The sequence below is a fragment of the Phyllostomus discolor genome, chromosome 3, assembly GCF_004126475.2.
Source record: "Phyllostomus discolor isolate MPI-MPIP mPhyDis1 chromosome 3, mPhyDis1.pri.v3, whole genome shotgun sequence".
Taxonomy (NCBI): Eukaryota; Metazoa; Chordata; class Mammalia; order Chiroptera; family Phyllostomidae; genus Phyllostomus; species Phyllostomus discolor.
This window is the reverse complement of record NC_040905.2, coordinates 186,959,496-187,246,727: the sequence shown is the minus strand read 5'-3', so window position 1 is coordinate 187,246,727 and position 287,232 is coordinate 186,959,496. Positions and strand designations below refer to the sequence as shown.

Sequence of the window (287,232 nt, the reverse complement as noted above, 5' to 3'; positions counted from 1 at the left end):
ATGGCCTTTACCCCACACCCTAACGCAAGAAGCACCGGTCCAGAGCTCGGGCGGCTTGCCCTGCGGCACGAGGTGGAAGAAAGGAGTCGTGGCTGCACCTCAGGTTCCAGGAAAAGACCTGTCTGACTTCATGCTGGAACCCTGGGAGCAATCAGTGTCACATGTGTCACATAACGATTTGGGGCTACTGCTCTACAGAGATATTTCAGCTACATTAATTACAGGTTGCATGGTGTGGCCTGGGAATGTGTAACTCACCTGCAGGACCGTTTGTGATAGAATGGGAAAACTGATTGTAAACTTCAGCAAGCACACTGCACAGGGGTTTACAGAGTAGTCCACACACCGGGAAGAGCTTTCATACAGAGATACACAACGTCGTTTAGTCCGTGGGGGAGGTCCCTGAAATTTCCTCCCTGTTCATGAAAGGGAACCTGAGCTGGTGAGTCATGGGCTGAACCAGGAGGCCCGGGACCGGGTGCTGCCCACGATTCTCCCAACCTCCCAACCCTAGATCCTGTCTGCAAAGTCTCCTGGAACTACAGGAAGTCGAAAGGATTAGTTTGGCCTTTTTAAAGATTTCTCATATCTACTGACACAAGGAACACAAAGAGGCCTTGAAAGTCAGGACCCCTAGAAATACCGAAAAGCACTCAAAATACCTCCCATACTTCACCCCCAACCCTGCCCCCTGGGAAGTAGGTTGAGGTTAACGGAACCCATTTTAATCTCTATTTGGGGTCTATTTTACCCTTTTTTACTGGCCACTGTGTAACTGCCTCCCTCTTCCTACACCGTAACAGGATGGTTTTCACAACTGACCTTTTATGGACTGTGTACTAACAGGATGGCCTCCCGGCTGTTCCTCAAAGCCAAGCTCGTTCCTGCCTCAGGGTCTTCACACTTAACCATTCCTTTTGTCTAGGCAGGAGCCTATTCCTTCCTGACCGCTGCATGGTTTCCTCCCTGGCTTCTTACAGGCCTCCACTTAGAGGTCCCCTACCCTGAAAACCCTAGCTACAACAGCTACATGCCCACCCCCCAACCCCACCGCTCTCTACCCCCACCCAGCCTCACTTTTCTTCATAGCTCTTCTTGCCTGAAATTACACTATTTCTTTCTTTGCCTGTCTCCCACACTGAAATGTAGAGTTTATTTGGTCAAACCCTGACTAGCTGCTCACAGATATAGCCTCCGAGCCAGAAGAGTGCCTGGCATGTTGCCCCAATAACTATGTGATGGTTATCTTAATATCCCTGACTATTCTCTCATTTTAATATCCCTGATTCCCATTAATCCTCCTTGAATGCCATGGAGCTTTTTACAGCTTTACAGTTTACAGTGCACTACTGCTCCTTTCCCTCCTCACAGCCATCTTCTGTGCTACACTGGAAAGAGCAAGGGCTTCTCCACCCTGGACCGGACCTGACCTGGCGTGAACTCCCTCACCGAGTCTCCTCCCAGGTGCTGCCTCGACTGCACCACGGAGCACGGAGAGAGAATGTGAAACGGCACACTTCGTAACCCAAAGCATCATCTTCAACTTTTTAAACCATTAGCGTCAACTTTTTCAGAGATTTACAAAGCAGGGATGTATTCTTAGCCGACACCTATTACGTTACAGGCACTATGTAACACTTAAAGAGTGCCAAAACGGTAGAAGGGGAACGCCACTGTCTCTCTCAACACACACACCCAGGATCTGTCTAGTTACATCAGTCGCAGCTGGACTGGACCCTGAGGCCGTCAACACCCACAACCTGAAAAGCTGCCATCTGTCCTCAAATGTTTACGTTTCTCCATTTCCTCTGTGCAGCAGCCATCTCACTCTTATCAAGTAAGTGTGCTATTTCATTATCTTTACATTTGGTAAATGTGTGATATCTCTTTTTTTCTTCTTTAAAAATTCTGAGATGGCCAGACTTCCCTGCCTCGGTACTACCAGTTCTTGTGAACCAGACCCACCTGAGGAGCCCTGCCCTGCTGCAGGACATGCTTTCCATCTCAGCACAAAGGACACATGAAACCCAGGGTGGAAGGGGACAGCAGCCCAAACCATACAACCTCAACCGCAGCCTGGCACACTGTCCAGCAGGTCTGTCCTAGCCTCCCCCTAAACATCTCAGCGACAAGGAACTCTCCATTGTTTGGGGTAACTCCACCATTTCTCAGAGCTATATCAGAACTGCTTTCCTCTGAGCAAAAATGTGTCTCCTGTAAGTTCAAGTTGTTAGTTTTGTATCTACCTACTGTAGCCACAGGAAGAATCTCACCATTCCTCACATCCTTATGAACAGTTTTCATGTATCTCCTCAAGGTCTTACCCTCTCAGGATAAAACCCCACTTGTTCCTTCAAGAGTCCCAAGACACCAGGGTTGCTTGACTCCTTCCTTCCTTCATCATTTGTTGTGCTGAGCCTCACAGTAGCACAGAGATCGACTTGGGCAGCTTCCACCAAAGTCTAATACCGAAATAAATGCTGTTACCACATTATGAATGAAGTGCTTTGAGAGCAAAAGGGAAAAGTAGCTATTGCTACTTTTGGAGACAGGGAAGGCCTCAAGAGGAAATAACCTCTGAGCTTAGTCTTGAGAGAATAAATAGAAATTGTGGGAGTGTGTTGGGGAGGGAAGGATATTCATAAAACAGTAACAAGTTCACTATTGCTGGATCACAGGAGATAGAGAGAAAAGAAGCTGTTAGACTGAAAAAAATTATCACAAACCTTGTTATCCTTTTGTTTAATAAAAAGAAACTAAGCGGATGAGTAACAGAACCAGAGCACAGGATGGACTGGTGAGGAAATGACCAGGAGAATACAATAGTTATGGACAAAACGCCAAAGACTAAATGAGAGAAGTTGATGGCTAAACTGGGGCAATAGCGATGAAGAGAGAAAGAAATGATGAGCAGGTTTTTGTGTGCAACTCAAAGTCTGACAAATAGCTGGACAGAGAGAGGGCATCAGGGAAACTCAAGATGCCGCTGAAGTCTTGGCTTTGGGGACCGAGTGCAGAGCAGTGCCATATGGAACTGGTAAAGAAACGTCACTGGGAGCGGGACTGGGATGAGAGGACAAGTCATGTGAATTGAGCGCGTACGGGACCTCCGGGTAGAAATGTGAGTGCAAAGCTCAGGGCCAGCGACACCAGCTCAATGACATCAGTTTGCTCAGTTGTCTCTGACCCAATTCCAGTTCTAGTCTTTTTTTAAGTGGCAGCCATTACTCCCACGACTACGTCATTCAAGGCTCGTTCTGTCCTTATAAACCTTAATATCCCGGTGTCTCCTTCTCAGAATCAGGGGATTCTCGGGCCCCATCTCTCCCGGCCCACAGCCAAGAGGGTCGCATGGGTCCTTACCTCTGCCGGACTGTGGAACCCGCCGCCCGGGCTGCCACTGCTTTACTGGGAGAGCGTCCTGAGGAGCCCACGTTAGTGCCACTGGGGGTCGGACCAGGCTGTGGAGAGAGACAAGAAGACAGACGGGTGAGCGCCGCCCGCCGGGCCCCAGACCCCAGGCCCTGACAGCAAAGATGGGCACCTGCACGGGAGGGTGGGGAAAGCAAGAGAGCCTCGGAAGAAGGGCAAGGCGTAAGGGAGAAGTCGGGGCGCCTGGGACAGACGGGGACTAAGGAGGAGCAGCGGAGGTCGCCATACCATGCTGGGAGCTGGAGGGTGGCAGGGCACCGGAACAGACCGCTGGAAAGCGCTGGAGCACTCAAAGGACCAGCGCCTGCAGAACCTGGTTCAGGAACCCGTTCAGGCCCCGCCCTCAGACCTGCTGGCCGGGTCTCAGACTCCAAGGACGCCTGGGTTGCCCTACTATATGCCTGTAAAAATTTGCTACCGGCGACATGGTCGGCTGCTCTGTGGGAAGTGCAGACCTTCCGTCTTCTTCCTTTAGATCACAGCGGCCTTCATAGAGTCCAATTTCTACCAGAAGGAGGACATGTATGTCCATGATCAGACGAAAACTTTTCTCCGGCAGTTACTAGGCGCCCACGAATTTGCGCTGATGTGGCCTATGCAACGCAGGCGCCACGGGGCGTAGTCAGGCGGGGCCTGCTAGGAGCCCGGAAAGGAGTCTGCGCGCTAGGGCCCAAGGGTGTGGGAAGCCGGCGAGAAATCCGGGCCATGGGGGACCACAACATTCAGGATAAAGGGGGTTCCCGCCCGTCGGTGCTGTTCCTGCACCCAGACCTGGGCGTGGGCGGCGCCGAGCGGCTGGTGCTGGACGCGGCGCTGGCGCTGCGGGCGCGCGGATGTGCAGTGAAGATCTGGACCGCCCACTACGACCCCGGCCACTGCTTCGCCGAAAGCCGCGAACTGCCGGTCCGCTGCGCCGGGGACTGGCTGCCTCGCAGCCTGGGCTGGGGCGGCCGAGGCGCCGCGGTCTGTGCCTACGTGCGCATGATTTTCCTGGCGCTCTACGTGCTGTTCCTCAGCGACGAGGAGTTCGATGTGGTCGTGTGCGACCAGGTGAGGTGACACAGCGGGTCCGTCGCCGCGCCTCGGTTTTTCACTGCGGAGGGCGCAGTGCCTGACCTCTGATGACCTCTTCCGGTCTGCCGTTGGGAAAGATTGGAGCTGATCAGGAGAGATCGGAGCTGGGAGTGATCGTAGTTCTCGAACTTCAGTGTGGACACATTTAAGTTGCACGTTATAGGGCCCCACCCTGACAAGTTTTCATCCTTTCACCCAGGAGCGTGAGACGGGGCCCGAAATCTGCATTTTTTCTCTGGCACAGGGGGTGATTCTGAAGCAGAGGGGCCTTGGGGCTTGCTGTAAGAAACGCAGGCATTAGAAGTCAGCCTTGAGTCAGCTTTTACTTCTGAGTAACTCGTCCATTTGCCTTCATTGCATTATTTCTGTTGACACTACTTTTAGGCCACGTGCATCACACTGTCTGTAGCCGTTGCAGCCAGGTAACCCCGCCCCTCAGCAGTGTCAGGTGTTAAAATATCAAGCTAAACATGTCATGTCCCCATTAAAACTTTACATGGCTCTTCATTAATCCTTATTGAAAAGTTCAAATTCTTTTGCTTGATAAAGTACCCCCACCTGGATCTGGGCTGTAGCTCTTCTGCACCCTCGCCCCCAAAAACATTTTTATTTTAAAAAGTAACACTTATGTGGGCCTCTCATAGTGTGCCCATGCCAGAGTAAATTGCAACCTCGAACCATTGCCCAGCCTCCTTATCTGTGGGCTGTGAGCACTGAAGGGGGTTGTACAGTGTGGGGAAAAAAAAGTAACATTTACCAGGAATAAAAAAGACCAATAGTATAAAAGTATAATGTAAAAGCCCCGTCCCAGTTCCTCTCCTTAAAGGTAGCCACAGTTAACAGTTTTCTCCTGTACCCTTGCAGAAATTCTTTACAGCTACACCAGCATATCTACTATTGAACAGCTTGGGGGGGGGGTGCTCCCCACCTAAAATTTCTGTTTTGAACATCCTTGTATATCAGTATTAGAGATTAACTTCCTTCTTCTTAGTGTCTGAAAAATCTGCTCTTTTTTTTTTTAATGTACCACAATTTATCCATTCTTTGACGCTAACATTTTGACCAGTTTTTTGTGAATAGATCAGTTTTGTAATGAACATCCTTGTACTTTCCTTTGTGCTTCTGCAAGTACCGGTATGCCCTTCAGGTAACTCCCCATAAATAAAATCGGTAGGTCCAAGAGTTGTTCGTTTTAAATGTCAGTAGCTGTTGCCAGGTGTGACCTCCGAGGACGTGTGTCACTCCACTTTCCCTTACACAGGATGCAGCCTTCGTGCTCTGCGGCACGATGAATGTTACCGCCGACCGCTCCAGTCTTTGCCACACCGCAGGGGGAAATGGAGTCACGTTTGTGTCTGTATTCCTTTAACTATCACTCCTGAGTTACTTTTCATCATTCTTGCTTATGTAGGAGATACTTCATTTTCCAAACACCCTGCATGTCTGACTGGTTAATAAACACGAGTCAGCTAAGACTGCAGCAGGTAGAGGAAAAACTGAGCGTGGAAGTAGGGGAGAGCCGGATTCAAATTCCATTTAGCTGCTACTTTCTCACTAAGTAGCTGTAGATAAATGCCTCAGTATCCCTAAAGCTCACCTTCAGGTGTTACATGAGCTGGAGATTAAGTGATTTGTAAAATATCTAACAGGAAAGTCTAGTAATGCCAGCATGTAGTTCATGCCCACTAATGATTATGACTAATATCTACTTGAGCACATACTACATGCTAAATTCTTAAGCCTTTGACATACCCCATTGCATTTAATAATCACAAAAAGCATACAGGTTTTTGGTACTATAATTGTCACCATGTCACAGAAAAGGAAATTGAGGCCCAGAGAGGTGGATTACTTGATCGTGGTCACACGGCTAAGAGTCAGACCCTAGCGATCTTGATTCCAGAGCCTTCACTCAAAACTAAATAGTTCATTCAGTCCCTCAGGAGAAATATACTGGAGCTGCTGTGTCCAGCATGGGAGCCACCGGCCACAGGTGACTGTTGAGCACTTGACATGTGGCTAGTCTGCACTGAGATGTGCTGTAAGTGTAAAATACACAAATTAATTGAACAATTTGAAAAATTTTAATGTGGCTACTAGATTTTTATTTCTATTGGGCAATAGTATTATGGAGGAAACACTGCACTTGCAGCTTTAAATGTTGCGCACACATCCAGAAAACATCGGCCAGCCTTCAGTACTGGGTGAGAGTCCGGGAGCACAAAGCAGAATGAGGCACTGCCCACGAGGAGCCCACAGACCAGGAGGCAGGGTGGGCGTCTGCTCTTTTGGTTCAGTTGAAGTTTAGGTGACCAGTCACTCTCTCTGTTGTTGATTTTTGCTTTGGCTAGGTGTCTGCTTGTATCCCAGTGTTCAAGCTGGCCAGACGGCGAAAGAAGATCTTGTTCTATTGTCACTTCCCAGATCTGCTTCTCACCAAGAGGGATTCTTTTCTCAAACGCCTGTACAGGGCCCCGATCGACTGGCTGGAAGAATACACCACAGGCATGGCCGACTGCATCCTGGTCAACAGCCGGTTCACAGCGGCCGTCTTTAAGGAGACATTCACATCCCTGTCTCACAGGGAGCCCGACGTTCTCTACCCGTCTCTGAATGTCACCAGCTTTGACTCAGCTGTCCCTGAAAAACTTGATGATCTAGTCCCCAAGGGAAAAAAGTTTCTGTTCCTCTCCATCAACAGGTACGAAAGGAAGAAAAATCTGACTCTGGCACTGGAGGCCCTGGTGAAGCTGCGTGAAAGACTGACATCCCAAGACTGGGACAAGGTTCATCTGATCATGGCCGGTGGGTATGACGAGAGAGTCCTGGAGAACGTGGAACACTATCAGGAACTGAAGAAAATGGTCCAGCAGTTTGACCTTGACCAGTCTGTAACCTTCCTGCGGTCTTTCTCAGACAAACAGAAAATCTCCCTCCTCCATGGCTGCACGTGCGTGATTTACACACCAAGCAATGAGCACTTCGGCATCGTCCCTCTGGAGGCCATGTACATGCAGTGCCCGGTCATTGCTGTTAATTCAGGTGGGCCCGTGGAGTCCGTCGTCCACAGTGTCACGGGGTTTCTGTGTGAGCCTGACCCAGCACGCTTCTCAGAAGCAATAGAAAAGTTCATCCATGAACCTTCCTTAAGAACCTCAATGGGGCTGGCGGGCAGAGCTAGGGTGGAGGAAAAGTTTTCCCCTGAAGCGTTTACGGAACAGCTCCACCAGTATATCACCAAACTGCTGGTGTAATCAGACTTTTTAAGGTCTTCATGCTACATTCATTAATATCATTTTTACAGATTGTATACTCAGTTTTGAAACCATAAAAGAAACCTAGAATCTAGTGCTGAAGAGTATTTAAAAAATGAACTTAATTCTTGAATCTGAGCCACCTTCTTATGTATGACTCCTTTCTGTCTGCTTTTCAGAAAAGCAGTATCTTATGCTATAATAATTCTGAGTCTCATCAGTGTTGATTAACATATAATCCATAGCCCTGGCTGGTGTGGCTCAGTGGATTGAGCACCAGCCCGTGAACTGAAAGGTCGCTGGTTCGATTCCTGGCTGGAGCATGTTGCCTGAGTTGCAGGCCAGGTCCCCAGTTGAGAGGCAACTGATCAATGTTTCCCTCTCTTCCCCTCTCTCTAAAAATAAATAAAATATTTTTTTAAAGAAGATATACATTCCCATGTGTTAATTTTATTTTCTCTAGATTATTGCTGCTCGGCCTATGAAAACGAGTCATATTGTGCCTCAGTTGGTCTTGACAGTTTGTGTGTCTTCATCTGAATTGAATTTGGCATCATAGCAGACTGAGAACAGGGTCACTCTCATCCCCGGAATCAGTGCACCTGAGTGTTCCTTGTCCTCTGCTGGGAAGTTCTGGTTAGTCTTAACCGTTGCCTGGTTCCACAGCAAGGATGTTCTGGGTGGTTGTTGTTTTTTAATAAAGATGATTTTATTGTATCATAGCAAAAGGCAATAAAATACTAAATTTTGGCTTCCGTGATCCATACGTACATAGATTAGGCAGCCAAGCCTGAAGTCAGAAACTAGGAGTAAACTGGCTGTTGAAGTCACACCTGCAGTGTGTATATTGCTTAGGGTTTACTTTGTAACGTCATCCAATTCGTCAGCTTTGTTAACGTGTCTTGCATTAATTAAGATCCTACTAAGTATGAGGCACAAATGCTTTTTACCCTTCAAGGCTGCCTCACACCACGGCTGTGGGGCCCTCCCGACCTTCCACTTGCCTCCCGAGGTGGGAGTGAACTTCCCCTTCCACGGAGTCGGCCCTTTTCATGGCACTGACCAGTCTTACAGTCCATTACATACTTGTTCATTCAGTACAAGTCAATATAGCGCACTTTTCCACAAACCTTTACATTCATTTTTAACAATTTAGCAAAGATCACCAGCCAACAGTTCTACATTAAGCCACTCGAAGAGCACAGACCTGAGAGCCTTGGTCGGATTATGTAATCTCTGCCTCCGCGGCTTCGTCTGTGAGTGGGATACCTGTACCGGTCTGCTTTTCTCGTAAGGTGCTTATGACGGATTACAATACCAAAAAGGAGTTCTTTAAAATGAGAGTGTCAGATATATTGAGTCTAATGGAATATGTTGAGTTTTTTTCCCTTTGGTATTGTGAAACCTTACTGTCCATTAGAGCAGGCCACCTCCATTCTGTGGCACGGTGCATGTGGTTCTCAGAGAACCACAACCTGAGAAAGGCCTGGTGGCTCAGACTGCCGGGTTAGGACAGACGGACTCCGTTCTGATCCGTAACTGATCATGCTCTGACCCATAGCCGGTGCTTCCCCATTGCAGGCACTAAAACATTTGCCCATTTTTTGCAGATCCTTCCAAAACAGGCTACCTGGGTTCATCGGCCTTAAGTTCAACTTGCCCTTGACTGTCTTAAGCCCTAGCAGGTGACAATAAGACCACAGATCTGGGAGAGATGCAGAGCCCTGCCTGCCAGACCCCTGGCTCTTGGGCCCAGAAAGGAACCTTGTCCACAGGAGGTGTTTACAGCTGCCAAAACTAAGCTGAAATTAGAGAAAATGGAAATATGGAACTCTGAAGTGAATTGTCTGACCTTATCAATAGTCATTCTTCCAGCACTTAACTGTGCTGGCCATGATGTAAGATGCATGTCAGGCACCTCACTGCATGCTGGCATTTGCGTGAGGGTAGGTGGTCTTCCCTTTACGTGTGAGCGTGGTTGAGCACCTTGCCTCTGTCACGCAGCCTTGGGAGGTGGGCAGTCTCAAGGCTCTCTGACTCAAAAGTCCATCCATTTTTCCTTCCTTCACTCTGCGTGGGTTCAGTCTCCTGTGTGGTGTTTCTTCAGGGAAACCCCGTCCACAGCACTGCAGTTGCACCTTTCAGGTCCTCAGGCTTAGAAAGGCTTTGCTACTCATTGTCCCTTTTCATCTTCACAGCAATATTGTGAGGTGGGTATGATGATTCCCCGTTTTATACATGAAGAAAGAAGCTCAGAAATGAGAGAATCACCTAAGAGCACACAACTGAAGCGTGAGTGAGCCAGGGTTCCGCCTGACCCGTCCAGGACCGCATGTACCAGAATTCCTCAGCCTGCACCCTTTGGTAGCATAAATGTTCTCTAGTACTTGATGAAATTCAAAAGTACGGCCTTGAGTTGGTGAAGTGAGGGGACACAATGCTCACCCGTCTTCAGATTAGTACCCTGATCCTAAAGATGCTAATGCCCCACACCCACCCCATTGCTGTATCCCAACCCCTGTGAGAATCGCTGGAGCAGACATTGGGTCGTTGGAAGTCCTAGGAGTTTCCGGGGTCCTTTATTTGCACAAAGCAGAAATTCAAGCTACCTTAAAAGGTTCTGAGTTGGGTGTTTGAAAGGATTCAAGCCAGAAAATGCAGTCCTGCTCCAGCACTCTGTCCTTGGCAAGAGGACTGGGTTTTAGGTGGGGCTCATGGTGAGGGTGACCCCCACCTCGTCACCCAGAAACAGTACTACAGGCACATGCGGAAACATCTTGCAAGAAGCACTATTGCCAGGCCAGCCACAGAGGTCATCCAAGACAGACAGAGTCTAGAGGAGCTGCTCAGGGTGCGTGGGGCGGGGGGGATGTTGAGGTTTGACAGGAGGCACAAGTGTAGTGCAGGTGTGACTGGTGGCCTGCCACTCTCCCCAGAATCTCTCAGGCAGAATTAGAACAGTCGGTGAAGAGGATGAACTCAGACTGGCCTTTGGTTTTCTGTTACTTAACCTAGAATCCAACTTTTGAGAAGGTATCCCAATGATGATCATCCTAAAGTCTAAGTTTCCTCCTCTGCTAAATGGGTATAACCAGATCTAAGTAGCCAGTCCCATAGGGTGTTTGTGAAGAATGGACAAATAAGTGTATGAGACGCCCTGGGTGGTTGGGTCAGTGGATGAATGACGGTCTTCGAACCAAAGGGTCGCTGGTTGGATTCCCAGTCAGGGCACATGCCTGGGTTGAGGGCCAGGTCCCCAGTGAGGGGCGCAGGAGAGGCAACCACACACTGATGTTTCTCTCCTTTTTCCTTCCCTTCCCCATCTCTAAAAATGCATAAATAAAATCTTTTAAATAAGAAAATAAATAAATAAGGACATGAGAGGCACTGAATCAGTATGTGAATGACTGAGACAGAGGATGTGAAGCCGGTTTGGAAACTCAGAGTGTCATGAACTTGTGAGGGACGAAGGCAGCCTTTCACGGGCCTGGATGAATTGCTCCCGTCTGTGGCCACCCAGCGAATGCAGCAGTGAGGGTGTGAGGGGGGGGGAGTCACACCCTGGGGACACGGATAGATAGTCTGAACGACCCTGACAAGGAGTATTTCCCTCTCGGTGTGTGCATGGCTGAACTCGGTATCAAGAGGTTTCCCCACTGTCAAGACGGGTCCTGAAATAAGGATAAACGGGAGACCAAGCCAACACAATAGAGTCCCAAAATAGATCTGCATATAGGTAGGCAATTGATTATTGCCAAAGGTACTGAGCTAATTCAATAGGGGAAAGACAGTCTTTTCAAGAAATGATGCTGGAACACTTTAATACCTGTGTGGAAAATAATGAACCTCAACCTTTAACTCAAAGTATATACAAAAATGAACATGAAGTGGATCATAGGCCTAAACATGAAAGTTGGACTGCAGAACTTAGAGAAGAAAACAGAGAAAAATCTCCACAACCTTGGGGTCAGCAAAGATTTCTTAGAACACAAAAAGCACAAAGAATAATGGTAAGTTGAATTTCATAAAAATTAAACACTGCTCTTCAAATGACTGTTTGTTTGTTTGTTTGCTTGCTTGCTTTTCAGTGAAAAGACAAGCCAGACCTGGCTGGTGTGGCTCAGTTGGTGGGGCATCATCCTGCAAAGCAAAAGGTTGCTGGTTCGATACCCAGTCAGGGCACAGACCTGGGCTGCAGGTTCATCCCCTGGTCGGGGCGCATATGAGAGGCAACCGATTGATGGTTCTCCCTCACGCCCATGTTTCTCTCCCTCTCTTCCTCCTTTCCCCTCTCTAAAAAAATTTAAAAATTTAAAAAATTAAAAATTTTTTAAAAGACAAGCCAGACTTGGAGAAAATACTCATTATTAGTATATGTGATACAGACCTGCATCCAGGATATGTAAATCATTCTCACAACTCAAAAGAGGACAAACAATCCAAATTTTTAATGGGCAAAATATATGAAAGACCACTTCACAGAAGATATCTCAACAGCCAATAAGCACCTGTTAAGATGCTCAGCATCGCTGGTCAGCAAGGAAATGCAAATGCAACCCACAATGAAATGCCAATACACGCCCATAAAAGTAAAGACGCTCAGTAAAAATGTTGAGAATGCGGAGCAATTGCAACCCTCACATGCTCCAGAACGCTACAACCACTCAGGAAATCGGTTTGACAGCTGCTTCCAAAGTTAAACATAGCACCTACCACACAACCCAGCATTCTCCTTCTAGGTGTCTTGCTTAAAATAAGTGAAAACATAGCTAAACAAAAACCTTTATTCAAATATTCATAGCAGCTTTACTCATTAATAGTCAAAAGCTGAAAACACTCCAAGCACCCATCAGCCAGCGAAGGGATAAACCCGGTGTGGTGCGTTCAGACGGTGGAACACTCCGCGGTGAGAAGGAGTGAACCCCTGACCAGCGCGCTGACACTGACGAATCTCAAAGACACACTGAGGGATAGAAATCAGACACAAAAGAGTCCCTGTTGTATGATCCCATTGATGTAAAACTGTGGAGGAAAAAACTACCTGATCTATAGTGACAGAAAGCAGATTGTCGGTTGCCTGGGGCCGGGGTGAGCCCCAGGTGAGGGAGAGGCTGGCGAGCGAAGAGCACAGAGGTGTATTTGGACGATGGGCGTGTTTCACGCCTTCGGCGTGGTGGTGGCTGAACGGTGCAAACCTTGTCAGAACTAATGAAACGTGTGCTTAAAGTGAGTGCGCAGTATTGAATGCAAATTACACCTCATAAAGCTGAGGTCTTTTTAAAAATCACATGTGGCTCACCCCCGTTTTTATAGGAAAGCAAAGATTTTTTAAATGAATAAATGTCAAGATACACATGTGACTATATAACTATAAAAGTTTGTAAGACTATATACCCAGGTGTAAAAGTCTTCTAAGTCTTAAAAGCTGAGTGCAATTATCAGTATGGATTAAATTTTTCTTTTGTCTGCTTGTAGTTTTTTTTACTTTCCAGTAGTTGAGCTTCTCATGAGAAAAAAAATATATAAAAGGAAGTATAAAATAACGCTATTGGTCACATACATTTTTACAACATAGTTTTGGACACTTGTGTTTCTGACTCTTGCCATGTTTGTTTGGGATGTATAGTTTGTTCTAATTAATATATTTAGATTACTCCAAATTTTTGGTACTATAGAAGCCTAGATGAAAAGTAATTGACCTTAAATTCTAAAAGCAAATATTTAACATTTTAAAAAGCAAATTTAAAAATACATACAAAAGCCCTGGCTGGTGCCAGCCGGCAAACCCAAGAGTCACCTCTTGGATTCCCAGTCTAGGGTGCATGCTAGGGCCCCGTACCCAGTAGGGGGTGCATGTGAAGCAACCACATGTTGATGTTTTTCTCCTTTCTCCTTCCCTCCCACTCTCTAAAAATAAATAAATAAAATCTTAAAAAAAAGTAAGTAGATATATGGAAAGGTTGCAAATTGCCTAGCAATACAGCAATATATGTATATGTGTATATAGTGATTTTTTAAAAATCGCTGATGATGTTTATTTTCAAACCAAATTGCCATGTTGATCAGCTTGTGTTCAGGTAAATTGTGTGCCCTTTGCATTGTAGAGCCCAGAAACCTGACTTGATACTTCAATTCAATAGAGTAAACGCAATATCATATGTCAGGATGTATGTACCATTAATTAAAATTTTTAACAAGGTATAACTGTATTAGTCAGGACTCTTGGTTGCAAGCTAGAGCTGAGTTTCTGACTAATACAGTTTATAACTGTAAAAGGTTAAAGAGCAGAAGAAGAAAATGCTTCAGAAGCTACAGGAATAGATGGTGTCATTCAAGGGAAAGCTGCACAACCGAGCCAGGGAAGTGCAGGGATATGGCGAGACTTGAGCTTCGAATTGAACCAGGGATTAGAAAGCCACCAGGACAGCATTTTTTTTTTAATATAACAGTTCATTCTGTACACTAGTATCTTCTTCCTCTTGCCAGGAGCATGACCTCCCATAGCAACCAAGACCTCCATCCCACTGTTTGTAAGAGGAACCAGCCCTCTTTCTCAGAGTCTGAAAAGGCGTCAGTGAAGATTCCGATGTTTCCCCTTAAATAAATGAAGCAAGCCCAGGGGCGAGGTACTGTGCCTTCCCTGGCTGAGGTCGGCTCCCATTAGCCACGGCCAGGGTCCAGGATCACATGGAGCTGGGAGAGAGGACCCTGGGGTGCACAGAGGAGGGAAAAGGAAGCGGTCCCCAGAAGAAGGTGAGTTAGGCAGATACAGTGTGTGTCCTCTCCAGCATTCAAAGTAGAGGTCCCTTAAACACTTGCACCCCAGGGGCCCTGGCAGACCAGCCAGCCCTTCTCACACACCTTTTGCCCCTTGCTTCCCCTTCCACATTAATCCTTGCCGTATCTACCTAGGACCTGCCTTGGGCAGTTCACTGGGGCTGGAGAAATGAAACTAACAGTTTAATACTCTTTGACTTGTATAATTCTATATTGCTTGATAATAGTATCCCCAGAGCTTTTTGTTTACATTTGCATAATCATGTTTCACCTATGTTTTAATTTTGAATATTTCTTTTTTGGGGGTTGTCTAATTAATATGCAGGGAAACCTTGGATTTAGGGTTTTTTCTGACATCTATAAGTATTGGCCATTAATGCTTTGTTAGACATTCATAAAGATACCTTTGTACAGATATCTTTTCTACATACCGCCCTTTTTTTCTTAAAAAAGACACTTTCTCTTCCCTCTTTATTCTTTTGATCTGCACTGATGTATGCTATAATCCCATTGTTTCAATATAAATAACTTCACCCTGGCTACTGTGGCTCAGTTGGTTGGGCATTCCCACAAAGCGAAAGGTCGCCGGTTCCATTCCCAGTCAGGGCACACGCCCGGGTTGCGGGTTCTGTCCCTGAGGGGGGCATACCAGAGACAACCAACTGATGTTTCTCTCCCTCTCTTTCGCCTTCCCTTCCCCTCTCTCTAAAAATAAATTAAAAAATTTAAAAATGTATATAAATAACTTATTTTCAAATGCTTTAATCTTTTGGTTTCAATTCAGACAATGTATCTGCTGCAGTTTTTTAGATTTATTTCAATATGATCAACTGGTCCCACCGCTTCCCACAAGTTCCTAGCTGTCCTTTGCAAGTTCCTGCCTTAGAATCATTGTCCTCTTCACGCGGAACATACCTCTGAGCAACATTTGTTCACAGAGAATGTGTGCATTTGCATAATTTCATCCCCACTGCCTTTACATACAAATAACATGATCGTATCCTATATATCATGCTTGAATCCTATGTTTTTCTTTCGAAGCTTTGCAAATGTTGTGTGTTGTATATCACCTTCTAGAGCAGCTTGTCTGATAGTATGTTCTGGGGAAATAACCTGTAAAAGATGCTTTGGGAAAAAGTCTTCTGTGGTCAGATAAGTGTAGGAAACGTTCCGTACAACCAGAAATGGACCAGGCACAGTAGTGTCGGAAAGGCCGTGCAAGAGACATCCCAAGGTAATGAAGATGCTTTAATTTTACTTCCAGTGTATCCAGCTATTTGACCACAATAATATTGAAAGAAAGCAAATGACCAATAATATGGTAATGGTGGCATTATTCTTTTCTATCAACTCATTGGACCCTCACAGCAGCTCACTGTGATTGATCAAAGTTTTCAGCCCATTTTAACACACGAGAAAACCGAAACACAAAGACCTTCGGAGAATAAGCTGGACAACGGCGACTTCAAACCCCAGGAGTCAGCTCCTCAGGACTCACGGCCTCACAAGTTGGCAGGTAAGGGCACCATAAAGGCAACTTCTTGCCCTTCCCAAGAATGAAAAACATAACAAGACATCTTATTGCACCAAAAAGAAAGGGGAGCTCTCCACCCAGCAGGTCCCTATAACAGAATCCGCCACGGAATTAAGGCAGAGGCACTTTGAGGGGGTCATCGAATGATCGCCAGCGCTAGTGCTCAAACCCTGCCGTTGGCTGACGTCCAGGACCCATCACTGAGGGCTCATCACCCCATCAATGCAGCCTCCTGGGCTGACGGGCAAAAAAGAATCCAAATATTCATCGCACATCTGTGCTGGGCAGATTATACATTAGCAATTCAAATCTGGCCCATGTGCGGGCAGTTCCTGAAAATGCGTCTGTTTGGGTGAGATGCCTCGTTGTCTGGGACGGATAATAAGGCAACTCGGTCCAATCTTGAAGAACAATCAACCCATCTTTCGAAGGTGACTGGCTGTGTGTGTTCTTGCCCTGGCAGCGTTGGAACAATGGCCCCATAATGCACTCGACTCAGCTGGCAATGAAGTCCCATCCTGATTAGTAGCCCTGGCTGGTGTCAATCACCACGAGGTGCACCATTGTCCTCTGGTCCCCAACACAGTTTATTTACAGGAAAACAAAGGCTTTGGGGAGCTATGGCTGCTTCCCAGAGATTGCAAAATAGATTGAGCTGTCAAGCACACAAAGTAGATGAAGATTAATGAGTTGTGCGGACAATAAATATGAGGAGATGACCATGAATATGCTAATGGGCATTATCCATATACACCGTAATTGCTACCAAAATTAAAAGGTGGCATGAAGGAGATGGGTCAGGAGGTGACAGGGAGATAATCTTGGATGCTTGAGGCACTCACCCCAGATAAGACCCTCTACAGGTTTCCTTTCCCCCATTAAACCATCCCCACGCAGCATTGTTCACGAGCTGTCTGAATAGGCTCCTTTTAAACGGGGATGTAAGAGGTCGGGTGAGGGGGGGTGGAGCTGTAAAAGTTACTTTAGGGAAAGGTGTAATTAGAATGAGAAAGGTGCTTATCAAAGGCAAGGAGTGATCAGCTGTCAGGTTCCCCCCTCATCCCCAGGGACAGAGCTGATGAAGGATGTCACTTCGAACTTCAGGCCCCTTCCCACCCCGGAGCCACACGGATGATCATAACTACGAGAATGTAATTTAGGGCACTTGTGGGGAGGAATGAGTGATGTTTTTCAAAGTATTCTAATACTCTGATGATTTTTTTTAAATAAACATCATAGAGCAATTTGAAGAAAATGTTTAAAAGGAGAGTGACATTTTGTCTCCGTGGATGATTCTATCTGGGAAAGTCTGTATCCTGTGGGGAGCCCTGGCGTGGCTGTGGCAGGACTGAGTCCCATCCGGGCTTGCAGCCTGTCGTCCTCTGACCCTGTCCCCCTCTTTCTTCCTGTCCACCCTCCTGTCTGTGGGTGGCAGTTAAGTTGGCATAGTGACACACTGGAGTAACGCTGGAAAGCCACAAGTACTAGAAAGAGAAAGGATTTCTCGTTTCGTAGTTTCTCTCCTCCGGAGGACCTGGGAACTTGGGCCTCATCCCCCGGACATCTGTGGGGCATCACCCCCGGCTGTAAGGACTCACCTTTGCTCCTTCAGGATGGAGCCCAAACGTATACGCTTGGCCTCCACCCGGTGAAGGGAGGCAGGATGAAGCCAGGGTTGCAGAAAGAGGGTGGCAGGGTGAAAGGGAGAAAGGGTGGCTGGGAGCAAGAAGGGGCCACAGAGACTACCTGAGGCTGACTCTGCGTGGGCTGAAATCCACCTAACAGGGGAAAAAGAATTTGGTCTAAATCTATGAAACAAGCCCACAGAAAGAAAAAGATGCCACCCTAAGTAACTGTGCAAATTAGTGTCTGTCAAACCAAAGGCAAAGGAATGGCACGTAACACTCGATTCTAGCTGACAAGTTTTTTCCCATGGGGCCGAGGGCTCACCGTTCGGAAGCCACTCTGCATGCAGACTGGAACTGAACAATTACATGTACACGCAGAGCAGACAGCCGAAGGCAGCTTTCTCGTTGTTGGAGTGGGAGTTTACAGGCAAGGGGGTGAGGCTTGGAGCGATCGGTGTGGGAATGGATTAAGTCGGAGATAGCAGCACGAATCCATGTTGAACTTGATGTAAACACGGATGGCCTCCCATAGCAATAAGTACAGCCGTGCACATACACACAGGTTAGTGCATGCGCACACACGTTTCCTCGCCCTCCTGGCCGGCAGGGCCTAGGGAATGGCAACAGCACCTCAGCAGCAGCACGCACTCCAGCACCCACATCTTGGTTTCTAAAACCACGCTCCAGTAAAAGGAGCCAGGGCTTCCTAGGGAAAGGGCTGCTTCTAGGACAGCACAGGAAGGACACAAGAAACTAACCCTGAGAGCATCTCAACCTTGGATTCCCAGCCACCAGGACTGGGAGACGGTAAATGTCTGCTGTTTAAGTCCCCGGGTCTGTGGCGCTTTCTTATGGCACCCGGAGCTGACTAACACCACAGGTCTTCAGGGAGGTATCTTTAGGCGCATGTCATGGTGTCCGTGGGATCTGTGAGGAAAGTCATCAGCATTCAGAAACCAGCTACCGTGAGCGGGGTCCATTTCTTGCTTAGGTGTCAGAGCCGCTCACCTGGTGGTGGCCGTGCGTGGCAGAAGGTGCAGGGGAAGGTGGGCAGAGTTCCAGCTCTGCAACCAGGCAGCTCGGATTTGGAGTCTCGGCTCTGCCACTTTCTAGGTGGAGACGCTGGGCCAGGCGGCATTTCCGAGCCTCAGTTGTTCACACGCCTCTTCTGCTCTCACACGCCAGCTCTGCGGAGCACTTTCCACTCCGCACCTGTTGATGCGTCCGTGAGCCACGGGACTGTGTCCTCCTCATTCACCTCAGGACCCCGGCTCGGCACGCAGCAAGCACTCCGAGATGTTTGGATACGTGTGTGCATGGGGATGGTGACAGTTATGTGCCTTATCAAGTGCCTTCAGTTAGTAAGAATTGCTCATTTAAACAACTGTTGTGAACCTGAAGCCAAAGAGATACGGATTCAAACCCTTCTCTGCCACTTAGCAGGGTGACCCTTGAGCAAGCACGAACTATGCAGAGTCTCAGTTTTCTTTTGTAAAAGCGGGGTGCATAAAGAAGCAGACACTGTTAAATGGCTGCCCAATGGACGTTCCCAACTCCCTTCTCTCTTCTCATCACAGCAGAGGCTAAGAAAGCTAAACACTCAGGTTCCCAGCCTGCCTTGCGGTAGTTGTGGCCACATAACTCCTCTTAGGCGAAGGAGTCGAGAGGGGTAAGTTTGCAGGTGAGCTCCTAGGAAAGACATCTTTACCCTAAAGATAAGCGCAGGAAAAGGAAGACTCTCACCACCAAGCCCCTGTCCTGCTTCCTGCCTTCAAACAGAGACCAAGGAACGAATAGCCATCTTGCCATCACGAAGGAGTAAGCCCAAGGAGGGACCACAGAGCAGAAGGCTGGATCCTTGGTGCGACCATCAAACAGATGCATAAGAATAGCAGCACCCTCCTGCAGAAATCCTGTTAAGGAAAGCATGAAGGTCCTAGTGGTTCATACCACTTTGGTTGGGTTTCTTGTTACTTGCAGCCTAGAGCATCATAACCAATCAACTTGCCTCATACGGTCCCTGTGAGGACCGACTAGAACCCTCTATGTGCCTGGCGTGTGGTGAGCACTCAGTGAGTGGGAATTCACTGTTCTGGCTGTGGACGATAGCTCTGCTGTTAGGGAGCTCAGTGCAGTTAAGACAGAGGGAGGGGTGAGGAGGAAGAGGTGAGGGAGGGAAGAGCAGAGGGAAGAGGGAGGGCACAGAGGATGTAGTGGGGAGGTGGACAAGCGCAGAGCTGCAGAACGGAGGGGGGATGAAAGAAGGAGGAAGGGGGGGTGGGGAGAGAAGAAGGAAAGGAGCGAAGAAGACAGAGAAGGGGAACCCTACTAATAACTGAGACAGAAAGATAAAATAATCACAGTAAGAGAACTCAGAGAGTCAGAAGTTGATTGAAAGGAAATAAAGAACAGCACTGTTTCTTGTACACCTGGACTTCCGGACTGAGACCCGTAACCACTGTATCGCTCTGCAGAATTTCTGTGAACATGTAACTCTATAATAAACAGGAAAGGACCCAGTGCATGGCAGACACTTAGTAAATGCTTGCCGAATCAAATGGTTTCAGTCTGAAATTGGCAGTGGCAGAAGGAAGGGTCCAAAGGACCTGACTGGTCGCAGCCCATTTCCTCCCACCTGCGGGAATACGGCCCACGAGATGAGAGCCTGAGCTCCTCCTGTGGGAAGGGGGATCCCCAAGGGGCCGCTCTCCTTACAAGAGGCGGCACTTGTTGTCAATGAGAAGGTGCAAGGCAAGCCCCGCAGAGCCTGGCGGCTCACTATCGGAAGAACCCTGCAGGGCAAGGAAACACTGTGCGAGGACCGAGGACTGAGGACCGGAGGGCCCTGGCCGCAGGGTCCGGGGAGGATACACAGCAGCACCCACCGCAGCAGAGCAGCCTAAAGCAGACCGGCGCTAAAATGTCTGTGTGGGAGGCGTTTGAATGCAGACAGTACCAGGCATCATAGACTTTTTATTAGTTGTCTTAGTGATCACGGTATATGGTGATGTCAGAGTTAGTTTGTATATTAGGAGGTTTATGTGGAGATACACGGGGATGCAGGGCCACGGCTGGAAAGTCCGTTCACGTGGCTGTGCAAGATAATTTTAAAAGAAATGGAAAGCAAATGAAGCAGGTATGGGACATGTTAAAATACACAATAAACTTATTAAAATCGGTGACCTTGTTCATTTTTGTGTTCCTCTTCAACCACTCACCAGCCCCCACCCACACCCATTCTCCAGTCTGCCTGGCACACGGGGGACGTTCAGTACATTTGGTGAACTAACATTAAAAATTAAAATTCACTTTGGCTAACATCTGCGTAACTAAGTAGTGATTTCCAGCCATTCTCAAAGACGTATCCACAACTAATTGCTTTCTTAAGTAAACATAACCTGCAGCCCTGGCTGGCGTAGCTCAGTGGATTGAGTGTGGGCTGCGAACCAAAGTGTCGCAGGTTCGATTCCCAGTCAGGGCACATGCCTGGGTTGCAGGCCACGGCCCCCAGCAACCACACATTGATGTTTCTCTCTCTCTCTTTCTTTCTTCCTCCCTTCCCTCTCTAAAGATAAATAAATAAAATCTTTAAAAAATTAGTTCCATATATTTAAAAAAAACCCTGGTTAAAATCATCATTGAACATAGATTTTTTTCTCCCAGAGTCTAGGAACAAGCAAGAGCCTACTTGTCCTCTGTCCCAAGATGCTCCAGCCTGACCCCCGACCCTCAGAAGATCAGAACCGCACCCCACCCCCACACCCCGCCCCCAGGGCTGCGATCCTGCTGCCCACGCTGGGAATCCCTTCCTCGTCAATACCTTGGTCGCAACCCATGTGGCCAAAGGCAGTTTGATGGAAAACAGTACATACGTTGTCCATTTTTAAAAATGTTTTAAAAGAACTGGCAATGGAAACCATTCCTTTGCAACTAGCTTATAAAAAATAATGAAAACATCACCCGAGAAGCAATGACCTCTAGCTCACTGTTCAAAAATGAATTAGACAGTTTTTTTAATCCTCACCCAAGGACACTTTTTCATTGCTTTTAGAGAGAGAAGGAGGGAGAGAGAAAGAGCAACACCCACATGAGAGAGAAGCACCCACCAGCTGCCTCTCCTATGAGCCCAGGCCAGCCCAGGCCGAGGAAGGAGCCACAGCCCAGGCATGTGCCCTGACCGCGAGTCGAACCGCTGCAGGATGATGTTCCAACCAACTGAGCCATGCCAGCCATGGCCCAGTTAGATATTTTAAAAAACACTTTTCTTATTCCAAAGCAAATTTTCTCCATCATAGAAAAACCAGAAAATGAGGGCATGAAAAATGAAGTCCTCCTCCCCCTGAGAAGACCGCCATGTTGTTGTAGTTCCTTTTGTATTAAATAATAATAATTAATAGTAATAGATATTACCATTCAGTGGGTGCTTACTGTGTACCCGGCACGCTGCAGCCCTCACAACAAGAATGTAAGATACAGATGAAGACACGGGGGCCTAGGGAGGGCATGGCCCGTGCCCTGGACCACACGGCTGGGGAGTCTCAAACAGAGGCAGGCCCCTGGTCGGTTTACCCCCAAAGCCCAAACTCCTAACCATGGCTCTGTACATAAATTCCACAAATTGCTGTGATTTTTGACAAAAACAAGAGCCTAATCACAGTCCCCTCTTGTTGTATCACTATATTGCTTTCAGCTGGTGTTCATTTTCTGCTGCCGCCGAACAAATGGCCACAAAATTCATGGCTTAAAACAGCACACACTTACTCTCCAGGACCATGACCTCGCCGCTGCAGGGCGTCCCGGGCTGGGGTCTCCCCAGGGGTGGCTGGCCCTGTCTTGTCTGAGGGTGTCAGGCTGCTAACTGAAGGCCTTCCCTGGTCTGAGGTCCCAAAGGCCTGAACGCTGTAGCTCCCCTGGGCAGATCTCTGACCTACATAAACCCCGTCATTCTCCCAGAGCTGCTCTGTCCCCCACCCGGCATGCGAGAGACCCGGATCTGGGTGCAAGAATCGGACATGCACCCCGGAGTGCTCTCTCTGCCCGTGTCTCTAGCCCGCTCGCCCATCTGGTGCTGCCCCAGCTCTTCCACGCCACGTAAGACGTGGCACCGTGCCAAAGGGGGGCTCTCCAAGAGGCGTTAATAGTCTTTAATTCCTCCAAACTTAGCAAGCGGCTTCCTCCACAGACAGTTCCTCTCTGAGGTTGGACCCCAAAGTGGGATGGTGCATTTTTGTCAGCTACTGCCCCGCTGATGCCGCATAACAAACCGCCTCAAAACTCAGGGCTTTCCAACAACAAGCACCTGTTTTTCTCCCTTCCAGTTCTGTGCTGTGGCTGAGGTGGCTCTGCTTCTGCTGAAGGGCAGCTGGGGCTGGCTCCCAGGTGTGGGTTAGATTCAGATTTGCTCCATGTGACTCCATGTTGTCCTTGGAATGGCAGCGGTCAGAGACACATTCTTTTTTTTTTTTAAGATTTTATTTATTTATTTTTAAAGAGGGAAGGGAGGGAGAAAGAGAGAAAGAGAGAGAAAGAGAGAAACATCAATGTGCGGTTGCTGGGGGTCATGGCCTGCAACCCAGGCATGTGCCCTGACTGGGAATCGAACCTGTGATGCTTTGGTTCACAGCCCGTGCTCAATCCACTGAGCTACGCCAGCCAGGGCTCAGAGACTCATTTTTCTCTGGAAAACCAAAACAACACCAGTGACCATAAAAAGCACAGTGCCTCTCAAGACCTTGGCTCTTCCATTCACCTCCCACTGGTCTAAACAAGCCCCTTGGTCAAGCCCAACGCCAGTGAGGCAGGGAAGAGGTTCTGTCACTCTGTGTTCTGTGAGGTCCTAAGACGGAAGGAGAGAGTGAGTCTCCAAACACCAGCACACCTCCCTCTGCCGCCCTCACATTGAGCACCCCCCCCCCCAGTTCCTCACCGTAACAGTGCAAGAATAAGGGGGGAGAGGCCACTTTCGATGACCCTAGAAAAAGGAGCTGCTCCACTGCACGTGACCTACTTACAGACTTGGATGGCTGTAGACCATCGCTACAAACGCCAGTCTTCCCCATTCATTTTAGAGGACGACGAGGAATGTTTGGGCGGCATGCAAATTTACGGTCAGAAAATATTAGCTTCTAAACACTGCAGCCCTGTCCCCAAATCACCTCTTTAAATTCAGATTGTTTTCCCATTCCATCGTTTGCCATCAGAGTTCCCATCACAGACAGATTTTTACAGGTCAGCCCCGTAGACCAGGGATTTATTTGTGCCCATAAACAAAAACGATATTAATCGCGAACTATTTCTGATTCTTGGTTAACACTCTTAAACATCTTGCATCCCAGGGGACTCTTTGCCCTGTCGTGTGAAGATGATATTTCAAGATTTATATTTCCCCAAAGAAGCGAGGAGATCATAAAACCTAATGTATTCCGTGGTTTGGAATGATAATTTGGCACAGAGGTGAGGGAATATTTCACTGTGGATCATTACAACATCCATGTAAGTTGTTAATATACTACTTACTACTTCCCTTTAAATATTCATCCAGCTCCTGCTTATGGAACGGCTCCCACGCCCGGTGTGGGCTGTGGGTGGCATGTATATTAGGGCCTGGGGACTAGTGAGGACAAAGCTGTGGACAGCCGCCTGACTGGAGGTGGGAGGGATGTGGATGGAGATAGAAGGGAAGAAGCTGTCGGAGGCAAAAGGACCAGTCGTGGGTGGTGTGTGGGAGACCGGAGTGGGGGCAGCTTTGGCAAGAAGAACGGGGACCAGTGGGGTCCAGGGCTGGTGCTGGATGTGGCCATAGGGATGTCCACCCTTGAGGACTTGGCCAGAGGAGGCACACGCAGTGCCCACGTGCAGAGCCCAGGTGCAGAGAGGATGAGGAAGAGGGTGGGAGAAGAGCTATGCGATGCAGGGAAGCTACCAGGATGGAGGATGGTTCAGCTTAACCAGCCTTTTCTGTGTTTCTCTCTCTGCCTCGATCCCATGCTTGAGTTGCTTCCAATTGAGTAACAGAGCAGAGAGGCACAGAGCAAAGTGTCTTCTGGGGGGACCTTTGTAAGGGAACCTGGCGGCAAAGATGAAGAAAGCTTGAACTTTGTCCCTTGGGGAATATCTCAGACAGTTTCTCAAAATGATAAGGCATTTAGGGACAGCCTTTGAAACCAGGGTTCAAATCCCAGTACTCCCCTTCCTGACGAGGTGACTTTCAGACCTGGGTCTCTTCTCTGTGCTTCAATTCTCCAGTCCACACAGCACAGACAGTGTGACCCACCTCCCTGGGAATGCAGACTGGTGCAGCCACGGTGGAAAGCAGTACGGAGTTACCTGCAAACATTACGACCCAGAAATTCCACTTCTGGAAATATACCCAAAGAAACCTGAAACACTAATTTGAAAGGATATATGCACCCCTATGTTCATTCCAGCATTAGTTATAACTGCCAAGATTTGGAAGCAGCCCAAGTGCCCATAAGTAATTGAGTGGATAAAAAAAAAAAACTACGGTACATTTACAGAGTGGAATAGTACTCAACTGTATAAAAAAATAAGAAAATCTTACCTTTCCCTTGGCTGGTGTAGCTCAGTGGATTGAGTGTGCGCTGAGAACCAAAGTGTCGCAGGTTCAATTCCCAGTCAGGGTACATGCCTGGGTTGCAGGCCATGACCCCCAGCAACCACACATTGATGTTTCTCTCTCTCTCTTTCTCCCTCCCTTCCCTCTCTAAAAATAAATTAAAATCTTTAAAAAAAAAAGAAAATCTTACCTTTCATGACAGCATGGATGGAACTGGAGAACATTATGCTAAGTGAAATAAGCCAGTCAGAGAAAGACAAGTACCATGCGATTTCACTCATATGTGGAATCTAGTGAACAAGATAGAAACAAGATAGAAGCAGACTCATGGATGGAGAACAGGCTGACAGCTGTCAGGAGGGGGTGGGCTTGCAGGGCTGGGTGAAAAAGGTGAAGGGGTTAAGCAAAGGGGGAAAAAATCCCCATAGACATAGACAACAGTGTGGTGATTACCAGGGGAGAGTGGGAGACAGAAGAGCGTGAAGAGGGGATAAATGGTGATGGAAGGAGACTTGATTTGGGGTGGTGAACACACAATAGAATATACAGGTGATGTGTTATAGGTACACTGGAAACCTATATAATTTTATTAACCGATGTCACCCTAATAAATTCAATAAAAAATTAGGAATAATAGGGAAAAAATATGACCCCCCTCTTGTAATGAGGATGACATAGGACGGCAAACGCACTGCAGTTGGCGAAGAGCCTGGTGCAGAGGGAAGCTCAGTAAGTGCTGGTCTTTGCTTCCATTCTAAGAGAACCGGCCAAGGGCATGGGTTCCAGGGTTCACTCACAGGCCCGGAGGAGCCATCCACGTCTTCAGGAAAGGGTAAGACAGGCAGTGGTCTTCGTTGTTGAGGGGTCTGGAGGTGGTGGGCTGGTGTCCTAGCTGGGACAGGGCAGCAGGGTCACATCCCGACCAGGCACAGCAGCCGGGGAAGGCTCCGCTGAAGGGGAGAAGAACCGCAGCACCTGTGTAAAGCAGAGGAGGCAGGTGGAAATGGGGATCCTGGGAGAGCGGTGTGGGGAAGGGGGGCGACCATGGTTCCACGTGGGCTATTTTTGGATGGATTCTCCTTTCTTACACTCCAGAAACCTCCGTTTGCTTTAACCTTGCACCTCAACGCAGAAATCGGTGGAAGCACTGCAAAGTAAACATGGGTTGTGCAGGGGATCAGTGCCCCACTGGCCACGGCAGCTGCAGCAGGACTGCCTGGCTCCAAGGAGCGGCCCCGGCCCGGGCTGCTGGAGACTGAGGACACCAGAGGCCGGACAAGGGGCCCCGGAGCCAGTGTCAGGGAGGCAACCAGATCCCAGACCCCACTGCCAGCCTGAGTTCGCCCTGACATTTGCAGGGTTGAAAAATTTATCGTCTTCCCCTGATGCACAGTGGAGGGAAGGGCCAGGTGGGCATTCAAAGTCATGTTCTCCAACCACAACGCAGCTGGGACACTTTGGGGGCACCATAGAGGTCAGGAACAGTCAAAGGGCAAAGTGTTTCCTTGGTTAATAGCATCAGGATCAGGAAACTGCAGTGCCCACCTGGGCTCTGTGCGTGCTGATTGAGACAAGCAGGGAGGAGACAGCGGTGAGAGACCCCCTAGTCCAACCTTCCCATCCCGCTGGTGGGAAAAGCCAGACCCACAGAGCGAGAGGCATGCCCCGCAGGTCCCCTGTGGATCGGGGGCTACTCTTCACCCCCTCCCTCCCCTCCGGCTCCCTGTGTCAGCGATCTTTCTCTCTCGTGTCAAAACAGCTCAGAGGACTCTGAAGGCTGGAAGATTCTGGAACGGCAGAGCTGGAAGGGCACGGAGAGAGCTCTTCTCCTGCCCATTGTGCAGACAGCAAGACACACCCTGGGTCACACAGCGAGGTGGCGTGCGAACAGGGCCGGAGTGCTCAGTGTATGAACAGCCACCGGCCCTCTCCCAGCTCCCCCACCTCGCCCCCCTCTTGTCCTCGGGGTCTCAGATGTGGGGATGCACTCTCTGCCTCCGACCCCAGCTCGGCCAGCTCCCGTGACAAGAGGCAGCCCAGCCCAAACGCACTTCAGGCTCCTCTGTCTCTGCCCACCCCCACCCCCATCCACATGGGAAGGATGCTGGCTACAGACACCAGCAGAAGCGGCTCTGATCAAAACCTCTCATCTTCGTGCGCTCTGCCCCCAGTACATGGAATTTCTATAAAAGCTCTTGTCTTCACACACTATGTCCTTTAGAGTTCCTTCACTTCCCTGTCTCATTTAAACCTCCACACACGAGACAGGACTGAGGCAATATTATCGCATTGTATGGGGGGTGGGGTGTGGGGAGGGCCCTAAGGGTGGGGGGGTGCGCACAGCCTCTGAGCATCCCAGCTGGAGTCAAAACACAGGTCTCTTGGCGTCCCAGATCCAGTGTTCTTGTACGTAAGCAGCCATCTTAAGACCGCTTGCTAGGATTGGGAGATGACACTTTAGAGGCTTTAAAAGCTCTGTAAATGAGGGGAATCCTTATCATCTTTCTTTTAAAAAGTTGCTTTTTACCACTTCCCAGATCTGCCAGGCACCTGTCCGGGCTTTCTCTACAGGAATATCCGATGTGTGGGCGACCATCGCCCTCTGGTGGCCAACAAGCAAAGTGCGTTACAGCCTTCACATCCAGAACAAAGACCCCGCAGGTCTCCCAGCCCCCTGTCACAGGCTGAGATAGTGACAGTTCTTTACTCTGGGGACCCGGACTGACTGGCTCGACTGACTAATGAGATGTACATTAGCTCAGGAAAGAGCTACTGAGAGCTTGGCAGAGCGGCTGTGTCTGAGGGTCTGAGGTGAAAATCTAACTTGGTCGGTTGTGCTGGCAGGTGTTTAAACTGCACCAGTACCCACAAAGGTGATGCGTGAGTATTGCTTCCCCCGCAGAACCCACCCCGGCCCAGCCTCCGGCTGCGCCGAAATCCAGCCTCAAGGCCCAACTCTCACACCCTCCTGCAGGAAGCCTTGCCTGCTCCCTGCCGCCCTCCTGAAGCTAGTGACGGCTGTATGCCCTGGCGTGAGGCCCCGTGTCCAAATGAGCCAGGACTGTGGGGGACGTCTGCCCAACTTTCACATTTCTGAAAGCAGGCGCTGGTCTGTTCAGATCCCCAAATAAGGCCAGGCCTGGCCCAGATCCAGTGAGTGAGGAGTGAGTGAGTTTGTTGCATCAGAGAAAATTTCAGCTCAGCCGTCATCTCGCGGGCCCACAGTGGGAAACACAGGCTTTGAAGGTCTCATACACGTTGGTGCTTGGCTACAGGTACAAAGATGAGGCCAGAGAAAGTACTTCTGGGCAGTGAGCAGAGTGAACATCTGACCTGCAATGCTGTCTCCTCATGCACTGTTGCAGCCTGCACTTCTCCCATGAGTCCTCCCCCCCTCTACCCCGCCCCGGGCGGGCAAGCCTGGGGAGGAGCGAGTCAGCGGACCTGGGACTGATTCTGGGCAGTTATCTCGGTGCCTCTACTTTCACATCTATACAATAGGAGCAAACAACACTGAGGAACCATTTTCTTTTTTTTAATTATTTTTTAAAATATTTTATTTACTTATTTTTAGAGAGAGAAGGGAGGGAGATAGAGAGAGAGAGAAAAAAAAAACATCAATGTGCGGTTGCTGGGGGTCATGGCCTGCAACCTAGGCATGTACCCAGACTGGGAATCGAACCTGCGACACTTTGGTTTGCAGACTGCGTTCAATCCACTGAGCTACGACAGCCAGGGCTTGAGGAACCATTTTCAAACATAAAATCATACAATTGATACAATCCTGTTTGCACCATGGTCAGTCTTTCCGGTCACTTCTGGGTTCTGAGCCCCCTGGGTAGGCATTTCCTACCAAGTCGTCCATTCAGTCACCGTGGCAACAATACGGGATAGTGGCCTGGAGTCTTGGTGCTGGAGCCAGACAGCCTGAGTTTGAGCTCTTGCTCCGACGCTCACCACTGTTGGCACCTCATGCATCTTACCTAATTTCTCTGTGTCTGGACAGTGCATGTAGACAAGGCAATGACGGTGGCATTCCCATCAAAGGAGTATGGTGAGTGTGAATCACTGAATGCATATAAAGACAGGAGAACAGTGACTAGCTCTTAGGAAATGCTCAGAAAAGCGAGCTCTTCCTGCATTATTACGTAGAAGCTGCTTGTCGGGAGGTTGGCTCGGCCTGGAAGGGTGTATCTTGAAGATGGAACTGAGCTGCCATTTACATAAAAATTGAGATTTTACATAAAAATCTCTCTCTGATGCCCATGTTTGGTATAAAGTTCTTTACCCTGTGGTCAACATACCACAAAATATGCCATAAAGACATCTGTTGCTCTAATGTTTATTGAATTACTTAGCAGGCTCTATTTTTTTTTTCTGCATAGATTTGCACTCCATGCATGGCTTTGTACAGGAGGGAGCAATAACATACAACGGAAACACCGGGTGTGAGCTCCAGCCCCCGACTGCGCCAAGCAGAGGCCAGTGGCCGAGACGGGAGCCATACATCTGCTGAGAGCCCTGAAGACCTTTGTGCCAACCGAGGACCATTTAATATTTTCATTAATGACTTGAAGGATGGAATGGAGACCCAGCTAATCAGATCTCTGCGTGATATGGAGCTGGAAGGGATCTTAGCTACTTTGGAGGACAAGAATAAAATACAATCCAAGCTTGACGAATTGTAGAGATGGACCTAAATCAATAAAGAGAGTGGCAATAAAGATAAATGCAAGCTGCTCTGAACAGGGCCAAGCAAATTACACAGCTTCCAAATGGTGAGAGGAGTGTGTTTTGAGGAGGCTGGGAGGAGCTAACCTGGATATAAATTCATCAAGTATTTGTAAAGTGGAGGCTCAGCTCCGTCACCTGGTGGATCCCAAGCTTCAGTGAGTGTAAGAATAGCCCAGAGGGCTTGGCAAAATTCACACACCCAGGCCACGGGCCCAAGATTGCGATTCAGTCCGTCTGGAAGGCGCAGCTGTTTGAGAGAGCTAAGCACCCAGCAGGTTAGGAAGCAGCCTCTGACCACACTGCTGTTTTCCAAATGTTTGCCCTGGAACGCTATCCCACGGGATGCTATACAAGAATGAACTTCTACGGCCACATAAGCTCAGGAATGCTCCCTTTTTGAAAAACAAAAGAAAATCGTAAGGAAAATGAGCATATTCATGACACCAATCCTTTCTGCCATGAAATAAACACCTTAACTTAATCCCAAATTTGTTGCCCAGGGATCCATTTCTTCATGTAACATCCAGCAGCGTCTTGTGGAACTCACTTCGGAAACTGTGATCCCACGTGACCCCCTTCCTCCGCAAACGCTCCGGGATTTCTCAGTCTTCCCACTGACTTGTGTTCAAACTTATCCAGGGGGCTGGGACTTGAAATCATCTTAAATGCTGCTCTGTCTCCTCGACTTCCCTGGGTCTGAACTTCCCTCTAACATGTCAAGAGAAGGTGGAAGCACATTAGCTTGAGCTCCCAGGCTTAGGTTTTTCTCTTGTCTGGTAACAGTGCACTGTGTACCCAGGGTTGGGGACCGCAGGGAGACTGCTTTTCCTTCTTTGCTCGTTGCTCCTTGCCTCCCCATTGTCTGTTCTCTCCTCTCCCTTAGCAACATAGTAACAGAATCCCCTATGTTGTTGAGTGTGACCCTGGGACCCATGACAAAACCTCACTTCTCAGCCTCCTTTGCAGACAAGGTGGAGGTCAGAAGTACATGGAAGTCACTGGGAGATTTCCGGGGACTTAGTCTGAAGGGGGCTGACACATTCCAAAGGCACCCTTTTTCCGCTCTTCCCCGTTTCCTTCTTCTTAGTAGGAGCTCCGCGGCTATGTCAGGCCAGGAGGCGAACTGCAGATGGGAACCATTCACTGAGGAGGGCACAGCAGGAAGATTCTGAGCGTTAAGCCACCAGAGCAACCCTGCACCGCCTGAAAGAAAGATGTGCACGCCTCTTCGGTTGAAGCCATTGTTTTTCTTCAAGTCTCTGTCATCAGCCGTTCAATGCAATTTTGAGCTCATACAGAGCAGAACCAGCAAAGCCCTTTCATTACTCCTCCATAAATCTTAGCCATGCTGAGCTCCCCTTCTGACCACACCCCTACATGTCCTTGCTGAGCTTCCTACCCGCGTGCGTGTGCGTGCGTGCGTGCGTCCTCTAATCCCCTCCTTGGCGTAAGGCAGTTCTGATGCTTGAGCCCAGCCCAGTTCTTGTGCAGCCACGCCTGGGTCTCTGTCTGCCTCTTAATCTTTTCCCTTTTATTGGAATGAACGCGGAATGACTTTTTCGAGAGCGTTATATCCCTCTAGAACAAGCTTCCCTTTTGAAGTCCCCGTCTTTAGGCCATTTTTCTCTAGAGTTCTGCAATCTCCATTCTTGTCGGAAACCAGTGAGTGGCTCCTGAGAAGAAGTGGGTTGACTGGAAACTCCATCTCAAGAACTCCCTGTAAATCACCAATGAGACTTGCTAGAAAGGGAAGAAAAATCATGCTGTTGCAAAGAAAAGCAAGAAATGAGCATCATTGGAGTCAGAAGGATCCATGTGACTCACTCCAGCGACGGGTCAAAGGGCAGAAGGGTCTCCTCTGCAGCCAAGTCCCCCCTCCCACTTGGCCTCCTCCCAGCTCCAAGGGCCCTTGGGGATTCCGTCTGAGACCCTCCACTCGGTCAGATGTCCCTCCCGGCCAGGAGCCGGCCCTCACTTTGCCACTCAGGTCTCTGCCAAAGACAAACAGACCCACCGGCAGCGTTTCTGCTTCCGGCCCTGTGGTCTCAGAAGCAACACAAAGGTCTTTGACCTTTCCCCCTCCTGTTCTTTGACAGGGAGTTTTTTGTGGTTTTTTTCCTTTTTCATTTTTGCAAGGAAGGTTTTTCCAAGTTCAAATCTAGTGAGGCTGTTGCATTTTCTGAGAGATTTGAATGGCAGACTCTCCTGGGAGAAGGAACCAGCGTCCCCTGAATGCCTCCCCGCCGACGGTGCGCTCTTGTCACCATTATTTTCAGTGCAGCCCCTTCTCATCACCTTCACACTCTCCGAGCTGGCCACGCCAACTGCACTGCAAGACCTCCGTGGTTTTCGCCAACATGCGCAGTAACAAACCCGCTCAAAGCATCTGTTTTTTCCAATAATACAGGCGGCCTGTATGTGTCTTAAAACGAGCAGAAGCCATGTGCCACGCGCTCCCGAGCCCCAGTGCCTCCAGGTGACTGAACGAACAAATGGATGAATGCTGAATCAACACTGGACAAATTTAATATTTATTAACATGTGCACACTGTGTTACTCCCCAAGGGAAGGAGTTTAAGGTGAAACTCACAGGGTTTCACCGGAGAATAATTGGACTCTTACTCCCTGATACTCGAAACAAAAACGACACTATTCTTTCCTGAATAGCTCCCAGATGATATCCTCTCCTTGTAAAGAAAACGGTTCCCCTGAAAACTTCCTGAAATAGAAGAGGTGGGTGTCTGTAAAATGTCAAGTCAGTTTTTCGATATACTCACTGGGCTGCTGACCGGATGCCTGGTGTTTCATCTTCTGCAGCCTTTGGCCAAACACACCAGCCAGGGCTCGATTCTCCAATTGACTGGATGGCTCAGGGAACAAACCCTCAAATCTGATTACAGGAAAATTCATTACTTGAAGTCCTCCCTTAGGGTTCAGAGCTCATAAAAGGAGCCTCCAGAGGCCCCTGCTTAGGGGAAGAGGCGCCCCCCTCCCCACCCCGCACCATGCTGTGAATCTGCAGATGGGCAATAATTAACCTGAACTAATTATGGCCAAGCCCCAGGTCAGCCTTCCCAGATCAAGACTGCCTCTTGACAAGCGGGTTTTCAGAGGAAGAGGTTTTCACTCAAACTCTCAAGGAACATTCAGCAGATTTCAACATAAAAGAGCCTCACTCCAATCGCATCCTCTACCAGGCAAAGATGGGACTGCTGGGAGGTTCCGCGTTGGGGCCCCAATCGTGCAAATGTGCAGGGCTGCTTCCCCTGGAGCCAGCGTCCGAGATTCTTAAGGACTTTGAAACAGATACAACCACAGATATCAGCACATCAAGACAACCAGCAAGCTATGAAAGCTGTGTTTGGTTTAACATACTAAAAGATGACATGGAAAGAAAAGGGGGAAAAAATGAATACTCCAAAAGAAAAAAAGAGTACATTTTAAGGAAAGGTAGTTTGCCACAGAAACAACAGCCAGTCAACACAGCATGGTTTTTGAAATGGTCAACCTCACTCTAGTAATAAAAAAGAAAGCAAACAATGAAGGAACTTTCTGTCTCGTGAGATGGATAGTTTCTTCTGTTAACGGTGACACTCGTGTTCATAAGGGTGGTGAACCAGGCCCTTTTATACACTGTTGGTGGGAGCAGATAATGCAGCTTGTGGAAGGCAACCAGTGAAAGATAACAGAAGTCTGAAAATATGCATATCTTTTAATGTTTTGACTTAAGAACTTTATCCTCAGGGCAGTGGTTCTCAAGCACAGACCACATTGCCACCCAGGGGACATTTGGCAATTTGGAGATATTGACTGACAGGGCACTGGGGGAGGGGTGTGCTGCTGGATTGCAGGACAGCCTTCCCTCCAAAGTAAGAGCTGTATTGGTCCGAATCATCAATAGTGTCACAGTGGAGAAGCCCTGCCTTCGGGGAGGAAGCCGGGTGAGTCACAGGGCCAGAGAGAGGGAGACATTCAGGGCAGCACTGCACAAAGGGCTGCAACGGTCAGAACAGGGCTCATCAATAGGGGACCAGTTAAGTAAGCCACACTCCACCACCCTACAGCAGAATACCATTGAGCCACTAAAAGTTACACACATCCATGTTTCTTGACAAGGAAATGCATTCATCACGTGGTGCTGAGTGTCTGGTTTCAGAATCACATGCCTAATGGGCGAGGATTTTTTGTGTGCCAGTTTGTATAGAAAAAGGTCTGGATACTTCAAACCACCATGTCACGTATTTGACAGTGACTTTCTTCAGGTAGAAACATGGTAGGTTACAATAATTGTTGACTTTTATAGCTTAACAGTGTTTTCTATTTTCCTTCCAACAGTGGAGCTAACGGGCCTTGTAAAGTACTGCTTAAGACCGGTCAGACACCGAGCATTCTAGCTCTGTCCTTCCCAGCAATATGTAACCAGAAAGCTCTGGTACCAGGGAGCCTGTATCCCACCTGCCACCAAGCATCTGGGGCTGCCCCCTCAGGTTAGCCCCAAACCCCGTAAAGTCGCCTGACAGCATGATGTCAATAGTTCCCTTTTCTCTCCCTGGAAATCACCCCAAAGTAACAGTTTATCGGAAGGGGTGCCCAAAGCAGTGTGAATAAAGCAGGAGCCAGGACAGGGGAAACAGGAGAGGAAGTTGGGAGGCTAAGCCCCCAAATGTGACTCTGAAAACTGAGGGCCACCCCATGATGCACTGGAGCTGCTGGTTTACGCAGTGGGAAAGGAAGGCTATGGGCCAGCATGAGGACATTTTCGGGACATTGTTTGGTTTTAAGAAGCAAGGGGCGGTGGGGCTAAATGAGAGATCACCCAAATTAGCCATATTTGCAGGAAGCAGTTTTCCTCTGAAGAAACCGAGGAGCATGAATTTGCATGGCAAAAACAAGCACCTCCCCTGCAAAACATCAAATAAAAGCCAGCTTCTGGCTGGCTAAACAAACCACGTACAATACCTTGTATCATTTTTATAAAAAAGCCATTGTGCTGGGGATGTAGCAATGGAGCTTGCAGACATGCCCCCTGCTGCTGCAGAGCCCACCATCGGGTGGGGGGCCAGGAAATAGTCATATGTTGCCACAATTTGCAAATGGGGTATGGTGGGTAAGAGCTTGGACTGGGGAGGTAGATGAGCCCAGGATCTAGCCCCTACCCACCGGGGGACCCCTTGCCAGTCTGCCAAACGCAGAAGGGCTGTTGCGGGGTTTACCAAAGGTGCTGCATGCCAGTACTTAACCCAGTGCCCGGCACAAAGCAGGTGCTCCCTAGGCATTTGCTATTGTTGTTATTAATACAGATGACATTATCCACAGCAGCAGAATAGTAACAGTAGGATGAAGGGAAAACAAAAGTTGTAAGGTCTCACAGTGGGGTGGGGGTGGGAGGGGCTCATCGATGGGTGGATCATGAAAGCTTCTCTGGGGAGGAGCTAGAGGAAACCCCAAAGCACATAAACCCCCAGGAATTTACAAAAATCTTGGGGATGATTTGGATTCTGCCAGTGCGCAGCACTGGTGTGATCGCCGAGCTTAGCTGGATCTCTGGGGCCAGGAGACCCCTGCTGCCACCTGAGCCCACTCTGGCGCAGAGGGCCCCCTCCCCCACCCCGTTCTGCCTCTGCTGACAGCAGGTGTGAGCAGCCTGGCAGGAGCTAATGAAATGTTTACTGAAAAGATTAGCTTGTCAGTGGAGCCTGGACAGATGGCTATTGATCCTCTGCTGTCTGTCATCCCTGTTCCATCTGAGACTGGGTGTGGGAGCAAGTTCCCTCTGACCCAGAAGTCTAGATGGGGGCTCGGGCTTCAGGCACAGGGGCCACACAGGAAGAAAGTCTCTTAGGTCTGTGGTGTGGTCAGCGTGGTCCCTGAGTCCCCAGAACTCCCCGCCTCTGCTCTCGAGGATTCTTCAGCTGTGGAATCATGGACAGAGCAAAAGCGATATCAGACTGAAGTTCAAATCCCGCCTTTATGATTTTGTGGCCTTGGACTATGGCAGACTCGGTTTTTCTCATCTGTAAAATGGGGGCAATAACACCTACTTCCTGGAAGTGTTTAAAGACGAATCAGGAAGTGGATACCCAAGTTCTAAGAACCAATATTGTTGAAGGGTTATTTGTTTGATGATTTTTAAACGAGAAAATTGAGGCCAAGATGAGAACTCTTGTCCTAGTCCACGAATTTTTCCGAGGTACAATATAATGCCAGTTGGGGGGTCTTGAGAAATCTGGCTTGTAGGATGGTCTAAAAAGTATGACCTTTAGCACGTGGGCAATGCCGAGCCACTGAAGGGTGCGACTGGATAAAATACGAGTTTAGCAAGATCACTCTGGCTGTAGGGAGGTAAGACTGCAATTTGTCACAGCTAATGTAATGGCAGTGGGAAGACAGAGGCTCCTTGGAGATTGGAAGTGTAGGGCTGAATGATTAATTGATTGATTGATTGGACATGAGAGTTGGGGGGAGGGATGACTCCTGTGACCATGGCAATACTTCCAACGAGATGGGAAGTCCTAGGGGAGACGCAGACAAGGGGAGGATAATGAGCTCATTCTGATGGCGGTGACTGGGAGATGCCCATAAAACCCCCAAGTGAGGCGTCAGCCTGGGGGCTGGGTGGGAACCTGACGCTCAGGGGTCGGATCTGGACTCAATATAGAGTCGGGAGCCATCTTCTTCATCATCTTCATCTTCATCATCCTCATCATCTAGTTGGCAATGGAAGCCGCCAGAGTGGCTGGGGCTGCCCATGGAGGAGGCATGAGCACAAGAGAAGGGGCCTGAGGGGACAGGCAGGAAGGAAAGGTTTCTTGGAGGCCAGAGGAGAGTGAGTCCCAGGAAGGAGAGAGAGAGTGATCAACAGAAAATTCTGGAATTCTGGCCAAGATGGAGGCGTAGGTAGACACACTATACTTCCTTGTACAACCAAAAGAAGGACAAAAACAAATTTAAAAATAAAAAACAACCAGAACTGACAGAAAAATGAACTGTTTGGAAGTCTGACAACCAAGGAGTTAAAGAAGACACACTCATCCAGACCGAAGGTAGGAGGGGCGGAGATGGGCAGAGGGGCGGAGATGGGCAGCGGGGCGGAGATGGGCAGCCGGGCAGAGAGGACTCGTGGTGCAGCAGCTGGAGGACGGGGGCAGGCAAGGCGGCAGCTGGCGAACCCACTGAGGCAGCGGACTGCGGACTGGGCAGTCCCACACTCAGGTGCAGATAAACCAGGAGGAACAACTGGGGAGTGAGACAGACTGCACAACCCAGGGTTCCAGCATGGTGAAATAAAGCCTCAAACCTCTGACTGAAAACACCTGTTGGGGTTGAGGTGGCAGCAGGAGAAACTCTCAGCCTCATAGGAGAGTTCGTTGGAGAGACCCACAGGGTCCTAGAACATACACAAGCCCACCTACCTGGGAATTAGCACCAGAAGGGCCCAATTTGCTTGTGGGAAGCGGGGCAAGTGACTGAAAACTGGCAGAGAATGGAGCAAGTGCCATTGTTTCCTCTCGGACCCCTCCCCCACATACAGCGTAACAACACAGTGACGTAACTGTCCTGTCCTGGTGAACACCTAAGACTCCACCCCTCACTACATAACAGGTGCACCGAGAGAAAAAATATGGCCCAAATAAAAGAACAGATCAAAGCTCCAAAAAAAATACAACTAAGCAACAAAGAGAGAGCCAACCTATCGGATGCACAATTCAAAACACCAGTGATCAGGATGCTCACAGAACTGGTTGAATATGGTTGCAAAATAGAGGACAAAGTGAAGACTATGAAAAGTGAAATAAAGGAAAATGTACAGGGAACCAACAGTGACGGGAAGGAAAACTGGGACTCAAATCAATGGTTTGGAGCAGAAGGAAGAAATAAACATTCACCCAGAACAGAATGAAGAAACAAGAATTCAAAAAAAAGAGCAGGGGCTTAGGAACCTCCAGGACAACTTTAAATGTCCCAGCATCCGAATCATAGGGGTGCCAGAAGGAGAAGAGGAAAAGCAAGACATTGAAAACTCATTTGAAAAAACAATGAAGGAGAACTTCCCCAATCTGGCAAAGGAAATAGACTTCCAGGAGGTCCAGGAAGCTCAGAGAGTCCCAAAGAAGTTGGACCCAAGGAAGCGCACACCAAGGCACATCATCATTACATTATCCAAGGTTAAAGGTAAGAACGGAATCTTAAAAGCAGCAAGAGAAAAGGAGAGAGTTACCTACAAAGGAGATCCCATAAGACTATCAGCTGATTTCTCAAAAGAAATCTTGCAGGCAAGAAGGGCCTGGAGGAAGTATTCCAAGTCATGAAAGGCAAGGACTTACATCCAAGATTACTCTACCCAGCAAAGCTATCATTTAGAATGGAAGGGCAGATAAAGTGCTTCCCAGATAAGGTCAAGTTAAAGGAGTTCATCATCACCAAGCCCTTATTACATGAAATGTTAAGGGGACTTCCTTAAGAAAAAGAAGAAGATCAAAACTATGAACAGTAAAATGACAACAAACTCACAGCTATCAATAACAGAACCTAAAAAACAAAAACAAACTAAGCAAACAACTAGAACAGGAACAGAATCACAGAAATGGAGATCACATGAAGGGTTATCAGCAAGGAGAGGCGGGGGGGGGGAATGGGGGAAAAGGTACAGGGAATAAGAAGCATAAATAGTAGGTGCAAAATAGACAGGGGGAGGTTAAGAATAGTATAGGAAATGGAGAAGCCACAGAACTTTTTTATGTACGACCCATGAACATGAACTAAGGAGGGGGCGGATTTGGGTGGGAGGGGAGTGCAGGGGAGAGGGGAATGAAGGGGGGAATGGGACAACTGTAATAACATAAACAATAAAATATATTTTTAAAAGAAAAATTCTGCAAAAATTCATATCTTAAAACCCCCAAACAAAAATGTAATTCCTGGATTTATAACAGGTGATTTTGAACTGAGGTGCATGTGAGAGTAGGTGAGAGGTGAGGGTGTGCAGTGAGTGTAGATGGCCATCTGGAGAAGCTGGCCACCAAAAGGGAAGGGAGAGGGAGGGAGGGAGAGCAGCTGGAGGGCTGGGGAGGGGGAGGGCAGGGCCATTTTAGGATGGGAGTCACAGGAGATCATTCCAGCATGTGGGAAGAATCCAGGAGGGAGTGAAGGGCCAGGTCGGAAAGTGGGGAGAGAGAGGAGCAGATCCCCGAGGAGGTGGTGCAGACACAGAGTGCAGGTGGGGCACTCGGGTCATCTCTGTAACTGAAGGGCAGCAGGGGGGCGGGGCGGGGGGGGGGGGGCGGTGGAGGCGCAGGGAGAGGAAGGGAAGCTAAGCACAGCCCATTGGTCTCTGTTTTCTCGGGGAGGGAGGTGATCAGGACAAGGAGGGACGAGTTACAGCCTTAAGGCGAGTCCGAAGGTTGTGTAACAGTCACAGGAATGGACGTGGAGAGGGGGAGGGAGAGTGGGGGAGGGGGAGAGGGAGGAGATAAAGGGAGGGAGAGAGAGAGAGGGAGGGGTTGTCTGGGCCAGAGAAAGGTGAAGCAGGTCCAAGGAGGCCCCGCCCACGTGGCAGACCGGCCTCCAGACCCTCTGACCCCGGGCACTTCTGTTCCTTTTTCCCAGCTTCAGTTCCCCCATGTAGACCATAAAATTATTTCCAGGAATCTCTAAGGACCCCAGTCAGTGAGAACTTCTAAGTGCAGTGTTACTTTTGAGGGAGTGAGCTTTTTATCACCCCAAGCGCCGGGGCAAGGTGAGGGCGGGGCGGGGCGGAGCGGAGTAATACCCTTGCACTGGGACAGCCAGCCTCTCAGCGAGATCTGAATGCACAGTGTTTCCTCTTAATTAATGGCTTCTTTTGAGATTATTAAGTTAGACTGGATAGGTGTGCGGCCTTTCTTTCTACTGCCCTTCCAATTAACAGGCACTTTGCTTGGTAAATGTTAATTTAGAGTAATTGGGCGTTCAGAAGAGGGAAGTGCAGGCAGGGGGAAACAATGATCCCTCCACCGTAGGTTAATTGCTAGTGAGTGTTGTTCCCACAGCCCTGGTGCCAATGATTAATGGCCTTGGAGTTCAGGCTGAAACCCCTGAGGGACGGCAGAGGCCTCGGCAGGTTTAACCCCTTGGTGACTGAGATGAGGCCAGAGAAAAATCACAGCGGGTCTTCCTGGACCTGGGAGCGGGGGACGCGTGCTGGGCTCCTCCCCTGTGAAACAGGCCGGTGGGCTCTCTTCCTGCTGTGTGTTGTGAGCGTCAGGTATCCACCAGGATAATGTTGGCCAAAACGCCCCCTTCCACAGATGCGAAGACCAGCTACCTGGACCAGTGGCTCTCTGCTTTCTGTCTGTCAATCCCTGTTCCGGCTCAGTCAAGCTTTGCGGGTGCGTTGGGGGTGTCCACATGGCTAGGCTGCAGTCCACAGTTATCCAAATGCTAACCTAGGCACTGCTGTGCAGGTGCTTTGGAGATCCGTTCAAGTTCATAATCAGTTGACCCTGCGTAAGGGAGATTATCCCAGGCGATCTGAGCGAGGCTGGATTAGGTAAATTGAAAGGCTTTAAGAGTGGAAGAAACCCACAGTAAGGAAAATTGGGAAGACACAGATTTCACAGGACTACGGTGGTCCTGCCCCATGGGAAGCAGCCCCCCACGCCCTCTGCTTGTTCCTATTTGCTCCAAGAAGGGTCCCATCCATCTCTTACTCATGAACCCCCCCAACCCCCACCAACCTAGGTGGGTTCCTGGCTTCTCCCTTCTTTTTAGGAAGGGCGGGAGGCGTGGAGGAGATGCTGTGCCCTCTCCAGTGCCGCCTCTCACAAGATCAGTCCAGGGCACTGGAGGCCACCCTGGGGAGGGGACAGTGGGGGAGGGGAAGACAGGAGGAGAGAACAAGGCCTTCAACAACCAGCTGCTTTCTTCAGCTGCGGTGTCTACATTCGGGGAGTCCAGAGTTAGCGCCGGGCTCGGGCGCACTGCTCATCCGCCCCAAGCACCAGCTCCTGGCGTGCAGAGACCCCAGAAAGATACAAGATGGGGAAAGAATGACTCTACTGGAACTTCTCACAAGCAGATTATGCTGTGTGGCTGTAACATTTCAGTAAATCTCTGCTAGGGGTGGGTGAAGAAGGGGTGAGTTGACTCCTCTGAGGGCCTTGGCTTGAGGAAGACGCTGTCTCAGGGTGGAGTGGGTTGAGTTTTGTTTTCAGGAGGGGCAGCACACACATTGGGAGGCAGAGCTCAGTTCGCCAGCACAGAAGCAGAGAAGCCGGGGGGGGGGGGGGGGGGGGGGGGGAGCTGCCACCAGCAACCCTCCTTCTCAGACGGAGCCTGCCTCATCTTTAGAGAATAGTTGCTTGGCACAGCACCATTCAGGTAAAAATGGAGTGGGGGCTACACGCATGTATGTGTGTGTGTTCCTGTGTACGTCTGTCTGCATGCACTCACGCATGTACCTATGCATGTGTTCATCCCCAGTAACATGCTCTCATTGGTTACCTCCAGGGAAGAGAGCCGAGTAGCCCCGAGATGACGCCAGGTGGAGACAGGATAGGCTGCTGTAAGCAGTGACCCCAGAATACAAGGCTTAAACAAGGCAGCGCTTCATTTCCCTCTCACGTACAGGGCTGGTATAATGGCAATGAAGTGTCAGGGACCCAGGCTGCTTCTGGGTTGTCATGGGCTACCCCTACAGTTGCCTTCCTCAGGACAGACAAGGATGGCTCCCCTTCTCCCTGCCTCCTGCCACTGCATTCCAGCCAATAGGAAAGGGGGAACCCAGGAAGCAGAGGCTCATCTGTGTGCCCTTCAGAGGCTGAGCAGGCTGCTCACCTCCCACCAGCCAGAGTTCAATCACCTGGCCACACCTAGGAAGGGTCCTCCTTAGCTGAGCAGTCGTGAGCCCAGTTAAAATCTGGGGCTTTCTTTTTAAAGGAAGAACAGAAGAATAGATATAAAGGAAGAAACAGATATTTTCACTTTATTGAGCTGTCTTATGCCTTTTGAGTTACATGAATTAAGAAAAAAGTTTAAAAACATACTGTACTGGAAGTCACAAACTGAGCACATACATCTACCTCTCGACTATACCACAGGCCCATTAGAATAAAATATAAGGTTTTTTAAAAACATAACTAAATCATAGCAGTGCTAGAAAACAAGAGAAGGGGCCAGTAGATCAGAAAGTCTGAGAAAATAGCCCTGGCTGGTGTGGCTCAGTGAATTGAGTGCCGGCCTGAGAACCAAAGTGTTGCAGGTTCGATTCCCAGTCAGGGCACTTGCCTGGGTTGTGGGCCAGGTCCCCAGTAGGGGGTGTGTGAGAGGCAGCCACACATAGATGTTTTTATCCCATTCTTTCTCCCTCCCTTCCCCTCTCTCTAAAAATAAATAAATACAATCTTAAAAAAAAAATGAAAAAAATGAAAGAAAATCTGAGAAAATACAGGAAGCTAGAAAGTAGATGGGATCAGACTGAGAAGGACCAAAGGTAAAATAAACCACAGCTCCAAATGCCGCATGAAGAACTTCCTTCCTCTCGGTAACTCCAGGAGAACTCCCAGCTCAGAGCCGAGCAGCAGCGAGCAAGAGCAGGCCACAGGGCAATCATCAGAACCACTGAACAAAACACATCCATATATTCCGTGACTGGGCCAGCAGGGCTCCCCCCTTTTCCTTCCTCCTACCCCTTAATGTACCCCCCGCCCATCAGGAGCAACTCTGCCCAGGACCCGAACATTATACTCCAAAAAATATGGGTTACCTATCTAGGAAGAGATCCTCATAGGGGTGTTGAAACTCAAGAGAGAAGTCGATGAGAACTTAAAACCACTCTAGACATTCACGGGGTACTTTCGCAGCAAGGGGAGAAGGGGACGGCTCTGCTCCCGTGGGAAGCGTAGTCAAGGGCTCCAGTCCGTTATTTAAGCCTCTCCTCACGTCCGCAGGTGGTGAGTGTGGGCATCCTCAGGCTGCAGCCCAGAGGGGAGTCACCGACAACAGGGCCCAACAGCCTGTGGGAGCCTGTGGCCAGCCCTCCCCCTCCCGGGGACGCCTCTCGGGAAAACAGGCCTTGCTGACTATCTAGACATGGTAATCCAGTCCTTCATTTATCAAAGCAGATAAACAGCCCCGGGTGGCCAAACATTTAAGGAAAACCCAAAGCATGAAAGAGGCAAAGAAAGATGAATACATAAGAAGAGCCATCCTGGAAAAACAAGACACAGCGGGGAATATTCAAGAAGAAAACTCAGGGTATCTCGGGAGAGATCGGAGAGGATGTGAAGCCCCTGAAACAAGGGCTAGCTGCCATTGAAAAGGGAACCATCATGCATTAATTTCAAGAAATCAAGAAATCATGTCTGGAAATTTAAGATGATTGTCAAATTTAAAAAAAAAAAATCAGCAAACGGAAGGAATGGCCAAGACCCCAAACTAGACCTGTTATCTGGAAGCTGACGAGATCTCCTGCAACACGGGGACACCACATGGCAGTGAGGAATGAGAGAGGAGTCCGGAGATGGGAAAGAGCCAGGGGTCAGTGCCCATTCATTCAGCAGGAGTTTGAGAAAAAACAACAACAGGGGGTGAGAAACATTTTCTGAGCGAGGGGAAAACACACATCTTCAGAGAGGCCCACCGGGTGCCAGGCGGAAGAGATAAAAACAAGAGCCATACCCCGACACCTGTAGAGAGAGCAGAACCCCAGGAACCATGAGAACCCTGAAAGGCTTCCAGAAAGGAAGAAAGATAAGTTAACAACAAAGGAATGAGATTCTGACTGACGTGACTTCCCAGCAGAAAACCATGCCTTTAAAATGCCAACCATCTAATCTGGAATAGGAGTTTGAGCCTAAATTACACTCTAGGCCAAACCAGCAATCAGTAAGGAGGGGAGATATTGTCAGCTATGCAGAGCAAGTGATGCCCTCAAATTTACAAATGTACTTGAGCAGAGCCAAAGGAATCTAAGAATGAGATTTTTAAGAAACATGAAATTAAAACAAACTAATAAAAAACAGTGATAGCTGAGTAAAAGTGAGGAAAATAAAAATGAAATGAAAAGGCAGATTTAAACCCCCACAACTGTGGGGTAAGGGTTAAGCACATGAGATTATCTTCATTTCTCTAGAGATCCGACCACATTTTATTCGGCAGTGATCAGCATTTCCATAACCACAATATGGTAAATGCTATTTTTATTAGGTTTAGGTGTTCAGAAGGTCACCCAGAAGACTTGACTATAGTTCCAGAACAGAATGTAGACACTGTAAACCGTGAAAGCAGGAAGAATGTAGGTCATGTATGTTGCCATGGAGGAATGCACGTGACAGAGAGAAGCACAGAGAAGACACAGAATAACATGAACGACACGACCCCATTCACATGTGATATGTGTATTTCATATACAGAGTAACACAGCTGGCCAACTTCCATTCATTTTTACTTTCTACACTTCCATACAGTTTTATTTCTTTTACAAGCACAATAACTTTGGTCACTAGAAAACTTGAACTAGAACACTGGTTCAAAGATGTACTTATTCACCAGCCTCCTGAGGGGAGGTAGGGTTTTGCCAAGGCCCTGAACAGCAAACTGACTGTGTTTATATTTTGTGAAATTCATCGTCTCAAGAGAGACAAAAAGCTCAGCTGTCTAAATCTGATAAAAACAAAACAAACAACAAACAACACCAGGCTCCCCCCTACCCTGCGTGTGCGTGCGCGCGCATACACACACACACACACACACACACCAAAAAAAAATCAATGAAAGATCAACACTGCCATCTACTGAGGCTTTGTTGGAGAATAGACTGAGTTGGGAAAGCTTTCTGTTTTGTTTTAGAACATCGCCTTTTGAGACCTCAAGTCTGATCTATCTTCCACCAGCAGCGGGGGGGTTACTAGCAATAGAGGCAAGAGATCAGAATTGCACAGACACGAGTTTAAGACGCGGAGTTTGTTCACCCTGGACAGGAACGGACCCAAGGGGCGTGGTCTCAGGTTTCCCACACAGCTGAGGTGGGGCAAAGGCCTGGCGTGTGACAGGGTCCCAGGCAGAGCCTGTCAGTACATGTTGTTTTCCAAAAATACCTTGTCCTGTGAAATGGTGAACACACCCCTGGTCTCTGAAAATGGGGCATAGGCAGTGCACCCTTCTATCCTGGAAGTGACAAAAGAATGTGTTTCTGAGGAGCTAGATCACCTGAGGGCCGTGGCACTCAACTGTTTCGGGGAGACTCCAGTGTAGCCGGGGCACCAGAGCCTAAGGGGAAGGGAGCAGAGCTGAATCTGCTGCGCCCCCTGCCGCACCCAGCATGCTTTTAGCAAGCACGGGTTGGTGTACCACACTTCTCCACCCCTAGGACACACTCCTTAAAAGCCCCGCCCTGAAATCTCACCAACCAAACTCTTGTTCCTTGTTCCAGTAAAGGTTGTAGAGAGCCCCATCCCAATGAGATCAAAGCAGACCCCATTCACTCACCACGTTACACACACACACACACACACACACACACAAAGCAAAGAACATGTATATTAGAATTATGAATTTAGTAAAACTGGAAAGACGTCCAAAATCATCGGGTTCACTGAACCCAACGGGGCTGAGGTCTGGAATGCGGGACTTAAGAACTCTCAGCTTTAAGTGGGAAGATAGCACAAGGAAAAGAAAGAGATGAATGGTATGTACAGGACTGGTTATACAGTCAATGCTCAGTAAAGATATATTGAAAATGTACACAATGTTCTTTCACATTAAATAATTCCAATCCTAAAGGCACCACCATCCATCTTACTAAAAGGTGCCGGGAAAAAGGGAAAAGGGCTCATGGACGTGAGGGAGGGGGCATCAGGGGACTAAACGGTAATGGAAAAAAATACAGTAAGGGTTACATTAAAAAAATACAAAATGCTGAGCTCTAAGGAGAACCCATTGTTTTTTTTAAACAACGTTGAGTGTGAGACAAGTACAAACTACTAAAAGGCCGATAGAAGTAGTTGATGGAGTAAGTAAAAGGAGAATCCGTAGGGACGCCGGAGACGGGTGGGGCAGGGAGTAGAGACAGGAGCAGCTGCCTGAGACCTGAGGGGGCTGCGGTGCAGAGCTGGCAGGCCCTCCGTGGGGAGAGCCCAGGGTGAAAGGCTTTGCTCCTACAAAGGAATCACCCAGCCCCACAGCTTCCTGCTGTCTGACCAGTTCACGTTCACTTAGGATTTCTGTGACTGCATGATCATTCACTCAACAAAGTCTTCTTGGGATCTGCTCTGAGCCAAACCCCAAGCGAGGCAAGAGGTTCACACACAAGAATGAGAGGTGGTCCCTACTCTGGGGTATTCATTTGCAGCTGCAGAGGCCGGCCTCAGAACCATTCAGGGATACAGAGTTTTGTCAGGGCTTACAGGGAAGCATTTGTGCGACAGGGCACGGCTCCATGGAGAGCGGAGAGGACTCCACTGAGACCTGGATGGCACTGTGCTTCTGACAGGGCACCCCAGGCGGGCTGAGCTCCCTAAGAGAAAAGGGACCAGCAGGGGTAGCAGCCCTGTAACTCTGGGGACCTATTTTGTTAGTCCTTACAGGAGGCGTTGGGAAAGGGAAAGGTGTGAAACCACCCGCTTCCTTCAAAGTGAAGAGGGTGAGTCCTGAGCACCCCTGAGGGGTTAACAGGGGAATGAAGCGAACCAGAGGCTGTGCTGAAGTGATCTGTGCTGAAGTGATCTGGAAACACTGCGGGGGACGGAGAGCTACACAGGCGGGATGAGTGCAGGGTGGAAGAAAGGACCTTTGAGTGGACCCTTGGGGATGATGCTTGCAAGCAGGAGAGGTGGGGAGGGTGTGGGGGGAGGAGTGCAGGTCTGGCAGCTGGCACAGCCCCAGCCACAGCCACGGGGCCAGAGGTGTGCTGGGAACCCAGTGAGTCAAGGACTGGCAGCAACAAGTGTGCTGGGTGGGAGGAGTGGCACAAGTGAGGCGTTTTCATTCACACACTATATTCCACCCATTTCGTGTGTGCAATGAATGGCTCCATAAATTGAGAGTTTTGCATCCATTACCAAATACCCAGTTTTAGGACATCTTCATCATCCCCAAAAGTTCCGGGTACCCGTTTGCAGTTTTTTTTTGTCATGCGTATTTGGCTTTAGCATGAAGGTTTGGAAGTTCACCCCCATTGCAACATGTACTAGTGAGCAGTCCATCCCTTCTTATTGCTGAGTGGTAAACCACCGAGTAAATAACTGTAACGCCTTTAAAATCTCAGGCCACCAGCACGTGGCCATTACGGTTGCTCCCGTTTGGGGGTACGATGTACTACACTGCTGTGAGCACGCACCCTCGGTGCTCCTTGGGGATGTACGTTTTCATTGTTCTTGCATGAGGGTTGCCACACTTAGCAAGTTGAAATGCAGGACTCCGGTTCAATTTGAATTTCTGATAAAAATTTTCTTTGTCTATTTCATGTAATACTTGAGACACACTCAAAAATTATTTATCTGAAATCTAAACTTAACCAGGCATCCCGTGTCGTACCTGGCCACCCCACTGTGTGTAGCGATGTAGAAATGGGACTGCTGGGCCACGTGGCAGGTTTGTATGTAAGAAACTGCCCATCTGTTTCCCGAAGGGACGCGCACATACCCCAGCAACACATGAAGACTGCAGTTTTTTCTCATCCTCACCAACACTTGCTTTTTATTATGGCCATTCTAGTGGATACAGAGTGATTTTTCATTGTGGTGCTAATTTCACCAATCGTCTTTAAGAAACTGTGTTTATTGGCCATTGGTGTCTTCTTGACACGAAGGTCTATTAAGTCTTTTGGCCGCTGTTGAACTGGATCGCTTGTCTTAGGGGGTGGTTTGTGCACTCTGACTACTCATTTATCCGACGTGTGATATGTGAATTGTCTCTAGCTCATCTCTGAACAGTTATTTTTAAAGCCCAGATTGTAATTTTGATGAAGTCCAACTTAGCACGTTTGTAAATGGATTTTGCTTTCAGTGTCACACTGAAGCCTTTGCCTAACCCAAGGTCATGAAGACACCCCCACGCACCCCCCCTTCCTTTTTTGGCCACATTCTTCTTTCACTTTTTGCCTTCGGTTTTGAAAGCTAGTTGTATCCAAACCTTGTCATGCTCCCACCCCAGCCTCGGAAGCTCCCTGAAGGTGTAGGAATAGCCCTTCAGCACCCAGTCTCTTCACCGGTCTTGAGCCAGAGACCCCAAGCAGGCTTTAGGGTTAGATGCAGGAACCTCAGATGCGCTGGGGCCCCCTGGGGAGGCAGGAAACCCACTCCAGAACTCGCAGGCCAGAAGTCTTGAGTCTCAACCCCAGGGTGCTCAGCCTCTCCAAGCTGCAGGAGCTTCCGGCACACTCCTGTGAGACCAACCGTTGGAAAAGGAAGGAAAGATCTGATTTTGGCCCAGAAACATCTGCTATGAACACACGCAGGCACCCTCCCCATTTGGGAACCAGAGAGAAGTGCACCTGTGGGTCATCCACAGTGTATTCTACCCATAGTGCTTGTAACCGTTCTAGCCCGTTTCAGATCGAGGTAGGTCAGCTACAGATGGAGAACACCTGTACTGTTCAGCTCCCCACCCCCACCCTCCCCGCCCCGCCCCGCCCCCACTAGGAGAAGAGAGAGAGGTTTGATCTCACTGTCCTCCAGGCAGAGGTGAACACTAAGTGAGACGGACGCTGGGGCTCCGCCAGCTGCCACCAGTCTCCCAGGCTACATGGCCTCCCAAACTGGAATTCCCGGGGGCATGTGCTGAGCTCCATCTTCCCAGTGAAAGCCCACAGCTAGAATGGCCATCGAGGGAGAAGAGGCCGCCCCTGAGCCTCCCGTGCAAACCCTGCCCTTTCTGGCCTCGCCCTCTATCAAACCCACACCCAGGTCGCCTTCAGGCATTTCCTGAAGGAAGAGCTGCCAGGCTCCTCTCGGTCCTGGGTATCCTGTACACCTCCCAATTAGTCAACATCCATCCTAGTTGCAAAAATCAGGTGAGATACGCAAATAAAAGCCCTTGGCCAAAACTCAAATGCTAGGGAAGTGCAGTTAATCCCAAACTCATCGAGCACCCATCTAGTCCAGCTGGTGAGTCCAGCAGCCACCTGAGTCCTCGAGGGTCTCAGGAGTGCCGAGCAGCCGTTCTGACTTCACTTCAGCGTCGATGCCATAACCTCTCCCGCGTGCTTTTCCCTTTGAAGGCATCTAACATTACCAGGCAGTCTGTGAGCTCACACCTCCCTTTACACGCAGGCCTCCCTGCACACCATCTATTCCAATGCTAAGATCCCAGGTGTTTAAGAGCTGCTTCCCACAACACGTGCACATTTTATCACTGATTCGCACCAGTGCTCCCTTTTATCTCCTACTTTCATCTTCCTTCCATTGTTTTCTTTGGAGAGAAACATCAATGTGAGAGAGAAACACTGATCAGTTGCCTCTTGTACACACCCTGACAGGGGACCAAACCTGCAACCCAGGCGTGTGCCCTGACTGGGAATCGAACTGGTGACCTTTCTCCTCATGGGACGACGCCCAACCCACGGAGCCATACCAGTCGGGGCTATAGCAACTACATTCCATAAAAGCATGGCCCACTCTGATATATACACTTTATTTTAAATGATGCCACTAGCACTGGGAAGAAAAAGTAATTTATTTGCATTGCTTTCATTTTTCTACTGTAGTGTTAGGACTTGACATAAGTATCACTCTTCTACTTCCTATTTACAGTTCATTCAGAATATGACCACAAACACAATATACATATTTTAAAAACTTATGGGGAACTGCAGTTTTTGCTTCTCTCTCCTCTTTACAGGTTTTTCAAAATCATTCAACTTAAAGGAAAATTTATATGGACATTTTCTGTACACATCTAAAAAGGCAGAGATTACACGGATAAAGCCAGAAGGATTTTGCACAGATACAATACAACACAGAGAACAAAGCACAGATGATGTTATCTGGGGCACACATATAAACAGTACAGTACCGTTTGAGGGATGGAGCAACATAATACTCATACTTTACAGAAATAAAACGGCAAACCCGGAGAATGCTCTGACGAATATTAAACATATATATACAGTGAGGTAAATGTACCTTGGTCTCTTGAGAGGTAATTTAAGTTTAAAGCAATTGATATTTTGAAGCATCTCCTCGACATATGGAGAAACGTCAAACGCCCCGCCCCATTGGCACGTGTGAAAGAGGGGTACCAAACGTGGTTCGCGGCACCCATCTGCCAATCTTGTCAGAGAGTAAGAACAAACTCACTGAAGTTCTTGTTAAGCTTTAAAGAAACAGGTTGAATGTTACGAACCACCTTTTCGAAGTTTACAATTACAAGTACGATTGCATCACGGGACTGAAAAGTTTAATGTGGTGACAGCCCTCAGAGAGTCCCGGAAGCCAGCAGTCCCAGGCAGAGGGCCCACAGATGTCCCAGCATCCTGAGCCAGACACAAGGAGCCACAGTGCGTGTCCAGGGTGACTCCTAAGGATCTCAAAACTGTGAAAAATGACATTTTTTGCCAAGTGGTAACAGAACCATAATTTGGAATCTCCAGCATCTTGGAGCCAATTCACCGCCACAGCCAAGAAACCAAAACCCAGCCACTTGCCACCGCTCTTTCAGTGCAAGGACACGAGTCAACTTTTGATAGGACATGCGTGATGGGATACCGATTTTGTTGTGCATTTTAATGAGCACTTTGCCATCTTGTTTTGCAGAATAGTCTACCTGTGACAGTTCTCAGGTATAGAGAAAAAATGGTAATTCATGCATAAACTGCAAAATGGCCACGTGACCACTCAGAGTTTGTAATAAGAACTGGCATTTGGAATTCTCGACAGCCATGGCGTGTACACCGACTCAAGGCACTTCTCGAGCACTATCACTACAGCAGAATTTCAGGCTCGGCTCTCTGGGCCTTACCCTGTCCTAGAGGGGGTACAGCTGGCCGCCGCCGCCGGCACACCTCCCACTGCCACAGCTGCCAGGGGTCGGCCAAGGCTGAAGCTGACCAAGGGCAGCCAGCGGGGCCATCATCTGCCCAGTCTCTGAATGCGGAGACCCCTCCCGGCAACATTCAATGAATCAAGGAAATGAAAGGATATCCCACAACTTCCAATGACCATTTTGCTCTAGATATCTTCAGTCAAAAGACTGCTGGGGAAAGGGTGCTGGAGAGAGGGGACGCTCGTCCAGGCCATGGTCTCTGAGCCAGGGGTCGGCAGGAAGGCAGGGCGGGGGAGACAGGGTGGAAGTCAGTAAAGAAGGACCGGGGGTGTCTGTGCCCCACTAGGTCAGCCCTCCCCCGCCCCCACCCCCACCCCTCCGGTGTACTGACAGAAAGGACGTGGGCAGGTCATTTGCCTCAAGGTCTATTTCAGCCAAGCTGGATCTTGGAAGGTGAGCATCTGAAGACAGGCAGTATAAAAAAAGCCTGAGTTTCTGAGTTTCCAAATGACAAAATGAATACTCTAGTCAAATTTACCTGTGATTGATCTGCTTCATCTTTTAAGTCACTTTCATTTTCAGTATTAGCCGATTGAGTTTTATCAAACTACCGTTTGCCAAAAAAGGAGTTAGCTGCAGTAATATGTAAACCCAATTTAGAATTAAATACCAACTTTAAAAAATTCCCTGATTCATTAAAAGTGCATTTTATTCACTTAGGAAAAGTACAACTGTAACTCAATCTTTGATTTAATAAAGAACAGCTTCAGCAAAAGTCGATTACCTTGTATGAAACTGAGAAATCATGTATCACAACTTTAAATCAGACAAGAACTTTTGGTATGTTCTTAATAAAATTATATAAAAATAGTTTTAGTGATAAAACGCATTGGTCCCCTGGATTTCATAAAGAAGATCTTGTAGACTTAGAAATGGCAAAGAAAAAAAAAAGAGTGCCTAATCACAGAGCTAGAGATTATGAAACAGGAAATGTAACACAATGATAAAAACAAACCTCTCAAACTCATATATTTGCTTTGATGAAATCACAGTAACTACAGGAAAAAACCTCGAATTTGGAGTCAAAATAGTAACCTCTAAGCACATTTTCCCCATGATGTTTTAAAGACATGAAATCGACACTAAATTCCTATGTAATACTATTCTTTCTAAAATTACTTTGGTTTTAAGACCAAATAGTCTTTCAAATTTATTCTATGAATAAGAGACAAGACATTTCGGAACACAGCTCAGCCGGTGTGAACGGCTGCTCTCTCCTCCGACCTAAGTGCTGGAAAGGCTGTTGCGCCCCTCCCGCCGGGCGCTGGCGCCGTGATGTCAGCGACTCGCCTCACAGCCAAGACGGTTCGCCCCCTCAGAGTAAGATCACAGTGATAAAGAAAACTTAGAGAATTGTACAAGTCCTGCAAAGAGTTTTAGCACTGGAAGTAAAAGCCAGTTACCATAAGCTAGTTTCCACTTAATGTGAAAAGACCATAACCAGTTTATTGGAAACGTTTAATCTGCCCAGGAAACATCTGTAAATGGAGAACCTATATGCAGGATATGCTTTAGCTACTACCATTCTCCCAAACATCAAGAGTGTACTGAAACTGTTACATAGCCTTGTAAATTAAGCAGTTAAAATACCTGCATACAGAAGGAAAGACGGAATTAAAAGCTGCCTTCCTCAAAATGTAGTGAGACCTCAAAACCACACTGAATCTAACCCTAGTTCCAAAGACAGAAAATGCACCGAACAATGACCCCCACGTGACACACGCGACTCTCCTGCATACCTGCTTTCTTCTACTCCAATTATTAACTACCTTTACCCTCCTAGAAAAAGGCCTATCCTTTAACATTACCCATACTCTAACTTTAAACATAATTCATCTCTTAAAAAAATAACACTGTCTTTGATCAGATAAAGAACAAAATGGCTTACAGAATGCCACACAACTTTTCACAAGCAGCTAGACAAATTCTCCCTTTTAGAAAAATTAGTCTGTATGCTACAAACTTTAAATTAAAGTACTAGAAGCGTCTAGAGTGCCACTCGATGTTTTGTAAAGCACACTTAGACAACACCACTAAAAACTTGATGCGAGACTATTCAAACGTGACTGTGATAACAACTCACCAATTAATGCCACTTCATCTCTTTAGTGGTTTAAGCACATTCTGGTAGGAGAAAGGCATTTTCAAAATGGAACACCAAATGACATACCACAAAACCTCTTCCAAAAAAACAGAACAGAAAAGGTCTATGTACCAGATAAATTAACGTTTTGAATTGAAACACTACAGGTTTTAACAAGCACAGGCTTTAAGCAATTCTACTTGTTTCCATTAGAAAGACACAGAAGTGGCACTTACTGGTATAGTACAATCCCATTTTAAAGGCATGTAATGTTCTGAATATGTGAAAGAACAATAATAGTATACAAAACACAATTGCATAAATTATGTTCCTCACTGCTATATGAGGTCATTTTTAGACTCAAGATAAGAGTTTTTTAAGTGTTAGTTTTAAGATCCTGAAATTTATAGAACCGTACATTCAAAGTCTGAATCAAAGAAACTCTTTAGTGGTTCAGAATCCTCTGAGAATGTACTAACCAGGAGGAAATCACTTTCTTTAAAAACAAGAAATGCTTCGTATAACTCGGCAATCCAGCTCCTTTACCCTTAAGGTGATCTTCAGCACAGCAGAGTCACTAAAGTTAAGACCAGCAATCATCTTTAAAGAAAGGCTTGTGTTAATAAAAAATAAAGGTAGACTACACAACACTCCGTGACTGTCCCGGGAAAGCAGAGTTCATAGTGCACAGAGAGGACCCACGGGGCTGGTTCCTGGGTCCACGGCAATCCTGGGAAGTTCTAAATCGACCTTATCGAAAGGAAGCGACATCCTTCTATTCCCTCTCAGTGAGGTAGAACAAGTGACCTCCCCAATTAGAGCCCAGGAGCAGATCTGAAGAAGAGCAGAGTTCGGGCAAAGCCGCAGAGTTACATTTTGATGCCTTCCTGTTGACTGAGTTGTGACAAAGTTTTCTTGATCCGCAGAGCTGTGAGCCGAGCTGCTCCGTTGGCATACCAACATTCTCTCATAATTTTGGCCATTACTCTCAAGGCCTGCAAGGAAATACAAAAAGATAAAAAACTGTAATTAATGCATGCACCACTTTCCACTGATCTGGGTAAGAACGTTTGCCTGAAAGGTTTCTTTCTAAATGACACGTACGCAAGTCTTTGGTTTGTTTGTTTGAGCACTGTCTGTAATACCACGAGACTAGAAATAACCGAAACCCCCATCAATAAAGCACTGGTGCCCGCAGCTGGAAAGCAGACAGGCACAGTGACTTACTCAGCAGACCTGAAAAAGCCAAATCCTCCACCAGAGCTGTGCAGGGAAAGAAGGAACTTGACTCACACTGAAACACCACCTTACACTGAAGTATTAACGGTGTCAAGTACCTCTAGAGTGAAGTGTAGGTGAAAAGCAGAAGCATCAGCTGAAAGAATCGGAACCCCAGATCCCTGGCCCTCCCCTGGCCCAGCAATAAGCTGGAGGTTTGCACCTGAGAGGGTGCAACAGGAATTCCTGACTCAGGGAACACGGAGGAGGAAGTCCCGTACTGACAGCGCGTTGAATGCTAAGGCCGGAGGCTTTCTCCACAAAACACAGGCAGCAGCACACACGTCCTCCTCCAGGCAAGAGCCTGGCAGAGTCTCCCCTGGGGCGTGTGAGCCGCCCGAGAGGAAAGACCTGGAGGGACTGACATCAGCAGGTCCCCCAGGAAGCGGCCCTGCCAGACCACCTCCCAGACCAGCTTCCTGTGAGCTCTCAGGGCCCTGATTTCAAACAGAGAGTGCGAGTTTGGTCAGGCATTTGGGAAAAGGACATAAAATGAGAAGCTGACAGAAACAGACAAAAAGCAACTTGGAGAAAATGGAAGCTGTACACAGAGAAAAAAATATCATTGATAGTCTCAAAGAGATCAAAGAAAATGTGGCAATAGGTTTTTCTTCCTTTCTTGACCTCGAAAAAACTTTACAGAAGTGGGAGATAAACCTGATTTAAAAAAGCTGATCGGCCTCTCAGAAAGTGGGAAAAAAAAAACAAACAAAGAAATGGATAACAGGAGGGAAAACATAAGCAAATTGGGAGGAGGTCTAACGTTGATAATCGGAGTTGAGAAAACAGGAAAATAAGAGAGAACAAATCAGACAAGTATTTCAGAAACACTTTCTAGAAGTGAATATTTGTTTCCAGATTAAAAAGGACAAAGTGCCCATCACAGGCATATATTCATTCAACAAATATTCACCGAGTGCCTAACACGTATCAGATACCTCCTGGGTGCTGGGGATACGGCAGTGGCACACAGACAAAATCCCTGCCCTCAAAAAGCTTCCATTCTAGAGCAGCGGCCCCCAACCTTTTTGGCACCAGGGACCATTTCGTGGAAGACAGTTTTTCCACAGATTGGGGGGTGGGGGGTGGAAGCAGGAGGCGGAGCGCAGGCGGTAATGTGAGTGAAGCTTTGCTGGACTGCCCACCATCCTGCTGTGTGGGCCAGTTCCTAACAGACCACAGGCTGCTAGTGGCCTGTGACCCGAGGGGGTGGGGACCCCTGTTCTAGAGGACTAAAGCATAAAATTAATGAGAAAGCAACTCACATAGGCTGTCAGCGGTAAACGCCAATGAGAAATGTCATTTAGGGAAGGAGAGAAAATGAGCTAGGCAAGAGGATGGTATTTTAAATAGACGGAGAGGTAACGTCTCACTGACCAGGTAACATCTAGGCAGAGGCTGAAGGAGGGGAGGAGGAATTAGCAAACCAAGAAGCAGGCAGATGTGAGACTCAGGAAGGACTCACCACAAGAGGCAAAGGGAGCCCAGGACGGAAGGGGAGGGCTGCCCTGCTGGCTAGACTAGAGAAGGTGGGGGGGGTTCTGTGAGGCACTTCTTTAGTCAGTCTCATGTTCCTTTTTCAAAGACTGTAGAGGTCTCAACTATGGAGGGGAGAGTTACAAAACCCTAGAACAGTGAGAAACTGAATCAGTGATGAGTACATGGAAAACTAACAAAAGGGAGAAAAACCAAAACGACAGTGGAGGCTTTAATTCGGAATAATGTGATAGTGACTGCAAGTGGCATGTGTGGTCTCAGCATTAACTGCTGACTTTTCCTCACGCTTAAAAAGCCATCTGTTCAAAAACAACCTGCTCTAATTATTGAGTGATGTGTAAATACTCAAGTTTGTACTCTGCAATATCAAGATCAAATTTTTAAAAGGCAAAAATATAGCCCATCTTCATTTGTTAAACATGCCAAGTCTTTGCATCCATGAGATGTACTGTATCCAGGCCTACGTATGTGATTTTGTTGGCGGGAGCTAAAGAGCTCTCTGGATGTCAAAGGTTCTACTGAGTCCTACGTTATTTTTATCTTGTTCTACTTTATCTTGTTTTATTTTATTATTTTATTTTTTTTATCCTCACCCAAGGACATTTTTTCATTGCTTCTAGAGAGACAGGAAAACATTGAGACAGAAGCATCAACTGGTGGCCTCAGGCATATGCCTGGACCAGGGATCACACGTGACCCAACCCAGGACTGTACCCACCCAGACTGAGGTGGAGGCGGGTGCAGACCCGAATCTGTAACCCAGGTATGTGCCCTGATGGGGAATTGAACCCTCAGCCTTTTGGTTGCAGGGCAACGCTCCAACCACTGAACCACATTGGCCAGGGCTGAGTCCTACATTATTTTAAGATATAAAATCAACTACTTAGTGGTTAGCTTTTTATTCCCCCTAAAGTACAAAACTTCAAATCTGGAGGGGAATGCTCTGCCTCACCATTATTATAATTAGTGACAGCTGGCAAGTAAAGACAGACTACATAAAATTTGTCTACCGAATTCTTTAAATTTATGACCACAAAAATATTTCTAAAACCTTTTGCAAGAGCTGGGGTTGAGAAGCTCAGACACTGCTGGGAAGCATTTCCCCCAAATTCCCGGTGAGTAATCACACAGGCAGGCAGAGGAGAGATAAAACCATCTGAACCATCTTCATCGTCATCTCACCCAAGCTCCTCCTTTCACAGAAAGTCCTGTCAGAGAACTGAAGTGATTTACCCGGATGTCACTCTGAGACAGTGCTCAGGCTTGGTCTAGAGCACGGGGCTACCGGCTGCCGTCAGCACTCAACCTCCCCCGCCCCGTCAGGGCTGCCCCGACGGAAGGGGGGTGCTCACTCACAATGCAGGTGCTCTGGCAACGGGCAGACCTACACACTGTTCTGAGGGCCACTGCCAACATTACTCCATGGCCCTTCCAATGTGCTTACACATGCACATGAAAACAACTTGTTCTGCTTTTTTTCTCACTGGTTTAATTGCCATGAAAAAGAAAGAAAAGGGAATTCTTGTGTCTGTTATTCTTAAAGAAAAGTAGCAAATTTCCACTTCTTAAGCAGAAGCAGCTTAGAAAGCTGCACAGTATCTAAAAGAAATACTCACTTCACAGCTCTGCCATCTGTTGGGAATATTTGGCCTCAACTTCTGTTCACAAACAACCTTCCTCATTTCTTCAACTGATGGATCGGAGGGTACAAGATCATAATAAGGCAGCTGGTAATCTTCATGAATTCCTATATTGGTTCAAAAAAAAAGAAAGAAAAAGAAAATCAATTTTAAAAAATTTACTCAGATGATGCCAGACCATTCTTTGAACGGACAGGAAAGACACTCGGAGCGTCTTATTATAGGGCCCCACTACTAAGCCAGGTATGTGGAATGGAGCTCGCAGCTTGCTCCATCTCATGCACACCTGTATCAACAACCCACCTCGTTGACCAGCGCTGGGCCCACACCTTGAAGGTAAATATCACTGTGGGATTGCAAGGGCAGTTTTAATGATAGTGAACCAGGAGCTGTGAGGACTGGATCGACATTTTCCCAGAACTCTGATGTGCACGAAATGAGTTTTTATTCTGCCGGTGCACAGCCTCTCACTTGGTACGGGGATACACCCTCTGTCGCCAAGGGGTGACTCCTACCTACAAGACAAGCCTGAGGTGCAAACACCTTCCTCTACCTGCCTCTGTCAACAACCTGTCCTCTCCACTACAATACAGACACACCCTGCCCCTTACAGCCTCAAAAACCTGAGGCCCTCAGTCTTGGCCCAGTGTGGGCCCCCGACACATAAGAGCCTTTCTCAAGAAAACATCCAAAGTGCTCAATCTGAAACTAAATTTAAAAGTTAAAACAAACTTACTTTAAAAAGTAATGTAATGGCTATGTGACTGTACTGCACCCTGTATATCTAATCTCCAAGTCTGGAGAAAATAACCACCGTTTCGGGGGTTGAGGGTTGTCCTCAGGGGTTGGGGGATGGGGGGACCAGTTTGACCCAGGTGCACATTCGAAACAGCTTCCTGGGTGGCCACGGAAGCAGTCACCCATTCTAAACAAGTAAGTTGTTTAACAGACGGTTAGTTTCTGATGTTTTCCAAGATTCCAGTGGAAACGGAACAAGAGTACATCAGGGTAAGGCTGTGCACTAGGATAACACGTGTCGCCGTTTTCCCTCACTGCGGGTTCCGGCTCCTTCACTGCCCTTGGCGCTCCCCCAGTCGCCTGGCCAGTGTCATTTCAGTCTGCTGCCGTGTGTAACCTCCTTCCACCCGAGGGGCGGCAACTCTGTCTAACAACTCTGTGCAGGATAAACTGTTGAGTAAAGGGGGGGATTTACCACCAATGGAACATCTTCGGGCTATTTCCCAGAACACTAAGCCCATTGCATAGATGTCGGCACGCTTGAAGGATTCAAAGTGTTTCATATTTATGGAATCATCTAGAACTTCAGGGGCCATGTACCTAAAAAAAAAAAAAAAAAGCCGGCACTTTATTTTACTGAATGGTGGCCATGTGACTACTGAACTCTTTTACCCCTTGAGAATTAAAAATAAAAAATCAATATTAAGACTTCCGTCCTCTTTCAGCACGGTTCTTTTTCTTTTTTTCTTGACTCGAACCTCTTACAGGAACGTTCCCGAAGTACATGAAGTGCGAAGTGGAAAACCGCTCCGCCACCAGCACACTGTCAGCACTGGAGAACACGCCCCCAGGCACCTCTCCGTCCCACAGGTGCGGTGCCACATAACCGAGACCATCCCAACGCCAGCCAGACCCTCCCTGCTATCTGCCTTTTGACCTCAGTCTCCTCTGAAAGCCACAGGTGACAGTTCTGACTGTTCAATTTCCTAACGTTCACCACCTCCTTTGTCACGTACTCTGCAGGGACTCTCTATTTCTAGAAGTCTCCTCACTAGACTAGAATGGAAGATAGGGCAGGGACAAATTTCAGGTAAGAAAATAATAGACTAAAATGAATGCCAGTCCTCCTATTGATGCCACCACACTGTGGAGCCCTAAAGTTTTAAAAACCCTACTAAGGTTACAGATCTGGACCCACAAAGACCTGCAGGGGGGATGGGTTGTGGGGGTGGGGAGGGGGCAGACCCTGAACAACCCCTGTCCTGGAACCCAGAGCTGAGAGTTCTGAGTCCCTGCTGAGTCCAGAAACCCTGAATATGACTTAGGCAGAACAAAGCTTGGCTCCATCCAAGGCCAAGGCAGTGGTCTGAAAATATGTTCTGGCAACATGCTGTGATATAGGACAAGCTTATGTTCACAGGTTCAAATCTCACCTCTTCAGCTTACTATCCATCCATAAGAGAGGTTGGCCACATTACAAAACCTCCATGAGGTGCATGCCCCTGTGAATTGAATAATCACACCTACCTAGTTAGATTCTTTTGAGGACTGTGGGCTCAACAAATATTTACTGAGGACCTACTATGTATTAGGCACTGTGATAGATGCTGGAAATATAGACTGCTTTCAAGCAGCCTGAAATCCAATGGAATATACAAATACATGGACAGTTACACCATAACATGTGAAGTGTTTCAATGGTCCAAGTTCAGTGTGTTATGAGAGCTCTTGGCAAGAATACCTAACAGGCCAGAAAAGCCTTCCTTGGAGAAAGAAAGGGGGCATACAAGTTAGGGAAACAGCAGGGGAAAGCTGGCTTTGGGGCACAGCACATGCAAAAGTTCTAAGGAAGAAAGGCAGGTTTTCAGGAACTGAAAAATAGTTGGACTAGCTACCATATGGCACGTGAGTTGGGCATTAGATGAGATAATGTATGAAAAGACTCAAAATGACTGGCACATAGTAGGTACCCCATAAACATTAGCTCCAATTGCTGTTGTAATTAACATAACAATGGTATTATCTTCTGGAAGGACCACCTTTCATCAGCAGGCATCTTTTCAAGTCAGGTAACCTTGGTTTCAGAGCAGGCAAAACCTTAAGGTCTTCTTTCTACCTGTGGCTAATCTAACAAAAATCTGCGTTTCAGAGGTGACATTTATGTGCAGACGAGAAGGAAAAGAAGCTGCTTTTGGAACACACTAACTCCTACTTATTCGCGTGTACCTTTTTGTTCCCACTCTGTGGTTTGGGGCAATATCAATTGTGTCTGTGGCGGAATCATGCCTCACTGCCAGCCCCAAGTCTGCGATACAGCAAGTTCCGTTCTTTTTCACCAAGATGTTCTTTGATTTCAAATCTCTGTGAGCAATGGCAGGTTTTCCTAAAAGCAAACAAATAAACAAACATAACTGCTTTTTAAAAAGGTAATACCAATCACAGTTCTTTCCTTTAAATTCAAGTCTCTTCTCCTGGCCCAGCGTCCAAGCATTTCAGCCCACACCACCCACAATACCGGGGCCACTACTTAACAACCTCAAGTGAGTCGGGTCATAAGTGGTCAATCACCAGAGCAGAGAGATATCTTGGTACCTGAGATCCCACATGGCACAAAAATCACAGCATAAAAAATTCATAACTAAAACTGAATATTTAATTTTTCAACTATAAAAGGCTCTCGTGCAGTCTCCTTATCTCAAAGTCAAATGTAATTCTGTTAGATAGCCAGATAATATTTATACAGCCTGCTGATGTTTACAAAGCATCTTCACATGTCATTTGACACTACATATAAAAAAATACAGTCTCTCTGACTTGAATTCTAAAATCAAGATCCTCAAAAATCACAAGTAGGGAACTGAACTCACAAAAACACGAGTGCTGTTACAACGACCACAGGATCTCTCAAAACAAAACAAAACAAAACAAAACAAAAACCGCCCTGATTCCTAACTCCATCTGAGATGTTCAACAGAAAGATAACACCTCCAATTAGGCTGACTTCTTTCAAAACTTTCCTGAACAGACACTAGATCCATGGGATTCCGGAGCTTAAACAACAGGACTGCTTCACGTTACCTTGGGTACCGACAATCTCCATATGAAGATGAGCAAGTCCACTTGCTGTGGACAGAGCGAGTTTTATCATTCCTTCCACAGTAACCGTGTATCTGTTCAAATAATCGAAAAGGGATCCATGCTCATGATAATCAGACACCAACCAGAGCTGAGTCCACGTACCATTGTCTGCAAAGGACAGCAACAATATTTCAGGTGGGCTGTAGAACATTTACAATTTCCTGGTTCAAAAATTGTCACTTTACTCTCTGTCCCAAATCCCACAAATGCAATATGATGGCACCTTAAGTCTGCATATCTTTCCTTCATATTTTCCTGTATTTTCAGTTTGTCTTCTACTTTTATGAATGTATTCTTTAGGTCCTCAGAGTAAGCCCCCTATTCTGGAGATAAGGCAGGATGACTAATCCCATTTGAGAGACATAGTTTGAAGACAATAATCTCGAGTCTACACAGACAGCGGCAGAGCCAGAAACTCTTTAATGCCTAGAAAGATGGCTGGTCCGGGTTAGGTGCTCAGCAGCTGTTTCTGGAAGGATAGAGGGAAACGATGAAGGAGGGAGGCAGGAGAAAGAGAAGTGTCAGGATCCCAGTGTGGCCACAGCGGGGATGGAGTGCGATGGAACAAAACTCAAGGTGAATTAGATGTAGAAGTGCAAGCTTTAATGACAGACTCTATGTATAATTCACAAAGAAGCCAGGCTCCAAGGTTTCCAGCCCAGAGAAACATAAAAAGAGCAGGATCACTAACACAGGGGAAGCTGAGGCAGGAACTGAAATGTCAGGAGGAGAAAAAGCGCGACTGAACCCAGTGTTACACACATAAGGTGATTCTGATCCTCAAGAACTAAGAATGCATGTGTCAAAAGTTCACTTGTAAGCTAATACATGAGTTTGCAATGTGTTTTCCCATGAGAATTAAGGTAAAGGTTCTGGCCAGGCTCGTCTACAAAAGCCTATTTATCCTAGAAGTAGCTGGAAATATTAAGGAAAACCATATGTTTCATGGAATTGTGGGAGGAAAAAAGTATCACAATCCTAGGGGGCAGCACAGCTCAGTAAAAGGGAGCAACCCGAAGTCACGAGGTCACGCCAACCTGAGCTGCAACCCAGGGGCTGCTCCTGACTAGGCGACCTCAAACAAGTCTCTTAACCAGTGAGCCTCTGCCTCCAGTTTACACAACAAGAAGACCTTACTTTGCAAGACCACTACGCAGATTTAAAAAAGAGGGTAACAGGTTTCTTTAAAACACGTAGTAAAATACCTTGAACATTAGGACTTAAAATGCACTGCTTCTTTTCTCATGAGTTATAAAACAAAAGAAAAAACCCAAGTTGACATAAAACAGCATCCATGTTTTAAAGGTTGTTAACTGAGGGAAAGCAACTCTAGCTAGAAGAGATTAAGGAAGGTGTTTTCAGAAGATTCTGGAGGGGATTTCTGAGTCCTTTCAAAAGGACTTAGAGATTCATGATACAAGTTATTTATAGACTTGTTCTTCATCTTTTCTTTTTCCTTGTACAGGAACACCACTAGCTTTATCTGCATGCTTGTTAACTATGATTGAATTCTGAAAGGCTCACAAATACAAAAAAATTATACAGGACCACAGGCGGATGGAAGAAAGAAAGGTTTTTATGAGGTAATTGACAAGAAAGGCAGAAGGAAGAAGGGCATGTACGAGGCTGTGCATATATAAAGGGCTGTCTGGGTAGAATTAACTCAATCAGGAGGACAAAGACACTCAATCAGGATGAGAAGGGAACTGGGACGGAGGAGCTAGAGAAGAGCCAGCAAGGCCAGCTAGTTCCTATGGTGGCCACCAGATGACAGCACCAGCTTGGTTGCTGCAGGAGCACACGCAGGGAGAAAAGCTCAGGGCAGTGTTTGTGACCTGGAACATGCATCAAACATGCTGGGCCTGGGTGAGATTTGAGCCTCAAAAGGCAGATTTGAGAGTCACCACTACAACAGAGTTTGAAGCCACTAAATTGGGTAAGTTCTTTAAAGGATCAACTACTACTTGTAGAATTAGATCCTTCATAGAAATTAGTAAGAAGAGTTTCAAAAAAACAAAGACAACTATTAAGAAATAAATAAAGCCTAGAGTCACCGAACATAATAAAGGTTGTTTTACAAACTGAAGAAGCTAAACGGTGTCCAAGACAGAAGAAAAGGAAAACTCAGGACTTGGTCAGACTAGGGTCACTGGTTTTGTTTTAAGTATTGTTTTTAAATTAAGTAACATTGAACTGGTAGCAGCCACTGATGATCACTGCCTACATCCGTCACTGACTCTAGGTCACAAAAAAGAGATAATCCAACATTACATGTCTCCTGACCTGATACAACAGGAAACATATGATAGGAAATATTTTCAGGAAACCAATAAAACGTAATCAGATTCAGTCTCTAATTCTGACTACCAGTTTTCAAATAATACAAGGAACAAGTTCAGAGATACTACAGGCCTTCAATTAGTACAATTCAGAATGTGGCAAGCCTTGTCGAACAAACAATCCAGTTTCTCCAACAAATAAACTGCAACAGGAAAAAGCCTAGAGATTTTAAGGGACTTAAGATAAATACCAACCAAATGCAATGTGTGGACTTTGTATCCTAAAGTAAGTAGTCAATTGTTTTTTAAAAAAAATAGGAGACAACTGCAGAAATTTGAAACTGAATAGATATTTGATGACATTTTAAAAAATGATAATGGTGACATGGTTGTTTCATAAAAAGATCTTTCATAATCTAGAGATACAAACTGAGAATGTTTATGGATGAAAAGATACGGTATCTAGGATTGGCTTCAAATAATTGAGTTGGGGCAGCACAGGTGAAATCAGAGATCATATGATTGGTAGTGAGCTAATAATTATTGAAGGCAAGTGCTGAAAGTTCCTTATATTACTTTCTATATATTGAAAAATTTCCCTAAATAAAAGTTAGAAAAATAAACAATAAATGCCTGTTGCAAATATATTTGAAGATACAGAGAAGCAAAGAGAAAAATTATAAAATCATTCATAGTTACCCACTGAGATTAGACACTTAATAGTGTGAAACAATTAAGCCTGGTGAAGAAAATGGGAAGGGACAGAAGGAAAAGGATGACGGGTTCTGGCCAATCTCAAAGACAATGACAGCATTTTTAACAAAACAGGAAATTGGGAAACGTCTGACTCAGGGTGGGATGACGGGAGTTGAGTTGCGGCAGAAGGCTCTGACAGAGGCTATAAAAGCAGGAACTGTGACGAAAGGTAGTGACTGAGGCCCAGAAAGCGGGTGAAGTCCAGTGTGCGGCCACTGCTTGCAGTCACCACTCGTCCTGACTCCCCGCGGCCACGGCTGCCTGGCTTCCTCGGCACCCGGTCTGACCTGGACCTCCCGCGCCTGTGGGGCCCCAAGCCCCTGAGCAACGAGCAAGGATGGGTCAAGGTGGTTTTGGAGAAACGTGTCTCTATTTAACTGAGGTTATTTAAAAGATTAATCTGTTTAGCCCCTGGCAACTTAAAACACAGAATACCTGGAGAAGCTGTTTTCACTCTCCCCGTGGACAAGATCATTAGCAGATGTCAGAATGCCCTCACGGGCAGGAAGAAATGAAATGGAAACACACATTTGGGCTCTAAATTTACCTCAAAATTTTGAGCAACCTGACTTTATAATTTTTTCTGTTTTATGACTGTACTTAATAACTAACTATCCAGAAGCAAAATAGCAAAAGCACACGGCTTTTTAAACAAATTGCTCTTTACACTTTATAAAACAATTAGAGTATTTAGGAACATGTTATTAAGATTCAAGAAAATCTTTAAGAAGTTTCCTGGTTCTAAAGGCTTCTAATGTATTCCATTTGACCTAGTAGGTCTAATCCGTATCACACACATCTATTTTGCTCATTAAATGTGACAATGCTTAGTAGCCATATCTGTAAACAGGCTTAATTAAGGAGATTTTGTTACATGCAGAGGAGAAGGAAACGTTACTGACCTTTATTGTCTGCTGCTATGAATCCCAAGATGTTTTCATGACGTAGCATTACGGTCTGGTAAATCTCTGCCTCGCGGAACCAGGAACGTTCTTCTCTAGAGGAGAAGATTTTAACGGCGACTTCCTCTCCTCTCCACTTTCCTCGCCAAACTTCCCCAAACCGGCCTTTGCCAATACTTTCTTGTAATACAATAGTTCTGGCGATTGTTCTCTGAACAAGCAACGGTAAACCTGAAGATAAAAATAAACAGTATTCAACACACAAAAAAAATCAACAACAGTGTGGGTTTCCAACACCAGGACAGGAAAGTAGCGTTTAACTCTTCTTTTAAGCTCTACTTTTAAGGAATTTATAACCTCAGTAAGATAAAGACCGCATTTGCAAAAGAAGTAACTCATGATTAAAAGGCAAATAATAAGTACCATGGACGAATCCAGGAACTCCTGCCTAGAGGGTCACAGTAGCCTTTGTAAAGTCAGTGGACTTTAGACTGGCCTTTACAGGGGGGTAGAACCACAGGAGAAGAGGAGGGAAGGCACTCAGAAGGAGGATATGCGCGAGCGGGTAGAAGGAAGTGACTGACGCACGTTTAGGGAACCGGCGCGGGTAACCTGAACCGGAGACGCGTGGAGTAAAGCGGCGGGAGAGAAGGTAAGCTGTGACCAGACTGCGACAAGGACTAGGTGCCAAGCTCCACACGACCAATGATAGCTGTGGGTAAAAGAACTGTTACAGATTTCTGAGAAGAGCCCATGTATGGGGAGAAATAATTTAAAAATCTGATTTTGGAAAGATGAATCCGGTAACAGTTGTAACTGTGGGAGGAGAAAGTATGGAATACAAGACACAGAAGTAAATGCTGGCCTAACCTTTAATAAGTCAGTAAAAATGATCACAGAAACCACTTCAAGACAGGCAATTAACTTGCTAGGAACTGGCTGCCTCCGCAACACTAGCATCTTAAACAACGGTGTTTCATACTTTACTTTGATAATGGGACACTGGCATTTTTTTATTAACTGAACTTGCAATACTCTAATACACATAATTTGAAATACTGCCACATGTATTTCATTATCGAAAAGAATTTACTACCTACAACATTTAAGTAACACTGTATTGGGGACTATTAATTACAACTCACCTAAAAATCATATCCCCCATGAACTAGGAACTGTCATCTAAAATTATACTGACACTGACGATTAAAATACCAGTATATATCATGACAAACACTGGATTTATTTATACAAGCCATTACATATAAATTTATGTCAGTTATAACCTGTATTCAAAGTTGCTTGCTAGATCCAATTAACCCAATGATAGTAAATGAAGTCTCCTGCTTTCTTTGGTTCCCTGATGTCAAATGCTTATAAATCCAAATGTCCAATCTTCAGAGCTCTCAGAAGTTCTTCTCTTTTCACCTCTAAGTTTCTCACATGGGTCCTTTCCTCCCCTTGCTCTATCTATCCTCTCTGCCTCCTACAGAGGAGTGTGCAACCTAAACAATTGTTTTTATGTTTATGTTTAAATGCCAGCTGAAAACAGACCTGTGAAAAATCCTTACTTAAATCAAGGAACTCGTTTGTATTACGAAAAATCAACTCCTAATTATGCTGTATTGTAGATACTAATGTAAACTAGTATCTACATTTACAGATACTAATTTACATTAGTATCTACATGTAATACTGAATTTTCCTAAAGCCTTTGAGCAGGGCCACACCACGTGCGTAAAGATTGAAAGTACACTTAAGAGTGGACTTCAGGAGGTTAACCTGAAGTTGGGAAACCGAGGAACAGAGAAGGGAGGGAAACGGTGAACGGGAGGTCTGGCCACACCTGACAATGCAGGACTCACGTAAATGCTGCGATCGAGAAAGGCTAATGGGACAAGGAAAGTTCTCGTCGGCTCCACCACCCCTGGATTCTAGGCAGACCTAAAATTAAAAACCACGTCTAGATGCATCATGTTATCTATATTTGGTTTCTATAACCTACATGAGTACCTGAACATTTTTAAAAAGTAGTAATTTTCTTCTTAAGACAAAAATAAACAGGTCTAATTTAGATCTCTATATCCTGCTTTACTCTTCTGTACCTTGAGAGAAACGTAAATAGGGAACAAGCTCCACCTCAGTGAACAGAAATAAGACCCGGCCAGCACGCACTCTGAGAGATCATAAGCAAGACCGAGACCCAGGGGACACTGGCTCGAGACTCCTCTCTGCCAAACACTGGCGCACACGCACACACCCCCTTCGTGATCTAATGACAGCTTGAAAACGGGCACGGGCACAACCTGCGATTCAAGCTCAGGCAACAGGGATTGGGTCAGCTTTAGGCCCACTGTGTTCCCTGCGGTTCCCAAGTTGAAGGCAGTCTTGGTGATAGAAGGGCCTTCCCTCAGTGATGGTCGTGATTTAAGTAATGAATATGTGAACTCACACCACTGAATGTTGAGTTTTACCTGTTCCTCCACAAGTGAAGAACGAAAAGAGGTATTATGTACAGAGTTACTTCTGACAAGCATGAGTGCAGTGCACGAGGTGGCATGAAGGTTTCATAATGAACAGAAGGGAGAGAGCGTTTTCTGTTATCATTCAACAGACGGAAGCGTCTGTCTGGATAAACCTGGAGGCCATTCAGCACACAACGGACTTACGACAGGGAAAGGAGGGAGGCCTCAAGCTAGGCTTTTTTGTACAGTGCAGCAAATGGATGTTGCATGTCGGATTTTTCTTCCAAACATCTTTTCAATCGGCCATTTGGACACACTTTCACCATCCACCACATGCTTTCACACAGACACCATTGTCTCATCTGAACCTCACAACAAGCCAATTACTTTCGCTTTAAAGATAACACAACTCAGGCATGAGACATCATCTAACTGCCCCAAACCACGACACCAGCAAATGCTGCAGACAAGTGTCTGCAGGGTAAGGCGGGCGAGGAGAGCGAGCAGCTTTCAGACAACAGAGCTCTGATCTCTGATGGCTCTGGAAATATGGACAAAATGGAAAAAAGAGTAATTCCACTCTTTACTTCATGTCTGTATCTTTACTGTAAATAAAATGTATTCTTATTGGAAAATCTGTCGCCATCAAGACAGCGATTCCCGCTGACCCTCCAGGCAGCCCTGCTCAGCTGCGCTCCGACACACGCCCCTGTGCCAAGTGCCGTGAGCTGCCCGGGTTCCCTGGGCGCACGTCTGGCAGCAGCAGAGCTGGCCCAAGGGATGAATTAATTCCAAGTGATTCGCAGCCACCTTAATTTCCCGTGACTTTTGGTCCCTGCTTATCATAGTATTTTGGTCCAGAATTACTTCTGGAAAGAGCCAGATCTCCTTTGGGAACTCTGTGGACTAACCCAGAATCAAAGGGAAAGCCCAGGGCAGCCCTAGAACAGTCTCCACTCCTCTACCACTGCTGCCCAAAGACGGTCACGTCTTCAGCACCACGGCTGCTCCGTCTCCTCTCCTTCCAGCGCCTCCCCGCCTCCTTCGTGACAACGGTCTCAGGAGTCCCCGAAGGCTACTCTACGAGCCCTGGGCTCCAGGGCAAGCCTGCCTGTGTCCGAGAAGCCACAGCCAGAACTCACTCACTGTGGGTGGGGGAATACATACATATATGTAGTCAAATTCTACAGAAGGCTTCAGGCCATGAAATCAGTCACTTCATACTTAAATAAACAAACAGGAGTATACATCAATATATATTACTTTCCTTAAAACAAATAGGCATTTGTCATTATGTGAACCTTATCAGACGTGATTTTGTGCCTCAAAGTCATATTCTTCCCCAGTCACAATTTCTGCTTTAACATTCCTTTAGTCACTTGATTTTAAAATTACTGAAATTTTCAAATCTTCATTTTGTCCATAAGTGTAGCCCTTATTTAAAGCTGATTTACACTTTTCAAAGGCTAGATAGTGTATCTCATTTAAAAGTCCTAACAAGCCACCCTAAGTCGTATTACCAATAGTATCTGTTCCATATTTCTAATGTGGGAACGGAAGCCCAAAGAGGACACGGTTTAACCAAGGTCCAAGGGCCAATCAATGACAGTGCTTGCACTGAATCCAGATCTCTTGATTCCCACCTGTGTCAAATTACAGTACTGTGGAGGGCAGAGGTCCTCCTCTTTTAGCATCCTTCCAAAGCAAGGAGTACAAAATAAATCCCCTTCAGTTTAAACGTAAAGCACTGCTATGTCAAAATCCACTTCAGGGGATAATGTGGCAATCTGCCAGTTTAGTTCTAACCCCACAGACATCACCAGACCTGAGAGACACAAACATCAATGACGCATGGATCAAGGGGCCATGGATCCATAAAGCTACATTAAGTAACAAGCTGATTAGACTTCTTTTCCTGAAGTGAGAAAATGACTAAGAATTCATAACTTTAGTAAAAACTTAGGCCTGAGGTAAGGAAACCATGTCATACGTGAACAAAGCAAACAACCTTCACGACCTGAAACACATTTTCCGTCACGCCTGCCTTCAAAACAAACACAGAGCCGGCACCCAGCACTAACAGAATGGGCTGCGGCAGGCAGCCCCACCTGCGCAAGGGTGAGTCTCCTGATCCTTCCTGCCTCGTGGGGTCGCGAGGAGGGGGAACGCTCTGGAGTTTACACATGCGTGAAGCTGACACACTGACTTATGTCAGTAAGAGTAAGTTCTAATCTGTCTGTCCTAAACTTAGCCTCGGTCAAATACAGACCAAGCTTAAAGACCTTCCTCAGGCTGCAAGCTGCAATTGCATTCACACTATCCCAAGTTTGAACAAACTAAGCCAAGCAACTCAGCCAACTAATGATACAGTTAATTTTTTAAAGATGTCCTAGGAAAAAGAAAAGTCAATTACTTTACCTGATCCAGACCCCGATGTCGTCATATCATAAATTAAATCTTTTAACGTAGTGCCCTCTGAAATAAAAGGGCGATCCAAGGAAGGGTCCTCCTCATTGGGCACTCGATGGTGGATGGCAGCGCGGTTATGGCAGATGTAGACCATCAGCATGAGGGAGATGCAGACGAAGCAGACCGGCCCGGCGATGACAGCCGCCAGCTCCACGGGCCCGAGGCCTGGGGACGGCTTTCCTGAAAGAGGGCGAGGGCAACAGACATCAACAACAACAAACACGCTGCAGGTGACACCCACGGTGTTCTAATCCTCCACACTACCTGTGGGTGGCCACCACGGCCATTAGTCATGGAGCCTCACTACAGCCGCTCACAGGGCTTGGAACCATAGTGAGTGAATCATGCGCTGCCCCCCCTCGGCCCTCCCCTTTTACGATCATGAACTCAGTCAACATCCACCTGTTCTTCCTGCATTTTCCAGCCATCTAAGTAAATAACAGGGCCAGCTACCACCAATACTTCAGGACCTCTCTATTTACTGCTCTCAGGTTACTAATAAAAGAACCAATAATCTGGAACAACTCCCATTAACGTCTTCTTAAGTCTTATTCTTTTTTAAGTAGTTCTGCCATGTGTTCTTATTCCAAGGCCAGTACACACATGCTCATAGCAGGGGGAAGTGTGTGAACACAGAAGAGCAAAGGTTATAAAACAATCACATACAGCCTCACCGCCCCAAAACAATTCACATTTAGTGCATGTATGTGTGTGAATATCCCCATCAATTTTGTTCAGGCAAAATATATTCTTTTGTTTATAACAGAGCTTGCATGGGCAAACCTTCTAGTCTATTTTAATTGCTTCAGCTTTTAATTCAAGAGCATTTATTTTCTTATAATCTCTTCTAATAATTATTGTTTTACACTGTTTCAGAAAGACATTACTTACAATTACTTAGGCATCACCCTGAACCTTGCTGGTTCACTGCACACCACCACATCTTTAATAGCACATCTTCCCCACCGCTGACATCTTATTTGAATTGATCCCTTATGACAGAGAATTCTAATTCCAGTACTCTCTTTCGGGAAGAGTGCACGGGTCCCTATACACTGAACACTTAATTATCTCAAGGTGCCTGTTGCCTTTATAAATGAAAAATCTTGGCTTGTCTAAAGAATTCTGAGTAACGATCACTATATAATGTTCCATTGCCTTCTGGATTTTAAAAAAAGCAGAAAATCTGAAACTTTTTCCCTTTTATAGTGAATCAGTGTTAACTTGTGCTAAATGTATACACATTTTTTTCTTTATTCTTTTTTGTTTATCCTCACCTGAGAATATTTTCATTGATCTTAAGAGAGAAAGAGAGAAACATTGATGTGGGAGAGAAACATCAGTTGGTTGCCTCCTGTATGTAACCCAACCAGGTATCGAACCCACAACCTAGGTATGTACCCTGACTGGGAATCAAACCTGCAACCTTTTAGTGTAGGGGATGATGCTCCAACAGAGCCACCTGGGCAAGGCTTTTCCTTTACTCTTAAAATGGGTGTTATCTTGCCCTGGCTGGTGTGGCTCAGTGGACTGAGCACAGGTCTGCAAACTAAATGTCTGCCAGTTCGGTTCCCAGTCAGGGCACATGCCCGGGTTGCAGGTCAGGTCCCCAGTGGGGGGGGTTGTGAGAGGCAACTACACACTGATGTTTCTCTCCCTCTCTTTCTCCTTTCCGTCTCCTCTGTTTGGAAATAAATAAATAAAATCTTTTTAAAAAATTGGTTTATCTTTCATTACATGTATTTGAGTATTTTTAAATTAATTTTGCATCATATTGTTAACTCTGTTGTCTACTCTTCAGTCTTTTTTCTGGAATTTTTATACTAAGCATACGGGGTCACCTAGTCTGTCCTCTGTATCTCTTAAATTGCTTACCAACTGTCTTTTTCTCTGAATTGTAACACAACTTCTCAAGCTTGTCTTGCCTTAAGCTTGTCTCACACTTGACTATATAATTATAGTATCCAGTCTACTGTTCACTTTCAACATTGTATTTAAAAAATAATTCATCATTTGAGCTTTTCATCTGCAAGCGATCTTTAACAACTGTGAAGTGTTCTCCTTTCACAGCGAACCACTGAAGACAGACCTTGGTCTGCCTGCAAGTTCTTCCCCGTCACGTGATGAGTCTATTTAAAAGAGTGACATCTACCCAATTTATCCAGTTCAGTTTACTTCTTTTAAACTACTGAGGCTTTTCAGTTGGTAATTTTTTCTGTTGTTTGCCTATCAGGGACTTGGAAATTGAGGAATTTATGTATTTTTAGCATTAGAAATAAAGTGGAATAAAGGTTTTGTGAGTTTCCATTCACATATTTCAAGTCCAAACAATGGAAACAGACAATTTTGGGATTATCATTTTGTCATAGTAAAATTGTAGAAGCTTACCGAAAAAGCCAGAAAAGTCAGTCTGACGGAGCCTGGCCACAGAGAGATTCCCTATCGTGCTGCAGACTCAGCTGGACTTCGCTGTCACCACGTGCACCCGGGGGAGGACTGTCTCCCTCCTCTGGCTGGCAGGACGGGCCCCTTTCCTCCGAGCTCCAGCAGTGAGTGCTTCCAGCGCTAATCAGCACAAAGCCCGGACCAGCTCCCTCCGAGCAGAACATGAGCACTGTGGTCCTCCCCTCTGAGCCCTGACACCAGTTGCTTCCTGAAGGAGGACTGAGAGAGTCTGCCCCTAAAGCCTCACTCCAGCCCCTCAGCCTGTGGTATCGGAGGACGTTGTAAGAGGTCCTTTCACCTCTCGTATAGTTAACTCTTCACTCATCTGAGGTCGTCTGCTCTCTAAATCGCAAAGTTCCTCACAAGTGTAGGCTTGTGGGGAGCACCATTCCATCAGTTCTGCTGGCATGAATACAGGACCCCCTAGTTTTATATTTCTTTGATTATTACAGCAGAAATTTGGAATTCGAGGACAGTGACAAAAGAGTTAAATAATGTGCTCAGACTGATATCTTAAACCTGAACCTTAAAATTAATCTAATCCTAAGAGTTTATCCTGGAAATTCCTGGCTTTGCCAGGACATTTTAAACTGTAAACTGCAGTGAAGGACTGAACACCTAGACATCATATGCAGGAATTTAAACATAAAGATCATAATAAGGCAAGGAAAAATCACAAAATGAATGCATCTGCACTGTTTGGCGCTGCTTTCAATCCCCATCCGTTATTGATTGCCTTAAGAGGCTACAGCAGTAAACAAAGAAGAAGAAATTCACTGTGAGGACAAAGTCCGACATTCTGAGGACACGCTGCTGCAGACACTTTGTCAGAGCTCACTCTGACGAGGCCACCCTTTCAGGCGAAACAGACCCCAGAGAAAGTCTGTCATGGACCCACTTTCTCAAACAACACATGCCCAGGAGTCAGGACCTTGGCCCCTCTCATAATCCTACAACTACGGACAAGTTTCTTCTCGCCTCTAAACAGAACGAGCTGGGGTAGACAATTTCTAAGATGCTTTCTAGCTCGAAAGTCAAAGTCAGAGTCAAAGGGCTGTTTTCGTGGTATTGAGAAAACATCTCATGCAACAACTTACCCACAGTGGGGAGCTCTATTTTATTGCAGTGGTCCTGATTGCAGCAGTACGGCGTCGTGACAGACCCCGTTTTTGTGGATGGAGCGCACACGAACGGCCTGTCTCGAGGGATTAAGTCGATCTCAGCTATGCACATGCTATTGTGTATGATCTTGTCTGTGGTCTCTGTGACAGAGACAAAGCAGAGCCCATCTGTGACACAAGTGAAATTGTCTTTTGTGCAAAGGTGGCAGAAGCACTGTAATGCTGGAAAAAAGAACGAGATTTTATTAGAAAACACTCTCCAGGTTAACACTGAAATTATCCCATATTCACTGTAAGACATTCCCGATCCTATCAGAGAAACTTCTTCACACTGTTCAAAAAACAAAACTTTGTTACTCTTAGAAGTCCCCAATCCTACTGAGAAGCACAAACATATGTCAGAGCCAAATATGACACTTCCACCCAGGTTTTTTCTAAAACTTTTTTGCTTCCAAGCACAGAGAGATGGTTACATGCAATTTCATCAAGGTAAAGGCAAGGATCTGCCCTCCCATTTGGAACAAAGTACATTTAAATTTTTACTGGCTATCCTTATTCTTATTAGCCCAAATCTATTCATTCATATACTCCCCCACTGGGGAGCAGTGTGTGAAAATACCACAACCTGCCACTAAAGGTCAGACATGTCATTCAGGTAGATTTATGGTAACAGAGTAATGGAAACAGAGTTGTATTAAGCCATTCCTTTTTCTTGTTCAAATCCCAAGAAAGACATGTATCTTCTAGCCAGGATTAGGGTATTCTTTCCATAAGCCACAGAGAGTGTACAGACAACAATGCACATGCGCTCTAACAACACAGGTACCTGGCTCCAGAAATGACTGGGGAAACGCCAGCTCCATGCCCACTGCATCTCCTAGTCACCACTGACACCTTCCCGTACACACACAAACATGCCTTCCACCGCCCTCTCCAATGGTTAACTGCTCCCCAAAGCACACAATGCTTATCAGAATCGCTACTTTGGTTTTTTTCTCCCCTAAGAAACTATAGGCTCCTTGAGGGCAGGGACCCATAGTAATCATTTCTATAAATCCATATTTAGCATTAAATCTGGTATACAGCAGCATTCGAAAATACTAATTGAATGAACCACAGAATAGGTACTTATATTTCACTATAATCTCATGAAACTGCGGAACACATTTCTCAAGACCAATCGAACTTTCCAATTCCTTGTTGGCAAGAAAAAAGGAAGAGTCCAGGTATGTGGAATGGCCATCTATGATGAAACCAAGGAAGTCTATCTAGAAAGAATGCCTAGGCACACAGGCAGGCCAGAAGAAAGCTAAGTTGCTGTGTAGGAAAGGGTTAACTCAACAGGCCCGAGTTGCTCAAACCCTGCACATTCCTGAGAAAGGCTAGTCTTCATTCAGGGCTGGCCCTTGGCCAGTTCCTAGGAATTGAGCTCTGAACCCAGGAAATAAGAACGCTGCAGGCTGGACTGGGCCCCAGCAAAAACCCTGGCTGCTAAGGCCAGGGTGAGCTCCCTTGGCTGGCGAGTACCTGTGCTCCTGCACTGGGGGAGGACGCCCGGAGCTTGCTGTTTCTCCCAGACACTACCCCATGCACCTTTTCCTTTGATTTTAATATGAATCTTTCCACTATAATAAACACAACCATCAGTATAACAGCGTTTCTTAATCCTCTGAGTCCTTCTAGCAAACCATCAAGCCTGAGGGTGCTCTAGGTGACCGCCCAACTCACTTGCTAAATCCAGATTTAGGAACGTCAGGATCTCCCGGCAGCCGCTTCTTGGCTGCTGGCTTAATTAGCTCACGTGCCTAACTATCTTTACAGATCAGAAAGGTGTACCTTAATCATTATTAAAAAATGTGTTCTTTGCTCCTAGACAGTTCAGCTATTTGAATTAGCTCCTCCCCAAAATGAAGAGAACTCAATAAAAGTATAAGAACTGAAAGACTGTTAATACACAGCAGTCCCTCATGGTGAGGTTTGGTGGTGATCATGGGTTCCTTGAGTATGATTCCTAAGGAGCGATTCTGAGCCGGGAGGCTATGGACTGGCTTCTGAGAGACATCAATTCCATTAACACTGTAGGCCGAATGTTGTGTGCATCTGCATTTTCTTTTCTTTAAGGATTTTATTTATTTATTTTAGAGAGGAAAAGGGAGGGAAAAAGAGAGATGTAAGAAATATTGATGTGAGAGAGAACCATTAATCAGCTGCTTCTAGCACGCCACCCTACCGGGAGCCGAACCCCAACCTAGGCATCTACCCTAACTGGGAATGGAACCAGTGACCCCTCCTCCTCGTTTGTGGGGACAACACCCAACCAACTGAGCCGCACAGGTCAGGGCTGTGTTGGCATTTTCATGGAGAAGGTTTATAGCTTTCAACAGAACTACAAGGGGTCTGTCACCCACAAAAGACTAAGACCACCACCATAGGAGATTGTCATCATTCTCTCATGAATCCTCTTTACTCAAAAGTAGTCATTCAACCAAGGTTTTCCAAGCACTAGCTTTTTTATCAGTTACCCTGACAAAAGCTTAGTATACAAAGATCAGGGCCGTGATTCATGGTCACGGCCCTTGAAGAGCCCCAAAGACTAGTGAAAGAGAACATCCCAGTAGAATGGGATAATTGCTATGTGTAAAAATTCTGCCATGAACACTCTCCGAGTCCTACGATCTTTACAGCTCCCTTAGAGTACATAAAGTAATACTTAAACATTTGGTCTAACAATTATACATTTTACTTTTGGGTTCCACCTTACCACTCACATTACAAATGCTGCCTAGGGCCACACCTGTCTCATCATTATGATAATCATGTCTTTCATGACCTTGGTCTTAACACGTATCATCTCTCTGCCTAGTTTAAACCCACCCTCTCACCCTTTAAGACCCTGTTCCAACCAGATCTTTCCCATGATGTGCTCTAAACCCCTCTCCTACCCTGAAGATATCTGGGAAGCTCCTTCCAGTAAGTTCCCACAGCCCTCTTAGCATACCTTTAGGGTAGCACAAGTCAAACTATTTATAGTTTGTTGTTCAAGTGTCTCTCATTATATTAAGAATGGCCCAATTTTTTGTTTGTTTGTTTGTTTTCTCATCTTTGAATCCTGGATCCCTGGATAGTGATCAGAAAAATATTTGCTCAAGCAGTGTTTCACAAACAGGAGGTCACAAATATGTCACAGGACAGAAATGGGAGTCTAAGAACTATACACTTTTTTTTTAACATTTAATTTCAAAGATAAGAGAAACATTCTGGATCATGAGTGACTGCCATCCAAACACGTACTGCCAGCAGGCTTTCTCTGCTGCTTCTTCAGTTGTACAAAAACCTCCTTCAGGCCAAATATCCTCCCAGCACACTGTTTGAGCAAAGGTTCAGTAGTAATTGTAACTGAAAGAGTGAAAATCAGAGCATACGGCATCACAGGCACGGTACATTCAAACGCCAACAGCTAGCAGCCAACACCATATACACGCTGCAGACATTGCGTGAGTCCCATCTTTGCAGCACGATTTGCAAAAGTTCATTAGCAGTAAATGTGGTTGTAAGTATGAAATGACATTTTTCCATTCTCACTCCAGCATTAATTGGTTTAGAGAACCACTTAATAAAGATTTCACTAATGTCATAATGTTAACCTCATCTTCAAGACGGCAGACAGCTCATTAAAACTGGTATTTGAGGAATGCTTATTGGCCAGTGTTTTGCTCAGGTGTGGGGGCTGACTATCCCAAGCTTCCAAACAGCCTCGAGGTCATAGATACCATCTTGCACAATGTAACTTATGAGACTGGGCGCTTGTAGTTTTTAGTATCACTTAAGCTGAAATACAGAAACAGATTTCAAACAGAATCAGACCCAAGGCTATTTTTTTAAATTGTATTTTATTGATTATGCTATTATAGTTGCCCTAATTTTTCCTTGAGGCCCCCCTCCACCCAGCACTCCCCACTCCCTCAGGCACTCCCCCCATCAATGTTCATGTCCATAGGTCATGCATATAAGTTCTTGGGCTACTCCCTTTCCTATTCTGTACTTCACATGCCCATGACTACTCTTCCAACCACCTATCTGTCCTTAGTCCCCTCACCAGTATACCCATTCTCCCCCCGCCCCTCCCATCTGGCAACCTTCCAGTAACTAACCTCTATTCTCTGGCTTCTAAGAGTCTCTCTTTATCTTTAACCTTTGGCCTCTTCATAATGTTGTGTCTTGGACTGGGCCTCTTTGCATCCATCACAATTGGGACTCTCTGCACCTCCTACATTTGCCTATTTCCTTCATCAAATTAGGGAAGTTTTCTTTCATCATTTTTTCAGATAGATTTCCAATTTCTTGCTCTTTCTCTTCTCCTTCTGGCACCCCTATGAGGTGAATGTTGGACCTCTTAAAGTTGTCCCAGAGGTAGCTTATACTATCCTCATTATTTTTTTTTATTCCTTTTTCTTCTTCTTGCTCTGTGTGGCAAGGTTTCTTGCTTCCTTATATTCCAAATCACTGATTTGATTCTCAGCTTTATCCACTCTACTGTTGTTTCCCTGTAAATTGTTCTTTATTCTAATTAATGTATCTTTCGTTCCTGACTAGATTTTTTTTATGCTGTTGAGGTCCTCACTAAGTTCCTTGAGTATGCTTATAACCTGTGTTTTGAACTCTGCATCTGACCAATTGCTCATCTCTATTTCGTTCAGCTATTTTCTGGCAGTTTTGATCTGTTCTTTCATTTGAGACATGTTTCTTTGTTTCCTCACTTTGGCAGCCTCCCTATGTTTGTTTCTATATATTAGGTAGAGCTGCTTTGACTGTGTCTTGGTAGTGTGCCATAACGTAGTAGGTGTTCTGTAGGGTTCAGTGGCACAGCCTCCCCTATAACCCAAGCTGAATACTCAAGGTGCACCCTTCATGTGGGCTGAGTACACTCTCCCCTTGTAGTTGAGCCTTGGTTGCTGTTGGCAGATCAATGGGAGGGATTTACCCAGGCCAGTCAGCTGCAAGGACTGGCTATGACCACTGACCACCAACCTCTGCCCTCCGTGGAGGATCAGCTGTGCAGGGTCAGGGTGGTGGCTTCCCAGCGTGGTCTTGTAGCTGTCTCCTGGGTGGGTTGGCCCTGCGGTTTCGAGGGTGGTGCAGGCCAAGATCAGCCCCCACCTCTGTTTTGCTTGGAGCATCCTACCTGAGCTATAAAGCAGTCTGAGATGGCTGCTACTTGTGCTGGGCTTGGAGATTCCCAGGTGAAGCCAAGCTGTGACTGTAATTTGGCTGCCACTAGGGCTCACTGAAGCCTGCTGATGCTTGCTTGATAGGATTTAGGAGCCAAGAGAGCCATTCTTGTGGAAAAGCAGCTTAGGTGGGCCCCTAAGTTGGGTGGGTTAAGGGCCTCTGTGGATCTCCAAGGTGAGTCACACAGTGTTAGCCAGGTTGATGGGAGTCTCAGAGACAGCACCAGCCTTTTGGCTCTGTGCAGGAAGGGCTCAGCAAAGGGACAATGGCCTCTTCTTGCCTTGATGACAGACACTTCGGTCTCTCCCTGTGTACCACTGGTGCCCTTCAAGCTGCCACCCCAGTGCTAGAGCTCAGAGAGAGCAAGTCTGAGCAGGTGAGTCTTTGTGTGGGTTCACCAAGAAGAAGTGCTTAGGGCTCCAGCAGCCTCCTCCACCAACTCAATCCCCACTGGTTTTTGCAGCCAGAAGTTGTGGGGACACTTATGCCTAGCACTGGAACCCTGGGCTGAGGTCCTGGCATGGGTCTGGGACTCCTCACTTCTGAGATATCCCTCCTGGATTTTTATCCACATGGGTGTGGGTGCAGCCCATTCCACACCCGGCCTCTCCTACCGGTCTGGATGGACATATTCCTTCAATTACGCAGTCCTCAGACTAGAAATTCAACTCACTTTCTTACATTCCCAGTGATGGCTGTTCTATATTTCAGTTGTAACTTTGATGTGGTTGTATGAAGAGGTGAGTCACGTCTGCCTACATCGCCACCTTGACCAGAAGCCTCTAAGGCTATTTTGTTCTACTGTGAAACCTACACCTCATCTGTGACACTGAATAACTGTATTAGTCTGAATTTTGTTGGTTTTGTAGTTGTCTTTGTATTTAACTTGCAGACTTGGATTATAGTTGTAAATGAACTGAAAACATAAAGCTTTTATATCTAGTTTCATGTCCATACAATTTAAGTAACATTATGATACACTCTGTACTTTTCCCTTCAAAGTAGTCAATAATATTATGGCAATTTGAGAAAGTGCTAAAGAGCTTTTCATTAGTCTTTCAATAAGAACAGATCACTATAAACAACATACGACGCAAACTTAACCAGAAAGGTGGGACATGATGTAGTTTGTTACAACCTGTGTACGTGTGAACCGTGCTCTTCAAGAAAGTTGTTCTTTGTTTACTCATCACTTTAATTAACTTGCATTGGTGCCGCTCCTGCAACTAAAACTTAACTTAAACTTGATCTGTATTAACGTGTCTTCACAAGATTTCATTAGGACTCAACACTGCAATGAAAAGCTACTAAGTTCACAGAATTATCAATCTCCTGCTAGGAAATAAAATTACTAGCAGTAAAAATTTCCGAAGACTGCAGAATAAATCACAGAATTCTCGAAGTCGGAAGATGCTGGAGTGATGTCAAGGACTATCAGAAACCAAACATCTAGCTAGCAAAGGAAGTGACCACAGTACAAGGAGACGGCAGGACCCTTGGGGTTCTGTTCACTGTATCATAGTGTCAGAGCAGCAAACAGGAAGCTGAGAGTCTGGCTCTTTGTCGTAACTAGAAAGGAAATGCCCACCGTTGCCTCATGTGTCTGGAGGTCACATGTCAAAACACTGTTACTTCTCTCTTCTCTCGGCACCCAGCACCGAGTCCCATCCCAAGGAGGCCTGTCCTCCCTTCTCTTCTCCCTCTTGTATCTCTAGGAAAAGTACGTATACCGCATGGATCAGGTTCCCCCTTTTTTTAAAAAATGCCCCTGTAAACAAGCCTTACACCCTGACCACCAATGCCTGCAGCCTACTTCCCTGGGTGTAGTCCTCAGAGGACTCCCTGGGTCTTCTCAACTCCACCCCCCTGGGTGACCCTGCAGCGGCAAGGTCACAGGGAGCTTGTCGATACTGTGCACCGTACGGGGTGAAAGTAAATTCTCCAGTAGTCTAGATAACGTTTCACTCCCAAATGTAGAGCTTCAAACAAAAATCTGATTTATCCAGACATTTCTCCAGACAAATTTCATTTACTTCTGCTACCTTTAAAACACTTAAGAAGCATCATTTATAATTCAACACACACCTTCATCTGGGAAGAATGGGGGACACTCCTAAAGTCGCAACCACTTATTTTTCTGCAATACCTCTGTTTAACAGTCTCCTAAGCTCTATGGCAGGGGTGCCCAACCTTCTGGCGTCTCTGGGCCACACTGGAAAGAGAAGAATTGTCTTGGGCTACACATTAAACACACTGTGACACAAAATCACAAAAAAATTCACAATGTTTTAAGTAAGTCTATGACTTTGTGTTGGGCCCCATTCATAGCCATCCTGGGCCGAAGGCCGCCAGCAGGCGTGGGCCGTGGGTTGGACGCCCTGCTCTGTGAAATTTGCTGATACAATGTTCACCGTTTTCGAGGCAAAGCACACTACGAATAGGCTGCCTAAGCGGCAAGGTGAGATTTAATAGGGGTAATGCATACAAAGGCCTTCATTTAGATTCAGTGTCTAATAAAATGTACAAGTACAGGATAAAGATGTGCTTAGCAGATTTGGGGAATCTGTTTAACAACAGATTTTTTAAAAAGTCAACAGCATTTACTGTTAATTGTAGCCATGGTGATGGGGAGACAGAGGGAGAACTGGGACAAAATCCCACAAATGTCCAATATACTAAGTAATGGGTTAAGTGTTACTTGCCTATCAATCTGCCATATAAATATGAGTCAGAGATTCAAAGAATTAACGAAGTTTGATTCAAATGGTCCCTTAGCAGTGGGGACAACCCCTGAGTCAATCATCTTAACCCTGTATAAAATCAAACCATGAGGTCAGGATGTGGTAAATTTTGCTTCATAAAAAGTCCTCTCCTAACTACAGCTCTTCCCACAATCGAACTGACTGCCTCGGGGGGTTGTGGCTTCTCCGTCGCTAGAGGTACCTAAGCAGAGGCCCAATGACCAGTGGAGATCATGAAGTGCAGGGACCTCCTGCGCTAAATGAAAGGTTGGTCTGAACGAACCCTTACCATCCTGTAAACAGTAGGATTCTATTATTTTACAAGTTATTTCAAATATTAAATCATCCATGTTTTCATTTTTTGACAAATTCAACTTAGTATGTTTCAGGTACAACAATTACAGCAAAGCAGCTCATTTTCTAATTGTTTCCTTATCTATTTCCTCCATTAAACTGTGAACTTCAGGTCAGAGGCTGGGTTATCGCTTTACGCGTTTCTGTACCCCTCGGCCCCAGCCCTGGCATACAGGAGATCCTGTAATGTGTTTCTTAAATAAACATCCAAGAAATATCTCTTTAATGTGTGAGGGATTGCTATCACCAGGGTCCCCAATAAAATGGCCAGGCAAGCACGTTTTTTCTTTTATCCTTTACCACCTTCATTTTTAAAGTCCTTTCAACTTACCAAATTCAAGTTTAGGTATCCCTCAAGCCCATTTGATGTAAAATATCCCATTGTCCAGAATAACCTAGCTCTCTCCATATAGAGGGCAACCTGACACTTTTCAGCATTACAAATGAACATATCCTCTGACCCAGAAGGAAGGTAGCCTATACACACTTGTACGTGGATAAAGTGGCTTACATACATGGTTATTAATTTCCTAATGGTTTATGCTAAATTGTTCCTAATCTTTCCTATGCATCTAACCTATCGATAGAACTGATAAAATAATATCATGTATCACTATAAAATGCAAGACCATCCAGCTACCAAAAAAATGATATTTTCTATGCACTAATGTAGATGTATGAGATGTCTTAAAGTGCATCGTGCAGAATAGTATATTTAACAGAGTAACATTTGTGCTAAGAAAGGGACAGAGGGAGTGGAAGAGGAAGGCAAGGGAAGGTAAGAAGAGGAAGGAAGGAAGGAAAATGCATATACACATTCACTTGTACATATGACAAAGTATCTCCTGCAAGAATATTAAAAAAGGTCACAGTGACTTCCAGGGAAGGGAACAGTGTACCCAGAGGATAAAGGTGGGAGACTTTTCACTATACATTCATCTGGGCTTTTTGAATTTTGAAAAATGTAAGTGCATTATATCTATTCAAAGTTACAAAAGAATTTTTAAGTGCCTCTTTATGCTCATTCCCTTTTCCCTACACTGTCTTCAAAACTCCAACTCAAGATTTTTACCCTGTGGAGTATAGCCACTTCATGCTGATTTTAAAACTCTAATGTTCTTTCTGGAAATAATTCACCAAGATACAGTGAGAGCCTTTAGAAAGCCTGTATCTTTCAATCCATTAATTCTACTGACTGGAATTTTTTTTTAAGATTTAATTTATTTATTTTTAGAGAGGGAGGGGAGGGAGAAAGAGAGAGAGAGAGAGAAAAACATCAATGTGCGGTTGCTGGGAGTATTGGCCTGCAACCCAGGCATGTACCCTGACTGGGAATCGAACCTGTGACACTTTGGTTCTCAGCCCGCGCTCAATCCACTGAGCTACACCAGCCAGGGCCTGACTGGAATTTTGTCTAAGGAAACAACAGGAGATGAGATCAAAGACAGATGCACACAGATATTCATTACAGCAGTGCGTGGTTGAAAAACAACCTATATGAACAACAGGGCAGTGAGCAAATTAAAACAATCATAAGTGCAGTACTAGAGCCATGAAAGCAATACTTTAGGAGGCCGTTTAAGAACAGGAAAACGGTCCTGCTATGGAGGCTGTGTGTAATGTGATTACAATTCCACTCCCAGTCGGCGATGCTGTTTGTGACCCACTCTGAGCAGAGGGTGTGTTACTATGCCGAGCCTATGTGTGTGCTCTGACTTAACCCAGCCTCTGCAAACAAATGGAGAAGCTTTTATTTCTGGTGGTGAGTGCTAAAACATTCATTGAATTTCTTATTTTTCCCCAATCTAAACGCATTTTCACACAGTTCCTCATTAGATTTCATGTTGACTAACAGATGTCACAAGAGTACAGTGATCTCATGGAATTCACAGAGAAAAAGGCTTAAGTTTGAATACTATCTGTCAGTGGGCTTCTAAGTAATCCTGTGGAAATTACTTAACTTTTTTTAGCCTGTTTCCTAAATCTGTAACAGTAGTAATCTCAGAAGGGTTGATGGTTAAATAACATAAACAGAACACTTAGCATAGTGCCTGGCACATAACACTCAAATATTCATTTATGTACTCACATAACAAGTTTTTATTTACCACCTACTACGTGCCAGTCCTTATTCAGGTGCTGGACAGAGAATCAGGGTAAACCTTTGCACAGCTCTAGGAGGCAACAGGGAATACAGCACAGTGTGCAAATGAAGCAGTGAACATCCACGGTAGCTATTCTTTTTCTCCATTCACAGATACCCATTCGGAGTTTTTTGGCAATATGACTGAACAGGGTTAGCCCAAGAACCTCACTGTAGAGGCATGACAGGTACTCACGGGAAAGCAGGTTTTCAGTTCCAACCCAAATTAATAAAGCGTTGGCACACATCTAGTGTGTACGTTTATATGGGATACCCCGGGCTAATAAAGAATCACAACTCATTCATTATAAAATGTTCATGCTGGAAGGAACCTGATAATTACCTGATCCTAACCCCTTATTTTATAGATGAGAAAACAGAAGTGCTCTAAGAGTTACATCAACATAATCTAGATTTATTCTAAAAGCACAGAACGAAAAAAAGGACTACTAGGTAATCTCTGCTGATCTCCCCCAAGTGAGACCAGACAAAGGACTCACCCCATCCCCCTGGGAAAGCAAAAGTGGCTACAGCTGTGTGACTCGGTTGCCCAGACACTGAGGTCTACTGCTGAACCTAAATGAAAGCGGTGTATCACTCTGGCTAGGGGAACGAAATAGAAACTGTGGTAAGAAAAGGAAGTAGTAACCACCCACCAGCTGCCTTTGAATTCAGGGCAGAGGAGAGTTACACCTGGGCTGGCAAACAGCAAAAGAAAGACCGGAGTCACAGTTGAAGAAATTAGCTGGCAGCGCTGTGCAGTGAGCACTTTTAGAAGCAGAGAGCAAGGCCTGAACACTTTTTGCCAGAAAAGAACAGTGTATGCGCCCTATGTAGAGAGAAAGAATACACCTTTGAGAGGACCGAGATGATGGGGTGGAAATTCCTACTCTCAAGGACTTCACACCACAATGCAGAGAACAAACATGCTGTGTTAGTGGGAAGCACAGACAAAATGCAGAGAGCGCCCAGACAAGGGAGACTTCTCTCAAAGATTAACCCGAAACTGGCACTTAAGGAAGGCTAAAGAGAAACGGAAGTTCATTCCAGGGAGATGATATACAAAGATACTGTACACAGATTCAGCAACAACAGAGTTAGACAGTTTAGGAAAATATAAATACATCATATAATCATCTTGATGTAAGCAAAAACAAACAAACAAACAAACAAAACCTGACAAAACTCAACATCTATTCATGATAAAATGAGAAAGTCATTATACCAAAAATTCATCAGCTTTTCTTAAACCAGCAATAAGTAGAAATCAAAAATGTATCATTTATAAAAGCACAAAAAAACCCATCAAATCTTAGGAATAAATCTAACTAGATATGTTAAGCTTGTCACAGAGAAAGTTTCAAAGCATTACTCAACACTGGTATTTCCTGCCCCACAGAAGCAACTGCACTTTCTGCTCTTTTTTTGCACTTTCTACTCTTAACAGAGTCTCCTGGTATTTAGCTCTATGTCGCTCCCACCCCTTTGTAGAACAAAGAAAAAAATATTACCAAAGTGAGAGGTCCTGTCCAGTGTTGAGCGAGGAGACTGAATTATAAACAGGGTAACAGTATAATTTGTCATTCAAACCAAGACTCTCCGAGTGTCCTTAATAATAATTACACTGGGACAACAGGTGTACAAAAAAGTTACCAAATTTGGCCAAAAGAGGGATGATATTGCTAGAAACCTCAGAGACCTGGTGAACCACACAAGCTTTCATTTTCTTGCCTTCCCCAGTCTGAAATGTTCATTTTCCTTTTCAAACAAAATGTCACAGCAAGCAGTTCAATCCTGCTGGCAGTCACCTAGAGGAACATAGGGAACTATACCAAGCAAGGGCATTAAAGCCCAGTCAAAACACAGGGCTTTTATAATATTTTATAATATGTATATTTTCATAATATTTTTATATTTGATCAAATGACTAACCATTGAACCCATGGCCTCCCTTGGGGTGCAAGTATGCACGCATCTAGTCTTATCTGAACTCCTTTTGAAAGAACGGTTACCCTTTCCAGACTCCTGTGTATATAAACACTGGAGCTTGGGAGGCACTACAACCAACCTAATCAAGTTTTCAGACCTCACAATCTAGATATCCAGAGACAGCACTAGGGATATGGGTTTCAAATTGCTTGTGGCATTGATGCTGGCATTCTGGTCACTGAAGGGCTCTAGTTGGGGGAAGGGGTGTTACTAAAAGATTAAAGCATGCCAGGGCTTGGTGTTTATCTTTAAAAAAAACCGGAAATATGGCATAGAATCATGCAGCGTATATATGTGCAGAATGGAATTATGACATCTATACACAGTCAATAATTACCAGGTCCTAGCTGTGGTTTAGAATGGTTCATAGCTGATTATACCCATTTGCTCCACGAGACTTTCTCCCTGTTCCAGGATGTCTACGCTAAATTAGATGCAAACACCCAGTCACTCAGAGCAGCTATTTCCTTAGGGCACACCATCTGCTGGCAACGCACAGCTACTTCTGAGTCTGGTGGTCCTTAAAGAGTATCCCCTGCGTTCCCACTTCATTCCTAAAAGCCCATTTATTAAAATTCCCCCTTCCTTCTCCTTTTCCCACCATAAAGAAAGGGAAGGCTGGATCTGACAAACTTAAATAAGAAAGAGTGGAAAAGCCCTAGCTACAAGAATATTTATATGGCCATTTTCTTAAAAAAAAAAAAAGGTGGGGGGGGTGGAATCAGATGGAAGAAACCATTGTGATCTTAGGGAGAAAGATTATCCGAGAACAAAAGGCTCAAGCTTAGAAATGCATTAAAAACAAGAAGGAAAGGAACAAAAGTAAAATATACCATGGGAAAATAGAAAGCAAAAACAATAGGAAGGGGGGGGAAAGCATTTATTTATAAGAATGTGATCTACAGTGCTAATTGTGCGAACCTGCTTGTCTCTTGGTGGGTTAGGAATTTCAAATCTGCAAGGCACAATGATCATTTGAGTTTTTTTTTAAAGGAGAGAGAAAAGAACGAAAAGAAAAAGTCAAAGAAGACCTGTGGTTCTCAATCCCTGGAGAATGTCAAGGAAAGGCCCTCGAATGTGCACTCCCAGAGGCCCCAGCTCCCGGGGCATTTTACGCCCTTCGCCGGCAGCAAGCACTGCTGTTTAGACCAGTAACAAACACACCCGGGGTGTACAGATTTTTCAACCCCCCCCTCCAGTATTTTATTATGACCATTTCAAACATTCAGAAAACTGACAGAACTGGGAACACCTATGTACCTACCTGCCACCTAAATTCTATCATTATTACTATTTTGCTATATTAACATTATTGTCATTTATCCACCTATGCATCTTTCTGTTAGGAGTCTGATTTGACAGATTCTCCCATAAATTTAGATGATTTTTTAAAAAATCATTCTACCTGAAAGAGGCTTGAGTCAGAAAAGAGATGCTAAGTGAAGTTCTAAAGTGAGGAGGAGGCCAGATGCCTGTTCAGTCATTAGTGAATCATCCTGATTACCCTGAAACACTGCATAACTACTGAGCCCCAACTTCCTCACCTGTAAAAGAGAATCAGATGAGATAACAATCATGATCCCCTTAGTTATGGTTCTTTCCAGTCTAAAAATTCTGTAATCCTATGAAAAACTATTTTTCTTAACAACTATCATTTACTTGGTGTCTTCTATGTGCCAAAGAATGCCTTAAGTTTGATGTGCACGATCTCATTTAATCGTCATAGGTCCCTTAAAATTTCTGAGACACCACATTCATGAAAATATCAACTGTTTTAAGTAGCAGGTAGCTACTCTCCGGTTGCACTTCCTCTCTACGTGTCCAGTACTCTTCACTAGCATCAAACTGTACATTGCTTTGGTGAAACTTGATGGAATGAGCAATCAGAAATTACCTTTCCTCACCCTGGCTGGTGTGGCTCAGTGAATTGAGTGCCCACCTGCCAACCAAAGGGTCGCCAGTTCGATTCCCAGTCTAGGGCACATGCCTGGGTTGTGGGCCAGGTCCCCAGGAGTGGGTACATGAGAGGCAACCACACATTGATGTTTCTCTCCCTCTCTCCTTCCCTTCCCCCCTCTCTAAAAATAAATAAAATCCTTTAAAAAAAAAAGAAAGAAATTATCTTTCCCCATTGAGAAACATGAACAAACTCTGGCCCCTGGTTTGTAATTTTTTCCAAATGTGGAATGAGATAAAATAGCTACAACTACTTTAACTTGTTTATTTTGGTAAAATAATTACATATAATTATTGTTGAAGGAAATCTACAATACACAATCTTGGTGTTTTTATTTAAATCTGTTGCAGACTGAATAACAAAATTAAAACGTCAGTTTTTCAACTGGAGAAAGTACTCAAATCAACAGCCATGTGCTAAACAAAGAGACTCAATTAGAGCACATTATGGTTCAATTTGGAAATGAATGCATCAAGTAAAAAAAAAAACTCCACACATATATTGTGTTTTTGTACAGATGAAAAGGAACAGTTACTGCTTTTCTATCCCTATATTCCTCTTAAAATATAGCTATCTCCTCTAAGTTCAGTGCTCCTGAATAAGCGTATTAGTCTTCACTTCTAGTAGAAAAAGCCAATTATTTGTTTTTACTTTTTTCCCCATGGGAGCTATTTGTATTTCGATGCATATTTAAAGATCTTATATTGTAGAAATGTAACAGGATGCCTGCACAAGGTGTCCTAGAACTATAAATAGGACACCATTATGTAATCAGTGAGGTTCACACCTAGGAAATCTAGATGGAATGGTTATCCTGAAGCAAGTGAACAAAAATAAGGAGGTTTGGCCCTTTGGCCAGGACAAAGAAACATGGGAACAGGCCTAAAGTAACTCAATAACGGCAGAATAAGAAAGGAAAATGAATCCACGCAAGTCACAGAGAGTGATAACCCCGAATTCTTCACTTTACTTTCCACTGCTCCCTACACAAAGACTTCTACAATGGATTCTGCTCAAGAGCAGGGAGAAACCTGATTTTCCCAATGAAATCAGCCCATCTCTAACCAAAGAATGCCCTTCATGGTAACATATGTGAGTATCTTTTATATAAATATTGGGGTTACTATGCAAGCTACATATGGTAGGGGCACTCTTTCTGAGTAAACAGAGTCATCATTCCCAACATCCACTACCCAGGAGGCAGCTTTTCAAACGGGAAACCCAAGCAAAGAAACTCTGGATCTTGCTGCCTGGTGCCTGCGCGCTGAAAGGTGCTGTTCACCTCTGGTTACAGTACCCCGATGAAGACTGCCAAGTGGAGACAGGCCAAAAGATAAGGACGTGAGGCAAACGTCTCTTTAAGCCAGGTTGAACAGTTTCATGTTTCTCTCTATTCATTATCCCCTAGCTTTTAGCAAAGCTTGATTTAAATGTTCCAGTCTTACATCAGCTGTTCCCTTGGCACTGGGTTAAGACTAGCGTGTTCATACTTGGATCAGAGCCTCAGAGTGCAGGAGAAAAATGGTGGCGGCCGTACTGAACTGAACCCTCAATACGTGTTAAAGAGGAAGCCTGAGAAAACAAGAAATCAAGGCTGCCAGGTCCCACGCACCCCTGACCACTTGGAGACCCTCCCTGCATTGCAATCTTTTTGTTTGCGGCCCGTATTATTAAGGAAGATGGCAGCCTCCTCGTGAATTCTCTACAGTAGGCAATGAGATCTACACAGACTATCAGGCTCCCTTCCTCACTGTTAGAAAACTCTGAGCTACCTATTGTGCTCAACTACTAAAGCTTTCTTCTGCTAAAAGTTATAGGTAATCGTTCTCTTTCTTTTTCCCTTTTACTTATTGATTCTTATCTTTCTGATCATTAGTTTTGTTCTTAATGTTTTTATTTCAAGCTTCCTAAATCCTGTTTTGAAAAACGGCCAGAGTACATAAGCCAGTTAATGAATACATTTTCCCCATACAATAAGAAAATTACGAAATAGTGATCATCTCAAAGCCTTAAAATGCTAGGGAGGTTGAAAGCCTGTATGACAGCTAAAAACAGTGAGCAAACAAGCTTGGATCACACCTAGCAGTACAGAGACCTAGAGTAGAAACAGAACTTGGAGTTAATCAATTCCAAGAAATTCCTTCTACAACTTCTCAGACAGACGGCAATCCACTCTCTGTATCCACGTCACTGAATACTCCCAGTGACGGGGGACAGTGCCTCAGAAAGCTCAACTTTATGACTGTTCCCATTGATAGAAAGTACTTCCTTAATACTGAGTGAAATCTGCCTGTCAGTCTACCAATTAATCATAGTTCTTCATCATATACGATGAATTTCCTCCTCCGACATTCCCTCAGTTATTTAAATATATAATTATTTCCTCTCATTGAGTATCTAATATCCGGCCATGTGCCACACACTTTATAAACACTACAGTACACTACACCTCCACAACTGTCATTTAAGTTAGGTGTTATCCTCTTAAAAGTGAGTCCCAGAGAGATACACTAATTAGAATCTAATTCCAGACAAGTATGTGGGGGTTTCTATATCTACTCCCAGAAACAAAGGTGTTATTAAAAATGCTGGAAACCAAGTCACGTGATTTGAATGCCTTCAAAACTGGAAGAAAAACAGATCAATGCAAAGAGAAAAATAAAGATGGTCTAGAAATACAACTGTACTGGTGTTTGGTCCACGGAGAAAAACAGCAGCATGAAAAGCATTTAACAAAGTAGCCATCGGGGGGGGGGGGGGGGGGGGGGGGGGGGGGGGGGGCTCCAGGAGAATAGAAAGGTGAGACCTAGGAAATCGCAACCATAACCTGAAGCCCGTGGTGTAAATGCAGGCCAGGGACCAGAGCAGATTCCCAAGAGGTCAGTCATATTACTGCAGAGAAAGCAGTACAGCCTAAAGGCTCATTACATGGCAACCAGAAGATCACAACTAATAATTCTGACTATATACTTCTTTGGTGTTGGGGGTGGGGGGTGGGGGCAGCAGGGACAAAGCATGGACCTGAAATCTAGGAGGGAAGAATATCACAGCGAACTGAGCAAGGTTCCCTACCTAAGCTAGGAGTTCAGGGTCAAAATAAATACTACTCCACTTAAGGCAACAAGGTACTGAATCCAAGAGAAAGAGAATGAGGTGAAAGGTAAGTGATGATGAAAGGTAAGTCACTTCTTTGCTGAAGGTTCTCTCCCATTCCAAACATGTTCCAGTCTTACATCTGTTTGATTTGAAGCAGTGTCTTCCTTTTATAAATATATTTATAATTAAAAGATGAAAGACAAAATTTAACATCTTTAGATAATGTAAGAGAGCTGAAAAGAATCTTGGGTTAGAACCAGTGTCCTCAAAATCTACAGTTATTTTCTAAGCATTGGTCACCTGGACCTAGGAACAAATGGACTTAAAAAGAGTCTTGTATTATTAAGTAAGAACATAATGAAGCTTTTGTATCGTTATATAGCTATCATTCAGGGTTGGTTCTGAGAGTTAAATAAGGCAAGGCAGAGAGAATGCCTGGCACATTCTTGTAATACAGGGTCTAGCAGAAGTAAGGCTTGCTTGGGTGTGGTTGGTAAGGTACACGCATGTCTTACACGAGATGGACAGTAATTTTAACATTTCGCCTAAAATGTCATATGGTGTGCTTGAGTGTGATAGGTTATATTATAGAATTACATGCTTATGATTTTGTAATACAAAAAGGGGCATTACTGTGCTGGAGTCAGTATATTGATAAAATAGTGCAAGTGAACTTTCAAGAAATGTCAAAGCAACCTGTGGGTATACCTAGGAAGTCATAATTTTTTACAAGTCATAATTTTTTTCAAAGTTAGACATCATTCTTTATAATGTGCAATGCTCTCAGATTGCCAAAATGAGAAAGCACCTTTACAAAAGGCCAGACCTGATCTATAACACTGGACCCATAAAACCAACCACACTTACTTCACTCACGAGTGTTTGAGAACAGGTTTATCCAAGGCAAACACCTACAAGTCAGCCAGTCACAGGTTCACGTCAAAAAGGGACAACCATAAGAAACCTATTTGCATTATCTGGCCCAAAACCATACCGGACTGAATTCAGAGCAGCAGCAAATCTTAACGTTTATGGAGACTACTTGGATTTGATATCGAGAAAACTCAGTTAAGAAAGATGTTAAATGTTATCCTAAGTATTCAAGTGAGGCTGGGTAACACAGACCATAAATTCTGAGAAGACTCCAAAAGTTTTCTTGAGCCAGTTCTGTGGGTCAGAGCATGAAAATCCCTGAGAAACATGCCAGCGTCTGCCCTCAATTCCAGAAGCAGGAAGCAAAGATGTGACCCAATCACATGATACCCAACCACAGTCCATCTGTTCTGAGAACTTGCATTATGTAAGCCACAACCAAGAAAGAACAGCAAAACACAGGAGGCTTGTCAACATGTGCAGCGGGGCTCTGTGCTTTGAGGAGGCACCTTCTTTCTTCCGTCAAAAAGGCAATGGCAATTTCAAAACCCATTTCATTAGAAATGAACATATCCAATGCAACATAATGGTTTCAGAAGGGTGTGGAGTTCAGATAACTGTTTCAGCTAGGCCTGCAAGAACCTTTCACAAAAGGCCCTCCACACAGAACAAGATTCTTCTTCCTCTTGATTATCTTGATCATGTCAGTTCTCCATTTAATTTCAATAACAAAGTAGATCATCTAAAATTCTAAACCTAACCATGCGCTGCAAGGCCTTTTCAATTACATCCCATTTCAATGGATCTCAAAACTGTTTCACCATCTTCCAAAGTAACAAAAGCCTAATTTTCTCAACCAGCAAATACTATACCAGGTTCTTTCATCAGCAATATAAAAATGATACTGACCTTCTCTTGAGGATGTGATAACTTCCCCCTCCTTCCCACCTACAGAAGTCACTTTTCTGAGGTCCTTTGAAATCAAGATCACTTAGGTAAGTCACTCTGTGGCAGGCAGTTAGACACACATGAGCAGAGCGAGAATGACAGGTCAAGTACAGACAGTCTCCACGGCTGAAAGCCCCGGGTGCCCAGCAATGGGCAAAACTGGGAAAACAAGGACCTCCCCCCACGGAAATCTCCACTCCCCTAGTGTACTGCTGGCCATTCGGTTTAGATCCTTGACCTTTCGTATCACAGGTCATGCGGTGCAGGCCCTCCCAGACGTTTCCCCCCTTTGCCTGTTGCTAGCCAAGAGGTTAGACCTCCTCAGAGGGGGAATGAACAATGGGGCTGGAGAACAGCTCTTAAGCATTAAGTCCCCAGGACAATGAGGTTCCGACCCGCATCAAATCCATCTGGGCCTCAGTTGTGTTCCAGCTCCAGGCCCAGAAAAGCAGCAAAACCCAAAGCTATGCTGTGGCTGACATCGGGACCAGCTGCAGTAACCAACGCCCTGGTGTTCACCAATCAGTGGAGACCAGGGCCCTGAAAGGACACACCTAGAAAGCAGGTGAATATTCTATTGAGACCCTCTCTTAGTACCTCCCCTGAAATCTCTACCTTTAACAGCCCTTAGGACAGAGGACCCAGGGGCTCTGTCTCCCTTCTCCCTCTTCCTCCCCCTAGGTGCATCACCTTCACCCTTCTCTCGCCTGTGTAATTGGTTTCCTGAGCCCATTCCGTACAGCTCACTACTTCTGCCTCAGTGACTTTCTAAATGAACTTTTTCTTATAGTCTGAATCTTGACCCCGAATTCTTTCTTGGCCAGAACTCAAGTGCTATAGGGGACCGCTTCAAGAGACATGGAAATGTAGCTCAGCACCCACATGAAAAACCAGTGGGGTGCGAGCTGGCACGCAGGACCATGCCTGTGAAGAAGTTCTCCTGTGGGAAATCAGGCCTGCATTATACCTAGGCTGCTTTGTGACTTGCTCTTGCTAAAACTTTCTCACCCTGAGTTCAGGCAGCAAATGCTTACTGCATATCTTTAAAGTAACTTCCTGAAGTCTGTGCTAATTCTCCCAAGCACTGAAGTGTAACCAGACCTGTTACTCTTATTATGTCCCTTGCAGTTACAACATTTTTTCCTTGTTAATCTGTAAGAAGTCATCTGTAATATCCCTTCCGCTGCTATCTGTAAAAAGTAATTACCTAAAGCAAACCTAAGTATAATGAATGAAAACCTTCTTTGATTATGCTATTAGAAAGCCAATAAAAGCTTGTCATGGCAAGGGTCAGCACGCTCTCCCCTTGAGAGAGTAACTATGTTGTGCCGTCCTGTCCCTTTTCCTCCACGGGACTCGGTAGTCCGTGTGAATTTATCTCGTCTCATTCACAACGTCTCGGACACTGCAGGCTGGTGTCCGCGTCAAAGTACCGAGGCTGCTGCACCAAGACCCAGTCTGACTCCACCAGTCTAATGCCTGGTGCCATTCTCGCAGCCAACAACTCCACTAACCCTATCCCTTCTCCCCTTCGAGTCCTTCCTATTTTAAAGAGCCACAGAGGGAACAAGATTTGGAATCAGAAAATCAAAGTTCCTATCTTGGTCCTGCCCGACCCTGAGATATTCACCTTGCCCTCTCAGTCCTGTTTTCCATCTGTAAACTGAAGGGACTAATGACTTTCACCTCAGAATGGCCAGTCCTGATATTATTCTCCCCCACTTATCCCACTCAGAATGCCTTTCTTATTTGTTTGCAGTCACATTATTATAGAGGTTTTGGAATTGCAAAGAAAATAATAATGGTGAATACATCCAAATCACAGTATAGAATAGGGAACTTAAAGAGTAACTTGCCAGCCAATCAATAAATGTTTTGGTTTCTGTGCTGCAGGGTAGGCCCAGGGACAGTTGGGGCACACGGTTTGCAAAGACAGCTTAACACTCATCGAATCCCCCTCTTTGCCCATCGGGATTCTAGCCACCTTTCAAAGTCAGTTTAAGTCCTAAAGTGTCCGGGAAACGTCTCCAATCACTTCAGCCTACATTAATCATTTCCCTCTTTCAATACTGATGCTCCTGTATGTGTGTGTGTCTGTAGGGGGTGGGGGTGATGCCAAAAATATTTAACAACTGGTGCTACAATGGTACCAACCAATCAGAAAGGATGTCTGACCAATCAAAACACACATGGCCAATGGGGATTGCTGGATGAACATCAGACCTACCTACTACTACCAATACCAAATAGCAACCTCAAACCCCAATACAACTTTCTCATCTGAACTTCACGATCTCATGAATTAGGAAAAATAGGTATTACCCCATTTTCTGCATAACTAGAGGTGAAGTTGGTAATAATAACCAAATCTAATAACACCTGGTTCTTTCACCACATATGACTTGTCCAGAATATACATGTTATCAATTAATATTGCATAAACTATACTTACATATAACAGTATATTACATAAATGCTAAGCTCAGTCAAGTGGAATTTATTTAATCAACAAGTATTTACCTAAGTGGAACAGAATATAAACACAGTGCTAGGTTCTGAGTGCATAAAGAAAATAAAAGGCATAACCCTGGCCTCTGGGTAACTATATCATGTTCAAGAGCACAGCTAAATAACAGTGCAGGACGGCAGAAATAGGCAACAGAAACTGAAGTGATATATAGTTCAGGGGAATAGAGTACAGGAAGTCAGGACTGAGAACGACCCTCTTCACACTCCCAAAAGGGAGGAAATTAAGTATGGAGTGAAAAGGCTGCAAAGTCAGAAGTGGGAAAACAGAAATCGCTGGAATTGAGGGTTTGCAATAGTGAGAAGTGCTGGATACTCAGGGATGACCCTAATCATAAGCCTCAAACGCTGCTCTAAGTGCTGAATACAAATGGATAATCCTGTAAAACCTTTGTAGGGATGACTGAGGAAGATTAGCTGGGCAGTAGCCTACAAAAATCCTAGGAGAGAGAAACACTGGAGAGCAACTAGATGTGAGGGATGACACAGGCAGGGCTAAACGGATGGATGCATACAAAGGAAGGAAGAGACAGACATTCAAGAGGTATTAATATAAAGAAGAGTTGGGTTTAGGCATATGTTTTCAAAGAAAAAAGTTATGAAATGGCAGAGAGGAAGCAAACAGCGTTCTCACATGAGATATACACGTAGACTGGTGGTACTGAACTGTGTACTACAGACAGGGAAGCAATGTCCCTAGAGAAATCTATGTTGAAGAGAGCAGAAACTGGGCAGCGAAATACAAAACGGATACCCAGACAATAAGGAACTGCAAGCTCCTAAAAAGGAAGCCAAATTATAAACTTAGAAAAAGCACCGAGCTTCTTCAGAATATTTGAAAGGATGGACTGGAACATCGATGTAACCATCAAGGGCAGGCAAACCAGTTGAGGTTGTCTGTACTTCAGTGTACTAGCACCCGAATCAGCTTTGTATTACATGCATGCCCCTGGAGTCTGTGAGCTCCTCCAAAGCCTGGACTGAGCGATGCTCTGTACATCAGTTACTCCAATACTGTTACTTGAATCCATGGAAACTTTGTGTGGCAGGCTAGGTGAAATGAAGGAACTGTTATTCGAGTTAACAGTGGTGTGAAAATGTAATTTTTGCTTGAGGCAAAACTATATCGATTCTCTCATCTGTCCCCACATTTATCCTGCCCTCCCTCCTCCTTAGACCAATGTCAAAGATCTCCTGTTATCCCTAATGTATGTTCAAGGTGAGGGGACTCCAGGAAAGTACTAGGAGTCAGAAAGCCAATCTGATTTTCAAACTGAGGGCAAAATCTAAAAGTGCATAATAAAGACCAATTGCTCATGAGAGGATGGAAAAAGCCAAACAAGCTAAGCCAGACAGTTAGGTGTAATATGAAAGGTGTAAAGGCTTTGGAAACATAGCCCTGGGTGCAAATCCTAACATCAGCTCTTAGTAATTGCGTGGGGGGGGGGGGGGGAACTCTCCACACCTCAGTTTTTCATGTATAAAATGGGGCAAATGCTACTGGTCCTGAGGATTCGGTTATTAGGGTGAGATAATGTACTTTGGTGCACTTTTTATACCTCTACATCACAGTAAGCTCTTAGTGAAGAGTAGCTCTTAGTACTAATTGGCACCCTCAGGCCTGAGTTTTTGTTTTTGAAAACATCTAGTATTTAATTTCAGAAACAGAAATGTACTTTCGCTATATTTTAGTTGCTAACACTAGGGCTTTATGGTTTAGTTTTTAGTATTTTAGTTTGGATGATAACAAAGTTTTTCACTCCTTGGTGGTAAGCAGTGGCCAAGTACCTCAGTTCTGATTTAATATTTTGGCAAAAAAAGGAAACATTCTCCCTTAAAAACCAGCTACACAGACGATTGATTCGAACTGTCACTCAAGACAAGGAACCTCACTAGCGATGTTCCTTCTAGGAAATAAAAGTCTTTCATCAATTTACAAAGCCATTTCCATTCAAACATTCCAAGCCCCGTAGAGTGAACAAAAGTTCAAGTTTCCACTACGAAAACAATCTGTAGCCTTCTGGTTACTGGATTCACTTCAACACTTCCCAGACGCACGAGAGAAACATTCCGCTCGTCTTCGTACCTCCTGCTCCTCACACACAAAGCTCAGCTCCTCTTCCAAAGCTACCGCTGGCTGGAGAAGCAGTTTGCCTCGCCGGGGTCGGCCCTGCTGACCCAGGGGTCTCAACCACACATCACCCCCTCCACCCCCCGGGGAAGCCCTGGAGTCTCAAAGCTCACACCCTGCGCGGGAAGCCTCCTCCGCCCCGGGCCCGGGGAGCCTCGGGCACCAACCCACTGTGGGTGGGGTGGCCGGAACACCGCCACGCAGCGCTCTGGCTGAGGCCAGTCCCGGGCAGCCTCACAGCCCTCGCCCATTCCCTCCCCAAAGGGCAGCCCCCGATCTCCGACCACTCCGGTGACGCCTTCCCCGCTGAGTCGACAGCGGGGTCGGCCGCCTGCTGCCAGGCACATCCACCCGTGCTGGGACACACGCCCCCGCCCCGCCCTCCCTCCCTGCCCGCGGATCGCGTGGCGACAGCCCGGTCAGAAAAGCCCGGCCCCGGACCGGGCGCCGCCACCTGCGCCCCCGGCCCCGCGCCATGTTTGAGAAAGAGAAGGAGTGAGCCAGAGGCCGGGCCCGGCCCGCGCGCCCCGCAGCCTCCCGCGCGCCCCGCAACCGCCTGCCAGCCCCGCCGCTCACCCGTCGCCCCCGGGACCAGCGTCACCGCCGCCGCCGCCGCCAGCACGAGGGGAAACAGTCGGGGACGCGGAGCAGCGGCAGCCGCTTCCATGGTCCCACGCCACCGCCTGTGGCCCGGCCCGGCCGCCGCCTCGCCTTAGCAAGCCTCGCCTCGCCCCACCTCCCCCGCCGCCGCGGCGGCCTCGCTCCGGCCCTTTGTAACTGCTCGGGGGCGTGCGTCCATTGGCTGTCGGGCTCCCGCCGGCCCCGCCTCCTGGCCGAGTGCGAGCCGCTGAGCGAGACACAGCCCGGAGCCCCGCCTGCGGGTATGCTGGACAGCCAATCCAGAGCCGAGGGCGCCTGGCCTCTGGCCACGCCCACATACTCCCCAGAGTTCTTGCAGCCAGACCCCTGCCCCAGCCGAAGCGGCTCCGGGCTTGCTGGAGACTGCGTAGGGCCAGGGTCCAAACTAGCCCGCGCCCGGCAGTTCCAATACTCCCAGAGGGCCAGGGCTGATCGATGGATGTGTCTGGGTGTGAGTCGCTTTCCGAAAAAGGCTGTGGTCAGTGGACGCTCTTTTCTTCTAGCCTCCTCTAGGAACTTAAGATCTGGTACTGATCCCGACACAACCCCGACACACATTCACCCAGATCCGCAGTATCAGGCAGGCTTCAACTTCCCCTCCCCAGATCCATGCCTCAACTTTCTACGTCTCTGCCAAGATCCTTCCTCAGTGCCCTTCATATACGACTCAGTCTCCTGTTTTCTCCCGCCGTCAGCGAGTACTCCCAACCTAGGCACCACCCCTAGCCAAATTCCAGGCCCAGCAATTTTCCAAATCTTGGCCTCAAATACCAGCCTCAGGCTTCAGATCCTGAGATCAGACACAGCCCTGAATAGCCTCCCGCCTCCCTCCGTAACTCAGAGCAGACTCAGAACAGGACTTCAAACCACGCTCCTGCCCTCTCACCCCTTTAAGATTCAGGTGGGCCAGGGAAGGTTCCCACTTCCACCTCCAGAATTGGAGGACTCCCCTTCTTAGAACGCAGCACCCTGGGGCGGAGGGGAAGCAGTCATTACTTTGAGCTGCCTCTGACAAGCCTGCACAGTAATTCTGAGGTGTCACTAGAAACCCAAATAAACTCGGCTACGTTTTCATTCTGAATTTCTAATTTACTGTGAGACTGTGAGACGCTCCACCCACCTTCCCTCTGGGACGCCAAAATGAGCTCCAGATTTGTAATTCCGCCTGTCAGACTAGTCCTCTCTTCAGACACAAACACAGCCTAGGAGGCTGTAACGTCGCACAGAGAACTTTTTTTTTTCCACAGAACCTTTTAAGGAGAAAACTTTATTTTCTGTGCGACTCGAAGATGGAATGAAAGAAACATTGGTAGCAGGAATCAGAAACCAGCCTCCAGCACTGGTTTGTAAACTACTTCTAGCTGCCGGTGAAGACTTCCCTCCTGGGCTGTAGAGGGGCAGGGTTGGGGGTGTGGGAGCTGGATCTGCCACCTGCCCTATTCCCTTCCTGGCTAGGACACCTACTTGAGCAAGTCCGTGAACCTTTCTGAGCCTCCATTTCTTCATCTATAAAATGGAAATAATATCTACAGCCCAAGGTTAGTGAAAGAAATGTAAGGTGTGGGGGTTCCTCCAGACTCCTGACTTGTTCCTCTTCTCTGGACTGGTAAGGGCCTGGTTTGTGCTGAACGACCTAACAAGGCATTGCAGCTACTGCTCAAACCAGGAACCGCCCCCTCTCTGGGGCTGCTGGAGACCACCAGCAGCAAGCTCTCCTCTTGCTCCCTGCAGCAGGCAGACCATGCCTGGAGAGACCACTTCTGGAAGGCTTCAGTTCCAATCTGCTGTCTCGTGCCCAGTTTCTTTAACGGAGACTTGGTGAGCAAGTCAGGGCCTTGTGACAGCTGAAGTCTCTGGACTGCTTTTCCACTGCTCTATTCTCAGTACCACACATAAGAGATATTTGTTGTATGAATGAATGAATGATTCAGCTCAGGCAAGTGACTGTGTTTCTGTCATCATTAGGTCCTTCATCTCCAAAATGAAAGTATAATAGTACCTACCCCATTTGTAAATAAAAAAAAAAATGAACCACATGTCTTAGGCCACTTAAGTGACATAATGCGTCTGGAACAGTATCTGGAACATAGCAAATATTTAGTTAATGTCATTTCCTTTGCCCATCTCCTCTGTATGATTTTAATCAGCATTCATGTTCATGGTAATCTGTGCCTTTTCCTTACAGAGAGCCTCAGTTCGTCAGTGCTAGGACATCTCCTATGACACACTTTCAGTTCCTTAACATTTTCCATGGAATTGAGTGTGTTCGTTAGGGAACTGAGGAACAGGAAAAAGAAATGAACTATTTTTAAATTTTATTTTCCTGATATTAGGAGGAAATTTCCATGAGCCATAGATCCATAAATAAACTACGTTAAAATGGAACGATAAATTATAAGTTTAAAATCATGGTTCTCGAACTATTAAATGTCTTTGAATAACCTGGGGAGCTTTTAAGAATGTGGATACCTGGGAGTCAGCCCTAGGGAGTCTGCTTCAGTTCATTCTGAAGCAGTTCCAGGGGTCTGCTTTTGTAATAAGTCCCCAGACCATTCTGCTACGGGTGCCACCAGGCCACACTTCGAAAGGCACAGTTTAGAAAGAGTGACCTTCAAGTTCACTAACTAAAAATGCACCCTTTTGAAAGAGAGAGGGTGGGAAATGGAAGAAGCTTCTGGCTTTGGAGGCCTGCCTACCCCAGCTGGATCTCTGCCATTTACTAGACCTGGGATCTGCACACACTACTCCATCTTTCTGAAATGTCTCGTCCCCCGGTGTAAGGTGGGATAATGACTCACATTTTGCTGTAAGAACTAAATGAGCTATTACACATGAAAAATCTATCATAAACGTTAATTCCCTTTACAGTCTCTGCGGGCGCTCAAAAGGGCGTACAGGTGTTTACTCCAACATCTTGATTTTAAGGGGAAAAAACTGAGAACCAGCCCCCAGCTCATCAGCTGCAGAGCCAGGGTTAGGAGGCTCTCATGCCAGTGCCTGGCTCCCTGCCCAATACTACTTCTCAGTCTTTATGCCGACTGCATTGTCTCTTTTTCCTTTTGGATTATCCCATTAAGTAAAATGTTTTCTTCCAAACAGGGCAGAGCCTGACTGCCAGGTGCCTAACCTATGTCTATTCCTACATTCATTTTATAAGAGAATCCTCATTTCCTTTGGAAAGCAGTACACCTATCTAAAAATCTCAATTTCCCAGGCTTCAGGCTTCTAGATATGGCCATGTGACAGAGTTCTGGTTAGTGAAACAGATGAAGAAATCTATCAGGTTGAGCTCGTGGGAAAGATATTGTTTTCCCCATAAAGAAGAGAGACTCATCTCGTCACCTTCTTTCCGCCTGGAACACAATTGCAATGCTTAGAGACACAGCAGCTACCTTGTGAACTAAGGACGATAATGTCCAGAACTAGAAATACTATAGAGAAAAACAGAGAAAGTCCTTGATAAATTCCTTGAGCAGCTGTACCAGCTATAAAATGCTTACCCCTGGAGTTCTTATTATATAAGAAAAATAAATGTCTTTTCTTTAAACTTTAGACTCTTCAATTCTAGTCATATGCTAACTATTATTGTATATTTTATTTCTATCTTATTTTTTAACCCACAAACCAATGGTATTGATTTATACCATTATTATCTATTACTAACTCTTGGTGCTCCTAACTGAATGACAAATCACCTCAAAATTTAGTGGCTTGAAGAAGTAACCGTGTATTATTTCTCATGAGACCGTGGGTAGGCCGGGCAGTTTTTCTGGTCTAGGGCAATGTACACTGATGTCAGCTGAGCTCACATATGAGTCTATAGTCAGACGGAGGTCACCTGAGAGCTGAACAGATCTATAATGGTCTAGAGCAGTTCCTCTCTGTGATTTTTCATCCTCCAGCTGGCTAACCTGGGCTTGTGAACATGACAATTTAGGAGGGGGCCAAGGTAATGAATGGAAGTTCACAACTGGCACAACATCATGTCTGCCACATCCCATTGGTTTGGGCATGAACTGGGTAAAGGCCAAATTGGGTCAAGGCCAACGAGTGGGGATATAGAGTCCATCTCTTGACAAAATCACATTGCAAAGGGGCATAGGGACAAGGGGAGTTAGTGTGGCCATGGCCATTTTTGCAAACAATTTTTGCCACTTTTTCTGATTTTTTTTTAACCTCTAGACTTTCCATCTCAAATCGCTTTCCTTCTGCCTAAAGTATACCCTTTTGAATTCCCTTTAGTGAAAGTCAGCTAGTGGCAAACAATCCTAGTTTTTATATTTAGTCCTTATTTTTGGACAGTGTTTTTGCTGGACTTAGAATTCTGGGTTGATCATTTGTTTTCTCTCAAATACTGGAGATATCATTCCACTGTCTCTGGCTTCCATTGCTGTTTATGTGAAATCAGATATTAATTGATTTCTCCTTTGTAAACAATCTGTCTTTTCTCTGCTTTTTAAAAATAGACTTTATTTTTTAAAGAAATGAAATATAAATAAATAAGTTAAAATTATAAATAATAAATAAAAATATTTGTGTTTTAGGTTCACAGCAAGATTGAGCAGAAATTATAGAGTTCCCAGATAGCCCTTGCCCTGAGCCATGCACAGCCTCCCCACCCCATCAGTATCCCTGACCAGAGTGGTTCACTTGTTACAATTTATGAACCTATATTGACACATCATGATCACTCAAAGTCCATAGTTTACATTAAAATTCACACATGGTATTGCCCATTCTATGGACTCAGACAAGTGTATGACATGTATCTACCTCAATAGTATCACATAGAGTAGTTTCAATGCCCTAAAAATTCTTTGTTCTCAGCCTACTCATCCCTCCCTCTCTAACCCTTGTAAACTACTGGGTTGTTTTTTTTTACCATCTCCATAGTTTTGCCTTTTCCAAAATATCATATAGTTGGAATCATACAATATACAGGCTTCTAAGATTGGCTTCTTTCACGCAGTAATATGTGTTTAAATTTCCCCCATGTTTTTTCATGGCTTGATAGCTCATTTCTTTTTAGCACTCAATAATAATTCATTGTATAGATTTACTACAGCTTATCCATTCACTTACTGTAGTCCCCCTTGGTTACCTCTGCATTTTCATCCTGGATAAAACTGCTATTAACATGCATGTGCAGGTGTTTGTATGGACGTAAGTTTTCCACTTGGGTAAATACCAAGAAGTACAAGTGCTAGATCATCTGATAAGAGTATGTTTAGTCTTGTAAGAAACTATAAAACTATCCTCCAAAATGACTGTATCATTTTACATTCCCACTAGCAATAAATGAGGGCCCCTGTTGCTCTATATCTGACCACTTTTATCTATTAAATTTTTCATTTCTAGAAGGTTCATTTGGTTCTTTAAAATTTTTTCCTTCTCTCCTCTCATTAAGTCCACAATTTTCTTTATATCCTTAAGCACATGATATATATATATATATATATATATATATATATATATATATATATATCTGTTTCAATGTCATTTTTAGATAATTCCATCGTCTTTGTGATTTCTGGGTCTGCTTCTGTCCACTGATATTTTGGGCTCTCCTTTTCCTGCTACTTCTTACCTAATGATTTTTTATTGGATGCCAGACATTGTAAATTTTAGGGTGTGGAATGCTTAAGTTTGTTGTATTCCTCTCAAGAGTCTTGAACTTTTTCTGGCAGTAAGTTAGGTATTTCAGGTTAGTTCAATCCTTTTGAGGCTTAGTTTAAAATTACCTTAGGACGAGTCCAAAGTAGTCTTTATCCTAGGACTAATTTTGCCTCACTTGTAAGGTATGGCCTTTTCTGGCATCTCTGTTAAATGCTCTGTATATTTAACAAGGTCTCTCTACTCTGGCTGGAGAGACCTGAAATGATTCCTGACTCAGTCTGAACTCTTGAGAATTGTCTATTTTATAGCTTCTTAGTAATTTTTCTTTCCTCCAAAGTTGTTCTCGCTGGTTTTATGTGGTTTCCCTCTGTGCATGCGTAGATCAGTATTCAGCCAAAGGCTCAAAGGGACTCCTGCTCAGGTTTCTAAAACTTTGTGTAGCTCCTTCCTCTCCAGATCTGCCTTGCAGATGCTAGCAGCTGCAAGCTTCCTGCGCACTGATCTCTACCACCTCAGCTCGGATGAAATATTGAGCATTGTTATTCATTTGCATGCCATCTTTTGTGAGTGTCCATTTAAGTCTTTTGCTGTAGTCTTTTAGTAATCATTTATAGGAATAATTTATATAATCCATATATGAGTCCTTTGCAGATGTGTGTATGGTAAATATTTTTGTTTTGTTATTTTCAAAGAGCAGTCATTTTCTTTTTCATTTAACAGTTAGTTCTCTTTGTGTTCTGTCCAGAAAATTTTTGCCTACCCTCAATCACAAAGATATTCTCATACATGGCCTTCTAGTTGCTCTATAGTTTCAGCTTTTACATTTAAAGTCTTAAAGCTATCTTGAAATAACTCACATCTTGTGTAAGATATGAGATATGAATCAAGGTTCAATTTTTTCCATGCTAACATTTAGTGGATCTAGTATATGTTGAAAAAACCTTTCTATCTCCATTAAACTACCTTGGTACCTTTGTCAAAAGTGATTGACTGTATATTTATGGTGTTATTTCTGGGCTGTCTTTTCCTTTACATCGGTCTATTTGTCTATCTTAATGTCAATATCACTATCCTAACTACTGTACTTTATGGTGAGTCTTAAAATCAGGTAGAGTGAGCCCTCCAAATTTGCTCTTCTTCAACATCATTTTGTTTAATCTAAGACCTTTACAAGTCCCGGTCAATTTTATTGATAGTTTCTCAATAGCTGCAAGAATTTGGGAAAAATTGAAAACTTTATAATATTTATTTTTCTAATCCATGAGCATGGTATGTTTGTCCATTTAGTTAGGCCTTTAATTTCTCTCAACAACGCTTTGTAGTTTTTATTGGTAGAAGCCTTTCATAACATTTGTTCATTTATTTCTGGGTGGAACTTTATGCTATTGTAATTGAAATTAATTTTTAAATTTTACTTAAGTCATTTGTGGTTTCCATTACATCTTAATTTTAATTATTTTAATTTTCATTTGTAGTAAGTTCTATTTGAACTTTTTCCAAATCTGCTTGGTCTCCCTTTGTTGTTCCTTGTTTCTAACTTGTTGTTTTAATTGGTCCTCTTTAGGGAAAAAAAACAACAACATAGCAATCAGGTATTCCATAGTCAAGTTTGTTTATAAAAATTCTAGCATTTGAATTTTGAATTCCCGGGGGTCTATTTCTACTCTCTGTTGTTTCTCACTTACAGTGCCTCTTTGTTAAGTCTAGTTACTTCTTATCAAGAGCTGTGCCCCTCCTTTGAGGTTTTATTTGTGGAGATTCTTTAAGGTCTGAGATAATGGTAGGGCTCTCTATTGAGGATTTGCATTTGTTCTTGAAACCGGTACCACTACCGGCCTCGGATTACTCTAACTTAAATTATTAGCTTGAGTTTTGGGGGTTTTAATTTATTAGTTTATCATTTAGAACACACAAGGAACACAAATTTAGGCTTGAAAGTACATGAGGGCTAGCCTGTGGCTCTAGATTTTTAGTGATGACGTGACTGTTTCTTCTTTACTCAGCACCTAGGCTCTTGCAGGCCCCTAGTGGGTGATGCGGTTCGTTAGTACTGTGTCTGGTTCACCCTCTCACCAGGAGCAGACTGTCGGAGTCTCATTTTTATGGGGAGGAGCTCAGAGGCCTTGGATGGCCCCTGACCTTTGTACTCTGTGATTCCTTGTCCTCTGTGAGGCCAGACGACAGACGCTCAGATTCATCTGTTTAATAAATGTCCCCAGAGCCACAGCCAGCTGCGGTGCTCCTGTTACCCCGCTGAGCTCCTTCTTTCACTTATTATTTTGGCCTGAGAATCTCTTACTTTCTTGCCAGCTTATAAGCACATTTAGGAAGACATATTTCCCCAGCATTTTTAGTTTTTTTCCCATGAGAGGCTCAACCCACCAATTACCAGCAATGCACCTCCTACCACCCAACCTCCTCCATCCACAGACATCTTAAAAACTGCTATCAGATTTTCTGTTACAGCAGAACACTGTGTAACTGGTATAGGTGTCAGAAGGAATTCAAACAAAAGCTATTTTGCCAACACAGTACAAGAGAAATTCAGCAGCTGGCATTGTCTCTGCTGCTTCCCAAACGCCGAAACATGCTCCCTGGCTGTCTGTCCCCACTCGCCTCCGTCAAGCTGCTTTCCCCAAATGCTAGGGTGGCTTTAAGAAAATGTTTTGTATTTTGTATTGTTTTTGTTTTCTCTTAGACTTTTGTTATGATTGTCTAATTTTCAACACACTGCAGATGCATACTTTCTCTGCTTTGGGGACTGCATTTAGTCACTAATTTTTCATTAATTTTATAAATGTTCCACGGATACTGGAAAACAGAAGTGGACTCCTTTTTGTGCGTGCAAACTTGTAAGTGTGTGTGTGTATGTGTGCGTATTTGATCTTCATAGTTGATCTTCGCAGTTAATCTGTTTAATTTCAACAGCTTGATCGCCGAGACAGAGAGAGGTGCCCTAAGCTCTCCCCTCTGCTTTCCCTGTTTCCCCAGAGACACATCCTGTGGCCTTCCCCACCCTCCTCACGTCATCATAGAAGTAAAAAGTACCGCCAACTTCCTGGTCCTGTGGGTCAGGGCAGCAGGCTGGAGCCACCTTCTCTCTGACCCTGAGAAGTAGTCCCACAGCCACAGACTGTGGCTCTGTTTCCACCAGTCCTGCCCTCAGACAGTTGACCTTAACCCGTCTCAGCCTCGCTCCCTGGGACGCCGCCTCCAGGGGCTGGCTAAGAGGTTTCTGCTGTGTTCCCATATCTAGATTGCTGTACTCGTCTCAGGTGTGGCCCACAATTCCTCCATCTGCCCCAGCCTTCCTTTTATCATTTCCCCTTGCAAGACTGGAATCTCTGCCCCAAACCGAGCCCAGACCAACCTCCTAATGTAGCTGTCTCTGCTTTTGAAGCGCCCTTTGCTGTTCTCTGTCTGTCTAAAGATCTTGTTCTTTGTTAGAATCTCTGGAGCTGTCTGCCTGCTTGTCATCTGTCGCTCTTTCTTTGGTTGCAGCCTGACTAGTCTCATCATCTCACTAAGGTCCTATATCTTCCTCCTGCTGGTCTGCCCTATCCAGTTGCATTGTCTCAGGGGGAGCCTAGCTTCCCCCCCCACCCCCCACCAGCCAGGAAGATTCCCTGTGGTCAAGACAAATTGATGGTTTTCAATAGGTAGCCACTACGCCTTCTCTTTGGCTCAAATTTCCCTTTAATCACATGCTCTGAAAAAGTACAAAGGAGAAAAAAGATCAGAAGACATCAAACGCATGCCTATGTGGCCTGTATATAGGAGCCTTGCACAAGTTTACTTTTACACACACACACACACACACACACACACACACAAATTCACATTTGGTGTGAGAATTCAACCAAAACCCAGCAGCACTGGGTGGGGGGGAGGCTTAGCACAACTACATAGCAGATCCAGCAGCCAAAATACAAGCAAGGATAACCTCCAAGACCAAGCATGCGTGTGCACACACACACTCACACACAGATGCACATGCATAAACAGCAGATCCCACTTCTGTTTTCCAGTGTCCACGGGACATTTACAAAGTTGATCATAAAGGAGGAAACCCAAAGAATTTCCTCCAAAGGAGAATAAGGAGAGGGTAAATCCCATGTCCCCAGTGTGTTTGAAGTTGGACATTCCTAACAAAAGTTCAAGTGAAAACAAAACAAAACAAAATATTCAAAAACACTTAAAAATTTTCCTGTGGTAGCCCCGAAAAGTGAAAGGTGGCTGGTTTGATTTCCAGTCAGGGCACACGCCTGGGTGGCAGATCTGGTCCCCCGGTCAGGGCACACTACAAGAGGCAAGTGATTGATGTTTCTCACTCACACTGATGTTTCTCTCTCTCCCTCCCTTCCCCTCTCTCTAAAACTAAATAAATAATTTTTAAAAAATCCCTAAGGCAACCCAAGCATTTGGAAAAATCAGCTTTAGCGAGGAAGAGGGACAGCCTGTGAGCATATTCTCACAGTTGGAGAACTTGCGATAACACCAGAAGCCGAGTTTCTCTTGTACTGCATTGCCAATAACTTTTGTCTGAGTTCCCTTTGATATCCATAGCAAATATTCTACTGCAAGAAGAAACTGACAGTGCCTTTTCAGGTTGTCTGTCTAACAGGCATGGAGGTGGAGAGTGGCAAGGTGGTGGGCGGGGTGAATAGTGGGCATCCCAGAGGATCAGACTCCCAACAGCTCAGGATCAGGGATAGCACCTAAAGCCCCACTGCCCCACTGCCCCAGTGCAGCCTCCACCCACCTAAGTCAGGCAACACCGGCCTTGCACAGATCCTTCCTACCTACAGGGGAAGGGCAAAGGATCCCATCTTTGCCTAATTGCAGTGTGTTGGCCACAGGAAGCCTCTAACAATTCTCTGGGCCAAAGAGAGATGGAGATTATCTCCTGAAGGTCTTTGCTGGAGGAAATGGGAGATCCTAGAGCACCATTATATTACCTAAACTGGAAAAAATAGGAAGGAGGATGAGCCTTAGCAGGACTGACATTCTCTGCCCTTTAGCTTGGCTGCCTGTGTCCCCAGCTCCATCTGCACATCCCGCTTTTTAAGCCAAACCAACAGGATCCAGCACGGTCCTAACCAGCTTGAAAGTTTCCAGAGGACCTGAACCTCCCCTTTGGGTATCTCAGCATTCCCCTCACCATTCGCATAATAACACCTCTACCTCAAGGACAAGAACTTACAACTGATCTTATTAAATGAGGGCAGGCTATTTGTTCTGAGCTACAAAGCAGGAGACCTGACTTCTAGTCATGGAGTTGTTCTGTGGTCCTTCTCTGAATCTGTTTCCTTATTTGCAGAAAATGTGAAGAGATGTTTGGGAAGAACAGAGAGAGCGAGTTAATGTTGCTTTCTAAAATCTGATCCCCTATGTCAGTGGTCGGGGAGGAGGAATATGGTCTCTTGAAGCCTCACAGTGGTCAGAATTCTTTGTATTACAAGAGAAAGAAGCCCAGCTCAAAAGAGCTTAAGGAAAAGAAGAAGGAGAAAGAAGAGGAGGAGGAGGAGGAAGAGAAGGAGGAAGAAGAAGGAGGGAGAGGAGGAAGAGGAGGAAGGAAGGAAGGAAGGGAGGGAGGGAGGAAGGAAGGTGAGAAAGAAAGAAGGAAAGAAAGAAAGAAAGAAAAAAAAGGAGAGAGAGAGGGAAGTAGGGAGGGAGGGAGGGGGGAGAAAGGGAGGGAGGAGTTGGTGGCTACAACAGAAGGACAGGGCAGATGATGTCATTAGCTCTCTAGCATCTTTCTCTCCATCTCAGTCTTTCCTCTGTGTAGTCCTGTTCTCTCCTCTAACCATCTTCTTGCATGTATTAGGGGGTAGAGGAAATGGCCAATACCTTCTCCTGCCAGAAATTCTTAAACAAAATCTTAGCGATGGACTCTGATTGGCCCAACTGGGGTCAGGTGCCCATCCTTTGGGTCAGGGTTCCTCAACAGAGAAGCTACTGGCCTTTTGAGTAGGACCATTCTCTGTAGTGGGGCACTGTCCAGGACACTGCTCATGTTTGAGACCCCTAGACTTTAAATGCCAGAAGTGCTCCCCAGTCATTGTGGTAACAACAACAAAACTGCACCCGAACCCCCATTTCCAGCACAGTGGTGTGGGGTTCGGTACCTCCTCATGGGGAGAACCACTGCCTTGTGTCAGCAGCTGACACCAGGGTGCTGGGGCACTGTGACTGGCTCAACCTTGGTCACCGGGGTTCAGCCTTGGTGCGTCAGGATGGAGAGGACACCGTGTCTGGCAACCCTACCAGATGCATGTGGCACCAGTGGCTGAGGAAGAGTCATTTCCCAGAGGACAGGTTCCTACAACCAGAAGGGATGCTCCGCACAGACCAACAGCTGTGGACCGCAGGCCTCCCCCTTTGTCCCTGAGCCGAGCCAGGGCTTCTCCCGCCAACCAGCCTCCATGCCTCAGCCACTCAGCACCCCAAGTCTCAGGACTTCAGCTCAAAAAATGACCCTCGTGAAGCTGGCAACAAGGTCCTCCAGATTCCTTGTGTTTTTGACCTCCCCACATGCACCCTGAACTTTGACCTCCAAGAAGGTCAAGGCAACCCATATCCCAGGTCAGCACCAATAGTCAGCTGGACTAAACTTGCTAGAACAGACGAGAGCCAGAGAGGGAGCTTTTGTGAACCAATCACACCCAGGGCAAGTGCCATTTTCCACTCGAGAGCTTGTCAGAACTAGGCCTCACGGGGTTTCCAGGAAAGAGCAGAGAGGCCCAGAGCCCAGCCATCTTTGAAGTTCCGAGAAAAATGGAAGGCAGTGCTGTTACTAGAACCCTGGTGCTTTCCTAGCTCCATTTGCTGAGCTGAGCTCAGCTGAGCTGAAGCTGCAGGAGTCAGGTTCTGGGAAGCATCTCATGTGACTCAAAAGCAAATTGTAGGACCCGCTTTTCGGAGGGACTTCAGAGAGCCTGAGCACTGGGTGGGCACTGCTCAGACAGGGACACGCCTGCACCCCAAGTCGTCCCGCCCAGCTCCCCAGAGGATGCCACTAGACTCCTCAGGCCCCAGAATGTAGCCCAACCTCCTTTTTCATCTTCAGTAAAATAGGTAAGACAATTGGGTACTTTCCAAAGGAATTTAACTGTGAAGCTAAGGAAAATTAGGAAAAAGAAAATGCTGGAAGTCCACTAAACTTACAGAATCTGTGTCTCTGCTTCTGGAAGATTCTGCTCCACACTGTATATCAGAGTTCCATTTAAGTGAGACTCCACACCATTTCTGAGGTGGGTTCCTTCCTCCTGCAGCTTTTCGCTGCAGTTTTCACTCCAGTGAAAAGCCCGTCAGGTGCCTGCATACACTCCTTGGCCTCTCCTTGCCCTCATGGGCAGGGCCGGCTGCGTGGGGAAGGGCAGGTGCCCTGGAGGGGCAAGACTGCAGCATGTGAGACCTTTCCACTCAACTGTTCTTATTTCCTTCCTCAAACCTGGGTAGGTCACGGCCTCTCAGCTCAGCTCTCTTTTCTTCTAGGAGCTCACCATTTGGCGAGGGAGCTGGCTGCCTACAATGGATCACCTCTCCTAGTATGGGGACCCCAATATAGCTGGATCGCCTCCTCAGTCCCTCACTATAATGTTTCATGAAAACAAACAGTCATCTGACTTTCCCCAAATCACAAAAATGTCTTAAAAGTTTTTATTGAAAAGACAGTGCCACAAAGATTACATTTAAATCTCTCAAAATGAGGCTTGTGCCGCCTCATCCTCTTCCATCCTACCGAGAGGCCCTCCGTCCGTTCTCACGTACACCCACCAGCCTTCTCCCTCTAACTGTCCCACTGTCCAGATCTCTAGCCCTGAGGCCCCAGGAGTCTGGTGGGAGAATGCGGGCCAGGTCTGGGCAGGCTGCCCGAGAGGGCGGGAGGGCCAACCGCTCCTGTTTGTCTCACCAGGATGCGCCAGACAAGCGAGGCGGCAGTGTTCTCTTTCGCCGCTCTTTCCCGTGTCCATCCCCAAACACTGTTGCTCCTCGGAATCAGTCCCAGATCTTCTCCCTTTGACTCAATTCACACCTCTCCCTGGACAACCTCAAGTGCTTCCCTGCCTTCCCCTGCCACTCACGGGCACGCAGGTGACTCCCAACTGCCTGTTTCCCTAGGAACCCAGCCTCCTGAGTGCCCGGTCTTTCAGTGTGTAAGCTGCTCCTTGGAGAACCTAGAGCTGGAGAGGAACCTGTGGTCACCTACAAAGCTCTTTTTTAGGGCAGCAAAACCACGACTTTTATAAGTAGGTTATTGATGATGTAACTTGGAAATTACCCTGTGTCTTATTTGTTTGTTTTTTGGTCTCTCCCTCCCCAGCAAATTCTGGTCTGGGGTGGGGGCGGGGTGGACAGTGAATAGTCTTTTTGTGTTTCATACCGGCATGGGGCTCTCCAAAGCATTCATTTGTGAAGTTTGCAGACCTTACCAGGATTTGGATGAATTTTCTAACAGAGAGATTCTTGAATTAATTGGGTCACGTTCTCCCCACGTGTCCTGGTTAGCCAAGGCCTAGGATTACTGCCCATTCCTGAACCAGTCCTAGTACCAACCTAGTTGAAATTATGACAATTGGTTTAGGTCTATCGTGGACACTCCTAGAGCCCATCCAAGCCATAAGGCCATCCCACTGCACGGGACAGACAGAGAGAGATGGGAGGTGAGTAAGTAACCAATGTCCTCTGCAAAGTATCTCTTGAGCAGTAGCTTGAAAACATTTTTGGAACACCATCCATAGTAGGAAATGCATTTTACACTGTGACCCAGTACACCCCGCCCCCCGCCCCCATCATTGGAACAAAACTTTCACAAAATAATATTCACCCCTTTCTCCTGGGAACAAACTCTGATATTTTGTCATCTGGCTTCTTAACCAGGTAATACCCAATTCTACTTTAATTTTTTAAAAATCCTGTTCTGAACCCACTAGATCAGCTTCACAACTCACTCATGGGTCATGACCCACAGCTTGAAAAATCCCACTCTAAGGTCTGCATAGACTGCTTGCATCAGTTTCAATAGTTACTAAAATGTATCATAAGTTCTCCAGAAATATAAGAGGGAAGCATGAGACGGAAGTGGGATGGGGTTAATGGAGCGCACAGGGTCGTTAAGCATGTAGGGGTGGTGCTTGCCACTTGTGACTTAGAAAAAAGGCCTCGAGAGAAGTGATTTTTGAGCTCCAATGGGGGGATCCAGCTTCAGGTAGTGAGGCAGTCCACCGAGACTTGTCCCCTGAGCAGATGAGGTTCGTGGCCACCTCGGACTCCCCTCAAGGGCCACTATAGACACGCAAATCAGCTGGGTCCCCTGAGATGTTTTGTCCTGTGATTTTTGTTACCCGAGACCCAACCGCTGCCTCTGACCAGATTTTTTCTACCCCTGGTCAATCACGATGAGTAGACCGATGCTTTTTGGTCAGGCTAGGGCTAACCTGACCAAAACATCTTGGGCTAGCCCAAGCACCTACTGTGTGCAGGACAGTGTCTGTGTATGTAGAAGGTGTGTGTGGGAGGCGTGAGGATAAATGGGCCACACGTCTGTTTATATGAAGCCAAATGACACATAGAAGTAAATAATATATTTGTAAGGATGCATTCACATGATAAAGACAAAATTCAGAGTAGTGGTTAGGGAACAGAGAGAGAGAGACAGAGAAGGAAGAGACACAGTCATGGGAACATTTTATTTCCTAATCTAAGTGGGGAGATACTTAGATTATTAATGTCTTGTTATTCATTAAACATGAAAGACATAGTGTATGCATACATATGCATGTACACAAGCCTACTGGTATGTATAACAAAAATATAATAAGCCACAGACTCCATGCTTACTCAGCTCACAGACTCAAGTGGAAGACAGACATAATTATAACTAACATATTGTACGATGAGATCATCAGAAATATAAAGAAGCAATTTACTTGCTAGTTATATGACCTTGGGTAAATCATTTTATTTCTTGAAGGCTGAGGCTCTTCAGATACATTTTGTTTTTATTATTTTTAATCACTTATTTTTATTGTACTTTTTCCATTCAGATACATCTCAGATGATAGAAAGACAGACACACACACGTATCATAGGTTTATTGTGGGAATCGATTGATATGAAATACATGAGAAAAATGTCTGGTGAACTGTCAAAAATATGAGATAATATTATCACTTTGTGTATCTTTGCAGCTATTTTTTCTGTGAAACTGCCATCTCACACAGTTTTGTGCTCAAGTGACAGTCTGAAGGAAGCGGGTTGTAACTGACTGTAAATTATTCTCAGTCTAACATCTTCTGTGTCTAGCACAATGAAAGACACAAATAAAGATGACACCGGCTACTACTGAAGAGCGTGTGATTGGCAGAACAGGGACTCAAAGCTTCAGAGACCCATGGGATGGCTAGTGGGGGAAGGGGGAAGGCAGAAAAACTTTGAACGAATGGGCTATCCGGGAGGGAGGTTGTTAGTGCTGAGCGGAGGTTAATATGCCTCACCTGCCCTAGAGGCTCTTTCAGTCCAGTTAGCAGGCTGCCGCTGCCACCCTCACACTGTGCCCTGGCAGGGGCTGCTACTCTCCAGTGCCCTGGCCTAAGTGGAAAGAGATCCCTTCCCCCAGCTCCCATCAGCCTAAGAAAGCACAGAGACACTCTGGCTTCTGATGCTGCCAGAGCCGGCTCTCCTGCAGGATTACCATTCGCTACAAGACACCTGACTCCTGCCCAGACAGCCAGACCAGCTCTGCTGGCTCCTTGCTCAAGGTCCTGATTTCAGGCTCCTTGCCATCTCCATGAGAAGAGTTCCTCCCGAAGGTCCTGGAGGCTCATTCTCAGGAATGAGGTGAGAACTGGCTATTAAGGCTCAAGGACCCTGCACATAAATTGACTCCTGAACTTGGGCTCTAAACATCATCTCTCTTGGGAAAAGCATATGTCCCAGGGATGAGGGGAGATTGAGACAGGTTGGAGGCAGGTAATCAACAATCAGTTCCCAGCTGAACACTGAAATGGGGTAATTTAAGGAGCCTTTAAAAAAAGGATTGTTTCTAAAGGGATGCGGGGCTTGGAGAAATCACCAGACAAGGCAGAACCCCAAAGGAGCTATTGGCCCTGGAGAGAGAGTTCTGTGAAGGGAGCTGATTGACAGGAGCTAAGCTTTTCAATGGAGGGATGCAGCCAGACCTTGGCGATCCCACAGATAGGGAACTCCGCAAAGAGGTACCTGCTCTCACTCTCTTTCTCCCTCCCCTCTCTAGCCAGGTGGCCTAACCTCATCAGGAGCCAAAGGGCAAGGAAACCACTGCTGCATCCAGACTGGTTAGGTGGCAGGGCACAAAGGCAGAGGCACTGAAGGAGCAATTGAGCCACACAGCCTCTCTGTGAAAGTGAGAAGCAGGCTGATGGGGGCCAGTCCTGAGCAGCACAGCCCAACAGTCAAATGGGAAAAGCAGGAGGTACCAGAGACAGTAAAGATGCAGTCGAGCAGTGGGTTCAGGAAGACAACCTTCAGCCCACAGGGATTCAGAGCCAGCCACGGGGAGGTGAGATCATGTCCCCGATGACTGAATTCAGATGTCCTGTGCTTAAAGCAGGACAAAGTCACATCTTTGCAGAGATATTTTTGGCACGCCAGGCTCAGATTCATTTAGCAACTTCACTTGCCGCAGCAGGTTGAGAATTTCACATCGACTGCTTGCAAGGACATTTAGAAGTGAAGTTGTAGCAGACACTCCATTACTTATTTATTTTATAAAGCATCTTTGAGGGACTTAATGGAAAGATTCTTGTGCGACAATCAGAAGACCTCCGTGTTGGACTTTATTCTGCCTCTCACTCATGGGGTCCTTTAAGTCACTCCCGCCCCCTCTCTGGGGGCCTCAAGTTTCTTCTCTGTAGGATGGGAGGGTTGCCTGTGATCTTTAAGATCCCTTCTGATGCTGGCACGCTAACATTTTTGTATGAACAATATGATCAAAACAAATCATGACATATTGGTCTTGGCAATGATTTTTTTTTTGATAGGAAACCAGGCAACAAAAGCAAAAATAAACAATTAGGACAACATCAAACTAAAAAATGTCTGCACGGCAGAGGAAATAATCAACAAAATGAAAAGGCAACTTACAGAATAGAAGAAAATATTTGCAAATCACGTATCTGATAAGGGATTAATATCCACAATATGTAAGGAACTCAAACAACTCAATAGGAAAAACAAAAACCCAAATTTAAAAATGGGCAAAGGACCCGAAGAGCTGTTTTCCCAAAGAAGACATACGAATGGCTCACAAGTACCTGAAAAGGTGCTCAATGTCACTAGTCATCAGAAAAATGCAAAACAAAAACACTGTGAGACATCACCTTATAACTATTAGAATGGCCATGATAAAAAAGACAAAAGACAACCAGCTTTGGAGAGGATATGAAGAAAGTGGAACCCGTGTCCACTGTCGGTGGGAATGTAAATTGATAGTCACTATGGAAAACAGTATGGAGATTCCTTAAAAACCAAAACCAGAACTACCGCGTGATCCAGCAATCCCTCTTCTGGGTCTATCTCCCAAATGAATGAAATCAGTACCTTCAGGAGAGGGCTGTGGTCACACGTTTATTGTGGCGTCATTCACAATGGCCAAGACATGGAAACGACCCGAGTGTCTTAGGACGGAGGAGCGAACAAAGAAAGTATGATCACACAATGGAATATTATTCAGTCTTTAAAGAGGAGCAGATCCTGCCATTTGCAACGACATGGGTGAACCTGAAGATCATGGTGCTGAGTGGAAAAATACTGCACGATTCATGCATATTTAGAATCGAAAGAAGTGGAATTCATAAAAATCATAGAGTAGAATGATGGTTACTGGGGCAGACAGGTGGGAGAAATGGGGAGATGGTGGTCAAGGTCGCAGTTCTGTAGCATGAATAAGCTCTAGAGATCTATGTCCAACGTGGTAACTACAGTTACTAGTACTGTATATTGGAAATAGCGTATACTGGACGTTTGCTGAGAGTAGATCTCAGAGGCTCTCAACACACACACAACAACTACGCAGACAGATGACGTTAATTGGTTTGACTGTAGTAATCATTTCACTATGTGCACCAAAATATGTTTTACACCTCAAATATATACGATTTGGGGGTTAAAAATACTACCCATGACATAATAGCAAAGCCAACCCGCCAGTCACACTCTGTGATTCCATTTCGTTAACAAGAAAATTGCTTCTTCAAATTCTTTTTAAAATGGCTCCATTTCTCTGATGCAGCAAAGAGGTGAGAGAAAACCATCGCTTTCCAGTGGACGCACGCCCACGAAAACAAACCCCAGTGTACTGCTGCTAAAAAGAATCCAGTCTGCCACACTTCCTATTTATTTGGCTTTGGAGAACTGGACAGACCAGAGCTGAGGAAGGCGTGATCCCCAGCACTGAGTCATCGCTCGGCAAGGCTGGCTCCTTCACGAACCCCCTGCAGGCCCCGGCAAAGGCAGAGTCTCCTCTCACACTTCCCCTTTAGCACATTTCTCCACAGAGGAAGCTGGTGGGCTCACTTCCTCCTTAAAATTCCTGCCCACAGAGTTCGCTTCTTGTTTAGGTTAGCAGAGGAGACAAAGCACGCCTCTGAATGCACACCCCTTCTTTGGTTCCTGGCGTTAAATCTGACTTGTAAAAGGAATCTGCTGTGTGTGCCTGTCCAGGTCCTCCTTCGTCCTCCTTTCTTAATAGGTTCGGCCCGTTTCCTGCTTCTTTTTGAGATCTGCCCCTCCCCTTTTGTAGGGGTTGATTCTGGGCGGGGCCGGGGGGGGGCTGCCAATCACAGATTCCTGACCTGTGACCACAAAGTTGGTGCCCGCCTAGATCTAACCAATCACCCAGCCTTGGAGACAGGGGAGGAGATTGACAAAAGCTGGGCCAATCAGCTGAGACTTAAATCCAGTAAAACAGAGGGAGGATAGAGGAGCCTTCTCGTTGCTTTGGCATAGCTGAGATTAATAATATAAGCCAGGAGCTTCTGGTAGCCCTGCCTCCTGGGTCCTGTTCTTGCCAGGGCAAAGCCATTCCAAGCGAGGGAGAATGGGGCCAGGGCACAGAGGAAAGTCTAGATGAGTGAAGAGGGAAAGGGATAGGAGTAGGAGGGGGAAAGACTTCACAACATTATTTGTCCAGACGCATTGATCCTAATGGCAGGTCCACCCTTTTTACAAGAAGCCAATGACTCTCCTTTTTAAAATTAAGCTAATTTTGCTTGGATTTCTGCCCCATAACTAAAGAAGCTCGAATAAAACAGAAGGTGATACCTGAAAATGGGGACTTGTAAGTATGACGGTAATAAATAGACCCTCAAATGCAGAATGGCTCTGGCAAAGCGGCGGGAGGAGCCAGGAGGGTTCCTCTTTCCCCAGGGGGGAGACGCCGGCACTCCAGCAAATCTTCGGCAGCTGTTCCCAGAGGTCCAGGTCAGAAGACGTCAGGATGTCCGAAGGGCTGGCTGTGTGTGCTTCTGAAAAGGTTGCATCCATCGAAGCTGGGCTGTTTGAAAGCAGAAGGGAACAGCAGGCAGGAAAAGATAGGCTCCCTTCCCTTGCAGCAAGATTCCAGGCAGGCAGAGAATCTGATGATCTTTTTCCATTAAGAGTTGCAAAAGCACAATCATGTGTTTGGGGAGGAGGCTACCCTGGGGTTGGGGGTGCTGCAGTAAAGAGGGAGCATCTCGTCTCACAGCAACACTGACTGGAATAGCCCAGGGCCTGTGGGGACCTTCCCCATCACTCAGAGCTTTAAGTCAGCCCCTGCTCAGTCCCCAGAAAATGCACCCTTCTCTAGGCCTGTGCTGAAAAGCAGAAATCCCTCCACTTGGGTCCAGTTTGCCACTCCTGAGTGGAATTCTCCGAAGTGCCCCCTGAGAAGGGCCACTAGGAAGACAGAGGATTTGCTCCTCGGACAGAGAAGTGAGTTTTCGCTGTCTCTGTCCAGTCGTACGTGGCCAGAGCATAACTACGTTCAATAGGCACCTCATCTGTAACCCAGTCGAACTGTTGCTGTTTCAATTATTCAACATATATTTTTTGAGCACCTACTACATAGCAGACACTTGTCTAGACCCTGAGGACACAATAATGAAGAAAATCAACCATCAAAAATGACTTATGACTTATGGACTCACTTCCATGCCAAGAAATAGGACCGCCATGCAGGCAACCGGCCGGGCCCGAAAGCCCAGGACTCACTCTCTCACAACTGCATCCTTCCAGCAGGGCTCCTCCTGAATTTATCCCAGTCTGCCCACCTCTCACCGTCTCCTCTGCTTCAGCCATCACCCAGGACATCGGTAAATCACCACAGTGCTTCATTAGCTGGTCTGCTTGCCCCAGCGTTGCCCCCCCAGCCTGCTCAGCACACAGAAGTCACAGTGTTCTTTCCAAAACAATAGTCAGCTTCTCTACTTTTTCTTAAAGATTTTATTTCTTTATTTTTAGAAGGGAAAGGAGAGAGAAAAAGAGAGAGAGAGAAACATCAATGTGGGGTTGCTGGGGGCCGTGGCCTGCAATCCAGGTATGTGCCCTGACTGGGAATTGAACCTGCAATGTTTTGGTTTGCAGCTGGCGCTTAATCCATCTACTTTTGAACCTAACAGATCTGGTGAGAACAAAGATCTAGACAGTTGCAGCCGTCTCACTAATGAAGTGAACGCCAGCAGCAGGGGGCGAGCATCTGCGAAGCTCTCTTTGTGAATGTAAAGAGTTAACGCTGGTTTTCTGTTTTCTGACAGTGAAAAATGTCGTAATGATACATCTAATTATATAATTTGCTGCCACGAAAACTAAAATAGTTATGTTCCTTTCCCGCTTGACGTCCTCCAGTAGCTTCTCAGAGCAACCAGACATAACACTCCTCCCCCTGAGCTTGGTCTACAAGAGGCCAGTGCTCGGCAGCTCTACCTGGCCCTCCTGGTTCTGCTCACTTCTCCCCCAACCCTCCTCCTTTACTCTCCCTCCTTCCGGCCGCTTAGACTCACCAAGTAACTGCATCTTCAGGCCTTTACATCTGCTGTTCTTCCTGCTTGGGACACTCTTTCCCCCGACCTTTGCAAGCCTGCCTGATTTTCATTGTTCCCAGGTAACAGGACATTCAGTGGGACTCTTCCTGTAGTCCAGGAATTCCAGCTAAAGCTCAGAGACGAAGACAAAGAGCCATGAGCATGCCACCTCCTTAAGAAGAGTGGTCCACCACGGCACCAGAGTCCCCTCCTGGGGCTTACTGAAAAAAAAGTGTCAAAATGTCACTACCAGCCATCCCTTACCCCTCCTCTCTAATTTTCATTAGATGACTAAGAAAAAGAGAAAGAGGGAGTTAGAATCATTTGCCTTGTGGGGAGAGCAGTTTGTCATGAGAGGTAACCCTTCCCCTAAGTCAAATATCAGGGAGGCTCCAAAGATTCAGACAGAGAGAGAGGGGTCCCTGAAGGATGGGGGGAAGTTGGTATGCTGTCCCCAAGTTGGCTGTCACTTTCTGATCTGCCCTTAGATGACCTGAGGAAGACAGATGAAGATTGGCATTGTTATAAGATGGGGCTGGGGTAGAAGGGGAGCTATGTAAATTCCTCCTGTTGCTTTGGCCAGAACAGAAGAATTCCCAGCTAGGCTAAGTGGACATTACGGAAGGCAGCGAGGCTTGGGCCCGGAAGGGCCTCCAGGTGAGTCACCCACATTTGAATGCCCGTCACAGAGAGGGCATCGGTGGCACTGTGAGCCCAAGAAGAAGAACCAGGCAACCTAGAAAGGATGGCAGCTGTGGCCATGTGAGTAAAGAAACAAACTCTCGTCCAGTTTCCTCTCCTTCTGCCCACCCCCCAAAACGCCCTGAAGATCTGGGCCTTGAAGAAGGCAGGGGTGGGGGTGGGTATCTTAGAACCTGGTCACCTCCTTTTCATCTGCATTTCTATGGGCAGGATCTCAGCTCAGGAATGTTCTGCGTGAGGGCAGGGGAAAGGGAAAAGAGATTTAATCAGAGTTTGAGATCAAAATCAGAAAGTAGGCTGGGCTTTCAGTAACTAGGAAGTGATGGCGTCTCCCAGCCTCTTTGCCTCAAGGCACTTTTCTCACCCTTCTCCACCCTTCCCGCCCCAGGTTTCCGGTGGGAGCTGACCCTGCAAGCCTCCTGCCCAGGCTGCTGGGTCCGCTGACTGAGGCAGGAGGAATACACAAATCAAGGCATTTCTCTTTTCTTCAAGTTTGTTTCTCTGCTTCCAGTGCAGCTTCTGGCTGTGGGGGCTTCCTCTCTTACGGCTGCAGGTCCCGCACGGTCTGATTTCTGCTGCTGGAGCCCAGCCCAGCCCCTGGGCTCTGGTAACCTCCTCCTTCACTGGCCTCTCTTTTGATAACATCTGGAAGGACTTACTGTGCCCTGTTCAGTTTCTCAGCTTTTCTATCACATGTGGAACAAATAGCCTACATTCAATTCCCTCTATCTGAAACACTTAAAGTGCTTTCTGTCTTTTGCACACACCTTAACTAATACACTTCCCACAGGATCGTAAGGGTCTGTGCTGTAAGAGACTACGCTGTAGCATAGCCAGAGACAGCACTTGTAAGTGAGTCATTTTACATTAACATTTGTATTGTATTAACATATTTGCATTCATCAAGACATCGCAGTACAAGAGTTTCAAACATCTCGACCCGAATGTCATCTTGTCAGAAGGGTATCTCAGCATCCCCCTCCCCCAGACAAACTCCTTACCTTCTTTTGCCTTCTTTTAGCAATTTTCAATACCTGAATTCATTATATCTATTTATTTGTTTGCATGTTTATTATCTCTCTCCCTTTCTACTGGAACATAAGATCCTTGAGAGCATTTACTCTGTCTTTTTTTCGTACCCCTGTATGTTCAATAAATAATTAGCCACTGACTGACCAGCACCAGGCCCTTGGAGAATGGAATGCACACCACCCAGAGACCCTCAGCTGCCAGCAGTTGGATGTCACTTCAGTGGTCAAATCTTAAGAAGGGCGGCTGAGTGCATTTTTATTGCATGTGAGTTAAATGAGTAGAATCTGATGTCTGGAAAGATATAAGCAACCCAGGAAGATGTGAAGGCAGAATTAATGGAAGACATTTGAGGAAGAAAAGGACTGGACTTTGTGCTAACTTCACATCTAGGAGATCCGGCTTGTCCTTTAGATTTTAAAAGAAATGCGAACCTATTTTATCATCACGAGTGGGTAAAGCCTGGAACATCATATTTTACAACTACACTGTCAACCATCACCCAGTCAAACGTTTCCCAGACTCATTGATTTGCTTACGACCTTAACCACGTGTCATTTGTACAATTAGTTATCCGCTATTCTTCTTTAAACCAACACACTGTTAAAACTTAAATACCTAAACTTCAGACTGTGTAAAAATCAATGTGAAGTTATGTTTTGGGTGCAACCTGTACATATATATTTCTCACATGCATGAAAAGAAGTGTATACCTATGAAAGAAAAATCACCTCAATTCCTATGTGTGGCTTATGTATTCCACATTAGGAAACACTGGTTGGACAGAAGTCTAAATTACCCAGACTTAATTTCTCATGAGATTTCTAGTGTAGGACTATGCCCTCTACTCTGTGAGATTTTAATTCTCTGGTCATTTTTATTTGGTTATAATTATTCCACAAAGTTTGTCTCTCGGAAAGGGCACCTGACGCTGTAAGTTCAAGTCTTGACATTTCTGAAAACGTCTTTCTTTTGCTCTCTGTTTGGCTGGCTACAGTACTTTAGGATCACAATTCTTTTTTTTTTAAGATTTTATTTATTTATTTTTAGAGAGGGAAGGGAGAGAGAGAGAGAGAGAGAGAGAGAGAGAGAGAGATGTCAATGTGCGTTTGCTGGGAGTGTTCTGGGAGTCATGGCCTGCAACCCAGGCATGTGCCCTGACTGGGAATCGAACCTGTGATGCCTGGTTCACAGCCCACTCTCAATCCACTGAGTTATGCCAGCCAAGGCAAGATCATGATTCATAATCCACAGGATTATTTACACATTGCTACATGACCTCCTAATTTTTAATATTGCAAATGGGAACTCCAGCTCCCGCCTAAATCTCCTTCTATATGTAAGTTTTATAGGATTCTTCCATCATACTTCAAAATGCAGTTTTACCAGATATGTCCACAGCTGGATTTTTACAACGATTCTGCCCAGGACTTACCGAGCCACTTCAAACCACAGATAATTCTCTCTTAGCTCAGGAGATTTTCTTTCATTATTTTGTTAATTGGTTGCTCATTTCCATTCATTCTTTTTTTCTTATTCCGTGACCCTTGTTGTACTGGGGACATTATATCTACTACCCTCTTCCTCTCTGTCTCTTTTCCGATCTCATGAATCTGTGTTTCTGTCTCTGTTCTCAGAGGATCACGTTAGTTCTTACGAATTTACCCCGATAATTCCACTAAACCAGTTTGCAATTGTGTATACGTTGCAGTTCCATTTTATCTATTTATTTATTTTTTTCTGAAATACCTTTATTCTTCTCTTTTATACATTCTAGAGTTTTATTTTCTTAAGGACATACGAGATTATAATAGTAACTTTTTCTCATTTCCTGAATTGGTACTTAAAAACAATCAATGAGGGGTACAAAACAAAAACAAGTAATGAGGGGTGAGAGTTATCTTAAAGCAAAGTCAAGAGTTTTCAAGGGCTGTGTATGAACAGGGGCTGAGACATGAACTGTTAGTCTAATCAGTCTCAGTGTGAAGACAAAACGTGGTGTCATGACAGATGTGTGGCATCAGTTGTATTCTGAGGAGCATACAGCCACGTGTTATATTTTCAAGAACTGTTTCTTTTTCTCCTGGTGTTCCACTTCACACCTCTTTCACCCTTTGGCACTGCACCAAAACACAAATTTGAATTTTGGAAAAGTTAGCTCTTGCTTTCCTGTCATAATTCTTTTGAACAAAAACCATTTGCTCTGATTGATCTGCTGGTTCCCTTTTTGAGACTGTTTTACCTATTCAGATGACTGAGGGGGTTTGGCAAATCAAACACTTGTCGATATTTGTGAATATGAAAGTTTACACTGAAAAGGCCTGATAGCTCTTTAAGGTACGGTCAGCAATTGCGTAAGCCACCTCGAGGCTTCCCCGGGCAGCTCCCAGTGTGCCTTTGGCTCCAGTCCTGGCTGGCACACCCTGTGGGTCACAGGCGACCTGATCCCATTGAGGCAGGGTAGTGAGAAGCTAGGAAAATTCCTTGGCAGGTGGGTTGGGGAAACTGAGACAGCTGGGCGAACGGGTCAATTGACTCACAGCCAGATACAGAAGGTCACAAAGGTGGAAAGCCCCTGGTGCCTAGCAACAGGCAAAACTGGTGCCGGACCTTGCCCCTGGAATGGCTTTTCCTCCCCGGGGCCTATTGCTGGCCATTCAGTGTAGATCCCCCCTGACCTTTCCACCCCAGAGATAACATCTAGGCCTCAGTTGTGTTTCAGCTCCAGACCCAGAAAAGCAGCAAAACCAGGAGGCACCAGGAATAGCTGTGATGACTAAAGATCCATCCCCCACCCCCCTACCCCCAACCCCCCACTGCACCCAGGACCTACCAATCAGTGGAGACCATGACCCTGAAAGGCCACACCTGGAAAGCTGGTGAATATTCTATTGAATCCTCCCCTAAGTCCTCCCCTAAACTCCCAGCCTTTAAAACCCTCAAGCTGAAGGATCCGGTACACACTCTCCTTCCCAGGAGCACGTCCTCACCTTTCCCTTCGTTCCCCCAATAGGCATGTACCCCCTGAACTCTAAGGGACCCTATGGGGCTTGCAACCAGGGGAGAAATGGTGAACAGCAGCTCGTCCTGTGCTGGGCTGAGTCCCTGAACCTGATCCCAAGACCCCCTTTTCTCTGACTCTCCTGTGAGCTGACAAGCAGCCCCACCTAGGCTCCCTTCTTCCCTGTAATGTTTCTAGTGAGTCAAGGCAGCCCCGCCTCTCGTTGCTGCTTCTATCCTGGGCCCTTCCTCGTTCCACTGTCCCAGCCGTAATACACGTAATCTCAAAATCACCTGGACTCCCGCTTGTGAAATCTTTGCTGCACACAGTCAAGAATCCACATGCTACCAGCTGGCCCGAGGCAGACCTGCTCTGGGCCGGGCTTCTGTCCGGGAACACCATCTCTCACCTTTTACAATCTCCCCACGTGCCGCACCAGGTGCAGAATAAAGTCAGAGCACTTTATTAGAATACAGTGCCAGTGTGCTCTCCGCTCTGTGTATCATTCCACCCCCCAAACCTCCACACTCAGCCCTTTCTTGCTGCTGTATGTCCTGGAATCCTTTTTTAAAAAATAAATATTGTTTATTTATTTATTTTTAAAAAGAGGAATGGAAGGAGAAAGAAAAGAAGAGAAACATCAACGTGTGGTTGCCTCTCATGCACCCCCTACTAGGGACCTGGTCCACAACCCAGGCATGTGCCCTGACTGGGAATCGAACCGGGGACCGTTGGTTTGCAGGTCAGCACTCAATCTACTGAGGCACACCAGCCAGGGCTAGAATCCTTTTCTTTCCTTTTTTTGCCACCTAATTTTCACCACCTCCTCAGCCCCCATTTTCTGGTCATTGCAAACCTCGTGTTTTGGGTGGAGAAATGATTCCTTCTGCACAGCTTGTCTTGGGTGGGGGTGCCAACCACGTCACGGGCACACAACACATGTGAGACTAATCAGAGTCCTTTCCAGGAATCAATATAATCCCAGAGGGGAAAAGGAAGCTTTCTCTTTCCTTTGTGGCCACTCTCTGGGTGGTGGAGTTATGCAAGCCTGGAACTGTCTGTGAGGGAAGCCCCTGCCACATGAGGGAATCTTGTCCTCGTTTGGAGGGAAGGAAGCCACATACAGAGAAAAGTAGAAGCAAGATGTATACACACACACACACACACACACACAGGTGGGGGCAGGGAAAGAGAGAGAGAGAAAGTGACGAGGTTGTTTGAGTTTCTTGCATCCTCTGTCCTTCTACTTGGTTTCATGAGCCAACACATTCCCTTTTTTTTTTTTTGCTTATGAATTTGACACGTGTGTCCCTTATTGACTAATGTCCAGCTGTACTGGAGTGCTGACAGTCGCCGAATTCCACAGTCTCCTGCTTGCACTCCCTGCAGGTTCGAGCAGCACAGTGCAAGCCGTACAGAGTCCAGGGGGTGCGAGAAATCTGAGGGTGGCCCTTGTCGTTGTTCTTCAGGCACCACCACGTGGCCACATGCAGGTGGCAGAGAGGATTTCACTGCAGCTTTTCCTTCACGTTCTGTCTCCCCCACCCCCCATTTCCTCTCAATCCGTTTGCTTCCTTGTGTCTTCAAAGTCTGCCTCCTCATGAGGTGTAGCCCTGATATGGGTTAATATAGGACAGTCACCTCTGTCCTTCTGGTTCTGCTTCTGGACAGGGCACCTTGAGCGCTGCAGGCTTCCACCTCGAGTGTCTACAATATGGACTCAGCAAGGACTCAAAGACCCCTTACACCGCGAAGATGAATTCCTTGTGGCCTATTTTCCCTACCTTATTATGTCTGAGAGCATCAGTCTATTTCCCGGCCTTGAGGTCCACCCAGGAGCAGGGAGAGGGCTTAGAGAACTTGCAGCCATTGTGTTTCAATTGTGTGACAAGGTCCAGGTGCAAAACACACCAGGTGTTCAGAGGAGGCAGCGTGACAAAAGGTGGGCAGGTTCAGGGGAAGGTGTGATGTCACAGATGAAGCGGAGTCTGCCCTGGCTACTAGCAAGAGAGTCAACCTGAACCTAGAGGGGTAAGGCTCTCCCAGGATGGGGCAGACCATGAGCAGCCTGGCAAAGGGGCCTGTGAGGCTTGGCAAGTGACTGGAAAGCTGGTCCAGGGAAGGGTCTTGAATGACAGGCCCAGATTTTAACTGTCATTTTCAGAGTTTGCATAGGGCTGGGGTTGATTCAGAGTCTCTCCTGGGGGAGGGGGGCAGTGGGGTGGTTATACCCTCCTCTGGTGCACAAAGAGGACTAAGAATCAGGACGTGGACCTCAACACCACTTCCCGGGGTTAGCAAATGGGGTCTCTCCTCCTTTTGGCTCTCCCAGAGCCCCCACCCCAACCCGCCCCTCTGTGATACAGGGCCATGGTGAGCTCTGACCAAACGGACGGCATTTCACTCCATGGCCACAGGAGCCTCGGGAGCCTCACAGTCCCCTCCCCCTGGAGTTCCTGTCTGGGCCAGGCACCCCCACTGACTCCCTGGTCCTGGGCACTCCACCTCTGGGAATTTCCAGCCTGTAACTGTCTTCATTCCATGACTCATTAGAGAGAGTCTCATCACTCCTCTATTTAGGAAGTCCCTAAGTGGAGGTTCTGGATTTTTTTGTGGGGGGGGTGGCAGTCAACTTCCTTCCTACTTCAAGGACTATTTATGCAGATTCACTTTGCAGACTTACTGGGCGCAGCTGAATGGGAGGAAGCATTCCAGCATGCCCTTTGCCTGTGAGGCTGTTTCTCCTGCAGGGTCAAGGCAAGACACAGGGAGTCAGACTCGAGCGGGGGTGGGTGGGGGGGGGGGCAGCCTCGCACAGTGGCTCTTTGAAAAGATCCTGGGCCCTGGACTGGGACGGGCCCTGAGTCTAAAGCCAGTCCCATCACTCACGAGCTGCGTGACCTGGAACAAGTGACTTCCTGACCCTCAACTTTTTTTTTGTTTCTAAAGTAGAGATAGAAATAACCACCTTGCAAAGCTATGAGGAAAGGTAAATGGGGCTTATAACAAGCATGATGTGTAATAACTGGGCACCGATATTATGCTTATTTTCTCCCAACCTTCTTGAGAGAAAAAAGCAGACTTGTCCAAGGTCGTGTGCTGAGAGAGTCCCAGTTCGCCCTGTTTCCCACACCGGGGCTCTTCTGCCCACCCCGTGCTGCCCGACTCCGAGGTGGGTGAGAGCAAGCAGGAGCAGATGAGCATGGTGGGAAAATCTTCCTGGGTTTCGATCATCGCCCAGGGAAAACACAAGTGGCAGTGACTTGGTTAGTAAACCCTCCCCAGGGCCACATCCACACCTGTGGTGGAGAATCAGGGAACTGGGGTGGGTGGGGGGAGTCAGACAAAAGAAAGCACCTGGAAAAGATGTTTTTATGTTCACTTACATGGAAAAAAATCAAAGCATACAGCATGAAGATATAGGTATCTCAGAAAATCCATCCCCATGAACCTGTCTGTTCAGTCGCAATTAGAATTCAAGAGTTGCCAAATGGAAGTCATGTAATGGGGGTGTGGGGGAGGGCCACCGAAGAAAAGGTACTAATTATGTATTATTTCTTTTCTAATTTCAGAGAACTTGGGAGTGTGACCTTTTCCAGCAAGTCAGAGTGATATAAACAGATGCCACACTGAAATATGATTGTAGCAAAAATATATAAAATTCCTAAAGCACGACGACCGTATTTTAGGGGGGAAAAAACCCAACACATCAAAGTCTGATTATGTCAGAAGCTACAAACAGGATCATTTGAGCAGTTCTGTGTCTTTATATGAACAGCAGTTGCAAACGACAGAGGCATGTTAAAGAATGAAGCACTTGGTCTGCACATAACTTAAAAAGGGGCAACATTTCTAAACACTGACTTTGGAAGAAGACAGGAAGGACATCTTACGTTTAACAACAATGGTTGAAGGGGGACATTACTTTCCGAAGGGTGCAGGAGCCAAAATGCCAAGACCTTGGCTTTCAACTCGCTGCTAACCGTGTCGGGATGTGTTCGCCCTGCGTGGGGTTCCTGCAAATCTAGCACCAATACATGGATCAGATGTTCATCTTTGATCTGAGTCCTCGATGTCTTCAGTTTTGAGTGGGCTGAGGTATGTTCTCTTTGGTTGCCGTTGTGATGAACGTGTAATTCAAACAACTAATATTTACAACATTTAGACCTTTCCGATTTCAGTGTCAACTCTTCACATAAGAAAAATTGGGAAACTCCTCAGGATCACGGGAAGGTCATTACTTCCTAGCGTCTGTCATGAAACTGTTTTCGATACAGAGAACAATGAGCCTGCTAGCGCAGCTATACGCTTTCTGGTCCAGGATCTTCCCCGTGCTCAGCGGGGAGGCCAGCCCCGTGACCGCCGCGTCGGCCGTTCGCCAGGCTTCACAGTAGTTATCCTCCAGGCGCACCCCCTGCGTGTTGGAGCCGTGCCAAACGACCTTCTGGGGCCTGAAAAGGAATTTTGTCATGTTACTTTTTCTTCTCTGTGGCGTAGCTCAGCGAACAAATTGGCATTAAGTCTAATGAATGAATCAAGGCAAACCCCTGAACCCTCCATGGTGTGACACATGTCATCTCTGTGCTCCCTCCACTTAGCTGAACACGCTGTGTCCCGACCACAGCCAGCCTGGCCTCATTCTCAGTGAATCCGAACTTCCACTCATGCAGCCCCTTAGTCTGGAACCGGCTCTCTTTCATGTTCTGACCAGTGATGCTTTCTCATCTTTCCAAGTCCATTAAATGCTTCCTCTTACAGGAAGCCTTCGGTGAATATTTTCTCTGTGCTCTTACCATCTTATCTGCTTCCCCTTGTTACACTGACAGCATTCTGGCTAGCGTCACGGTCAGTCTGTGTCTGTCTTCCCCTGTGGTTGTGAGCCCCATAAGGGTAGGGACCATGTCGGTTTATCACGGTGTCTTCCAGGCCTGGCATCAGGCATGACATAGAGTAGATGCTGGGGAAAGGTTTGCCGAGTTGTTCTATTCTTAACAGCATACATAGCTTTCAAAGGATTTGAATGCAGCTCACCATAGAGGGTTAAAGGATCACCAAGAGTAAGTAGCATTATGTACCACTTATGAAGTGCCGACTGCATTCTATATATTCCCATTCTATTTTTGCAACTTTGTGGGATAGATACGATTATCTTGCCCATTTGACAGGTGAGGCAGCTGAGGCTCAGAGAGCAGAAGTGCCTTCTCGAAGGTTCCATATTAAGGTCCTGGACCCAGGTCTCCTGGCTTCAAAGCCAGAAAAGGGCTCTTTCCATGGCCCTCAGCAGCCTCACCGCTGACAATACCCCAGAGGGGCAGCGGACAAAAACCTCCCGTGATTAGAATGTCTCCAAAACTGTCTATCATACCATATACTTTGAGGCTTCTGCCCCTACTTACCACGAAGGATCTGTCATCACGTCTCGGCCATCAAAGGAGTATATTGGAACATGTGTACTGAACTGACCTCCACGGCCGGAAAAAATCGAGTCCCAATTATTGAAGAGGACTTGGCCCTATGGAGACCAAAATGCCACATTAGAAGCACCGTAGCAGCCGCCTGCAAATGGAGTAGCTATTTACTCATTCTTTAAGGCCACATGTCACCTCACACCGAAGCCACCAACCCCAATCACAGAGTCCGGACAGAGCGGGAACTCAGGAAATGTTTGTGGTCCAACTTTATCATCCGTTCTTGAATTCTTTTGGCTTTACTGTCTTATTTCTCGGGGTAATTGCTTTCATGATATGTATAGAAAGTCTTGTCCCCATCAAAACTGTGTTTTAGGACTTTATTTTATTATTATTGTTGTAAAAAATTTTATATGCATGTACTGAGCTTCAGTTTGTGCCAGGCCACATTATGAGTGATGTGGAGATAAATCTTTCACTCCTTGTCCTGAGGGAGCCCGGTTTCCTTCAGTTACTTGTATTCTAAGCACACAGATAATCCGGGAGGCAGGATGTGGTGGGGCAGGCCTGGGAAGAGATGGAAAGCGCTGCGTGTAGGTAGGGTCAGGATGGAACGTGCTAGCCTCGAGGTCCCAAAAGGGAATACTGGGGTCCCAGATGCCAGGCAGTCTCAGAGTGCCTTCGAGGTCTAGCGGAAGGTCAGGACCCTGGGAGTGTGTAAGCAGCAACACAGCTGATGCCCTGCAGCTTTAAAGGAGTCGGCTGTTCCCACGGTGTAATTATACCAGTGAGGGACCCTGTGAGGCCTTATCTTGACCCCACATGGGGGCAGAGAAATATCTTCTAGGCTTTGGCAGCTCAGGTGAGCCGAGGATGCCAAACCAGGGTGCAGGACGAAGTATCCCAGCTCTGGGACCTGTGCCTATTGGCTGTTCTCCTGTGTCCCTCCACTCATGTGCTACAGAAGGCATCCCGGGGGGAACCAGGCACCCCAGATGGGGGCTCAAGGAAACTAATCCTAGATTGTAGTGACTTAGAGCAAACTTTTTTCTTCTTCCGAGCCTCAACTTATTCATCTGACAAAAGAATAGCTCCCATTTTCATTGGAAGTATCTATTAAGATACCATATTTTTTGAATTATAAGATGCACATCCCCTCCCCACCAAATTTGGGAGGAATAATGGTTGTTAATGCTGCTGTTGAGTTCTGTTTATATTTACATTGGTGAAATATTATGTTATTCATGTTATTAAATATTTTACCACATTTTTTGCTTCAAATTTTTTTCCTATTTTCCTCCTCTAAAACCTAGGTACATCTTATGGTCCTAAAAATACGGCAATGACTGTAAAGAACTCTGTAAACATTTAAAAAGCTAGGTACACCACAGAGGTTGTTATTCCTTCCCCCTGTCCGCTCCACGAGTCACACCATCCAGGCAGGAGGGGCTACTGTGAATGCTATTAGAAAACTGAGTTCCTGAGAGGGAAAGCGACCCACCCAAAGTCACAGAGCCAATGAGGGACAGGCTGGGCCTTCAACCAGCCACTTGTGATGCTGTCAGAAAGCAGAAACTGCCCGTGGTCCCTGGGGAGACCCATGTACCCAGGAGGCGGTGGGGACAATATTTCGTTTTACCTTGAGGTTCACTATGGGCAGGCTGTAGCGCTCCGCTTTCCTCACAACTGTGGAGAGATCTTGCAGATGGGAGGATAAGAACGCTCGGTAGGTGGCCCACAGCCCCGCGGCTCTGGCCTGCTGGAAGCACTGAAAATCCGCGCGGACGTCCCCAGAAAATGGCATGTTCAGAGCCACCAAGTGCAGCTGAGAAAAAGGAGAGAAGGCAGTTCTGTTGAAGCGTCCAGGGCAAACCCCAAGTCTCGTAACTGCCTCATGTTCCTCGTGAGATCCCAGACGTCCTTCTTACGGTGGAAGGCACACCCGAGGGTGTCTTACTGCACCTCTATCTGCCCATGCAATCCCAGCCCCAGCCTGGCCCTCTCCAATGAAGGAGAGCTCAGGTCTGCCTGTAGCAGCTCTCTGAAGAGCTCTAAATAGTGGGAAATTTGCCCATATATGAGGAAGATGAAATAGAATAAAGCCCTTCGGAGATCTGAGTCTGCCTGCCTACCATTCGTTGGAGACCTCTGGGTCTAGTTCAGTTTCCAGGAGGTTTCAGGCTGGCTTTGGTCCTGGGCCCCGGAACTACAACAAGCTGTCTGCCTCCTGCCCCTCTTCCTACCTCCCGAGTGGGCCTGCGGCTGGCCCCAAGGGCCCCGAGGGAAAATACATCAAAAGGAGAAGGTCGTGACAGTTACTACTGAGATTGCTGGGAGAGACCCTTTTGGAAACATGGGGTCATACAGTCATTCTGGTCTCATGTCCCTGCCACTGGGTCAGCAGCCAAAATAAAAGCCACTCCACAGTCTGTTTTCACCCACACTTTTGCTTCCCAAACCCAGCCTTCCCTCCCAGCCCTTCCTAGTGTGCCCACCGGGATGCTCCACAATCCAGTGGTGGTCCCCTCCCTCCTCAACCTCATCTCAGGAGCAACTGTTACCACAGCAGCATAAGGCCGGGGAGGGCTGGTGCAGACCCAGGCCCAAGTCTCCAGAAAAGAAAAATACTTGAAAACATTTTAAACGGATGGACAGGAAACGAGCCCCATGCAGTGAGGCAGGAGGTGGTTGGTGCATCTCTCCCCATTTCTGCTTTGCCTCCCTGGTCTGAAGGTCCCCAGTACCAGGTGCACCATGCTGGTAGTCTTCTGCTCGTCAGGGGCACGGCCACTTGCCCACAGCCGGCCAGGAACTACATACAATGTCCAGGCTGCCCCATGCACCCCTGCGCTCCTTTTTACATCTCTCTCCATTTCACCTCCCCTTTCCTTCCCCTTCCAAAACGGACAGACTCCAGGCCTGCTACTTCCCCAGTTTCTTTCTTTGTATCTGTCCCTGTTTCTGCCTTTATCGCCACGCTAGGGAGAAGTCCAGCATGACCCCCCGCTCCCCTCCTCACAAACACACAGAAATGAGGCTTCCCCCGCAGCCCTCCGGGCAGCAGCATTTTATGCTCCCACACTCCCAGCCCCTAGGGTCAGGGGGAGGCTTCCGCACGATGCTCACTCACCAGGGCCACTTCCAGGCCGCCAGACTTCCAGCCCCATGTGTAAATCCCGGTCCTCCCAAGCCCCTGCCACCTGGCTACACTGCCCCTTCCCCATCTCCCTCCCTCTCATGTATCCGCAGACAGTGGCACCCCAGGGAAGAGGCTCTAGAGCCTCGTCACCCTCCAACCAGCGACTCTCTGGTGCCTACACCAAAGGGTAGTCACAAGGAGCCTTGAGGGCATTTGGCTTCTCTGACTCGGGGGGCCACCTGGGAAAGGGGCAGTGGTCGAGGGCCTCCTTTCACGCCTCTACCAGCACCCATCTGCAGCTCTCCTTCGTCAGGGACAGACACAGACAGACATCGGGAATGATGGCTGTTTGTGAACGGTGGGGGTCAGGGGCTTTTGCGCTCTCACGTAGGTCTGTGTTTCTCTAACTGCTAGGACGCTTTCATCATGAATCTGTATCACTTTTACGGAGGCAATAATGTTACAGTAACTGAAATGTTTAGGTGGTGATTCTGTGGATGGTTGTAGTTTCGGTAAAGTTGTAGGTGATTTACTGTGTTCTCCTTCGGTCTTTGTGTTACTATTGATTGCCCAAACTTTCTACGACGAATATATAGCATGTATATATTAGAATTTATGAAATATTATTTTAAAATTCCTTCAGCTCCGCCCTGACTTCTCCCTTCACAGCTGACCTTTTTGAAGGGTTGCCTATGTGTGCCTCTCTCTCCCCTCATCTTACCTCACTGTACTCCTCAGCCAACTAGGCTCTTGTGGGCAACTCTCTGAGCTAAGAGGATGCTTTTCTCTGGCTTCTAAATTTGAAGGACACCTTTTAGTTCTTCTTTTTTAAAAAAAAATTCACCTAAGGACATGCTTATGGATTTTAGAGAGGCAGGAAGGAAGGAAGAGAGAGAGGAAGAGAAACACTGATATGAGACAGAAACATCGATCAGTTGGTTGCTTCTCGTATGTGCTCAGACCGGGGACTGGACCAGCAGCCTAGGTATATGCCCTGATCACCAGGAATCGAACCTGCAACTCTTCGGTTTATGGGATGACACTCCAACCAACTGAGCCACATCGGCCAGGGCTGAAAGACACCTGTTGGTCCTTTCAGTGGACCTTTTGGCAGCATTTGACGCTGTTGGCATCTACCTTACTTGGCATTCTTTCCTCCTCTCTGACTATGGCATCTCAGTTTCCTTCTCTTTCTCATATTTCATCAGTTCCTTTTTTTTTGGGGGGGGGTGCTCTTCATGGTCCAATCTCTTCTCACTGTAGAGTTTTTCACTGGGAACCCTGCTACCCTATCACCATTGCTGTGGCTCAGCTGAAGACTCTTAAGTCTGTATCTCCAGACCAGACCCACCGAGTGGTTTCGGATCTTCATATCCTGTTCCCTCCTGGAAGTCTCCACTCAGATATCCTGCAGGTAGGTGCCTCAGAGGCGCTGGGCCCCACATGAGCCCCTGCGTGCTGGATGACAGTGCTACAGGAAACGTGCTTCTGGCGCCTGCCAAGCCAACGCCTTGTTCTTTGCTAAAGTGCCTCCATGACACCGGTTGAGAAGCATGCTCTCAGGCCAGGCAATCCTGGCTACTTTTGATTCATCTGGGGGTGGGCGACTGACTCAAGACGACCCATATAGATTCTCTCTCACAACCCTGAACTGAGTCAGGTAGTGCTGGGCTCTGCAGCTGTAAGATCACATTGAGTCGGGGCCAGAATCAGTGCCGTGGGGACCCAAAGTCATGTGTGAGGTTGTAGATCGCGCCTACGTCTGTGTGTTTGGGTGGGGGTGGAAGGGGGCAGGAAGAAAGACCTCTGAGCGAGCCCATCTGCGGGGACAGGGGAGCAGGCTGACAGCAGGGACACAAGTTGTGTCCCCTGCAAAGGGCCCTGGAGGGAAGCTGTCACCACTCAGTGACTTAAGCAGAAACCAGCCATCATTCTTGAGCTCCCTCATCCACAGCTCCCTATATACATACAGTCAATAACCACATTCGTTCATCCTGTCTCCTTACTTTCTCTCTAACCTGCCCACCTTGCACATGTCCCCTGCTGTGGTCACAGTCCAGACAGCAGAGCAGCTGCTGAACTGGACTTCATGCCCTGGGTCTGGTCCCCTCCAGCCCCTCTGTGCACTGTCCCCAAGGTGATTTCTGAAATGCCAATCCTATAATACTATTTTCTTCCTTAAGACCTTTCATCGCTCCTCATTGCCCACTGGTGAAGGTCAAAGTCCTTCGCTTGACTTACAGTCTCTTGATGACCAGTCCGTGCCCTTTGCAGACTGAACACCTCCCTTCTGCCTTGAACCTGACTCCTTCGGCCAGACTGAAATCCTCGGAATTACAGAACTGCACAGCCCTCCTCTTGGCCTCCCTCTGCTCCGTGTGCCCTCTGCCCGGAATTCCCACTCTCTTCCTCCCATCTGACCCTCTCTTGCTCTCCACCGCCTGTTAGGTCTACAGTTTAGAGGTCACCTCCTCTAAAGAAGGCAGGTTCCTTTGACCTTCCTCAGACCCCCTGGATCCTGTGTTTGCCTCACCCACATGACTTGCCACACTGTACTGCGGTCCCCTGTTTTTTCTTTGCCTCTCTTGCTAGTCTACATGCATCTTGAGGGTGGGAACTGTGTGCCCAGCGTGGGGCCCAGCACATGGTAGACACACATTCAGCATTTGCAGAGTAAATGCATGACTCATACTTACTGCAGGCCTCTCGTAATGGACATTGGAAACAGGCATCAGTGGAGGCTGAATCGGATGTGGCTATGATGTAAAAAAGGAAAAGGAAGAGTTCTGATTTCATTCCATTCAATCTGTTCTTCAGCGTACATTGAAATACAAGTGCAATGATTCTCAAGAAGATACTTTAACTAGTTTGTCATGGTCTTTGGGCTACTTTAACTGGGTAGAATTACAAGCTCCAATGAAAAAATAATCTTCAGAAAGGGAGGGGACAGTCTCAAGTGCTTTAGAAAGAGCAGTGGATCGGGGAAGCAGAGGACTCATTCACTGAACAGAGCAAGTCACCTCTTTGGGGCCTGTTTCCTCATCTGCAAAATGGGGGTGACAGCACTTGCCTCAACGCATTGCTGCGGGGTTAAGGAAACGGCCAGTATAAGTCGTTTACAAGTGTCAGATATTAAATGGCCCCTTTAAATTGCTTACGCCAACCATGCTGCCACAGGTGAATAAACCGAGGCCAGGAGAGGGAAGGCTCCTTGCCCAGGAGGATGCAGCTAGGACAGGGGAACAGATCTCCAGCGCCTGGGTCCAGTCCTCCCTCCACTCTTACAGTAGGAACATTCTGTCGGCACCGGGTCATTCCTGGGCCGCCAGCAGACACCTCAGCGTGCGGAGCTGGCTGCCCAGCATTTGGGGAGCTTGGTTCGGGGTAGCAAGGGGGCCTCGGTAAATGCTGATGGAGGAAGGAGCAAGACGCACGGCAGGAATGCGACTCACATTGCCGGAGAGCGCGGGAGGCGGAGGGCTGTCGGCGGGGATGGGGATCAGTTCTCCCAGCTGGAAGACAAAAACAGAACATTGACCATGAAACAGCCAGAAACTGTTCACTTACTTTCAAAAGAGAAAAATAGCACTTACGGGAGCAGATTATTATGTTTCGAGGGTATTTGGAGGCAGTTTGTTAAAGAACATTTAAAAATTACCTGTAACTTTTTCCAACCATCTCTGACACGGATGAAAAACTCCGTGCTGTCCCTCAGGTAGATGAACGTCCCTTCTATCACCAAGTGCGCTTTCTGCAGCATGTCGTCCATGTCACTAAAGGCTGTCACCTGTCAGGTAATGTAACACCCAGACACCGCGGTTATCATGAGGCGGTGGCACACCTGAGAAACAGCCCCTTGGTCCAGCCCAGCAGGAGCCGTGCCCTCACAGCCAATGAAGAAAAGGCTGATTGTGCCCCATGTAGCTCCATTGGTAACGGAAGGACAGTCTTTTTGAGAAACCAAAGACACGAGTTTCTTTGGAACACAACTCTAAATTAGAATAGATACGTTAAAACACCAAGATAGTATTCTGAGAGTATAAAGACCCTGATAAGCTGTAGACAGGGTTGCCTTTGGTGGGTGCCGGTTTGAGCAAAATAATCGGTAAGTTTTGCCACCTCCATTTCCGCGGGCTGCTCAGTGGTTCAATGTGTTACTTCATGCTGTTCCTTAGAGAGCCCCACGTTTGTTTTCACTGGGAATAAGAAACGGAGCAAGAGAACAATGCTACTTAGGCCTGGAATCTTCTTGGCCTTGCCGGGAAGTTACCATATTGAAGGCCCGCTGGAAAAGGAGGGTCTGTCATTTGCATCTAGAAAGCTGCCAAAGCTTTGAGAGCCACCTTGGCATACCCAGACGTAAGAGCTGCAGAAATCCATCAAAAAGCATCAAGTCTCAAAGACGTAACAGCCAAGAGAGCTTTTATTTTTCATCTCGACTGAGGAGGATTATAAAAAATTAATTTTTACCTCGCCTGGAAGATAATGACCGTGTGCCTCCGAACGCCTTAGAAATCTCCCAAAGGCACCAAATATCAAAATTCCATCATCTGCCAGGTTGTTCTTTCATGCGGCAGCCCAATTTCCCAACGAAAAGCCCACAAAGATCACGGAACATCCCTAGGACTCCCGACACCCTCGTGAGGTCTGTGTCCCTCCACTGGTGCCTCTTGATAACCTCTGGGCGCCCCACCCTGCTGCGGGGCCCTGCATGGGGGGAGCGTACGTTCTCGGGCAGAGCAGAGGAGGCCTGTGGCGATGCTGCTCACACTCTAGTGCTTATGCGTCTGGAGGTAATATGATCGGTTCCAGCGAGAGTGCAGTGAATCAAGGATTAAAAGGGTCCCACTTAAATCATAAGTGACTTTGTATTCTGTATCTTTTCACTTAATAAGGCATCCAGAGAGGCAATAAATGTCCTCCATTTGCGGAAGTGCACCAGTGCTACTGTCCCGCAGCCGGAGTGCCAAGTAAACGCCTCTAGACAGAGGGTGGACACACACTGACCACTGCACTGACCAGGTTTCTGGATCCGGGAAGCCCAGGCTGTCCTGGAGGGCCGGGCGGGCCTGGCAGGGCCACAGCTAAGACAAAGCAGAAAAGAGAAGTTAGGAGAAGGAACACACTCTGAAAAATGCCTCGGGCGTTAGCTGGTCACTGAGGGAAGCGTGTGCAACCCCAGTGGAAGTGCTGCAAAGCGCGGGCGCTCGCATCTGGATCTTGGGCCCTGGGGACCCAGGATTGGACTCAGCCATGTGGACCAGTTGGGGGAAGAGCTGGACTTGTTTTTTTCAAAAAATTATTTTATTTTTTAAACATCCTCACCTGAGGATAAGTTTATTGATGAGAGAAAAAGAGAGAGAAAGAGAAAGAAACATTGATGTAAGAGAGACACATCGGTTGCTTCCCATATGTGCCCTGACCAGGAATCGAACCCTCAACCTTCCGGTGTACAGGATGATGCTCCAACCAACAGAGCCACCCATCCAGGGAAGAGCTGGGTTTCTTGATTATACAGCCCTGGATGAAGCCCTGCCTGGGACTTCTCAGCTTTACAGGTGAATAAATCCCCCTGGCTGCTGTAGTTTGTCTATGGCAGTCTGAGTTCAGCTTTCTGTCACTCATACCCACACACGCCCTGACTCCTACAGCTTACTGCACCCAGGAGACAAGCAGGTAACTACAGCACAGAGACAGCAGACTCAGAAAGAGGAAGAGAAGGTGCCAGGCTTCAGAGGGAGGGCAAGGCAGTGAGGCGACAGGCGCCCTGCCTTTGGGGCCAGGGGACATGGCCTCGAGTCCCCTGATTGGTCAGGTTTCAGCTACGTGATGTTGGGGAAAGAGCAAGCTCTCTGAAGCCTAGTTTCCTCACCTATAAAATGGAAACAGGCATTTCTTCTTCACTGGGCTGTGGTGAGAAGTGAGGAACAGATGAACTAGGGATGTGCTTTGTAAATTGTATAGCATTCAGCCAGAAGTGCTTAGCTTTTGAAGAGTCGCAGTGCCCTAACTAATCAGGTCAAGGCCACGGCCCTCTTCCCTAGAAAAAGGCATTTGTACGCACACAGCTCTACCTAGAATGCTAGAGGGACAACAGCTTCCTGGGGCACACCTTTGAACTCTCAAGGGCTTTATGGTTCCCAACAAAAAGCCCGCCTTTAGGCAAGCATAAAAAAATATAGTTACGGCTTTCCTCTCCTTCTCCCTCTCCAATCTCCAATTCCCGCTGCTGACCCCTCCAAAACGCTGTGAGGCTCTTGCTGAGTTAAGGATGTTTCTACAAGTCCCAGGAAAACTACTGCCTCAGGTGTTTCAGGTCATCGCAAGGAAATGTGCAGTTCCGACATGCGGCTTGACCACCTATACGTAGGTGATGAATGTCCAGTGGAGAGCTGGCCAGGGGACATGGATTTGGAGCCCAGCTATGCCTCTTACTGGCATTTGTGACCTTGAGCAAGTCTCTCAGGCTCTCTGAGCTCCAGGGTCTTCATGCATGAAGTGAGTTTTACAGCGTTGATAGTGCCCATTCCCTCCCCTTCCCAAGGCTGCTGTGAAGCTAAAATGGGATCACGAATATGAGAGTGTCTTATAAACCGTGAATTGCTGTACATTGTGTGAGAGGTGATCTTTGTTCTATTGAATAAGGAGTCCTGGGGACCCCCAGCGTAGGGTTCTGATAGACAACAGATTCTCTGCACCCTGTACTCATCCTGCACTGTCCCTCTGCCTCCCGTAATCCCTGTTGACCCTCAAGGCTGAGTGGGCCGGCACCTATGGTCCTAGCCACCTAGCACCTTCTTTCTTGGCATGACCTGTACCCTTACCTTCTCTTGGGAGCCTCCCCTTTACCTCTACAACCATTTGGTTCCAGAAGGAGCTGCCATATTCTCACATGATCCTACCTCCCAGCCACAGGTGACTGGTCCAAGGTTGGGCACCTGGCCCAAGTCAGGCCAACCAAAATCCTTCCCCAGGACGTGCCCCATCCCAGGGGCACTGAGAAGGAAGACCAAGGTTTGCAGCTGACAATAGAAGCTGTGAGTCGTCAATAACCTTACTTCCCACCATGCAGAGGATGTGGTCTGTGGTAAAGGAACACGAAGCTCACATACAGAGAGAAGCTGAGACAAGAGGTGGCCAGAGGATCCTCGCTGGGCTTGAAGCTCCGGTTCTGGCTGTGGCTGAGGTCCTGCTGCATGTCTGCCCCTCTCACAGATGGACTGGTCACCCCTTCCTTCACATCCAATACATCTCCCTCTGGCTTGATCTAGTCTGAGTTATATTTCTGTCGCTTGCAGCCAAAAGACCCACGATGCAGTCAAAGCCCCAGCCCCGAAAGCACATCCTGTGTAAAGGTCTCCCTGGTGCCCCAGACAATGCAGGTAGCTTCCCAGGTGTGCTTCCGCCACACCTGGGTCACGCCAACCCAGACAACAAAAAATGGTGTGGTAGTGCGCTTATTGCTGCTCGTAGCATCACCTCCTACCTGGCACAGTGGGAAGAACACAGGCGCCAGGGCTACACTGATCTGGGTCCTAATCATGCCGGGACCAGTTATTAGCTGCGTGACCTTGGAAAGGGTCTCAAATGTCTCTGGATCTCATTTTCCTCATCTGCCACACAGGGACGCGATACTTTTCTTTGAAGGGCTTTTTCTTTGAGAATTCAGGAGAATAGTGTAGTAGAGTGACCAGCAGCATTCCTGGCACCAGGTAAATGGAGATTTTCTCCTGTTTCACTCATTCTTCACTTGAGGAAGTGGGGCACCAATGGGGGAAAGAACTTGTGCACAGAGAATTAGAATCAATGCTGGTCCTCAAGTTCCTTAAGGCCCAGGCATAGGCAAAGCAGCCAAGAAGTTTCCACCCACATGAAAAGGTACTAACATCTTTAGTTTCTAGGGTAATGCAAATCAAAACCACAACGAAAGATCACTTCGCATGCACTAGGAGGGCTAGAATTTAAAAAAGAGATAATAATAACAAGTGTTGATGAAGATAAGAAGAAACTGAAACTCTTGCACACGGCTGGTGGGAATGCAAACTGTGGCGGCCACGGTAGAAAAGAGTCTGCTAAGGTTCCTCAAAGAGTTAAGCATGGACGCTCCAGCAATTCCACCCCTAGGCACACACCCAAGAGAAGTGAGAACGCATGTCCATGTGAAAACTTGTACATGGATGTTCAGAGCAGCACTATTCAGAACAGCTGAAGAGTGGGAATGACTCCAGTGTCCACCAGCGGATGAATGGGTGAGCTGAATGCCGCAGTGGAATAACGAGTGGCCATAGAAAGCGATACGACGGGATGAGCCCTGGAAACACTGTGCTAAGTGAAAGAAGCCAAACACAAAGGGCCACAGGATCCATGATCCCGTTTACGTGAAGTGCCCAGAATCGGCGAACCTATAGATACAGACAGTAGATCGCTGGTTCCCAGGGTCTGGGGAGAGGAGGAAGGAGGAGTGCCTACTAACGGGCACAGGGTTTCTTTCTGAGGTGACGAAAGTGTTCTGGACTGAAATGGTGATGGCCGCACAACCTTGTGAGTGTATTAAACCATTGAGTTGTACACTTTAAGTGAGTGAATTTTATGGCATGTGAATCATCTCAATTTTTCAAGAAAGAAAAGAGAGAGAGAGAGCTGGCTGCATCCAGGAAACAACCCTTGGTCAGTGTGACTGACATGCCACCAGATGAGGCGACTCTGAGCACAACAGCAGCAGAGACGAGGACACCACTCACAGTACTAACCTGCTCCTAGGATCGCTGGGGGTCCCGGTGGCCCTGGGGGTCCTGGTGGCCCAGGAGCACCAGGTCTTCCAAAGCCAGGGGGCCCAGGCAGGCCAGGAACACCTGGGGGGCCCTGGGGCCCAACAACAGCCTCCCCTTTCTGGCCCTGTCAAGGCAAGTGCACAGAAACGGGAGAGAGAAGGCACCATTAATCACTAGAAGTCCCATCTACCCTCTGTATGAGGATGTTGGTAAGAAGTCAGTAAAACACCTGCTATTGTCATCATTAGCCTCAGTCCTGGGCACAGTGTGAGCAGTATATGACTTAAAGAGCAGCCACCCAGTCATTAGGCAGAATGACACTCCAGGGAACCCTAGGGAGCCCTAGACTCAGGAGAGATCATCTAGTCTAGCCTTTGCAGTTCACAGACAAAGAACCTGAGACCTAGACTGAGGACCGGACTTGACCCAAGGCCTCGAAGCCAGTTAGCAGGAGAACTGGAAGCGGAATCCTGGTCTCCTGGCTTTGCTGGCTCTGCCCTCACGGCAAGCTCTGGGACCAGAGCTGGCTTACGGTCCCCGAGGGTCAATGATCGCATCCTCGTCTTGTTAGAGGCATCACTCGCTTCTCTCTTTCGTGGCCTGGAGAAACGAGTCAGCCTAAGGAGACCAAGCCCATCTAAGAGCTCCCTCTTTGGTGAAATTTCAAAAGAATCGAATAGCCCCTCTGAAAATATCTCCCTCACTTTCCAGGCTGCCTCCACTATCCGATGTGTTCATCCTTGGTATCTCTTCGTGTTCAGCAGTTCTTCCACCACGAACATGGATAAGGCACCAGAGTAATGACCTAGAAGTTACCTGAGTGCACGTAACCTTGGCCAGCTCCCTGACCTCCGTGGGCCTCAGCCACGCCCCCCATCAGTCAACAAGAGGCCAACACCCAAGTCCTGCCTCAGCCTGTGGTGCTACGACTGACCCTTGACTCTCCAGCTGCCTAGTCACATAGGGGGACTTCAGGACGGTGACACGGAGGGGTCACTACTCACAACCAGGCCCGGGCTTCCTGGCAGGCCTGGAGGCCCCGACACAGAGAAATCGCTGACAGAGTCTCCTTTTTCTCCTCTGAACCCCCTGTCTCCATTCTCCCCCTGGAAGCAGAGAACGTTCAAAGAACACGTAGTCAGGGTCGAATGCGCCAGTCTCTGACAGGAGCCCAAGAACTTGGAAACACAGGCCCACATTTAGAAGAGAAATACTCACCCTCAAGTGGTTCAGAAAATGTCTCAGGTAAGCTGGATCCACTGGAGGGCCTGGAAAAGGAAGGCTTCGTAAAATTCATGATCACGAGCTCAGGAATTTAAAGAGAAAAGTCTCCAAGGTGGCACCCGTGATTCTTTCCCAGCGGCAGTGGCTCCACGCTGGTCTGGCTCACAGAGTGGGCACTGGGCTTGGAGGCAGAAGCCAGTCCTGACCCGGACCCCCCTCCCAGACACTGTGGGGCCTGGGGCACCTCCCCGACTCTCGTTAGGCCCCATGGTGTACACGAAGCACAAATAATGGGAGCTTCTGGTCTCTCTTGACAATGTTCCATCTTGGACACGCGTGACCTGTGCCCGTGTCTCTCTTGGATTCTGCGGAGCGAGCGGTCAGGACAGTTATGCAACTAGTCTTCCTTTCTGCCCCAGCTGGATTCCTCAGGATGGAGAATCAAAGGCAGCATCTAGCTCAAGGTGTGAAATACCTGGTGGTCCCTGGGCCCCCTGGTCGCCTTTTTCTCCTTTCGAGCCGGGAAGACCCCAGGATCCTTTTTCTCCTTTAACACCTGCCACCAAATATACACACATTTAAAGGAACAAAAGTGGAAAATCACCTCTGTCCTATATAAAACCTTTCTGAGACAAGTTTTTCAAGCTGAGCCCTTTCAGCAAAGTCCTCTCAACCCAAGGCCTGTTTGCAGGTGTTAAATCCTTTGCTGACTGATACTGATGGGGAAGACAGAGGTAAGTGCAGCAGATGTAACCTTGACCTTGAAGGGCTCAGTCTCATGGGGGAGAGAGACACGGTGACTGATCATGGGAGGCAGGATGGAATAGGCACCACCAGGAAGATGCCAGCAGTGCCTCATGGGAACCCAGCAGAGGCTCCAGGTAACACTCCCCCACAGCTCCACCCACATGCCCGAGGCCCACACCACATCAGGCTCGCAGTCCCCTCTCAGCTGTGCCGGTGCAGCATGGTGGTGTCGGGGGAGGAGGGGTCTCCCAGGAGTGCCCGCAGAGGACAACGCAGGGGGCTAAGCCTTTCACGGACAAAGCTAGGACAATGCCAGCTGTGGCACACCCCGCTCCCCACAGGGCTTGTGAGAAGCACCCTTCCTGCAGAACTGACACCACAGGCCTCCCTCTCCCCTGACTCTTTATAAGGGAGGGAGGCATGAACTCCTTCTCGGAGCTCGGCATTTAGGAAGAGAGGTCATTCCCTTCCCCTGCCTTGATGAGTGGTGGAGACTAGATCTCTGAATTCCTGGTTCCCAAGCAGCGTGAGAGACCAACCGATCAAGGCTCTCGCACCTAGAGACGAGGACACGCAGCGTACATGAAGTTTGGGGCTCAGGCTTCCCAGCGTGGGAGAAGGGGTGTAACAGAGGCATGAAGCTGCTGGCAGGGGGTCAGTGGGAGAAGCAATCACACCTGGCAAGGCCTCACGGACCTGGGGGAGCTGCCGAAGCCGGGACCTGGAGAGCAGGGCTCTCGGGGCCTCCACCCACCCATGATGACACCACAGACAGCGATGTGCCCAGAGAGGAGGACAGGGAGCTCACCACTGCCCGTGTGGCTGCTCGGACAAGGGAGCAGGACTAGACCCATGAGTGTGTAGGACCACTGGCTCACCGGGGCCCGCATCCGGAAAGGTCTATTCCCTTCCCCTCCTCCCAGAAGAGCCCCATGAGGGAGCAGAACCACTGGGGCCTGAGAAAGCAAAGCCACAGCCGCCCTTCCTCCCCAAGGCCCATCTTGCAGCGGGAGGAAGGGGAAGCCTTCACTGGCTCTGAGCACGGAGTGTGAAAACAGCCGGGACTTTTTAACCAAAGTGACAGAACAACCATGGGGCCAGAGAGCACCAGGGAGACCACCACCTGGCAGGCCAGGGGGTGACAGAGCCCAGCCAGAGGTCAGTACTGGAAAGAGAAAAGAAAGCCTTCCCCTGTTTAAACTGCAAGTGTGCAGGCTTCTCCAGCAAAAGGGGGACAGCCCTGGTCGGGCGGCTCGGTGGGTTGGAGCGTCATCCCGTGTGCACCAAAAGGTTGTGGGTTCCATCCTTCATCAGGGCGCGTACTGGAGACAACCAATCAATGTTTCTCTCTTACATCAATGTCTCTGCCTGTCTCTGTCTTTGCTTCCTCTCTCTCTAAAATCAATAAGTGTGTCCTTGGGTGAGGATTTAAAAAAAAAACAGGGGGTAGGAGGGACAAAATGAGTGGGGACAGAGATCAGAGTGAGCGCTCACCTGCACACTCAGCTTCCTGGCCTTTCCCACTCTCTGATGGGTGGCAGGTAAGTTGCTACAGGCCGAGGCCTTGGCGACGTTTACTGATCAAATGCTCAGAGCCAAGGCTCCTCACACTCTGCCGCAGGAAGCTGGTTCACATGCAGCCGGGCTCAGTGAGGCTGAGGGTGCTGCATCTCTAACAAGCTTCTAGGAGATGAAGATGCTGCCGGCCCAAAAACGCTTTGCAGCAAAGGTCTTCTGAGCTCCCACGCCCTGCCCTGTACTAGCTCTTGGTGTATTGCATTGTAGTGGTTTTTAAAATACTTTTTTCCACCTACCACAGCCCAAGGGCCTGGGTGGTGGAGGATTCACCTGTGTCTGCCCAGTGCACGGGACGGCACCAAACAAGGAGAAAGTTATCAGTGGATATTTTATGAAAAATCTAACCAAAGAATGGACAAATGGAGGGCTTCTTGCTAACTAGGAGGTTCAGCCAAGATGTGCAGAATAGACAGATGGGCGACGAAACCAAACAGAAAGGCCCAGTCCCACAGCCTCTGCTCAGCTGTGAGCCCCCCTCCTGACACATGCAGCCAGGTCTTCCTGACCACCCAGTCTAGGCCCATGTGCAAGTAGCAACCACCCCAGAAGAGAAAACGGTCTGGAACTATTCCAGAAAAACATAAGATGAAGAAGGGAGTGTGTACCATGAAAGGTGATGAGTTCTGAGTTCCCGGGATGAGCAGTGCCAACCTGGAGAGAGAGAAAGGCAAGACCATACACTGTAAACCCTGTCCTGGTGTTTGCATGCCCAGGGAGCAACTGTCCCCTGTCCTGGGGGCCATGTGGCTGGAGGAGCAATGTCACAGAGTCGGGCTTTCCTTTGGCACTGGGGTCCTCAGCAGCCCTGAGCTCCCCAGTTGCTCTCAATGCCCAGGAGCCCCAAATCTTCCACTGGGGTTCCTATCAGGGAGCCAGGCTGGGGTGGACCACCTGAGCCCTCCTGGCCAAGGAGCTCTGCAAAGAGGGAGCCCAACTGTGGGTACTGCTGGTCTCCATTCTCATCAGTCAGGACTGATTCACGTGAGAGGTCAAGTGTTCGGGCTAGAGATGTCCCCAGCAGTAAGCTGGGCTGCCACGAGTCTGGCGACTGTGTGCGGTCAGGGATGAGTATACTGAACGGGGCGGGGGTGCTTTTCCTCAGGTGGGGAGGGCTATTCCGGACTTCATGTTAAGTGCCAGGGGTCTGGAGTCCAAGTTCTTCTAGATAACATTCCTTTCCGGCTCACTCCCAGATCCCTGCCTTTCTCTACCTATTAGAACAGATCCACCTGCAACCATGCTGCCAGTAGTCCACCCGCCCCCTCTGCCCAGTTGGTATGTGGAGTTAGAATAAGCTCCAGTGCCAGGATTGCCCGGGGGTCCCGGGGGCTGGGGGTGGGGAATCCTCCAGGGAAAACATGTCTAAGTTAAGGATGAAGGCAGCAGCACCAGGCTGCTATCCTGCAGCTCTGTGGAGAAAGTCCCTCCACTCCAGGCAGGAGTTGTGAATCGTGATGGCGGGACAGGAGCTCAAATCCGAAGGGGCTTGTGAAATGCTGGATGTGGAAGGAAGCGCTTCTTTTTCAAGTGCCCATTCTGAGAGCTGGTCAAGAAATGTGGAGGGCCCAGCCTCTGTGGTGTCCAGCAGCACGACATCAGAAACTCAGCAAAAATGCTCTGATCTCATCTTTGGCTTCTTTTAAGTAACCTCATGACCCCCAAAGGCCGTGGCTACAGCAAAGGGTCCAAATCCAGTGTCATGGCAATTGCGGTTGCACTTTTTACAGTAGTCCCAAGTTCGTCCAGTGCTGTCCCATGGTCGGTGCCTTGGAAACCCGTCATGGTGTGATCTGGGAGGCCTCCTGGGCCCTCCCTCGTGGCGGGACCCGGAGGGGCCTTTGCCTCTCAGGGCTGCAGTCTCCCCTTCTGCACCGTAGGAGGTGGGATGCAGCCACCACTCCGGAGGGGCCCTCCAGCACCGGTATTTTATGATTCCCTCCAGGCCACCAACAGAAATGTGACCTGGAGGGCTGTTGTCCCCATGTAGATCTGGGAGCCAGCAGGCCCCTTGCTCACCTTACACAGGTGAGTCCTGTCCTCTGCCTTCCCAGCCAGAGTTCTCAGGGCCTGGGCGGCAGACTTGGGTGCCTCAGCGCTGAGACATGGACCGTTGTCTAGGCAAACGCACAGCCAAACGGTGTCAGTGTAGAACCTCTGACCTGAGCCTCATCGCCACTCCCAACAGACATCAGTGGTGAACCCACATCAAAGAATCTTGTAAGAGAGTTGATGAATTTATTTTTAAGGGCTGTTTCTAAATTGTAATTTGCAAGCTTCTGAGAACAGAGACCAGCCCTGTCTAGTTCCTCGCTGTACCCCCAGGGCCTACCAGAGTACTTGGTGCTGGGTTAGGACTCAGTCAGTATGTGTCGAATGAATGAGGGAATGGTTCAGCATGGTTGTGTGACGGGTGCTCCTGCCCACGGCGGGGCCCAGCTCTCCTGGGTCCCCACAGATGCAGGACTCTCCTAACACGGGTGAGACCTAAGGCACAGTGCCACCGACTGGCTGGGTGACCAGTCACATGCCTGACCCCTCGGCATCACAGCGCTTGTACTTGCTGCCTGGGGTTCAGGGGACCCAAGTAATAGTCTCAGCTCAGTGGTCCTGTGACCCTGGACAAGCCCGTGAGCTTGTGTGAGTCACAGTCTGCCTCTTCATTAGAGGAGGAGGAGAGAATCCGCCTCCCGGGCTGTGTGCTGGGCAGTGATGACAGCTGGCAAATGCCAGCGCAGTTACAGATTTTAGCCCGAAGTTCCCAGTGCAAAGAGCATTGCTTGGAATGGCTGGGTTTTTTTTTTTTGGTCTCATCTATATTTTAAAGATGTCTATTTTTCCTAATTATACTGTTCCAAGCATGAACCTAATATAGATTAAATAACAAAAGATACTGATTTTCGACTGCATTAAAAGAAACACTTTCAGCCTGTGCCCCTTAGAAGATCTGGTATGTTTCATTGCCGAGGTCTGTTATCTAGAAGCTTCTAGCCGCTTAAGGGTCTATACATAAATGATAGAAGGCATCGAAGAGGACACTGATGGGTAGAAAGGGCTCAAGACAAAGACTGGATCGCCTGCTCTCTGTGGCGGTGCCTGCATGTTACTTACGGGGGTTTTGCAGTGCGGCCGGGCTGGTATGGGGAAGACAGCCTGTGGGAAAAGGGGAGTGAGAACAAGAGAAGTGAGGCCATCGGGACGTCTGACTCGGGCTTAGGTCAGTCTGGTGCCGCTCCCCGACAAAGGCTCTGCCCCCTCCCCCCCCCCCCACTTACGCCTTTGATGTTAACCACAGCTCCAGGTGGTCCAGGGGGGCCTGGAGGACCAGGTAAGCCAGGTGGGCCCTGAGGGGAACAAAGAAAGGCCATTCCTGAGTCCAGGTGGTTGTGAATGCAGAGGCAGCTGCAGGATGCTTTCCCCAGGTTTGGGGGACACAACGCGGAAAAGAGGGTCCTCTAAAGCCAACTAATTTCTCTCATGGGTAAGCCAGGCCTTTCCATAGAGTTTGTCTGCATATGAGGTCTGTCCAGAACGTGTCCAGCCGTGTAATATGAAAAACAGAGGCCTTGACTGAAGAAGACACAAGATACAAGAAACACCATATATTTATGCCTCAGTCTTCTTCAAAGGGGACCTCACACAGTTCTCCCAGTCGCCATCAGCTGCCCTGTCACATTCTCCTGAATCTCGTCAACAGTCTGAAATCTCTTCCCTTTCAAAGATTTTAGTTTTGGGAAAAGCCAGAAGTCACAGGGCACCAAATCTGAACTGGAGGGGGGCTGAGTCACCTGGGTGATTTGATATTTAACCAAAAAACTCTGCATGAGACCTGATGCACGAGCACATGCATCGGTGTGATGACACCAGTTGCCCATAGCTGTGGCCTTCTGGATCATTTGAGTAGTTTCCGAGGAGGGATGTTAAAGCTCAACGCAACATTTGCTGCAGACTCGGAGCTGTACTCACTCAGTCATTTTGAATGTGATGATCACAGTACACACGCTCAGTCCATGGCGTCTACCGCCCCCACTGACTAGTACAGTGGAGTCATCATTGTTCCCCCATGTGCATCCCAGTCCCCTCTCCTTGGCTGCCAGGTCACGTTGACGTTGATACTGCTCAAACCATCCTCTTTATATTAACCATGGCGGGACCGTTTCCAGACAGACCCCATATATGACCTCGTTGCATCCTCCCAACAAGCCACATGGAAGATGGCAGAGCAACAAGTGTCATCTCTGGTTTACAAATGGGGATAGTGAGGCCCAGAGAAGAGAAGTGACCTGCTGAAGGCCACACAGAAATTTGTGGCAGAACTGAGATTGGAACCCAGATTCTGACTGCAAGGGCAGTGCTAGGCCGGTACTGAGTCCGCCACCTCTCTCTCCATGAGCACATCCCTAGCACAGAGCGGCAAGTGAGGCTGGGGTCCTTCAGGTGATAGGGTACCTTGAAGAGTGCTCCTAAATGCAAAAGTAAATGCAAAACTCTCGCTAGGTAGCAGAGTCATTTTCAAAGCCAGGCCAGTCTGGCCTTAATACCATGCAACGCTTCCTCCTTGACACTGGATCCTGAGTAGGATGTTGCAGCCGGAGGGGTGGGGCTCCGGCCGCAGGCGTAAGGAGTCTAGCCCGCTCAGCAGCCTCGCTGACCATCCTAAGTGAAGGCAGCACTGCCTGCTTTTCCCAGCAGCTCCAGCAGGCCTGATGACTGAGTTAGTTCCCTGAAGCTTCAGTGAAATTGCTGTTCTGGGTTCCTGGACATGCAAATGTATGTCCAGCGTGGTGCAAATCAAAGCAGCCTCGGACTTAGAGCTGCATTTGCGTCTTAGCTTGGTGACCTTCAATGAGTCACTTAACGTCTATAGGCCCCCATTTCCTCTTGAGCAAAACAAGGGCCCCACTAAGGATCTCTCACAGCACTTATTCTCAAGACTGAGATACTGTCCTTAAAAGCCTCTGTGCAGTGTCTGGCCCCTGCTGGTGCCCCCTGTGTCTGCCATCCTGTGAGGTCCCAGCTACATGGCTGATCAACCTCTGCTCTTCACTCACAAGCATTTACAAAGCCCCTGCTGATGTGCAAAACCCCTGGGACTGTGTCACGAAGGGCAGTCACCCGAGTCAGAAGACCTGGGATTGGAAACCAGGTTTCCTGAGTACACACACACGGCGGTCTCCCACCCTCTCTCAGGGGTCTGGATGAGGAAGTTTATGCCCCGCTCCACTCAGGTGCTCTTGGGGGCACGCACCCCCCCGAGAGTGAGCTGGGGCACTGGGCTGGGCTGCAGGACATTGGGAAGTGGCAATGGGGGAAGAAGAAAAGCATTCTTGAACATTCTGTCCACAAGCCCCGCTCACCAGCCCTGGCACTCTCTCCCCCGTCCTCTGGACACTGGCCTCTCGGCTCTGTCCCCAGGGCAGTGTAGGGCTGGGGCAGGGGCTGTGGCACTCACCGGCATCATGATCCCCCGATCTCCTTTGACGCCCTTGAGGCCATTCAGTCCCGGGCGACCCTGAAACCCACAGAAGATGCCTTAATAAACCCACTGCCCACCGGCCAGCCTGGCCCACATGTCCTCTCTTACATCCAGTCCGAGGAGCACCAACACCTACAGGTCGTCCAGGGAAGCCAAATTCTCCTTTGTGTCCTGGTGGTCCTTTGGGCCCCTGGAGGCAAAACAAACACCGACCAGATCAGAAGAGAGCAGAAACTCCAGGGCCAGGGAGATGGGGGGGGCACATCTGCCCTTGTGGGCGGTGGTGACAATGAAGCACCCTTGCCTCGCCCCTCAGGCCAGCCCGTCCTGATCACCTGCTCCAGGATCTAGTTTCTGCCTTGTTCCTGCCTGTCCCTAAGGACCGGAGTCTTGGCCTGGCACCCACGTTCTCCAGAGAGGTCCCTGACTCCAGGATCTTATTCATTCCAGGGCTGGCTTGCTACGTCCACATGCTCCCACTGCCCTGTTCTGGCCTCCTGCAGGACCCCTCGTGCCTTCTGGCATCTGGGATGCGTGCAAGCACACCTCGCACAGAGCAAGCTCTACCACCAGGCCACACCTTCCCTCCTGCCCAGTCTGCCCAGTCTCCTGGGGAATGGCTGGCGGAAGCCTGGGGCCCTTCTTCCTCTGCCATTAACAGAGATACTCAGGCCCTGGGAAATGGCAGTTCAAGAATGAGTTGAAATGGGCCCTGTGTGTAAAGTACCCAGACTATGTCCCTCTTAGGTAAAGAAAAGCAAGGACAGAAGGAGTTCACAGGACGCAGGCTACTAGGTGGTACGTTCTTGTTCAGAGCCTCCTAAGGTGTCAAGGTGCATCAGTGTCACTGGGGACTTGTCAAAATGCAGATCCTGTGGGTCTGGGGGGTGGGGCCTAAAGCTCTGCACGTCTGACAAGCTCCCAGCTGATGCAGATGCTGGTCCACGGGCCATGGATAACACGGGCCTAGTGAGTTTGTGAGGGAATTATAAGCTACATGACTCACGAGGGCCACAGCTGGCCAGTATGGCACCTTTATGCAAATCAAAGAAGGTGTCCCCTGCTGTCTGTGCTTGGCAAGCTGTGCACAAGCGGGGCTATGGGGCTGCATGGCCATCTGCAGCAGACTGTGGCCAGCACTGCTAACTACTGGTGTTTCCCAGGGTACGGGATATTAGCTAAGGGGCTAAGGCAGGACTCTCCCAGTCTGCCTTAGCCCTCAGTGGCCCCTCTCCAGGGTACCCATTCTGCCTGACTTGAGAGACCGAAGGTCTCCTCGGGTCCTGTGAAGGAATGCCCCTTGGATGCTACAGGCTATTCCTCAAGGGCAGGGGCCGGTTAGAGCACTGTGAGGCCCTTCCTCTCCAGGCCTGAGATCCAGCTTCAGCCAAACAACCCCTATGGGCAGTGCTGTAGCCTAACATGTTTTAGAATGAAGATGCTTACTGGAGGCCGTGGGGTGTGGCAGGGAGAACCTGGACTGACTGGCACAGTCTGACAGGCTGGGTTCAAATCCCTGCTAGGCCGCTTACAGGGCATGAAACAATGGGCAGGTTCCTTAACCTCACCGGCCTCAGTTTCCTGGTCTGATATCCGCCTCTGAGGGCGAGGAGGGTGAGATGAGCGAGCTGTGTGAAATATCAGCACAGTGTCTCACACACGGTGGGTGTTCCACTCGAGTTTTCTATGTTCTTTGGGGAGAAATGTGTGACAGAGAAGTTCAAGGTTCATCCTGGGGAGAACTGGGAGCTTAAGAACCGTTCAGCAGTCCAAATGAGTTACAGACTCCTGAGAAGTAAGGCAAGAAGCGTGCTACCACGTCATCTGGTACTAACTCAACGAGCCCGCTTGCAAACAGGAAGAAAAAGGCGAGACAGGGAAGGGGACTTGCCCAAGGCTTCATAGCCAGTGAGCAGCGGATCCACATCCAGAACCCATAAAGCCCAAAGCAACTTTCTGGGGTTCCTTTGAGGAGTTCCCTGGGCAGGGCAACCTGTAGCTGGCAAGACCTATGATATAACCGTCAATGCTCCCCACCATCCGGTTCTCTTCTCCTTCCTGGACACACGGCTAAACCATATTTCTAAGGCCCTACCCACCTGGGCATCTGAGTTCTGGCCAGTAGAATGTGCTAGAAGTGATGCTCATCACTTTCTATGATCTCTTCCCCCCTCCTCAACCTTGGCCTCCCAACCAGAAGATGCCAGTGTGGCCCTAACTCCACAAAGCAGTAGAGTCAACCCTGACCGGTGTGGTTCAGTTGTTTGGGCATCATCCCGCAAAGCGAAAGATCACCAGTTCAATTCTCAGTCAGGGCACATGCCAGAGTTGCGGGCCAGTCCCCAGTCGGATGTATAAGAGGCAACTGATGTTTCACTCTCACCTCAATGTTTTTCTTCCTCTCTCCCTCCCTTCCCCTCTCTCTAAAAACCAATAACATCTTTAAAAGAAAAGATGGTGGAGTCACAGGCCACCTGCATCCTGGACCCCTCACTTCTTGGAGGGAATGCCCCCCCGCTCCAGGAACATCCACAGTGGACTTTATGAGTGAGCGCTAAGCTGCCATTGTGTTAGCCACTGAGATTTTTATTTCATGGCACTTAGCTTGCCCCAAGACACACACATCCTGCCACATCCTTTTCATTTGCACAACTGGGACAACTCAGTCCAACCAAAGTATGAGAAACGCTTCCAACCCCAGCCCGGCCTGCAGGGAGACGCTGCGCTTACCATCGGTCCGGGCGCTCCGTGCATTCCAGGCTCACCCTGAAACAGGGAGATGCAGATTTGTCACTCGGAGGCACACAGCTCGCGGCAGAAACAGAGATGGGGTACTGACGAGGACGTGTGCCTCCAGGGTCCCGGAATGTCATTACCTTTTGCCCCCTCAGCCTTTCCAGGGGAACATCCCCCGTCAGGATGGCGCCCGGCTCTCCCTTCTCGCCCTGCAATTCAGAGAACCTTTCAGTGAGGTCGGGCCCCTTCTGGCCACCGTATCCGGAGGCTCACCGAGGCCTCTCGGTCTCCCTGCCGTGGCTTCTGTTGCCTGTATCCCACCCCTCCAACCCCACAGCGTGGCTCACACAAGACCCATGTTAGAATAACAGCCTCCCAGGTGACCGAACGTTCTCTGGGCTGCTCCCCCCATGCACTGTCATGGGCTGGGACCCTGCCCTCCCTCCACACCAGCTCCCCAGGGCCCCCACTGCTGATGGATCCACAGCCTCTTTCTCCGGGAACCAGCCCAGCAAGGTGCCCCCCACCTCTTGCTGCACAGCACCCTTCCAGGAACCTCTGACTCCTAATGTATTTGTTTTCCTAACAACTCAGTTTGAGATCTGTTCCCACCGAGAGCCTTTATTCTTGTTAAAACAACTGAAATTGGGAAAGAGATGAAGGTGGGAACACTAGAGGCCTCTCTCAACAAAGGAACCCATGTCTCCTTGTAAGCTTTGCCTCCCAACTCCAGGCTCCTGCGCAAACTGGACCAGGCAAAGTTTCTCAGGTGTTGGGACACAGGGCCGACGGGCAGCCTGGTGGCAGGGACATAGGATCCTGTCCTCAGCAGAGCCATCTACTAAACCAGAAGGCACATGAGCAAAGGCCAGGGAGAGGAACCTTCTATATCAGTCTGGGGCCCCGGAGCCCCATGCTGACCCCTGGGGAACTGGGCTGGACCATGCTCCCGTCTCCCTTCAGTGGGGGCCAGCAGCAGCCAAAGCAAGCGCAGCAGCCTCTTCTCTCTGCCCCGCTAAGCCCACACCTGGAATTAGGATCTTACCACTCCGCTGGTGAGGAAAGGCAGTCCTGAGCACGCCAGCAGCGAGAAGAAGCGAGTACAAAGGCGTTAGAGGCAGAGCAGGAGAAAGCGAGTTTTCTGTTAGGACTGGAGCAGAGCTGCCTGGGTGCCCAACCCAGTGTTCAAGGCGGCAGGGGATTAGGGGAGGGGATGACACGAAGGTCCCTTTAGATCCTTCTGACCTCATCACATGGAAAACAAAGTGCTTGAAGCAAGAGCCACTCTTGCTTGGCCAGGCCCCCTCCCATCTCATAGGCCCCTGGCAGCAAAAAAAAATATCCCAAGACATCACCCCATGTGGCACCAAACTTAGACCTCTTTTCCCTGCACACTGAACCCTCTGCCTCCTGGAACTGTGGTCCAAGAGACACTGGATGTCAGCCCCCGTGCTTCTCTGCCTTGGGGCTAGTGCAGAATGGCTGGGGGAGGGAGGAACGAGAGAAGCCTAACACTCCGTATCCCTCCCTCCTCTTAGAGACACCCCACCCTCCTTGACTCCCCAAGGCAGGCTTAGCAGTTGCTTCCTCTGGCTTGCACAGACCTCCCTCACAGCAGTGACCACACCTTCTGCTGGATCTTTGCATGCCTATCCCTCTTATCTCATCTCTAGATCCCAGAGCCCGGTATGGGAACCTGGCTGCTATTATCTTAGGGAATGGAGAGAAGACGGATGACTCCACAAACAGATGGATGAATAAATGCGTGCACTGCGCGTCTCTGCAATCTGTGTGTGGATGCCACTGCTCTCCCTTCTCTATAAACACACCCGGTAAGTTAATTCTAAGGGGCACACGTGCAGGGTACAAAGGTCAGTTCAGAGCTCTGGACATTCCCAGGATGTGCTCTTCATACCAGATATTAATCCCAAAGACTCTGGACTCGGACGGCCATTAACTGGACCTTCTTCGATCTGGCAGACCGAAGTTGGAGCGCAGTGTGTGTGCCAGGCCCTGCGCTAAGCACTGGGGCAGTGAAAATGGCATGGGCTGAGTCTGCCCGCAGGGACACAGACACTCACGGGGGTGCCCCAGGGCCAGTGAGACAAAGTACAGCATGTGCGGTAGCCGAGTTCAAGGGGGTGTTGGTTGAGCTCTTTTTTCAAACTACAATGATAATCAGTTTCCCCACCCGCAACTGCCTTCATCTGCAGGAACCTGGGGATCGTGAAAGCGAACAGCTGAAGAGTGACCGCTAACAGAAAGCGGAGTTTCTTTTGGGCAAGATGAAAACGTTCCGTAATGAGGTAGTGGCAATGGTTGTGCAACTTTGTGAATATACTAAAAAACATCGATGAATTTTGTAGTTCAAAGGAGTGGATTTTATGGTATGTGAATTATGTCTCAAAAGTTTTTTAAAAAGTGAATAGCTACTTTCAGCCCATTTGAAATGTTCAGTCAACGCTGGAGCCTGACCCCACCCAGACACCTGGGCCCCTCCTACCTGTTCTCCCTTCAGCCCAGGAAATCCAGGTACACCGGTGTCACCTTTCTGTCCTCTGGGGCCCTGGGAGGAATCATTGGAGAGCATTTGGTTGTTAAAATTGAAGTGCTTTATCTAAATAGAAGTTGTTGGGTTTTTTCCCCAAAAGTCAAAGAATAAAGAGTGCCATTTTCCTAGTAGGAAGAGTCATGGTATTTCCCAGATTTAAGTGGTCTGGAAATTGTGTTGAGGGAAGGAAGACGGCACTGAACCCCACGCCCCTTTGAACTTGGGTTTCCTCTGATGGGCACTGTGGAAAGAACCTGATCTCGCTGCTCTGCCTCCCGGGGGGTCTCCCAGGCAACGCTGTGGCCCACCTCCCCCCACTATCCACCTCCCACGACTCTCGCCCCTGCTCTGGCTCCCCACTCCCTGTGGGCTGGTATCTAGACATCCTGGCTCGAGACCCAAACCCATCCTGGCAGCCTCAGCACTGCACCTTCCACTCCCCCCACCACGCTCCTGGGGGTGAGCCTCTTCCCGCACCCTCTCTGCATCTCCTGCTGCCTTTGCACGTCTGTTCACGCCATTCCTCCTGCACGAATGCCCATCCACCCCCTCGTACAGCCCAATTCTGCGCTCCCAAAGGCCACCTCTTCTCAACTCCAGCAGACACTAGGTGTGACTCACTGAGCCAGCATCTGCCCCAAAAGGCATTCCGACACTACTGCTGCTTGACTTCTCACAAGTCCGTCTTGCCTTCTGGGTTAAAGGGCGAGATACCTTAGAGCACTTTCTTCACAGAAATGCACTTTCCCCTCCACGGTGGAAGCCCCAGAGTGTGGGGCACACAGATGATTAATTATTGGATGTCTAGTCTGTGCTTCCCTTCCCCCCAGCCTCCACCGCCACCCTCCTCGCTCTGCAGGATCTTACCACTGTATCTACTTGAAATGCTTGTCTTACCCACCCCCGCCGATGGGTTGGCCCTTGGGTGGAGAGAGGTGAGTAAGCCCCAACCCTCCACAAGGTGGTCACAGGGCAGTCGAGGCAAAAAGACAAGGACACAAACAACTGTTACTAAAGGCAGAAAAGGGCCACAGCAGAGGAGAAAGTAAAGCCGAATGGGACGGAACAGAGGGAGGGACCATTCCAGGCAGGGGACAACGGGGAAGGGCATCATGGACAACGTGGTGCCAGAGCTCGGTCACCGGGATGGAGAGCAGCATTCCAGGCGTAAGAAACAGAGTGAGCATGGCCGAGGGGCACAGAGGGAAGGCGGCCACTGTGGTACTTACTGGAAACCCGGGCAGCCCAGGCATGCCCTCTGGGCCCTGTGACACAACAAAGACAAAATGGGTGGTTTAGGGTCAAATCCAGACCTGTCAGGAGCGCTGCACCTCAGGGGCCCACCCCTCCCAGCACCTCCCAAAGGCTGAAGCATATTCCCACACGGTGGGGCTCATGGTCCATTTTGCAGAAGAGGAGGTGGAGGTCCGGGAGAGGACAGAACTGTGTGCATTGTCACACAGCTGGTCAGTGGCAGAGCCAGAAACTGTGCCCAGACGCCCAGAGCCCCCGCCCCCCAGAGCCAGACCTGTCTGCACTGTAAGTGGCCACTGCCTCCTCCCCCTCCATGAAATCACTCAGTGTCTGAAACCTCAGGGGGCGGGGCGATGAGACTTCAGCAAACACTCTCAGAAAACAGGTTCCTAAACTCTGAGGAATGGGGACAAAGGGTGTTCTGGAGTGTTTGAGGGTGGGAGTGGGGGCATGTGGGTGAGACTCAGGTCTTTTCTCTGGGTGGAATAAGGGGCCTGGGTTTGCTGAAGAGGACAGGCGTTGGGGAGGAAGGAGGATTCTAGAGGTGGGGCACAGCGATGGAGGCAGACAAGGCCCAGGCACTATTAGAACGGAGATGCCGAATCTCCAACTGTGGGCTATCTGTGTTCTGCTTTAGTATCGACCCACCCTAGCCCTCTAATAGTTTGGGCAAAACCAAGACCCTCTGTGAACGGACTTTTGCTTGTTGGCTGGTTTGCTGCAGGGTTTAATTACTGGAGGTGATTATGGTAGAAATCAAGGAAAGGGGCCCCCATGACATACAGTACAGAAGACACAGTGCGATGACCTGCCAATGGAGGTCGCTCAGCAGCAGGAGAAACCAGCTCTAGAGGACCTCCCAGGGCTATCTGCAGAGGCCCTGACAAAGACACTGGGGGTCCAGGCCAACCTCACTGGGGACTGCAGGAGTGGGTGGCCCCCGCAGACAGCTGGACTACTCAGCTGTAGAATGACAAGCCTTAATTTCCCCATTGGCCTACACACAGTGCCATGGTTTGCAAAGCTGTTTCACATCCACTTCTTTATAAGCGCCCCCAAACTGGTGAGGTATTGTCAGAGAAGAGGCTCAGAGGCTCAGTGGCATGTGGCAGAGATGGGGCTGCAACCCCAAGACTCCTACAGTGAGAGCTCTTCCCTCTCCCCGGCTGTCATGAGCAGGCACTGGAAGATGCAGCGGGGTTGACTGCACAGGCTGGGGGAGGAAGCTTCCCTCCTCTCAGGTCTTCTTGTGCCATGGACTGACTGTGCGGACTTGCAGAAATAATGCAGCTTCTTAGCGTGTTCCTGATGTCTACAAAGAGGCTAGAAAGACTGAAGCAAGTCATGCAGCCTCTTCAAGTGCCAGTTTGTCCACTAGCATGAGGGTGGGTCTCTCTAGGCTCTCGCTATTCTGTGAAATGAGATCATGTGGGTAAAAGCAGGCCAAAAGCTCTGCACAGACATCCATCGGTTTATTACTTCTGATTCTCTGATTTCCACTGCTCACATGTCTGATGCGTGGGACTGGAAGCTTCCACAGCATTGGACAAAACTCCCTGCGTGATCAAGTGAATGCGATAGCAACTTCTCAGAAATGCAAAGTTCTCTTTCCATTCTACTTTGATGTAGTCTAGCTCTAGGCTTCAGAAGCTAGAAGGATTTGCACACCAACCCGGCCCAGTTTCAACAGGGGCATCTGGGCGGGAACCTCAGTCTAGGGCAGCTGCGGATACTCACCGGAGGCCCAACGAGCTCAGGAATGTCCGAGAGGTTCATGAATCCGTGAGTGATGTTGTTGATCAAAGACTGAAAAGGGAAAAACCGGACAAGGGGACAGAGGTGGCACGTGTCCCACCATGTTCCTGGCAGCGAGGCTTTAATTAAAGTCAGCCAGCGTGGCAGAACCTAGGCAGGCTGATGACACCCTACACCCACGGCCAGCCCACACCCATTGCTCCCACTGCTTAGGAAGTAGCTCAGAGCCGCCTTGTTACCTTCTTCTTTCAATCAGTCTTAAACATTGCCTACTATATGAATGCCTTCTCTTTAAAAATTATATATGTGTACGTATGTATATATATGTTCACAGAAAGCTTATAGCATTGGTGTGTGAATATATGCATATGCAAGTCCATGTAATTATTTTATTTTAAATTTTTTCATTTTTAAATTACAGTTAACATACAACATTAGGGTAGTTTCAGGTGTGCGGCACAGTGATTAGACATTTATGTAACTTACAGAGTGGCATCCCAATAAGCCTAGTGCCCATCTGACACCGGACATTGCAGTGTCATTGACTACATTCCCTATGCCGTACTTCATGTGGTGACCTCACAGGAATGGTGTCAGGCTGTGTGTATTATTCTTCACTTTGCTTTTTTCACTCAACCCTAGAGAATGGAAATCTTCCCACGTGGAGTTTGGGGGCACAGGCTCCCAAGTGGCCAGAAAGCTGTGTAAAGGGTCATGCACTTTGCATTCCACCAAAGCATGTGAGAGCGTCCATTTCACTGCACCCTTCCCACACATGATATTTTTAATCATATATATATATGGTATTTCATATATATATATATATATATATATATATATGAGATATTTTTTACTTTGGCTATCTTTTTAAAAATCATTTGGGATGTTTTGACTGTCTGTCATCTACCATATGAGATCATTTCTCTCAGAAGGGCCACAGTTTTTCACAACTGTGAGGCCCTAATATTAAGTGGACCATGGCCTGCTCCCAGCCCGCATGCCAGTCTTCTTTACGAATTTCCATCACTCTCTACACAGCCCCATGCCCACTAGCTCCCTGTGCTTTGGACACACACACTTTTTTTATTCTGCGTTTTGCATCAGAGTGCCCTGCCACCTGAATTCCAAAGTCTTGTTCCTCCGTGCTGATGTAGGGAAATCATTCTTAGCATTCAAGTGCCTGCTCAAAGTCACTTCCTCCAGAAAGTCTTCTTGATTTATCATATCCCAGATAGTCTTTCCTCCCTCATATCCCCATTTATGTTCCTTTGTTTCTCTGTTACAGGCATTCTCGTGACGATGAATGCTGCCAACCAGAAGAGAGTGTTCTGGAAGCACCGCGTGAGAGAACAGTGGTACCAGGGTAGACACAGACAGGTCGAGCACGCCCGCAGACGGAAACTCCAAAGCCAGACGCCGGCTACATGTCTCTTGGATAACCACCAACCCCAAAGGCCTCGAAGCTGTGGACAGCCTTCTTTCCCCTTCAGCAAAGGCAGAAAGTAAATAGCCACATTCTGACCCGGATGATACTCACGCTAGACAAGACTTCGATGCGCCCGGGTGGCCCCCTGGGCCCAGGGGGTCCCACAGCGCTGACTCCATCCATCCCTCTTTCACCCTGGAAACAACAGTGGGGGGGGAACAATTCACTGCACGTGCACAACACCCCCACCACCAGGCTGGACAGTCTGCACCCCACCTCAGACCTGTGACCTCACCTTGAGTCCCGGCTCTCCTTTTTCTCCTTTGGGGCCCTGGCAAAATAAACAGATAACTTTGTTTTTTTTTCTCTTCACTTTGCTCACTCTCTCTCTATCCTTGGATCTCACCATCTCTCTATACACTCTCACATGGATTTTGTCCCGGGCAAGGGAAGCAGGAGATGAGGGGTAAGTTCCCCTCCCAGAGTTAGAAGGGACACCCAGCAGAGAGCAAGGGCACCAGAGGTCCTCTCCCAGCACAGGGTGAGTGTGCTCTTGGCCCTAAATCTCAGAGTTCTCTGCCTCTGGGGGATGGGGAAGCTCCTCCTAGCCAATCGTGGAGGGGGTTGTGTGCTCCCCCGAGCGGGATGAGGCTCCTCCTGGCCCAGGTGCTCAGCTCTGGGTGCCATGGGACAAAGAGAATGAGGTCCAGGTATCACAGCAGAAGATGGACAGCATGTCCAACCTCCCCGGGGCTGGACGCAGAGGGGAGGGGCACCTGTCAGGAGCGTGGGCTTGGACAGGGGTCAAACTGTGAGTATGGGATGGGGCAGCAAGCAGGAGGCAACGGAGCAGAGATGCTGGGTGGCGAGGGGCTGCAGAGAGAGAGAGAGAGAGAGAGAGAGAGAGAGAAAGACGATCTTCAAGTTTTCCCACAGGGTGTTTTGTGCAAGACTTCTGTGCCACTTCCCAAAGAAACACATTGTAAAGAGCGCCTAGCGTCCCCCGGCACAGCCGGGCACGGGAGGCACAGAGACAGTGACACTGAAAGTAGCAGAGCCGCGATGGCACCGCAGCCTCCTCACTGTAGCATGACAGCATGACACTCCTCAGAATGAAGGTTTCAGAAGTCAACCTACAACTGAAGCTACTGTTCCAGAGAGTCTGGGTCCATGCTGCAGCATGACGCTTCCGGAGCCTTCGGTATCCTAGGGAAGGAAGAAGAAAGGGAATTTCAGATCCAATTCCCGAGCACCTACTTATGCCAGGTGTGGTCTGGGGAGCTGGAGCTTGGTGGGAATCAGCGCAGCCCCGGCCCTCAGACCGGCGCTCATTGTCCTGGCCTTCCCAGTCACCCTTGGGGCACACTGTCCTTCAACCACGTAAAGGGTGAAAGTACCTCAGATTCAGGTCCCAGTGCACATCCAGGGCCTGGGGGGCCTGGGGGTCCGGGAGGCCCTGGGGGTCCCATGGTCCCAGGAGTGCCAGCTTGTCCGTTTTTCCCTGGGGGTCCCGGTGAGCCTCTGTGACCGGGGTCACCCTGTAGGGAAGAGGACAGGCTGACCACCCAGCCCTGGGTTCACTCATGGAAAGAATACCACATACCCCAAGTCCGAAAATCATTTCCACTTAATTAGATTGATGAATTCTCTGGTCGGTACTGCTTGATGGTACAGAAACAGCTGTCTGGCTAATTGACATTGCACTTGACAGGCCGAGGCAGTCCTTTGAGTGCATTTGTGTGGAGCAGGGAGGGAGGAGAAAACTTCAGCTGTTCCGCCCTCCTCTCTGCTCCATACACTGAACTCCAGCCCAACAGTCCAATTATAGTCAACCCGGAGAGAGCGGAGGGAGGAGGAAAATGCTTTGCTCTTTCTTTTTACCTTTTCACCAGCTGAACCATTAGGCCCTCTTGCTCCCTGAAAAACAAACAAACAAACAAACAAAAGCTAATTAACATAGCTCATTAGGTACGTGCAGAAGAAAATGTACAATTATGGAGTCTTAAGCAACAGGATATTTAAATAGGACTCTTCCTTCTTGGTTTTGACTGATGTCTCAAAGCCGAGCGCATTTCAGGGATTGTCAGTTTGCTGGGCAAGTTGGGCAGAAAGCTTGTGAAACCCATTTTTCAGCTCTTCGCTCATCACCTACTTGGAGAGCAAAAAGGAGTTGAAGAGTGACTAACCATGGAGAGATGGCAGAGGAAGAATTCCCTTGGAGGGGTGACAGTGTTCTGGGCGGCCCCTGTCCCCGCCCCTCCTATGATGGAAGTAAAGGGGCGCATCCCCCATTCAAAGCCAAAGGAAGGGGCTTCTGGAACTTGGTATGTGTTCACTAGACTTTTGGAGGTATGTAGAGTGATGACTGACTCTCTTCTGAGAAAAATCTAAAGACCAAGTAGCCCCAGAATGCGGCGGGGGCGGCGATGTGTTGCATTAAAGCGGGATGCGTGCCGCTCCCCAGCGGGGGCCCCAGGTCAGGTTAGATGTGGATCCCGCAGAAAGGAGCCAGTTGTGAGCTCTGGGCAGAGGGGAGGACCAAGAGGGGCTGGTGCTCAGGAGTAGTCAGCCACAGGAGACACTGTCCTACATCAGGGGGCTGCAGCTGGGGGCCCCCAGCTGGAGAATCACTGAGAAAACCCCAAAAGCACCCTCGAGGGAAGGAGTCAGCAGTTGCAGGCTGACTGCAGGACCCAGAAGGCCCTGACGCCTGACCTCGAAGTGCCTGCCATCTGTGTCTGTGGCCTTCTCCCAAGTCCCATTTCCCCCTGTGAGGCTTCCTTGTCTATACCCATTCCATAGAAATGACAGAGTGGATAGTTCCATAGGAGTCACGCTCAGAGTGGAGAGTCATGTTGAACCTGAAGTGGTGAAGGAGGCAAAGGGAAAACAGATGGGAAGCTGAAGCCAGAAGCTTCAGCCATGGAGAGAAACCAGGGGAGGGAAGTATCAGGCAAAGCGGAGGTGGAAGCCACGTCCAGGAGGGGGTTGTGGCTCGGACAGGGAGATGGGATGGAATTCCGGAGCAGGGCACAGCCACGGAGCCCTGCCCATCTCCCCTCCCCCCAGCCCCGCAGCTAGTACAAGGACAGTAGTTGTTCTTTCCTGGAGCAAAAGGATGGGGCAGAGCCCCAGGGGCCAGGGAACGCTGGGAGGTCTCGGGTACCCCAAACCTCACAAGACCAGCTGATCAGCTGTTGAGGTGCCTGCCTGATAGCACATCCTATGCCCCATCCTCTTCCCAGAACCTGCATGTCCCAGAAGGAGCTACTGCCCAACTCCCAACAATCTGTAAAAACATACGCAGAAGACAGAGCAATGAGGAACTCCGATGCTGAAAGCAAATGCACAAGCAAGAAACACCACACATCCGAGGGAAGACAACACTATGAGAGACAATGGCATCGATGATGGAATGGAGGCCTGAGGAAACAGCATTAGGGGCACAGTCCAAGCTGCACCTGAAGTACATGAGATCTGTTCTCAGGGAGGAAAGGGGGTGTGTATTATGGTCATGAAACCAGGGCGCACTCTTGTGAAATGAGACCAGAGGTTATGGAAAAGAATCGAGCAGAGATCTTAACAATAAAAATACACAACCGTGGGAGGAACGAACCCTGCGGAAGGGCTGAGTGACAGAAGAGACACACCTGAGGACAGGAACTACACAAAGAGACAGTATCCGGGCCCACTCCCCTGGCTCACAGACTCTGCAGCTGCTGTTTTGGAATATGAGCAGGTCGGCTTGGGGACGGAAGATTTCTTCTCATTGGAATTCACACGAACAGGGAGAGTGAAAAGTGGAAGCCCCAGTCCAAAGGCTCGGCAAAGACGCCGCAGCCCCCCAATGGTGGTGGCAGAGCTGTGCTTCCGAGCTCAGTGAGAGCACGGTGCGCTGAGACCAGGCACGGCCTCAGCACTCCAGCCGGCACGACCGCAAGCCTGGCTGCGGGGATGTGGTGTGGAGAGACCGGTCACAGGACAGACACACCCGGGAGGAAGCAGCAGCTGGAAGGAGGGAGTCTGCATGCTGCAAAGTCACGGTTTAGAATCCGTGCGAGATTTCAGCTCGTTACGGTAGCTGAGTTTGCTACGGACACGGTTAGACTTCGTCATACAGGAACATCAGAAAAGTTAATAAATATTAATACATGGATTATTCCCCCTTGTTGTGGTTTCTGAGACAGCACAACTAATTGCCTGCGGCTGCCTGTTGGTTTTGCTCGTGGTGTTTCTTATACCAATAACTTTAATATGCCACAATTGCCAGCGACCGTAGTTTATTTAGTTTTACGGAGGCCTATAATTCAGGTCTCACACCAAACATATCCGATGTCGAAATAAGACATAAAATGGGAAATCGGGCCAATGACTAGAATGTTCACTTGGAATCAATTGTTACAAGCTCTAAACCCACGGCTGGACCCTAGTTAAGAGCCCCTGACCGCTGGAGCAGGACCCTGTTCTTTATCACACGAGGTTTAGAGAACTGCCCCAGGTCAAGCCGGCATTACTGGGAGAAAGGGGCGAAAGCCATGATTTATTTGCATTCCTCTTACGTAGCTGGTTTTCACAAGGCAAACACTGACATTTCGGCAGCTCAGTGAGACGACTCAAAGCCCAGCAATTCCGGGCACTGAAGAGAATCTCAAAGCACAAACTCTTTTCCACCTGGATGCCCGGGCGCCTGCTGAGACCGAAGACGACCACGAATGATTCAGATTACAAGAGAAGGAGAAGAAGGACACAGTTAGTCCTAGGTAGGTGCTGCAGACCTCAGTGGCAGAATCTGTGGTGCAAAAAGCTGGAAGGAATGGTCCGGAGGTCCGTCTCCAGCAGGTCCTTCGGTGCTCTTTCCAGAAGCATCCCGTGTCTGAGGAAGTGGGCTACTCCTCACCCCTCCCTTGCGTGCTCAAGATCTCAGAATCAGCTAGCTGCTCATCTTAGTTTGAGGAAAATAAAGTAAGGGACACGTGTGTCATGGAACTCAACATGGAATTATCTGCTTGGTAGGTTCTCACTGACATCCACATGTGATGGCAACCCCACATTTGTAAGAGTGGTTACATATGACAGCGTTTATACCAGCCCCAGAAGCTGGACCTTTGGGGGAAACCCCTATTTCAGAAGACCACCTAAACCGGTCTACATGCCCTGCAGGTGAGAACAGAGGCCCATTTCCTCGCAGCATGAGGAAAGGCCTCCCTACAAGTGTCCACGGAAGGCACTGCCTGGGCAGGCGATGAGTCCCTCATCCATGGAGGTGTGCAAGCTGAAGAAGAGATATTATGGCGGGGACTCGAGGATCAGATGTCCTCGAGACATAGGAACTTGGATCTTTTGTTGCATTATATCCCTGAGATGCTTCCTTCTCTTTAGCACGATTTTATTATTTTACATCCAGACCATGCTCCACACTCCTTGGCTTTACCTCTTTGTTGGGGGGGTGGGGTGTAAATGTCATGGGCAAGGTTCCCCTTGAGCTCTCCGGATGCAAATTTCCAAGTTCTGGTAGTGCTCGCTTCTGCTTTTACCTCACCAGACAGCATCATAGACATACACAGTGCAACAAATCAGCAAACTGGTAGCAAACTTCAGGGGGGAAAATGTGACTCGTCTCCCACGGTTCCTCAGGGCAAGCATGGCTGCTTCTCCCAGCAGCCACCGTGTGCCTGTGCCAGCGTGTGTGTGCGGATATGGGCGTGGGTATTTTCAAGTGCCAGACGAGTGTGTGGGGGTGGGGGGGGGAAGGGGCGGGGGTGGGAGAAGCTGGTACAAGCAGGGAAGAGGAGTGTAGGTCTATGGTGTTTCCTGCAAAATTTAATTTCTTCTGAAAGAGCTGGTACATGTAAAATGAGTTCTATAAAGCTGACAGTTGTTTCTTTTTTTTTTTCTGAGAAATGAGCTTTCCACGAAAATCCAGTTACTGCTTCAATTAAAATACACACACTTGCAAGCTGACGGAAACTGGAAAATCAGTTCAGTGAGGATGGTGGTATCTAGGAATTTTCCACAGCTTCGTCCAGGTAGGGCAGACAGGAGTCCCTGCCCCCCATCCCAGCCGGGAGAGACTCGCCTTCCCCTGAAGCCCCAGTGGAACTCAGGCCTTCGAGGCCAGGAGGCTGACCTTATCTTTACTGTCCTCCTTCCCAGGACGTGGCTTATCTCCTCCACCAGTCTGGGACCACTGGAGAGGCAGGAACCCCACCCCTAGAGCCAGCAAAGGCACACAGACAGGAGACAGGCAGGCAGGCTTGCAGAGGATGCCGAGAGTGAAGGCACGCAAGCCTCCGGGAATGGGAGACTGAAATGGTGCATGACAGAACTGCACTCATTCATCAAAGGGGGGGCCTGGGCTAGGTTTTTGGGACTCACAGGCAATAATGTCACTTTGTGTTCGTCAGGGTGGCGGTAGGGAGCGGAAAGGTAAGCTAATCGCTTTAGCGCTGTTGCAGAATAAATGCTGTGCTGATGGGAAGTGGAGACAGGAGGCGTGCTTTCTGCTCAGAAGGAATCTGGGAGAGCTTCCCAGGGAACATAGCTCACAGGGGCCTTGAGATGAGCAGAGGGAAAGGACATCCGAGGCAGAGAAAACTGTGTGCAAAGGCCAGGAGGCTGTGGAGGGAGAGCATGCCCAGAGCATTTCGATAGGGCCGCAGGCCGTGTGGGAGATGGAGCTAGAAAGGCGGGTCAAAAAGGGCCTTGGGGGTCTGCTTGTAGTTAGGGTTTTGTCCTGGAGGCTGTGGAAAGACCTGGATATTTTTTCCTCAGAGAAGGCAGTGAGAACCCACTGTAGGAAGTGGCCTGGGCTGTAGGGTGGGGGCGGGACTGTAGGGGGGAGCACAGGGTACCGGGGAGGAGCCTGATGCCGCAGTGTGGGCAAGGAGAGATGGATGTCGGACCAGGATGGACAGAGAGGCGAGAGCTGTGGACGTCAGGTTGGCCAGCCTTGGCAACGGACAGATCGTGGCTGGAAAAGGAGAGGAAGGAGGAGCTGGAGCAGTCTCTGTTTCTGAGTCCAAGTGAGAGTGGGTCGGGGGCAGTGCCACTCACTGAAGCTGGGGACATGCAGGAGGATGCTGAGTTCGGATGTGGCATAAAGAGCCCCAGATGGAGACATGGGGATTAGAGAGGGTCATTCACAGAACAGGCCAGGTCAGACTTAGAGGTCAGAGAGGGGCAGGGTGGGCCTGGGGGCTCACACGTTCCTCATACCTTCTCCCCTTTCATCCCGGGAAGGCCAGAGGCTCCATCACGTCCAGGCTGTCCCTCAGGGCCCTGGGGAACATCAATGACAATCAGCCCACGACATCCTTGGTGAGAACCAAGTACCGTACAAACCCTCCCTGGAAAAAGAGGCCAGGCCTGGGAGGACCCCACAGGTGAGATCCTTGGACCAGGTGCGTGGTGGATGCCAGGCCTGGGCCAGGAGAAGCTGAACACCTGCAGACGACGGTCACGTTTTCTCTTCTGTGGGGGAATCAGGGGCAGGGTCGGACGAGACGGCCTGAAAGGGGCTCCCACCCCAGGCCCCGCACGGACGGACGTCCTACGACTCTAAGATTCCACACGAGTCTGCATTTCCTCTTCTGATTGAGATAAAGCAGCAGAACGATGTGTAGGATGATGTTTTTCTTCTGCTCTTTCTCAGAAGAGCCTTAGCAATGACTTGGCTGAGGATTTTTGTTTACAAACATAGCTAGCTGCTCGCTCCCCGTCGTGAGCTCAGGCTGGTGCTGGGCACTGCAATCTGTGTGTTCCTCCCTGCCTAAAGGAAGACCTGTGGCCACAGAGAGGAGACATGACTTCAGTGGCTCACCGGGGGCCCAGGTTCGCCAGCAGCTCCGTCTTCTCCAGGGGATCCAGGGGGTCCCGTGAAAACATCAGTTCCTGGTTTTCCTGGAATCCCAGGTAAGCCAGGTGGGCCTGTGGGGCCTGGGAGGCCTGGGGGACCCTAAAAAGAGACAGTCTGTTAAGAAACAACAGGGAAGGTGATAAATGCAAGTATACACTGAGCATATATGTTCTATGCATTCTCTCCACTGCTTACGACAACCCTACAAGTAGAGAACAGTGTTCCCACGTGGCAGAAGAGCTGGCATTGGAATCCAGGTCTTTCTGAGCACACTAGATCGTGTTTTTTCCTTAGGTGTAGGTATACAATAAAAACCCAATTCACTGGAATTCTCAGAGATGCTCTGGTTAATTTAGTTTTCTGAGTAATCAAGAAGTCAGTCAAAATCTGCCCTTTGTGCTGACTCTTGTCGTCAGAAAGCTTCCTGCACTGCGCTAGTCTCTTTATCCTCTGTCCGGGTTGGCCGATCCCATCAGCCTGGAGAACCCGTGCAGTGAACCCTAAACCTGTCCGATCCTGCCAGGACCAGTGGGCATAGGGGCAGCTGAGTGGAGCCATCTGTGTGGGCATTCAGCACACAGGAAGAGGGGCACAGAGGAAGAGATGGAGCTGAGGCTGTGGCTCAGGGGTAATGGTGCCAGCTGCAGCTGGGGGAGGGAGGTGTTCCCTGGGGGGCGACTGAGAGGCAGACCAGTGGGGGCCTGGCCTTGGGCAGGAGGCCAGAGAAGCAAGAAACACCCGAGGGCATAGTGGTATGGACAGGTAGTCAGGGGGTCACCTCAGGGCAGGTGGATTTCAAGAGTCCGGAAGCCAAAGTGAAATGCCACCTAGACAAGAGGCCAGTAGGTCTCTGTAATGGGTAAGGGGTCAGAGGTAGAAGCCTACTGGTAGAGGTGAAGGCCACGGACACACCTCCTGGAGAAGGCTGCCCAGAAAGGAGGCAGGTGGCAAAGTGGAGGTCCTGAATGTAAGATTAGGTTTACCCTCACTTAAAACAAAACAAAAGCAATCAACATGGACAATATATACAAAAATATATAAAGAGGGAAAAATACGATGAACTCCCAGGATCCCACCCTCAGCCTCAACAGTGATGGACGGCAGCCAGCCTGGTTTCATCTGGTGTCATTGTGAAGGCCACCCAGATGGCAGGCCCTGTCAGCCTTCACACTTACTTTTAACAGCTCCTCACCGCACCCCTCGTCACCAGAGCTGGAGTCGATGTTGGAGCCCCAGCCCAGGCCAGAGCCCTCAGCCTCCACTCCCACCTGCAGGGAAAACAAAGTCTCACAACCTGGTTTCAGCTGCAGCTCCCCAGGGACAGCATGTCACTGAATGCTTTCCCACGTTCCGTAGCTCTATCAGCCTCTGCCGCGACCTGTCCTTCTGGCCCTTCCGGCGCCTTTTCCCCACTCTAGAGCCATCCCCTCCCCCCCCACCCCCCAGCTGTGCAGCTAACACACAGCCCATCCTCAGACATACCATATGCTTTTACGTCTTCTCCTCAGCCTCCTTTCTGGCTTTTCAAATCCCTGGATAGCCTTCAAGGCCCAGTTCCATGGTCACCTCCTCCATGAAGCCCTCCCCCATTGCATTTTTCAGACAGAATTCATCTCTCTTTCTTTTGTATTTCCACTAGCCTCTGCTGATGTCTGATTTGGTGCCAGGGCCACCTGACTTGAAGCTCAGTTGTGTGCAGTCCCTCAGCCGCTCTAGACTAGGGCCGCTCCTGGGTCAGCCCAATCCCGAGATACCTCTGGGTGCCCCGTGTCCAGCACGAGATCTGGCACCAAGAAGACACTCAGCACATACTTGCTGAATGCCATCAAGTCCCTTAAAGAACAAAAGGAACTTCCCAAAACACCCTTAGTATCTACCTAATATCTAACTGCTGCTGTGTCGCCTGCACCCAGCAGATAATAGGCTCTTGGTAATTATTTGTCAAATGACCTTAGAAATGGAATGACCTCACTGGGACCACTGTGGGATTTGCTGTTCAACTTCTGGATCGTGTCTGAAAACAGGTGGTTGTGGAGAGTGCTGACAACAAAGGTGGAAAGTCCAGACAGTGAGACTCACCCAACTCGACTCCTGGGAGCTGTGTGACCTTGAGCAAACCCTTAGCCCTCTCTGAGCCTCTTCTGCAAAATAACTCTACATACCTAATTGATCGAGCGTGTACTATACACAAGGTAAAGTTTTACGTGTATTAATTCATTTAATCCTCACAACAACCCAAGGCGTAGGTACTGTGATGCCCATTTTATTCGTGAGCAAACAGAGAGAGAGAGAGAGAGATGAAAACATAGCACAGCGGCTTGGATGCCCCTCTCACCCACTGTCTTGCGGGACTCTGAGATTTGAAATGACCCCAAAGACTCTCCAGAGTGGATACTCCCTTGACTGTCCCCACTGTGCTTTGAAACCCTTAGCTCAGGAACCAGGGCATCCATTCCCATTCCTCACAGGTTCCTGACAGTCGAGGGCGATCAGCCTGCATTAGTGACGTCCCAGGGTGAAGTACGGCGTGCTCACGTCTCCGTCTCTCCTTTCTCACTCGCCCCCACGAACACCCCTCCCCCACAGTCCTCTTCTTCGAGCTTTAACAATCCCATTGTAAAAGTCATCAGGGACTGGTGGAAACACCCGCGTGTTAGGACCCTAGCAGCCTTCACAGTTCTGCCACTTTGAGGCAAAAACCGCTAACATTTCGGGAGGGTGTTTCCTTCCAGGGTTTTTGCACTCGCCTGTTTTTAAATAGCTAAGACCACACAACATGTTCAAGTTTATGACCAGCTTTTTTCACTTACCATTGTATGGTATTCCCCCTCCATCATTAAATACTCTGAATAGGTATAATTTTAATAGCTGCCTGTGTTCCATTATTTGAATATACTTTAATTCAATGAACCCCTGTTCGCTAGTTAAACCGCATCCAATTTCTTTCACTGCTATGGACAACACAGATTAAAATCCTTGTGCACAAAGCCTGCTTACACATTGGACTCTCCTTTACGATGGGTTCTTAGATGTTTCTGGGTCAACAATGTGCAGTTTTTTTGGTCGTTAATATGTGCTAACACAGAACGTCCCAGAAGTGATAAACCTGTCCACACTCCCACCAGCCACGCCCCCACCCAGAGCCAGTTTCTCCGAGCAGAAAGCACAGAGGACGACTGGCCCAGGTTCTTCAACAAATCCATGGCTAAAAGAAGGTGGGAGACAACTGTAGATCACAAGAGCCTTAAGACGCACATTCACCAAATGAAACATGTAGACCTTGTTTGGACCCAGATGCAACCCAATGCTAGCAAAGCGCTGACCCAGTAGTGCTATCCAGGTGTGCCAGGGTTGCCGGTTTGATCCCCGGTGAGGGCACATGCAACCGTCTAAATCAGTGCAAAACCAAATCAGTGTCTCTCTCTCCCTTCCTTCCTCTCTCTATCCAAAAAATCAACCAGTAAGTAAAAGAAAACAGAGGTTAGTGAAAAGATTTTTAAACTATGGTATCAGAGAGTGGGAAAGAACCATTGTTCGCTTTGTCAGAGGGATAACGACATTGAGGGTAGAAGGGGAGATAGGGTCCAGGCCAACCGACTACCAATACCCACTAAAGTATGTATGAGTTAAAGGATACGGTGTCTGGGATTGGTTTTAAAACACTCCAGCCTGCCTCTCTGCTCTGCGCTAAGAATATGAAGGTGGGACATGTGGAGCGCAATGCGTATAATGACTTGACCGCCCAGCCACCCGCTTTTACAGACAGGAAACGGGGCCCAAAGAAAAGGAAGGATGTGTGTGAGGTTGCGCAGGTGCAGGCCAAGATCACAGAAACTCCAGGTGGAAGGGACTCAGTCACTGCCCCTCATGCACACCTTTGATGCTTCGCACCCTCTGCGGGGTCCCCGCCCCTCTTTCGGGTCTCCCGCCTGCAGATGGGAGTCTCCTGACCTTGGCGATGGGCCTTTGCATCTCTGGTCAGCTCTGCCTGTCAGAACATTCTCATTTCAATGCAAAGGCCACGTGGGACACAGAGCCAGGTGCCCTAGAGTTTTCCTCTTACTTCTTCCTCCACAAACTTCAGCTTCCTTGTGTGTTCCCAGGCTGGAGGCCCCTCCAGTGCCCAAACGGGGCAATTTGCAAGAAAAGCTCCCTCTGAGAAGGCCAGGGACAGGTTCCTCCCAGGACTGCAGCCTTTGCCTTTCTCCTCTGTGAAGCTGGCCAGGTCAGACCTTCACGCCTCGACGCTACTTACCGACGTGGCTGGAGTCACCACTGTTTTGGGAGTCACGGTTGTTTCGGGAGTGGTCACCGTGGGCATGGGGAGCGGGGGCCCCTCGGGGGGAGTGCTGCCCGACTCCTTGGCTTCAGAGGTGGTACAGGGCTCCTCCGTTGTGGCAGTTGCTAAGTATTCTTCCTCACTAGGGCCCTGAAAGCAACACCAACACGAGGAGTCACATCACCTCCCCCATGAAGCAACGTGCTCACAGCCGCCTGCCAGTGAGTTTGGTGACTGTCATTTCTATGGCACTAGCCTGACTCTAAAACACAGTCTTACCTACAACTGTCACTAGCCCCAACACACTCACAGACACTCAGACTCGTATTCCCTTCTGCAGTACGTGTCTCCTCTAAGTCCCCACACCCAGTGACGGGTCATTCACCGACCCCTCCTCCCAGCAACCCCTTCCTACTTTGGCCATTCCCTCCGAGAAAGTTCTTCCTGGAGAAAGCTAGGGGGAAGCAGGGTCAGGACCAATATCCACCTCCCTGACCCTCCCTCTTATGTTCCCTCCATTGCATCCTGCCTCCCTGCAGTTAGAGTACCCACAGCCCCTTCGCGCCCCCCCCCCCCCCCCCCGCCCCCCACCGAGCTCTAACAAGCTGAATGGGCGTTTGCCTCTGGGAAGGTGGTAACTGCTGGGTCTCACCATGCTGACACCTCTGACCCCTGGTGAGCCTCAGAGAATGTTAGGACACACTTACAAAAGTGACCGCCCCTTGCTCAGGGGCTGCTGAGGTTATGATGAGAGGTGGGCCACTGGTGGGAGCCCCGCTGGCCTCCTCGTCTTCATCCTCCAAAGTGCTGAGGGGCATTTCTGCAGAGGTTGCTGCTGTTGCCGAGGTGCTCTCGCTGCCTGGACCCTGAAACAAAACTGGCATGAGGGACCATGCCACTCTATCCACGTCCCTGGATGGTGACCACAGGGAGGAGACTCCTGCGGCCGTCGGAATGCTGGCATGGCCGCAGTGCCCCTTCCCTTGCCCACCTAAGATTTCTCGGGTTGTCCCCCCACCGCAGGGTCCCCTCCGGCACAGCTAAGCCTGCACGTCTGCACTAACTGGACACTCGCCACCTCCGCAGGTGGCCCCTCTGTTCCCAGACAGCCCTGCTGGTTAAGTTCCAGTTTCTACTGAGTCACAGCTGACACCTACCGTCCTCACCCTGTGCCGAGGGCTTCGCCTTTAAGGAAGAAGTGGTGGGAGGAGGGAAATGAAGACGAGGGATGAGGGGTGAGGGAATGGGAGGAAAAGAAGGTGGTAGTGACCCTTTGGTTCATTGAAATAACCCATACGACTGCCCAGTGGCCGGGAGAGCTGGCGGCTGGTGAGGGCGTCCCCTCCCCACCGTAAAGCTTCACTGGGTTGACGACATTTGGCCAGGGGTGAAAGGCTGGGGGCAAAGGTGTGGGAGGACCTCAGAGGCCAGGGCCATTGGTGTGTGATGCCTGACAACTCACTCCAGTCATTCCCTCAGCAGGTACACATCGAGTGCCCTCCAACTGCAGGGATGGAGACAGATGGATGAACGGGATGTGTGTAATCCCCGCCTCGCAGGGCTCACAGTCTGGGAGGGAGCCGGCCAGGAGCTACTGACCAAGTTTCTCATTGGTTACAGTTCTGTGAGGCGTTCCCAGCAGAAGTGTGGGTGCCTGCAGGGTGGGGGGGGACCTCCCGGGCTGGGCTGGCATCTCCCAGACAAAGCGGTGTTTGAGCTGCACTCTGAGGTGAAGCAGCAGCTGAGGAGGGGAGGAGGGGGGAAAAGGTCCTGGGCGGGGAGGGGATGGTATGGGGAGATCTTGAGGCAAGAAGAGGAGTGTTCAGAACTGCAAGGTCAGTGAGGCTGAAGGGCCAAGAGCTGGGAGAGAGGGGCCCAGGACCTGGTCGGCGAGGTTGGCCAGACCGGACCTGCAAGCCTTCCCTGTAGGCCAGGTTGGGCAGCAGGGCCTGCGGGACGGCTGCCCCCACCGGGAGGAGTCAGGGGAGACACTGGGGTTGGCCGGGCACAAACCCTCGCCAGCACCTGGGCTGGGGCCGGTGGCTCAGTCCAGGGCTCGGTGCTGCCAACAAGACGTGATGGTTGAGGGAATGTGGGAAGGAAGGAAGAGGGAAGAGAATCCTGGATTAGGACTGGGGCTGATGGTGCTATTCGTTTGAGGTGGGAACTCAGGAGGAACAGAAATGAGCAGTCTAGGTCGAAGTCTACGGAGCTCGAAGAACTTGCAGGACAGCCATTCTAGTGACATTATGGAAGGACACGCATTCTAGTGACATGATAGGGACAGACTGGCCACGTGTTCCAGAACATGTGTGTCCTGCCTTCAGGAGCTGGGAACAGTGTTCTCGCGATGTCTGAGGAGAGGGCTGACAAGTCCCAGCTGTGCTGTGCCCCAGGACCCTGCTGGGCTGCACCCGGACCCTCCGCTGCCCTCTGACGCCCTGTGCTCACTCCCAGAAACAGGCCATGCTGGAGCCCTGCATCATCCCTTCTACTCACAGGCCGGCTCGCCTCCTCCCTAGGCCTGACCCCTACTGGCAGAGGCAGTGGCCCCTGCACCAGCCCTAGGACTCACCCACTCCTCCAGCAAGCTCCCCTCAGGGGGAGTATCTGATCAGGAAGGTGCCCCCCCCAACTCGGGCCCCTCTGGATTTGCTGGACAGAACGCAGACTGGCCCCTTGACAAGGCGGGGTCTGCCCCCATCCATGACTTCAACCTTACCAGAGGGACCCCTTCCCCAGGCCCCTGGGTGGACATGAAGAGGGCTGGCTTCCCGGTGGGCACACTGCTGGCCTCAGCTTCCCCATCGGTGCTGGTGGGCATCTCAGCCTCCTCCATCGCTGTCGCTGCCGAACCTTCTTCAGTATCTGGACCCTGCACAGGAAGACGTCATGGGGACCAGGTCAGTGATTGACAGACAGCCCAGCGCCTGGAGGGTGGGGCCCTCCCACAGTTGCATCCTGTTGCTCCCTCACCTTCAAAGCATTTGCACGTCCAAGGCTCCACCTTGTACCACTGTCCTGACTGGGCCACCCACACAGAGGTGTGAGCACCCCGGCCAGTATGGTGGCTGTACGTTCATCCTATTCCTCCCTGCCGACCTCAGTGACCAGTGCTTGTCACAGTCCCTGCCATCCACCTTCACCACTCCTAGAGTGAAGCTTCCCCTGAGCGCCCAAGTCGTGGTGCTGAGACAACACCCGGGTCCTGGGACGCCCAGCTTTCTAGTGGGAGGGGTTAGCTCCCCTCACTCTCCTAGCTCAGAGCCCTCTGCTTGCCCTCCCCAAGGGCACCAAAGGTCACTGTGACAGTTCCCACTCATGCCCTGCTCTTCAAGCCTTTACTCACCGGGAACCCTGGCAGGATCCGCCAGCGTTACCCCAACCCCGAGGGAGCCAACACCACCCTCGCCTGGAACAAGACCCAGCCTCCCAGCCACACCCCGCTCTAGGCTGGCTTCCCCGACCCTGTCTCCACTCGGGGTCAGGCGACCTTCCTAAAACCTACTCCGACTACATCACTTCCTTCTTTAATACCCTCAGCAGCTCCTTATTTCTGCTGAACACTCTCAGGTGTTTTCTCATGGCTTCCTCGGACTCAGAGGCCCCTCAGCCATGCTTCCCTGCCTTCCGTCACTCACTGCGCCCCCCAGAGCCGGGCAGGATGTCAGGTCTTGCCGTGCTCCTGTTGATGCCTCCAGGCCTCGGCTCCTGCTGGCTTGCCTCCTGGAACACCTGCCGCACTCCCCTCTGCTAGGCCACTTCTAAGCATCCACTGGTCTCCCCTTCAGCTTCTGTTCCCCAGGGAGGCTTCCTGGGCCCACGAGTCTGGGTCCTGGCCCCCTTTCCAGTGCTGCCAGAGCCCCATGTGCTTCTCCTATTGCACCTCTTGCCCTCTGTCACCAGGAGGCGATCTACCTCATTTACCTGGTGCTCAGCACAGTGCAGCCCCCCATGGACATCTGCTGAATGAATGAGTCAATGGACAACTCAGCCTCCAAATTGCTGTCCGCTCGAACTTGGCCCCACTAGGCTGTAGCTCTGCATTTTGCAGGTTGATGAGGAAGGCCGGTGACCGCTCCCACCTGAGATGCCTACCATCTCCCAGAAGGAGGTGAAGTGGAGCGTGAACTCCAAGCTACTCACTGAAGAGACCCCTTCCCCGGGGTCCTGGGTGGACATGGAGAGGGCCAGCCCCACAGTGGGCACACTGCTGGCCTCTACTTCCGCTGCAGTGCTAACGGTCACCTTGGCTTCTGCTGCAGTGCTGACGGTCACCTCGGCTTCTCCGACTGCTGCTGTTGGCGCCAAACCGGCTTCAGTGCGTGGACCCTGAAACAAAGGCATCAGGAGGGACAGTGTCACTGGGCCCACAGCCTGAGCCATGGGCCTGTACCGGGGAGAACAGACTGTCTACAGGCTTCTGTCAACTTGCATTTCCGTAGCTTCTTTCCCTCAAAGCACGTTCTCGTCTGGACTTCACCCCAGCCCCATGACCATCCCAGAATCACAGCACCCCGGGACGGGGGCAGGTGCAGGGCACCTGTTTGTATGCGCCAGTCACTGCCTCCTGTGTCAGCCTGCTCCAGCTCGGCGACATCTATCTAGATGCGTCTGCCTCCCTGTCACCTCTCCCGTGTGCGTGTCCCGAAGCCCAAAGAGCATGTTGAATGTCTTCGCCCAGGACAGCGCTTCGAGGCGTGCAGGCAGCAACCCCATGGCCCTCAGCCTTCTCAGGCTGGACGCCTGCTTCCCCTCTTTCCCTGTGACTCAGTTTCCTTCCGGACACACAGCCTTCTCCAAAGGTCACCCAGCAGGTGCAGGAAACAGACATGGGGCAGCAAACTGACTATGTTTCTCTCAGTTTCCAAGGTGGTGGTGGTGGTTTTTTAACTTTGGGTTGTTTTGGTTTGCAAACAGTACTTCGTTTGGATACCGAAAGCTGATGAAAACTGGACAGATTTCCTTGCTGCAGGACTTCTCAGAGCCTGCGGGGAAGGTGTAAAGTGGAGCATTTCCTTGACTTATTTGACAGCTGCACCTTTTTTCATATAACACACTAAGTCCTTACAGAATACTGTCCACCCCCCACCCCCACAAACCCAGAGAGAAGATGATATCACAGATTTTAAAATGAGACTCTTTCGGATGCAACTTTAGCTAAAGTCCCAAGGGGCTTTATAATGAAGTATAATTAACTAATTAATTGTACAAATTAAGTACAATTCCACAGTCATCGGGTACCTCCCACTTGCTAAATGAAGGAACCAGGCCACTTATGTTGGACGTGCTAAGAGACAATGAAGTGAACTCAGTTCCATCAGCATTAGCCCATCCCCTGCCTCCGGGCTGTATAAGAAAAAGAAAAGAATTCGTTTTGAGAGAGAGTGAGAATTCCTTTGGAGGGAATTTTAAGTGTGCTGTGGCTTTTGCCCTCCCTTCTCCTCACTATGAACCATTTGGTGAGCTGGATACGTATTCCTTGGAATCAGGGAGACAAAGGGACTGAATTTTTTATTTTATGCTGAACTGGACTTTGAAAATATGTATAAAAATAGGCTGTTATCACGTAGTGACGGGGAGGGAGAGCGTGAGGATGTCTGTGTTCTCGTTCCAGGACAGTGGGAAGGATGAGCTGACCCTGCAGAGGCCATTGTGAGAAAAATCTATTTGTTTTACTTTGGTACACAGCTGTGTCCAGCATTTTAAAATTTGGTTTTGCAGCTATGGCTGGTGTGTCTCAGTTGGTTGGAGCATCATCCCATAGACCAAGGGTCACGGGTTCAATCCCTGGTCAGGGCGTGTACAAGAAGGCAACCAATTGGTGTTTCTCTTTCACATCAATGTTTTTCTATCACATCAATGTCTCTCTCTCTCCTCCACCCCCCACTTTCTCTAAAAGCAATGAAAAAATGTCCCCGGGTGACGATAAAAACAATGGGTTCTGTGGGTATGAAAGCCAATTACCCAACCACAGAGTGGACCCACACGAAGTTAATCTGATTCTGTCCTGCTGGGGCTCCAAGAGCGGAAGAGGCTGTGCATCTTCACAACTGGACAGCTGGGCAGGTGGGAGGTGGGCACCATGGTGAGGACCCAGCATTCACCCCCAGGCAGGTGTGAGGACCAGCTGCGTCTCCTTTCCCTGTCCTGGTGCCTCCCCGAGAGCCTCTGGGGCCCTGGGACCCCTGCCTCCTGTCCCAGCTGGGGGAGGCAGTCTCCACCACATTCACCTAAAACCCTCTGGTGTCTCCACGGTGCCCAACACAAGTCGCCATCAAGTCTGAAATAAGCAAACAAATTTACCACTGACTTATCAAGGGGAATTTACCATTCACTCACCTCCTCAGTGACATGAAGGAAGGGCCCATCCCCCGACCCTGTGTCCATAAGCGGCGTCCTGTCCACAGCATCATCCCCCTCCAGTGTGACATTCAGGATCTCCCCAGACCCTAAGGAAGCAGGCACCCTGAGATTAATAACTGTGCTTCCCAGTCCTGAGAAGGAAGAGGTACCTCTTCCCTGACAGACCTGAAGAGATGCCCAGGATACAGGATTAAGAGAAAATTAAAACAAACAAACCCAAGGCAGAATTACACATGCCCAAGGCTTGAGATCGGCCTGCTGTTTTTCTGCCCTTTTTCACAGGAGGGAACCATTTCAGACCAAAGTTATAGCCAATGCCAGAGCAGCGAGATTTAGGGACAAGGTCAAAAAACACCCCAGACACCCAGCATAGGGACCGGCTGAGCAAACTGAAGGCCATAGGACACGTGGTTTCGATCATAGTTTCTGTCACCAGCTGCAGGACTGGACACCCGCTTTGGCACTTGGTGACCTGTGGCAAGTCATTTAACCTGTGCTTCAGGTTCCTCGTCTGTACACTTGGGAAAATCCCGATCTGGTGGGCTTGTTTTGAAGGTTGCATGCTACAAGGATTAACTAAATGAAAATGAGAAGAACCCCAAGGATAGTCCCTGGCGTAGAGTTAGTTAGCAATCGGTGTGTGTTCATTGTCAATGCAGTTCTGCATTTGTGAAGGGTGGAAAGCTGTGTATGAGTGCACATGTTTTATCAACGTTATATAATTCACATACTTGTATAGCACACATAACATACAGCTATCTATATGGAAATATGTGTGTATGCAGATAAACAGCACACCCTTGGCTAAACCACAATACTTAACATTGATTTCCTCCAGAGGAAAGTACAGGAAACTACTCTAATTTTGGTTGATACAACTCTGCATTGATTAAACTGTTACCACAAGTACATACTTCTTGTGCAATTTAAAAAACACATGGAGTCCTAAAGCAAGGAAAAAGAAATTATCCTAACACGAGTGGAAGTCTGTTGCAGGCTGGGCTCCAGGCTGAGCATGCCTCATCTCTCTCCTCACTTCATCTTCCTGCTGGCCTGTCTGACCTACCTGCAAGAACCTCCCTGCCCCCTCACAGCTAGTGAGCAGAGCCAGGACAGAACCCCACATTTCCGGTCACACTATCACAGCCTGGCATGTGTGTCCTGCTCTGGTCTGCACATTAGCGCCTTATTAATTTATTAACCCCATTCCTCAGAGGAGAAACAGGCCCCACAGAGAGCGAGCGGCTAGGAGAAGCCCGCGAAGCCAGGCTAACCGGTCCCTACCCCCAGACATTTCATAGCGCCTGTTATTAACAGTTTGTGCGGTGGGGGAAGGGTGGAGGCACTGCCTTATTCAAGGGACTCTGCAGGCGCGCATCCCGTCACTCGCTTGCATCCTCCCTGTTCCCACCACCAGGGGGCGCTGTGTAAGCAGCTGGTCGGACTCCGGGCCTCTGAGTCCCTACTCCTTGGAGGATGGAGATGGGGGTAGTATGTGCCCTGGGGCAAGATGGTGTCAGGGGAACGCGAATAAAACTATTAGGCGGCTTTCCCTAGCCAGGGACAGGGCTCTCAGGGTTCAGAACCATTTCCCTCACCATTTAGATTTTCTACACAACCAGAAGAACGGGAACATTCTGGCCAGCTCCATTGTTTTCGTTTGGCCTTTTGTTTGCCAGAGGAGTCTGGCTGATCCCAGGGAACAGGCAAGCTGTGTGTGGATCTGGGTCCCAGTCCCGGTTTGGCTCCCACATCCTTCCAACTCACCCCTCCGCCTGGGAGAGGCCCTCACCCTGGGGCCTGCAGCCTCTGACCCTCCTTGCCTGTCCTCAGAAATCCCATCTCCACCCAGGAGAACAGCTTTGCAATTCATAAACCACGTCCACATCCTCCCATCCACAGGGGAAACTGTGAACGCCCCCAGTGGACAGTTAACGAAGCTGAAGCCTGGAGAAGTTAAGCCACTTGCCCCAGGCCTGGCAGCGAATAGGTGGCTCCACAGGGCTTCCGTCCAGACTGTCTGCGCCCGCCCGCGCCGGCCTGCCCGCCCATCCGTCTTTCCACTGCAACACCCTGGCTCCGCGGCCGGACGGGGACTTTATTAAATTATCATGCAATTTTTTTTCTATTCAGTTCTGCATACTTCTCTTACCCACAGACTTCCCAACTTTCGTTATTAAAATAACATTCATTTACTGATGGCAGAAGTAAAAAGAAGAGGTAAGACTGTAAAAGATATGTCAGCTCCAGAACCGCGGCAGAAGAAAATTAAAACCACCCACACTCCCCCAACCCAGAAAACCTCACTGCTCGTAGCCTCTTGTTGGATATTACTCTGGCGCGCACACAGTGTCCTACAGGGCAGGTGTAAATACCAATTACACATGTTTGAAATTAGGGTCATAGCACACACACAGTTTGGAGAGGCGCTCCTGTCAGGGAGCACACCGTGAACGTGTCCCTGGGCCCTTACATCTGCCGCATCAGTGGTTTCAGGGTAGCACATGGGCATGAAATACCGTTTGCTCAGCTGGCCCCTCTGGTGGGCGTCTGGGCTGTGCTTTGACCTTGTACCTAAATCTTGGGGCCCTGGTGTTGGCTGTAACTTCAGTCTGAAATGGTTACCCCTCTGATGGAGGGCAGAAAATGCAGGCCTATCCCGGCCTTGGGCACCTGTCAAGTTGCTGTCTGGGGGATGACGTCAGATCGTGGGGTTTTGCTGGTGCTCCTCTGTATGGCTGGGTAGGGACCAGAGCCCTAGATGGGGAGCCGAGAGGCCAGACCGCACCCAGGGCCTGCCACTGGCCTCCTGGGTGCCTGCCCCTCTCTGGCCATCAGTTAGTTTCCCCTTGTGTGCCGCACAGCCGTTTAGATGGCCTGACCCTCTAAGAATCGGAGAGCATGTGGCTGAGGCTGGAAAGGCTGGGGATTCTGGAAATCAGCCTGGGTGTGGGCTCTATCCCACCACTCACTGGCTGTGTGACTATGGGCATGACACTTAGCCATCTAAGCACCAGAGTTTCCATCTGTAGAATCCTGGCTGGTATTGAATTAAAGCAACCAGAAGATGCATGGTTGAGTTTGCAGATGCAGTGTGTAAACACTTGGCATATAGTAGGTATTTAATAAGCAGCAACAATTTTGACAAACTTTTCTGTTAAACCTCAGGCACTTCAGGAGGGGTGGACTTTGGGGAGCCAAAGGCCAGCTATCCAAGACTAAAAACCAGCTCCGCTATTCACAGGCCATGGAGCCACAGCTGGGTGACTCGATTCCCCCGTCTGTCAAATGTACAAGGTAAGTGAGATGCCCTATATCCCATATGCCACCCAGGCTGGACACACAGTCATCCTAAATTGAAAAACCCACTCTGCGTGAAGGTGCACCCAGGACTTGCCTTGCTCGGGGCTGCTGTGCAGGACAACACTCAGGTTGGCGGTTTCCGGGGTCGCCTCCGGCGTCGGCTCTCCAGAAAACTCCACATCCTCAGAGGCAGGCGATGGAGTTGGAGGCGTGTTTATGGGTTCGACTTTCACTTCTTTAGGCTGCAGAGAGAAAAAAATGACCCCCAAAAGGATTTACTTGGTAGGAAAGCAGAAAAAAAAGTGGCAGCGAATATCCCTGGAGAAAGTAATCTAGCCACAAAGTGACTAGATTCTTTCTTCTGAACGGACCCAGAAGAAAGCTCGGACCTGTCTCTGCGTACCTGGGCACTCAGCGGGCCAGCCAGGGCCTGCAAAAGGTGCGCACAAGGGTAATTTAATTCTGTTCGGTTTACAGTGAGACTCTGCTAAGCTTGCCCGACCTCTCTGAGCACTCGGACCACATGCCCGCCTCCCAGGCCGGGAGAGAGGTGCTCAGTGAGGATCTGCCAGATGAGGAGACAGATGAAGAGATGAATGAGGCAGGCTTCCCTCAGCAGGCACTGGGCACGAGTTCCTCTGAAAATAAAAGGCCGGTACACGTTCCTTTCTAGGACTCTTCAACTCCTCTGGACCTTTTCCGAGGCCAGTCAGTGTCTCAACTAACTTGACCAACTAGGAAGAAAGAAGCAAACAAAACCCTCCCACAGCTGGAAATGTAGAACACTGCAGCGACCCAGGTAGAAATGCTGATGGGGGGTGGGAGGCAGCAGAGGTCATGACACCACCCCCGGGCAGCAGCTCCTGAGACCCGGGGCAAGGCCGCTGTGCAAGCACCCCACTCTCTCTCAGTGCCAGGGGCTGGGGGCCAATGGAAGGACCCTGATGACCAGTACTGGGCCTGCGATGTGAGTGAACAGGAAGCAACAAAGACATGAAGATTTCAGGGTTAGTTTGCGGTTGCAGCTATCACTTACTTGGCTTGACTAGGAGCAGAAAGTTATTTCCTCAGTGTCAGAATCTAGCGTATAAACAATGAATCTCTGGTCCATCAGAACAAGGAGGGTTCTTACAGGCCCCACAACTTAGTTATGGGTTCTTACAATCAATCTTGGGTCAAATCTCAGTTCTCCACTTAATCAGCTTTGTTATGAAGCTCACACTGAGCTTCTGCCTCCTCCTCTGTGAAGTGGGGCCAATGGTACTGCTCACAGGACATGAGACGCACGGCAGCGCTCAGCACGGGGCCATGGCACGAGCCCACCCGGGACAGTCATTCCTCAACATCACTAGAATTCTAAAGCAGGGGGAAGAGCATCACCTACATAGAGATTTTGTCTGGCATTAAAGGTGTTTGTTTAATCTTTTTGCTTATCTGCAGTTGTAGTTTTTTTAATAATGAAGATGGAATATTTGTATACTTAAAAAAAGGTATCTTTCCTTGTACTGTACAATCTGCAGGGTGGAGGTGGAAATGGAAGGGAGGTGGGCCTTGAAGAATGAACAGAGTTTCAGAAAACAAGGATGGAGGAGGCGTTGGGGTGAGAAAGGACACAGCACCGTCCGGGTCTGACAGCACGCACTTGGTGAGGGGCAAGGACAGAAGCAGAGGGAAGAGCCAGGAGGTGGAGAGAGCGGAGGCTGGTTCTCTGGTGAGAGGTCTGGCTTTGGGTCTGGGCATCTGCGAGGTGTTAGGCTGGGGAGTGGGTGGGCAGGTGTGCACTTTGGGGAGTTCTCGCTAGTGCCAGTGGGTCTAGGGAGTCGAGTTAGGCCAGGAGACCAGGAGGCTGTACTGAAGAGGCCCCGTGAGGCAGGCACCAGGGTGGTTTGTGGAAGCAGAGAGCAGGGCCACCCCAGGAGAGGCTGTGAAGACCCTCAGGGCTTCCCTGTTTCTCCCAGCTGCGTGGGGACCAGAGGGGCGAGGATCCCCTCCTCGCCGGCCAGGCTCCAGCGAGGCCGCCACTTCACTGGGGCGCCCTGACGGTCTCAGGAAATCCTGTCTCCAGCCTGCAGCAAGGCTGCTCATGGCTGGAAGTAACATTATAAAAGGGACTTGGGCTTCGAGACAAGGCAGGTAGGGCAGGTGAGGGTGGAGGAAACGCGGGACAGCAAGGCACGGGTGGGCGGAGCTCTGTGACTCAAGGTGGCACAGGCTGAGTTATCTGAAATCACTGACTCCAGCCCATCAGCCAAAAACCTCTTTTGGAAAACTCCTAACAAGGCAGCCACAAATCCCCGGCCAAGGGCAGAGTGTGAACCTGGTGAGCTGACCCTCGGTGGTCAGGGTCAGGGTCAGGGTCAAGTGCCCTGCCCCTGACGGGCAGTTGTAAATGGCTTTCAGGGGTTAGTGTGGATGGAGGACCAGTGTGGCCTGTGACAAACCAGAAATGTAGTCTCACGACTTTTTTGTCAAAAGTGTGGTGATTCACTGAGCCCACATTCATATTCAACACAGCTTTCCTGAGGCCCTACTGTGTGCCAGGTCCTGGGCTAATCCTTGGGGATAGGGAAATGAATAAATAAGACAGGGTGACTGTCCTCCAATGGCTGAACTGTGGGAGACACAAACCCAGACCCAGACACTACGAACCGTGACTGAATGGGAGGGACTCGTGGGACAGCAGAAGGGAGGGCCGAGTGCGGGGAGGGAGGTCGGCCGTGGCCTCCAACAGGGGCCTGTGGACTGGATCCTGAAGGAGAAGCAGACACTGGCCAGGAAGAGAAGGGGCAGGAAAGGGACCTCTTCGCAAACGGAACCCGGGAGCAAAGGCATGGGTGGGGGCGACAGTGCTGGGCGTGTCCGAGGAACGGTGAGCGTTCAGGTGTGGCCGGCAGAGAGATCCTGGCTGTGGGTGAGAATCACCTGCAAAACTTTCCGTAAGCACAGATTCTCGACCGCACTCCAGCCCTCCGGACCCAGAATACCTGTGCTGCAGCCCAGTCACGAGTCCCCTTCCCTCCTCTCAGCCTCTGTCCCTGCCCTCCCCCCCAAACAACTTTGGTGCACAGCCAGAACTGAGAACTATAGGGATATTAATTGTACCACAGCATCAGATAGAAGTTTCCAGAAATGGAATGGTGTGTCAGCAGAAGCTGACTTACTAGGGCGAAGAGAGCAATAGCAGGGCCTCCTACCCTAAATGGGGAAGGAGGAGAGGAGGGGCTGGTTCTTTCAGTCCATGATTCAGTTCGAGGGTCATAGCTTGTGTCTCGAAGGGTGGCAGCTGGGACGGGTGAGGACAGGGAAGTAATATTCATTCCAAGAGAGAAGCCAGACGCAGCTCGGGTGGGGGGATGTCTGAGAGTAAGCGGGAAATCCCCCCGCCTTGGAGGGGTGGCCAGGGAGGGCAGCCAGGGAGCCCCTCCAGGCGATGGTGGAAGGGGAAGTCCCAGCTCTGGGGTGACATGACTGAGGACACCCTGGTCCCCTCCCTGGGGACCTGGCCCCACCGCCTACTCGCTGGGCAGCCTCGGACAAAACTCTATACTCTTCTATGCCTCAGTGCATCCTCTGGGGAATGAATGGAAAAACACGGCCCTGCAAAGGCGGCCAGAGGCAGCGAGGGCTCCGCAGAGGCACGCAGGGGACTCTGAGATCCTGCACAGACGGGTCAGCCTCCAGGTCAGCAACAGTGAGAGGCAGAGCTGGACTCGCATGTGGTGGGGCTCAGGTCTATACCAGTTCTCCTAAAACTGCCGAGGAGGCCCTGGCTGGCGTAGCTCAGTGGATTGAGCGCGGGCTGTGAACCAAAATGTCGCAGGTTCAATTCCCAGTCAGGGCACATGCCTGGGTTGCAGGCCACGCCCCCCAGCAACTGCACATTGATGTTTCTCTCTCTCTCTCTTTCTCCCTCCCTTCCCTCTCTAAAAATAAATAAATAAAATCTTAAAAAAAAATGCTGAGGAGAGTGGAGCTGGAGGGTCTAGGAAGGAGAGGGTTGGGGTGCCCTGGAGGACACAGTCCATCAGATCCCTCTTTCACTTCTTGAAACACTTTGGGGATTTACGCCGTACCCACTCCCAGCTGCAACACGCACCCACATCTGCCCTGCACTGCAGGACCCTGGCCTGGGAGAGGAGGCCAGGCAAGGGCCCTGATGCCAGCACCATGCAACCCTGGCACAGCCACCCTGCCCTTCTTAGAGCCCATCTCCCTTGCAGGGTTGTCGCAAGGATTACATTAGGTCGCAGGCACAAAGCACCAGCCACACTACAGGTACCGAGAACCGCTGGTCCTCTTCTTTCCCTACCATTTCTGTACCTCTGTCCAAAGCTGCCAGCTGCAATGACCCGTCCATCCATCAGAAAGCCTTCCCTGACCGGGCCCACCCCCTGCGATTGCCTCTCACTCTCAAACCCCGTTCCCCTCTCCTGTCCTGCTCCCAGGCCCACCTTGGGCGTCTCTGCCTGAGTCAGCCTCACTCCCAGCTGCGAACTGGTGCACCAGGCAGGTAGCACTGGGCTAGGAGGCCCAAGTGACCACCACTCTGTGCCCTGGACATGCCAGTGAAGTGGCCAGGGGTTGATGGATGCACAAGATTGCCACACTGCTCACAGTGGCCACTGCCAAGGCAACCACTTTGGGCCCTCAACTTCCTCCATCCAAGCTGCCCAAGAACTGGCTGCCGCCCTGGGGATGGACTTCTGCAATGCCCCCCAGGACAGGAGCTCAGAGTCATGGCCTGGCCCCTGAGCGGGACATCAGGGGACCTGTGCTCTTGCCCCAGCTCTTCCCATGTGTCCTAGAGCCAGTGTCGTCTGCTCACAGGGCCTCAGCTTGCCCGTCTGTGCAAAGGGCACCTTTTCATACCTCGTACAGAAGAAGGTGACCCTTCAGTCCCTCCAGCACTAACAGACCATGGCCCTGTCCTTGCCCGCCCACACAGCTGTTGCCAGAGGTCTGTAATGTATGGCCTCGGCCTGATTTCCATGTGTCTGCTCCGCTCTCAGGCGTGAGTCTGCAGAGTGAGCCAGACCGGGTCGGGACATCGCCGGGGCTTCCGTCTTCAGTGACTCAGACGCTGCTGGCTATTTCCGTCGCAGCAGGCTCCTCGGTGTCTCCAGAGTCTGACTCAGTGCTTTCGACACCTCTCTCCTGTCTCAGACGCAGGGCACACTCCCAGAAGGGAGGAGGCCTGGGCCCCTGGAGGGTGGCTGGCTTTCCCACGGGGTCAGAGGTGAGCTTTGAGAGGACTTGGCACCTCCTGGGAGTGGGGGCCCCGACTTCCTTCTCACAGCCAGAGTCCCGAGCAAATGTTCCAGTGGCCACCGCTCAGGGCCACACCCCTCGTGCCAGGCGTGGGCCTGACACCTGGCCCTGCGCTGCCTCATGTAACCCTCTCCAGGACCCTCTGAGACAGGACTCTGATTACTGCTTTATGGAGAAGAGGAGCTGAGGCCCAGAGCGGCTGAGCAAGTCACCCCGGTCACAGAGCTGCGAGGCAACCGAGCACAGTGCTTGCCTCTGGGCAGCCTTCCCGGGCCCGCCGCAGCACAGGGCGGCTCTCAGGTAACCTGTGTCCCGAGCGCTGGGGTTGCTGTCAAACGCCCTGCGGCCGATGACTGAAGGCACGGACCTGAGAACAGACGTGTCAAACCCTGGGCTCTAGGACTCTCCAGTAATTCTCAGTCCCCTCACCGCTGGCCACGCTGACACGGCACGGCTCCCCAGAACTCACCGGGGCTTGAGTGTAGGTGTCGGCCTCTAAGATCTCAGCGACTCCGGCCGTCTCCAGGAGCCCACTGGCCTCTCCGGATGCCTGTGTGGAGGCAAGTGGTGCCCGGTAAAGGGGGAGCAGAGTACGCCAGAGAACGGCCTCCCTCGGAGGACCGAGTGTGAGTGTGTGCACGCGCTCGCGTGTGTGTGTGTGTGTGTGTGTGTGTATAAGTGTGTCTTGGAAAGACAGACGGACAGACAGAGTGAAATTGAGGAGGTGCACATGCTTGTTTATTCTTTCTGTTTCCTTCCACATTTCATTGCTCAGACAAACAAACAAAAAAACGACCCCACTTCTAACTCAGGAAGTGAGTATTCATTTGCCAAGCACAAAAGCTAAATTTAGGTTCACTTTTATAAGAATTCAGGGTGTCTGAGAATTTTGGCTTTGATTTGAGAACCCTGACACCCTTTCCTGGCAGGAAGTCTGCAAGCCAGGCCATTGGCTGCCGCAGCGGCGGAAAAAACTAACACCTTAGGAGAAACACCACCGTGCCTGCCCCCCTCCCCGACCACCAAGCTCTTAAAAATAATAAAATAAAGCCCAAAAGCCCAAAATAGAACCCAAGGCAGCACCAGCCAAGATGAGAGAATGTAGAGGCCCCGTGACGTTGGGGACGAGCAACTGCCTGGGCACCCGGCCCTTTCTGGCAGACGGGCTGCTGGGCTGGCTGCAGAGCCCTCTGTGGAGGGAAGGGGAGGTGTGTGTCCATGATTTGTGTGTGGGGGGGTGCTCACCGAGGATTCTTCGGCCTCACACAGCTCCTCCGGGGCCCTGGGGTCAGGGTGGATGGTGAGCTGCTGTATGGAGCCCTGGGGGAAAGCAGAGGGGTCAGAAGCCACTGCGTGCACATCTTTAGCACAACCACTGGCGAAAACATGATGGCATTGGTGACAGAGGAGCACCAGGGACAGGACGGTGTGAGAATGTGCTGCCTGGTGGCTGTGACAAGGAGCCAAGCCACCTCTTGGCCTGCTCTCATTCAGGGGGTTGTCTGCTAGAGCCAAAGTAATCTGAGCCCCATTCGCTGGAGAGCCCCGTGGGGAGAATTGTGTGCAAAGCACAGGCTACCCCAGCAGCCTCCTAACTGCACCCCAGGCCTCCAACTTGTCAGGGGCAGGCTCGGAATGCCCATCTCCCCTCTCCCGGAACGGAACATGTCTTTCGCCCGTAGCTGGGCAATGCTTGGCTGGAAGGCCTGGTCTCAAGAAGAACTGCCTGCCGGCCTCCCTCCACGCTTACCTCCTCCCTCCACATCTGACAACTCATTCTCCACAACCGCCCAGAGCGAGTGTTTAAAAATTGCTAACCGGATTTTAACTTCTTTAAGTCCTCAGTCTTCCAGCTCGCTACAGATAACCCCACCCCCGCCCCACCGTGTGGCCTCCTGGTGCCGGTAAGCCCAAAGTCAGTACTCGAGCTGACCAGATGAGTAACTGCCGTAGCTGAGCGATTTTCTTTAGAATGGCTCCCACCCACAAACCCATTCTGACCGTCAAGTCAGGGTTCTGATATTTTTTTCAGGGCCCACCGTCCAAAAGGAGAGAGCGAAACTCTCTCGCACAGGCATTCCGGCCCACGGCCGCCCTGCGGAAACCACGGCATGTGCTACCCCTGCTCGGAGAGAGAAATCCCGGGGGGTCTGACAAACTCTGCTCTCTTTACGGTGCCTCAGACGGAACGACGTGCTTTCATACTGGCTCTTGCACTTGACCCCACGACCCCCGTGGCCTAGGTTTTGTTTTCCCCGCTTTCAGATAAGAAAGCACAGAGAGGCTCAGAAGACCCAGGGCTGCCTAAGCCCTCCGGCAACACCGAGGACTCAGGAACCCAGGCCCTGGATTCCGGCCCCACGTTTCCCCGCCCTTGCGCGCACGCCCCCGTGAGGACGCGAGGGTCAGACATTGGGATGCTCAGCCGCTCCTGTCCGAGGTGCAGCGTCCAGCGGCCTCCCCGCCAGGCGGGGCTTGCACTCACGGTGAATCTCTCCAGCCCCGTGGCTCCTGCGCTGCCCACGAAGAGCCCTGCGCTGGCCTCGAAAGCCAAGGCCCGGGTGGAGCGCTGGAAGGTGACGTGGCTGTGCTCCTCGCAGTCCAGCAGGAGGGCCACCTCCTCGCCCTGGACGATCACGGCAAAACGGTTCCACCTGTGGGTCATCACGGGCACCGAGAAGGCGGCAGCCTCCTGGGACACGTGGGAGCCGGGCTCCGTGTAGTAGAGGATGACCCTCTGGTGGCCGTCCTCCACGCCCGAGAGCCGCAGGCCCAGGTAGATGACCTTCTGGAAGGCGTCCGTGATGGCAAAGAGCACGCCGCCTCGGGCGCTGCCGGGCTTCACGGTGACACTGATGGCGAAATCCCGGAAGAACGTGGGCGGGATGAGGATCCTGGCCGGGCGGCCCACGTTGGCGCCGGGCCCGAAGCTGTAGGCTGGGAAGCCGCCGTAGCCTGTGACGAAGGACACGGATGAGGGCAGCGGGACACCGATGAGCTCCGTGAGGTCCACGGGACCATGGGAAGGCTGTCCTGCAGGGAGGGAGAGAGAGGCCGTGCGTCACACATACAGTCCACTTTGCTTGGAAATGGCACATCTCAGAGGTCAGCTGATACAGCCTCTGCCTGACACGGGTCAGCCCTGCACCGTACAGTATAATAAATAGCCTTTGGCCCAGCGTGGCTCGTGAGCACCTGAAATGTGGGTCGTCCCCACTGAGATGGGCCATAAGTAGAAAATGCAAGTTTCCAATACTTAGTTTGGCAAAAGGAATGTAAAATATATCCTTAATAATGTTTACATTGATTGCATATTGAAATAATAATTGGGGGAAATTCTGGGTTAGGTATATTATTGACACTAACTTTAGTTGAGCTCTGATAACCCATTACCATCAGACCAGCCAGGGTTAGATATATTATTAAAAAAAATTTTTAAGAATAATATGAGGCCCCTGACTGGTACAGCTCAGTGGGTTGGCCATCATCCAGCAAACTGAAAGGTCACTGGTTCAATTCCCAGTCAGGGCACATGCCTGGGTTGCGGGCCGGTCCCCAGTTGGGGACGTGTGAGAGGCAACCAATTGATGTTTCTCTTGCACATTGATGTTTCTCTCCCTCTCTTCCCCTCTCTCTAAAAATAAATAAATAAAATCTTAAAAAAGAGAACTATAGGAAGAATAAGCATGTGCTGCCCCCCACTCTGCTTCAGAAGGAAAACATCAGTTCAGCAGATGCTTTCGTGGACTCTCCAGCACTTTCCCCAGCCAGCCCCGGAGGCAGCCCCTGAGGGTGTGGTGCTGGTCATTCCCTGCAGTCTCTCTCGCAGGTTCACTACCTGACAGGGTGTGTCTCTAACACCCTGTGGGGCTGCTGCGCGTGACTCTTAACCCCATATCAATGTTGGCAAGTGCTTTTTTCTCCAGTCAACACTGTTTTTGAGATTTGTCTTTGTTGAGGCACGTGGTCCTGGGTCTTATTTTCACGACTGTACCCTATGGTGCAAATAAGCCGTAATGGATGGGTTCACCTCTCTGTTGGTGGAACGTGAAGTTCCCCTCACATCACAAACACTACTGCTGTGTGCTTTCTGATACCTGTCTCCTCGTGGTTACCTGTGCAGGTCATGCCACCACCTGAGGGTGCATTTATGGGGTGTTGGGGGCTGTACACCCACAGCTTCACTGAATGTTGCTCAGATGTCTGAAGCAACTGTGCCGTTTTTCAAATCAAGACATAATTGACATGTCACATTTTGTACCTTTAAGGTGTACGATGTGTTGATTTGATATATTTATATATTGCAATGAGATTTCCTCCTTAGCTGAGCTAACACCTCCATCACGCCAGGTGATTACCACCCGTTCCTGTGGGGAGAACATGTGAGATGCCGCCGTGCCATTTTACACGCCCACCAGCAGCCTGTTCTTGCCAGCACGTGGGGAAGGCAGAGAGGGGTGGTTTGGGAGAGGTCTATGGGGTTTTTGCACCTAGTGATACTGTTTGTTTCTGACCCTCCACTCCCCACACCGTCCGCCAGGGCCTCATGCGGCCACAGGTCCTCCTCCTTCACCTTGAATGCTCCCCCTCTGTCACCCACCCTGCCCGGCCTCGCACCACCTGGCTATTTCGCCAAAATAACTCCTTTTCTTCAAGACTCAGCCCAGCCTCACCATCCCTTGAAGTCCCTTGCTTCCCCTCCCACAACCTCACCCTCCTCCTCGCCTTCCGGTCCCCTCTGTGCACCCCGGGTCCTCCACCACAGCCCCCAGCATGCTGCGTTGCACTCTTGGGCACCAGGCCTCTCTTATTATTGGACCATGAAGACAAGGACCACGCCATTCACCTCTGTGATTCCACCACCCGTCCCAGTGCTGATGCATGGATGAATGAATGAATGAATGAAGTCCCATCCCCTCATTTTATAGAAGGCATAAGTGAGATTAAAAGACAGAAGGGGTTTGCTGGCTGTGAACTCAGACCTGATTCTCAATCCAATGCTTTTTCTCTCCAGTTTGTAACATGCATTAAAATGGAAAATAATTTTCGGTACAACAAACCCCAGAAGGCATAAAGGAAATCCTTGATGAATCTGGTTAAATTTAACTGCACAGAAATGTTAAAAGCTCTGAAGAGCAAAATAAAAATCCACACAGTATCAAATAAAACCCTGAAACTGGACAAAAATATTTGTTCCATGTATTACAGACGACAGAGTAATTACCCAGACACACACAGCAAAGGGGCACGCAGAGGGCAGCAACCCAAGGGGGGAAATGGGCAAAGAGAATGACATTCTTTCCATAGCAAAAGAAATAAAGATGACTCCAAAACACAGGAAAAGACAGTCAACCTCCCCCAGAATGAGAAACATGGAAGTTAAGGCCACAAAGATACACCATGTCCCCCATCAGCTTGGTAAAGATCAGATAATATGCATCATTGGTGAGGATTTGAGGAGACAGGCCCCCCTCCTGCCACCCCACCGGGTGGGGCCGGGGGCGGGCAGCGAAATTGGTGGAACAGCAGGGGGAGGTACTTTGCCGACATTTGATCCGAAATACAAGCACACAGGTTCTCTTCGATCCAGTAATGACACCTCTATGAATTGTTTTAACAGATACAGTTACACATGTGACATGGAAAAACACATTCAAGAATATGCATTGCAGCACAGATTAAAATGTATCAAAATATCCCTCTCTGGAAAGCTTAAATAAATAATAAATGTTTGATGTACAGTGAAATGCAGTGCAGGCTTTTAAACAGTGTGATTCCTTAGTTATTAGTACGGAACAGTTCACAAGATGTATTAGATAAAAAAACAGACAAAAGAACAAGGTGCAGAATAGCATCGCAATCAACTGGAAATACAAATATTAGTACATATTAAATACATACAATGTATTTTAAAATATAGGTTCGAATGTCTCCAGAAGGATACGCAAGAAACTGAGAGCAGAGATTGTCTCCAAGGAAGGGGGGGCCAAGAGACTTTTTTTTTCACCGAATACTCTTTTCTACTTTTTGAATCTCACACCATGCATATGATGTGAAAAGTACAGGCATTCACACATTTTTAAAGACATGCACTCCTTCTACCCCCCTTTAGACATTACAAAACATTTTCTTCTTGCTTTTCCTTGCTCAGATATAGCCCATCTTTGTATAGGAGGGGGAAAAAAAGAGTGAAAGGAAATAGAAATAAAAGCAAACACCCACTGGGACTTCTTTTCTCCCCTCCACAGTTTAAAGATAAAAACACAACAAAGCTGTGAGCACCCTGCCGACAGCCCTGCTTTCTCTCCCTCTACTCCAGGGCAGAGCTTTCCCTCCAGCCCCCCCACCTCTCTCCCTCTCCCACTGAGAACAGGAGGGGGAGCTCCTTTGCAGGGGATGCTCCAGGTTTGGAGAACGTGTGGTTCCACAGGGAACAAATGGGCCAGAGACTCCCCTCCAGTGATTCGTTTCCCAGGGGTGCCCAGGGGGCCCAGGGACAGATGGGGGCAGGGGCTGAAACATTCCCACCAGGACACCTGCCTAATGGGCCTAGCCCAGGCTTCCACGTGGCAATTCTGGGAATTCTTAGTCCCAGAGAGATTCTGCTTTAAAAAAAAATCATAAATCTACCCACTCTCCTTGTTTGATAGACAGGGAGATGGGTGAGGAAGAGAGTTCCATCACCAGGAGACACAGCCAGGGAGCAGCGGGTGGAGCATCGAAGCAAGGAGGGACAGAGAGGAGGCATGATTCTGCCTCAGGGTGACTGGGAATCACAGGTGTCGGTGCCCCTCCCCGCAGCCCCTGCCACAGACAATGCCAGGGAGGACAAGTGTGCAGGCACCAGTTGAAAGATCTTGTTTCCACTGGGTTGGCCACAGAGGGAGCCAAACCACAAATCCAGAGGAAGCTCCAGGCAGCCCAGCCCTGCCCTCAGCAGCCCCCACCTCCCTCCACACACACACACACGGTCCCCTGGCATGGTGTAGTGTGGCGGGGAGTGACCCCTGGCCTGGAGTGACCCATGCTCAGGGCTGCATCTGGGCCTGCTGGATCATTTCCCCTTGGCCTCTGGCAGGAGGGCCACCTGCTCAGGCAGCCACCAGGGAGGGGAGACAAGAGAAGTCAGGGAGCCAAGACAAACAGGCCTAGCAATTTGGTCCATAGGCTTGTCCTGGAATGGCTCTGCACAGGGCAGGAAGGGGTGGGGTTGGAGGGATGGAGATCACAGCTGGTGGGAAGACATCCTACCGTCCAGGAGGGGCAGGCTGGAGAGGGCATGCTGATGGGTGGGGGTGCTGATCACACAGCCCTGGCCTCAGGAACCTCAGGGCCCTTCATGGGAAGGCACCACACTTCTCAGATGATAGTACCTGCCTCATTGGACATTGTGTAACTTGAATAAAATAATATTCCTAAAACACGTAGCACACAGGAAGTGCCAGGCACAGAAACTGAGGCCCTGGTAGAGGTTGCTGAGGTCTGGCCTGAGGTCCCACTTCCAACAAGGACCTCACTGCGTGTTCATCCATCACCCAGAGGACCACACTCCCTGCCACCTCCACGATGCTGGGCCCATGGGCCCCAAGGATGCACACAGCCATGGGACAAGAGGACACAGGCAAGGGAGGCAGGGCTCTGGAGGGGAGTCCCAGCTCTGCCATTAACTATGCCCTGGGGCAAACCGCTCTCCCCTGCTGACCTCAGTTTCCCCATCTGTGTACCGGGGTGTTAGACGAGACAGACTCCCAGACCATATCCACTCCGACACAGCCGATGTAGCTTCCCTGCCTTCCAACCCCCTTCTGGGGCTGAGTCTGACCCCAGTCTCCGTCTCTCATTTCACTCATGCACCGGGATGACTTTGTTCACAACAGGGGTTCATCCACCCACGTTTCCGGTTCATGACTCTGACAACGCATACAAAGCCCCCACACCGTGCCTCGTGTGGTGCTGGGGTCATGGAGCTGAACCTAGAACTCGGGTTCCGAGGAACCCACGCTCCAGGTGTCTCTGCAGTCGTCTGTTCGCGCAGCTCCCAAGTTCCAAAGCCTTTCTGGCTCCCTAGTGCCTTTAGGATGAAGTCGAAATTCCACTCAAGACACCCCCTGCTTCATCTCGTCATCCTCCCCTTCCTTGTCTCTGTCTATGCTCATGCAGTGCCTTCCATCAGTAAGTCTTCCCCACATTCTTGCAGCAGAAAATTTCCAGGCTCACTCAGCTACCCCCCAGGACACGGGAGCCCCACAGAGCAGGCGCTCAGCAACAGGGCCTGAGGACAGGGGACAGACAGATGCCTCTGGGCTTCACTCCCCTGCAGTCTCCAGTTCAGGCTCCAGAGCACACGTCTGGGGCGGCCCCGCCCCAGGGCACCGGGAGAAGAATCAGACCGCTTAGGAGATGGACCGGGAAGGGGAAAATCTGAGCAGTCGCCGCAGGGTGCGACTTTCCTCCCAGGGGTCCAAAGCCAGTTTCCATGGAAACTAGGACAGAATCCCAGAAACAAAGAAACAAACATGGCAGGTTTTCCTTGCACAAAGATGAGAGCGACCTGCCTGGAGGAGGTGAAGAACTGGTGGAACACCTCCCTCTGTTCCTCCTCCCAGCTATGGACCCCAGGACATCTACTACCTCTCCTCCCCAGCTGGGCCTCCCTTTCCCCTTCTGTGCAATGGGTCATTTCAGTCCTGCCACCTGCGGCGTCCTGCGGAGTACCAGGGGTTAGCCTGGGCTTTGGAGCCTTGCCTCCCTAGGGAGCTGTGTCTGGCTTTGCAAAGCTCCATCTCACAGATGACATCTGGGCCCCAAGCCCAGTGCTCATACTTGTTAGCGTTTAAGGTCAGAAGGGGCTAAGAAGCGTTCCTCTGGCTCCGGGTCAACAAGAACTGCGAGAAGCCAGACAGAGGCGGAACCGGGGAGGCTGAGGACACGACAGGCTCGTGCGCGGCAGCGGCCCCTGGTGGCCGTACGGAGAACTGCACCTCCACCAAACCCAAGGAAGACTTCTCTGATTTCAGGGGCGCGGGACACTGCCTGTGCCTGGAAAAACTGGGAGACTGGGATCCCTACAGGAGAATCAGATACAGAGAGGTCTGGAAGGGACCCAGGACAGCAGGTCTGAGGTCACACAGGGAGCTGTGGCCAACCAGGACTACAATCCTAGAATCCAGATGCTGCCTTCTATCCTCTGTCATTTTCCTCGACCAGCTGCCTGGGAAAACAAAAGGTGCCCCTCCTGACATCGCTTATTCCCACCTGTGGCTGTGAAGACCGACAGGACACTTCAGTCAGCTTTAAGGAGACACAAGGACTGCTTCAAGTGGCCGGTGTATTCCCACTGGGGACAGGGCTCAGAAGGCCTGGAGGACCCCATGTTGCTATGGCTAGGGGCTGAAGTCAAGAGGCCATAGTTTACTGGTAAAGTTGGAGTGACTGCCCTGGGGGCCCCAGCAGGGTCCCTCTGGCCTGGATTTCTGTACCCTCAGCCTCTGGGGAGAGAGGGGGTCCCTGCTACCTTCTTTGCCACCTGTGGCATGAGCTGGGCAGCCTCAGAGACCCCGTGACCCTCCTCCTTGCTCCTTCTTGGGTTGTCCTGCCTGGGAGGGGGACATTCTGGCATCTTCTCAGGGCCGTCTCTCCTTTCCCTTTGGATCCCCCAACAGGGAGGTGGCCCCCAAATCAGACCTCCTGGCCTACATGTTCCCTTCCTCTTACCTCCCTGGAGAGACAGGAAGCTGGGAGTTCAGCGAGCCCAGACTCCATAGACAAAGAGCAGGTGACCTTCTGGAGAAGGAATTTCCTCTGCCATATACCCACCAACAGGCCATCTGGTTTGTGCTTGCACATCTCCACTGCTGGGGAGCTCACTCCCCCCACAGCAGCTCTGACTACGGTGGGACAATTCTGTCTTCAGAGCTCTTTCCCCTGGTGAGCTTAGGCACATCTCCCTGAAGCGCCCCCCGCCCCCCCCGCCCTTCTATGGCTGGGCCTGCCTCTGCCTTCTGGGACCATGCAGAAGTCAGCCTCGACTTCCCCATTGTGATCTCCCAGACGCCACACAGAGCGGTGGGAAGGGCCGCCTGCCGAGTGTCTGACATTGAGGAGCCCCGCTCCTCTCTGAGCCTCAGGCTCCTCAACTGCGAAACCAGAGGCTTGGACTCGATGGTTTCCAAAGGCCCTTGCCAGGCCTGAGAGTCTCCAGTTCTGCATTTTCCTCATCTGCCGTCTGTCTTCTGATCTCTCCAACCACCCTTAACTGCGGTTTCTTCAGCCCACAGCCTTCGGGCCTGGAAGGAATGACTCCAGCAGGGATCGGGACAAACCCAGGCCTTCCCACTCTTCTTTGGACAGAGCAGCCTGGCCAGAGGCAGGGAGTGATGTGCCCAGGAAAATGTCACAGCTCTGCCTAGGAGGAAACATCACTCCGCCCAGGCTGGAGTCCCCAAAGGCCCCAGGCCCTACCTGACTCCCTTCTCAGGAAAGTGGGCACAACAGAATCCAGGCTGCACGGGGTCCGTCTGCACCCCGTAAAGCTGCGGGAGGTTCTTAGAAAAACCTACCACCAATGCATTTCTTAGAAAAAGAACTGTTCCCCTGCCAGGGGAAAAATCCTGGACCAACTTAGAAGGGAGACCTGGGCTTGCCAACAATGAAAGACCTCATTTTTCTGAACTACAGAAGAGCATTTTTCTACATGTAAACTTAGACCGCCTCCTTCCCTTTTCCGGTTTTCATATATAGCATAAGAATTTTCCTGCTCAATGAACTTACTGTGTAAGCTTCTCTCTCTCCTTCCCTCTCTCTCTCTCTCTCTCTCTCTCTCTCTCTCAACTGTGGCCTGAACTGAGGAAAGGATGGTTTTGAAGGGAGTGGGAGGTGGGCAGAGACTGGCAAGGTGTGGGCCCTGTAGCTTGGCTGCCCGGCCCGGCAGCTGGAAGGAGCTGGGCCCAGCTGAGAGCCCCAGCAGGAAGGCACCCACCCAGCACCCTCTTGTTGTCCAAAGCCTCCTTTCACCTGCTCCCTCCTCCAGGAAGAAGGCAAGGCAGGGACCATTCTCTCCTTTCCAGAGGAGACAACCAAGCCCCAGAGAGGGGAAGTAATTCACCTGAGGCCCCAAGACAGGAGCCAGCACTGAAGCCCCAATGCTGGGCTCTGCCCATTGCAGCCCACTGCCCCAGGCTTCCCTTGAGACCTGGTGGGAAGAGGTGGCATGCCTCTGGTCCCCATCGTCCCTGTCCATCCCTCCGTCTAAACACTCTCATCCTGCTTCATCCTGGTGGTTAGTTCCCTTCCTTCTCTGATAGTATGAGAGATAGGCCCCTGGGCATGGACCTTGCAGACCCGTCTCTCAGTCCCCAGTCAAGGGGGGCCTGTGGATGAGTGACAAGAAACAGTAGCATCAGCAGCTAAGGTTCACTGCGGGCTTGCTGCATGCCGGGCACCATTGAGGAGCTTTCTGCCAACCATTTCACATTCACAGCTGCTTCTCTATGAGGCAGATAATTTTATTGTCCCCCTTTCACAGGTTAGAACATTGAGGCTTGGAGAAGTTACTTATGGCTCCAAGGCCATGAGGATAAAAAGCTATTGGAATCGGGATTCAAATCTGAAGAGGTGGTATAGTGTGGTGTGAACATTCCTGTCCTGGCCACACGTCAGAGTCACTTGCGGAGCTTCTGAAAAGACAGAGGTCTGCCCTTCGCCCCTGGCCCCATTGACTCAGAGTCTTCCAGGGCCGGGCCTGGGTGAGTCTCAGGCCTTCTCCTGGTTGGAAGCCACAAGTGAAGGTTAACCGCTCAGGCACTGATGTCAGACAGACCTAGGCTTGAGTCCAGGTCTTTCACTAACTGGTGGGTGACCTTGGGCAAGTCACTTCACTTCTCAGATGTAGAGTAACCTGCCCAGCTGGCCCACAGCACAGTGAGGCTGTGCCCAGTACAGGGCCCTGCACAGCATGAGCGCCCAGGGCCCCGCGAGTCCTCACTACCCGGACCCGGGCTGACTCTGGGCCAGCCACTCATCTCTGTCAGCTCCCCTCACAGCCACCCTCTAACTCTTAGCCTTTAAATAACAAATAACATCATCGAATAAGGAGTCCCAGTGAAGAGGGAACTGAGGGGCCAGCCTGGAGAGAGGGTGGTATGCCTCCCTCATTCTGAGACCCAGGTCTGCTCACCACAGCCCCCTAAACATTCGCACACATACGTACACACAAACCCCTTGGGCAGAGACTGGCTCCAGGGTCTTGCTGTCTTCCTGCAGTGAGGCCTCAGGACCCCACTTTGTCACCTGCCCAGACCTCTGGTCTGGACAACTGGGTACAGAACCACCTCAGAATTACGTGCCCCATGTGGCAGGTTAAAGCCAGCAGGTGTGAGCAGGTGTGAGCAGCTGCGGGCATCTGGGAAGAGCTTTGTAGTCAACTGCTCTCAGTTTATGGGCCTTCTTTTCCATCTGGGGAACAAAGGCTCTTTGAGTGCGATGAGGGCCTTGAGTCCCGACGATGACATCAGCAGGCGTGAGTCATCACCCCAGCAGGCCGCTCTGGAGGGCTCCGCCAGGGCTCAGGGAGGAAAATGCACGGAAAGCAGGCCTGGGGTGGGGGTGAGGGGTGGAGGGGCCTCACGAGGGACCCATGAGGGGCACCAGGCAGGAACACGTGACGACCTCCTGGAAGACAGCACCTGACCACTCGCAGCTCCTGCAAACTGCCAGGCTCGGCGCTGGAAGGGGACAGGGACCCAGAAGCTGGCAGGGCAGGCTCTCGGGTGCAGACAGCTGGACCACAGTGTTTCGAATGGCATTCCCCAGGGTCAGGGAGGGGGTGTGGCAGAGAGGGGGCCACTGGTTCCGGGGGTGGGAGGCTAAGGAGAAGGCCCCTCAGCCCCTAACACACATGCACACACCCAAGTCACATGTACACTCACACGCACAGATCCAGTCACATGTACAGTCACGCATGCACTCACACACAGATTCACATGTGTAAAAACACACTCATACAATAGTCTCACCTATTCATAGCACACCCGTGAACATAGTCACACACACTGATACATACAGTCATACACACACACACAGAAACACACACCTTCACCCACACTCATCCTGCACTTGTGCACACTGACACCTGCACGTGCTCACCCTCACACCTATTCACATGTACTCACACACTCACTCACGGTACTTTCTCATGCTCTTGCACACCCACACACACTCACCTACCCTCACACACACACTCACACCAAAGCCACTCAGGCTTAACTTGTTTCATATCCCGGGTTCCAATCCCAGCCTCGTGCGGAGAAATGCGCCCACCGAAGCGCTTCCACACAGCGGGTGCTGGATCCGGGGCTCCGCAGGGGCGGTGTTCGCCGGGGCCAGGAGCCATGCGCAGCCCACTCTTCCTTTCCCAGACGCCTCACCGAAGGTCTGTGGAGCTTTGATCGCGCTTCCTGCACAGAGGGTTTCAGTCCCTCTGATGTGGGTGCCTTTTCTGTGTTTTCCTCTTGGCAATGAAACCTTCTCAGAATATCAAGTTTGGGTCACATCTTCACAAAAATGAACCCAATTGACTCATTTTCTGGGGAGCAATGCTGGAAATGGACGGCCAGTGAATGTGAGCGGCTGGCCTGCATAGGCGGCACCTGGGGCTTGGCACAGGGCCCGGCGCCGGGAGGCACCCAATAAGCGTTACTTTTGTGAATACTCCAATGAATGCATGGTAAGAGCTCCTGCGTATTGAACCCTCACAGCGTCCTGGAGACCCAGTTTCTTTACCTGCAGGCCAGTGGTTCTCAACCCTGGCTGCACAGAATCAGGAGATTAAAAAAAATACTAATGCCCAGGCCCACCCCGAGAGATGCTGATGCCGCTGGTCCAGGCCCGGCCTGGGCATGGCACGTTTTGCATAGCTTCCCAGTGATGCTCATTCACAGCCCACATTCGTTCTTTACAACAACCCTGGTCTTACGGTTCCCAACCTGCGGATGAGGGGACAGAGGCACAGAGAGGTTGAGTAACCTGCCCACAAGGTCCCAGACTGGTGATTCACACCCTCTTCTGTCCGATGGAAAAAGTTGAGTCTCCCTCCGCTCATCTCCAGGGATGTCACTTCAACCCAAGGCTAACCCACTCCAGGGAACACGCCCTGACTGTCCCAGCCCTCGGTGACCTTGAGCATGTCTGCCTCTCTCTCCCCATTGCCCTGACCGCCCCTCCCCCTCACTCTTAGGGTCAACATCAGCACCTCCCATTGGCTCTCAGGGCTCCACTGCCAGTAAGAGACAGTCTCTCACAGCCTTCGAGGGGCTGGAGACTCTGGTCGTGCTGACCACAGGCAGCCACTGCTCTCATTTGGGCAGACCTGACATATTTTCAGAGCTGGGAAAAGGATCTCCAAGCCGCATGGTGTTGGGGGGAAAGACTCAGCCAGCTCTGGCTTCCAATTCCAGCTCCGCATTTAAAAGCTGCACAATGTTGAGGCACTTTACCTCTCTATGCCTCAGTTCTTCCATCTGTCACAGAAATAATGCCACCTGCTTCGGGAGAGAGTTTTGAAAATGACCTGAGACAGCAGACATAGAGTACTGAGCAGAGGGCCCAGCCAAAGCATGCATTTAATCAAGTACCATGATTATCGTGATTATTGCCGATGACACACTACTTTTCTCTCCCCTAGACTATTATCTATGATTGCCACGAAAGGTAGCTTTGGGTGATTTTTCCTCCCTGTCTCTCCTGAAACATGGAGTGACCCAGCCTCCTCCACTCTGTTGCAGTGAGGGTCAAATGTGGTTCTTGGTTGAAAATGCTCCCTCAGGCATACCCGGCTCAGGTGAGAGAAACAACACGGACGGCGGGCTCTGAACAGGTGTCTTGGGGCTGAGAGCGCTGTTTCCCTCAGATGACTGCAGTGCGGACAGACTGAAATGCCACTGTGTGGCCAGGGTAACTTCATAAGCAGAGTTTCCTGACCCAGTCTCCCAATGGCTTTAGCCAAATGGTGCCAACCCAGAGGAGCTCAAACCCAGACATCGGTGTGGGGCCCCACCCCCTCTCCAAATTCAAGGCCAGAAGCTAGGGTCAGGCCTAAGCACAGCTTCCGGAAGAAGTGACAACTAAACAAGAATGACAATGGCCTGTGTTGACTGTAGTGGGTAGGATGATGGCCCTCCAAAAAAATATGTCCATGTCCTCCTAATCTCGGAACCTGGTCATAAGACTCTGTTTGGAAGAAGAGTCTTCTGCAGATACAATTAAATGAAGGATCCTGAGGTGAAGGGATCATCCTGGATTGTTCAGGTGGGTAATCCAACGACAAGTGTCCTCTAAGAGACACAGGGGAGATTTGACAGAAGAGGAGGAGACACTGTGACCTCGGAGGCAGGAGCTGCAGCAACACAGCCCGGAGTTAAGGAGCATGGACAGCCCCCAGGACCCGGGAGAGGCAGAGAGGGCTCTCCCTGACAGCCTGCCAACACCTGGATCATGGACTTCTGGCCTCCAGAACTTTACAAGAATACATTTCTGTTGTTTCAGGTCGCTAGTTTATGGTAACTTGCTGCAGCAGCCAAAAATCTAATGCGTTCACTGAGAGCTTACTGTTTGCTGAGTATGGCCTAGGCTGGGTCATCTCATACTCTCAGTAACCCAGAGAGGAAGGTGTTGTTACCTCTCTTTCATAGATGAGGAGGTGGGGCTGCAGAGGGATTTGGTCACACAGCTGGTAAGTGGTAGAGACAGAATAGACCAAGGCAGCCTGGGTTCAAGCTGCATAGCCCATCTGCTTAACCAGGACACCGACGGTTCTCCAAGGGTCATTCCCGGACCAGCAGCCGCAGCATCACCTTGTAATAGCAGGAAGTTGTAACAGGTAGGAACTGTAAGGCACCCCACCACGCTTTCGACACTGTTCCTGCAAATGCTGCCTCTGACTAATATGTAGCGTGTAGATAAGCAGCATGCTTATGTAAGATTCCTAGGAACTAGTTTCAAAACATACAGACCCTGACCTGCAGGCATCCCAGCTCCGGGAGATTTGCTGACCTTCATCCATGAGCCAGGATGACGGGAAGCCAGGATAACGTGGAGCCCAGATGACTACACCAGGAAGAAGCCCACCAGACCGCCACTTGCCTTGTTGGAATGGACCACGCTCATCTGCACGTAGAGAAATTTTCAGCTGCCCTCCCTTGATCTCTTTGTTCTGTTCCCCTCTCCCTCTTCCCACACTGAAAGGAGGGGGTGGGCTTTCGGGCAAGAGCCCCCATCTTCCAGGGGATGGGCTTTGAGACAAGAGTCTCCCATCTTTCAGGGTGCCGGCGCCTGAATAAAACCACTTCCCTTTACATCAGCACCTGCCTCTCGAGTATTGTCCCTCGAAGCGGCAGGCAGCCGGGCCTGCTTTCGGTTACAGCCTGGGAGTGATCAGAGATATAAATTCATGGGCTCTGCTCCCGACCTACTGAATCAGAGACCGCAGTGAGGCCAGCACCCTGCGCTTTAGCCAGGCCTCCAGGAGATGCCCTGGTTTGAAACCCACTGCCCTACCTGTGTGGTGGAGGGTAAGGCAGTAGCCTGATGCTGGGATGGGGGGCCAGCTGTGGGGAATCATGGTGCAGGGGGCATGGACAGGCAGAGAGCAGCAGGGCTGAGGCCCACGCACAGGCCTGGGCAGGACTCCCGAAGCCTCTGCCGGGGGACAGACCTACGCAGGGCCCCGGCCAAGATGGGCTTCCTTCTGCTCCCAGCACAGCAAATGAGCGACATCCCCGCCAAGCTGATGGGAGGCTGAGCCCCCTAGTGAGTAGATTCCTGGGGTGAGGCAGCCAAGTAGCCCCGGGCTGGAGGATGCAGAGGGGCTTGGGGGTTCCAGCCCACAGTCTGTGCACGTTGGGTAAGGGATCTGAAGTAGGAGGAAGCTTGTGGTCTCAAGGGAGCTGGTCCCCAGGGAAAGCCTGTCCTGACCAGGAGGAGCCCATGTCTTCCAGGAGGGCAGTGACAGTGACTTCCCCTGTCTCTCCAGCCCCCCTGCCCTGCACTGAGCTTCAGGTGCTTAAAGACATCCAGGAGAGTCCACGGCAGCCACACTGGGAAGCTGAGCCTCAGGGGGACTCTGTCTAGATTAGTATAAATGAGTCACCATCTTGCTAAGAAACCCTCCCTGGCTGAGTTTCCCAGTAAGTCCCAATTCCCCCCTACTCTGCTGTTATCTGCTGACTTGTTTGTGTCTCCCACGGGCCTTGAGCCCTCCAGGTGAGGATGCATCACTTCCTGTTTCATCTCTCTATCTCCCAGCTTCTCCACCCCTCCCATCTAGCACAGGGCCTTGCCTGGGGTGAGCAAAACTGGAGCACTGATGGGTGAATAAATGAATATCTAATGCCCACATGAGTGAATGAATAAGCTTATTGGATTCTGCACAAGAGTGACTGCACGCTTGTCGTAGCATCTATTATCCTCAATCACAAAGAATTCTGATGAACACCAGTGACTGCCGTAGTGATCCCACCAGCACCATTTAGCTCAACATGCACGTGATAGCCTCACTCACGTATAATGTAATACAAGTATTCCTGCCTTTCGAAAGTTCCCTTTGTGCTACTTCGCTGTCATGACAGCCCTACATTATTAGGACCTGTTTACACTAACTGAGGGAACTCCAAAGAGGATTTTGCTTCTATGAAAAAAAGGCGAAAACAGCACCCAGCATTTGTTTTGCAGCAAGCCTTATAGAAGCGGTGCGTGCCCAAGCAGCAAGAGTGGCCCCCAGCGAGCCCCTTCCCGGAAGCTACACTCGGCATCTCAGCAGCGAGCCTCTGTAGCTTTTGAAGTGTGTCTGAGGGCACCTGTGCTTTATCTCGATCCATTTCATATCTCCGTTCACAAGATGTGTCCTAAGGTAATTGCTTCTTCACTTGACACCATTTCAGCTTATGAAAGGCTTCGTAGGAACGCCCTACTTTCAGACAGCGGGGCAAACCTGTCTCTGCAACCTCACAGAGGCTTGATGCTAACTTCCCTGAGGCTGGGATCTCTCTCCATCCTTTTGGCAGCCCCTTAATCAGATTGGATGACCAGCCTTCTGCAAAATGCCTGCCCTTGGCTCTCACCCCTCGATGGAGTGAGGAGTGTTGCTCGTAAACACTGGCCTCCTAGACTTCAGACTACATTCCAGCTGCCTCCCCCTCCCCGCTCCCTGAAACAAGGATCTGGGTGAGGAACAGCGTATGCTTCCCCTTCTCCATTTACACCGTTGGCGTTCTCGAGGTTTGGCTGGAGGCCTTCGGGAGGCCTCTCGTAGCCTGTCTGGGTGTTGGAGTTGAGCAGGGAACACAGGGCAAGACAGGATGGGATGGGACTGGCCAGTGCTTGAGGTTCCAGGGACAGAACAGCAAGATGCCTGCTCCTGGTGCATCTCTCACCCCCACCCTCACCGCCAGCCCCACGGGGAGGGGAGAGCTGTCATGGAGGTAGGAGCTTGGAAGAGTAACGCTGGCGATTTTCAAGTCTCTCTAGAGTCTCTCCAGACTCTCTAAGTGAGGCATGTCCTTGGGTGTTTCTTGAATTCTCTGGCAGGGTTCACAACCACATGGTCAATGAAATCTCTTAAAGAGTTGCTGACCACATGCCTCAATTCACTTGCAGTTTACAGGATCCCAGGCCAAGAGAACGCAGCCGCAGGGGACAGAGAATCCCCGAAGGGAAGGCAGAGTGGACCTCTCCACCTTCCACGCCATCCTGGAAGCATGGTCCCAGCTGAGGTTCTGGCCTGGCCCACAACCAGCGTCCAGAGGCAGACCTTACCCATACTTGACCCTGGGCTGGACTCTGTGAGATCAAGAGGACTCAGACTCTGGTCCCTGAGTAGCAATCAGCTCAGTTGATTAGAACAGGACACCGACACATAGAGCCCTGAACTGAAGGATGCGGCCCATGAGACAGGCCTGCAAGGCATTGCACAGGTGAACGAGATGGACCAGCAGAACACAAGCGAACCCACAGGGCTGGGGAGGGGAGGTAGGAAAACTAGGGGTAGATGCATGGTTCCAGGAGAGGGAGCAATGGGACCCTTAGATAACCTCCGGAATTAGAGCAGGAAGAAGGATGAATCTAGATAAATACAGATTTAGGAGTGTTAAACCCACATGCATTAGCTCATTTAATCTCAGGACAGTTTGATAAGCTGGGGACGATTGGTATCCCATTTTGCAGACGAGCAGACTGACGCTGAAGGAGATCAAGGCCAAAGAGCTGGTAACTGAGATGCGTGGGACTCACATAGGCCATTTAATGTCCTTCCCAGCTCTTTTTACTTCTAGCCACTTTTTCACCTAGGAGGCTAGAGTCAGATTGTGGGGAGCCTTGAATGCCAAGCCAAGGGGGCTAAAATGTACCCAATAGACAGCAGGGCACCTCAGCAGGTTTCTGAGGAAGGCTGCAGCTGACCATTTTAGGAGGCATTGCCATTTCACCTCGAGCTGCTGCCCCTGGGAGTTGGGCCCCCTTCCGTCCCCGTGCCAAGGAGAGGGTGGGATCAAGCAATCTGGAATGTGCAGCGAAGGCGGCAGTTTGGCACCAGCCGGAGACATACTTTCCTGCAGCCTCTCAGCGCTTGGCATGTTGTGCCCGGGGCACAGTCCAGCCGCCCTGGGAACGGTCCGGGGCGTCCCAACAGAGGAACTCGTGTGACTTCGGTCAGGGCAGAGAAGCAGCCCAGGGACAGAATGAGCTCATGGCTTCGGCAGGCGCCGTGAAATCTCGCCTGCACTGACCGAGGCCGATGGCAGCCTGGAGAGTCGGGTGACCTACGGAACGGGGAAGGACCTCAGGAAGCACCCAGTCCAATGTCCCCAAGGTGAGAAAACTAAGGCCCAGCCTGATGGTGTGACCCGCTCATTATGTGCCTACATTATGTCACGTGCCCACAGCCGTCTACTGTGCAGACCGCCCTCACCCATCCCCTAAAGAAGTTGGGGTGCGGGGAAGTGCTCGCTCGGAACACAGCAAGGGCCCAGCCCGGGGATGAACGCGCTGGAGTCTCTATGGGCCGCACATACAGGGCGAGGCACACGTAGGTTTACGGCTGCGAGTATGTGAAACACAGTTTGTTCCTGCACTGTTCATTAATTATTGTGTCACTTTCCATACAAATGACTGTAAATCTGCTTTTGCCCCACCCTGCATAATGACTTGGATGCTGTTGAGCGGGGGGACAGATGCCATAAAAAGTTTGTCCTACAGCTGTTACCAAACACACAGCTTCTTTCTACAGTTTTCCCACTCTGTTGTGCAGAGACCTCCTCTCCGTGGGATGTTGGAGCCCCGTTTGGCTCTGAAATGGGATTTGAGTTTAAGGAAGAGCCAGGACAGATGGTGACCCTGAAGTCATATTTTGAAACAGGCTAACTCTTGTTTAATCGAGATGAAAGTACTTGACGGTCTCCAAATGTTTGCCGGAGGGAGAGCCTTTGTGCCTCCAGAGTGGCGGAGGGGGAGGCGGGCCTTCCCGAATGAGTACCCAGGAGACACCCCTAACTGGAGACCTGGAACTGAGGGTGAGTGACTTTGGGGGGACCCAAGGAGCATGAGCCTCACCCAGCAGATGCAGGGGAAGGATGTGGGTTTCATCATCAGAGAGACCCACGTGCGAGTCCTTCCTCTACCGCTCACAAGCTGATGACCTTGGGTCAGTTGTAACTTCTCTGAGCCTTAGTTTTCTTATCTGGACACAGAGATGACAAGACCCAGCTCTCAGGGTGGGTGGTACAGGGTAACATCAGGTGCCAAGCACATCTTGCTGATCCATTCAGAATTTATTCACAAATACTATCAAGTACCAACCACCCTGTGCCAGGCATGGTTAGTGTTGGAGATTCATGGGAGAGCAGGGCCGACCTGTCCCCTGCCTTCATGGAATACATGGTCAATACTGGGCATCCCTGGCTGGGCTCAAGAATCACCTGGGTCCTTGGAACACTGATGCCTGGCTCCCAGCCCCATCAGAGTCTCTGGGCCTCAGCAAGTTGTGAAAGTTCCCAGTGATGCAGCTGTGCAGCAGGATGGGGTTCATGAGCTAGGGGCAAGCCTCAGCCCCGGAATGCCTGCTGCCTCTTCTCTGCTTGGGCACTCCAGCTTCACACAGCCAGGAGGCAGGACCTCTCCTACCCCCATCCAGAGGAGGAAACCAAAGTGCTCTTCAGGGGCAATTTTCCCAGGTAAATGGAGGAATAGCCAGTAAACGGAGGAACTGGAATTGGAAGTCCATCTGATGTTTCCAAAGGTCAGCACTACACGCACATAAGAAACCCTTGGCATAGGTGCATTCCTTCCCCTGTCTTTCCCCCCACATCCCCGAGGGTGGAAAACACTGGCAGCAAATCGATGGGCAAGCAGCACCTGGGAACTTTGGGTTGGTACGATGCCACCCACCTGGACATCAGAAGACCCTGTTCTATACCCAGCTCTCCTGTATTTCAGCTGTGTGACTATCATCACGTCCGTGTTCTGCCTGAGCCCCTGCCTGCCCATCTGCCATTTAGGAGAGCTAGAATAGATGATCCTGGAAGTCCAACATTTTCTGGATCCTCAAGGTTCCCAGTGGGCTTTGAGGGAAGTGAGGTATTTGGGGGGGGGGGGTCTTTGGGCCTGTCACAAGGGAGCCCTAGGACCCCCAGCTGTCCAAGGAGTGTGAATGGTGAACTGTGCCTTCTCCCACAAGGAGCCACTATGTGGCATGGACCACACTGGGTAGGAGGCTGCCTCCAAAGGGCAATTCTTAGAAACCTTGAACTTGAGTGGGACCAGCCAGTCTCTCCCACATGCATATGCATGAGCAGCATTTTTCACATTCCACACAACTTCCCATGCTAATGCAACCACACACACTTATTCCTGAAAGGCGAAAACAGATTGAGAGAGGAGAGCGACTTAGAGCCGTGAGCACACACACTGTTCATTCAACTAGCATTCATTGAGCACCTGCTGTATGGAAGGCCCTGCTGGGGTCTTTCCCTCATGGGGTGGGCAGTTCTAGTACAAGAGCTTTGGAGAGCAATCTCCATCTTGTCAATGGCAAAAACAAAACAAAAACAAAAATTAATAGGGCTTTTGACATACAAGTGCACTCTGTATTTGTAGACAGAGAACATGCTTATTGAAGAATGGGTTCTGGCACACATTGCAATGATTTTGAGCCTTCCCTACACGTTCAGGACCTCAAATTCATACATAACATCATCTTCATTAGAGCAGCCCACCATCTGAGAGAGGGGACCTCATATCCAAGGGCTTGAGTCTAGCCACAGAGTTCCTCAGAGCTTGGAAATGTAATTCAAGCCCCCTGCTTTATCTTTAAAGGCACTCAATCTGTGCACTCCCCTCTATAACACACGTGTGCTGTTTCTTTTAACATAAAAGTTCTAAATGATTCCCCAGTTGTTACAGGATGCCCCATGCCTCCACCCCCAGGTACCAATCGCTGAGTAAAGTGGATACAGGAAACAAACAATGGGATTTTGCGTGCCACGCTGTATCCAGGGTAACACACCACCCGCATCCCACCATTCCCAAGGAGTTGCTCCCCTATGCAGACACATTAAAAACTTTCCACTTGACTTGTCCTCCCCCGGCTCGCCCTGCCAAGACCTCATTTCTGCTCTGTGGTGAGAAAATTTTGCATTGTGTTCATGGACATACATGCTCCCTGGAACAGAGATCCAGAGGATCAAACATCTGAAAAGATAACATCAGATCTGGACAAGCCTTTTAGAGCTGGCCCAACCTCTTCGCTGCACAGACAGGAAGAAGCTTTTCAAAGCCAAGGCTAACTGGAGTCTAACTGCGGAGGGCAATTCTTAGAATCCTTACCTCACGTGACCCTTGTGATCTCTCAGCCAGGCAGCGGTGACGACCTGGGAGGCTCCTGATGGCTGAGGCAGGACTGGGAACTCTGTGCTGGCTCAGGACTCTCATTCCAGCTCGGCTTCCCTAACGTGTCACTGCAAGTCTCTCAAATGCCCTTCTCTGTGCAACTCAAAGCTGGAGACCCTGCTTTGTGCCTCCACCTGAAGCAATTTTCTCTCAGAGAAGTAGAGGCAGGAACAGGACGGCAAGCAGGACCCGGAGCCCTCAGCCAGTGAACCTTTGGGCTATGAGCATGGCGCTGGACCCAAGGGATCACGGAAGCCAAAATGCTTGCCCAGGGCCAGGCTCAGGAAAGCAGCTACTGAACAAAGGGTCGCTTCCGTCCTGGAGAACCTCCCCCGACCCCCAGCATGGTCCCCACCCCCCACCATGCTCAGGCCACACATAGGCTGCTGCTGCCATCCTCTTATTCTGCACATCTATCTGGAACATCCCACTGCCCTTCCAACCCATCAGCCCTGCCCCCTTTCCCAGCTAAATCTATCCATCCTCCACATCTCCTTCTCAAATGTTGCTCCCTGGGGAGACCTTTCTGACGCCCCAGGACAGATTAGAGTGGCCAGGTATGTGCTTCCTTGGCTCCCTGTGCTTCTTCATAACACTTTTCACTATTTATAAATATTTAAAGTTTTTGTACAATCCTTTATGTAGTGTCTATGTCCCGTGCTGGACTGTAGGCTCCACGAGGGTGGGAACCACGCCTATCAGCTCATTACTGCACGCCGGGCACATGTCGCGTGGCCTCGCATGGAGTAGGGATTAAATAAATATTTGAGTGAAAGTGAGTGAACAAGTGAACACATGAAAAGCCTATCAGGCTATGACAGGCAGGGTGGCCGAGTTTTCAAGCCAGAAACTTTGGGATTCATCTTGTCCCACCCACCCACATTTACAAAGTCCCGGCTTAGCCTGCTTCTCTCTCTCCAACTCCATTTGACCCCGGCACTAACTGCACGCCTCAAGGGCCCACATCTCCCAGTTCTGAGTGTAAACACAGCACCAGGGGTCAGGGTAAGGTTCAGATTCTGATATAGCAGGTCATGGACTGGAAGTTCAATGATTTTAAACTCCAAAAATGAATGGCACTATGCCACCCTCCCTGTCTGAGGCAAGATGAACTTGTAAATGAATTCTGCCCCTGATGGAATGAACCGGGCACAATGCTGAGAGAGGCCTCGGGAGGGTTTAGGGACCACAGCCGTCAGCATTGAGGTTGAACCTTGTTACCATGGCCATGACCTTTTATTGAGGGTTCACCGTGTGCCAGGCACTGTGCTAAGAGTTTTGGGGACACGATTTCACGTACTCATCACAAGAACTCTGAAATAGGTACTATTATCATCTCTACAGATGAGAAAACGGAGGCAAGAAGAGGACTAGTAAATTGTTCAAGGTCACCAGCTAATAGGTACAAAGCCTGGAATCGAACCAGTTCTGTCTGACCCAAAGCCCCAGCACTTCACCACCATACCACAGAGGCCCATGTCTCCCTATTCTGTGTGCCCATGAGTCACGGGGAACCTGGGAAAGGTGCAGATTCCGAAGCAGCAGGTCTGGGGCAGGACCTGGAATCCTGCGTGTCTAGCAAGCTCCTAAGCGGTACCAATGCTGCTGGTGCGGGGACCATACTTTACACAGCAAGTCTCTCAGGGGGAAAAGGTGAAAGAGGATTTCAAGAGAGAGAGGAGAGTATTCCAGACTGCAGGATGACACTAACAAAGGCTGGGAGAAGGGAACATACTCATTCCATTCAGAGACCAGCAAGGAATCAGCATGGCTAAAGCCAGAGCATGGGGAGCCATGTGAGGGGAAAAGACACTTCGAGATCCAGCCCAGAGAGAGTGGGCTTTACGGAGCTGTAATAGGAAGCATAGAAGGGTTTTGAAAGGGGACACGACATGACGTGAGGGGGCCCATGTTTTGACAAGCACTCTGCAGTGAGGAGATGCGCTAGAGATGGAGAGAGGGAAGGCCCTAGTGGCAAGGAGTTGCTGTGACAATCCACTAGTGAGTGTGACACAGCTGGGGCGAAGGGATGCAAGGGACAGACTGGCCGCTGTAGACATAGCAGGGGCAGAACTTATTTCTTTGAAACAAAGCTGCAGTACTCTTCCAGGGGCTAAACATCTCTCAGCCACTCCGAGCAGTTGACCAGCAGTGCAGAGACTGTAAACGCTGATGGCAGGTAGAAACGTGGGTATGTGCAATTCCAATGACATCTCAAATAGAACTATGGACTCTGAGAAACGGGGCCCACCCGCCACTTCTCCCAGTCCGGGCACAGTCTCCATGGTAGGGCAGCATTTCCTTTCTTTGCAGATTAAGTATCTGAGCCCAAGAGAGGAAACGACTTGGGCAAGCTCCCACAGCTGAGCCCAGAACCAAGGAATCCTGTCTCTAGCACCCCAAACCAGGTCAGCACTGTGCAATGTAGAGAACTTCCCCCAGCAGAGAAAATGAAGACATCGTCTATAATCTAATATCAGCCCACACTTGCAAATACTAAACAAACCAAACCGTTGTATTTCTTTTTTTAAACTGTTCTATTTCTTAAACTAGAAGCTCATATTCTACAAGGGGCGGGGGGTAGACCCTGAAATGGAGCCATCTACTCTAGACAGCTCAGGCTGGAGTAAAATTAGAAAATGTGTCACATGGAAAAACTCTGCAGTGAGAAACGGTTTTCTTTCCCTCCTTTTTCTTTCTGTGGGAGAGAGAGTAATTGGGCTTTGCAACTGGACGGAGGGAGAGAGCCTCCGCGGTCTCTGTTTCGGCCCAGATACACACAGTTATTGGACGCGGTTTTGGATCCTGACTGTGTCCCATGGGCCGGGATGTCAGTGAAGGGTCTGAACAGGGCTCAGCGCTGCTGAAGTGAATCACGTCTCCCAACTGCCCCCAAGTTTGGCCAAACCGAACTCAAGTGTCCTAGAGTGTTCATGCTGACAGTGCTTTTAGAGTTTCCCTGGTCCAACCTCTTCACTTCCCAGATGGGGAAACTGAGGCCCAAAGAGAGACAGAGATTTGCCCAAGACAGAGAAAACAACAGGGAACCTCTGCCTGGCTATCCATTCAACAAGCACGGCTCGAGTACCTGCCAGGGGCCAGACACGGTGCTAGATACTGGGGATCCGTGAAGAAACGGCCGCATTCTGCCCTCTCCGGCTGGCCCTCCCCGTACGCCAGCCACTCCGAGGCTGTGTGGTTTGAGATCAGGCTGGGAGGAGACATACTCTGGGGGATGAGGCCAGAACAGCACATGTGGTCCTCGGGGGGTCTCAAACGTCACTCTGAGGAGTGTTATAATGATTTTCTAAGGCTGCTATAACAAACGACCACAAATTCAGTAACTTCCACTAGCACAAATTTATTAACTTATAGTTCTGCTGGTTAGAACTCCAGCACAGGTCTTACTATGCTCCCTTCTGGAAGCTTGAAGGGAAAATCCCTTTCCTTGCTTTGTCCCCCTTCCAGAGGTGCCCACATTTCCTGGCTTGCGGCCCCTTCCTCCATCTCCCACCAGGAAAGAAGGCCGCTCAAACCCTTCCCACGTTGCGTCACCCTGACTTCCTCTGTCTCCCTCTTCCACTTTAAAACGTTCCTGTGATTACACAGGGCCCACCTGAGTAATCTGGAATCTTTATCCTCTTTTAAATTGAGCTGATTATCAATATCAATTCCATCTGAACCCGAGTTCCCTTTTCCAGTATAACCAAACACAGTCACAGTTTCTGAGGATCAGGATGCGACGCCTCTGGAGGTCGCTGCTCTGTTTACGACAGGTGGTAAGCACCGGACGAAGACACAGAGTTCTAAGAAGAGGTGACATCATCAGAGTTGGTTTTATGGCGCTGCTCAAACTTTCATGTGCACGTGAATCTCCAGGGATCTTATTAAAATGCAGATTCTGATTTATTGAGCCTGTGGGAGGGACCGGAGATGTTTCGTTTTTTACTACTTCCCAGGTGGCGCTGATGCTGCTGGCAGATGACTGTGGCTGCACTGGGGGGGGGGGGGGGATGGGTGAGAATGGAGGCCAGGAGGCACACCTGTGTGGTGAAAATGGGCAGAACTCGCTACCGCTAAGACTGTGTGTCTGGAAGGGGAGAAGCCACTGGCTGTTCCAAGTTCAGATGGAGTTCTGCGTGTGACGTTGTTGAAACTGCATGAATTTAGCTTCAGTTTGTCATCGCCTTTGAACTCTCCACACCCCTGTTCTGTGGGATGGAATGATCTTAACTTTCCGACACTGAAAAGCGTACCTTCCTTTTTCTTCCACGATGTGTATTCTATCCCCGGGTGTAACCGCCCAGCCCCTGCTGTTACCCCCGCTCTGACCCCTCCGTCATCCAATGTAGCGGATGGCTGCGGGTGGTCTTCCAGCAGGGCTGCGGGGACACACAGACTTTGCTACGGTCAAGGGCTCATAATGCTGGGTTTTCACTAAGATCTCCACAGTCTCAGGCTTTGAATGATTCATTCATTAATGTATTCAAATGCTCATTGTGTCCATGTAATACCATGTCAGATGTTGAGGAAGCATGGACAAATAAAACAGGGTTCCTGCCCTCAAGGAACCCACAGTGATGTGGGAGCAGGGAAGGGTGGAGATATTGAACTGGCCACCAAATAAATACAAGCCTGATGCTTATCTCATTACTCCTCAAGGTAGAGATTATTGTCCTATTCCAGATAAAGACGTTAAGAAAAAGATAGGTAACCGGCCCCAAGTCACTCAAAGGAAAGTAACTGAGCTGAGATTTGAACCCAGGAGACCTGGGATCCCAGAACTCGTGTGTGTGAGCTATATATGCCCTCTGGAGCTCCCTCCGGGGTCCGGTGGCAGCTCTGCCACTCACCTGGGTTGCAACCGTGAACAGGGACTTTCCCCTTGGGGAAGCTGTTGGCCTACATTGATTGCTCTCATCCCTGGCTGCACCTTGAGAAGCACACCGAGAGCTTTAAAAGCCTGCCCTCGCCCCAGATGGGTTCATTAAGAACCCCAGAAGCAGTGGAAGACTGAGTGTCAAGTTCCTTTTGAATCCCTGAAGTGATTCTAAGGAGCAGTCAGGGTCGAGAAGCACCAAGGTCCTTGTGACCTGAGCTCTTGCTTTCTAATTTCCTGAAAAACCTTCTTTTCATGTGGCCCTTACCACGAGGCACATGCAACATGGCTGAATAAATCGGGGGGAGGGAGGAGAGAACAGAGGAGGGAAGCCTTGGCTCCACTCAAGGAAGGACAATTTGGAGCTGTAATGCGGGCGCTGTCCCTCTAGCTGTGGTTTTCTCTTTTCAAATCAGAAAAATAGCAGCAATGGTGAAGGCCGGGTGAGCTAGGCCTCTCACGTGCTGCTGTGAGGACTGTAAGTTACTATTGCCTCTCCAAAGAATACACCAAAAGCCTTAAACGCGGGCACGCACCAGATCCAACAATTTGTTTTAGGGATTCAAGCTAGGAAATAATCACAGAAATGGTCAAATACAGAGCTATACAAATAGGACCATCGAGATACTGTTTCTATAATAGTCTACAACCGGAAACAACCTAAAGGCTTAAGAGGGGACTCGTTTAACTATGGGACATCCCCATAATGAAATACTCTTTCAATTACAATGGAGAAGAACATTCATGCTCCAGGGGAAGTGCCTAGATGGTCGTTAAAGGAGAAAAAAAGCCAAGCAGCAACATACAATGTACAGGATGATCTATGTATAACACATAGGCATAGGTAAGCATGGAAAAGAACTTGAAAGAGAGCCCACCAAATGTTAGCAGAGTTTATCTTGAGTCACGAGATAACATGCGATCTTCGTAAACTTCTTTTCCCCTCCAAGATTTTTTACAATGATCATTATTACCAAAATTTTTAAACATGGTTGAAAAAATAGATTTCCTCTTTCAAAGCTTGCTTACCATGGCCTGGCCCCAGTGCCAGCCCCATCTTCCGGTGGAAAGGGGCATCCCTATTTGGTGGTGTGGAAGCATGCCTGCACCTGCGTTAGGACACTCAGGAGAAGCTCCTCAGTGGTCAAGCCAGCCGCTGCACACCGGCCTCTACTACTGGTGGCGAGTCCCTCCAGGACGGGCACTGGGTCCAGTGCAACTCTTAAGCCACTGCACCACTTACCCCAGGGGGCCTCAGAGAGTGTAGGCAGCCAGGAAATGTAGGAAAAAGACAAAACTCTTTAATAGTAGCCAAGACACACATGCCAGACAGTTTTGAAGATTTCAACAGATGCGCCCTTTGGGAAGAAGCTAGTTGCATAAGGCCTCCTGGTGGTGGAAGGGACTTTTACGCCAGGACCCGTTTGAGTCTCTCAATGATGGGATGACTGACTCCTGGAGAGACCTGGGGCAGGGCTGCTCCCGGCAAGCCAGACTCCAGCCAACCTCCTCCGAACCTGGGAAGGGACACCCCCAGTACTTGAGGTCAGGGGTCCTGGTCACTTGAGAGTGACGTCAGGACCCTCAGAACAGTTTCTTGCCCTGTCCAGTCCATGGACCTACAACAAGTGTGAAATGATTTGGATTGGATTAACTTGGGTTGGTTTGGGTTAAGCTGAGCTGAGTTGAGTTCTGTTGGGGATAAGGGTTGGACTGCACTTGCTAGGTGACCTAGGACTCATGCCTCCCTTATTAGCTCTTGCCCAGAAGGATGCTGGACCTCCTCCCAGGTTCTGTCCTAACCCTGCACTTTCTCCCTCTCTAGTTGGGGTGGAGAAGAGGAAGGTGATCCGTCAGCGAACGTGGCTCCTCCCAACACGTCTGACTCATCTCAGCTGCCCTGTGTCTGCAGCAACAGCTCAGACCCCACCATCTGCTGCTCTGACTGTGAAGCCTTAGCTGCTCATTTGTCCTCTTTACTGCACATTAATGTCTTCAACTGAATCTTATTGTCAGATTGTCTCCCTTCTATAATCTTCACCTGCCCACTACCACTACAACATTCCCAGTATCCAAGCTTGTCATGAGGCGATTACGTGATAAATTAACCTGTACTAAAGAATTTATGACTTAGTGAAGGAAGCAGGGGTGAGTTCCTTACCAGATTGTAAACATATTACAAAGCATATTATAATGATCAAGACCATGTGGGTTAAAAAAAACACATATGCAAAGAAAGTGACCAGTAGTATAGAGATTCCAGGAAAAAGAAATCCTATCATTAAAAGGAAAAAATATATGATAACCAGAAGAAACAAAATGATGAGGCAACAGCTCAAATTTTAATTGGTATGTTGGGGAATCTAGTATACCACTTTAGAAAAGAACTGACTTCAGATCACACCCTAATCTATGGTCCATGTTAAACGGATCAAGCTGTAGACATTAAAGGAAAATGGAAAAATAAGCTCATCTATTTAGCTGGCAGAGAAAATATAAATATACAACTTGGGACAAAACAGAGGCTATCAGGAGTAAGATAAGCAGGGATAAGCTAGAAAACATGTTTATACAATTAGATGGAATAGAAAAAGAGCAAAGTAACAGTAGTGTAAACTTCAGTCTAACTAGCTATGAAGGTTATTAAAGGAAAGATAAACTAAAAGCTCAATAATGTACCCTGACTGCTCAGTCACGGTCACCCCACAGCTGGCAGCGCTGCAGAAAACACCAGGATGACTTACACACCATGGAGGATGTGGTGAACTGGCGCACTCTCTCTAGACCACAGCTCAGACTGCCCATTCATTCCTCCTTGGATTCACTGGGAGGGTCTGCTGAGCGCCCACTCTGTGCCAGGCCCCGCACTAGGTCCTGGGATTCAGAGTTGGACAAGGCCCAGCCCCTGCCTCGCAGAACTTCCTCTGTAGTAGGGGGGACAGCAAAGCAATCAAAGGTCACGGTCTAGTCTGAAAAGCCCTGTGACTAAGACATGGGGGAATGCTGTACTAGCCCAGAGGAAAGCCCTGTGTGCCTGGCAGAGCAGGAGGGCTTCCCAGAAAGGAACCTTCTAGGATGAATAGGGTTGGCCCGTGGACAAGGAGAAAGGCATTCTCTGAAAGGAACCGGTCTGTGCAAAGACACAGGTGGGACGTCGCATACCTCATTCAGAAACCTTCCGGTAGTTTGGTGTGAGCCCAAGTCAAGGGGGGCTGCAGGTGAGTGGAGACCAGGAGGCAGGCCAAGGACAGGCCACAGAGGGCCTGCAGGTGTGAGGGGCATGACTCCATCCCAGGCACACCAAGAGCCCGGCCGGAGCAGATTGAATTAAATTCCATCATTCCAGAGCCCGGCATGACTGAACGTGCTTTTAAGAAAAATCCATCTAAATACATGAGAACTATCCAACTAGTTGTATATGGGATAGGCGAGTCTGTTTGGGAGAATCTGGTCAAAGGAAATAACCCAAAAAGAAAACAAAGGCCATTTGTCTGAAGATGCTCCCAGCAGTGCGGTTTATCATAATAGCAAAATGACCGAAGTCCAAGTGACCAACTCCAGACAAATGAGACGTGTCCCCAACCCTCAGGGTGCTCCCATGGGGAACAGAGATGAGTGAAACATGGATAGTACAGAGTGGGACCACGGCGGGGGCCTGGAGAGAGAGATGAAGGACTGCAGGGGTTTAGTGCCGAGAAAGCTCCACTGGAGCGACCCAGGGAAGGACCCTGGGAGATGGGCTGTTTAAGCCGATAGGCAGGATTAGACCTTAGAGAGAAAGGGAGTGTGAGACAGTGCGCTCTAGACAGGGCGACCAGCTCACAGCTGTGCCAAGTCAAGGGGACCTGCAAAATCCCAGCTGTACACGGGGAGCTGCGAAGGGTTCTGCGCGCCAGGGATTTCCAGCCCTCACTCTGCTGTACAACACGCAAGTGGGACCCGAGGCTACCACGGGCATCTCCAATTTTAGACAAAACCAAAAATCTTAGCCAGTCATTAAAACACTGCAATCATTTATATTCATCACAAAGTCCAACGGTACGTGAGCAACAGTAGCTCATTACAGGCCAGGGCATGGGCAAGGTGGGAGGCCAGTGATACAAAATCTGAAATGGCTGTAATTTTTAAAATGGAAAATTACAAGTGTTGGCATGAATATGGAAAAATCGGAACCCTTGTACACTGCTGGTGCGACTGTGAAAGGGTGAGGCCACTGTGGAAACTAGCTTGGGAGTTCCTCAAAAACTTAAGCATGGAATTACCTTATGACCCAGAAATTCTCCTTCTAGCTACATATGCAAAATAATTGAAAACAAGTACTCAAATAAATCCTTGCACAGATATTCATAATAATGTCACTCATAATAATCAAAAGGTGAAAACAACCCAAATATCCCCATGAATGGAAAAATGAACAAAACAATTGTGGTATATCCACACAACAGAATATTATTCAGCCATGAAAAAGAATGAAGTACTAACACATGCTACTACATGGGGAACCTCAAAAACATCACGCTAAGTAAAAGAAGCCAGACACAAAAGGTCAGGTATTGTAAAAGTCCACATATGTGCAATATCCGGGATAGACAAATCCACAGGGAGAGAAAGCAGGTTAGTGGTTGCCAGGGCTTGGTGAGTTGCAAATGAGGGGATGGGGAGTGACTGCTTAATGGAATTAAGGTTTTCCTTTAAAATGATGCAAATGTTTTAGAAGTAGATAAAAACACGGCTGCAAAGCATTGTAAATGTGCTGAATCCCACTGAAGTGGACACATGACAATGGCTAGTTTTATGCTATGTGAATTTCACCTCAAAAAAAAGTAAGTCAGGATATCCAAATGTCCAATAAACGTATGAACAGGCAATCAGTTTAATAATCAGGAAAATATAAATTAAGATGACAGTGAGATTCCAATAGGTGCCCACTAGAAAGGCTGAAATCAAGCCCAGTGATGAGACCAAGTGCTGGAGAGGACGCTAAAAACTGAGGGCTCGCGTGCTAGGTTGGCGTCTGTGTCCTTCTGAACAACCGCAGTGGAAGATGTGCTGGGTGTTCGTGCACCGTCTGTCCAGCAGGATAATTTCATAGCCCGGTACCCCACACTCCGCTCTTAGGCACAGAGCCAACGGAAATGTGTGTGCATGTGCACCCAGACACGTGTGCAAGAATGTTCACAGACACACTACCATGTTAGCCCAAAATGGAAAAGAAATGAATATTGTAGGAGAAAAAATGGATAAATAGTGCACGTGATATTAAACCAGTGAAATATTATACAGCAAAGAAAATGGGTTAACGACAGCCGCATGCAACGGCGTTAATGAATCTCAAAAACTCACTATTCCGTGAAAAAAGCCACACACCAAAGAAGACATCTGACAGGTATAAACTTCAAAATCAAGTAAAACGGAATTTTTTAGAATTTAGGGATACATGCTTAGGTACTAAAGTTATTTTTAAATGGTAAGGGAGTGATCCCCATGAAAGTCAAGGTGACGGAGGGGATAACACAGCCAAGGGCACAGAGGAGCCTCGGGGGGGACACTCAGTCTGACCTAGGTCATGTGGATGTCTGCACTGGGAGAAACCACCGGACTGGACTTTCTGCATGTACTCTTCTGAATGGATGTTACAGTCCACAAACACTTTATGGACTGCAAGCAATTTGCACGTATCAGTATTTCATGATCTGAAACAAATTACTTGTGACACTACTGTCTCTGCCCCCGACAACAACCTCGTCTTCTAAAGTAGAGAAGGTGTTCCAATGACACTGTAACTTTACTACTCAACTGTCACCCCTTAGGGCGAGGGGCAAGGGTCCCGTTCACACGGGTCTCTTTAACAAGGCGGGCCCGGAAACCCTGAGGGGCTGAGAAGCCTTGGGACATCGGGACTCACTTTCCTCATCGGAAGGACAGAGACAATACCGGTCCCTGTCCCCACCTCCCCGAGTGAGGACTGGGTGAATGACACGTGAATGTATTCACACCTCTGCCTCACCCTATGAAATCGTTCACAATGGTTAACCTAGTTAAACTGCAGAAAAAACTTGGTTTGCAGGAGGGTATGTCCCGTGTCTAGGAAGATCCTCTTCAGAATCCCAAAGGGACGCTGAGCACCCATCAGTTGCAAATGGCCCTCCCCAGGCCCTTTTACCTCCTGGGGGTTGGTTTCCTAGCACAGCCTTTTTACATTATGGATGGGAACAGGACTTCCTCTGTCTGGGAAACCACAGCCCTGACCTGACATCCGGGGACCCAGCCGCTAAGCGCAGGAGCAGGAAAGAAACAACAGCGTGCCTCTCCCCAGAACCCTCTTCCTTTGGGGCGTGAGGGCTGCAGCAAAGTTCTGCAAAGACCGCGGAACCCGAAGCCGCTCTCTGCTGCTGAGCTGGCAGGAACCTATATCACATGCAAAATTGCAGCGTTCCCACATGGGCCACGGTGCTGAGAAGCCAAAACTGAGCTCCAGCTGCCCTTTGATCTGCAAGAAATGCCAGGCTGGACGTGCTCTGGCAGAAAAAGCTGTCGTCGTGTTTGGGTCTCGCTCCCAAGAAGACAATGGTCTGGGCTGTCCCAGGCTTCCTCCAGCACACAAAGAGTTAACCGAGGCCATCCACTCAATCCCCAATTTCCTTCATGGGTTGTTCCTCCCTCTCCCCACACCTCTACTGAGGCTGTGCACTAACCTCCTAAATCCAGAAAGGGGCAGAGACTACAGTCTGGAGAGCACAGTCCTTCCACAGAACTGCATGGAGAAAAAGGGATGAGCAAGGAAGGACGGGAGCCTGCAGACCAGCTCAGGTCCTGCCTTTGGACGGGCCGCTTCCTAAGCCTCTTTCGTCCTCAGTGTCCTCACTGTAGAAACGCCTGCCCTGCTTTTTAAAAGCTATTGCAAGGATCAAGCCATAATTTCTAGCACTTATTTTCTGCCCAGTATGTGCCAGCATGTGGGAAGCATATTATTTCTAATGTCTCTCTAATTAATCTTCACAGCTTCCCTACGAGTAAGGTGGTTCCATTATTCACCTTTTTCAAGTGAAGAAACTGAGGCCCAGAGAGCTGAAATGCACTGCCCAAGGTCACCTAACGTGGGCACAATTCAAACCCAGGCAGCCTAACACGCCTCAACCAAAATCTATTTTAACTAAGACCCCACTATTCATCCAACAGCCTCCCTGTCCTGGTGGGGAAAATGAGTCTCGGGGAACAGAAGGGACCAGATTCCTGGCTCCCAAGCCCAACACCCTGGGCGCCACTGCCCCCAGGGAGCGACCTGACTCATAGGTAACTCAGAACTACGGGAGGCATCAGAGCAATTCAGTCCCGTTATTTCTTTCAAGGCAAAGGATCCAGGTGTCTCTGCTGCAGGTCCTGCTCCGCGCCTGCGTTCAGGGCGGGCACCAGACCTGTCCTTACAGTGAGCTAGGCAGCACGCACGACCTGGGCGCGGGCGGGCGCTCGGTGAGCGGCAGCTAACTGTCCCCGTGGAACCTCTGATGCCGTCGCTGGGCTTCCAAACTCCCGCTCTGCCCAAGATTGGAGAGGCCGCGCCCAGTTTAGACATCTTGGGTGCCCTGATAGCGCTCCACCCGCCCTGGGTGCCCAGGGCTCTCGTGCACCCCTGGAAGCCCCCGCACTGACCCGGGAAGCCGCGGCAGAGCCGCCAAGGCGCACGGAGCGGCGAGGACTCCCTTTTATGTCCAGGAATGAGGCGCGCACCGCAGCCGCGCCGGCCGCCAAAACCGACTTCCCCAGGGTGCAGAGGCAGCCGGTTCCATCCTCACGGCGGGTCGCTTACCTGTCACGGCGTGGGTCTTGATTGCAGCGAAGAGAAGCGCGCAGAACCAACGCAGCCACAGCACGCTCCAACACTGCTCATTTCTCCTGTAAGAAGTAGCCGAAGTAGCCGAGTGAGAGAAGGTGAGGCAGGCGGGAGAGGCTGAGGGGGCCGGGGCACGGGGACGCGGGTCCTACCTTGGCGCCATCTCCGGGGTCTGCGGAGCCCCGAAGGCTCTGAGCCGCCTAGCTCAGCGGAGGCGAAGGGGCGCTGCGCGCTGGCCGCCGCTCGCCCTTCCTGCAGGAAACAAAGGCGGTGCTGGGCAGCGGCCACGGCGGGCAGGCTCCCGGCTGCCGGCCCGCGCCCTGAGTCACCCGCGCTCTGAAACCCGACTCCGCCGCGCCCTGCGCTCCCCCTCGCGCCGCGCCCCACCTCGGGCAGTGGTGGCGCACTCCCACCCCGGGATCTCCCCACGCCCCCTTTCCCCTTCAACTGACTCGCTCTCCCCGGCCGCCAATTCCACTCCGAGCCGACGCGGGTCTCTCCAGCTGTCACTTCTGTCCGGGTTGCTCCGCGGACAAAGCACTCTCCGTTCACCCGCCAGTACAATCCTCTCAACGGCCCAAGGAGGCTGGAATCATTGTGATTTTTGTCCCGGAAAACGGGCTCGAAGTGATGCCGATGTTCCGAGATCACACAGCTGGACTGAGTGGTTGGCTGCGGTGCCCCGCCCTGTGTGCAGGACCTGGGAACCTACTCGAATGCCCCGGAGTGATCCAGTTTGGGGGTATAAGTGATACGTATGATTAAGTGCAGCAAAACTAATCCTAATAAAAATTGTAAATGTAGCTGATATTCCAGGATTTCCCTCCCTATACCTTGCCTGTACCCCAACCCCCAAGTGTAACTTCACAGGAGACAAAGGTTTATATTTGGTTTGTTCTCTGCCTGAAATAGCCCCAGGTAGTAGGAGGTGCCAATAGTTGCAGGCGAAAGGGACACAGTCTCAGGTAAGAGGTCACTCCAGGCTCTGTGGTGCGATGCTGGAGAGACGAACCCGGCTCAGCCTCCAGAAGCCCTCCATGGTGTGTGGCGAGGAGGGGCGCACAGGGCAGGCCATCCCACTTGTGCAAAGCTCAGCACAAGGCCTGGCGCTGGTGAAACCCTCAAATGGGGTTTCTCATTTTGATGATTAGCAGCAGGCACAGTGGTGTAGGATCTCAGAGCGAGAGGAATCACCACTGAGGTGGGCTGAGACCCAGACAGTTCTGAAGCCAGGCAAACCCCAGGGGCCTTTCCTCCTGGATGCACCAGTAGCCCCCGTGGGCTGTGTGTGGCTCGGTGGTCAGTTCCTGGTTTGTATCTGGTTCCTGGAGGGAGAATTACCACTTGCCGAATGAAAGGTAGTTTGAATTAGCCCCGCAGAGGAGATGGGGGCTGGGGGGCAGGCACAGAGAAGGCAGCTAAGAATTATTGAGCGCTGATTAGGTCCCAGGCCCTGTGCTGGATACTTTGCCTGTGTTGTCTCCTTTAACCCCGGCGGCCCTGGCAGGTGGTCCTGTAGCGATCCTCATTTCATAGATGAGGAAGCCAAGGTTGAAAACGTGCTCAACACAGGTCAACACCCATTCTCTAGGGTACTCTCACACTGCCGGTCCGTGAACAAGAGGATTAGACCCACTCCCTGCCCCCAAGAACAAAACTGGACTGGAGACGCAGCACACTCAGGCATGAAACAGTTAATGCCCACGCAGGCAGCGAGGACTGGAAAGGAGCTCTGGCCTGGGGGTCAGAAGTCTTGCTTCCAGTTCAGTTCTGGCCCTGGCTGTCCAGTGGATTTGGGAAAATTCTGCCCTCGTCTGTTTTTTCACTTTTCCATTTACATAATAGATGTGATGATCCTGGTGTGGCCGGTGGTTGCGAGTCTCCGTGAGATACCGCATGCCACAGCGCTCTGTCCCCTGCGAGGTGCCGTGCCAACGTGAGAGGCCGAGTTGGGAATTAATGCAAGCCACCTTTGGAAAAGGGAGAAATCACTGTGGCCTGGGGAAGGCAGAAGAGGCTTCGAGATGGGGGTGAAGTTAATCCAGGCTCCGGGGTCTGCCGAGAGCTTGCAGGACAAAGAGGAGAAGGGGGAGGAAATACCAGGGACATGCACACCCAAGCAGTAAATGGATAAGAACTCCCTGGGCTTAGGAGGAGACCCGTAGGCAGGGAGATGCTGAACTGACTGATGGATGTGCACGTGGCTGTGAAGGTCACGTGAGATCATTGGTGTTCCCTGGGCATTTGGGAATCCCAGAACATTTGCTATGGAAAACCCCTGAGAAATCCGATCCAGCCATCTCCCTTCTGTCCCTATTTTATAGATGAAGAAACAGACCCAGAGAGAACATGCAATTTACCAAGTCACATGCCCGATGAGTGACAGATTGACAAGTCCCAGAGCCAAGGAGGGAGACACATAACAGAAGGAGGGAATGGGCAAGGTCTTCAGACACTGCAGAGTTCATATAGAGTCAGAAGATCCTCAAGGTGGTGAATTCCTTGTTGTTGCAGAGACAGACCCTTTAACGAACAAGAGGCCGTAGAGAAGGGAGGGATTATGAGTGTAGGCTCTGGGGTCACACCGCCTTGGTGAATTCTGGCTCTGTGACTTAGCGGCTAGTATACGAAGTGAAGGTGACAATGGTTCCTTCCCCCAGGTTGTTGGGAGGATGCAAGGTGTGACTGAGACAGAAAGTGTTTATCAGGGCGTCTGGTGCCGGACAATGCACAATGGATGTTCACTTCTGTCATTGGCGGTGGTGATACTCTGGCAGGGGAAGCCCCCTCTGGGAGGTGAGGCACTAGTAGCCAAAGCAGCTGTAGAGCAGGCAAAGGACATTCCAACGGAATTGTCCACGTCAGGCATGCTTGTTAGCGTGTTCATACTCTGTGAATGTGACTTCTCTCCCGCTGGCAGCTGTTCTGTGCTGGACATACCTTACTTCATTATGAATTACTAATCACAGGCAATTTGTCTTCTTAGTTCTATATTTGTCTGTTGTTTATACAGTACCCTACCAACTGGGAACATAATTGACTTTCTTGGAACTATGTTTCCATGTTGCTTAGAAAGAGCCACATCAACCACGATTATATAATAGTTCTGTAATTGGGTCTGACAATTAAAACCAGGGATTGTGAGCTGGTGGCCCATAGATTCACTTTGGCCTACAGATAGGTTTTTGGTTTTGTTTTTTTTTTAGCTTGCCTGGTGACAAGCTCCAAATTAAAATAGCCAGCAATTTTTGATAATAAGGTGATTTTACATCAAAATCCAGATTTCTGGCTTTTCAAACTTTTGGAAAACTTGGCACCATAGGACCTATGTTCCCTGCAACGGTGATTGGTTGGCATTGAAAAGGGGTGGCTGCCTTCAGGTAAGGCAACGGCCTCCGCTCTGCCATCGTCCCCGCCACTCCGTAATGTTCCCCAACACCAGGGCTAAGAATCACTCACCATTTATTACCACACATACGTTCTGCCTGTTTTTAGAAAAAAGAGAAAGATGGAATAGATTGAGTGTTCACGTCTCTGTTAAAAATGGATAAAATATAGATAGGTAGGTGGGTAGATGGATGGATGAAAGAGTCATGTTTCAAGAAAGGTGTAGAAGAACATATTTCTACGTATTTAATATACAAATAAAGCATAGCTACCTTGAAAACATGAAACTAAGATGCTATTGTATAACAAACCTGGTCCCCCTTAGTTGTGTATGTTACCTGAAGGACGAAGGTCTAGTTCATCAGTCTGAGACAGGTCTGCATAAGGCAGCAGGCCCCTTTACTACATGGGCAGGGAGATCCTGGGTGCACATTTCCTGTTCTGTTTGTTCTCTGTAAGTATCTGATAATATCCAATTTGCTGAAATCTAAAGATGAAAGCCCCCAAAGAACAGTTCTCCCCTACAAATGACTGGAAATAGATGCACAGTGGTATCGGTCATTGTGTATCTATCTCACCTAGGAAGGACGGCCGTGATCACAGGCAGTGGGGCGCTCGTTTTGGAGTTGGGCCTGGAGGTGACAACTGTGACCGACCTCAGACTGATGGAGGCCGGGAAGGGTGACCAGCCAGTAAGCTGGAGGGGGTCCAAACGGCTCCAGCATAGGTGTGGGAAGGATGGGGGCAGGACGCCAATCCAGGCATTTTGCCTCCAGACAGACTGTGTTTTTGAGGGTTTAAGCGATTTCCTTCCATTCAATGTGAAGCTGCAGAACTAGCCAAGAGGAAGCTTCGTGTCATACCCAAGCGGGTCCAAACTGTTTACCATGGCCTCGGCACGGTTTGCGAGATCAGGGCGTGTGGAGACACAGAGCTCCGTCCCTCCGTCCTCTTCCAGGGCTCAGCCAGATTCGTGGGCTGCTCCATTTTCCTACAGCCCATCCAAGTGTCCCAGAAAACGCAGTCTCCGAAAGCGTTCTCCAGACTGTCTCAAGCAGCAGGAAGAGGCACAAAAGTCAGTGCGAGGCATTCCAGACTCTGGTTGGGGACGAAGTTGCCAGGCACATGGTGCACGTCTTTCTGAACCTGTTGCTTTTTTACGTGAGGATGATACCTCCAGTTTGGACTTGTGATGAGACATTCCCAGGAGGCCCCCCCAAGCTTGGACCCTCGTCTGACTTCAAGAGCAGAAAAAGCAGAACAGACTTAACTAGCTGACGAGAAAAGAATGTACTGGAATAAACAGAGAAGAGGGCTGCCTTTTGGGTAATCGAGAGAAAACAGTGACAGTTTCCACCCACACCTGCCTTCCAGGAAGGAGCGTCTTGTTCTGATCAGTACCTTGATGTGTTTGGGTACCCAAAGGGAAGGAGGGCTGAGCAGAGCGGGGGTTTGCTTTCCGAAAGAGAAAGAAAGATGAATTTGAAAATCTGACAATGCTGGAGGGAAGAAGACGAGGGAGGAAAAAGGAGGCTGGGCGTGTCACACACTCTTAGGTGCTACTCTCAGGGCCCTGTGCCTGTAACCGCTGCACTTACCAATTGTGCACACGGAAGACCTGACCTTCCAACTGCCAGCCCGTGCCTCCTGTCACCTGAGCACTTTCTCTGGCTGCTGGAGCCTGGGCTGCCCACAGCACAGCAGCCCTGCCGTGCTGGGGACGTAACGCTGACCCCAGCCGCTCTCAACCAAGGATGGACAGGAGCTGGTGGATGAGAACATGAGCCCCCTTCCCAGGTGGTGGGAACCCCCAGGCACCCAGAGTCCCCTGTGCCGCTTACGGCCCCTTGCTCAGTGCCTGCCCTGAGTCCCTCTTGCTTCCGGCCCCAGGGCGTCCGTGTTGACGCTGACACCCTACGCACCCAGCCAGTGTGACCAGCCTGGAAGTGCAGTGGGAATAAGCCTAAGAAGCCCATTTTTAGCCAACAGGAGCCCCTAAATACATTTTTTCTTTCTACTTCTCCCAGATGCACTGGGAGAAGAAAGTCATTATAAGACATCTCAGAAGGCTGTTGATGTAAGAAATGCCCAAACCTGTAGAGAATTTCTGTGAGTTTATTGAGCCAAACTGGTGACCATGCCTGGGAAGCAAAATCTCAACGGACTGAGAAAACGCTCTGGAGAAAGGCCGCTTTGCAGCTTATTTTATACGCTGCAATCCAAGGAGGAGAGGGAAGGAGGGTTGCCGGAAATCCACTGGTGGCAGGTAAAGGCGGTGGGAAAACCTGTGGGACTGGATACAAAGTAAAATAAGAGACATATACTTCTGTTACATTGGTGGGCACAGGAGACTAAATAATTAGCATTTGTGGCACACAGAGATGGTTTGGGGGGACAAGCTAACAGCGAGGGGTTCTGTGGACTCCGCCCTGGAGCAGTGGGCGTGCCCTGAGAGGTCTGGAAGAGGAGGTTCCTCTGACATTTTAATGGTATGTGATCTTAGACGCAAAAAGACAACAGACGGCTTGTTTCGGGTAATGACTGACCTTCGTCAAGGACATTATAGGCCTAGGGCCTGACTACCCGCCATGAGCTGCTTTTCGTTGGGATTTTTATGTGCAGGCCATCTTATGTGGTCACTTTTGCTCTCTGGGTGTGTAAGGCCCGCCATGGAGGCCTCCCCGGAGCTTCTCGTTTTGTCCACAGTGTGGTCTCACAAGACAGCGATCAGTCACGTCATGCCCCTTTAGTGGGTCTCTCTCTTTCCCTGCCTCACTCCCATTGCTTCGCTTCCACTGCCTAGAACCAGCCTCCCTAATACCACAGAGACACCCAAGGCTGCTGCCTGGGCACCTAGAATAAGACAGGTGGTTTATCTCTCATGCTCTCACACTCTTGTATCTCAATGGGGTACCTAGGTGACTGCCATTCTCATTTCACCAGGTCCAATTAGCCTGATGCCACCAATATAAGGGGGCCAGCACTACGATCTGTGGCACGTCGAGATGACAAGGTCCCTGTAAACTAGGAGAGTTAACATAGCCCTGAGGCACCAAAAAAAAGTAAATATATACTATTTTCCTTGCCGTAAGAAAGCAAATTGCTTTTGATTTTCCCCATTGATAGGGGTTGTGGCTGTGTTTGCAAGGTCACATTGCATCCCATGTGCCACAGGTTGTGTGGCTATGTGCCAGTGAAGACACCACGTCTGGCACAGAACTGCAGTTGAGGCCGCCATCTGGGCAACTTTATGGCAATCTGCTATGACTCACCACGATCCACTTGGCCTTTGCAAAGTCCATGCAAGTGCATCAGTAGAAATGTAACAGGACCCATCACCCTAACACCATTCAAGTCTTAACAGTGGCTGTAATCTCCGCAGTACTTCCTGGGGGGTGGTAGTGCATTTTATTGACTCTCGGAGATGGAGAAAGGGAGGTGGTTTCAAGGACTTCCACTTGACCTCTCTACCAGACTCCACAAGGGCTCTGCCAGAAGCTAAATAAATCTATCCTAATTTTACATTTGAGAAAAGGCCGAAACAGATCTAGAAGACACGTTACGTGAGCCGGTAGCCCAGACGCCCACGCCACCTACCACGTGGCACCAACACCCTTCTTCAAGTCCCGCTTCTGCCTTCGCGGGGGCTGCCTACAGCCAACAGGCAGAGAGGGAAAGGACTCCTCGGCGGCTTCACAGATCAGCCGGTGTGATACGTTGGCCCTAGTTGAAAAGGGGCGTCGTACTGCAGCCATTTCAGGGATGGCCCTGAAAGACAGCCGTGAAGAGAGCCCTCCCAGTGGGGAGAACTACGGGCAGTCCACTCGGCCAACCGCTCTGAAGGAGGGACACATGGTCTGAGGTGCAGATAAACGTAGATGCCTGAGCCACGGACAAATGTCTTGGATGCTCGCCAGGGCCCTGAGAGATGCGGACGGGGACAACTGGGGACAGGAGATCCAGGGAAGTGTTACGTTTATTGACCTACGAGAATGTGCGCAAAATGTGTTGGTCTTTGTTTCTCACAATGCTCCCTGGAGACTGTCCACCACAGAGGGGACATTCAGCGACCAGATGGATAGATGACTCATCCTGTGGATGTCAACCAGCCCCTCCCTTTGGCTGCTCCGGAGTCAACAAGGTAGCGCCTTAAAAAGAGTGACGACGGACCATGGCAGGGGTAAATGGTAAGGAAAGGCCAACAGCATGTGCCCAACCCGCAACACAGACCTAGCTCCCGCTTGCCACGCCCAGCCTGCAGCTGCAGAGGCCGACACCGAGCCCTCAGTATGGCCCTGTTCCTCATAGAGACCAGCCAGCCATTTGGGGACAAGTTGATTCTGCCACAGCCCTTCCTGAGCAGTTTAATTCTTCCTCACAAGCATCAGTACCTATCTGGCATGGCCTGCCTGCCCTGATCAAGTAAGTGCCTTTGCCAGCACCACTATTCAAGGCCTGCAGAATGCTCGATGTACCAGTATGGTGGCCCATGACATTGTCTCAGATGGAGGGACCCATTTTATGACGAAAGACTTGTGATAATAGGTAAGTGACCAAGGAACATACTGGGTTTAGCATGCACCACACCGCCCAGAAGCAGCTGACTTTATACACTGAAGAAAGGGCCTATTAAAGGCTTAGCTCAGGCCCCAGCTTAGGTGTAACACGGGGCAGGGCTGTGACACTCTCCTCCAGACTGTGGGCCCATGGTCAGATGTGGCACTGTGTCCCAACAGCTAGAACACTTGGGTCTGGGAGCCAAGGGGTAGCAGGATCGAGCCCGTTCACTCCCTCTCCCAGGGACCCACCAAAACCCTGGCTCTTCTGGGTAAAGAATCTGGTTTCCAGGGGAAGAATTCTTCAGGGGACATAGTAAGGCCACTGAACTTGAAGCTGAGGCTCCCACCTGGTCACTTGGAGCTGCTCACGACAGTAAGCCAGCAGACAAAGGGGGGAGGGGGTGCTATGTAAACAGGGATAAAGAAACTGATTACCTAAGAAATGTAATTGCAACCACCTTATGGGGATAGAAAAGAACTGAGGCAATTTCTTGGGGGACGTCTTGGTGCCTCTATATCCCATACTGATGGTAAATGGGCAAATGAAACAAGCAAGACAACTGAGAAACCAGACTCTTAAAGGGTCAGTGGCCAGGTTGCCCCAGCAGGTGAGCAACTCAGACCATCCTGAGTGCGTGTCTGAGCACAACATACAGGAAATCTGGAGTGGGCAATGGAGGAGGGAAAGGGGACTGGCTACAGCTGGGAAATAGTAGCGTGTCTCCCTAAATCTTGCCTAGAATCTTATTGGCGATTTCACTTGATGTGATCTTGAAAACGACTCTGGCTAATTGGACTTGTACCTTTTCTCTTATAAACATCCTTGCACAAAATTAAAGACCCTATATCATGGGATAGGAACTGGGTCTATTGCGGGGCTTGGGCAGAGCTAAGGGGTCCAGAGGGTGGACTGTAGGAGATATCTCTCATTTACCATGTCAAAGCCTCTCAGCGTCACCTGCCTCCAGGTGACGCCATCGATGCAAAGATCAACCCAGGATGAACCCCATCCAACCATGGGCACGACCTGGCCTGCCTGAACTCACACCCATACCATGTTCCTCTCTCCTGCTTTCAAACTAATCCGTTGATCCTGAGGCCTGGGATGCTGCAGGATTCCTTAGCACCTGCAAATGAGCAACTTGGAAATGCAAAGAAAATAGTATGTGGCAAACTTTTGAACAAGGAGAGGCGGAAACCAGTGAGGAAACATGTCTCCCTTCCTCCCCAGCTGAACCACCTTAAAAAAAAAGAAGCTGCTTCTCAAAAGAAAATCCCACAAGAACAAGAAATTGTTTCCTTTTGAGATCTGCTTGCTCTTCCTCCTTCCTTCCTTGCCTCAGTCCCTCTTCTTCCATGCCTGGGGTTGTACTCTTTAAAAAAAATAGCACAGAAGTTTTTGCCTCAAGCTCTGCCTTCTGAAACCCAGGTGAAGAAGAGAGAACAGCTTGTGGACACCATCAAGACAGAAGCCCGAGGCCCCATCTGACAAAGTAGCCGGGAAAAGGTTTCCAGCATGGGCGTGGCAACTTCATGATTTCCCAGATCATCGATGTGAGAATAAATCCAAGGTCCAATTTGGAGCTGCTTGCATTCCAGGAATCAAAATCACCCCCACAATTCCCCTTTCCTCAGCAACAACAATAACAGAAGCCTTCAATGAAGTGTCCCAAACACACAAATGCTTTGGGAAGATGGGGTCTTGCAGATATCAACTAGGAGGTGAATTCTGTGTCTTGGCCGACAGGACAGAAGAACAAAGGCTGCCCACGGTGGGTGTTGTAATGAGCTACAGCCAGAACGTAGGACATGCCAGAGCACGGCATCAGAGGTAAACATAAGCTCATGAGGTTTCTCAGAATTTATGCAGATAATGAGGATGCCTTCGGGCTTCCCAAATTCACAGAACTGGGGGAGGCAGAGGTCATTTCCAAGTGTCAGAGGGGATTTCACCCAACGCCTGGCATATGAGCAGTATAGTGTTGCATGTGGGTCACCGGCCAGCAGTGACCACGGAACACTGTGGATGGCTCGCCGAAAAACACGCGAGAAACAAACACACATGCACAGAGACAAGCTAGTTTCTGTGGGGAAGTAGGGACGAAATGGCCACCCCCCCTAGTGGGGAGGGCCCTGATTTACCATCCATACCTGCTTTTATTGGGCTCATTTTGCATAATAATTCAGGTAAAGTACAGTACTTATCGGGGAAGTAAGGAACTATAGAAAACAAGAAACTCTGCCTGTCTATTGAGTTGGGGTCAAAGAGCTGTAAGACTTTGAGGAACAAACTTCCTCCTTGGACCCTTCTCATTCAACTGAGAGCATTCTAAACAAAGAAGGTTTCACAGTAATTTACATGTTCTTTCTTAGGCCTGATCACCCAGGGAATCCGCTCTTTCAGCACAGAGCTGCACCACCCTGTCATGGTTTCAGGCTTAGCACAGGTACTAAGGCAATAAGGAGATTTTCTCCCAGACGATGAGAACTGAGGCTGTGTCAAAGCCGAGGAGCGAGGGTCCATCACCCCCTTTTGCTGCAGCCCCCCAAGTCCTTCTTTTGGGGGGCCTCCCAAAGTGATCGTGCCTGGCTTAGGTCGTTCCCCCCGTGGGGAATCTTACCCGTCTTTGGCTAACCGACCAAGCTTTTTGGGGTTCAGTTATGAATAAAGCAGCAGAAGCAGCATTCCTGCCAGGGAGATAAGCTTTTGTCTCCTTGCTGGCTTACAGTTCCAAGGGCGTTCCCTTAGCCTTAGCCTAGGTGGGGGTTTCAGCTTCTGATACCAGTCAGGGCGGTTCCCAACAGTATAGAGCATCTAAAATCAAACCTATACAATCTGTTTAAATCCATGGACTGTCCCTTACTGGCTGTGTGACTTTAGGAAAGTTACTTAACCTTCCTGTGCCTCCAGTGTCATGAATGAAAAATAGTTATAATACAGAGTTGCTGAAGGCATCAAATTAAATGACTCAGACACACAGCTCACTAAGCATTTTTCTAATTTATTATTTAGTGCTTTTGCCCGTCCAATATAAATAAAAGGCCTGGATTTATAGTCCTAAAGTGTCAGATCCGGAAGAGTGCTCAGAGATCTTCAAGCCAGCCCCTTGAAGATCTGGGGAGAGGAAGGGGCTTTTCCAGAGCTGCATCAGCCAAACGCCCTTCTGCCCGGCCAGCGCTCTTTTCTCTGACAGTTGGGACTCCTGCCCACCTTCCCCACACATCCGGAGGCAAGACCATTGCAAATCAGAAAGGCAATGGAAGGTGACTATTTCATATTTATGAAATGCCCCAAAGCCTCTGCACACTTTGCTTAGTGCTGCCGAGGAGTGTCGCTCTGCCAATCAGTGTTAGTGAGCCACAGTCCAGATCAGTGTGTTTTAGTCTGTCATCCACATGCATCAGAATCATTCTGTGGGGAGAGTGTGAAAAGCACAGATTCCTTGCCTCTGCCCGACACTTACCGAATCAGAATGTCTGCAGGTGGAACCTGGGAACTGGAATTTATGGAGCTCCTTTGGTCCATCTTATGCCACTGAAGTTTCACTGCCATTGGCCTAAAATCGCACATCTGTTTTGTGGTACCTGGCTCCTAAACTCCAGCTTGACACTTCTTGCATTAGGATACTTCCCTGTTCAGATATAAACCCCCACGCTGATGCATTTGCAGTTTCTAACTCAGACTGCCAAGACCTCTCTTAGATGGGTTTTCCCATTTACCACACCCTTGAAAGAGCAAGAGGTCATGTGCACTATTGAGTTAAGGCCTTTAGGAGCCAAGGTTTTGGAGAGAAAGCAGCCCAGAACCTAGATGAGGTATGATAATGTCAAAACTCTCAGTCAGCACCAGTGGGTGGGAATATGGAGTGAATCTCACTGTAAGAATCACTTGTCTGCTCCCGCCCACACCACTTGACTTAAAAAATCTCAGGGCTAAAGTGAAGGCCCCAGTGACTCCTGATGAGCTGAACTAGCCTTGCTGTGTCTCCCCAGACCAGAAGTCCAGAGAGAGACAAACAATTGGCCATTGCTGAGGCCCATGGTTTTTACAGGGTCCTGCTCAGGGGCAGGCCGGTCATACACTGTGTTTGTCCACAGTGGGAACAGAGGCATGCAACCCATTTAAAGGCTCTTGCATCACAGTGGACAATGGAACTCAGTGGGAGTGGGGTGAGGGTGGGCTGAGGACCTTGGGTTGAGCCAAAAGGCCTTAAACAAATGTTTCTCACCTTCTGTGAAATGCAGCCTGGCACCTATGTCGAAGGGGCAGCCTGGTCCTTCAAACCAATCCAAACTTCCTTATCACCATGTGCGAGCAGGCCAGGTTCTAATGTGGCAGAAGAGTGAGAATAGGTGACACCCAGGAAGCCAAGGGCAGGGCCAGGCTTAAGGGGCGGGATCTGTGACACTGGTTGGTGGGACAACCAGTCACCTTTTGGCTACCAAAGTCAGCCACAAACTGAATAATCTGATCCCTTCTTCCTTTAATATTTTTACCAGGCTCAATAACTACCACATCAACATGTTCCTTCAAATGGTCGCAAGGACACCACTTTTGTGGACAGTGCTTCCCTGTCTTGGTTTATGCCCATCCTGCCTCCTGGGCTCCGTGACTCAGGGCTCTCTCAGGCAGAGCCCCCAAGTAAAACCCCACACACTCCGTCTGCAGGACTTCAGCACCTCCTTTGATGAGGAGACCCCTCAAACGCACCGCTCTGCCAGGGCTCCCATTCTTAATGACTCATGAGTTTCCAGGTGTTTCCCCACCAAAAAGCTGACAAAATGTAATGTTGGCTTGCCCTGGCCTGAGCTGATCTGCATTCGTCCACTCTAAACAAGACTGCGACAATCTACACATGTAAGGGCCTTGATGGCTTCCTCACCACTTGTCTCCCATGGTCATCCTGGCAATCCCAGAGATGTCAGGACATATCTTCTTATCTCCAAATAGAGAGGGGGAACTGAGGCTTAGAGGGTTAGGTCGGTCACTTTCTCAAGGGCAGGAGGTTAACAAAGGGCAGAGCTGGAACTTGGACTCAGGTCCTCTGGTCTCATGGTCATATCCCACTACTTCCCACTTCCGTCCACCACCTCAGTGAGGCGCCCAGGTGGTGTTCGGGACTGTGTCCCCTGCCTCACTATCCAGGGGATACATGAAGTGACGACTGAGAGCTTTCACCTTCACATGAGAAGTCACAGGACTATGACAGGATTTCTGCAGGAGGTGTAAGTTTAAGGAGAGTTTAGGGAAATACTAACAGGCATTTTCAGCACTTCAGTGTTTGTGATGCATACCAAGAAGGACTCTCGTTGATGTACGTGCCTTGCCGTGCGGTTGGGGTCAGCCACTCCTTCACACCCCCAGTCCCAGCAGCGGCCTGTGGTCTGTGAATCAAGAAGAAAGATCGGAGCTGGCACTGGTGTCTTCAGCAGACAAGACTGTGTCTGAGACCAATTCAGATGCAGAGCTGTGAAACTAGAGGTGGGGTAGACCCTCAGAAAAGCTGCCAGCCTGTGGCTGTTCTGTGAAGGAGCAGGTACGCCCTCCACATCAGAAATTCCGGAAAGCCCGGCGAAATGGCTGATGGCTATACTGATTACGTGAATCATCGAGACAAGCTTACATTGTTTTTTGCGCTTTGTGGATTCTCTTTAGAAAAGTTCAGATGTATAAAGCATCTCAGGAAAGAGTCTCATCAAAACAAAATAAAAAGTAACTTTACTTTTTTTCATTCAAAAGGTCAAGCTTTAATGACTTCGAAAATTATCAGAACAGCTCTTTGTTCAAATTGTTACATACATGTGTTACAAGGGCTTTTTCTGGAGCCAAATTTCCTCTTTTATGTTTGCGGACCTCATGAAATGGAACACCTACCTTCTTCAAAAGATACTTTGAGGCCATAAAAATGTTCATACACTTTGACTCAATAATCCACTTCTGGGAAGCTAGCCTAAGAAAATACCCTGAAATATGGAAAAAGCCATATGCAAAAAAACAGTCATCAAAGAGTTGCTCAGTGAAAAACTGGAAGCAGCCCAAATATTCCAAAAGGGGAGGGAGGATGGTAAGGTAAATTATGGTATAAGCCTTGAGGCAATATTCTATAACCATTTAAAATTATGGGCATGAAGTTTATGAAGGAGCACAGAAAATACTTGTGATAAAATATTGGGTGAAAAAAGTCTGGAAAAATGCGTGATCTGTAAAAACAGGAAGGGAACATAAAAATATAGTTGTCACGCAGTCAAAGTGGTAGGCTTATGGATTTTTACCTTTTTTTCAAATTTCTCTAAGATTATTATATCTCTACTTTAAAAAGAAAAGTTCAGTCTCGGATTCCAAGATGACTGTGACGCAGGATAATAAGAAGCTGGGAAAATTCCTCGGCAAGTGGAACAGGGACGCCGAGACACCGACAGCTGAACACACTGGCCCAGCAGTTCACACCCAGGTGCAGAAGGTCAGCAGGGTAGGAAGCCCAGGTATGTAGCAATGGGCAACACTGGTGTCATACCTTGCCCCCAGGGTGGCCTTTCCTCCCCTGACATACCACTGGTCATGCAGTTTAGACTCCCCGACCTTTCCTAGAGATAACATCTAGGCCTCAGTTGTACTTCAGCTCCAGGGCCAGGAAAGCAGCAAAACCCGGTGGGTAATGCCAGGACTAGCTGCAGCGACTGACGACCCCCTGCCCTGACACTAACCAATCAGAAGAGACCACGACCCTGAAAGGGCACCTACAAAAGCTGATGAATATTCTTTTGAGATCCTCACCTAAGACCTCCCCTAAACTTGCAGCCTTAAAAACCCTCAAAATGAACACCAATTTGAAAGAATACACGCACCCCTATATTCATAGCAGTGTTATTAAGAATATTGCTATTCCCCTTAATAGCCAAGATCCGGAAACAGCCCAAGTGCCCATCAGTAGATGAGCGGATAAAAAAGCTGTGGTACATTTACACAATGGAATACTATGTGGCCATAAAAAGAAGGAACTCTTACCTTTTGCAACAGCATGGGTGGACCTAGAAATTATTATGCTAAGTAAAATAAGCCAGTCAGAGTAAGACAAATATCGTATGATCTGTCTTCCATGTGGAGCCTAGTGAACAAAATAAACTGATGAGAAAACAGAAACAGAGGCATGGATACATGGATCATACTGACAGGTGTCAAAGGGGAGAGGAGGGTGGGACTTGATGAAAGGTGAAGGGGTTATCCAAAGAACATATATGCATAACCCATAGACAAAGACAACAGTGTGGTGATGGCCAGTGGCAAGGGGTGGAAGTGGGCAAGGTGGGGAAATGGGGACTTTCGTAATAGTGTCAAGAATAAAAATAAAGTTTAAAAAAGTCCTCCAAAACTAAGGTCCCAGTGCACACTTTCCCTCCCAGGAGCACACCCATGCTTTCCCCTTCACCCTCTTCTTCCCCCCATGGACATGTGTCTCTTAAACTCTAAGAGTTCCCACAGGACTTTCAACCAGGGGAGCAATGGTCAGCGGCAGCTCATCCTGGTCTAACTCCCTGAGTCTGTCTCCAGGGCCCCCTTTTCTCTGACTGTCCAGTGAGCTGATGACAGCCCCACCTTGGCTCACTTTCCCCCCCTAATGTTTCTAGTGAGCCAGAGCAGCCCTGCCTAGCCTCTCTTCTGTAGCTTCTATCCTAGAACCCTTCTTGTTTCACTGTCCCCAGCTCTGATACATGTACTCACAAAATCACCTGGATTTACATTGTGAAAGTTTCTCTGTATGAGGTCAAGAACCCACACACTGCTGGCCAGCTCTAGGCAGACCTGTTCTGGACCCAGTCCCCATCCAGTAACAGATGCAGAGCAGATGGAATCTACACTCACCTCCTCCCGATGCCAAACCAGATCTACAGCTAAATTATAGAGCAATCAACCTGAATAATCAACTGAAAGCTAGCTGAATTGGAGTTTTATAACCAAGGATTTACATAAGAAGCCACATAAAGATGGGTAAGAAGAGCAGAAATGCAGAAAGGGCTGCCCCCACCCCACCCACACACATGCGTGTGGCAGCTAAGAAGCCAGAGGGATATCTCAGCTGCAAAACTCTCTCCCTCCCCAAGAACCTGGGGGCTCAACCCCACACAGGGATTCCCCAACCCAGGACTAGATATGGGAAAAGGAGGCTGCATGGCAACTAAGTGGTGAAAATCAGTGGGGATTCAGTTCGCCTTGAGAGAAGGGAGTCTGCTAGAGACTCAAATGCCATCCTCCCAGGGTCAAGCACTCCTGTTATTACAGCACCAGCCCAGGGAGCACACTAATCTGTCCTCAAACTATTGGTGACACCAGCCTTCTGTGCTCGAGTTCTGCAGAGGCACCTGTTGGCTGCACCCAGATCTTTAGGACGTTCTTTTTCTAGAGAAGCTCTTGGAAGAGACTCAGGGATTAAACTGTATAGCTTTGGAAAGATGACCACTCTTCCCCATTTCAAGTACACAGCTGGTGCCTTCTCCCACTCCTGTTGAATCAGCCTGCCCTTCCATTCCCTGTGGCCTTGCCCTGCTGAGTTCAGTCCCGCAGGGGAATTCTCGTGCTGCACAGAGCAGAAACCTTGGGAGCATGTCTCCCTGGGAAGCATTTGTTTGGGAATAAGATAGGTGGGTGTTGGGCGGTGTGGCTATTTCACTGGGAAGTGGGGGGCACTCCTATCTCCCATGCAAGTTCAGTTTGTGGTGTTTCCCCAATGGGAGACTTATTTGACCTCCCTTTCCAGCAGCTGGGTTCTCTGACCCACACTGCTGAGCTCAGTCTTGTCGGGGGAGAAGAGACTGCTCAGAGCTGGGAACCTCAGAGTCTGTCTCCCTCAGAGGCTCTTTCCCAGGAGGGGGAAGAAGTGTCTGCTCCCCTCCTACAGGCATGCTGGCCGCGCCTGCAATGAGAACCTGGATCTGCCCTCCTAAATCCCGATGACCTTGCCATGCTGTGTTCAGCTCCATGAGGGAAAGGGAGTGCTACTTGGATCTGGGGACTTAGGAGTGTGTCTTCTTTAGAGGTTTTTGTCTCCAACAGATGCTGGGTTGTGAGGCTGGCTGTGGGGCAGGAGAAAGGTGAAGTGCTATCCCCCTACTGCAGAGTTGGCTGGCTCCACCCCCAGTGGAGACTCTTTTGATCTGTCCTGCTGGATCCCTGGTGGCTCCACCCCACTGAGCTTGCTCCTGCAGAGGGAACACTGGCAGCACCCAACCTGAACCTGCTATGCCCTCCTCCAGGGGGAGCTAGAGTTGGAGACTCTGGAAGAGACTGAGTGGCATGACTCTGGAGTACGGGGCCCCTTTCCACTCATTGAGTACCTGACTGCATGGACCCCCAGTAGGAGGCCTATTAGCCTCATCCTCCTGACCCTGCTTACCCTGCCCTATGAACTCATGCCCCGTGGAAGGGTCTTTGGGTCATGGCAAGTTGGAGCCCATTCTACAGTCTTTCTTCTGAAGCTTGAGGAAGACCAAGAAACCTCAGGAGGAGGTGGTATAGCTGACAGAGGGAAGCAGATCAAATGGAGCTCAGACCTTTTATGGATCTGCCCCTAGCTTGGCCCCTTCCATGCACACTCAGACCCAGTAGATGCAGCCACAGACAGTGAATAGTGTGGTAGCTCCAGACTGATAGCCCAAGACTGGTTACATACAGTTTCTGACATCAACCTGTACCAGAACACCACCTAAGTGGACCCCAAACCAGTACAACCAGTGGTGAGCATCAGACAACACCAGAGCTCAACCCAACTAGCCACATAAGCGGCACATCCAAAGGGGGGTCCTGGCAGGCACCAGAAGCTGCTGGAAACAACTCCACTGTGGGGGGAAGCCCCTGCAGAGTGACTCATACACAGTGATTGAGGTTTATCCTTATAGTTACCTACCTGAGGGATTAACTCCACCCACAAAAGAGCCAACAACATTCACGACTCAACTACAATAGGAAGGTGCACATACTCACAAGAAACATTCCTGAAACACTGAGCTCAGGTAACCTGGAAGATTGCACCACTGAGCCCAACAAGACACCTACAAGTTTGGGAGTCATAGCAGAGCTACCTAATACACAGAGACAAACACAAAAAGGAAAACAAAATGGACAGACAAAGAAATCTGCCCCAAATGAAAGAACAAGGAAAACCCCCAAAGAATTAAATGAAATGGAAGCAACCAAGATACCAGATGCAGATTTTAAAACAATGGTTATAAGGATGCTCAAGGACTTTAGGGGAAGAATGTATGATCTCAAAACTTAAACAACAAAATAGAACAAAATGGTAAGCATTAAAAAGAACAGAAAACATAAGAAAGAACCAGTCAGAAGTGAAGGATACAATATCTAAAACAAAAAAGTATACTAGAAAGAATAAACTGTAGGTTGGATAAAGCAGATGATTGAATCACCAATTCAATGGTGATAAGATAAGGAAGATAAGGTAGAAAAAATACTTAATCAGAGCAGCAAAAGGAAAAATGAATTTTAAAAAATGAGGATAGTTTAAGGAACATTTGGGATAACATAAAGCAAACCAACATCCTCATCATAGGGGTATCAGAAGGAGAGAAGAACAAATAAGGAATAGAGAATCTATTGAAAAAATAAAGACCGAAAACTTCCTTAACCTGGTGAAGGTAAAACAACACACAAGTCCAGGAAGTGCAGAGTCCCAAACCAGAGGAACCCAAAGAGGCCCACACCAAGATTCATCATAATTAAAATGGCAAAAGTTCAACACAAAGAGAGAAACTTAAAAGCACCAAGAGAGTGACAGTTACCTACAAGGGTGCACCCATAGGCTATTAGCTGATTTCTCGACAGAAACACTTTAGGCTAGAAGGAATTGGTATGAGATTTTCAAAGTGATGAAAAACAGGGCCCTACAACTGGAACTACTCTATCTAGTGAGGTTATCATTTAAAATTGAAGACAAAATGAAGAGCTTCCCAGACAAACAAACAAACAAAAAATAAAGGAGTTTGTTACCACCAAACTAGTATTGCAAAAAATGTTAAAGGACCTTGTTGAAGAAGAAGAAGGAGGAGGAGAGGAGAAGGAGAAATTTTAAAAACCAGAAGTACATAGTTAAAAAAATAAAATAGCAACAAATAAGTACCTACCAATAATCACTTTAAAAGGGGAAGGGTTTACAGGAACAAGTGTAAAGGACACATGGACAAAAAATGGGGGGGGTAGAAATGGGAGGGAGGTGGGGAGGGCTGGGGGGTTTGGCTGGGATGGGAGTAAAGGACAGAAAATTGTACTTGAACAACAATTAAATAAAAAAGAAAAAATAGTAATCACTTTAAACATAAAAGATTTACATGCTCCACTCAAAAGACACAGGGTAACTGAATGGATAAGAAACCAACACTCATATATACTGTCTCCAATAGACCCAATTCAGAGTGACACACAGATTAGGAGTAAAGGGATGGAAAAAGATATTTCATGCAAACAGAAATTTTTAAAAAGCTAGGGTAGCAATACCTATATCAGAAAAAATAGACTTTAAGATAAAGCCTATAAAAAGAGACAAAGATGGATGCTATATAATGATAAAGAGATCAATCTAACATTTATCCATCCATATTTAGGATCATCTAAATATATAAAGTCAATCTTGATGGACATAAAGGGAGAGATTGGCAGTAATACATTCATAGTAGGGGAGTTTAACACACCCCATTGACATCAATAGCTAGACATTCCAGACAGAAAATCAACAAGGGAAAAATGCCCTTAAATGTCTCAATAGATCAAATGGATTTAACTGACATCTTCAAGGCATTTCATCCCAAAGCAGCAGAATATACATTTTTTCAAGTATGCATGGAACATTTTCTAGGCTAGACCACATGTTAGGACACAAAACAAGTCTCAATACACTTAAGAAGATTAAAATTATAGCAAGCATCTTCTCTGACCATAATGGTGTGAAATTAAAAATTAATCACAAGGAAAAAACTGAAAAACACACAAAGACATGGAGGCTAAACACCATGTTACTAAACAATGAATAGGTTAACAACGAGATCAAGGAAGATATCAAAAGATACCTCGAACAAATGAAAATGAGAGCACAACAACAGAAAATCCAGGGGACCCAGTGATAGCAGTCCTATGAGAGAAATTCATAGCATTTCAGGCCTGCCTCAAGATACAAGAAAAATCTCAAATAAATTATCTAACTTTACACTTAAAGGAACTAAAAAGAGAAATAAAAAATTCCAAAGTGAGTAGAAGTAAATAATAAAGATCATAGTAGACATAAATGAAATACAGTTTTAAAAACAATGTAAAAGGTTAATGAACCAAGAACTGTTTCTTTGAAAAGATAAATTAGACTGACAAAACTTTAACCAGACTCATCAAGAACAAAGGAGAGAGGATCCAAATAAATAAAATCATAAATGAAAGAGAAGTCACAACTGACTCCACAGAAATACAAGGGGTTGTAAGAAAATATTACAGGCAACGATATGCCAACACACTGGACAGCCTGGACGAAATGGATAAATTCCAAGAAACACGCAATCTCCTGAAGCTGAATGAGGAAGAGTCAGAGAATCTGCATGGGCAGATTACAACTAGTGAAACTGAAGCAGTAATCCAAAAACTCCCAACGAGCAAAAGTCCGGGGCTGGAGGGCTTCACAGGTGAATTTTGTCAAACTTTCAAAGAAGAACTAACACCTATCCTTCTCAAACTATTCCAAAAAATTCAAGAGAAGGAAAGGCTCCCAAGCTCATTTTACAAGGCAGTACTATCCTAATTCCAAAACCAGATAAAGACACTACAAAGAAGGAAAATTATAGGCCAATATCCATGATGAATATAGGTGCAAAAATTCTCAACAATATATTAGCAAGTCAGATACAACAATACAGTAAAAAGATCACACACCGTGATGAAATGGAATTTATTTCTGGGATGCAAAGTTGGTACAATATCCACAAATCAATAAATGTGATACACCACATAAACAAAACGAAGGATTAAAATACATGATCTTGTCAGTAGATGCAGAAAAAGCATTTGATAAAACCCAACACCCACTTATGATAAAAATTTTCAGCAAAGTGAGAATAGAGGGAACATACCTCAACAATAAAGGCCTTATTATGGTAAATCCACTGCCAATATCATCCTTAATGAAAAAAACTAAAAGCATTTCCATCAACACTGGGAACAAGACAGAAATGTCCACTTTCACCACTCTTATTTGACATAGCACTGGAAGTCCCAGCCATGGAGGTCAGACAAGAAGAAGAAGAAATAAAAGGCACCTGAATTGGGAAGGAAGAAGTAAAACTGTCATTTTTTTGCAGATGACATGATACTGTATACAGAGAAATCTAAAGATCCCACTACAAAAGTACTAGAACTGATCAGCAAATTCGGTAAAGTGGTGGAGTACAAAATAAATACCCAGAAATCAGTTGTATTTCTATATACTAATAATGAACTGTCAGAAGAGAAAATAATCCCATTTACAATTGCACTAAAAAAATACTTAGTAATAAATTTAACCAAGGATGTAAAACACCCATACTCAGAATATTACAAGACACTGAAGACAGAAATTGATGAAGATGCAAATAAGTCAAAGCCTATACTATGTTAATGGATAGAAAAATTAACATTATTTAAATTGTCCATATTACCCAAAGCAAGCTATAGATTCAACACAATTCCTTTCAAGATACCAATGGTGTATTTCACAGAATTAGAACAAATACTCCAAAAACTTACATGGAACCACAAAGATCCTGAAGAACCACAGCAATTTGTAGAAAGAAGAACAAAGCTGGAGATACCATGCTGCCTGATATCAAAATATACTGCAAGGCCATAGGCAGAGCTCGGCTGAGCAATGTAGTTGCTCTTCATGACCCCTGAGGGCACTTGGTACTCAGCTGGCAAATGAGTCTAGCGGATCCAAGGATTCCCTCAGGTTCCGATGCCCGGGGATGCCAGCAGGCTGGGCTGGGCTGGATCTGCCAACCACGACTCATTCACCTGGCCTCTCTAGCAGGGCAGTCCCTAGGCAGCGTTGGAGTTTTTATGTGGAAGCTGGCCCTAAGCCAGAGCAACCATTCAGAGAGTCCTAGACTAAAGCTGCAAGGCTTCCAGCAGGGGAGCTCAGGAGTCCCAGAACATCGCTTCTGCCACACAGAGTCGGTCAAATAATCACTAAGGCCAGTCCCGGTTCAAGGGCCAGGAATTTGCTCCACCTCTCCATGGGAGAGAGAGCAAAGAATCTGCGGTCACCTCCAGTCGACCACAGCAATATTTTACCTACATTAAATTGGGAAGAAAACTTCTGGGAGGGAGCAGTGCAGACAAAGACGAGGAGTTCACACACACATTGCTGGTGCTGGTATACATCGGTACGACACGTGAAAAGTCAGCCTGTCCATATGTACAGAATACATAAAATTATTCATCCAATTTTGGTCCCCGAGTCTCATTCATGAGTATCTCTCCATCCTAAGGAAATAATTATACCAGAGACATGAAAAATTTACTGTTATCTATCTGAGCGACAAAAACAGACAAAACCCACAAGTTCAATAGCAAGAGAATGATTAAAGCTTACTATCACTCTGGATCAGTAAGCAGCTATTAAGAATTAATTGTGGAAGTTTTTAATGAAAGTTTTACATAGAAACATGGAAAATATTTACCATATAGTGTTAAAAAATATGAAAGGTTATGTGCACATAAACAAGGAGCAGAAGGGAACAGACAAGAGTTAAAACACAGCCCTCCTCTCCCCCCAGTGCCCCAGCCCCTGGGACAGGTAGGGGACAATGCTGAACTTCTGCCCTGCCCCCTCGCATGTGCAATGCTGTGTGCTCACGCATGCGCAAGAGCACACAGTCAGAACTGGCCTTCTTCAGGTTCCGTAGGGATCCCGCCGTATGCCAGAAGAAGGTGAAAATCGTAGGAGAGCAGACTTCGAAAACGAAACTCCTTCCTATCAACCAAATAAACATTGTCAATTATGTGCCAAATACTTAGAGACCGCTATGATTTGGAGAACAACACATTTTGTAGAGGCATCAGAAAACTAAAGGATGATTGGCTTAGTTTCTTTCTCAAAATTAATTGAAGCAGATGCTTATGAAGTCATTGGGAGAGTCCTCATAGGATAGTTCTTCGAGATAACGCAACACCAGCAGTATCTGAGCTTACCAATCATCTCAACAATCCGTACAATAGACACAGAAAACAAATGAGGGGATCGAGTGAGGATGAAATCAGGACACCGAAACAGAAAAAAAAAAGTTGACGAAACTTCTGAACAGGAATACAACCATAAAAAAATCTAAAACAGCAATACGCAGAACCCCAGTGCAGAAGGGGGTGAGGAACAAGATGAGGACATTTTACCTTTAACCTTTCAAGAGAAGGAAACAATACTTAAAATCTTGACTTGAAATTTCGATTCTTATGGGAAAACAAAGTATGCCTCTGCATGGACATGAAGATGATGAAATCTCAGAATGTCTCTTCATTCCTGACAACTTTCAAGCGTGGCTGGAGTGCTGGATAGATTCTGGGGAAGAGGTTTTGAAGAAGCGCTTGGAGACAACAGTCAAAACACAGCAGAAACAGATGGTAGAGCTCTGGGAGAGCTGCCTTTGGGAAGAAACTCTCAGGGAAGTGAGGCTCTCACTCCTTTTCCGTGATCACTGACCATAGTGGACATAGCCTGGGAAGGACACCTGCCTGGATTGGTGAGATTTGCTGATGAATCTCATAACCCGAGAGAGGACTCTGTGGGCCTGATTCCAGCCCAAGAGAGCCTGCTGTGTGTCGACCAGAGTGTGTCCAGGGGCAGAGGGATTTTTGAAGCTTCCCAGTAATGTCAGTGTGTGGCGAGAGCTGAGAATTCCTGACATGGAGCCTGTGAGCCTCCCGATACAGAGCGAGTAAAATCAGCGTGTTCTTTCCTGTGCTTTAGTGCCAAGTGCAGCTGGATGGAGGGCTCTCAGGGCCTGAAGATTTGGAACATTAAAGAAAAAGCAAACCCCTCTGACACTAGAGTCAACTCTGGAATGCTGTCACATGTTTAGAGCTTAGAGAAATTGTCAAGCCTAATTTAAGTTTTCTTTTTTTTTTAAATAATGTGGTGAATAGCTCTGTGTTCAGTTTCTTTTCCCCCACCCTTCTGTTATTTTGCAATGACCTTTGTTCAATGGCTTGAAAAATTTGATGTCCCCTGTCCCTCTGATATAGATGTCTAAGAATAAATTAGAAAACATTTGAAATATATTGAAATATATTTAGGGGAAAAATGCCATTTTATACTTGAAGGGTTGAGGGTCTATAGAAAGAGGCCTTTCAGAATAAATGTCAGGCATTCTTTTTGGATGAGTAAGTCCCCACAGAGTTCCCAACACGACGAGTCAGTCCATCCGCCCGTTGGACTCATAACTGCTCATTGATTCTGCGCGAGGTGCTCTGGAATGGTGCTGGGGCTCCAGCCCGTGCAGGGATGACGTAGAAACTCTCGGTCCAGTCTTGAGAAATTAATGCTTTCTTTCCTTTCACCAGCCAGATGGATCTGACAGTGTTTTCTCAGACTTCTCCCTTTTACTCTTGGAATCTCCGTGCCTCTGAGATGTGCCGAGCAAGGGCTGGTTACAGGGCAGGAAGTATGATGTAGAGCAGTGGTTCTCCAAGTACATCCGGGGACCAGCAGCATCGCTGTCACCTGGGAACGTGTGAGAAATGTAAATTCTCCCGCGCACACAGCAGACCTACTGAATCAGAAATTCTGGGGTGGGGCCCAGACACCAGTGTTTTAACCAAACTTCTAGGAGAGTCTGACCCACTGGAGTTGAGACCCATTGATTAAGAGCACAGGCCAAATATGAACATGCTCCGTTTCAAATGCCAGCTCTGCCACTTATTACTCAGGTAAGTCACTTCACCTCTCTGAGCCTCTGCTCCCTCGTCATTAAAAAAAGAATGATAACAGCATCTGCTGTTCTAGGGTTGCCGGAGGATGAAGGGAGTGTTTGGCACTGCTCTTTGCAGGGCTGACGTGAGGTTGAGGCAGGTGAGGTGCCTACTGTCTTGCAGGCACCTCCTTAAATTCTGCACCCTGAGATGGTTCACTCACCTCACCCCAGTCCCAGCGCTGGTTCTTGATGTTCTGAAAGTGCTCAACAAAAGACTTATATTATATTATATTATTATACTATACTATATTATTGAGGGATCTGAGGTTCATCCATCTCTGGGGCCTTGTCCAGGCAGAGTCCTGGTGTCAAAGTCTTCAGACAGTATGATGCAGAGGGAAGAGCACTGGCTTTGGAGTCCACAGGCCAGGAGCTGAGCTCCAGGAGTGCCAGCCCAGGAGCAAGGCACAGAGCAGAGGCAGGGTGAGCCCAGCTCTGCAGGGCAGGCTCCTGTACTGCACAGAGCTCTTTCTCCCCCCTCTCCTTTTGTTCTGAGTGGAGATAGAGGCCACTAGTGAGTTTGGGCTCTTCCCTCCACAATCGCTGTATTTTCTGTATCAGTGGACACTGAAAAAGCATTTGACAAGATCCAACATCCATTCTGATTAAGAGTGCCCACAAACTAAGAATAGAAAGGGACTAGGAGGGGACCCGCTCCACCTGCCAAAGGGCAGCCGAGAAACCCGCTGCTAACACCTCGATAACGGTAGAATCAGGAAGAAGGTAAGAATGGCCACTCCCACTGCTACTCTGTGTTGTCCCAGAGATTCTGGTCAGAGCGTGAAGGCAAGAACAAGAAACAAAAGGCATCTAGGTTGGAAGAAAGAAGTAACACTGACTTACACTTGGATGGCATGTTTGTCTGTGGAGAAAACCAATGGGATCTGCAGAAAAGCTACCAGAACTAATAAACGAGTTTGGTAAGGTTGCAGGATACCAAATCAATATGCAAAAATCCATTTTACTTCTATACACTAGCAACAAAAATTTAGAAATAGAAATAAAAAACCATTACCATTTATAATAGCATAAAAATGCTTAGGTATAAGTCTGGCAAAAGATACGAAAGACCTGTACTGAGAACTATAAAACATGGCTGAGAGAAATTAAAGAAGACTGAAATAAATGGAGAGAGAGCCCATTTCCTGCCCAAGGTCACAAAGATGTAACCCTATGCTTTCTTCTCAGAATTACATAATTTTAGCTCCTGCACATGGTCACTGATTCATTCTTAGTTAGTTCCTGTATGTGGTGTGAGGCAGGAGCCCAGCTTCATTCTTGTGCATGTGGATATTCCCACACCATTTGTGGGTGATGCTGTTTTTGCCTCCATTGAATGGCCTTGGCACCGCTGCAGAAAATCAGCTGATCGTAAATGCGGGAGTCTCCCTCTGGACTCTCCAAGTCTATCCCCCCGCAGGCACGCCTCTCTTTACGGCAGTGCCACACGGTCTTGATTGCCATAGATTTGCGGTGAATTTTGAAATCATGAAGTATGACTCTTCCTGTTTTATTCTCCTTTGTCAAGATTGTTTTGTCGATTTTAGATTTGCACAATTGACTTTTTTAAAGATTTTATTTATTTATTTTTAGAGAGGGAATGGAAGGAGAGAGAGAGAGAGAGAGAGAGAGGGAGAGAGAGAGAGGGAGAGAGAGAGAGAAATATCAATGTGCGGTTGCTGGGGGCTGTGGCCTGCAACCCAGGTATGTGCCCTGACTGGGAATCGAACCTGTGACACTTTGGTTCGCAGCCCGCGCTCAATCCACTGAGCTATGCCAACCAGGGCTGCATAACTGATTTTTGACAAAGATCTAATGGTAGTTTAGTTGAGAAAACAGAGTCTTTTAAGCAAAGAGAGTTCTGGAACAATTGGATATTCATATGTTCGTGATTTTTTTGTTGTTGTTTACTCTCTTCTGCCTGTCACCACTGATTTTAGCTTGACCACTGGTTTCTGAAATGCTTCTATTCTTCTAGAAGTCATTTTCTTCTTTTTTCCAAACCCATAAATTTAATTAAGTTTAATTAAATTGAAATTGTCTAGGTATGTGCTTTCTCTTTTCACAGGCTGTGCCTCATCTGTCCATTTATGGACTATTTCTGAAACTCGCGAGTATGAGCCGCTTCAAGGGAAAAAACTGCTGGGAGCCAAGGAGGCAGCTTTTGAATCCGTCCTCTGTGCCTTCCCCAGACAAAGGGCCTTCCCTTCCCCCGGCCAGCACCGAGGCCAGGCCTGAGCAGCTAACAGGGATTCTGACACCTGTAGGACCATCACGCAATTTCTCTCACTTGGTTTCTGAAGGAGTAAGGGCCTCCTGAGTGTCTCTGTCCACTTTTTTCATTAACATACATGTGTCTGCATGACATAAATCAAGTCTCTAGTGTGCGCAGATGTACGGCTAATCTGTGCAAATAGGCTTCCGGGGCCCTGGATTCGGCCATCAGTGGGCAGGAGGCACCAGGAAAATGCTGGGTTGCACAGAGTTCTGACAGGGTGGTCCCTGGTCCAGCAGCATCAGGATCATCTGGGAACTTGTTAGAAATCAAAATCGCCCCACACCTGCTGAATCAGAAACTCGGGGGTGAGGCCCAGCAATGGTGTTTTATCCACAAATTGCTGGTGCTAAATCACCGTGATTTTATATCCTGCTTCTGCCATTTTGCTACCTATTACTTGAAGTCTCTGGGTCTCAGTCTCCGTATCTGTACAATGGAGAAGATAATGGTGTCAGCCTCCTGAAGGCTGTTGTTTACATTAATGGACCAATCCATGTAAACTAAATTACTTAGGAAGCACTTAATAATTATTACTTTATAAATGTGAATTTACCTTGCCTTCCTTGTTCATAAAAATTCATGGTTATGCATAACAGTTGTATAACACTTCTTAAAATTTCTCAGAGAAATTTGTGCATAATAGCCCTACTCATTTTTGTAAGAAGCAAGGGAGGTGTTATCATTTTTCGCTGCCCACAGATAGAAACAGAGGCCCGGATGGTGCACTGTCATTCAGGGGTCACAGTGAGGAAGTTATGGCTCTAAGACGTAAATCACATCTCACTTGAACATCCGTGTCTATTCACCAGATCAGGAGTTCTGACTGTCAGCCTGCAACCGTAGTTGACACAGGTTTAACTGTTTCAACTCGGGTACCTATAGTTCACTACCGGGTTGGGGGGTCAGTGATGATGCTGTTAGCTATATATCGGTTCTTTGCAGGACCCCGCTCAGCGCCTTACTCATCACTGCTCCCTGAGGATCCTCATTTCCTCAAGGGGAGAGGCTGTTTTGTGAGGTGGAACAGGCTGACTCAGCTCCAACTTCTGGCTCTGACATTTCTTAGCTGAGCACATGACCTTGAACAAGGCCCTTGGCCCTTGGGAACTTCCTTTTCCTCTCCTGGAATATGGAGTATCATTTCTACCCTCTCCAGCTCCCAGAACAGCCTTGGGTCTCAAGTGAAATAGACGCAGAAGCACTTTGCAGACTGAAAAAGTGCGTGCACCGTAGGGAAGTAGAAGTGGCAGAGAGGGTAAAGGGAGAGTTCGCCGAAGACAAAAACTGCCGGCCCCCGCCAGCGCTCCACAGCCCTGTGGTCTGGCAGGGCCAGAGCTCTGTGCAGCTGGTGCGAGGTAGGTGGGGTCTGGCGGAGAATTAGTCAGGATGTGTGGTCTGACCCTTGTTGGGGAGCGGCCTGCAGGACAAGGGGAGCTCAGAGCCCCCACCAGGCAGAGTCACAGGCAGGTGTGAGCCATCAGCTCAAAAGAACCCTGCCTCCTAGCCAAAGGTGCTCTGGAGTGAGGCCAGGGGGTCCACTTGAAGTGAAACAAGTTAGTGACCCAGCTGCCAGTTCACAAGACGACCCTGGGCGAGAACTTTACTTCTTGGGTCTCGGTTCAACAACACAAGGTGGCTGCTTCTCAACTATTCCACCACTCCTTTTATTATCCCTCTTACATCTCGCTCTTGCATCTGAAAATTTTCCCTACCGAGACCCTCCTGGAGTAATGACGAATGTGTTTGCCCGTTTGCAGTTTTCAAATGCACATGACTGAGCTCCCAGGAGACTATTTCCCAGAGGCCGGGGGTTGGAGCTGGGGAACCAGGCTCCTGGATGGGGATCCTGGCTGGCTGCATGGCTTCAAGTAACTTCCTCAACTCCTTTGACCCTCAGTTCCTCCATATGCAATATAGGGATCAGAAATGTACGCAGCTTCCCACGCTGAAGATTAGTGAGAGGTAGTGCGTAAAGGGTCCTGCCCAGCTCCTGGCAGGAGATAAGCTCAGTGGGAACCTGTGATCATTATCTCAGGTACAGACAGAGGGCCTGCCCTGAGTTGATTTCAAGGAAAAGCAGGTATACCTGACACTGTTATGAGCCTGTGAGCCCTCACATTGGAGTTACATACTATTTTTTTTCAGGCTTGTGGAAAACCCAGAAATAGTCCGAGGACTCCCAGCACCCAGGCCCCCAGCCTGGGAACTACTGGCTGAGGGAGTCCGTTTCTTCTAGCTCTGACAGTGCCTCAGCTATGCTGAAGGTCAGCCAGCCCTCTTAAAAGAGACCCACGTGGTCAGTGGCAGCTGGGCCTGCAGAGCGTCCAAGGCAGACCCCAGGAGGAACGCTGCAGCCCAGAGTCCTATCTCCCAGCGCCGGGCCCGGAGGAGGTGTCTCACATAGGGGAAAGCTTGCAGCCTCCTATTCAGATTCTCCAGGAGCTGAACCTAAACACCCCCTCATACCTCTCTGATCTGAAAAGGCCAAGAGAGAAGGAGGTGGTTATTTCAAAGGCTGGGTGCGCTCCCTTTACTAAAAAGTCAGAGAGCCTCAGACCTGGGCCCCCCACCAAGGGGCCAGACCTGCTTAGAGAGTGCACTTTGCCTGTTTCCTTTCTTCATTTCCCCCTTCCTCTCCTTGCAGGCCTGTTCTAAATATACATCTTAGAGGTCAAGATACAGGATGGCAAGGAGCAGAAACCCAGCCTCCAAAGGGAGAGATGGAGCTCAGGAGCTGGGGGTGGGTAGGAGTGATATGGGGGGTCATCCATGCCAGTGAGGTCTCACTAGATGAATGCCACGTTATGGAAATGACCCATCACCCTCCCCTCACATTCAATCTCTCTCAGCTCCTCATACCAACCCCCTGAGACATCCAAAGCAGGCATTCATACACTTGTTCCCAGTATAAAGAGGAAGAAACTCAAGGCCACAGAGAAGGTGGTAACACTATACATCACAGCTACTTTCTACTGAGCATTTATTAATTGGTCGAGAAGGTACTAATAACCTTGCATGCATTATGCATTTAATCCATACAAAAATCCCATGAGGCGGGTCCATGTATTACTACCCCCATCTTGCAGTTAAGGAAACGAAAGCACAGAGATGTCCAGTAACTTCATTTCTGTCTCTCACTGAGCCCACACTTGTAATCACCGGCGACCCCAGCCCTGTCCCAGAACCACAAGAACCAATGACAAGACCGGGAGCCAAGCCAAGTTCGGTGCTCTTTCCCCGTCACCTCTCTACTTCCGTGTGATCGACGTAAGGATGGCTATTCTAAAGATCACGTCTACTCAAAAGAGGGCCCAGCTGCATGGGAGGGAGTGAGCACCCCATTACTGAAGGGCATCCTGACCAAAAATATTCATAGCCACCAGGTGGGGTGTTAGAGGGCTGGAGACTAGACATGCATTCTGGGACAGAAGGAGACAATGAGACCCATTGTAGTTGCTAAACAAATCTCCAAAAACATTTCTGGGTCCCAACTTTTCTTTCTATTCCCCGGTCGTTTATTAATTCTCCTCAGCTACAATGTACTGAGGAGCTGCTACTCACCAGGTTCTGTGTCACATAACGACGGACAAGAGAGACCCAGCTCCTGCCCTCCGGAAGCTTAGATTCCAGGGACCTGCCCAATCCCGGCGGCCTTCCCGGAACTTCCGCTACTAAACCGAGATGCCCCACCCTGGACCTTGGCTCCTTCTGTTTCCCTTCTGCCAACTCCTCACGCTGAAACCAAACCTAACTCCAATGCCACCTCTTCTGGGACACCTCCTCTGGCATTCCCATCAGCAGTCACTCCCTCTGCCCAGCTCCCAAGACCACGGCCAGGTCTCATGGGCAGCTGTGCTCACCTGCCAATACTTGGAATCTGAGGTAGATGTTGAGGGGAGTTGGGAAGTTCTTCCACAAAACCACAAGCTCGGGGACAGCAGGGACGGTGTCCTACTCTGTCTTTCCAACACCAGCCACCCTGGCGTAAAAGAGATTCTCATTCATTCATTCAACAAATGCGCACCGAGCACCTTCAAGGTGGAGGCACGGTTCTGCCTCTGGGTTTACAACAGAACAAAACAGGCCAAACCCTCACTGACCTTCATTCTAGAGGGAACTTCTAGGGGGACAGATCAATGACTAAATGAATATTACAGGGAACCCTGGAAACTCTTTTTGAGACCGTACACCTATAAAAAGGTACATTTGAGGATTGTTTGTATATCCACAAAGCCAAATATTTATCTAAAATAAGTGAGCTCCTGAAGGAAGCCTCCCTGCGCCTGTGGTGTGAGTGTTTACAAAATCACCGGAAAGGGATTGTGTTGGAATTGCTCTTTGCAAGACAGCCCTGCTCGGGAGAGCCAAAGTCCTTATTGAGGTAGTAGTCTGAAGTTTGGATAAAATAAACTAAACCGAACTTTAGAGTCACAGAGGTGATTCAATCTGAGGAAACATTGGGCCCAGGGGCGGTAATGACAAAAAATAATCACAGCGAACACTCACACAGCACAGAGGGTGCGCCAGGCCCTGGAGAAGCCCCTGGGCCCTGACCGATGACTGGGCTCTGTGGGCAGGAAGTGGGGGCTGTGAGAGGGGCGACCCTGACCACAGCCCTCCAGAGCTCGAGCCATTGTTCGCCTGGGCTCCCACTATCCGGTGACCTGCAGCAAGCTTGCAGGCCCAGTGCCTTTGAAATTCCCAGGAATTCAATGGCAGAAAGGACGGGTCTGCCTAAGTGAAAGGAAATGTGATTCCTTAAAATAGAAAAACTGCTTAGGAGAGGAAATTCCTTGGAACTATGGAGGCAGGCATCTTTATTCCTTGAAAAGATTAAAAAAGCACATGTATTGATAGCCTATTATTTGCCAGGCCGTGTGCTCGGATTTTCATGTAAGCCGTGATTTGCTCACTGTTGGGTGATGTTCTAGTGCAAGGCCATAGCCAGGAATGAAATATACAGATACTGTCAGTCCCCAGGGCTGACCTGCAACCAGATTGTCTCTATATAACTGTCCCGCTTGTTAAAATATATTTACATATTTCTGTTTTAGCTGCTACAGAGCAGCTGCCCAGAGCCCCAAGTGCCTTGCTCCCAGCCCCAGCAGCCCTGGGCCCTCTGCGCGTCCTTCCCCTCATTCCTCTATGACCCAGCACAGTTGGGAACCCACCACACCTGGCTCCCATCATGGCCCAGCCTGGTCTGATTGGCCAGTGCCTGTGAAGTGTTCTGCATATCACCCCTTACCTGGCCCTCTTGGAGTTCCCAGGCTAGTGGGTACCCCTCTGGGGAATAATGACTGACCGTTTCACACTCCTTCTGCTGCCCCAAAACTTACCGCTGCCACTGCCCTCTCATTCCTCACTGCGTCCTGTTGCAATGTGAACCCAGCCAGTGGTTTCATACTTTCCCTATCCCCTCTCGCCCCCTGAACCTGTCTCTCCACCCTGTACCTCTCTCCTGAACTGGCCAAATGGCCAGCTGCCTGCCTGCTGGGTGTCTCCCTGGGAAGTCCTGCTGCCACTTCAAGCTCAAGGTCTCCTCAAATAACTTCCCCAGACCTCCCCTTCCCCTTTCTCCTGAATTCCCCATTTCTCTCATTCATGCATGCACATATTCACACCGTAAATACCCATAGAGCAGGTATTACATGCCAGGCGCTGTGTATGGCATTGAGGAGAAGGAAGAAAGGAACAAGATACATCCTCAAAGAGCTTACAGTCCATCAGGTGCCCAAGCTAGAAACGGAACACCCCCTCCAGCTCCTCCCTCCCTCACCCCTGCAGGAACACAGAACAAGTCCTGCACTTGGCCTCTTTCCCACCATCTCCCCTGCCAAGGCCTGAGCCCAGACCCTTGTGCTCTCTCATCAAGGCATCCGTCAGCCTCCTCAGCCTTCCTCCGGCGTAGCCCTCTCCAGTTCTTCCTCTGCAAAACAGCCAGAGGGGCGACATCTCTAGCCACGTCTAAATCTGCCCCCTTCTCAGCCTAGAGCTTTCCATGGCTCCTCACGAGAAAGCCCACGTCCCTGGCCAGGTATTCAGGGCCCATGCTGTCCTCCCTTGCTCCAGCAGGATTGGCCTGGCAGGAGATAAGCTGTGGGTGGTGGGGCTGTGAGTGGTGGGGCCGCTTGTTCCCAACCACCTGCTGCGTCCTTATCAGGGAGGTCTCAACATGCACACAGACCCCAGGACACACTCAGGAAACACACGCAGACACTCACACACTCAGGTACTCCCTGCGACACAAACAAGCCAGCCCATTTATATTTGCATTCTTGCAGATAGATGGAGTGGCCAGATTTAGCAAATAAAAATGTAAGGCATACTTAGACTAAAAAAATAATTTGTTGCTTATTTGAAATTTAAATTTAACCGGTCATCCCGTCTTTTGTGTGGTGACCCTACGATACAAGAAAGACTTACACAAGCACTGACCCCTCCCCCGCAGAACACAGCTTGCGCATTCACACATATTACACACTTACAGTTCAATTCATGTGTGAATGTGTGATTCACACTGTCATGGCACCAAAGCCAATGGGCATCTTGCCACCTGGGACTGAACTGTGGCAGGCCCGTGACATTGGCCGCTGTGGAGCGTTCTTCAGGGAAATGTTTATTTTGAGAACAAAGGTCTGACTGGTAGGAATTCCTGGACACCCAGCTTCTGGGATGTGGTGTGCTCGGAAGCCGGGCTTCCACTGAGCACAACGCCCCGCCTGGTAGGGTGACGGTGCGGAGAGGGGTTTGTGGGGCCTGAGCCTCTCCTTCCCGCTCATGCTTTCCACAGGTTTCCAGAGCGAAGTTTGGTGCCTCTAAACTCCCCTCCCAAACAGGACCCCCTTGTCCAGATCAGAGGGTGGTCTAAGGATTATGGGAAAGCCACAGATCTGAAGCCAGAGCGAAAGGCAAACACCTGACTTCAATACTGTGTGTCTTTAGGCAAGTCACTTACCCTCTCTGAGTCTCTGTTAGCTCATCAATATAATGGAAATGTTCCATCAATAAACCAACTCCTCAGGGTTATGGTGGAAATTACTAAAGGGAATAATGTATGTGGAAGACCTTTTATTTCCCTATTTTTATTGTATTTTATTTATTTTATTTTTTCTTCATTTATTTATTTATTTTTAAATTTTATTTTAATCATTGTTCAAGTACAGTTTTCTGTCCTTTACTCACATTCCAGCCCACCCACCCATCCCTCCCCACCTCCCTCCCATTTCTACCCCCTGCCTAGTTTTTGTCCATGTGTCCTTTAAATTTGTTCCTGTAAACCCTTCCCATTCTCCCCTGAAACTCCCTCCCCTTTCCCCTCTGGTCACTGTCAGCCTATCCTCTATGTCAGTGTCTTTGACTATATTTTGCTTGTTTGTTTGTTTTGTTGTTTAGGTTCCTGTAAAAGGTGAGATCATATGGTATTTGTCCTTCACTGCCTGGCTTATTTCTCTTAGCATAATGCTCTCCAGCTCCATCCATGCTGTTGCCAAGGGTAGGAGCTCCTTCCTTCTTGTATTTTTATTGTTTACACCATTACAGATATTACAGGTGCCGACCTCCCCCACCTTTGCCCCCCCTTCTCTATGGCCCTCTGCACACTGTGTCTGTGTCTGTGGGTTATGCACATATGGCCTTTGGCTAATCCCCTCGCCTTTTTAGAGTTTGGGCTACAAATTAGTTATAAACTCTTATTGCCAAGTACATACATAAAATTAAACAAATGTTAACTGCAGTTGGATTCAGAGATGGAATGGCCTCTCAGGCTGTAAGTGAAGTGCAGGGAGAAGGTGATAAAAAACCTCCATAGTATTACATTCAAGAAGTTAAAGAGGGTGGGAGGGAACTGTCAGAAGTGATGCATATATTTACGGCACAGGCTGTAGTGATGGTTTCGTGGATGTATGCTTATCTCCCGGCTCACCAGGTTGCATACATTAAATATAGACAGCTTTTTATTTGTCAGTCATACCTCAATAACATGTTTTAAAAATCATAAAGTCAGACATTAGTATCAATTAAATACTGTAGAGTCATACCTTAAATAGCTTAGGTTCTAAATTCAGCACATACAGAGAAAAAAGCACACATTCAAAAGCTCTCGAAACCCTCAAGGACTGTGCGATGTCAGATAATAGTTCTTACACCTGCCGGAAATGAAGGACCACTGAAGCAGACGAGGCAGGTGCAAAAGGAACTTCTCTGTGCAAATGTCTGGCACATTCTGCCTTTAAAATGACCATCAAATCCCTAGTGGTGAATGGGGGTGGGGAGACAAAGAATTCCAGAGTTTCTGCTTGTCTGCAGGGTTGCCTCTATTTCTTCAAACAAACATCGAGTTTCTGTGTGGCAAGCACTGGTGTTTGTCCAGTAATGTGTCTGGTTATTTTCCACCTTCAGACACAATAGAAATTAGAAGCCCCTGCTTCTGTGAGGTTGGGAAACCATCTGACTTGCTTTAGCCAATGAAATGTGAAGTGATGTGTGTCACTGCTGAGCAGAAGCATGAAAGTGCTGGTAAGTAATTCTGTGTCTTCTCCTTCCCAGCTGCAGTGACCAACGACACTCCACAGGGTGAACGCTGAGTATGTAAGAGAAGCCAGTGAAGAGCAGAGACCCCACCGACATACAATGGATGTGTAGCACGAGTGAGAAATTAACTTTTGCCACTTCAAACCAGTTTGGGAGTTGCATGTTACTGCAGCAAAACCCAGCCTGTTCTGACTAATGTGCTTTATAGTCAGATATCTATGAATAGATTCATTTGTTGTTATGAAGACTTTTTTAAGTGGCATTATGTCTTATAGGGGGAGGAAGTTCTAAGTAAGCTGGGAAGTTAACAAGCCCAATACAACTTCACAGCAATGATATGCTGCCTAGTTTCCTTCCAAACAGAATTTGTAGTAAGTAGCTTAGCAAGTCAAATACATACTAGCAAACAGAGTAGCTAACATAATGATGGCAGGGAGATGAGGGAAAACCGGAGAGGATAGTTTTGCCAAAAGCTGGGAATGAAATATTAAAGCATGAATCAGTGAAAGAAAGCATTAGGAATAAATAACAGAAGAAATTAGTACCAAAAGGCTCTGGAGCAGAGGCCTAGAAGGGAGGAAACCAGTGTTTACTGGACGCCTGCTGTGTGCCAGATACTGCGCTACACGCCTTGGAAATACAATGTCCTTAAGTACTGGCTTCACTAAAACTCAGTGAAGTAGACGCTGAGGCTCAGAGAGGATGAGTTGTCCGAGCTCACGTGGCAGCAGAGCGTGGGTTCAACCCCAGGCTGGCCTTGCTCTTGACTCTTACTGGAGCCGTGAGGAGGCTGAGGCTAGCAGGACACGCGGGCCACCGCTTGCTCCAGGCAAGATTGCCATTTAACATAGCAACAAGCTTACATCCAGTTGCCCAATAGCTGGGACGTGGAAGTCTCTTGGCGAGGACGGAGGTGTCCAGAGGGCCTGCCCCACACAGGGCGGCGCTGCTTATGACTTCCTGCTCGGCACCCACAGGGCCCCAGGCTCCTCAGGAGTATCCTCCGAGGAGGAAACTGCATTCTAAGACCAGATGCAGACAGCTGTGTGCTTCCTCCAGCCTGTGGTGACTCATGCTGGGATAAGAAAGCTGCTTCTTTGCCTGGATTCCCTGTCCCCAAATGTTAATCTGGGGAAAGCTGCCTTAAGCTCCCTGAACACAAGACTCTGGGCGGCTGGCGCACACGAGGGCTGGGGGGCCAGTGACGTCCACAGAGCGCAGGGTCCAGAACAAAGAGGAAATTCAGGGAGGGAGATCATGTTTTCTCCCTGGCAAGGCTCCTGCGGCCATCTGGCTGAGGGGGCTGGTATTCAGACCTCTGGACCGTGGTCTGTTTGTGTTTTAGGAGTTTGCAGCTGATTGTTTTCATCAATTCCCTGCCACCACTGACACTGCTCCCTTAGCAGCAAACCTGTGCAGACAGCGCATCATCTTGGCTGGGTTCACCGTTCCCCTCTCAGGGAACCAGGGGCATCACGCTGGTCAGCATGTGGCCCCCGGGCCAGGACAGGGACTTCACCGCTGGATGCCTGGGCCAGCCTGCTGAGTGTGCCAGCTGACATCAACCAGAGAGACTGGACTGAAGCTCCAGTGCCCTTGGGCGTTGTCGTCTCAGCTCTAAAAAGGCAGGGCCAACCTTTCCCGGGTGTCCCCGCTGTGCAGAAGATGAAAAGATCCCAAAGAGGCCTGAGTTGGGGATTCAGATCCAAACTCCATCACTCTTGCGGCAGGCAACTGAGCCTCCATTTCTTCCTCTGGTGACCAGGGGAGAGTAAAGCTTATGTCCCCAGGCAGTTGTATGCAAATGCATATGTGTATAATAATACACGTAAAAGGCCTAGGACCATGTCTGTACATGGCAGGTTCTCAGTAAATTCTACTAGTTCTATTCTTTTATTTCTTCAAGTGTGTGCTATCCTGGCCTTTCTGCTCCCCTTGCTCCAAGCACAAGTAAGAGGGCTAGTGTCCCCAGCTCTGGGGGACAAGGTGCAAGGACTGGGCACGTTCCTTCCAGGGCCGATGAGAATGGCCCATGTCTTCCAAATTAACTGTAGTGGCCATGACTGGTAACTTTTTACCTAGAAAGTAAAATCCAGATGGTTTGGTAAGATGTGAGCTCGGTTGCTCAATATGCCTTCTGGACGCCGGCCTGTCTTGGGGTCGGAGTGATGGACGAGGGCAGCTGGGCAGGAGCAGAGACGGAGCTGCTCTGCTCGAGGAAGGAGACAGGCTTCCTACTGCAGGGATCGCACAAAGCTCCGTGTGAAAGTCGGGCGCCCCCTTACCTGAGCACCTGGGCTACAGCAATGTCCAAACCAAACATCACTTTCTATTCTTTGTATTTTAACTTCTCCAAACTTCACTTTTGCCTTTTGGAAGTGAGGAAAATGGGGAATCCTTAATGTCTTGCCTGGCTTTTCACTTGTCTTGTCTTCATTCCTCTTCATTCCACCCCACCCCCTCCCCTCCCCCTCCTTCCCCTCCTCTCCCCTCCCCTCCTCTCCCTTCCCCTCCTCTCCCCTCCTCTCCTCTCCTCTCCCCTCCCCTCCCCTCCCCTCCCCTCCTCTCCCCTCCCCTCCTCTCCTCTCCTCTCCTTTCCTCTCCTCTCCTCTCCTCTTGTCCCCACAGCTGAGGTGGCCCCAGATCCCCATGCCCGCCTTCCCTGAAGGTGGTCAGAAGACAGGACCTAGCAGCCAGACCTGCAGGGAAGGTCTTTGACGCCTTCCTGGTACCAGTTCCAACCTTGCAGCAGTTCCGTTGCCTCAGATGACTAAAGTCCCTAAACCCTAACCCCAAAGGCTTGAATCCTGATCCCTTAGGCCTATGGCTTCCAGACTTCTTTGAAAACTACCCACTGCCCTAGAAGCTCCCACACTGCCCACTCCTCAGCTTCTGGCCACTGCTCTAGCTGCTGCAGGCCCCTCCCTGGGCCTGCAGATGCCACTGCTTGAGCCCAGCCCCTCTGCTGTGCAGCTGAACTGGACCACCCTGGCTCTCTTGCAGCAGCATCACACTGCTGGGATGGGGGCCCTGCCTTTGAAGAACCCACTCAACACAGGACAAAAGAGTTGTATGGATGAGCAAACACCAATACAGTGTGAGAACTGCAGTGGGGATACGCAGAACACAGAAAGAGTGTCCCAGAGGACAAGAATCCACTCCATCCGAGGGCCTGGGAAGGGGGTCAGGGAAGGGAGTCCCGGAAGGCTGTGGGGAGGAAACGTTGTCTAACTCGGAGTTTAAAGGCAGAGCCGAAGGAGACCAGAGCGGAACAGTCAATTTTTAATGATTCAATGGTCATGTCTCTCTTTAGCATGACCTGTCCCTTTTGTGGCTGCTGACTTCCCATGCATTTGGTTTTTACCTCTGAACTAAAAATCCAAGGCAGAATCTTGACCCACATTAGAGACTCCGGATTTCCCTCAGCAGACTAGTTGGTGAGGGAGCTCAGGGTGCAGTCGGAAACCCTTGGTTGAAAACTTGCAGCTCCCCGTCTTTAAAAGAACCTCGGACTTCAGGTTCCACATCAGGGAAGCAGAGAAAACAATTCCTCCCAGCAGCCCGCAGGGCAGCTGCTCGGCTCAGATGGAAACAGTGAGTGTGAACCTGCTTCATGGGTGGGAACCCCCCTGCCTGTGTGAGAGTTTGCACCACAGCAAGGCCTCCCCGGGGGCTGACCCAGCAGCTCCCCTAGAAGTCAGGGCAGCTGCGAGAAAAAACCTGGGCCTTCATTTTCCTCTCTGTGCACGGCTATAATGCCTGGGTTTGTTGGTCAACATGTGCCTTACAAACAAGCTGTTACTAGCATTTCTTTTTTTTAAAGATTTTATTTATTTATTTTTAGAGGGGTGAAGGGAGAAAAAGAGGGAGAGAAACATCAATGTGTGATTGTGTCTCAAGCACCCCCTACTGGGGACCTGGCTGGGAATTGAACCAGCTACCCTTTGATTCACAGTCCGGCACTCAATCCACTGAGCCACACCAGCCAGGGCCAGGCCTGGCATTTCTTATCTGATTTCTCCTGCAACTGCTTTTCAGTGGAGAAATCCCACCTGTACAACAAGGACATTCACTCAGGAATGAGCTTCTGTGTGACCCACATGGGTGAGTTCAATGGCCAGGAGGGTGCAGTTGTGGGTGTCTATTTTTAAAAAAAGGAAGGGTTTGACCTAAGACGGCAGCCTCCTAATCCCCTGCCTACCGAAGAAAACGGACTCCAACCATGAGGTTGCTAACCCAGAACACTATGTTACACATGCTTTATGAACGGATGGGCGCTCCGGTTTTTTTAAAATGATAAAAGCAAAACTTGGCAAGCAAACCTTCCGTTGATCCGAGTTTGGTACTGTGCAATCGTATCCAAGTGTCAGGTCATTTAGTGCCTGGCTGTGACTACTCACTTTTTAGGATGGCATTAAGCCTACGTGGGAAGATGCAAAAAACAAAAGAGGAGGACAATGGCTAATTCCATTGAATAAACAGCGGAGATGAAGTGTCCTTGATCGCTTTTGGCTAGAGACATCTGTGCTTTATTGGAGAATCTTTTGATGACAACAGTGCCTATGTAGGTGGAGCTGTGGTTGAGGTTAGAGCTAAAGGAGATAAGGCAGCAATATGGAAGACTGCATGTGGGGACAGAGAAGCCCCTATTCACACGTAGTGAGGGTGTACAAGGAAAGGTTAGAACTTCCTCCAAAGGTAGTGGTTGGTTATCACTCCCATGCAGACCCATCTACTAAGAGTGGCTCCATGACTAAAAATAGGTTTAAGAAGACACTTTCTGAGTATTCTCATAGGAAACTACATCAAGCAATCAAGATTTGGGAGCAGAAGCAAAGCCTCTTCAAAAGCATAGTGGACTGCATTTAAATTATTTTTTTTTGTAAAAGAAAACTGTTAGGTTTGTTTTTCATCTAAACATTGCAAAGATATGCCCTGGCTGGTAAGCCTCACTGGGTTGGAGCACAGTTGGTACGTCACAAAGTGAAAGGTCGCCGATTCAATTCCGGGTCAGGGCACATGCCTAGGCTGCAGGTTCAGTCCCAAGTCTGGGCATGCAGGAGAGGCAACTGATTGGTGTGCCTCTCTCTCATCTATGTTTCTCTCCCTTTCTCCCTCCCTTCCCCTCTCTCTAACATCAATGAGCATGTCCTTGGGCAGGATTAAAATAAATAAATAGATAAATAAATGTATGTTGCTAAGATATAAGAGAAATCTCATTCGCCTTTGTCTCATACTTCTATGTTCATTTTAAAAAAATTTTTTGCAAGAGTGCCCACTTATCCCAATCAGAGCATTACAGTATACATCATCCTTAGAGTACACTAATGCGTTCCTGGCCCCCTCTGTAAGAGTATAGAAGAGTTGCCATTACAAACACATTTACTCACCCACGATGTCAAAAAAAAAGAACTTGCATTTCTATACCTTACAGGAAAAGAACTCTGCTTGTGTTCCATTGTGTGCAGGAGCATATTTTGCTGGTTCAAAACAGTATAATGCATATAGTGTCCTAGCAATTTTCTTTTTTAAATTTATTTTTAAAGAGAGGAAAAGAGAGGGAGAAATAGAGGAGAGAAACATCCATGTGCAAAAGAAACATTGATTGGTTGTCTCTCGCATGCCTCTAACCAGGGACTTGGTCAGTGCGCATACCTGGGTTGTCGGCCAAGTTCCCATACAACCCAGGTATGTGCACCGGCTGGGAATCAAACCTGTGGCCTTTTGCCTTGTGAAAGGACACTCAGCCAACTTGAGTCACACCAGTCAGGGCTCTAGCAATTTTCTTTGTTTCTTCTTACAGCATTGTCTTTGCTATACTCCTGCAGATGGCGGCTAGATATTAATTTATTTGTTTCCCTACTTAATAGCATTAGTGATTCTGACTTCACTTTTTCATTTGTTTTGACATTTTCCTGATGTATTGTAACACTGGTGAAGGTTCCGGGAATATGACACAAAGGTGGAATAAACATTAATTTGGAGCACAATAAAAATGAAAATTAAAAAGGAAGGAGGAAGGAAGGGAGCCAGGGGTGGGAGCTCGTCTGAGGGGAAGGGAACACTCTCACCCGCCCGATGCTGAAGAAGCGTTGGTGAAGGTTAGCGTGTCTGCGTGCTGCTGGCCTGCTCCCGGCCTCTCCGAGAGAGGCCCAGGAAAGGAAGGCTCTGGAAGGGAAACCAAAGCTGAAAGCGACTTTCAATTACTTGTTCAACTGCTTTTTGTGGGAAAACAGGAAGAGAGTTTTCAAGGCAGGGAGCTCTCGGAGGCTGAGGTTCTCCAAGCTGGTGGGAGCCCACTGACTTTGGGGATGGAAGCGGACCGCTGTGAGAAGAAAATCCAACCGCTGAGCTGTCTGGAAGAGCCATGGCCTGAGCGTGGTCTGAGCTGAGGGGCCAGAGGGATGAGCAATGGACCTGAGTTGAGGAAGTTCACCCAACTGATGATGCCTCGCTCACACGCAGTCCCAGGCAAGTCGCTTCTACCCTGAAGGCCTCAGTTTCTCATTGAGTGAAGCTGGAAGATTGGTTGGTGCCATCTCTAGGCACCTTTCCAGAAACTGGCTTGTATGGTGTCTGATACAGCTGTCAGGTGAAGAAACTCAAGGAATGGCGGAGGGCGACTGGCCACTCACTGTCCTCTCTGTCCACTGGATTGCCCATCATTGTCCATACTCACTTATTGAGCTCCTAAAAAAGTGACTGACACACAGTTGTATAGAGTCTGTCTGCCACCCTGTTCACTCGTCCCAACACCCCTGTAAGAAAATAATAACTGCGTTAAAAAAATAATAACTGTATTTGATTGAGTGGTATTATGTGCTGAGCATTATTATTCTAAGCCCTTTACATGTTTCATCTTACATAATCCTCACCATAACCACGTGAGGTGTAAGTATTATTGTCCCTGTTTTACTGATGTCCCCTTGCCCAGCTACTCACGAGCCAGCCCACAGACACGCTCTTCCAGACGCCCAGTGACCTGGAGACTCTGAGCCTGACCTGCACCCTCTCAGCTGCAGCCCCGGTCCCCAGGCCACCTTCTGCCTGTGAGCACGAGGCCCCTCTTTCGTCCCAGCTGTCCTTGGCTCTCATGTCCCTCCCAGCACAGGGGAACCTTGAGAAATTATCTTCCTCAGGCAGCAGGAAGAGGCCACTTGGGTGAGCTGAGGGGTGCTGAGGGAGATGCTGAGTTACCTCCCACAACTCTGCTCCTCCCCAGAGAAGAGCTGGCTCTCCCAGGTCTCCCCATATCCTGAAGGAGTGCCTGTTCTAGAAACTTGGCGGAGCATTCTTCCTTCCTCGCCGGCTCAGGGATCTGGCGTCATGTCTGCTGGGGATCAAGCTCTCCACCTGCATCCTAGATCCCAAGAACTCCCTTCCCCACACGGCCTTCCCTCCCTGGCAGCCCCTCCCTCCCTCTCTCCAGCTCCCTCCCATCGACTGCAGCTGCAGTGCAGCAGAGAGAGCCCTGACATAGAGTTGGGACACTGGGAATCAGATCTGGTTCTGTCACTTACCAAATACCCGACTCTAGACAAGGTCAGACACCTGATGAGCCTCAGTTTCCTTACCTGGAATTTGGGGATCTGAACATGATGGACACCACTTTCTCTCCAGCCTGGTTTCTAATGCTTCTCCATCTTGTTACCTCTGCTCCATCCAGCCTGGTCTCCTGCCCGTGGATTACTTAACAAATTCATTCAACAGAGGGGCTGGGCACAGAGCACCGTCCTGTGAGAAGCTCCACACGGCCCGCTCTCCAGCAGTCTGCAGTCTAGTGGAGCAGGGAGACAATGATCAGGCAACGACCGGCCAGCATCCTGACAACTGCGTGCTGGGGCAATGTGAGGTTAGGCATCTAACTCAGGCTTCTGGTGCCTCCAGAGGCTTCCCAGTGGAGGGGACATCTGACCAAGAGGGAAAAGCTTATACTGGGGACCAAACAAGAGAGGGCTGGCAGGATAGGGGACATGAACCCAGTTTGTTTTGGTTGGACCATAATGCGTGTTCATGCACGTTTGCATGTGTGGGCATGTGTGCACATGTTTGTTTCTGCACATTTGCATGTTGGAGTAGGAGAGAACAGAGGGATGAGCTTGGAGAGGTGGCCATGGGTTGGCTCATGCAAAGCAGGTGGGCCAAAGAGGACTCTGGGTGTTACGCAGAGAACAGTAGAGGCCTGTTTGAGGGAGTTTAAGCAGGGAAAGGGCATGGTCAGATCCATCTTCCTGCCATGGGAGGTGGGGATCTGATTTAAAAAAAAAAAGATTGACAATACCAAGCATGTCTGAGGCTGTGGATCCACTGAAACCCCATGCCCACACGCACTGGGAGGCGCACATGTAACCCGGCACCGCCATCTTAAAGAACCATTCGGTGACATCTAGAAAAGTTGAAGATTTATGCATACTTGACCCAGCAACTCCATGTCTTGGTTTGCACCCTAAGAGACATGTGTGAGGGTATTCACCTCAGTGCCATTTGTAATAGTGAAGAAGTAGAAATGACGTAAACAGACATCTGTAGCAGAATAGCTCTGTAAACTTCAACTTATTTATACAACGGAACACTACACGATAGTTCAATGAATGAGCTCTATCTCCATGTATCAAGGACAAGTCCGAAAAACAATGAGCAGGGGGGGAAGTAACGTATATGTATAAGACCAACTAAAATACCATAGGGTTTGTGGGTCATCAATAGAAAAGGTAGAAAAACACTCTTGGGAACAAATCACATCAACTTTACTCTGTAGAGGGAGGGTTAAGGGATAGGGTAGGAATTTAGCTATGATTATATTATATTTCCGTGAAGCACAGAGGGAACCAAAGCAAGCGTGGTGATGTATTAATATCTATTGAATCAACATGGTAGGGGTCTTGATGGCTCTTGCATTATTTGCCATACTTGATATGTTTAAAGCATTTTGCAATTAATTTAAAGTAGATTGGTGGAGAACAGGGCAAGGTGGGTACAGATATGCTGGGGAGGCTTAGACTGTATCCTTGTGAGGGGTGCTGGGACCCAGGCCAGGGGAGGGCTCCATGGAACGGATGTAAGTGGGTGATACTCGGGTGGTAGGACCAACACCACTCTCTGCCCACTGTGATATCTGCCTTCCTCTTCTCTCTGTCTCAGGTTCCTGAACCAAGGTCCACCTCCAAGGAGGCTTCTTCCACTACTCCAGCCCTCCAGGATCCTTCTCTCCTCACACCCTATTGCCCCTGCAACAGCAGTCACCCCTGGAGTCATTCCACGCAACAGTGTCTAAACCTGTGGTGTCTGTTTGTCTCACCTCTTCAGTAGAGCCATGTGCGTGCAAGGCAGGAATCCTCTCGGGCTCTTGGCGGGTGTCCCTCCAGTCACATCTCTCTGGCTAATTGCTCTGTCCCAGTGTCTCACAGGATGCCAGACATGTGGTTGCTGCAGGAGAAATTCTAGTTCAATGAATAAATAAATAAACAAGCAGATGACTAAGTGAGTTCCAGAAAGAATTATTGAGAAAATGCAGAAAGACAATGTGGTGGCCCGGACTGAATTCAAACCATCACTTTGCCATTAGCAAGTAGTAACCTCGGGAAAATCACTTAATCCCTCTGAATCTGTTTTCGCAGCTATAAAATGGAGAGAGCACCCATTTTTCATGAGTAGTGCTTCTAGATATTATTATTGATATATACCTATAGACATTATGTAGTATGGAGGTTATATCCATTATATACCTCTAAGATGCCTATTGTTTCTCACCAATCAATTTATGTTTCATAGCACTTTCCTTGTTCCCAGCCCAGAAAGTGTGGTTTTTAATACCAGGTGACCCGGCCCCTTGGGCAGACAGCTGATGGAGCCAGGTGCACCTCTGACCCAAGCTGGGCCAATTGGACTGTCTCTCCCAGGAGTCTGGAATACAGAGACCTAGTTAACTGATTTGCATTCATCAGACATCTGATGAACAGCCTACTCTAACCAGGCCCTGTGCCTGCACAGCGTGTGTTTTAGCCAATGTGCTACAATTCAGGATAAGAGTCTGGGAAGTTGGGGCTAGGGCTGGGAGAGGAATAGATCGGTGCCCTCTCTCCTGCCCAAGGTACCACAACCCACCTTGTAGGGACTTCGTGGACAAGCCTGGTCTCTCTCTTATAAGGTCATGTCTGACTGGCTCCTGCCATTCCCACAGAACTTAGTTTAGTGCCTGGCACTGAGGAGGTGCTCGGGTAACATGATTTAAGTAAATTGTGTTGGATTGGAATGGAAATGGGCCAGGACTCATGAGGGAAAGAGAAAGCAAGCCATTGAATGCAGACAAAGCCAAATCATAGGAGGCATGTTTTAAGCAATTACAGATGTTCAACTTAGTGTAGAAAAGGCTTGTGGGCAACAAATAAGAAAAGAGATCTGATGTTTTCTGCGGGTAAGAGTCATAGAGAAGCAGGGGCGGCTTCCTACCAGGAAAACCTTCCTGTTAGAACTGCTCACAGATATACTGGGTTGTCTTACAAGGTTCCCTGTTTGGGGAGGTGTTCAAGCAGAGACTGGGTACCCCTTAGCAGTTCTTCAGGCACTGTATGTGGGGGTTGGCCTAAATGAGCTGCAAAACCCCTTTCAGCTGGGAATGTCTAACGTCATGCTTTCATTTGTTGCTGTGCCTTAGACGAAATTGTTAGTCCGAGTTCTAGTTATTAATGAGACCTCTCAGAAACCTTGGCCCTGTGTTCTGAAATAACTAGCAGACAAAGAGCATCCATGGGATAACTGTTATGATTTATAATTTCAGTTTTTATTACACAGTTTTATTAATGTTGGATAAAGTTTTAAGAAAGGCGTGTTTTTTTGCCTTAAAAATGTTAATGGGCTGCCTGTCAGCTTCAAAGGAAGGAAAATTGCAAACGAGAAAATGGTGTAGCTACAGAGTTCACGTGGAAGTGGAAGGAGGAGCAAAGCTCCAGCCGAGTGCGCGGCGTGTGCTCAGCACAGGCTTGCATTCTGCTCACTCTCTTTTTACAGCATGCCCAAAGTCACCGAGAGGGCAAACCCGTGAAGAAGACCAGGACGGCTTGCAGAACCCAGTGGACCTCGTTGTCTGGGTGATGCCAGCTGACTGAAGAGGGGTAAGCAACACTCCTAACTGTACTGTGTGAAAGAAAAATTTCCCTGCCCCATAACAATACCTCTCCTGGTCCCCTTCCAGTTTACTTCTCCCATCGTCCTGACAATCTGCTCCTTGAATACTCAGGGCCATTCTCAGAACAGGCAGAAAGGGAAAAACTGGTGCAGTTCTTTTGGGGTTCCATCCTGCTTCTAACTTCTTCTTGGGCCTTTTGGCATCTCAGAGCTTGTCAGGGAGCCACCGCCAACCAGACCCACCATCAAGCACGTATGTAAACCCATACAGCCAGCTTCCAGGACCCACACATCAAAGTCAGAGAAGCACCTGCATAGCAAACAGAAATGACGAAGGATCCTATCACTAGACAAATATCAATAGCTGTGGTTTTAACTTTGGCTGTGGAACTTCTAAAAACCCAGAGCCTACACCTGAAACACTTAATATCGGAATCTCTCTATCGGGGTAGAACACAGACATTAGCATTTTTACCTTTAAAAAATAGATATACTTTACATACCTCTGAAACTTCTAGAGCTTAACTACACGTGTGAATGTGCTTATTTAAATGCGCACACCCAGGTAGCCTACACCCTGATCAAGACATGGAGCGTCTCCTTCATCTCAGGACGTGCCCTCCTGCCCCTTCTCATCAGTGCCGTCCTCAGACTTCAGAGCTCCAGCTAGACCGTTGTTCTACTTTTTTTTACCTTAAATTAGTCTTACTTGCTCTAGACTTGCATATAAATAGAATGACACGCTATGAATTGTTTCATGTCTGGCTTCTTTACTTAGCCTAATGCTCTTGAGATTTATCCATGTCTTGTATGTGGCAGTATTCCATTCCTACTTCATAGCTTAGTTGTATTGCATTTTACAGATGTGTTCAATGAACTTCTCCATTCAGCAGTTGGTTTCGGTTGTTTTCAGTTAGCGGAAAGTCTGAATAAAGCCTCTGTAAGCATTCACCTACCAGTCTGTGTAAAGACATATGGTTGTATTTCACTTGGTTAAACACCCAGGAGTGAGATTGCTGTGCTACTTCATGAGTATAGGGTTCACTTTATAAGAAACTTCTAAACTGTTTTTCATACTATAACATTTTTATGTTCCTACCAACGATGGATGAGAGTTCCAGTTACTCCACATCCTTTCCAGCATTTGTTATTGTTGGATTATTTTTTTAATGAACTTTTTGTTTACAGAAAAATTGCAAAGGTAGTGAGGACAGCTCTTATATTCCTGCTCCCAGTGTCCCTTGTGATTAACCCAGTAGTACAGGACACGTTTTAAAAGTGATGAAACATTAACGGAACATTGTTATTAACTGAGGTCCGTTCTTCATTTAGATTTCTTTAGTTGTTACCTAATGTCCTTCTCTGTTCCAGGATTCCATCCACAATGCCACAATATATCTTGCCTTCTTGGCCTTCTCTTGGCTGTGACAGACTTCCCTTGTTTTTGATGACCTTGACAGTTTTGAGGGTCATTAGTTATTTTCTCAGACGTCATCAGTGGGAATTTGTCTAATGTTTTCCTCAAGATTAGGTTGGAGTTAAGGATTTGGGGGAGGAAGACTGCAGAGTTGAAGTGTAATTCTCTGCACATTATATCAAGGGTATATACTGTGAACATGACTTATGACTGTTGATGACGACTTCAATCACCTGGCTTAAGTACCAAGAAAAAAAGTCTTTCAGTGTGCCCACCTATGTATTTACCTTTTCTATGGCTCTTTCTTCCCTCTGCAGTGTCTAGTCTGCTATTATCTGATCTCATTAATTTTCTAATTTTCAAATATATATTCTTTTTGTTCTAGAATTTCTAGTTGGTACTTTTTCTGTTGTTTCCATCTTTCTGTTGCTATTTCATAATCTGGTTAATTATATTGGCTTGTTCCTTAAACCCGTGGTGAGCTTACAGCCTTGCCACAGCTGTTTCCCGCCAGGTCTCTCGCAGTCTCCCTCTGCATGTGCATCTACTACTCACTGAAAGACTTAAGGAGATTCCAAGAAAATTTTACATCAATATTTTTAGAGCTCCTTAAGTATTTCCAAAGTACATCTACGTTGAAAGCTATTGAGCATTAGTTTCCTAATTGTGAGGGAGCTGGGGGGGGAAATTCCTGGTACCAAAGAAAATGCAGAACCCCTCAAGACTGACTGGTCCTGGACGAAGTCATGAAGGATGTCGTTAAAGGAAATCTACTCTAAAACAGCTCTAACCTGGGGGCATAAAGGAACAGAATGTTAGATAACTCAATGAGTCATGTTTAATCTACTTCCTGCCCTTTAAAAAGATACGATACAACAGTTTTCTCTGGCTCTGTTTGAATAGTCCCCTTAAGACTTTCCTACCACCTACACTGCAGAAAATAAAATGATATCTATCTGGTCAAAAAGAACTCCTGATGCACTAAAGCCTTTAGGTGGAAGAAATTAGATCAAATCTTGGTGAATTCCTATCAGTTGCCAGGTTCAAAGCCCAGAAGGTATAGAAAAGAACAAGATGTGATTTTTACCCCAAAGTAGCCCCCAACCTAGTGGAAATCCCTATATATATGGATCTAAATGAAGTACTTTTCAGACTGTGATAGGTAGGTTCATGGTAAGGCAGAGATATATTCAAAGCGCTTTTAGGATCATGGGTATTTCTAACTTTGGGTCACAAAGGAATAGCTTTTGAGCTGGGTCCCACTAAGGATAGGAAGGGTGAAGAAGATGGGGGAGTACAGAAGAGAAGGGCATCCTAAGCAAAAAGAACATATAGAAGGGAGAATAAGTAGAACATCAGGGGAAATTTGGGGAGTCCTGTGGGAATAAAAAGATGAGGAGGGGTAGCATAGTTCATGGAACAGCAGAAATAAGATGCTTGCATCCTCCCCATCAGGTAAGATAACTCAAATTTAAGAAATCAAAATAATCTAAGTATTTTTCCACTGATTTTTAATGAACCTCACCTTATCTGGTGCTACAGTAGATCCTTAGCAGAAGTTTAATGCAGGTCTGTCATTATAGTGACGGAGCCAGAGATGCCTGACCGTATGAAACTCACCTGGAGACTGTAAGCTCACTGACGTTATATCTTGCATTTTAGCACCAAACTGTGGAGAGGAATCTTTCCTTCAGAATATGGTTGTTCTCTTATTTATTTCCCATATGCACAGGCACAGCAGAAAGGTCAGATTACTCAGCGGACTGGAAGGCTTAAGGATCAAAGGCACTCAGCCAAAAATGCGCTTTAGAAACCTATCTCCCCGGCAGCCAGAAAACAGGAGTCTGGGGCTGCCGTTTATGTACCGCACACGTTGTGCCCTTGAGAAAGTCTTTCCCTACCTCAGTTTCCCCGTCTATGAAATGAGCACATTGATGCCCGCTCTCCCTGCTGCCTCATGGGATTCTCAGGAAAGCCCAAATGACCTACTTTGTGTGCAAAAGTCTTGTAAGCTTCAGAGCACAGCCGTGATGCAAAGAGTTATTATTACTAATAATAAACAAGAAGAATGTGTAACAATGACCAGAATTTCCTGTTGAGACAACAACTTCACAAAACTATTAAGAAAGATAGGATGTTTGTCGATTCCACGAGGAGAGTTATGTGCCGGTATTGTTTCAACAGTCTCCCGAGAATAAAGGGTTTGGTAGCAAGAGAGAATGAGCCAATTTGTCCTAAAAGACTTTGGTTCTTTTTAACATTCAGCTCAAGAGTTTTTCGTGCCTTCTCAAGATTTTTCCTGCCAATCCTGCCATGATTGATGAGGAGTGGGTATTACTCAGTTAATTTTTTTTCCTGAAAAGAATTTATCTTTCCACATATAATTTATCTTTCCACTCATATAGTTTAGGTTTGGGAACACCCTCTCCTCCAAGACAGCCCCCAGCACAATGCTGGGCCCCAGAGAGCATCTACTTCCTCCTGACCTCAGGGTTTTGTTTTTCTATTGTACTCACCAAGAAAAGAGGGAAAGGCGTGCCCGACCCCAAACCAGTCTACCAGAACCCCTCCATTCCCCTTCCATCAGCTGAGGTCAAGAGGCTTTCATGTGGGTACCAGCTGGCATTTACAAATTTGTGTGGACAAAGCCCTCTGGGAGATCCACACTAATGCAACAGAAGGACTCTTTCTTGTCGGTCTAATGATGCCTGGTGGTAATTCTGATGACATTTGGGCCACCGTCTTCATTTCATGTCATCACACAGGAGCCGCCTGCCCTTCCCCATATCCTGCCACGAAAAGCCTGTGGGTCCTGGCGCCAGACGGTGATCCAAAGCCTTGCATTGAACTGCTTTTCCTTCCAAATTCCACTAAAATAATTAAACTGCTATGATAATGGGGAAATACTGCATTGCCGTGAGCACTTGGAGAAAGTCCCCTCTTTGGCCAGAATTTCACAGCGCTGCTCACGTTATAATGTGCACATGAATCATTGGGAATCTTGTTAAAATGCAGATTCTGATTTGGTACATCTGGGATGGGGCCCAAGACCTCACATTTCTTTTATTTTTAATTTTAATTATTTTATCATCACCCAAGGACATTTTTCATTGCTTTTAGAGAGAGGAAGGGAGAGAGAGAAACATCCATGAGAGAAAGAAATGTGGACTGGTTGCCTCCCATATGCCCAGGACGGGGTTTGTACATGCCCGGACCAGGGATTGAACCCACGACCTAGGTCTGTGCCCGCCCTGACCAGGAATCGAACCAGCAAACTTGCAGTTATAGGACGACACTCCAACCAACTGAGCCACACCGGCCAGGGCAAGAACTTGAATTCCAAACCAGCTCTCAGGTGACGCTGATACTGCTGGTCCCTGGACCGCACTGAGAGCAAGTCAGAAGGCAAGCGTGAGCAAGTCTCTCAGAACGTGAAGGAAATGGTTCAGGAGATACAAATGCTGAAAGGATAGTTGAAGAGTGAGCCCGTAGTTACAATGGAGCTTCTGCAAACAGAAGAAGAGAACCGAGGAGATAGAGAAAAAGAATAAAGGTGCATGTATGTTTCAACTTTAGAAAAACTTAAGAGTCTCATTCATCTTATCAGTATAGTAAAGCAGAAATACCACACAATTCAGATAGATGACAAAAACAATTTGAGAAGATTCAACATTCCATCATCCTCATCATCCTCATCAAGAGAAAGAAGACTTTTATTTCCTGCAAGTGACAAATTGCACGCAGAAGTACTCACACAAAATGACATCCTGCAGGACACTGAACGATGAAATCCGAGAGCCATTCCCATTCACACCCGTAACCAGAAGGATGTCCCCTCCCATCAGTGTTATCAACCCTGCTCTGCAAATTCTCACCCAGACAACCAAATGCGAAAACGAAACTGGGGTGGTGTTGGTGAGGGTTGTCTTCAGTTTCACGTCATCAAGCATCTTCCACTCTGCCCCAGGCTGGAGGGAGCAGACCAGCCGGCACAGCAGCCACTCCGGGGCTCCAGAGCCCCAGGCCTTTGGGGTTCCCTGCTCAGGCAGCACAGGGATGGCCCTCAAGCTGCCACTGTGCCTGACCTGTCCCACAGACTTCATGTCCCAGGCCTCCCGAGCATTTTGTGCTTCCTCTGTCCTTCATCCCTTCCCACGTGTGTCCAGCCCACGTGCACTCTGCTAAAGTTCCCTATAGTGTGCCACACAGCCACTCGCTTTTATTGTTCTCTCAGGCAGAATGTCAATGTTCAAACAATATGGCAATACATAGTACATAAAGAAATAGCATCGCCTTTGCAAATAAAGCTGAGCGAGAAAAATTAACACGATAGCAACTAGGGAATTTTTTAAATGAGTGTTAATATAAACTAATCCTAACAAATATTAAATGGTATTATAAAGGGGCAGGGAAGTTAACATTGTCCTAGCGGCTAAAGAAAAGACAGACAGATTAATGCACAAAAGGAAGTTCAAAAATAGCCCCAACCACGTATAAAAAGTCAGTTCTAATGCTATTGTTTGTAAATCAATGAGAAAAAGCTGTACAGTGGTGCGACTTACTAACCACATGGAAAAGAATGAAATTAGATGCCTACCTCACACCACTCACAAATTCCAGATAAATTAAAGCTATAAATGGAAAAATGAAACCATGCAAGTATGACCAGAAAATCTGCATGTGTATTTAAATAATCTTAGACTAGGAAAAGACTTTTAAACCTACCAGCAGAGATGGAACAAAAAATTAAAGCATCAGTCAATTTTAATTTTAAAGATCTGTATAGTATTTTGAAGGTCCACAGTATAATTAGAACAATGAAGTAACGAGGATCTGGAGCAGAGCTAGTTAGACTAACCCAGTCCTTTATCAAGTCTACTGAAAGGGGTTTATAGAGCAAATTGAACTCACACTATAGTTTTGCCTTTATGCTAGCTGAACGTTGATACAGATATATAATTTATAATTGTTGGGAAAGTGTGTGGTCAATGTGGATGAACCTCAGAAATAGTATGCTGAGTGAAACAAGTCAGATGGGTAGGCCAGTGTCCTGTGAGTTCTTCATTCTGGGAAGTCTCTAGCAAAGGGAATGAGCAAACCCACTGAAGCAGATTAACGGTTGGTGGGGACCAATGGGAGAGGAGGATGGAGAGTGACTGCTAATGTATGCAAGATTCTCATCTGTACGTGATAAAAATGGTTTGGAATTCATGGTGATGGTTGCCTAACTTGGTTACTATACTAAAAACCATTGACTTACACACTTTAAGAAGGCGAATTTCACAGTATGTGACATATCTCAGTGTTTTGGTGGGTTCAGTTCTTCTCAGCTGACCCTGCTGTTGTTGCTACAGCACAGTGAGTGAAAAGCTCCCTTTGGGCATCATTCCAGCGTGGTGCCTGGGGAAGACTTACTCAAAGGGCCTTTCCAACCTGATGGCCAGGGTGGGCTCACCAGGGACATGCCTCCCCACTCTATAATGCGGGCTCAGCACAGGGCCTCTCCCAATGGGATGAGCCACCCACACACCCACTACCAAGTTCGATCTTGCCATGCAGCCTCCAAACAACTAAAAAAAAAAAGTCTGCTTTTAATTTACAAATTTGAGTAAGTATGTGCTGAACCTCCAGTGGGTGGATTTGGCCATTTGTGGCTTCAGAGTATTTCTGAACTCTTGGTTCCTAAACCATGGCCTTGAACTCACAAGGACTGGGGTCATCTCCCAGAATGCCACCGACATCCCTTTCCAGCAACTCCGTGTCAGTGGGCCTTTGGTCCATCTGACAGCATGTAACTTACAGAGGTGACTTATCAGAACTGGAAGGAACTTTGGAGTTTAATCAATCCAACTAGCCTAACTCCCACCTCCTACATCACTATTTAATGGATGGGGTCCAGCTAGGATAAGAAGCATCCTAGATTACCTAACAAATAAGTGTGGAAACAGAATTAAGTTAAATTTCTGTGTCCCAGTCCACAAAGCCCATGTACGGCATCTCCATTTGTTTCTGTTGCAATTACAAGCCTTAGCAACTCCACTTCCAACCCAATAGTCGCCCACACAGTGAGACGCGGACGGCATGGCACAAGACCGGCATCAGGACAAGGGTCTCAGAGGTTCGCAATCTGAAAGCCATTCTCAGGACAGGCCTCTCAGGCAGACGCTGCTGGGAGAAAGCACCTTCTCCAAGCTCCCTAAAACCATGCAAACTTAGCTTTTGTTGCAAACTTAGGTGGAATTAACAGGAGGGACCCAACTATCTGAGGAGCAAGTCTTATAGTCTCATAAATACTATAGCAGGAAGGGAGCACCTTTTCTCCTCATCTCCCCTCTAAGTGCAGAAGTTTCCATCATGGTATCAGATGCCCTTTCATTTATGGATTTGTTCAACCAACACATACTTTCTAAACACATACCATGTTCCTGGCCCTGTGTCAGACACTGGGACATGAACACAGGTCAAGTATAAACCCAAGATCAAGACGCTCCCATACAACCAGCCCTGATAGTTGGTACCGAGCACCTTGGAGGTGCAGGCAAGGTCGTGATCCTGGTCTGGGAGTCAGGGAAGCCTTCACGATGTTGATGACATTTAAGCTGCATAAGGAAAGTCTTCATGTGGCAGAGAAGGAAGGAAAGCTTTTCTGACATAGGAACACATGAGCGAAGGCACCAAGCACAAAGCCGCATGGAGTGTTTGGGAAAGGGGGAAGGGACCAGGGTTCCTGGAACATGGAGCCTGGGGCTGTTACGTCGGTGTGTTCCACTGAGTCTCCATCACCGAATTATGGGTTGCTTGGGGACAAGCCAGGGACTGTGCATTATCCCCTTCTATATTTTCAGTCCCTGGCATAGTGCCCAGAGCCTGGTCAGAACTCTGCAAAATTTTTCCAAGTGAATGAATAAGTGAACAGAAGAGTCTGCAGGTTTTAGGCACTAACTATATAGCAGGCATTTACTAAGCGCTTTACACACATCAAATAATGTAAAGCTCGCATAGGCCATATGAATTTGGTATTCTTATTATGTGCCCCCCTAACAGAGGAAATGAGCAGGGCACAGAGGTGTGAAATACCTTCTCCAACATCACTACTTAGCCAGTAAGAGCTTATCTGGTCTTCAAACCCTGATTCCAGCCAGATGTATACTCGGTGACTGCTTCCTGTCTCCCCAGGGCCCAGGTGTGTTCTGAGTCCTGGAGTTTGCTGTCTGAAATGCTGCTCTCTCACTGCAGTGGGACGCCCAGTGGGAGAGGGAGGCAGGGGTCCGGTGGTGAAGAGTCTCAGCCACCAGACTTGGGATCCTGGACTCCATCTTACAGGTAAATAATGGAAGGTTTAACGTGAGCCAACAAACGTGCCCTGGGTCCTTTCAGTACTTTGCAGGGAAATGAGCTCTGCATGGACTTAGAAGACTGGGCAGATCTCCCGGGAAGAGGAAGCTAGAACCCAAAGCTCCTTTGCTCTGTGTCAAGGTATCTACCAGATACATGAAAAGCGGTGAGCAGGGCAAAAACCCTGATGGGTTAAGGCTGTCTCTGTGTGATAGCCTTGAACATCTGGGTCTTTCTGTGCTCTAAATTTGTATCTACTTCCTCCTAATCACGATAAGCCCAGGGCCAAGAATCCATGCAATTGTATTAGGTCACTTAATTGCTTTCCTCTTGGAAACCTTGAGCCAACCACAGGGAAATTCTCCCGGCAAGGCAAAGAATAAAGGTCAATGTCATGTTGCATCCTGATGACTTTTACAGACCCCAGGAGCCACAGGAGAAATCAGTTCCAGTCAAAGGAGTCGTGACATTTTTAAAGATTCTTCAGGTCATGGAAGAAATATACATTAAGAACATGAAAACAATGCAAAGTGACTCCAACAGCACAAAATTTACTTCTCATAGTTGTTTAAATAAAACAGGCCAGTCCCATCACAGGGCTGTGTCCCTTAACCCACCGTTAAATGATCTGTTGAGAGTATGAATGGGAAAAGTACTATTGTAAGTTATTCCTAATTTTCTTGGTTGCCCACAATTTTGTTATTAACCATGTTATCTGGTTCAAAGTTTTTTCCCTAAATATAAAAGTAATACATATGCATTGTTGAATTTTTGAAAAATAAAGAGCTAAACAAATAAAAATTACTGCAACCCGCCATGAACAATTTTTCTAACAAAAAATGAAATGGTGTTGTACATATAATCTTGTCTTTTCTTTCATTCAGCATTTATCAGTAACCTCATCCTATACACTCAGTTTCCTTCCTGCATGTCATTTTTATCAGTTACGCTAGGCTGCTCAGTGTGGCTGTGCCATAATCAAATTACATGGTCCACAGACAGTAGACACAGCTTGTCTCCAGTCTTGGGATTCTATGAATGAATGTCCTTGTAGAGATGTCTTTGCCCGACTCTCTCTAGGGTTTCTTTAGGAAGGAGGATTACTAAACCAAGGGGTATGAAAAACTTAAGTTTCTTGATATATTGCCAAATTGCTTTCCATTTGTTCAACAAATATGAATCAGATGCTCAAATGCCAGGTGTCATCCTGGGCACTAGGGATGCCACAGTGAATAAGACACACACTGTGTGCCCTGGGGAGCTATATTCTGATGATGGTATAGACCTGCCATCCCAGCAGTCGTGTATGAGAATGGCTGATTCTCATGCCTTTGCCAATGTGATGATCTTTTAAGAATAAAACTCGGGTAACCTAATAGTCAAAAAATACTTTCAATTGTTGCTTTAATTTGCTAATTTTTAAATCTTTTTAAAAGATTTTATTTATTTATTTTTAGAGAGGGGAAGGGAGGGAAAAAGAGAGGGAGAGAAATATCAACGTGTGGTTGCCTGTCACACATCCCCAGCTGGGAACCTGGCCTGCAACCCAGGCATGTGCCCTGACTGGGAATCAAACTTTGTTTCGCAGGCCGGCACCCGATCCACTGAGCCACACCAGCCAAGGCTGCTAGTTTTTGATTAACATACTTTCCCATAAATGTTAGCAATCATCTCTGTTTACACGTGTGAATTGTCTGCTTGTGTTCTTTTTTGTATTTTAAGATGTTTGCCTCTTCTTACTGGCAAAAGCTTTGATTATGTTCTAGGCAGTGACTTGTTGCCTGCCATATTTCACAAATATGTTTCATTTGCACTCTGTTTATTTACGGTGCTTTCTAACTTTCACTTGGCAAATCTCGAACACATACCAGGTGTGTGGGATGAAGCGGTGGACAAAAACAGACGCGGTGCCTCGTGGAGCTGGCAGCCGTGTGGGGCAGACAGACCTGCTTATGAGAAAATAAGGCAAAGACGTGAAGCACAGCGTGCAAGCATCCCTCTGGTGGCTGAGGGTGGGGCAGATGCCTTAGAGAGAGTTCTGAAGAGCAGCTGACCTGGGGAGGTACCCAGGGAACGATCTTCAGGGAAACCCACAGGGAGTGAGGCAAGCAGAAAGGGCAGGGAAAGGGCCTATCGTGAGTGCACTCTCCTGTGAAGTCCAACTGCACCCTGACCCACAGCTGGCTGGGGAGCAGACAGTGAACAGCTGGGGTCTCACCTCCAGGCGAGGGTGCACATCCTTCTGTGAGTCGCCCACCAAGTCATCACTGGTTGTGGAAGGTGGAGGGGAGTAGCCTCCCTGGTAGGTGGCTTCCCAGAAGAGGCAGCTGAGAACATCAGCAGTCAACGCCGCTGCAGCTGGAGGTGGGAGCAGAAGCCTGGTGAAGGGGAGCTGGGGTGGGGGGCACCAATGGTATGTCCTACACATGCCCAAGAACCTGAGCAACACTGTGGCAGTGGGCATCTGGGGAGGGCAGCACGATCAGCTTGGCAGTCAGCAGAGGTCGGTCTGGCTTCAGTGTGGAGACCGGACACGGGAGAGGGCAGAGACCGGCTGCTGGAGGTTGCAATGTTGGAGTAAGTTCAGGGCGTGCAAAACACACAACCCCTCACCTTCAGGAGTCGCTGTGGCCATGGCTAACATGCCAAAAACTCTGAGAAATCTTACAATGTGGAAACTGTATTAGCTCTGGTCAAATTCACATGTCCTGAGAAATCACAGAGCAGCAGAAAGGACAGAAGAACAATCTAAAGGGTCAACTCCAGGTAAGACACAGAGGCTTGGACTATAGAGGTCCAGAATGGCAAAGGAGACGGGGGATTGGAAACATATTCAGGAATTAAGAACCACAGCACTTCATTGGAAATTGGATGTGGAACAAGAGAGAGGGAAATGTCAGGGACGACTGACTCTGGGGTTTCTAATTTGAGCATCTGGGTGGTGACGCACCATTCTTGGGGGAAGATCGGGTCTGACCTCCAGCGGGATGTGGGGTTGGGTGGGCAGGGAGCGAGGACCGTGCATTCCCAAAGAAATGTTACCTTTAATGTTTTAAGCTAATCAATGCCAGCAAAATGTGAAGCCATGGGAAGAGCCGTAGGCTAGAGACTCGGGTCCTAGGTCCAGCTCTACCAACCAGTGATTCTAGAACCTTCACTTTGCCGAGTCTCAGTTTACCCATTCAAAAAGGGAGCTAAGTCCTATTCCAAAATCGTAAAATCTAACCCAAACACAAGAGCATCGTTGTGATTGTCACTAGCAGTCAGTAGAGGTCCTCTCAGCCGTGATGCCCTAAGGAATCAAGTCAGACAAGACGGGAGGTCATGGGACCCAAATTTAGGACGTGACCATGTCATGAAACTAATGACACAGATTCACTTACCATTGTCCCAACAACGTTGTTTCAAGCAGAAAAAAAATTTTTTTCTCTGTCATTAATGTCTTTCCCTCTTCTCACTCCTACCCAGCCAGGGTCACCCCCACCCCCATCAACACATGATCTCAGGAAATCATCCATCAATTAGCATTAAAGAGAAAGTGCCAATAAATCCTGAAAGTGCCAATAAATCCTTCTCAGAGATACTTTTTCCTCTTCAGTGGATAAGCAAGGCCATTGACAAAAGCAGGGATTCCTAAGGACAGAATTGGAGGACAGGGAACTCACTCAGAGAGGTGCTGAGGGGGATGTGGGTCGGTCACAAAAGACAAAGCTGTACGATTCGTGGAGACAGAAGGAGGAATGGTAGTTGCCGGGGCTGGGGGTGGGGCTGATGGAGAGTTAGGTTTTAAGGGGGACAGAGTTTCTATTTTTCAAAATGGGAAGAGCTTTGGAGATGGATGGTGGCGATGTTTGCACAACAGCATGAATGTCCATATAACCATACACACGTAAAATGGTTAAGATGGTAAATTTTATGTGTATTTCACAATAATAATAATAACAATAATATAGAGGAAGTTCAGGGTCACATCATTATAAGTTTGTCAAAACCTATAAAACATACAACACCCAGAGGGCAGCCCAGTGTGGACAGTGACGCGGGTGAGGACGCATCAGTCGGGTCCCCAGCTGTAAGAGACGTGCTGCCCTGGTGCGGGCCGGTCCGGGAGGCGGTGCGTGCGCAGCGGCAGGAGGTGGGTGGGAAATCTCTGAGCCTCCTGCTCAATGTTTCTGCGAACACAAGACGGCTCTAAAATAAAATAATTTTAGAAGAAGAGGGAGACGGAGAAGGAGAAAAAGAAGGAGGAGGAGGAGAGGAGGAAGGGAAGTCCTGGGGTTTATGATGCTTGGCCTGGTGCTCAGGGAATCACACTACAGAGGCAGCCTGGTCTCACACATGCACACACACACGCACACGCACGTGCACACGCACAGCCTCCCCAGCCTTCTCTGGCCAGAGAGGCGAGGGGAGCTGGCCCTCATTGCTCATCACTTGGCCCGTTCAGGATTCGCCCTGGAGCTGTCAATATTCAAAGGAAGCTTTGTTTTCATTGTGCAGCCATTTCTTATCCCATTTAGCTCTTACCCAGACATACTTTGGATCTAATATATGGGGGGAAGCATTACTCATTTAAAATAAACTAAAAATAATTATCCTCCCCCATTTCCTGGAGCCAATGAAGATCATTTGAAAGGGACAGGGGAAAGAAAGACATGAAAACGAGCCCCAGGCCGGGCATACAGAAGCCTGGCTTCACAACCTGGCTCTAGCCCTCGTGTGCTGTGTGACCTTGGGCAAGTCCCTGCCCCTCTCTGGGCCTCAGGCACCGCATCTACCAAATGACAGCATTGCGTTGGAACCCCTAGCCTTTGAGAACTCTTCGACTCTGATATCCTATTTTTCTGTGAGAAGTAAGACAGGAAGATGAGACATCTTATTTTGCTATCCATCCAATAGATGAATCACTTTTATTATTCAGAAACCTTTCCAAGTTAATTTTGATGTGATCCGTGTGGTAAGAAGTGGCAACGGTCATCTCTCCTCTCCTTCCTGTGCTAGTGTCTAAAAACAGTCAGTAAGACTCACAGTCTCCACGTCCCCCACATCCTGCTAACTCACTCCCTTGCAGCCTAGTTGCTGACTCCCCAGCCCTTTGGAACTCTTCTTGTCAAAGTCACCACAACCCTCTGTGACCAGGTCAACAAGACCTTTGCTTCCTCCCTTCGCCTCTCAGAAATGATGCATTTATAATCGCAGCTGTGATGAGTTCTCTGAAGAAAAGTACCAGGTAAGAGGTACCAACAAGGGGGACCCACAGGTTGCCAGCAAGTGCCACTGAGTGATGGCAGTGATGTTGACACCAAATCTGAAAGATGAGAAGGAGTCGGCAGAAGTGCGTGGAGCGGGTTGGAGCTGTCCAGGCCCAGGAAATGCCCCCATCGGGAACTGGTAGTGGGTAGCAGCTTGAAAGGAGGACCCAGGGACCTTGGCGTTGCTATAAACCAACAGTGCCCTGCTTTTACCTAGATGGAGGTCTTTGGAGTGTCCTTGGGGAAGCAGATGGAGACCCTGGAGGAGCTAACCTGCCTCTTTTACCCCCAGTCTCCCCTCAGCATCACCACTGGGACCAGGTCCACAGGGGGCCATAGTTGTTCCATTTAAGGGTCCGAAAGGGGCCAGGGCGAGTCAGAGGGCAGAGAAATGGGAGGAGAGGGCGTCAGGAGGGGCTGGATCCTACAAGGCCCCAGAGGACACCCCAAGGACTCATCCAACGCTTTAGGAAATATATTCTGTTGATCTACGGAAACTTGGGAGAGGGTGGGGAAGAAGGGCAACCCAGAAAGGCCAGTTCACTTGCGCTGACCCTGCTTGAGTTCAATGGGCAGAATATTTTGTCACGGAACGAGGACTACAACCCTTTTCTTCACCTTCCTTGTGGAGGGCAGGGGCCCAGCCTGCATCATGAAGCCCACAGGGCCTGTAGAGGTGGCCCAGCCCTGCTTCCTCGGTCACAGATGAGGAACCGAGGCTGCGAGGTGAGGGACCTCCCAGGCCGGACCATCTGACCAGCAAGGGGCCCGGGTAGGACTCACACCTCGCCTGCCTGTCTCCAAAGTCCACGCCTTGTCCACGCATCGCCCTTGGATGCCACCTGGGCCACCCACAGCTTTCCTAAGGGCTGAACCCCCAACCCTAGAAGCCCACCTCTGCTCCTTCTCCTGCACCAAGCTGCCTCCTCCCGGGTGGCAGAGGAGAAAGCGTCCCCTAAATAAATGCTGTGGCCAGACGGCTGTGAATAAGACTATGTCCCTGTGGCTGGGTGTGGCCCAGGCCATGTGAGGAAAGCGGCCTTCCGAGGACCAGCTGGTGTGGGAGCCGGAGCGTCTGCTGGTGGCCCCTCTCCCAGGAACATTAACTCAGGAACGCACATTGGGCAGGAGCCCATGGGAACCAGCCCTGCGCTCCCCTCTCCAGGGGCCGCCTCAGCCACTGGTTTTGCTCCCAGCGAAATTCTTGCCGAACATCTGTATTGTTCCGGGAACTGGGGCAGGGGCTGGCTGCCACCGGGGGCTCCAAGAGAGTCCACCGTTTCTGGGGCTGTCCCCTCTGACCCCACGGAGACCAGCCATCCCAAGGTCCACATTCTGACTTTGGAAATCTGGAGTGAGTTAGGGGAAATTTAGATAGATTTGCTCTTGCCAGTTTCCTGTGGAAATTAAGTGAAACCAGGAGGCATCTCATTCAAAGGAGGAGATGAGATATGTGAGGGAAGCAGAGGAAATAAATACACAAGGTGTTTGTTTGCAAAGCAGTTGTGTCTTCCTTGCTCAGAGCTCGTCGGAGGGAGGTTCACTCGTGGCCGGGCAGCTGGCAGCAAAGCAGGCCCTGGAGCAGCGCCATCTTCCATCCCCCACCCCCACCCACAGCCCCCGCCCTCCGAGTTGTGAGCCTGGGGTTCCCCACACCTGGTGCCTTTGCGCAAGCTGTTTCCTGTGATTGCTGTGCCCCTCCTTACCTTTTCTTTCTGGAAACCTCTCCTCAGCCCTCATGGACCAACCCAGACAGTAATAACCCTTGGACTACCCCCTCCTCCCTACCCATGCTGTGGTGCTGGCTGCTCTTCTGGGTTCATCCCCCACCCAGTAAACACCCCACAGTGACCTCGTTACATGGACTTGGAGGGCCCCTGCTCGCCCCCTCTTTTAAGGGCATGACTGGATTTTGAGTGCATCGCCCACCGCCCCTCCCACTTGCCAGGGCCGCACCTGGGGCCAGGCAGGCTGGGATTTGTGACCTTGCCCTGAGCACACGTGTGCCAAGGTGGACGCTCTGTTTCTTGTTAAATAAAGGGGGCAAATGGATTTTGGGAACAACCAGAACCTTTCCAAAATAACAACTAACAGAGCATTTTTGTTTGGTTGTTTTAGTTTAGTTTTGTTTTGTTTTTTACATATTTCAAAGCTCTAGCATTTTCATTGCACATCTGGCCGACCCAACAAACCCGTGAGAAAACTGAGGCTCAGGGCAGACAAGTCTGTGGGCGAGGACACCACGGGTGGTGAACGGATGGGACAGAAACCTGAATCCGTGGTCTGACGGAGGGTTTCGGTTTATTTTTTAAGATATTATTTATTTATTTTTAGAGAGAGGGGAAGGGAGGGAGAAGAGGAGAGAAACATCAATGTGTGATTGCCTCTTGCACTCCCCCAACTGGAGACCTGGCCCGCAACCCAGGCATGTGCCCTGACTGGGAATCGAACCAGCAGCAACCCTTTGGTTCAAGGCAGGCATTTAATCCACTGAGCCACACCCGCCAGGGCTGGATTTCAAGTTTAAAACCTCTGAAATCTGAGAGGAAGCTGACCAGGCAGCTGGTTATCAGGAGAAGAATTGGGGTCTGAGTTGAGCCCTAGCTCACTGTATCTGCTTTTCCCACATCTGTCCCCAAAGCCACACCCATCGAGGCTAACGTCCAGAGCAAACGGTGAGTGGTGGGCTCTCCCGGGGCTGGACAGGCCGCTCCTGAACACTATGTCCT

The 287,232-nt window shown here is 48.7% G+C and overlaps 4 protein-coding genes, 1 long non-coding RNA gene and 2 pseudogenes across 7 annotated transcripts in view; 3 read left to right on the top strand and 4 right to left on the bottom strand.

Moving 5' to 3' along the window:
• SEC61B (SEC61 translocon subunit beta) overlaps positions 1–3,799 on the bottom strand; it is an 8,317-nt gene extending 4,518 nt beyond the window's left edge. Inside the window, exons 1-2 of the mRNA XM_028518852.2 lie at positions 3,661–3,799; positions 3,364–3,461 (exon numbers count right to left, since the gene is read on the bottom strand). Of these exons, the coding sequence (XP_028374653.1) occupies positions 3,364–3,461; positions 3,661–3,663 (101 nt within the window). The 5' untranslated portion in view covers positions 3,664–3,799. The remainder of the gene's footprint in view (positions 1–3,363; positions 3,462–3,660) is intronic.
• A 260-nt stretch (positions 3,800–4,059) lies between these two features.
• ALG2 (ALG2 alpha-1,3/1,6-mannosyltransferase) lies at positions 4,060–8,082 on the top strand. Its single transcript, XM_028513767.2, has 2 exons — positions 4,060–4,482; positions 6,858–8,082. Exons 1-2 carry the CDS (start codon positions 4,138–4,140, stop codon positions 7,758–7,760), a joined length of 1,248 nt encoding a protein of 415 aa, XP_028369568.1. The 5' UTR covers positions 4,060–4,137; the 3' UTR covers positions 7,761–8,082.
• Positions 5,150–5,239, top strand: LOC114514476 (annotated as a pseudogene).
• Positions 5,627–6,032, bottom strand: LOC118499743. Its single transcript, XR_004902267.1, has 2 exons — positions 5,925–6,032; positions 5,627–5,782 (listed from the first exon to the last, which is right to left on the bottom strand). It is a non-coding gene; the product is annotated as an uncharacterized LOC118499743 (long non-coding RNA).
• Positions 8,083–49,641: 41,559 nt separating the features above from the next.
• Positions 49,642–98,574, bottom strand: TGFBR1 (transforming growth factor beta receptor 1). The gene is made up of 9 exons (XM_028516053.2): positions 98,402–98,574; positions 73,815–74,060; positions 70,222–70,452; positions 65,339–65,569; positions 61,342–61,509; positions 60,490–60,646; positions 58,739–58,863; positions 57,502–57,632; positions 49,642–54,105 (listed from the first exon to the last, which is right to left on the bottom strand). The coding sequence occupies exons 1-9, from the start codon at positions 98,490–98,492 to the stop codon at positions 53,980–53,982; spliced, it is 1,506 nt and encodes a 501-aa protein (XP_028371854.1). The 5' UTR covers positions 98,493–98,574; the 3' UTR covers positions 49,642–53,979.
• A 29,992-nt stretch (positions 98,575–128,566) lies between these two features.
• COL15A1 (collagen type XV alpha 1 chain) lies at positions 128,567–224,210 on the bottom strand. 3 transcript variants are annotated; one of them, XM_036021966.1, is made up of 41 exons: positions 224,083–224,210; positions 223,783–223,882; positions 223,607–223,692; positions 190,474–191,021; positions 189,234–189,308; positions 188,458–188,538; positions 182,815–182,962; positions 179,394–179,503; positions 177,198–177,383; positions 175,774–175,926; positions 173,759–173,917; positions 173,028–173,201; positions 169,948–170,040; positions 168,737–168,871; positions 168,133–168,195; positions 162,799–162,834; positions 162,315–162,455; positions 162,055–162,123; positions 161,213–161,248; positions 161,029–161,112; positions 159,474–159,542; positions 157,712–157,747; positions 156,435–156,497; positions 154,072–154,140; positions 153,926–153,961; positions 151,332–151,385; positions 151,172–151,231; positions 148,995–149,063; positions 148,831–148,872; positions 146,328–146,373; positions 143,873–143,953; positions 143,392–143,441; positions 143,178–143,279; positions 142,153–142,297; positions 138,422–138,486; positions 137,061–137,189; positions 136,855–136,914; positions 136,099–136,158; positions 131,903–132,088; positions 130,252–130,367; positions 129,093–129,306 (listed from the first exon to the last, which is right to left on the bottom strand). In XM_036021966.1, the coding sequence occupies exons 2-41, from the start codon at positions 223,791–223,793 to the stop codon at positions 129,093–129,095; spliced, it is 4,140 nt and encodes a 1,379-aa protein (XP_035877859.1). In that variant the 5' UTR covers positions 223,794–223,882; positions 224,083–224,210. The 3 variants fall into 3 exon arrangements, with proteins under 3 accessions (XP_035877860.1, XP_035877859.1, XP_035877861.1); XM_036021967.1 differs by lacking the exon at positions 224,083–224,210 and having other exon boundaries at positions 128,567–129,306; positions 223,783–223,991; XM_036021968.1 differs by lacking the exon at positions 224,083–224,210 and having other exon boundaries at positions 173,768–173,917; positions 223,783–223,994.
• Positions 224,211–237,920: 13,710 nt separating this feature from the next.
• Positions 237,921–264,244, top strand: LOC114489416 (annotated as a pseudogene).
• The last annotated feature ends 22,988 nt before the right edge of the window (positions 264,245–287,232 follow it).

What these genes read in the sequence shown, in the direction of transcription:
- ALG2 (XM_028513767.2), top strand. Translation starts at nt 4,138, where the DNA reads ATGGGGGACCACAACATTCAGGATAAAGGGGGTTCCCGCCCGTCGGTG. An exon ending in ATGTGGTCGTGTGCGACCAG is followed by an intron (nt 4,483 to 6,857) that starts GTGAGGTGACAC and finishes TGCTTTGGCTAG; the next exon opens with GTGTCTGCTTGTATCCCAGT.
- TGFBR1 (XM_028516053.2), bottom strand. Translation starts at nt 98,492, where the DNA reads ATGGAAGCGGCTGCCGCTGCTCCGCGTCCCCGACTGTTTCCCCTCGTG. An exon ending in CATAGCAGCAGACAATAAAG is followed by an intron (nt 61,510 to 65,338) that starts GTCAGTAACGTT and finishes TGTCCTTTGCAG; the next exon opens with ACAATGGTACGTGGACTCAG. An exon ending in GGAGATTGTCGGTACCCAAG is followed by an intron (nt 60,647 to 61,341) that starts GTAACGTGAAGC and finishes GTTTGCTTTTAG; the next exon opens with GAAAACCTGCCATTGCTCAC.
- COL15A1 (XM_036021966.1), bottom strand. An exon ending in CTGGAACAGTAGCTTCAGTT is followed by an intron (nt 161,249 to 162,054) that starts GTAGGTTGACTT and finishes TTATTTTGCCAG; the next exon opens with GGCCCCAAAGGAGAAAAAGG. An exon ending in TTGGCTTCCCTGGACGACCT is followed by an intron (nt 151,232 to 151,331) that starts GTAGGTGTTGGT and finishes TGTGGGTTTCAG; the next exon opens with GGTCGCCCGGGACTGAATGG.